At 38.7% G+C, this 288,358-nt stretch overlaps 3 protein-coding genes, 4 long non-coding RNA genes and 1 pseudogene across 52 annotated transcripts in view; 4 read left to right on the plus strand and 4 right to left on the minus strand.

The window, feature by feature from the left end:
• Window positions 1-4,955: 4,955 nt before the first annotated feature.
• LOC145510941 (large ribosomal subunit protein uL18 pseudogene) lies at window positions 4,956-5,939 on the minus strand (annotated as a pseudogene).
• Window positions 5,940-9,592: 3,653 nt separating this feature from the next.
• Window positions 9,593-43,179, minus strand: GIN1 (gypsy retrotransposon integrase 1). 7 transcript variants are annotated; one of them, XM_081503702.1, is made up of 9 exons: window positions 42,927-43,179; window positions 31,131-31,276; window positions 29,165-29,358; window positions 27,310-27,615; window positions 22,975-23,166; window positions 22,709-22,882; window positions 21,966-22,251; window positions 12,762-12,848; window positions 9,593-10,283 (listed from the first exon to the last, which is right to left on the minus strand). In XM_081503702.1, the coding sequence occupies exons 2-9, from the start codon at window positions 31,270-31,272 to the stop codon at window positions 10,267-10,269; spliced, it is 1,398 nt and encodes a 465-aa protein (XP_081359828.1). In that variant the 5' UTR covers window positions 31,273-31,276; window positions 42,927-43,179; the 3' UTR covers window positions 9,593-10,266. The 7 variants fall into 7 exon arrangements, with proteins under 7 accessions (XP_081359828.1, XP_081359829.1, XP_081359827.1 ...); XM_081503703.1 differs by lacking the exon at window positions 42,927-43,179 and adding an exon at window positions 42,146-42,196 and having other exon boundaries at window positions 9,593-10,097; XM_081503701.1 differs by lacking the exon at window positions 42,927-43,179 and adding an exon at window positions 42,146-42,196.
• On the plus strand, window positions 42,385-120,574 carry PPIP5K2 (diphosphoinositol pentakisphosphate kinase 2). Of its 30 annotated transcripts, XM_081503629.1 has the most exons (33): window positions 42,385-42,625; window positions 49,641-50,027; window positions 52,750-52,945; window positions 55,593-55,683; window positions 56,775-56,860; window positions 57,953-58,107; window positions 59,284-59,385; window positions 62,522-62,683; window positions 65,795-65,916; window positions 67,605-67,706; window positions 69,174-69,260; window positions 69,775-69,850; window positions 69,934-70,043; window positions 70,582-70,667; window positions 72,662-72,787; window positions 72,922-73,043; window positions 73,311-73,493; window positions 80,602-80,743; window positions 82,521-82,744; window positions 92,314-92,441; window positions 93,027-93,141; window positions 98,436-98,486; window positions 98,966-99,073; window positions 100,738-100,854; window positions 103,345-103,512; window positions 105,802-105,975; window positions 107,262-107,334; window positions 108,939-109,058; window positions 109,935-109,997; window positions 111,786-111,845; window positions 113,463-113,603; window positions 116,573-116,698; window positions 118,867-120,574. In XM_081503629.1, exons 2-33 carry the CDS (start codon window positions 49,914-49,916, stop codon window positions 118,977-118,979), a joined length of 3,843 nt encoding a protein of 1,280 aa, XP_081359755.1. In that variant the 5' UTR covers window positions 42,385-42,625; window positions 49,641-49,913; the 3' UTR covers window positions 118,980-120,574. The 30 variants fall into 30 exon arrangements, 27 of the variants coding, with proteins under 27 accessions (XP_081359755.1, XP_081359756.1, XP_081359758.1 ...); XR_014057482.1 differs by lacking the exon at window positions 98,436-98,486 and having other exon boundaries at window positions 111,718-111,845; window positions 118,867-119,064; XR_014057483.1 differs by lacking the exons at window positions 98,436-98,486; window positions 105,802-105,975 and having other exon boundaries at window positions 111,718-111,845; window positions 118,867-119,064.
• Window positions 83,595-88,163, plus strand: LOC145511085 (uncharacterized). Its single transcript, XR_014057487.1, has 2 exons — window positions 83,595-86,083; window positions 88,059-88,163. It is a non-coding gene; the product is annotated as an uncharacterized LOC145511085 (long non-coding RNA).
• A 40,243-nt stretch (window positions 120,575-160,817) lies between the features above and the next one.
• Window positions 160,818-180,470, plus strand: MACIR (macrophage immunometabolism regulator). 11 transcript variants are annotated; one of them, XM_081503734.1, is made up of 5 exons: window positions 161,128-161,477; window positions 161,868-162,002; window positions 166,659-166,751; window positions 167,884-167,973; window positions 177,993-180,470. In XM_081503734.1, exon 5 carries the CDS (start codon window positions 178,016-178,018, stop codon window positions 178,637-178,639), a length of 624 nt encoding a protein of 207 aa, XP_081359860.1. In that variant the 5' UTR covers window positions 161,128-161,477; window positions 161,868-162,002; window positions 166,659-166,751; window positions 167,884-167,973; window positions 177,993-178,015; the 3' UTR covers window positions 178,640-180,470. The 11 variants fall into 11 exon arrangements, with proteins under 11 accessions (XP_081359858.1, XP_081359856.1, XP_081359855.1 ...); XM_081503733.1 differs by having other exon boundaries at window positions 161,162-161,436; XM_081503732.1 differs by lacking the exons at window positions 161,128-161,477; window positions 161,868-162,002 and adding an exon at window positions 160,818-161,048.
• LOC145511092 (uncharacterized) lies at window positions 173,840-188,332 on the minus strand. The gene is made up of 3 exons (XR_014057494.1): window positions 187,535-188,332; window positions 186,327-186,507; window positions 173,840-176,264 (listed from the first exon to the last, which is right to left on the minus strand). It is a non-coding gene; the product is annotated as an uncharacterized LOC145511092 (long non-coding RNA).
• A 113-nt stretch (window positions 188,333-188,445) lies between these two features.
• Window positions 188,446-288,358, plus strand: part of LOC145511091 (uncharacterized) — a 277,792-nt gene continuing 177,879 nt past the window's right edge. Inside the window, exons 1-2 of the long non-coding RNA XR_014057493.1 lie at window positions 188,446-188,650; window positions 273,205-273,303. This is a non-coding gene — a long non-coding RNA (uncharacterized LOC145511091). The remainder of the gene's footprint in view (window positions 188,651-273,204; window positions 273,304-288,358) is intronic.
• LOC145511094 (uncharacterized) lies at window positions 250,038-261,996 on the minus strand. The gene is made up of 2 exons (XR_014057496.1): window positions 260,252-261,996; window positions 250,038-252,310 (listed from the first exon to the last, which is right to left on the minus strand). It is a non-coding gene; the product is annotated as an uncharacterized LOC145511094 (long non-coding RNA).

Below are 288,358 nucleotides of genomic sequence, written 5' to 3' on the forward strand. Positions count from 1 at the left end.
AGAAGGAAAAATATACATACATAATGCTGTTCAAAAAATGACTGAACATTTATCTACTGCCATTAAAAAAAAAGAATGACGCCACTGCCGTCACTGAGGCCTGGACCCACTCGGACTGTAAGTTTGCCTTGGGCACACAAAGCAAACCTCGGTGCACCGCCAAGTGTGGGGCAACCATGGAGCAGGAAAAGCTCTCTGGGGTCCAGGGATACTTTACAGCTGTGGGGAAGGATGACAAAGGGGTGGGCATGGATTCCTTGGCAGCAGAAGCGGGAAAAGGAGGAGGAATAGAGAGAGTGCAGCTTGCAGGGGTCCCTGTCTGCTGCTCTCTGCTGCCCCCTCAGACAGCGGGTCTCAAGTTGTTTGAAGTTTACTTGTACGTGTATCACATGACTAAACCCACAACTCTGAATACTAAAAGCTTTTGTATTGTCACATTAAATGAGTGAATTGTATGGTATGTAAACTATCTCAACACAGCTCCTAAGAAAAAAAGAAGTGAGAGTCCCTCAGTCGTGTCCGACTCTTTGCGACCCCATGGAGTGTGGAATTCTCCAGGCCAGAATACTGGAGTGGGTTGCCATTCCCTTCTCCAGGGGATCTTCCTAGCCCAGGGATCGAACCAGGGTCTCCTGCACTGCAGGTGGATTCTTTACCAACTGAGGCATCGGGGAAGCCCTTCCTAAGCAAAAAACTATCCCGTAATCTCAAGCCAGGTAAACCATTGTCCAGCCCCAAGCCTGAAAACTCCCACAAAGATCTGGGCTACATGAAAATACATTCTCGGCTTCCACAGCCACGTCATGGCGCCTTGAAATGCTGAATTACTCCTACTCCCACCAGGAGTCTAGCTAAGTAATTTCCTAACTGCACACGGGGAGAAGACGTCTCTGGGTGGGCTGCCTAGGCCAGTTCTGAACCCTTCCCAAAGGTGATCTGCACCTTGCCTTCCTGTCTTAGGAGGCGGCTCACAGATCCGGGATGACTTTTATTTGGAAGTCTGTGTCCCACAGCAGAATCTCCCAGCCTGATGGTGCCCCTTTGCAGTGATTAACCCCCTCCCCATCCCACCATCAGGAAGATCTACTCTCTTCTTTAGTTTTTTCAGTTCAAGGAGACTCAGTCTGTGAGATTGAAACCCTAAAGGCCAGGCCTCTTCCTGGGGAGGGATGTGAAGCTAACTGTGGAAAGAGCCGAAGAGCTTTGAGGGGAGAACAGAAAATATTTCGCTTCCTGCTGTTTCACTGCCTTCAATACCCACTCTGTCTTCCCAGGTTGTGCATGACCTTCCACTCACTGGTCACAGTTGAGATGAAACCCTTTCCCCACTGCAGCCAAACACAGCGTCTTCCTCTGAGTGAACAGAAACGCTTATTTCTTCAGTAAAGCCCTGAACCCCAGTGAAATTGATAATTCAGGTATCTTAGAAAAATCAGATATGCTGCTAAGACTTTTAGAATCTATTCACTGATAGGAACTCAAAGGGTGATTACAATTAGGGACTAATAACTTCAAGTTTGTGAGGTGGAATAGAAGATAGTGCAGAGAATCTAATCTTTGTGTGTGTGTGTGTGTGTGTGTGTGTGTGTGTGTGTGTGTGTGTGTGTGTGTGGGTGGTGGAGGGGTGTTCTCTCTCCAGTCTTCAAATGCAAATTGAGGTGGAAATAGGAAGGTGATTTTGGAACAAAAATTCGGTGGAAATTACATCGGGTTGTAAATTCCTTAGGAAAGACAAAGTACTATGTGATGGCAAAATAATAAGTGGCTGCAGAGACTAATGTTCTGCCTCATTCAGTTTCCACTGGCATAGATGAGAATGAGATTCTTGCGAATTTGCCTGCTTTATTCGTAGTCCCTTAAACGTGGTGTTAGCATCAGCTGTATCCATCAAGGGGGGAAGGAGCTGAATGCTCAGCTGCCACCATTCATGAAACTAGGAGCCTTGCTTAAAAATCTGTTTGCTCTGCCAGGTAATGTAAATAATGCCACAGAGTGTGTAATCAATCACCCGGTGTTTTCGATCGCTGCCTCAGCAATAATTAACAAGGAGTGTGGTGGGTCAACAGCAAGTGCAACTCTCTGAAGCAAAGATAATGCGTTGGGCTCCCCAAAAGGACACATATTACAAGTTTTCTTTTGAAGAGTTCTGACGGTGCATAAATGAATACTGAATTCCTATCTCCTAAACTTCAGGCTTTTATATCCAGATGTCTACCCAACATATCCATTTGCATGTTTATCTCAAACGCAGCCTGTTCAAAACGACTTATTTTGTCTTTCCCAAACCTGCTCCTCCAAGTCGTCCTCATCTCAGCGGCAACTCCATCCTTCTGGTTGTGCAAACCCAAAAGGTTTAGAGTCATCAGACTCCTGTCTTCCTTAAATACTTCAGTGTCAACAAATTCCATGTCATCTAGCTTTAAAATATAACGTATACTAAGCATTTCTCGCCACATCCATTGCTACCAATGCTGTTGTCATCTCTCACTTGAATTATTGCAACAGTCTCCTAACCATTCCTCCATTGCCCCTTCTCAGTCCATTCTGATTCCAGCTTCCAAAGTGATGATCTAAAAAACGTGTCAGATCAGGTCGCTTTTGTTAGATACTTTCAGTGAGTAACCACGTTATTCAAACTAAAAAGCAGACGCCATACAGTGACCTACAAGTCATGAAACAATTTATTCTACCCCTTTGCCTCTCTGACCTCTTATTATACTTCCTCTTATTCTGTTCTGAGTATCCTGGGCCCCTTACTATCCCTCAAAACACCAAACACAAACACCTCAGCATCTTTGCACTTGCTGTCTCTTCTCCTCTGGAATGCTCCCCCACACCCGAGACATATGCCTCCCTTTCTCACTTTCTTCAAAACTTTACCCATGTCTTTCTTTTTCACATTGATTTTTCTGCTCCATGTTGTGTTCCTGACTTCCTCCATGTTTTTTTATGTTAACCTATAATTTGTTCCTTTTCACTGCTATGAAGTATTTCATTGTATGAATATGCCACAATCCATTTATTTTGTTGATAGATACTTATGTTGTTTCCAGTGTTTTGCTATTGCAAATATTCCTCCTTGAACACAGCTCCTGGTGCAAAATTACTGGATTATAGGCCTGTGCATCTTCTACTTTGTTATATAATACTAAGTTGTTTCTCCAAAATAGCTAGATCAATTTATAGACTCACCAATAATGTATAATTGTATTGTCTGTCCTCATCCTTATCAGTATTTTAAACTATTCCCAATCTTGTACGTTTTAAATCATCTTTAATAATGGTTCTAATTTGCATTTTTTTCTCGCTATTAATAATGTTGAACATCTTTTAATGTATTTATTGACTGTATCTAGATTTCAACAAAGATCCATCTAGTCAAAGCTTTGGTTTTTCCAGTCATGTATGGATGTGAGAGTTGGACTATAAAGAAAGCTGAAGGCTGAAGAATTGATGCTTTTGAATTGTGGTGTTGGAGAAGACTCTTGAGAGTCCCTTGGACTGCAAGGAAATCCAACCATTCCATCCTAAAGGAGATCAGTCCTGGGTGTTCATTGGAAGGACTGATGTTGAAGCTGAAGCTCCAATACTTTGGCCACCTGATGTGAAGAACTGACTCACTTGAAAAGACCCTGATGCTGGGAAAGACTGAAGGCAGGAGGAGAAGGGGATAAAGGAGGATGAGATGGATGGCATCACCGACTCAATGGACATGAGTTTGAGTAAATTCCGGGAGTTGGCGATGGACAGGGAGGCCTGGCATGCTGCAGTCCATGGGGTCACAAAGAGTCAGACACAACTGAGTGACTGAGATGAACTGATACTTTATCATGATAAGGGAATGTCCTTCCGAGTTTGCCAAGAATTTTTTATTTCACATGGATGTTAACATTGAGCAAATACTTTCTCTGCATCTACTAGATAAAGGGTCTACAAACTACGACCCACAGGCTGAATTCAGTCCACAATTTTTTTGGGGCGGAGTACATAAAATGTTACTGGAAAACAGACACGCCCATTTGTTTAGTATGTATATATGACTGCTTCTACTACAATGGCAAAATTTTGTGATTCCAACAATGTATAGCCTGCAAAGCTGAAAAATATTTACTATCTAGCTAAGTCCTTTACAGAAAATGTTTGCCACCTAACTAGATTATGTGACTTTTTTTTTTTACATCTGATCATGTGGTTTTTCTGATCCTTCTCAAATCACTCACCTACATCTGTTCTCTGCCCTTTCTGCTCTGATCACCAGGAGGCTGATCCTTACTGCTTTCATCCCAACCCAAGCTCCCTGCCACTGACTTCCCTTGGGGGGGTGGGGGCGGGCGCCAACAAATGAGAGGCACTAGCCCGAGATGGGAGGAGTCCCCTCCAAGGGTCACAGTTCTGACAGTGATTGTCGCAGTTCTGACTTGTACAGTTCTGGCAGAGGTTGCCTTTCTCTATGATGACCACCACTGATGGTTAAATTCTCTTCCATAAATTCATCTCTCACTGGGCACTTCCACTCTTTGCCCCCTCAGGCCTAGAGGTTTCTGGCTATTTCTGGTTACCAGATGTCCCGCCATTCATTGTGGGTTCTATTCATCTTTAAAAAGTTCCTTAAATTTTCTTCTGTTAAAACATTGGGTGTATTTCTTCTCTTTTTTTTGGCCAGCTCTCTTAGAAATGCAGCTGTTAATTAAATCAAACTTGCATTTTGGGAATCCACTCAGTTTGGTCACAATGTGTATTTTTATAGGTCACTGGAGTCAATTTGCTAATTTATTTTTACATCTTTGCATTCGTGTTCATGAGAGAATGACCTGTTATTTTCCTTTCTCATCCTGTCTTTTTCAGATTTTAAGATTATGCTACCCTCATGCCAAAGATATAAGGAGTGGTACTTCTGTTTCTACACCATAAAATAATTTGCACTAAGATTAAAATTACGTATTCCTTACATTTTGTTATAAATGTTTGGTAAAATCACGTGGCTTATTATTTGCTTGGTCAATACATTTATTATTGTCTTTATCTGAAAAATCTTCATAAACAATTGTGGTTTTGTGTATTAACTCTTCGGCAGCCTGTTTCTGAGCTCTAAAGAGGGTTGCCTTCTGAGCTACCCAATCTTTCTTCTGGGCAAGTGACATTTTGGGATGGTTCCACTTCTTTTCAGCTTCTTTCTTAAGCTTCTTCTCATCCACTGGATTCTCTTGTATTGCAGCATGAACTTTCTTATACATCTCCTCCATCATGTCTGGCATCACAGGGTCCTTTGGGTATTGAGAGAACTGTTTCTTACAAGCATCTTCATCTTCTTCACTCAGGCTATGCATGTCACTTGCCATATTTTACTCCCTGGTGGGCTTTCAGTGAACCTCAGCACTGAATTCTTTGCTTTCTGAATCATAACCAGGGAATCATTTGGTACTGTGAGGGGTAGACAGGCCTCCATCGGCAACTCCCCTGAGGGTCCCCAGCTTTATTTCCAGTAGTAGACCTGGCAAGTCTTGCATCCAAATAACAGGTCAAGGCACCTGGCTGACGACCAGGGCTTTCTACACTGTCTTCATCTACAGTCACCTCGACTTGGCCTTCATAAATCTTGCTGATACCAAACTGTTAAGAAGCCTGCAGACCAGCAGCAGGCCAGTACAATATGCTGCAGCGTTATTTGTCAGGCCAACTATCACACCTTATTTTGGGAGTTCGTGAGCATAAGCTGCGTATCGTATCTCCTTTTAGACTGGTGTAAGTAATCTGACAAATGATACCTCGGTTGGTTACATGAACTGTCATTCTGTATTTGAGTGTGTTGTACTTATTTTTATCTTGGATTACCAATCATTTCTGAGCATAGTCGTCAGTTTTGCCCTCTTGCCGTCCTCTCAATTTCAGTGGTGTCTCTTTAAGTAGGCTTTATTCTTGACAGCTTCGACAAACCCCATCCTGTGGAACAGAGCCCGGAGTTCACAGCTTGCCAAAGAGCTGGCTTATTTCTTCTTGAATGACATTTGCAAGTTAATTTTTTCTAGAATTTATCAATTTTATTAAGATTTCAAAGTTATCAGGATTAAGTTATAATATCATTTGTCTTTTAAATATCTGCATTATATGGCATTCTGATCCTTTTATAATATTTTTTATTTATAAATTCTGTTTACTTGTTAAATTAGAACTTGCTAGATTTGTCTCAATTTATTAGTGTCTTCAAAAAAGCAAATTTTGGCTCAGTTCATCCTGTCATTATAAACTTATTTTCTATTTCATTAATTTCTATTATGTTCATGATCTTATACCTTCTATTTTCTTTAGGCTTGGTCGCTTATTCTTTTCATACCACATTAAATTGGATGCTTAGCTCATTACTTTGTAAACTTTATTTTCTCCAATGTAAGTAAGTATATAGGTCATAAATTTTCATCTAGGCACAATTTAAGCTGTATCCCATGAACTTTTAAAAACTTTATTAAGATATAATTCACATATCATACAATTCACCAAAGTGAATAACTCAATAGTTTTTGATATGTTACATTATTAATCTTTCTAAATTGTGGCAAAATATAGATAAGATGAAACTTGCCATTTTAACAATTTACGGTGTGCGGTTCAGTGATGTTAATGACGCTCTCAGCATAGTGCTGTCATCGCCACTATTCCCAAAACATCGTCTTTACTTCAACCAGAAACTTTGTGGCCATTAAGCATTAACTTACCATTTCCTCTCCCCTAAGCCCTGCTAAACACTTAATCTACTTTCTATCTCTATGAATTTGCCTGTTTTGGATATTTCATATAGGTGGAATCATACAATGTTTTTCCTTTTATATCTGACATATTTCACTTAGCGTAATTTCTTCAAGGGTCATTCACATGGTAGTGTTATTCAGAACTTCATTCAATAGCTGAGTAATATTCCATTGCATGTATATACCAAGTTTTATTTACTCATTCATCTGTCAGTGGACACGTGGATTGTTTCTACCTTTTGACTATTGGATAATACTACAATAAACATTGGCATACAATTATCTGTTCCAGGGCCTGTTTTCAAGAGTGGAATTTCTGGGTCATATGATAATTCTGTGTTGAGATTTTTGAGGAAGAAACAGTTTCCGATAGTGGCTGAACCATTTTATTCTTTTACATTCCTATCAGTAATGTACAAGGGCTGCACTTCTCCACATTGTGTCATCAACCCGTGTTATTTTTTCTTTTTAAAAACTATCACAGCCATTCTAGTGAGTGTGAAGTGGTATCTCATTTGCATATCTTTGAGAAATGCAGAATCAAATCTTTTACCCATTTTTAAATTCGGTTCCTTGGTGTACTGAGTTATAGGAGTTTTTATATATTTTGGATTTTATGGTTTTTCAAATTACATAAAAATAAGTCATTATCTTTTTAACTAATAACATATTAACTACCTCGGGTAAAATGGGTGATTATTAACATAGTGATCAGTGTGGCTTCACAGAGGATTGTAGCTTCACTCTAAGTCCCGTTCTCAAACTTGAGGCGGATTTGCTGCTGACTTGCTCTAGCTACAACCAAGGCACATAAACTACCTCTATGATGGTTTCATCACTGTTTATTTCCCACATAAAATTTTTTAATGAATTGTATACATATGTATGTGTGTATATACTTATATTTGTAAGGATGGAATTCTAAAGGGAAAGAGTAAAAGGACGGAAACCCAGAGACTATAGATTACATGTTACAGTGCAGTAGGAAAGCATATGGGAAGAACCATTCCCCTGAGTGCTTTTCTTGTCACTTCTGCTTCACAGTACTACACAGGAAGGAGTGAAGTCAGGCTCCCTTCCCTTTAGTTTCTCTTGTGTTCTTCATTTCGTTTCCTGGGACCTCTTATCAGAACTAACAGAGGCTTTACTGGGATGTGGAGAAAAGGAGTGAGCAAAGGTGTCACTGGCTATCTGATCTCGAGCTACCTGCCAGGCCAAGGAAATGGCCCTCCTCGCTATGTGCTCTCCGTGCCAAGAGGGCAAGGACCTGCAAAGTGTGGACAATGAGGTGGTCACATAGGGGAAGTGCACTGGACCCAGCGCTCCTTACCTTCTTAATGAGTTTTGTGTGAGTACACAAAGGAAGTAGTGTTAATGGGCAGTGAGGAAGAAATTGGGTGAGGAGGACATGGAGGGATTAGAGGAAGCAGGAGAATCAATCGATCTGGTCCTCACACTCTGGGCAAGCTACCGATCTAGAAACTTTTTCATTTGATGGCATTGAATTGACCTTTGCCTGTTTAACTTTAATTGTAACACTGCACAAAGCTGGCATTGCCCTCTCAATCACAAATTCATCTGTGGAAAATAAAAGTTTGAAAAAAAAATTTGCTTCTTAAATGCTTATTTTGGTGTTTAATCATCATGATTAGAAACTCAAACTGGAAATGGCCCACTCCTTTCCAGACCTCTAAACAAAACATTATTAGGACTTTCTACACAGTCAAAAATAAGTGGAAGAGGCTTAAGGTAAGGGTCCCAAACAAGATGTTTGTGCAAAAGGCTATCAGTGAGATTTTAAGATTGGATCTAAGTAAAGAAATGTATTCATTAAGAACTACAGGTCACTGTTTCACTACCCTAATGGACTTCAAGCTCTAGGAGGACAGAGAGATTTCTCAATCCTTAGTGCCAGAACAGCACATGGACATAACACATATCTTTTTTGAGTGTATGACTCTCATAACTAGTAAGTTTTATTTTGTAAAACTTAGTGAGTTTTTTAAAAGATGGTGATATAAGAAAAATTTTATACTAGAAATGTTAATTATGATATTTAAAAATAATGTTTCAAGTGGGGAAATTGCTTTCATTCAAAAAAATTTTCTTTAGTATACTCAGCATTTCCTGCTATATCACGTTTTTAAGTGTTCATAAAAAATACCACAAGGTGGCATACAAAGCCTCGTGAAGACATTGCTATTTTTTTGGTCAAAATTTTACTCTATGCTTACGGAACAGCTCCCTTAAATCCTGGTGAGAGGGACTCACTCTGGGCTCTTTGCCTAAGGGCTGTGCCCCGTCCCCCTTGGCAGTGTCCCTCCACACAGAGTGAGCAGCTCACAGGGCTCAGGGATGTGCCCCTTTCCCACCTGGAGAACCTCTTCAAAGGCCTCCCTCCTATCGGGGTGGACAGAGGCGGAGATCACACCCCAAAGGCTTGGGCTGGTCAGAGGGTGCCTCTGCAGGGGCTCAAATGGCGGAGAGGTGCAGCAGTGGAGGGCGGAAAGTCATTCTTGGGGGAGGATGGAGTGGAGACAGAGGATGCTCTGAGGCCAGCTCTCCCTGCTTTGCCGCTTAGTAGTGTCAGGCTGGAGGAGTCCAGGAATTGCAGGAAGCTTGAGGCATATTTGCTGGCCTAGGAATAGCTTATTAGCTTGATTTATAACTTCTAATTATTTAGGTATATATACCATGTGGTATATGTATGGTATATTAAAATCTATTTTCACTCTTGACAAGGCCCTGTAAACATTAGGGTAAGATTATGTGTATGTATCTTATTTGTAGGTATTTCCTGTGTATTTATTTAATATCTATATTTTAGAATCTACATTAGAATCCTGAGATTTCAGTAGTAAAAATCAGCATTTTTATTTGAATAGCTTATTTTCACTATCAGGAAATAAAGTAACTTTCAGCATAAATGGCCTTTAATAAAATCTGCAAACAAAGATGAGTTTTGGCAGTCACTGCAGTGATCCACCAATACTCTCTTTTCCTCCGTCTAACGCATACAATAGGACTCTATTAGGCATGGCTATGTGGCTAGGTTTTGTTTGTTTTAACTTTTGTTTACACTCCTACAAAACAATTATATTGAGATATAACTCTCAAAAAATTCAGCTTTTTAAAGTATACAATTCAGTGGATCTTAGTATTGTATTACATATCCGTCACCATTAACTTTAGAACACTGTTATCACTACACAAAGAAACCTGTACCCATTAGCAGTACGTGACTGGCTTTGACCGCTGTGATGTAAGAAGGACTTTTCACAGCCAGTGCTCAGTTCACCATGCTCTCCCCTCGCCATGGTGACTGGGATATTCCAGAAGTCAGTTTCTTTCAGCCTGCATCCGGGAGTGAAGATAAAAATGGAGCCTTAATGAACCAAGAGGGTGGCTAAGAAGTAAAAGTCTTGTTTTAAGCCACTAAGAATTTGGGGTGATTTGTAGACAGAGTGTAGTGGAACCCAACATGATCAGTGCACACAGGATGAAGGTCTGTTTGAGGAAGTATTTAGGGGAGGCAGAATTCTAAAAAAAAAAAAAAAGGTTTAGAAACTGTAATTCTAAAATGACTAATTACCCTATTACAGTGGAAAAAGATTTACTCAGATATTGAAAAAATGTCACTTCATTTGAGTTAAGAAAAGGAAACTTGACCACTTACATTTACCAAAGAGAGTTCAGTATGACTCCATCATCAACTTTCCTCTGCTAATGGGAGAAAGACGGGAATCACTGTTTGAGACAACTATGTTTTCTTAAGGGTTCTCTGTGGAATTCTATGTGGAATCTATTTGGTCTGAGGTATATATGATGAAGTCTTTGATTTCTTTCCTCTAATCATTTTTCCTTTTCAGTTCAGTTCAGTTCAGTTGCCCAGTCATGTCCTACTCTTTGCAACACCATGGACTGCAGCACGCCAGGCCTCCCTGTCCATCACCAACTCCCAAAGTTTACTCAAACTCATGTCCATTGAGTTGGTGATGCCATCCAGCCATCTTATCCTCTGTCGTCCCCTTCTCCTCCTGCCTTCAATCTTTCCCATCATCAGGGTCTTTTCCAGTGAGTCGGTTCTTTGTGTCAGGTGGGCAAAGTATTGGAAGTTCAGCTTCAGCATCAGTCCTTCCAATGAATATTCAGGACTGGTTGGATCTCCATGCAGTCCAAGGGACTCTCAAGAGTCTTCTCCAACACCACAGTACCAAAGCATCAATTCTTCGGCCCTCAGCTTTCTTTATAGTCTAACTCTCACATCCATACATAACTACTGGAAAAACCATAGCCTTGACTAGACGGACCTTTGTTAGCAAAGTAATGTCTCTGCTTTTTAATATGCTCTCTAGGTTGATCATAACTTTTCTTCCAAGGAGCAAGCGTCTTTTAATTTCATGGCTGCAGTCACCATCTGCAGTGATTTTGGAGCCCAAGAAAACAAAGTCTGACACTGTTTCCCCATCTATCTGCCATGAAGTGATGGGACCAGATGCCATGATCTTAGTTTTCTGAATGTTGAGCTTTAAGCCAACTTTTTCACTCGTCTCTTTCACTTTCATCAAGAGGCTCTTTAGTTTTTTGCTTTCTGTCATAAGGGTGGTGTCATCTGCATATCTGAGGTTAGTGATATTTCTCCCAGCAATCTTGATTCCAGCTTGTGCTTCATCCAGCCCAGCATTTCTCATGATGTATTCTGCATATAAGTTAAATAAGCAGGATGACAATATACAGCGTTGACATACTCGTTTTCCTATTTGGAACCAGTCTGTTGTTCCATGTCCAGTTCTAACTGTTGCTTCCTGACCTGCATACAGGTTTCTCAAGAGGTGGGTCAGGTGGTCTGGTATTCCCATCTCTTTCAGAACTTTCCACAGTTTGTTGTGATCCACACAATCAAAGGCTTTGGCATAGTCAATAAAGCAGAAGTAGATGTTTCTCTGGAATTCTCTTGCTTTTCTGATGATCCAGAGGAGGTTGGCAATTTGATGTGTATGTGGCTTATATGATCTATATTCCTCACCAGACTGTAAGTCTTTTGGGGACAAGGCACACCTAGCTTTTATGTATCCCACAACCTTCTTCAAAGTGCTTTATAACAAATATTTGTTAAGCAAAGTTATAACTATTATAGAAATATAGTTTAAAATCTTTGATATCAGTTATTTTATAATTATTATTTACTTTTTTAAGACTGCAGAAAAAAAGTTATTAATGGATGCTTTTGACTTTAATATATACTGTGGAAATGCACACATGTTTTCAAGCCAATATATAGTTTCAGGTCCTAATCTTTAGCCTGTCTAACAAGGTGAACTTACCAATACACTGTAGGAGCCCATTAAGTAACTACAATATTTTTAGACGTTTCAATGACACAGGAAGAGGTTTCATTTAACACATTCAATAAATATTTATTAATGCAGTTCTAGGTAGTCAAACAGTTTTTAAAAGGGGAGAATATTAAAAAAAAAAATTGAAACTGAAAACATGGTAACAATACCAAAGTTTTGAGTTGGAATTTAGTTTACTTCCTAAGAAGCAAGCATGCTTTGCCTGTTGACTTTGTAGAAGAAAAAATGATATCCATATATTACATGCGTCCTTTGCCTAAATATATATATATATGTGTGTATATATATATATGCACTGACATTCAAATGAAGAACAACTTCAGATAAATTAAATAATTACAAAATAAACCTTCAGGATTTAGTCATTAAGAGTTTGTCAAGATACTTTTTCTATGTAATCGTTTTGAATGGAAAAGATAAGATTCAAGGTGATATATTCTCTAAACAGCACTTTAAATGAATTTTTGTGTTTACTAAGTTAAGTACTCAAGGACTTGGTTTGAAGAGTCCAAGAGACTAAAAGTCTGCTTTTCAAGAGCATTATGATCTTCCATTAGTGGAGAGATTTTGGCATTTCTATATTCTAATAGTTCACGATCCTTGCTTGATGTCAGTAACTCACTATCGACTACTCCAATAGTCGCATCTTCTACCAGAATACCTGCGTGGTATGCTCCAACTGGAAGCTCAGGCATTCCAATGTAGTCATGATCTGCCACTACTGAACCATGTAAGAGATGGAGACTATCTGAAAGAAGGAACATAAGTTTGCCTTTTAGAATTATAATTAAACCACTTTAAAATGAAATAATGTAAAATAAGGAATACAATCCCAAGTAATACAAATTAATTATCAAGATTAATTTCTGGTGGGTTCTCATATCTCCTAAATAAATAACATGTTGAAGAATGAATAAAATGATACATGAATTTGACAGTTCATACATACAGAATTCAGGAGAGATCAATGAATTAAGAGAGCCAAACTTTTTTTATAAAACTAGGAATAATATAAAGAGATTTTATTTTTACAAGTTAAAAAAATTTTTTTTATTGTGGTACAATTGATTTACAATGTTGTGTTAGTTTCAGGTGTACACCAAAGCAAATCTGTTACATACATATATCCACTCTTTTATGGGTTCTTTTCCCTATAGGCCATTACAGAGTATTCTCTTGATCTGTCTTGGTAGGTGTAAGTGAGGGGGTGGAAAGGGCTGAGAATCATGGTATAGGTTAAAAACAAAAGTTATAAACAATATTTTTGATGTTGATGATATTCTTAATATATATCTCAAAGCATTTCTGGATGCATTATGGGGTCCTGAAAGATATTTTAACAAATGGAATTGTTAAATCCATATATTTACAACTTTAGATAATTCTTTAATCTTTATAGAATTCATATTAGGACAATAATATCAAATTGTCACACTATGAAGTAATAAACTACAATGAAGATAAAGTTCCTAGAATCAGGTTTATATAACAGGTATGCGCAAGTAGGCAGGCTACAATGGATTAGGTTAAAAAGATTAGCTTACTTAAGTCTAATTTAATATTAAAATGCTCGTGAACTTTCAAGGTGTAGCTAAGTCCATACTAAAATACTGACAAGGAATTTTCCTTGTCAGCATTTTATTCTATTTTCAGCAAATTTATCTTCACTATCAGGGAAAAAAATGCTTAAAATGAGGGTTAAACAGATGGCAAAGCAGCAGAATCTTTATAAACAAAAGTTAATGTAGATAAAAGAATTCCTCTCTACATAGTATTTTAATTCATTACAACAAGGAACTATTCTACTACCGCTGATTAGCTTTCTGGACCCCTGTCTTCTCTTTCTGGATTTTCTCCCAAAACATTAACAGAATCTCTTCAAGATTTTAATAGCTTAAAGAATCCTCAAATTTTAAGTTCAAGAAAGAGCAAAAGGAACATTAATCGCTCATTTAGATTAGAGATCAATGAAAGTTTCTCAGAGCAGATAAATGTGCTAATATATCCCAGAACACGATTCCACCATACTTATCCTCATACTAACACTGGAAGGACTGATGCGAAGCTGCAACTCCAATACTCTGGCCACCTGATGTGAAGAGCTGACTCATTTGAAAAGACCCTGATGCTGGGAAGATTGAAAGTGGGAGGAGAAGGGGATGACAGAGGATGAGATGGTTGGATGGCATCACCGACTCTATGGTCATGAGTTTGAGTAAACTCTGGGAGTTGGTGATGGACAGGAAGGCCTGGCGTGCTGTAGTCCATGGGGTCGCAGAGAGTCAGACACAACTGAGTGACTGAACTGAACTGAAGTGAATATGTGAAAAGCTAACTGAATCTATTCCAACCCTGTAAGTCACACATTTACGAACTTTAAATTTACAAACACCAAAAGATCAACAAATCTATGCTCTCTCCTAATAGGTGGTGTAAGAAGACTTGGGCTTGCATGGACATTTAGTTTTGCCCATTTACTTCTTCATTAGGGAAAGTGTACCTGGTATTTTAGTTTAGAGAGGTTTTCTAAGTTTAACCTCACCAATTCTTATTAATGCAAAAGCAGTAATTACATTGAAAATGCTATTAAGATACACACAGTTATGATGGAAATAAAAGTATGGATAATTGAAGGTGATAACAATGATGTTTCTACGTTAGTAGGCAATAAAATGTTGAACAAGAGAACAATTCTGAAAGATAAAAAAAATCATGCAACCCATGAGAAGTGCTATGCTCAATAGTAGCAGGAAAGAGGAAAAAAGGATCAGTGAAATCAGAACACCTTTAGAATGTGTTGCTAGAGGTTCAACATCAAAGTCTGCTATTAGTCTGTTAATATCAGAGAAAGCTAGGTAGTCATTTAAAAGAACTTGAAAGGTTAGGTATGGTAAAAATGTTGCTGATGAAATTTTTCTAATAAGTCATGGAGAATTTCATAGGTTCAGGGTACAATGCTACAATGTATTAGTGAGAGCAGTTACTATAAGCATTTAAAGTATTTCCATACTGGATCTTTGCAGAGATCTTTGATGAAGGAAGTTTTCTGTCTCAAAATATTTTTTCATACACATCAAGCAGGTCTACTATAGCAAAATATGTCCAGTAAACATGTATCAACAGGGAAACTATGGATAGATGTAAAGTTTTTAGAAGTTATCCCTTTGATTTCCTGAAAATACATTCAAAGACCTTGAGTGTAAGCACCTCCTAGTTACACAGACTTTGAAACAAAAGGACTTGACCAACCTCACTTGTTTGTAAAAGATGAAAGCTTCTATATGTAAGTAACCAATATATATATCTGAATGTATACGTACACACTTTCTTTTAAGTAAGGTTTAAAGTAACTTAGTGTGATAAAACTGCAATGAATAAGGATTATACTCAGCAAATTCTACACAAATTACTCTATATGCAATGGAAAACTACTCTGGAGATTTCAAGTTGCCTTTGTATACAAAAAACAATTCTCATTCATTTGGAAAGGTCAAATATGTTTCCATCCTACTGTGTCCTAAATCTACTGAAGCCAACAGAAATGCTCTTTAACTTCAAAAAGGATGACCAAAGATTCACCAGAAAGAGATTTTTGAGGCCTTACATGAATGCTTAAATAATACTATTTTAGATATATTGATTATAAAATATATTGCTAAAATCATTTTCACCTACTTTTTTAACATGGTTACTAGAAAATTTTAAATTATATATTATATAGTTTTTTCATTATATATCTATTAGACAATACTAATCTAGAATAATCTTGAGTTACGGATATAGAAAAGAACAAGGTAAGTTTTTGCCCCCAGTATAAAGAGAGATAAACAAAACCATATTAGAGGACTTGTCTACTCAGTCACATTACATGATAGAATTTACTTAATTTTTATTTTCTCATTCTATTGATTTAGTTACTAATATAACATGCTTGATGAAAGCATTGTTTCAGTTTTGATCGGACTGACTAAGTCTTTAGTTTCTCAGAAGCAGAGGTATTTTCAAGACATGTCAGAAAGGTGTTATCAGCAGTTTTGACATACTTTTCCTTAGAGTGAAAAACAAAGTGAGATAAGAATATTAAAATTTCCCTAAGGACAAAAATAAAAACCAAATATTAAAACCAAAGAATCAGAAAAGTCTGAGTGATTTGGATTAACTTATTTTTTCAAGTAGAAAAAGTATAAGGTTTCAGGATAATTAATTTTCTTATTCTGAAATGAAGTGTCTTGACTAAACCTATACATGGCCTGATATCCTAAAACTAGTACAGTGTGTTGCCATACTAGTACTTTTCTCATGATAAAATAAATAACTGTAATTTGACACTACTTAGTTATTATACGAGATAACCAGTACTAACAGAGAACTGAATGATTCTTATTTTGAGATGACATAACTAGAGGTCAAAGGGAGGCACTGTGCAGGAACTACAGTGGGTCTTCATACCCCAAGGTTTGCACCATGGATGTGGAGGTGGGGGAGTACAGTGCCGTTTCATACAAGGGACCTGGGCACACGTGGAGTTTGGTGTCCACGGGGGTCCTGGAATTGATTCCCTGCGGACACCAACAGATGACTGTACATTAACAATAAAGTCAAGCTTTATTTAATATAGGGACTAAGCTCTGTTTTCTGTTGTGAGCGCAGACCATAACTGTGTCAGGCAGAATAGCAGACCCTAATGGTAGCTGTGTACTAATTCATGAACCTTGTGATCACATTACCTAACGTGGTAAAGGAGGATCAGGGTAGTGATGGAATTAAGGTTGCTAACCAACTGACCAATCAGTCTTAGAGTAGGGAGACTATCTTGGATTATCAGGATAGGCCCGAGCATAAGTGTCCTGAAATGCAGAAGATTGAAGAAGAATAGGAGGCTGGAGTGATGTGACATGAGAAGAACTCTACCCCACTGCTGGCTTCTAAGACAGGAAGAGGACCACAAGTCATGTGATGTGAGCAGCCTCTGGAAGGTGGAAAATGCACAAAAACACCCTGCAAACTAGTACAGCCACTATGGAGAACAGTGTGGAGATTCCTCAAAAAACTGGAAATAGAACTGCCATATGACCCAGCAATCCCACTGCTGGGCATACACACTGAGGAAACCAGACTTGAAAGAGACGCGTATACCCCAATGTTCATCGCAGCACTGTTTATAATAGCCAGGACATGGAAGCAACCTAGATGCCCATCAGCAGATGAATGAATAAGGAAGCTGTGGTACATATACCCAATGGAATATTACTCAGCCATTAAAAAGAATACATTTGAATCAGTTCTAATGAGGTGGATGAAACTGGAGCCTATTATACAGAGTGAAGTAAGCCAGAAAGACAAACACCAATACAGTATATACTAACACATATATATGGTATTTAGTCAATCGGTAAAGATAACCCTGTATGCGAGACATCAAAAGAGACACAGATAAATAGAACAGTATTATGGACTCTATGGGAGAGGGTAAGGGTGGGATGACATGGGAGAATGGCATGGAAGCATGTAAATTATCATATGTGAAATGAATCGCCAGTCCAGGTTCAATGCATGATACAGGGTGCTCGGGGCTGGTGTACCGGGATGACCCGGAGGGATGGGATGGGGAGGGAGGTGGAAGGGGGGTTCTCGAAGGGGAAAACATGTACACCCATGGTGGATTCATGTCAATGTATGGCAAAACAAATACAATATTGTAAAGTTAAAAAATAGAAAATAAACTAATTAACAATAAAGACATCAATAAAAGAAAAAAAAGTGAGGGGAAAAAAAAAAACACCCTCTTGAGCCTCCAGAAAGGAACACAGCCCTGCCATGCCTTACTGTAGCCCAATGAGATCTACACTGGATTTCTAAGTACAGAACTGTGAGACAGTAAGCTTGTATTGTTTTAAGCCACTAAGTTTGTGGTAAATTATTATGGCAGCAATGGGAAACATATAAAAGAATAAAAACCATTTCACAAACTGTGAGAGGCAATCAGACCAAGGCCTTTAGGGGAGGCAGACACATACTGATCATGATAATTCCCAATCAAAACAAAATTACTCAAAATCTATGTCACATACAATAATGAGGAGTTAATAACATTTTTCTACTCAAAGGAAAATATTGTAATTATGAAGAGACACAATGGTATGGCATAAAATTTCTTATTAAAATAGTCTTGAAAAGGTGCCTGGAACTGAACTAGACAGACAGACACATAGGCCTGCTTAAAACAGCAATGAGAAACACTGTTGACCTAGTACTGGATATGCTCCCTCTCCGTTATGTTCTGGATAAGAATGGATGAGAAGTTGGCAACAGAAGCATATCTGTTCTGGATGGCGAGCTTTAATGCAGTTATGACATCTCGAGGCTGATAAGAGCAACAATGCAGACAAATTCATAGTCCTTTTGGCTACACTATGTTCAAATTTATGTCAAAAGAATGGGATGAGTACTCAGAGACATTATATTTGCTTTAAATTTAGTTCAAAGACTTTAAAATCAGCTTTTGAGGTGAAGATTTTCAGGAAAATATGTGATACTAGAGGAAAAGATGACAGAAATCACATTTGTTTTGAATTTCTACAAATAAGAGAAACACACAAAAAACAGACCAGAGTAAACCAGAACCAGACTCCAGGATAGCTAGGTTAGTACTTCTTTTGATTAATAAGAAAAAACAATTTTACTCATCAATTTGAGGTTCCTTATATGTACACTAGTACTAATTTTGCAATTTCCTTTGTATTACTGGAAGAATAATCTGCAGAGAATTTAACCATGAAGCAAAAACTGTACTGCTTCTGTTTAGAAATTGTTCTATTCAATTGGATTCTGGAATATTCAGTAGTAGCAGAATGTTAGATCTCCTTAAGAAATTCTTTGGCAGCAACCTTGAGAAAGAAGAATGGAACTGGAGGAATCAACCTGCCTGACTTCAGGCTCTACTACAAAGCCACAGTCATCAAGACAGTATGGTACTGGCACAAAGATAGAAATATAGATCAATGGAACAAAATAGAAAGCCCAGAGATAAACCCACACACCTATGGACACCTTATCTTCGACAAAGGAGGCAAGAATATACAATGGAGAAAAGACAATCTCTTTAACAAGTGGTGCTGGGAAAACTGGTCAACCACTTGTAAAAGAATGAAACTAGAACACTTCCTAACACCGTACACAAAAATAAACTCAAAATGGATTAAAGATGTAAACGTAAGACCAGAAACAATAAAACTCCTAGAGGAAAACATAGGCAAAACACTCTCTAACATAAATCACAGCAGGATCCTCCATGACCCACCTCCCAGAATATTGGAAATAAAAGCAAAAATAAACAAATGGGACCTAATTAAAATTAAAAGCTTTTTCACAACAAAGGAAACTATAAGCAAGGTGAAAAGACAGCCTTCAGAATGGGAGAAAATAATAGCAAACAAAGCAACAAACAATCTCAAAAATATACAAGCAACTCCTGCAGCTGAATTCCAGAAAAATAAATGACCCAATCAAAAAATGGGCCAAAGAACTAAACAGACATTTCTCCAAAGAAGACATACACATGGCTAACAAACACATGAAAAGATGCTCAACATCACTCATTATTAAAGAAATGCAAATCAAAACCACAATGAGGTATCATTTCACACCAGTCAGAATGGCTGCTATCCAAAAGTCTACAAGCAATAAATGCTGGAGAGGGTGTGGAGAAAAGGGAACCCTCTTACACTGTTGGTGGGAATGCAAACTAGTACAGCCACTATGGAGAACAGTGTGGAGATTCCTTAAAAAACTGGAAATAGAACTGCCATATGACCCAGCAATCCCACTGCTGGGCATACACACCAAGGAAACCAGAATTGAAAGAGACACGTGTACCCCAATGTTCATCGCAGCACTGTTTATAATAGCCAGGACTTGGAAGCAACCTAGATGTCCATCAGCAGACGAATGGATAAGGAAGCTGTGGTACATATACACAATGGAATATTACTCAGCCATTAAAAAGAATACATTTGAATCAGTTCTATTGAGATGGATGAAACTGGAGCCCATTATACAGAGTGAAGTAAGCCAGAAAGAAAAACACCAATACAGTATACTAATGCATATATATGGAATTTGAAAGATGGTAACGATAACCCTATATGTGAAACAGAATAAGAGACACAGATGCATAGAACAGTCTTATGGACTCTGAGGGAGAAGGTGAGGGTGGGACGTTCTGAGAGAATAGCACTGAAACATGTATATTATCATATGTGAAACAGAACACCATTCCAGGTTCGATGGTTCGATGCATGAGACAAACGCTCAGGGCTGGGGCAATGGGATGACCCAGAGGGATGGGATGGGGAGGGAGGTGGGAGGGGGGTTCAGGATGGGGAACACATGTAAACCCATGGCTGATTCATGTCAATGTATGGCAAAAACCACTACAATACTGTGAAGTAATTAGCCCCCAACTAAAATAAATAAATTTATTAAAAAATAATAATAATATAAAAATAGAAATTCTTTGGCAAGAGCAAGTTACAAAATGGTTAAACAGATCCTGATGCAGCAACATTTTAAGCAGGGATTTTGCATTAATTTGGGAAGGTTAACACATTAGAAGGAATCAAGTCCTGAACACCAAAGATTGAGGGGAAAAGCAGAAGAAAGGACAACCTGCACTTTATAATATTTTGTTTCTACTTAACTTGCAGAAGGAAGAAATCATAAAGGGTAGCTTAGAACTGAAAAGGCATAAGGAATAAAAGTGCTGCTTTTAACAGAGAATGAAGGTACTGGGAGCTTTCTGAGTTGGAATAGTCCAAGATAAGTTTACTAGAGCAACTGGTTCTGTCATAAGTAGGAACAAAGGTACTAAGAGCTTTTAACATGAGAGTTGTGACCCAGATCAGAAACAGTTGTGCAGCCTCAAGGGCTTCATATCCTAAGAAAGAGCGTTATCTATTATCATTATTTTTGTAATTATTTACTTAAGCCTGTTAAATAACACAGTTGTTTATATTGTTTTAAAAGGCACTAAATTGTATCTTTCTTGTTACTCACATTCAAATAATTCTGATGCTTTATCTTTCTTTACAGAAAAAACAAAAGTAACTAGCTAAGATACCAATTTATTCCCTCTCAGTTATCTGCCTCAAAGAAACTCTAGAGAGCAGATACAATAGGACAAAATAAAAGCTTCAATAAAGTAGATTTAAACTAAAAGCCATGTCAGTTAGCTCCAGTCTACAAAAGAAAGTATTAGAGAAGATCAAGATATCTTAACTATCCAGATTCACATTTAGGAGCAAGTAGCATCGTCCAGGGTGCTATTCACCTCTTATATTAGTGCTTTATATCATTCTCAGGACCTCTCACTCTCACCTTCCCCTGCATCTACCATGGCCGTGACAAAGATGCAACATTAAAAATTAATCACATCTTTAAATGTCCCCTAATATGTTTATCTCACAACAGAATTCCAGACGGTGTTTGTTTTGGCATTATTTATCTTAGCTACTATCATGTCATGCTAAAAGTGACAAAATATTCTGAAAGTGAAAATAATGAAGATATAATTCTTCCCTCTATGAAAGATGTCCAGTATCTTGCACATGAACTGTGGGAAAAAGTGTGTGAAAGTAACACTAGAAATCAAAATAAAATCTCTTACAAACCTGACAGTTTCAGAAGCCATATGCTAATAAAAAACACTCTTTGGGCTCCAGCACTGTACGAAATTTTATAAAAATGAAAAGGGAAAAATAAAACCTAACCAAAGGAAAGGCAGGGAAAAGGAGGAGAGATTTCTTATAATTTAACTTTTCTTTTCATTCAAAGAAAGTAAAAATGTAGAGAAGTGACAGATATTTACCTTGTTCACTCAATTCTCTTACATAGGGCTTAAGGTGGGACATTTTGATAGGTCTTTTAAGTCTAGTCCCAGTGCTGTCTCGCAGAACAGCACATCCATTTTCTGTAATATAGTCTATGACACAAGGACCAACCCATTCAGACTGGAAACGACCATCCTTCCACCAGTTTTTCCTTTGTCGTAAAACTTCATGACCCACTTTTAGATGAAATGGATTTAATTGCTTTGGTTTCTTTTTAACAACGATTTTGCTTTTATTTAATTCATCAAAATTGTTGTTCTCCATCTGCAAGTGTTAAAAAAAAAGGATGAAAGAGCCATAGTTTCTTGAAGGTAAATACAGATAATATTATAATAAAAAGATTATTTATTGAGATGCTACTGAAAGCTAGGGAAGAATCCCATTTAATTTTTTAAAACAATATTTCAAAATCAAAATTATTATCCCAAGTTTATAAAGAAAATAAAGTAATATGACATGAAGTAACAGGCCCAAGTTAAATAACTGGGAAGCAAGACCAGGGATTTGAATTCAGCTGTACCTTCATTCCAAAACACATGGTCCTATTAATGTCTCTCAGAATTGCATAGCTAATAAACACACTGTTTAATCAAGACATGCATAATTCAATAGAAAAAATTTGGTTTAAGTGTATGTCATGCGTATATGTGTGTGTATGCTGAAAAAACATTTTTATATCATTTTATAGACTTTTTAATTAGTTTTTTTCTATTAGAATCACCTGGCCCGCTGAAGTTGTCTTATTCTCCATTATTTTATCAGCTTCTTTTATTGCATCTAGAATTTTGGCAAACATACTTGTACTATCACCATCCACTTCACGAATATCTGAAGATTCAGGCATGTAAGGATTTCGATTAAACATTTGAAAATATGGTGTATTTTTAGTAGGTTCCTATCAAGAAAAATAAACAACAATTTGTAATAAAACATACAGCCAAGAGATAATCATAACTCAAAAGTACCGAATTATAAAAAGATACATACCAAGTGAGTAACATTGAAGGCGAATGAAACAGCTGATAGGTGATCATCCCAGTTGTTTGGGTAGTCAGCACAATGTTTGGAAAGAAATGTTTTGATAGTGCTAGGTGTACTTTCAGTTGGATTAATTGTTTGGGAGGCATGAGAAATAACAATTTGCTTTGTGCCAAACAATTCACATAGTTCTACATTGATCTGAAAAATATGTAAAAACAACAGTGACTTTAAAAGTCTGTATTTGATTTTTCCCTTGATGGAAAGGTTTCAAAAGAATTTAAATCTTCCCTTTTCCTTGATCATTTGTTTGCTGTGTCAGTTGCTAAGTTGTGTCCGACTCTTCTGCGATCCCATGGACCGTAGCCCCGCCAGGCTCCTCTGTCCATGGATTTCTCAGGCAGGAGTGGGTTGCCATTTCCGTTCTCCAGGGGATCTTCCCAATCCAGGGATCAAACCTGCACTTACTGCCAAGCCTGGGAAGCCCATTCTATGAAGGGTAGTTTGGTGAAAACTGGACAATATCTAGAAACTTGATTACTGTCAGTAAAGCAAAAAAATGAGCAAGGGGACCACTATGGGCTCCCTCATGTTGCAGATTCTCACTTTTCTCCCAAGATACATTTCCATACCATGTGCGACATACAATCTTCTGCTTTGTTGATTCAGGAGGCTATTATCAATTTATATATTATACATATACAATTATACATATTAGTAAAAGCTTCATTTCTTTCTTATTGGATGGAAAAAATTAACAAAAGCTCTAATATTGCCATTCCTTATTTTGTAGATGACTGCTACCTTAGTCAAGGTAGGCAAGTTACAAAATACAACCAAGGCTCAGGGGTTCAACTCAAAAATTTTACTACTTGCTAAGACAAGGTCAGCTACAGGTCAGAGTGTCTCTCCAAAGCAAATGTTCTCCCTTAGGTACCTCAACAATCCTGGACAAGAGAAAATCCACTATCGTTTAGGGTAATACCTGAAATATTCAGTTGATTCTCCAGAGAAAGAATAAGACTGGAAGAATGAAGAATTGAGCATGAGGTTTTCAGTACTTTGGGCTAAAAGTGGCACACATTCATTCATTTACTTTCTCTGGCCAGATGTGTTACTTGGGTTTACTCACCTGCAAGAAGCTATGACAGCACATTTGGAAGGCTAGGAGAACTAGTTATTGATGAGCACCAATCACAAAACAACAGATGGTTATGTATATTTTAATCACTAAAAGCTACAAAAGCAACATAATGATAACACAAACTGAAAAATGAAGAAAACAAACCTACAACCTCATTACTCTTAAAAACCCCATGGTTAACCACACAAATTTTTGTTTTAGTTTCTTTACATCTATTTTTTTTTAATGTTTGAAAAAAAAATGTTTTTAATGTATTTAAATTGGAGAAGACTGCTTTACAATGTTGTGTTGGTTTCTGCCACACATCAGCATGAATCAGCCAGAGGGATACATACGTCCCCTCCCTCTTCAACCTCTTCCCACCTCCCACCCCATCCCACCCCTCACGGTTGTCACAGAGCCCTGGGCCGAGCTCCCTGCATCACACAGCAAATTCCCAGTCTGTTTTGCGTGTGGCGACGTGTATGTTTCAGTGCTGCTCTCTCAACCTGTCCCACCCTCTCCTTCCGCTGCTGTGTCCACAAGTCTCTCCTCGACGTCCGTGTCTCTACTGCTGCCCTGCAGATAGGCTCATCAGTACCATTTTCTAGACTTCATATAGCTTTTACATAGTTATCTACATAAAATATGTATGTGTAATATATGTAATAACATTTTTTATCCAGATTTTTAATTTAACCAGAAGACATATATGCGTGTGTATGTGTACGGCTCTTACTGGATCTCTGGCAAATTGTTTTACAAGAGTTAGTTTCAAGTTGCAATACTACCAGTAATGTAAAGCTGTATTATTTTATCTGTAGTCTACTTGGTATTTTTGTTATTATTACTATTTTTCTTGATATGGATAAACAAAAACTGGTGTTCATTTTCCTTACTCATTACTATTGGGTTTGAACCTTTTTTCATATTATTTTTATTCCCTCTTGTGAATTACATTTCTGACACTGACTCAATTTTTTGTTTGAATCTTTTATAATAAAGGCATTAACACTTTCCTGCATGAATCTGTCTTATTTTTGTTGGCCTGTTCCTTGGCCTTTATGTTTTGGTTATTTTACCACATATAAATTTCTAATTTTTAAACAGCCCAAATTTGGTGATTTTTCCATTCAAATTTATGCCTCTAGTCCCTAAGCCTGGAATGTCAACTCAGTCTCTGGAGATTTTTTGTTTAAAGTCAATTGAATTTTTGTTTGCTTCAATTAAAAAACACAAAAATTTTAATTTATCTGAAAATCATTTTGGTATGCAATAATTCTAAAATCATATTATAAAATAAACAAATAATTAGAAAATTTTTATCTATGCTGTTAATTAAATTAAATGTATTAAATAACCCTTCCCTAACTCCACTCTCTTGTGATACCAGCTCTATCATTTTGAACATAATGACCAAACTCTGCGCCAAAGGGCCCCTTAAGCATCTCTTGGACACCTTGGAAACTACTAGCTTAAGGTAGTTTAGGATTTCAACATTCGATTAGATAAGACTACATTCCTCTCGATAATGATGTATCTTTAGAGAACTGTTCTTTGATAGGTGCTGGTATCTCAGACAGTAAAGAATCTGCCTGCAATCCGGGAGACCTAAATCCACTCCCTGGGGTGGGAAGATGCCCTGGAGAAGGAAATGGCTTCCCACTCCAGTATTCTTGCCTGGAGAATCCCAGGACAGAGGAGCCTAGCAGGCTACAGTCCATGGGGTCACAAAGAGTCTGACACGACTGAGCGACCTTCACTCTACACTCTATGATAAAAAGCAACAATTGTATAAAAATTATTGTGAAACAGGAAATGATTACAGTGTTCAATCTGATTCCAGGGTTTGAAAAACTGAGCAGAGGTCAACAGGTATATATATCCCATTAGTAACTAACTGCAGCTATTTAAGAATGAAATGAAAATAGTTTTCTTTCAATTTATGACTGCTTTTCTCTTAAATGGCTAAGCGGTTAGGACATAAACTCTTAAGTTGTTTGGACCTGTGTAGAAAGAGTTAACACAGCAGAACTAAGGCTGCTATCCTGTGAAAGTCCTGCTTACAAGGTTGGCCCTTGGCTGATGACTAGGAACCCGGATTCTGTGAGGTTTCCACCATTCCCTAACCGATTAAGGGTGGCTCATGGTGCCTAAACTGTTTTACAAAGAAGGTGGTTTACACTGAAAACTTCTTTAGAGAGTCTAGAATTATTGATGCCAATGTGATCAGCTCCCAGTTAAAATCTCAGGCACCAAGTCTCTAATGAGCTTCCCTAGTAGACAACAATTTACATGTGTTGCTACAACTCTTCACTGGGAGAATTAAACATATCCTGTGTGACTCCACCGGGAGGGGATGTCTTGGAAGTTTGTTCCTGGTTTCCCCTGGACTTATCCCCATGAGCCTTTTCTCTGCTTATCTTGCTTAGTATCCTTTAAGTATGTAAATCCTAGGCATGAGTATGACCATCTGCAGAGTCCTCCTAGTGAATTATTAATATAAAACCTGGAGATCACCTTAGGAACCCCCTGGCCCAAGCCCTAACTATTTAATAAGTATAACTTTAGGTATTTCTTCTGGATTGAGATATCAAAGGTGCTGTGAACTTAGACAGTCTGGTTACTTATACCAGTATTCTGTCAATTGTAAAAATTTAATAATATACCTGAAGTATAGTAGTTATATTCCTTTGTTAGAACTTTTGTATATATTACTGTCTGCTTATTCTTTAAGGTTAACTTTAATTTGGATAAAAAGGCCAGGGCAAGGGAAAATGCTTCCTCCTTTTTAATGCTGATTAGAAATCCATTAATTATATAAATTAATTTTTATTTGGGAAAAATTGATATTTTAATATTGAATATTCTCATTCATGAACATGATGTATAATACTTCTCCATTTAGTCAATTCTCCCTCTACATGTCAATCACAGAACTTTTAAGCTAGTAGCAAAAAAAGACTATTTGGTCCAATCTCCTCATTTTAGTTTGAAGAAAACTAAAGATAAGTTTACAGTTATTCAGTGGCATAGTAAGTATTGATACTAAAATACTGATCTCTTAATTTCCAGTTCAAGTATTTTTGTACTATACAATATTAAACCTTTATATCTGTAGGAATTTATCTAAACTTATTAAGTATCATATAATAAGCTGTGTTGGGCACTGAAAAGTGAGTAAAATATGCTCCTAGATCTAAGTAGTTTATTTGTCTTACCTGATGAATGAATTCATCTCTTTGGTCCATTATTATTTTCTGAGGAGGCCCATATAAGAAAAATATGTTGATAATAGCTTTAGAAATTTCTGATGCTGAAACATCACAAAGAGGCAAAATCATAACCCATTTTGTGAACAAATCTGTCATGATTATAGCATATACATGACTTCTGTTGCTTGTATGAAATGGGCCCATCAGATCAACAGTAACTATACTCCATGGATTCTCCACTTTGAGAAGGTGCTGTTTAGGTGCTAGAATAACTGTATTTTTTGCCACTTGGCAATGCTGACAAGCATATACCTATAAAACGGGCATACAATAAAGAAAAGATACACAAGTGTTAATATATCCAATATAAAAAAAGCAATATTATAAATCTGAACTTTGTAACAGTTGATATAGGTACTTTATGTTTTGAGGGAGAAACTTTGGACTATACCCAGAATAAAATGAAACCTATTCAGAATAATCAAATATTACTTGCTACTACTATTCAATGACCACCTTAATGGGTCTTATTCACATGGAACATAATTCTGGTTTACAATCAATAAATATTTATTAAATGAATAGATCTCAAAACACATTTGCTATAATTTTACATCAGTATGTGAGTATATAATTTCTATAAGCAAAAAAGATTTTTCTTTTAAAGATACTACTCTAATAAGTTCATTCATTCATCTACTGCAATAATATTTATTAAAATATAACTTTATTCAAACAATATTTCTAGATGCCAGAAATTCCTCTAGGTCCTAGGAAAAGAGTATGAATGAAAATACAGCCCATGCTGTCATGGAGTTTTTATTTTAGTGAGATGAGAAGATATAAACTGACCAACTTATGGAAGGTGCCATTGTTCAACATATTTCTGGAATTCTATTTTGGAAACTACTTTCAAATCAAGGCCTGACCAAAACTTTTAAAATGATTTTACTGAAATATAGTTATTTTTGATTAAAATTTTTATTTTCTAACTTAAACTAGTTCTCATCACAAATAACTTTACATCCAAAAATCATTTCTCAATGATAAAGATTTGACAAAGATTTCACTGAATGTCGGAAAAGGAGTGTGTGGCAGGTTCTAAAGGTGAGTACAAACACTGAGGTCTTTGGCATACCTGCACAGACTCACAAATGATACTTGGTTAAATTAAACATGTTAATTTTTTATGCCTGAAATGACAGTCTTTTCATGCACTATAACAATTATTAAAGGCTCCTCACACATAAACCAAGGAATTTCTACCAGTTCCTACAGAGAGGACACTAGTAGGGATCAGCTGACCTAGCAGCAGGAATCCCTGAATTTTCTATCAGAAGCTGAAGGTCCTAATGGGTTATAAAGTTACAAAACTCCAAATAACTTCATTATCTTCACAACTTGATTTGTTGGTTGGGGGTTTCTGTCATACTTGACATTTTCTATGTCAAGACAGTAACAGGCACAAAAGATGAGAAACATACTATTCTCTTCTCAAGAAAAGACTATATGAATGTCATTAAAAATGTAGTGATTATTTTGAGTCCAAGAAACTTCAGCCCCATTTAAATTCTGCCACACAAAATAGTTTAACGATGAAAATCTGTGCCTAAGATAATCTAAATATAGTAAATTCAAATATTTAAATAATGCTTTGTTCTAGTTCAGATTATATTTCAGTGATTTTAAAGAAGGCTTTTGAAGGGAAATAAAACTCTCTTTAAATGTTCTGCACAAAAAACTACCCATACAAAAAGTACTTAATGAGAAGTGATATCTAGAGATAATCAGGAGCAATAATGAATTTTGAATGTATACTATAAAGACATTATTCAAAATATTCTCAAGACATAAGCCATACCCACTGTTTGACATCATTGGTCACAGAAGTCCAATAGTAACTGGATTCCACTAGAGTAAGGGTTCTGGATATGCCATGATGGGCTCCAGTGTCATTTTCATGGCATTCTCTTAGGACTTTCTTTTTTTCTTCTTCTGAAACAACTACCAAGCGATCCTGTTTTCTATCTTTTCCAACATAAAACAGCTTCTTTTCTGGAAGAAAAAATACCAAAATGATACCATTGCAATTTTTAAACATCTATATATTTTTAAGATAATCACAGCCTTATCTTCAAACCATGAGGGTTTTTGTTTTGGTTAAATCTTTCTCCCTCTAAGACAGTATATTTGTGATGATGCTACCATACAATCTGAAACATCAGCTATTATACTTACTGGCTATGTAGAACTAGCTGCTTATAGTTTTGTAGCTATCAAATCAAGTAGAGCTAGCTTGTTCACCAAAGCACATGGTAATATGGGAGTATAAAATTATCTTCCTATGGGAGTAATCAAACTAGAAAAATACTTGCAGCAGGCACCTGCTAAAAATGGCATGAATTAGCAAATAAATCATGTACAGATAAGCGACTTCTGGAATAGAGTTTTCCAAAAGAGCATTTCATCAGAGCTGTATTTTTGTAAGCCACCACCTCTTAAGTTTTTCTGGATTTGAGTACGAAATAGGGTTGGTAAAGCCAAGAAAGTAGCAGACCTTTAAATTCAGGACAGTTCTGCTTTCCTCTGGAGACACCTAAAAAGAGTCTATGACTGGGCAGTGTGACCAGGGCATGAAGGGAACTGCCACTTCTCCAGGGTGGGTGAATATTCAGGCCAAAAGACACCATTATTAGTGTGCTTGGCTAAGAGTATGCTGAGTGGAACAGTCCTTACTTGAATTAGAAGGTAAGCAACTTAAGGCCAGGAGGCTAATCTATTTCATTCATCAGTGTATTCCCAAGGCCTAAAATGTGATGGGCACACAGTAGGAACTCAGTGAACAATTGGTGCATAAATCACTAAATGAATGAATGAACGAACACTCTTCAGTGTAAGATGTAATAGGTATGTAAGAGACATAAGAGATGCAGGTTCAATCCCGGGATGGGAAGACTGCCTGCAGAAGGAAATGGCAACCCACTCCAGTATTCTTGCCTGGAGATCCCCATGGACACAGAAGCCTGACAGGCTACAATCTATGGGTCGCAAAGAGTGGGACATGACTAAAGCGACTTAGCGTTCTTAAATTTAAGGGAGTTACTGGAAGGGATGTACACAGGGAGAACTAAGCAGGTATTTATTTATAATCTTAGAATTTTCTTGACCTGCTTTGAGAAAAGCCTGATTCTGTACCTATAGGCAAAATTCCCACTAATAACACCAACATTCATTTAGCCATCTGGTGACTGTACTTTTTGCTTATCCATCTCAAACTTCTCTTCCCTTTTGGAGGAGGAGGACAAAGAGGGGAGAATCATCATAATCTTTCAAGATAAATATTCCACTGCCTTTCAAATATTAATTCACTCAGGGAAATTAGGAGTTCAAAAATAAATACGATCCTGAAACCATTTAACAGCAGTGAGAGGGAGGAACCATGGAAATAATAGCGTAAATAAGTTAACTTTGTCAACATTTTCATATTAGGCATCTTCATATTAGGCAGTTCTTCATTGAGAGTGACGTGAGTGCCTGCAACTGCACCACTAAAGTAGGACTCACCAAGGGACAAGAGAGGTGAGGATAATTTAGGCAAGTGTTCTGGTTTTTTTCATGGTATCATTTTCTGTCTATGATTTAAAATGCCCCTTTCATGCTTACTAGCCTTCAGTTAGCTTCAATGTGATTTTTATTTTGCTTTTGACTGAATGGCATTATCAATTTAAGCAACAATCAATTGCTACAGAAATTCTCAGGGCTCCACGAAGAACTCCACATGGAGAAGCACCTATAAAACTCTGTACTAAAAATTGGGGGTATGTTACCTTTGAAGACAAATTTTTTTGCGGCTCTTCTTATGCCACTTCTCTCACTAGGCAGTGTAGTTGGATGATATTCACCAGTTCGTTTATAATATGCAATCTGTTTAAGATGAAGGTCACCATTTTTTCCACTACGAACCATCATGGACCTAGGTAAAATGGATTTAAATATACAATTTAAGTGATAAGCTAATTCAGTTGCTATTTCAGTTTAGGCTTGGGTCATATTTCTGCTTATCCGTGAATTGAACTTTCCTGGAATATTATCAGTGACAAGAAATAATTGCAGTACAGAAAAGGAACAGTATGATGTATATGAACTAGAATACTCAAATGCTAAGATACAACATCACACATCATCTTATCTCTTTCCAAGTGAAAAGAAATACTGAAAAATTTCCACATACTAGGAAAAAAAGAAATGAACAAGTACACTTCAAAAAGTTTTGCTTAAAAGTCTCTTATTACACATCACTTGAAATGTTACTTATATAGGATGGTTCTGTTATGTGACATTTAAATAAAAGGTGATAAGAGGGAAAATGTAGTTTTATCTTACTTCTAAATATATTCATGGTCACAAAAAATCTAAATCATTTATGAAAAAGATCCATTTTTAAAATGTTCAAATGATAAATGACAAAGAAGATTTTAGCTATGCTAGATTTCACACACTATTCTGAACTACATGTAAGCTAATTTTTCTTGAACAGAAAAGATTTTTGTTCTGTGTGTACTTTCTCTGTGTTATAAAGAAAAGTCTGGCTGTACTGGCCAAAACAAAACTTCTCTATTTTAGACCCTAAGCATTATGAAAAACCATTACATTAAAAGAAAAACATCTTTTCTTTCATATTTTCAGTTGAAACAAACTATTCTGCGCTGGTTATTCTGTCTGTCACCACCCAACTGATCCAGATATATTTTTGACCTTACTCTCCCTGCTGCTGTATCCTAATAGACTGACCCTTACAGACTGCATTTATAGTTTTTTGGTTGGCCTTGTCCAGCAGGAGGTATGAGCAGTCAAATCAGACAGCAGAAGACATAAGGATATTTATTTCCCGGGTCCTTCCTTGGTTTAAGCTGCAACCCTCTACAACCATAGCCCCTTACCAGGAAGCCCATCTTGTGTGTCTCTAGCTCTCACCGGAAGTCTGTAACATTTCCTCTTCTTGACACTTCAGCCCTAGAGGTGGTGGCTATTTTCTGCTGTCACTAGTCTCCAGGAGCCACGTTGCTTTCTTTGACCCTTCCCATCATGTGTGTAAATAGGAGCTTTATTAAATTTTCTTTAAAATCCCACCAGAGCATATCTTCTGTTTCCCACTAGAAATGTTAACTGTTGCAAAGACTTAACATTTTGAATTTTTGAAATCAATATGGACGTTTACTGACCACTAGAAGATCTAAGGATAAGGCTAAAAGAAAATATTACTGCAGAGAGAAGGTCAGAACAAGCAGAACAGACCAGGCCTATAAACTAGGTCTTAAATAGCCTATTAAGTCTCTTCACCAATGAAACAGCACTTTGCACATTTAATAGCCATCTTTCTGATCTTTTCACAACTCTGGAATATCAGTATATTTCTAACATCCCTTAACCTTAGATTAGCATAAAGTGTAGGCCATTTTAAAAGCAAAGGTTCTGCAATGCTAATTCTCTCCTATCATACATAACTAAAAGACAGGTTAATTATCTCTATAAAACAGTTTATTCTAAATTAAATTCTTAACTAAATATATAATTTTTTCATTTTGTAATAAATGGTTGCAAATGAAAATCAAACAAATGTACCTTATTACAATTTCTAAAACATCTCAAAAATAAATGGATCAGACTTTAAAACCATCTATAAAACTACAGTAAATACAACAGTGAAGTCTTGGCATAAGATTAGACAAACAGGCCATGGAAATAGAATATGGAGTCCACAATTAAATCCACATGTATACAGTCAATTACTTTACACCAAGGGCATTAATACAATGGGAGAAGAGATGGTCTTTTCAATAAATGATGCTGAAGCAATTGGATATCTGTATCAGAAAAAAATTAATATCAACCATTTACCAACATCTATAAAATTCCAGATAAATCATAAACCTAAATATGAAAAGTAAACTATAAAGCTTCTGGACGAAAACATAGAAAAAGATCTTCAAAACCTTGGGAAAAAACAAAGATTTCTGAAACAGGAACAAAAAGTCCTATTCATAAAAGAAAAAATTACAACAAGTTAGATTTTATTAAAATCAAAATCTGTTCATCAAAAGACTATTAAGAGAGGGAAAAGATAATCCACTGTCTGGGAGAAGATATCTAACAAAGGACTCATACCCAGCAAATACGATGAATTATGACAAAATCAAAAAGAAAAGGATAAAAATACTTTAAAAAGGGGAAATGCCTTCATGAGATTTCTAAAAAAGTGAATGCCCAAAGGGATAATAAGCAAGTGAAAATGTCCTCAAACATCATTACTCCCAGGGCAATGCAAACTAAAGCCAAAATGATTTACAACTATACATTACCAAAAAGGCTAAATTTAAAAACACAGACACCAGGTGTTGTGAGGACACTCTCACGCATTGTTTGTGTAAGTGTAAAATGCTACCGTCACTTTGGAAAACTGACAGCTTCTTCTAAAGCTAAACATATGTCTACCCTAAGGACTTGGCAATTCTATTTTTAAGTTTATATCCTAGTGAAATGAGTGTATGACAAGCAAAAGATGTGTATAAGTTTTCATAGGTGAAACTGGAAACAGTAAACGCATCAAGAGGGTTTACCCTGTGTACACGCAGTCCCTGCCCTGTAGACATTTCTGACATTTTCCAGTTCCATGTTGCTCTAAATCTCAGTGCTTCTGAAACTGACTGTGGTGAAGCACTACTTCTCCGCAACCTCAGTCTGTGACAGTAGACCCCTTGATGCCTTTACTTTCATGTCATCATCCTGTCTACAGCCTTTCCTCTGCCAGAGGATTCTGTAGCAAACTTCCATCCTTCATCAGCTTTCAATTTAGGAAGCCGTGTGTGGTTTCAAGTAGGGAGTATAGACTGTCAGTCTGCCTATCTATTTGCCTGTCATTCCAGTTTTGTATTAATTCTCCTTCACTCTTAAAAAAACAACAAACAAGGAAAAATCATTTTCCTGTCTTACTTTTCTCTCTAAGATACACTGACACAAGCTCTTCCAAGTCTAAGAGACAGACGGACCTACTTTTTCTTAGTTGAAATCATTATGGTCTATATTCTGTAAAATTTATAATATACTACAAATGACCCCACATTCTTGCTTTCCCTTATTGGCTTTTGGGACCACCAATATTCTAAATCATCTAAAAGAAAACTTTAATAAAACATAACAGTCTAGCCACTGGGAGCACGGTACCTGCAGAAAGATGTTTATTTTTTAAAAAATGTAAAATTCTCTGTTGCTTCCATTTCAGAGACCAGTAAAGGTTGCAAAATTTCCTGAAGGACATTAAAGGAAAGGGGAAGAAGTCTCATCAGGCCTCTAAAAAGCCTGCAGGAGCAAAAGACCAAACTCTCACACCTCAAAGGAAGTATAGGTCCTAAAACACAGAGGTTTATACTAGGGAAGCAAGGATTCTTCAACATAAGCAAATCAATCCATTTGATTCACCAAACTAAATAGGAAGATGTGAGTAATTGTAACTGGTAGGAAAAAACTGGCCATGAGGAAACATGAATCTGCAAAAAGCACAGTGATGTCTCTATTTTGCCCTTATAGTTAAAAACTTCTCTGAGGTCCCACAATACCCCTTCCCCTTTTCCCTTCTCCAGGTTGTCTCAGTCCATTTGGGTTGCTGTAACAATGTATCATAGACTAGATGACTTAATAGTAACAAATATTTGTTTCTCCTAGTTTTAGAGGCTGGGAACTTCAGGAACAAGTGGTAGATTCCCTGTCTGGTGAGAGCTTGCTTTCTGCTTCATAAGTGGCATCTCTACTGCATCCTCACGTGGTAGAAGGGGTTCAGGAGCTCCCTGAGTTCTCTTCTATAGAGACACTTATCCCACTGACACTTATTCATCTTGAGAGCTCTACCCTTCAGATCTAATCACCTACCAAAGGTACCACCTACTAATACCATCTCATTAGGGCTTAGAATCTTCTGGAGGGACACAGATAGTATATAGCGTTGAGGTAACTCTAGTTTCTTACTAATGCTATATGCATGCACCTCTGGTCAGTGTTCCACGTCTCAAACCTGGGAATCAGATTCAACACTGCCACCCTCTTTTCTTCCTTCATACTGGTTTTCATGCAGTATTGGCATTATTACCACAGCCAACCTCCAAAACCCAGTTTTGCAAAGATGTAAAAGAAAGTAGTGTGACCTGATGTTGAAACTGTGAACTAGTAGTCCATAAGGCATCTGATAGATGTTGAATATAGCTGTGTTTCCTTTGAAGATTTAAAACATTTCATGGTACCCTGTGAATTCACTATGATGTCCTGGAAAGCTTTGCCACAGAGTTTGACAACTGTGAGTTAGGCATTTAATAAGTAAACACAAATTAGATTTATTAAATTTTCAGAGATTAAGAAAAGGTTGTAGACTGATAACACTGATATTATAAGTCGCTTAGAGGTACAGACTAAAAGTTTTCAGCATTTCTTTAACTGGAATTAAAGAAACCTGGCAGAAAACAAGTTAATACTAAGTTCTCTAAGTGTATAACAAAAAGCACCTATCAGGTCATTCCCTTGTATCTCTTTCCTAAGCACTTCCTAAATAAAGAAAATAAGGCAGGAGGTAATTTCACAGAAGAAAAAGGCTTTCCATTTCATTTTCTCTTTGTAAAATTAATTTTTACACTTCTTTAACACATCATTCTTGATGACATGTATTTCTAATTTCCAAAAAGTTCAGGAAATAATACTCTCTAATTTGAAAGACCAATTAACAGCAGACTTAGTTTATTTCATTATTTCTATTCTGTTTCATTAGTCTATTCATTATTTCTATTCTTTCACACAATTATAATACAGCAAAGGATAGTAAAATATATTTAATCTTCAAGTAGGGAAAGATGAAAAGATTTTTGAAAAATTAAATATACCACATCACACAATGAAAAATTAATCTCAACTAAAACCACTATAATACAGCACTGAAAGGAAGCCCATACAATATCCCATTTTCCAGATAAGAAAGAAAGACCTCAACGGATTAATTTAGATTGAAATTGACTGGTAAATTATAATAACAATGGAAGTAAATTATTCCTTTCTGAAATAGCATTAAAAAATTCCTCTACAGGCAGCTTCTGCCTGGTGGAAAAAAAAAATCACTCCCCACCCTAACAATGAAAAAAAGCTGTATAAACTCACTTAAATGTCAGTTCTCCCCAAATTGATTTACAGAATCAATGCAATGCAAACAGAAACCCAACAAGCTCTTTAGTAGAAACTGACAAGCTGATTCTAAAATTGATGTGGTAGTCCAGTGGTGCTGGGGGTATGTTAAATTCCTGGTCAGGGAACTAAGATCCTGCATGCCTTGTGGCATGGAGAAAACTAATAATAAAAAAATCAATATGGAAAACCAGATGACTCACAATAGCTAAAACAAGTTTAGAAAACAAAAATATAGTTGAAAATTTGTATATTACCTTGTTTTAAGACTTACTTTAATGCTATTGTAATCAAGACCATGTGGTACTGGCAAAATGATAGCCATCAATCTATGAAACAGAATAGTATCCAGAAATAGAGCTACACAGAAATGGTATTTATTGATTTTTTTTACATAAGTGCCAAGGTAATTCAACAGAGAAAGAGTAGTGTTTACAACAAACGATGCTGAAGCAACTAAACATCCACATTCAAAAAGATGAATCTCAACAAACACCTTGCACCATACAAAGAAATTAAAATTATTCACAATGGTTTACAGATCTAAATGTAAAACCTAAAATTAGAGAATTTCTAGAAAACAGTAAAAAAGAAAATTTTTGTAAGCTTAAGTTAGACAATGACTTTCCAGATAGCAAACATAAAGAACCATCTGTAAAAGAAAAAATTAAACTTACGTTCTTTTTAAAATACTGTTAAGGAAACAGAGTAATCACAGCTGGGAGAAAATATTTGCAGTACACATATATAATAAAAAACTTGGGTCCAGAACCTATAAAGAACTCTCAAAGCCCAATAATAAGAAAGCAAACAATCTGATTTTTAAACTGAGCAAAAGATGCGAACAGACACTTCGTCAAAGAAGATATGGTTAGCAAATAACATGTAAAGACGTTCAACACCATTCTGCAATGAAAAATGCAAATTAAAACCAAAAGTTTTTGCTGCTGTTCAGGTGTTAAGTCGTGTCTGACTCTTTGTGACCCCATGGACTGCAGTCTGCCAGGTGCCTCAGTCCGTGGGGTTTTTCCAGGCAAGAATACTGGAGTGGGTTGCCATTTCCTTCTACAGGGGGTCTTCCCAGACCAGAGATCGAACCTGCATCTCCTGCACTGGCAGATGTATTCTTTACCACTGAGCCACCTGGGAAGCTCCCAACCGCAATAAGATAACACTACAAATCCATCAAAATGGCAAAAAAAAAAAAAAAAACCCTGCCAATACTAAGTACTACCAAGCATGCAAAGCACTGCTGGTAAGAATAAAAAAATGGTGTAAACATGTTGGAAAACAGCTTTAACTTAAGAGAAATGAAAGTACATGTCCACACAAAAATCTGTATGTGAATGTTTCTAGAATTTTTATTCATAACAGCCAAAACCTAAAAACAATCTAAATGTTCATCAACAAGTGAATGGATAAACAAACTGGTAGATCCACATAGTGGAATACCCCTCAGCAAAAAGGAACTACAAATATATTTAATAGGGACGAATCTCAAAATTATTGTACTAAGCGAAAGCCACAAAAGGCTACAAACATACTACATGCTACTCTTTTTATGACATCTAGAAAAGCCAAAACTATAGATGGGAAACAATTTTTTTAAATTAATTTTTAAAAATAACTACAAAAGCAAACTTTAAAAATAGCTGCAAACATTTATAAGGTAGTATACTGTCCAGATGTTCAAGCTGGTTTTAGAAAAGGCAGAGGAACCAGAGATCAAATTGCCAATATCCGCTGGATCATCGAAAAAGCAAGAGAGTTCCAGAAAAACATCTATTTCTGCTTTATTGGCTATGCCAAAGCCTTTGACTGTGTGGATCACAATAAACTGTGGAAAATTCTGAAAGAGATGGGAATACCAGACCATCTGACCTGTCTCTTGAGAAACCTGTATGCAGGTCAGGAAGCAACAGTTCGAACTGGACATGGAACAACAGACTGGTTCCAAATAGGAAAAGGAGTCCGTCAAGGCTGTGTATTGTCACCTGCTTATTTAACTTCTATGCAGAGTACATCATGAGAAACGCTGGGCTGGAAGAAACACAAGCTGGAATCAAGATTGCCGGGAGAAATATCAATAACCTCAGATATGCCGATGACACCACCCTTATGGCAGAAAGTGAAGAAGAACTAAAGAGCCTCTTGATGAAAGTGAAAGAGGAGAGTGAAAAAGTTGGCTTAAAGCTCAACGTTCAGAAAACTAAGATCATGGCATCTGGTCCCATCACTTCATGGGAAATAGATGGGGAAACAGTGGAAACAGTGTCAGACTTTATTTTTTTGGGCTCCATAATCACTGCTGATGGTGATTGCAGCCATTAAGTTAAAAGACGCTTACTCCTTGGAAGGAAGGTTATGGCCAACCTAGATAGCATATTTAAAAGCAGAGACATTACTTTGCCAACAAAAGTCCGCCTAGTCTAGGCTATGATTTTTCCAGTGGTCATGTATGGATGTGAGAGTTGGACGGTGAAGAAAGCTGAGGGCCGAAGAATTGATGCTTTTGAACTGTGGTGTTGGAGAAGACTCTTGAGAGTCCCTTGGACTGCAAGGAGATCCAATCAATCCATCCTAAAGGAGATCAATCCTGGGTGTTCATTGGAAGGTCTGATGTTGAAGCTGAAACTCCAATACTTTGGCCACCTCATGGGAAGAGTTGACTCATTGGAAAAGACCCTAATGCTGGGTAGGATTGGGGGCAGGAGGAGAAGGGGACGACAGAGGATGAGATGGTTGGATGGCATCACCGACTCGATGGACATGGGTTTGGGTAGACTCCGGGAGTTGGTGATGGACAGAGAGGCCTGGTGTGCTGCAATTCATGGGGTCGCAAAGAGTCAGACATGACTGAGCGACTGAACTGAACTGATACTGTCCCTGGTGGCTCAGATGGTAAAGCATCTGCCTACAATGCGGGAGACCCAGGTTCGATCCCTGGGTCGGGAAGATCCCCTAGAGAAGGAAATGGCAACCCACTCCAGTACTCTTGCCTGGAAAATCCCATGGACGGCGGAGCCTGGTAGGCTACAGTGGGGTTGCAAAGAGTCAGACACGACTGAGCGACTTCACTTTCATTTTCATACTGTGATGATCCTCACAACATCCTAAGGGACAGGTACTAGTTTTGTGAACATTTTAGAGATAAAAAAAAATTAAGAGAGCTTCAGAGAGATTATCTGCTTTCCTCAAGGCAACAAAGTGAGCCCATCTGTTGACATTTAAACCTTGGTCTCTGTTGTTTCAAATTTCATGTTTTTCCAACCCCAACCCTTCTCCCCCACTAATTATTTCTCATCCTCAGCTTTCTAACATTGATACTTGGTTCAGTCTTCTGTTTGAAAAGTTACAAAGTGACTTTTATAGGGACACAGTGGCTGTTCAACTATTTGTAAATGAACAAGAATTACTTGTATTTCCTGACAGGAGAGGTAGCATTGAATTTAAAAAGAGCACAGGTTTCAAAGGTGACAGTTACTTCACTTCAGAAAGGGCTTATCTAAGAAGGTAAGGCTTTTAGGAGTCAAAATTTCTAGCATGCAACAGTTACCTAAGTCTCAGTATGCATGTTTGACAAAACGGAAATATTACTTATACTTTCTTTTTCACAATTATAAAGACCAATGAGATAATGGATTTGAGATGCTCTTTGCACATGGCAAAGCAATATATAATTATTGTTAAAATGTTTAAGTATTATCATCCATAATAATTAATACTGTTCTGTCAGTAAAGACAGATGACAAGAAGAAACAAATGCATAAGAAAAATCAGTTCACAAAAAGTACAGCCTTCTAAGTGAAAGTGTTAGTCCCTCAGTCCTGTCTGATTCTTTGCAACGCCATGGGCTGTAGCCCACCCGTCTCCTCTGTCCAAGGGATTCTCCAGGCAAAATACTGGAGTGGGTAGCTATTCCCTTCTCCAGTTCTTCCCAAGCCAGGGATGGAACCCGGGTCTCCTGCATTGCAGGTAGATTCTTTACCGTCTTAGTCACCAGGGAAGCCCAAGTGGAAGGTTAAAAGTTTCCTGTGAATGTTTGCTATTTACTTATTGGTGAAACTTAAAAGAACTAGTAATTTTTCCCTTCTCGAAAGTACATTCACTACTTGGTCCCTAGAAACCATCTCAGCAGTTAATTTGAGAAAATGGCTTTAAGCTGTAATACTCAGAACAAACATAAATAAAATGTCTGTTTGCAAATATTATTAAGGAAAGACATCGTTTACAAGGGAGAATTAAGTGACTTGAGTTATAAAGATGAAGATTACATTACACCTTTTTTTTGGATATGCTCATATTTTCAAGAATTCTTTGACAAATAATTGCTTGTGTGTTGAAATACCTAGGAGTAAGAAAAGGCAATAAAGCTGTCTGATTACAACTCCTAATTGATGAACTGTCAGGGTCAAATCTGATTATTTTTACACTTTGTCCCGGGTAAAACATTAAATGAAACCAGTGAATACTTCTTTTAAGTGTAAATACTTACTACTTAATTCTTTTAATAATTTTATCTTGTGTTCAACAAAGGCAGTTAAGTTCCACTTTAAATAAAATTAGGATTTAACTGTGTTTCACCTAGGGCAAAACCTAATCAGGACCACCTAATTTAAGCCTCTAAAAGGTTATAATATGCACGAGTTTCAAGTTTAAAACTTAAAATCTGTAATATTTCAATCAGCATTTTACTTGGGATCATTAATTTTACTCCTGCATTACTCTATTTTAATCTCTGAAAAATTGGAAGAGCACAATTTTATGTAAGGAAACCGACTGGGAAATCCAATTACACAAGACACTTCCCTATAATCTGCTTCGCTTCAACGTGCAAATTTCACTTAAAAACGCCTTTATCTCCATATGCAAATGAAGCCACGTGTGAGAAATGAATTTTTTAAAAAACTTTTTCCATTTTGTTTCAGACATACTAATTTAAAAGAAAACCCACAGAGGTGTAATTTTCTTTTAAAACAGAAGGACAAGATTCTCCCGTAAGCTCGCATTGCTCTCCCTGCACAGACCTTAAATCTGGGGGAAAAATGGGAAATATCTGATAAAACGACAACTAGGATAAAGTAAGGGGTGGCGAGGGGGGAAGAGAATCCTTTCCTGTCAGCCAAATGCCACACTCAACTTCCGAGTTTGCTCCCAGTTTCAGATGCCACTTAGCATTTCCAGAGCGTTCTGGTTACTTGTTAACTAATTCTAGGGGCAAAGTCCAGCTCAATTTAGCGTAAGCAAGAAAATGACCCGTTAAGTAAAACTCAGGGTCCAATCTGGTTATTTTTTTACACTTTGTCCCTGGTAAAACATTAAATGAAACCAGTGAATACTTCTTTTAAGCGTAAATACTTATTACTTAATTCCTTCAATAATTTTATCTTGTGTAGGCGCCTCCGTCAGCCCGACAACGGAACTCGTCCCTTGGCCGCTCAGCGGGCGCCGGCAGCGTAACGCCCCAAACAGGGCCCTCCCGCCCCAAGGGCGCCTGCGCAATCTCCATAAAGCCAATTAAACCCTTCTTTAAACTGGTCGCCTCTCCCGGCTTTGAAATTAGTCGGGTCACGCCTCATTTTAAAAGAATCAGCAGCTGTGAGAGCACACTAAGACGACCACTCACCGAAGTGGTCCAAAAGGCAACCGTCAAGATTTAAGCTTCCTCTCGCGACTTATGTGGTGCTGCCGGAAGCGGAACTATCCGCGTGGTGGTTTACAGGGGGCGTGTTTCTGCCGGGGGGCGGCGTGGGGAAGGTGTCTCGGAGCCGCGGTCAGAAAAGGTTAGGCGCGGATCGTTCGGCTCTTGCCGGAAATCGTTCCGCCCGGGGAGGTTTCTGTGTGAGACCCGGAGCGGGAGGGGAAGAGGCGTGACCGGGCTTCGCGAGGTGCGGTAGTACCTTCGGGACCTCTTTGTGGGCCCTACAGCTGCTGCTGAGGAGAGAGGACCCACGTTCCCGCGAGCAGCTGGAGTCTTCTTTGACGGGCGCCTCACTCCTGCCCGCCCCCCACCCTCCGTCCCCCCGGGATTAAAAGGGGGTTAATGGAGTCCCTGAATGGACTCGGACATCTCCTGCAGTTCGCGTGACGACCGCAGCCGTGGCAGGTGCGGGGGCCTGGGGGGGCCCCCGAGAACTGAGGGGAAAGGAGACGGGGGGCCCGAGAACTGAGGAGACTCGAGATGCGGAGCCTAGTCCCCAGGGGTTTGCGGCCGCCGCAGGGCAGCTGGTTCAAGCTCTGGCTGCGCTCCTCCGCGGGGCGTGTGGCCAGAGAGAAAGGGGGCCGGGTGTGGAGGAGTGGCCGTCACAGCCTGGAAGGGATCCGTCGGCGCGTTCCTTTTTCCTCCGCGACTTCCTCCTCCTCCATCCCTTCCCTCTTCTGGGCTTTTGAGATAACGGAGGTCTCACCGTGGCTCGAAAGGCGCTAGCGAGGCTCTGGCGGTTTCGTTCCACCAGAGTAGGCAGTCTCGAGTTTGTGCAGGGGAGGCAGAGAACGGCTGTTTGCCTTTTCCCTTCGCCGTCTGCCCCTCGCCTCCTCCCTCCACCCCGCTTGAGGGGACCCACAGCCCCGTCCGTTGCAGCTCTCCAGAGGGAGGGAGGAGGCTGCGGGTCCCTGTCGCGCCGAACCGGTTGGGAGAGGGTGGCGTCCCCGCGCGCTTCCAAGGGAGAAGGCGTGAGGCTGGGGATCGCTGGGGACCCCGGACCAGGTTCTGCGCGGCTGCCTGGCGCGTGAGACCTTTGGAGTCCTGGGGAGAAGGCTAACCTCGGCGTCCGCGTGCTGGGACGCTGAGCTGTGGAAATAGGGAGCCTCCTTGCTGACCTTAGCTCTGCAGTGGGACAGGGTTTTGCTTCGCTGCTGAAAATTCCGCGTGAAAAGTAAAGGTTTGGTTTCAAGCAAATTAAAAAAAGATAGCTGCAATTCATTGAGTTCTTGTGTGTCGCAAGTGCTTTACGTCTTTTCTTCTGTACTTCTCTGAACGATTCCATGAGGTGAATTAGACTTATTCTCATTTGACAGAGGTAGGAACTGAGGCTCATCTCTAAGCCCTAGTAAATTTTTGCTGCTAGGAAACGTTCGAAGCTGTACTGAAAAGCTGGCTTTTCAGACTTTAACAATCTGAATTTTTTAAACTATTACATTACCTTTGTCCTACCAGTATGCGTCATGGCTTCCAGTTTCGTCACTGACGTTTTCAGTAGCTGAAAGTATTGCTAAGAAAAATATTTGAGATCTCTACTTGTGTCTGACGACCGACTCAAGCTGTTTTCATGGAGCTTTACTGTTCTGAGGCAGAATTAAATGATTCAGAAGCCAAAATAATTTACATGGCCTTGTTTAAAGCAAGCGATTAGATGGTTGAGCAGAAGGTGCAGGTTGTATAATCAAAGCTTGCTGTTTAAGTTTTAAACTCCTGACTTGCAGGGTGGTTGTGAGGGTATTAAATTTAGCAATTGGTGGAACACTTACTCCTCACCCAAATAAACGCTATGTAAAAGTACTGGGAATATATAGATGACATCTTTGTTCTCTAAAAGCATCCATTCAGCTACATTTGAATAGTATTGTAGAACCATTAATTTTCTTATGTGGAAGTGATATTGTGGTTATGTAAGAGCGTGCCCTTGTTTTTAGGAGATGCATACTAAAGTATTTAGAGATGGCATGTACTGATTGTCTACAGCTTATATGGTAGAGCCGTTGTTGAGTCCAGTGGTGGGTATATAGGAGTTTATAGTAAGCTGTTCTTTCAATTTCTCTGAATATTTGAAAATTTTCACAATAAAAAGTTGGGGAGGAAAACCATAACTCTAGTGGAAACATTAAGATAGATCTCTGAATATTTGAAAGTTTTCACAATAAAAAGTTGGGGAGGAAAACCATAACTCTAGTGGAAACATTAAGATAGATCCAGAATGCTGTGGAGCATCAAGGATGGGAGAGGGTACTGATGTGTATTTGAGGGTTGGCAGAGGTGTGACTTCCAGGCTTCTTAGTTTAGCGGTTTAACAAGCCCTCCAAGCGATTGCAACGCATCTTAGAGTTTGAGAAACAACGCTTTGAGTGTGGATACTTCAGTAGCACGTACTAATTTCAAATTTAGAAATCAGCCTTAAGAGGTGTTTGTCTTTTGCACAAATAAACAGATTACCAAATCTGGCTGTACATTGATTTGCTAGAATATAGCTTATCTGGCTAAGAAATGCTGCTGCAGAAGATTTGTGGTAGGTCTAGCAACTTTGGTTTTTAGAGATAGTCCCAGATAATTTTGATGTATCCAGTCCTTTATGGGACTATTGCTATAGAAAGAATCTTAAAAATGGGAAAGGCTCAACTCTGATATTTGTATAATAGAATGTCTTTAAAGTCAAACAGTTACATGTTTTGAAATTTATGACAGAATGTAGGTTGATTGAAATGCTAAATAATGTGGAAATGCATATGCTATATTTGGTTTATCAGGGATTCAGGTGAAATAGCAATTCATTTAGAATGTCTTGGATCTCCTGTCATGCCCATGAGATTCTGTCTTGTGCTTCATTGTACATTCCACTTGGGTAGGGGAACAAAAAATAGATTTATTTCATACTTTTAGTTTTATAAGTATTTATTAAATATGTGTAATGCTGTGATAAGGACTGTGGAGTCCTGATTTTGATTTTGCCCTTAAGTGTTTATGATGGTCTTTGGACCTGGATTTGATTTGTTTTTACAACTCTTATTGATTGTGTGATTACAGTTGAATTTCTTGAACTTTCTGTGCTTCATGTCCTCATTTATAATGATGGACATTTATGTACTGCAAGCATTTATAAAATGAGGGAAATATCTCTAATCCTAGGATTGCTGAGAATAATTGGTAAGTCACAAAGTCATGACTGCTTCCAAACTTCCTTTCATGTTAGAGCGTGCGTAGAAAATGATCGTGTTTCTGCAGTGTTTCCAGGAGAAACTGAAGAGAGCAGTGTTGGAGGCCACTGGCTGGGGGGTTCCAGGTGCCAAAAATGCGGAGACAATTTTTTGGCATATGCTTCAAGTATTGATTCATGGTGAGGCTATGTGTTGGAAGCTCTGGGTTAACAAATTAAATACTTACCAGGTAACGATGTTGAATAAATGTTCATTCTCTTGAAGCTTATCATGTTTTGAAGGGATATACATAACCAAAACAGTTAAATAATGCCAAGGTTGCAGGTGACCAAAGGTCGAAGTGAATGATTCAGAGAAAAAAATCTTGGAAATTGTTAAGGGAAGGTTTGTGGAGGAATATTTGTAGGTACTTGATGTTTGATGTGCCAAACGTCAAGAAGACAAGACTCTGCTTCATCAATTCTGTTTTTTTATCAGGTCAGATTTCCTATAATAATAGCATGCTCTCATAAAGAGCAAACATGTTTTGCTTACTATGTGCTTCTGTTGTTCTACACCCCCCCTTCTTTTTTTCGAGTTGTACACTGATTCTCAAAGTCAGTTGCACATTAGAATCTGCGGAACCATAAAAGTACCTGGGCCCTTCTCCCAAATGTTTTGATAAAATTGGTATGGAATATTGCCTGAGCAGTGGATTACAAGACCTTTTAAAATAGAACTTAATCTGTAAAACAGCTTGAAAGATAGGTACAATTTACTGAGGCTCAGAGAGGTTAATTAACTTGCTCAAGGTCACACAGCTACAGGAGTTAAGATTCAGCATCAAGTCTTTTTGGCTCCAGAATCCACGCTTTTAACCACTTGCCTATTCAGGCCGTTTCTGATATGTATCAAAAGAGAAACAAAAAAAGGCCTTTGCCTACCTTTATAGCAAAGCCTTTCTAAAGAATTGTCAGTATATCTTGCCTCTACTTCTCCTGTTCTCTTAAATCCAGTCACATTTAATAAAATTGAAAACTCTTACTGTGGTTTCTCAGTCCTCTGTATGCATCCTAGTTACTTTTCCAGCTCTATTTCCTACCATTTTTTCTTTGTTTTCTTGCTCTGCTCCAGCTGCAATGGTCTCCTTACTTTTCCTCAGTCATGGGAAATATGCCAAGTATTTATCTGTTTTAGGACCTTTATAGTTTGTTTCTTATCTGGAATGCTGTTATCATATAACCCCATGACTGGTTTCCTCATTTAATTTAAATTTCTACTCAAATGTCACTATATTATTGAGGTCTTCCTAACATTTATTTATTTGTTGATTTGTCTGCTGTCTCTCCCCAAATGAGTGAATGAGACATTCAGACCTAAGTTCATAATCAGATGGGGGGCATACATTTATGTACTTGAAGCAGTGTTGAAGACTGAAACAGAATTTAAGCAAAGAGAAGGGGACAGATAAGTCATTAATTAATACTCTTGGAAGAAATGTACAGGATACACATTTTCCTCCAAAAGCATATTTCTACTCACACATAATACATGTATAAAGTACCTCAAAGATTTGGGAAAATATATTGTAAAAGGACTAGTAGTAAATACAACCCAATAATTCCATAACTAAGAACTACAGTCAGTAGTTCTGCCACTGGGTCATGGTATTATTGATCTCTAAATTTCATTTTTATGCACTCTAGACTTTTCATGGTGGGCACTGATTAATTTTGAAAATTAATTTTCAACTCTGCCTGTAGAACAAGATTTTTATTGCTCTCATTAGAGTAGCTAAATTAGAAAAAAGTATAATTTTAAAGTAATGCCATAAAGTGTGTACATATATACATACTAAAATACATATATGTATATATAAGTGAACAGACTTTAATATGCACTGATAGACAGCTCTTTGTTGCCTCCTTAGATGAATAAAGACCTTATTGCATATTTCTATTGTCCAGCTTTGTTGGTGCGCTTACCACACTAAAACAGAAAATGTTAATTTACTTGGCTGTCTTCCTTCTAGGCCGTAAGCTCCTTAAGAAAAAGGTTCATGTTTACTTTGTATTGCCACATCTAATACTGTACCTTCTCTATAATAGGTTAAAAGTTATTTGTTGAATAGATTTACATCCATAAATAATGAGTAATATTCATTCTGTTAGGTTTTCATGTTCTGTTAGTCGGGAGGGTAGTTTATAGAGCGCCTGTGGAAGCTAAAGTTTGAGTGCTTAGTCTACACCAAACGTTTACTTACTCTTCACAAAGGTACAGGGTTTTATGATACTCCCTTTTTTTATAGATGAAGAAACTGACTTAGAGAAACTAGCATAACCTGCTTGTCATTTAATGACAGATTTAAATAGGTATATCTGACTCTAAAACACATGCCCTTTCTGTTAGTAAATATTAGACTAGTTTTAGATGGATAGGAGGAGTAAAAAAGTAAAAAGAAACCAAAGATGTTTGCCTTTTGATACAAAAGAAAACTGAGATCAACTTACCTCCAAGTTTTACAGTTGGAAACCTTCTTTTGTTCTTTTTTACTGCACATCTTTTATACATGAAACAGTGCAAGGGAAATAGGAATAAAAAGCACTGATACATAAAGTGAATTATTTCAGCTTTTATTCTTTAATCACAAACTTAAATTTCATAACAATGTAATTAAAATTTTAAAGGTGGATAAAGACAAATCTGGCTAAGTAAACTAGCCAGGTTTCATAGGGAATCACCAATTAAACTGGAATTAGACCGTTAGGAGTAGGAGTTTTGGCATTATGCTTTGAAATTATAGCTAGCTTATCATTTAGCGCTTAAGAATGTTTAATCCAGTAGTTTCATCTTGGTAGTTTTTAGTTTTAACATAACCAAGGAACCAAGTGCGTGTAAACAGCTTTGCTAAGGAATATTTTGTGGTTATATCACTGTTACATGATAGTTCTTAAACGGATGTTCATGGGCATCGGTTTTTGTGGAAAAGTTTGAATGTTCTGTCAGTCACATACAGTTGCTTGCAGAACTTAGTGTACATGTGCATTTTTTTCTGAGAAGATTCATAGATTTTAGTAGATTTGCCAAAGAGGTTTTTTTTTAAGGCTTTATTTTTTACTTTAAATTTTTATAAATTGAGGTATAGTTGACATAATATTGTGTAAGTTAGATCTTCCCCTGTGACTCAGTGGTAAAGAATCCACCTGCTAGTGCAGGAGACGGAGATTTGATCCTTGTGTGGGAAGATTCTCTGGAGAAGGGAATGACAACCCACTCCAGTATTCTTCTCTGGGAAATCCCATGGGCAGAGGAATCTGGTGGACTACAGTCAATGGGATCGCAGAAGAGTTGGACATGACCTAGTGATGAACCAACAATTATGTAAGTTACAAGTATACAATAGGAGAAGGCAGTGGCACCCCACTCCAGTACTCTTGCCTGGAAAATCCCATGGACGGAGGGGCCTGGTAGGCTGCAGTCCATGGGGTCACTAAGAGTTGGACATGACTGAGTGACTTCACTTTCACTTCCCTTTCATGCACTAGAGAAGGAAATGGCAGCCCACTCCAGTGTTCTTGCCTGGAGAATCCCAGGGACGGTGGAGCCTGGTCGGCTGCCGTCCATGGGGTCACACAGAGTCGGACACGACTGAAGCGACTTAGCAGCAGCAGCAGCATACTTCATTTATAGTTATTATACAGTATTGCAAAAGAGTTTTTGACACTAAAAGTTTAAGAGATGCGGTTATAATGAAATCTTATTTTCATTCTAATATTGTTTTGTTGATTTATATATGAGACCAAAATGCAGAATGGTTATGTTCCCCAAAAAAACCTGTTTGCAAATTGAACTTTTACAAATTGAAGCCTTTTAGAAATTGATTTCATGTAATTTTAGATTGTTGTATAGTTGTCAGTCATTTTTAAGCCTGCATTATATTTCATCTATTCTTTTCCGTGCTCTTCAGATATTACTAAACTGTGTCCAGAGGGATTTGTCTTTTTTTATGATTTTGTTATAATTTGAGTAATTTTCTCTTAAATCATTAGACACTTTTAAACTTGAGGAATTTAGTCATTTTTTTTAATCTTGTTCTCTTGTATCAGCTTTGTCAAATATTCAAGATGTATATTGAAGATGAGTGTATACATTTCTTAAATTTATGAGAGAAAATGCCTTTTCATTTGTAAATCAAGTTATTGGTAATGATTATACAAATACTTGAGTGTTTTTGAAGTACAGTCTCCAAAATTAACTTTTTCATTGCCTTTTAGGTAAAAGGATTGTCATATCAACTCACTGAAGACGTAGGCTCACTGTCTTTGTCTTTTAAACTGCATCAACAATGAAGTAATGATATCTGAGAACAAATGAACACTTGCCAACTAACCGTCATCACGCATTCAAGTGATTGTGTTAACAGAAACAAGCTGCAGCAGACCCGCGTGTCAGTTAGTGTAGAGAGAATGCTTGTTTCGGGTGCTGTTTATTTAGAAACAGTTTTAGCATAGCACATTTAAATTACATTTATATCAAATGAGATAAAAATGAGTGAAGCCCCCAGATTCTTTGTTGGACCTGAAGATACAGAAATAAACGCTGGAAATTACCGACACTTCTTCCACCATGCAGATGAAGACGAGGAGGAGGAAGATGAGTCTGTAAGTGTTTGCTTAAAGACCAGTAAGCTTTTTACTGATCACTGTGAAGGGGAATTGATACCATTGGCTTAAACAGGGAAGACCTTTTTTTTTCCCCACATTGAAATTTGAAAAATTTTAAACTGAAAAGATGTACTGTGTTTCATTAGTAACGCTATTGACTCTATAGTGCTTCAGGAAGACAATTAGAGGTCACATTTCTAAGTTGTTTCATAATGACTGTTTAGTGTCTTTCAGTGATATGTCTATTATAACACAGGGCTGGGGAGAAAAAGTGACAAGGAGAAAGAGTAATCAGGACCATAAATCAAAAGAGTTCCTTGTATGTAGAAGTACGTAACAAATACATCAAGAATAAAGGACTTTAAAGGTCCTTAAGAAGACAGCTTAACCCGGTTCATTAAGTTTGCCATGTTGTCAACACAAGTGGTGCTTATTAACCTGAAGATATCCCTATTTATTAGCTGTTCAGAAGTCTAAACTGTGTAGCTAGGAGAAACGACCTCAAGTATCTATGGGAGTTCGTATGTGTATGTGTGTAAACCATTCCAAATCTTCAGTACACATTTATTATGTGTATTTTGCCATGGTTAGCTGAACATTTTTATTGCTCATCATTTTTGTCCCTTTACACGTACAGAACTGATTTAAAATACAAACTTAAAATATGTTTTTCTTATATTCCCAATTGAAAAGAGAATTTCATTTTAAAACAAAAACGTGTTATACTTGATTTAAGTAGTAAGTGTACTAAAAATAATTACTAGATGACTTCAAATTTTGTCATAGTTATTTAATAACAACTTTCACAGTGCAGTTACTCCTGTTTGAAATGCAAAATCAGGCTGTCACCCATTTAAAATCTATCCCACCCCACATCTCACCCCTAGGAAAAAAACGATGATTTTCAAACTTCATATCAGCTAAAACTTCTTCATCTTAAGTCTCATGTAGAAGTCCAGTAACTAAAAAATGAAAGCAGAGTTTCTCTGACTGACTTAGACGGGAAGGTACTATTGATTGTACCTCTGCTACTCTTGCCTCTTTGTTAAGGCTCTTCTGAGCACATTGAGAGGAGCGCTGATAAATCATGTCCAGTCTTCTTCCATATAAGGACTTTTATTTCTGCTGTGTCTAGAACTGCCCTTGGCTGTCTTCGCTTCTACCTTTCATGTTTCAGCAATATCAGATTATTTCCCACATACTCCATTTTGTCCTGTGCCTCTTTACTATTGTAAGTATTCCTTGACCTCTATGAAATGTCCCTCCTTTTTGGATACCTTGTGAATGATTTTTTATTCTTCAAAACCTCAGATTTCGTGTTGTTCATTCTTTCCCCTCTCCTTGGCTCTTTTTCCCATGAGGAACTTGAATGTTTTTTCATCAGTACTATTTCTATACTTTGACGTCTATACTTCTGTTATCATTATAAACTGTATTACTGTGTTCCCTGTTAGATTCAAAGCACTTTAAGACAGGTAGTTTATATATATGTAACTCTTCAGTGTTTAGCATAGTTCTTGGAATACTGATATTAAATTGAGTTCACATTGGTGGTGCATAGTAGTTACTTCCGAGGAGCTTGATTTGGTTCATTTGACCAATAGGTTGAGGAAATGATATGTTCTAGATTGTTCTGTTTTTAAGATATCAAAGATGTTAGGTTGAGTACCCTTGTTGTCTGGGGAAGTCTACATTAGGAACATCATAATGAGTTGTGTCAAGGCTTTTGATCAGGAAAGAATTGAAGAAAAACATAAAAGTGATCGGAGGGTGAAAGCAGATCCTAGGGAGGTGAGGATTTACAATCTTTGGTAACATCAAATTCAGTACCAATTTTGAACTCTAAATTTCATATGAATGAGAGGAGGCAATAAACAATGCTAAGCATGAAGAAGAACATTTCAGGTATTATCCAGTGTTACTTTTAGATTTATAATAAGAGTCTAGTGAAACACTTTTGAGCCCGGATTATAATGTCATATGAAATACAGAAGAGAGAAGAACTGAAATGGAAAACTGGACACAGCTTTATATTTGATAAAGCTCAAAGTATCTAAATGCAAAGACCTTAGGATGAATCTTGAATAATTGTAGAACCTCATAAGTTGTTTCTGTGTTCTACATTTTAAATTTTAAGCTGAATCATGGCATTTGAGCTGTAGCAGGTGTGCCAGAGATGAGCAACACTGTAAACTAGGAATGTTGAGTATGAAGATCGGGGTGTCAAGAGCATAGACACCTTGTTTTAGCAGTGTGGCTCTCTCTAAAATTTCCTCTGAAGTTTTCATTGGTGATCAACATACATTCAAGCTCAGTCTACAGAAGTAGTTTAACACTGCATAGCTTTGTAATGAGAATATCTTATTTTAGGGAACGGGATTCTTTCTCTCCCATTGTGCTTTTTATTTTAGGCCTTACTTGCTTTTTTTTTGGTGTGAAGAAGGCAAATAAATGCCCAAGCCAGTTAAAGAACTTATTTAAGTTTGAAATCTGAATGAAAATTGTAGTGGTGTTCTGAAACTGAAAAAAAATTTTTCCAGACCTTTGTATAAAACTATTTTTTTGTAACAACAATATAATCTTGAAAAATGTCCATTTGGTTAATTTGTCACTTTTATTGACTCACTGCATGCTTTATCTACTGCTGAGAGAGATTTAAGATAGCTGTACTAGGAAATGTTATCAAGTCAACCTTATTTTTGTTTTCTTTTTGTTTTAGCCTCCGGAAAGGCAGATTGTGGTTGGAATATGTTCCATGGCAAAGAAATCCAAATCCAAACCAATGAAGGAAATTCTCGAACGGATCTCCTTATTTAAATATATCACAGTAGTAGTATTTGAAGAGGATGTTATTTTGAATGAACCAGTGGAAAACTGGCCTTTGTGTGATTGTCTTATTTCTTTTCATTCTAAAGGTATTAAAAAAACGGGGAGGGAAACCTCGTCATTCTCTTTGACTACAAAACTAATAGATAGAATAGAAAAATAAAATTAAACTCACCTAGCCTCACAAATAAGTGATATTAACGTTTTTATATATTTCCAGTCTTTGTGTGTATTTTTTTAAAAACACATTTAATGTTATAGTGTATATGTAATTTTATATTTAATTTTTAACCTAATTAAGCAGTTTTCTTCTTTTATCTCATTCGTCAAAACTAATTTTTAATGGTATGATCATATGTCATCCTGTGGATGTAATATATCATACTTAACCAATATCCTAAAAGTAAGATGGTTTCCAGTTTTTACTATTAAAAATAGGGTTGTGATGAACTTTTGAATGTATATCTTTGTTTGCAACTCTTAAGTTTCTTGGGATAAATTATTGATTTTTGAGTATTATAAGCCAATATGTTTTGCCATACAGAAAATGATCTATCGTTCCTGCTATACTTATTCATACTTCATTTTTTAAGAACATAATATTTGAATTTTTATTTTGTTTGCTGTCTTTTATAAATCACACTGAGATATCAATTAAGCTTAAATATTACTTCATAGTTTGGGCTTCCCTGGTGGCTCTGATGGTAAAGAATCCGCCTGCAGTGCCAGACACTCAGGTTCGATCCCTGGGTTGGGAAGATCCCCTGGAGAAGGGAATGGCGACCCACTCCAGTACTCTGGCTTGGAGAATCCCATGGACAGAGGAGCCTGATGGGCTACATACAGTCCATGGGGTCGCAGAGTCAGACAAAGTGCACTAATCAAAAGTTATTAAGTGTATATCTGAAAATTTATAACCGAAGAATCTGAATTTTCACTTAGAACTCTAAAATATATGCACTCAGTTATATAATAAATGTATTCACATTAAATCATTTTTGTTACCAAACTATGTGGCCTCCAGCTGTGTTAAAGTTTCACTGTAGTTACGTGTTTCAAAAGCATCACCTTTAGCAATAAGGGGATGCAGCAGGTTAAAACTGTATTCTCGGAGATGAGATATGTATCGATTTTCATTATTTCATGGAGAAGCCAAAGCCCTGGTCTTCTTTGCAGACTGAAGTTACTCATTTCAGAGACTGTTGCAAGTTTACTTAACCTGGAGGGTAAGGTGTTCTTCCCTTACTATCACATGGTTCTTCCTATTTATTAAGTAAAAGTTAGTTATTTGCTTATAAGATCTAGCTACTACCTAAGGTCATATCCCATATGCTGTCTCTTTAACAGCAGCAAAAGTAGGGTAATGACTGTATAGGGGTTTCTTATTTCCTGAATTCTGTTAGAAGGCTTCAAACTATAGACAGTAAGTGATGACTTCTTAGTCATAAAACTGGAAGGGTTTGTGATTTGTGGCCAAGTGATTCTTGGTATAGAGTATTTAAATGTTAAAAGCTAAGAGGAATTTAGAAATACATCTTTTTTAACTAACCATAGCTTTTTGGTTTTTTTTTTAACTTCAGGTTTAACACTGCTTTCCTCTCTTAACTATTCTGATAATGCTACGACAGTGTCTTCACAGATACACTGTAGCATACTATAGTTAGATGCTATATGTGCCTGATGATTGTTACCCTTTTACTTAGATAAGATATGTATTAACATATTTTTGCTTAGGGAATAATAAGTTAACATTTATTGAATATTTATTATGCCAGGTATTATAATAAATGTTTCATATGGACTATTTTATTTAATTTCCCAAAAGTCTTTCTAGGTAAGACTGTTAAAATATTCCTTTACAGCTAGGAATCAGAGAGTTAGAGATATGAAATAAACTTGTCCAAGGTCACACAGCTAATGAAAGACAGAGTTAGGATTTGAACCCTAGTTTATGCTTTTAACTTCTCTCGTATCCTGCCATTCTTAATCATATATGTTGATGAATAAAATTGGAGTCTTTTAGTGTCAATACAGAAAGTGAAGTATAACCATTAAAATTATTTAGATTTTTTTTTTGATCCCTTACTATATCTGCCTTTGATTTGTTTTTATTGTAATTAGTAATTTTACCAAAGTCTAGAAATTTTAAGAACTTAATTTCTGGTGTGTTAACATTGACCTGGTATCAATAACTTCAAACATGTTCTGCTCATATATTTTATATTTAGAGCATGTCTGTTGAATGTAAATTAATTTTTCTTTTGCTGTTTTTAAAGATGCCTCAGTTCTTTGAATTATCAGCTAATTTGTATGTATAAGCATCAAAGTGTCTTTAGTGAGGAGTCACAAACCTTTTAAAAAAGACCGCCAGGTGATTGTAATACAATTGTGTTATTTATATGTAGATTTCTGGTTGTGTATGAGGTAGTCTTAAACCTTCTATCAGCTGAATTTGAGGCATCAACTGAACATATCAGTGCACTAAATGGGGTTATATAACCACTGGCTTGCTGTGCCTTACCAATCAAATTAAGAAAAAATAAGATTTTTTTAATAGTACAAGATAAATCAAGATTTATGTATTTATTATTCTGTGTCTTATTTTTAAAAAAAAGCAGTTATATGCATAATGAAATTAGTCTTTTATGGGATGTGGCATAAATTAAAGTTGATTAAGTTATAGATGTCAACTTACCTTGAGGTTGTAAAGAATATGTTAATAATATGTATTTTTAGGATTTCCACTGGACAAAGCAGTTGCCTATGCCAAACTCAGGAATCCATTTGTAATCAATGACTTGAATATGCAGTATCTCATACAGGATAGGTGAGTGATTAAGTTGGCTGAAGTAAAGAAGGAAAATTAACATTTATTCAGTATCTATGTAAGCTGGCATGGTACCAACACTTTTATATATATATAAATTTGTGGTATCCTTGAAATAATACTTAGTAACTAAATATTTATACCCAGTTTTATAGATGAAGAAACTATGGTAAAGTGGAACCATTTTGAGAAATGTTACTATATATCTTAGCAGTTCATTTAACAGATCAAAAGCATAGATGTTTAAGAGAAACTGTAAAATACAAATGCATTTATATATTGCATTTAATTGATGCTATTAATGGCTACCCTTATAATTTCACTAACATTCTATTTTATTCTGTGTTAGCTTACAGTAACAGATTATATATAAGAAAATGCTGTATGAAGTGTAAATTCTTATAGTTTTCTGTTTTCAATTTTTGTTTTTTTTCCTTTCTTCCAGATAGTAATGCTATTAATATCTGAAATTTTATAACATTTTTTCTGAGGTTTTCATATTAATAGATGTCTATATATTACAAATGTAAATATATGTGGGAGTGCATATATATGTGTGTGTGTCTGTGTCTGCATTCATTTCAAGAAATTTAGAAAATAAAATGAAGAAAGGCGTTTAATTTAACCCTGCCACTTCATCTACCATATTTTTTCATATAGAAAGCAATACATATATGAACTCACATTTTACAGAATTAGAATCAGTATTCTCTTTAAAGACCATAAACATTTTTCCATGTTATTAAATATTCTTTGAATAAAAGATTTTTAATACTTTAGGTGATATTTTGTCACTGTGATATAGGAACTTTAACCATTTCTTTTCATACATTTACATTCCCAGTTTTAAAAATAGTATTTTAATATGCCACAGAAAGTTTTGTGCATACACTTTTATTCTAATATTACTGAATATTTCCTTAGAATACATTTCTTCAGTATTTTAAATGACGTTTGTTTACTTTAAAAAAAGACTATATACATGACTTTTTTAGTGGTAGAAAAGTGGTAATATACTTTATGAATAGTACAGTAATATACTCATCGTGAAGCATCAACAAAACAATAAGGGTATTCTCTTTTTTCTTCAGGAGAGAAGTATATAGTATTCTTCAAGCTGAAGGTATTTTGCTTCCTCGTTATGCAATTTTGAACCGTGACCCAAATAATCCCAAAGGTAAGAGTAAGAAATTTTAAACAAGCTCTCTTGTCTCTTAACAAGACTTCTGAGCCACTCTTCTCTATAATTAAATAGAAAGAATTTAAACAACTTATGCATTCTATTCAATTTTTTTTTTAATGATCCAAATAGGCAATTAAATTTCAATTAAAATGGGACACTATGAGTTAGAAGGCTAACTAATAGACAGGAGGTGTATATCATATTTATTGGGTCCATATTTGACATATCTGAGAATCATAAGAATTTTTACATGCTTTATAAATTTGTATTGATTGGGGTAAGCGAGTCTGTAACAGTTGAATTGTTAGAAACTTCATGCTAGTATGCCACAACTAAACTTTTGATGAGTAAGAATTTTGAAATATTACTATTAATAGTTTAAAGCACCTTTTGCTTCATTTTCCTGCTTATTTACAGCATAGTATGTAAGTTACACATAGTGTAAAAGGGCAAGATAAATGCTATTTTGTTTTAATACTGAATGTTCTGATAACAGTATTTTGGAAATTTTAATGACCGTATTGTACATTAGAGCAACTTTGATTAAAACCCAGATACCAGCATTATAGCAGGTCCATTAGATTTTTGAAGAATACAGTTCCTAATGTCATCATAGATAATAAATGTTGGTATACGTTTGCATAAATACTTTTAATTAAAATCAAATCAAGGACTTCCCTGGTAGTCCATTGGTAAATAATTCCCCTGCCAACGCAGGAGACAAGGGCTTGATTCCCGGTACTGGAAGGTTCTGTGTGCCACGGAGCAACTAAGCCTGTGTGCCGCAACTCCTGAGCCCAGAACTGCAGCTGCTGAAGCCCGCACACCCAGAGCCCATGCTCCACCACAGGAGAAGCCAGTGTGAGAGGAGGTCCTGCTGGCCGCAGTTAGAGAAAGCCCATGTGTAGCACTGAAGACCCAGCGCAGCCACACACACACGCAAAAAATCAGTGCATCATCCACAGTTGGGTTTCTTTGTTACCTCTGTTATAGCGAAAAAGTCCTCAATAATGATAGTGTGGTTATATTATGTCTAGGTACTAAACAGTGTGTAACTTTTTTCTTGCTATTATATTTGACTTATAGAATGCAATCTGATTGAAGGTGAAGATCATGTAGAAGTAAATGGGGAAGTTTTCCAAAAGCCATTTGTAGAAAAGCCAGTCAGTGCAGAAGATCACAATGTTTACATTTATTATCCAACCTCTGCTGGTGGTGGAAGTCAAAGACTTTTTCGAAAGGTAAACCTTGTTAGCCTGGTGACTACTGTTCTTTATACATTGTTGCATAAATTTTACTAAAAGTGATCAAGTATTTAGTAAAACTATATTTAAGAATGTATCATTGAGAGATGAATTAATAAACTTGATGTCATCTTTTGTTAGACAAACGAGTCATCATTTTAGTTGTTAAATTTACATACAGAATACCAAGAAAGTTATTTGATCTTTCTACCTTCCATTTATGAATCTGTCATATGAGAATTTCAGGTAAAGATCACCATTTTTTTAGAAAAATAGCCTACAAATGAATAGTTCCTAGAAAAAATAATACCAGTGATCTTTTAAATACATGAAAGTATGCTCAAAATTGTACCCATAATAAAAAAAATGTAAATCAAGTCTAAAAGATAATGACATTAAGTTACTTTTTGAATCAACGAGATCATAAAGATTGAGGTAGTTGGAAAATGAGCATAAGCCCAGACGTTGTTATCACAATATTTCTTCTAAAATATAACTCAGCAGTATGTCAGTATTAAAAGTGCACATGTAAGCAATCATGGAAATGCAAAGCAAGAACACACCGAGGTACTTGTTCTATGTCCATTAGGATGGCAAATACTAAGTCTGAGTTATAGATAATTGTAGATGAGTGGGAATACCTACACATTGCTGGAGAGACTCTAATTAATTAAAAATGGTTTTTTAAAAGATTTTGGCATTATTTTGTAAGTTGAATATGAGCATATTCTATCACTAGCGGTTTCACTTTGAGTATATGCCACAGAATACTCCTGCACATACTCGTCACAGGAATATTTAAAAAAAAGTTCAAAGCAACATTGGTTTACTAGCTAAATCTTAGAAAACAGCCTAGATATATATTATAGGCAAATGAATGAATTACTGAATATTTATACAGAGGAAAATTCTATAGTAGTGACAAAGCAGAGTTACCTGCAGCAATATGGTTGAATCTTAGAAACATTGTTCTCAGTGTTCATTGTATTTTTATTCTATTTAAGTTATAGCGGGAAATAATACAGTGTCAACTACATAACATGCAGTTAAATATTTGTAGACTAAAAAAATTTTTTGGAATATCAATGATAGAAATAAATGGTAAAAGAGAATATTTTATAGAAAAGAGGAGAATAATTTGGTTTTTACATTATAGACTTCTTTTATTTTCAGATCGGCAGTAGAAGTAGTGTTTACTCCCCAGAAAGCAATGTACGAAAAACAGGCTCATATATATATGAAGAGTTTATGCCTACAGATGGTACTGATGTTAAGGTAGGATTGATTAAAGTATATTTTAAATTTGTATTTTGAGTTTACCAGTGATATCAGAAAAAAAGTGTACAGTAGCTGTTGTTGTTGTTGTTGTATAGTTGATAAGTCATGTCTGGCTCTTTTGCAACTCCATGGACTGTAGCCTGCCAGGCAGTTCTGTCAGTGGGATTTTCCAGGCAAGAATACTGGAGTGGGTTGCCATTTCCTTCTCCAGGGGATATTCGTAACCCAGGGATTGAACACAGGTCTCCTGCATGGCAGGCAGACACTTTACTGCTAAGCCATCTGGGAAGTCCGTTTAATTAGCTATCTCTGACCTCTTTTTTGGTTCTCTTTTTTTATAACTAGGGATTCTTAATCTATTTACATTATGAATGTCTTTGGCAATCTAAGCCTATGGATCCTTTTTATAGAATAATATTCTTCAGTGCTTAAAATAAACCACACAGGATTACAGTGGAGACAAATTTTATTGAAATAAAGTTAATCAAAATATTTAAAAATCAATCCAAAATATAGTGGGTTAGAGTCTAAAAACCACCACACTTTCTAAGCATCAATCAGTGTAAAAAATGTTTAGAGAGCTTTCACAACTATAATGTGATTACAAAAAAATAGGTGTGATTTCTGTTGGTCACAAATAAGGTCTTAATTGCTTTACCTTTAGCCATTCTGTGTGTAACTTGTTCAGTCGCTAAGTTGTATCCAGCTCTTAGCTACACTATGGACTGCAGCACACCAGCCTCCTCTGTCCTTTACTATTTCTTGGAATTTGCTCAAATTCATGTCCATTGAGTTGGTGATGCTGTGTAACCATCTCATATTCTGCTGCCCCCTTCTACCTTTGCCTTCAGTCTTTCCCAGCATCAGGATGTTTTCTAATGAGGCACTTCTTTGCAGCAGGCGGTTAAAGTATTGGTGTTTCAGCTTCAGCATTAGTCCTCAAATGAATATGCAGGACTGATTTCATTTAGGATAGACTGGTTTGATTTCCTTGCTGTCCAAGGGACTCTCAATTCTTCAGCATGCAGCCTCCTTTATGATCCAACTCTCACATCCATACGTGGCTCCTGGAAAAACCATAGCTTTGACTACATGGTCCCTTGTCGGCAAATTGATGTCTCTGCTCTTTAATACGCTGTCTAGGTTTGTCACAGCTTTCTTTGCAAGGAGCAAACATCTTTAATTTCATGGCTGCAGTCACTGTCTACAGTGATTTTGGAGCACAAGAAAATAAAGTCTGTCTCTGTTTCCACGTTTTTCCCCTTCTGTTTGCTACGAAGTGATGGGATTGGATGCCATGATCTTAGTTTTTTGAATGTTGAGTTTTCAGCCAGCTGTTTCACTCTTCCTCTTTCACTTTCATCAAGAGGCTCTTTAGTTCCTCTTCACTTTCTGCTATTAGAGTGGTATTATCTGCTTATCTGAGGTTGTTGAAATTTCTCTCAGCAGTCTTGATTCTAGCTTGTGATTCATCCAGCCTAGCATTCTGAATGATGTACTCTGCATGTAAGTTAAATAAGCAGGGTGACAATATTTTTTGAGTGTTACCTTGCTAGCATGTGGACTTCCCTGATAGCTCAGTTGGTAAAGAATATGCCTGCAATGAAGGAGACCCCCATTCAATTCCTGGGTCAGGAAGATCCACTGGAGAAGGGATAGGCTACCCACTCCAGTATACTTTGGCTTACCTTGTGGCTCAGCTGGTAACGAGTCCACCTATAATGGGGTAAACCTGGGTTCGTTCCCTGGGTTGGGAAGATCTCCTGGAGAAGGGAAAGGGTACCCACTCCAGTATTCTGCCTGGAGAATTCCATGGACTGAATAGTCCCTGGGGTCTCAAAGAGTCAAACACGACTGAGCAACTTTCACTTTCACTTTGCTCGCATGTGAAATGAGTGCAGTTGTATGCTAGTTTGGACATTCTTTGGCATTGTACTTCTTTGGGATTGGAATGAAAACGGACCTTTTTCAGTCCTGTGGCCACCGCTGAGTCTTCCAAATTTGCTGACATACTGAGTGTAGCACTTTAACAACATCATCTTTTAGGATTTTAAATAGCTCTGCTGGAATTCCATCACCTCCACTAGCTTTGTTCATAATAATGTTTCCTAAGGCCCACTTGACTTCACACTGCAGGATGTCTGGCTCTAGGTGAGTGACCCAACCATCATGGTTATCATTACGACCTTTTTTGTATTGTTGTTCTGTGTATTCTTGCCACCTCTTCTTAATGTCTTCTTCTGTTAGGTTCTTAGGCTTTCTGGCCTCTCATGTTACCATCCTTGCATGCAACTTTCCCTTAATATCTCCAGTTTTATTCGAGAGATCTCCAGTCTTTCCCATTCTGTTGTTTCCCTCTGTTTCTTTGCATTGTTCATTTAAGAAGGCCTTCTTATCTTTCCTTGGTATTCTGTGGAACTCTGCATTTAGTCGAGTGTATCTTTCCCTTTTTCCCTTGCTTTTTGCTTCTCTGAGTCTAATAGAGAGTTCTTTCTTAGGTGTAAACTGAATCATGAGCCTCCTCTTAAAAATTCTCTTGTGGATCCTCATTGACCACAAGGTAATAATAAGATTTTTACGGCTAGCATACAAGATACTTCATGGCCTGCCCTCTGTACTACAAACCTTATTTCTTACAGTAGAAACCATAGCAAATAATGAGTTTGTCATGCTGTTTCATTCCTCTGCCCTTTGAGTTTATTAGCTTTGCTTAGAGTGCCTTTCCCTCTCTTATCTGCTTTTGAATTCTTGCTTCCATTATAAATCTTCCTTCCACGCTTAAATCTTTATTTTGGCAGTTACTTTCTTCTATAATTTTTTAGTTATTTATACCTCTCTTTTGTTAAACTAAAACAGTTTGAGAAGGATCACAGCATATGCATTCTAGTATTCCCTTATAATGTTCAGTATAACTATTTTTTAGAGAGAACAGAACCTCATTTTACCAGTTTTGCTGTATAATTACTTATAACCTCTTCCAATGTTGAAAATTTTCACACGTAAAAGAGAAAGATGTGTCAAAAAATATTGCCTGAAAACAAGAGGTATTTTTTATTTGAATTTGTTGCCTGCCATTATATATTTACATATATATCTTTTTAAAGTAATGTATATATTTTAACATTTCTGAAAGGTTTATACAGTGGGTCCAGATTATGCCCATGCTGAAGCTCGAAAATCTCCTGCACTTGATGGCAAGGTGGAACGAGATAGTGAAGGAAAAGAAGTAAGATACCCTGTTATTCTCAATGCACGAGAGAAATTAATTGCTTGGAAAGTCTGCCTTGCTTTTAAGGTAAGATGTTATGCAGGCCATGCACACTCTTGTAAAAATTTGAATTATCTTTTTTGAATGAAGGAGATGTTGTTTGGGCTTATAATAGGAAAGATAAGTAGAAAAAATAAGTGGTATATCTGAATAGTTTTTTTTAACTTTACAAAGGATTCTTGCAGTGACATTAATAAGAATATATAATAAATGAAGGCCTTTCCTTCTTATTTTTTCTTCATTATATAGAAAGAACCTGACAGTTTATTTAGAAACTACAATTATAGAAGAAAACAACTGAAATGGTGGAGTTATAGGAGTATTTTTTTAATATACTCCTTAACAAAACTGGTTATAAGTATTTACTCATAGAATTGATACATGACTTTTTTTAAAAAAAGGAAGTCTTCTAGCCTTCACAGGTGATCATTTGACCTGTTAAATATAGTAAAATATGTTCATGAAAACTACTAATACACTTTTTAAAGAAAACTTTTTACTTAGATATTTGACTTGTCCTCTCAATCTGCATTATTAGGGTTTGATATACTGTGCAGTAAAGATTAAAACAGAAGTAGTATAACTTGCATCTCATAGAGGATAAACTTTACCTTGTTGAAGCCTTGTCTTGGACATGTAACTTAAAACTGGTGTATATTGCTAGTTATTAAATAATAAATTCTTTGTGTCTTAATAATTTGAAGTCTCTCATGGAAGGAATCTTAACCTCAAGTATGTTTTAATAGCTTTATATTAATTGGTTTTTATAAGGACTGTATTACCTTTGTAATGCTAGGATTCCAAAAGCCATGACTTAAAATCATATTATACTAATACATGATGGTTTGAACATAAAACCTACAAGATCAGAAAATTCCTAGAGCTTAAGCAGGAAATTTATACCTTTTTAACTTCAGTTCAGTACAGTTGCTCAGTCATGTCTGACACTTTGCGACCCCATGAACCACAGCACACCAGACCTCCCAGTCCATCACCAACTCCCGGAGTCCACCCAAACCAATGTGCATTGAGTCGGTGATGCCATCCGACCATCTCATCCTCTGTCATCCCCTTCTCCTCCTGCCTTCTATCTTTCCAAACATCAGGGTCTTTTCAAATGAGTCAGCTCTTTGCATCAGGGGGCCAAAGTATTGGAGTTGCAGTTTCAACATCAGTCCTTCCAATGAACACCCAGGACTGATCTCCTTTAGGATGGACTGGTTGGATCTCCTTGCAGTCCAAGGGACTCTCAAGAATCTTCTCCAGCACCACAGTTCAAAAGCAACAATTCTCTGGCATTCAGCTTTCTTTATAGTCCAACTCTCACATCCATGCATGACTACTGGAAAAACCATAGCCTTGACTAGACGGACCTTTGTTGGCAAAGTAATGTCTCTGCTTTTTAATACACTGTCTAGGTTGGTCCTAACTTTCCTTCAAATGAGTAAGCATCTTTTAATTTCATGGCTACAGTCACCATCTGCAGTGATTTTGGAGCCCAAAAAATAAAATCTGACACTGTTTCCACTGTTTCCCCATCTATTTCCCATGAAGTGATGAGATCGGATGCCATGATCTTAGTTTTCTGAATGTTGAGCTTTAAGCCAACTTTTTCACTCTCCTCTTTCACTTTCATCAAGAGGCTCTTTAGTTCTTCTTCACTTTCTGCCATAAAGGTGGTGTTATCTGCATATCTGAGGTTATTACTATTTCTCCCGGCAATCTTGATTCCAGCTTGTGCTTCCTCCAGCCTGGCATTTTGCATGATGTACTCTGCATATAACTTAAATAAGCAGGGTGACAATATACAGCCTTAACATACTCCTTTTCCTATTTGGAGCCAGTCTGTTGTTCCGTGTCCAGTTCTAACTGTTGCTTCCTGACCTGCATACATGTTTTTCAAGAGGCGGGTCAGGTGGTCTGGTATTCCCATCTCTTTCAGAATTTTCCACAGTTTATTGTGATCCACACAGTCAAAGACTTTGGCCGAGTCAATAAAGCAGAAATAGATGTTTTTCTGAAACTCTCTTGCTTTTTCGATGATCCTTCAGATGTTGGCAATTTGATCTCTGGTTCCTCTCCCTTTTCTAAAACCAGCTTGAACGTCTGGAAGTTCACAGTTCACGTATTGCCAAAGCCTGGCTTGGAGAATTTTGAGCATTACTTTACTAGCGTGTGAGATGAGTGCAATTGTGCAGTAGTTTGAGCATTCTTTGGCATTGCCTTTCTTTGGGATTGGAATGAAAACTGACCTTTTGCAGTCCTGTGGCCACTGCTCAGTTTTCCAGTTTTGCTGGCATATCGTGTGCAGCACTTTCACAGCATCATCTTTTAGGATTTGAATTAGCTCAACTGGAATTCCATCACCTCCACTAGCTTTGTTCGTTGTGATGCTTCCTAAGGCTCACTTGACTTTGCACTCCAAGATGTCTGGCTCTAGGTGAGTGATCACACCATCATGGTTATCTGGTTCATTAAGATCTTTTTTGTGTAGTTCTTCTGTGTATCCTTGCGTCCTCTTCTTAATATCTTCTGCTTCTGTTAGGTCCATACCATTTCTGTCCTTTATTGAGCCCATCTTTGCATGAAATGTTCCCTTGGTATCTCTAATTTTCTTGAAGAGATCTCTAGTCTTTCCCTTTTAAATATTATCTCCCAAATAAAGTAAATTTGTTTCAGGGGCTCACAGGTGTGTAGTTGGTCAGAGTTTAAAAGATGCATAAGAATAATTGGACATTTCTTCTGGACTGTGTCTTCAAAGCTTTCTCCTCTTTTTTTTTCTGTGTGGGTTTTTTTTTAATTAAAGTGTTAGAATTTTTGCTAGCATAAAATTTATCAAAGCCTTTAAAATTTTTTTACTTTTGTTTTTTAATTAACCGTTAATTGAAAAGCTTCTTGAGTTCTTGGCCTCTCTAGTCTCTTAAGCATTATTGTTCTACATTTACTTCATAGGAAGAATTTAAATAATCACATGTCATGTACTGTATATTTTAGAGTATTCAAGTTACAAATAAGTAGCTTCCTTGTTTTTTACTTACTTTGAAGTAAAGGGCACTTATAAAATTTGTATTCTAATAAGACTGGAAAACTCAGTCTTAATTAAATGGAATTTTAAAGTGTGTAATTTACTTTAAATAGCAAACAGTTTGTGGCTTTGATTTGTTACGGGCCAATGGACAGTCCTACGTCTGTGATGTCAATGGCTTCAGTTTTGTGAAAAATTCCATGAAGTATTATGATGATTGTGCAAAAATACTTGGGTAAGATTTTTTTTCTTTATATTTCTTCCTCTTTATTTACTTTTGTTATAGTGAATGCATACTCATTATTCAGAAACCAAATAATTGTAAACATCAAATGATCAGGGCTCTATAAGCACTCTAGAATAAAAAACCAGTGTTCATAAAATGACATCCCCAAATCCTGAATTACACTTTGAGTTATGTAAGACTAATTTATGAACAGTGTAAACTTTTAAAGGTGTTTAACCTTATAGATTTAGAATTGCTATATAACAATGATTTACACAGTGATGGTTGATCATTCATCAAAATGGCTGATTTATTAGATTACCTTGTTTCTCAAGTTTTTGTTAGGTAGTTATAGTGTTTAATGGTACAGAATTAACATTTGTGAAATAAGTAACGAGAATAAAATAGAAATAATTGGAATTTAGGAATCTTGAATGATTTGACTTTCGACAAGCATATGTTACTCATAATAATCTCATGAGATTATCAAGTGAACATAAAAGAAATTATTGCATATAGAAATGCCATTTTTGTAGTCTTTGACTTATTTTCATATATCTTGATTTAGAAGACTTGAAAGACAATTTATAACGTTACTTATTTGTTTTATTTCTGGCTTCGCTGGCTCTTCCTTGCCGCATGCAGGCTTTCTCTAGTCAGGGCGGTGGGGGCTCCTCCTTGTGGCTCTGCGCAGGGTTCCATCTGGGGGCTTCTCTTGCTGCAGAGCAGAGGCCCTAGGCACACAGGCTCAGTAGTTGTGGCACACAGGCTTAGCTGCGCTGAGGGGGGTGGGTCCTCCAGACCAGGGATCCAACCCACGTCAGGGAAGTCCTGACAAGCACTGTTTTTAACCATTTCAAAGTATATACGACAAAATACTTATGTCAAAGCCATAAAAAACTTACACTTTAAAATATATCTGAGTCATTGGAGTCAGCAGTTACAGTATATTTCAAAGGTTTGTGAACTTACCTTAAAGTAAAATTTAGGGGGGCTCAGTTAAATTTTAGCATGAATAAATGCTAAATTTAAACAAAACAGAAGATGTCCTGTAATTAAGTAAAATTTTCATTGTTAACCTTTTTAGCAAACTGGAATAGAAATTTGTTAAAAAATGAACAATGGTATTTAAAATAGCTTTGTAGGTGATCAGTAAAAGCTGGTAAGAAATACCCAGTGTCCACAGAGATAATCTTGGATTTTAGAATCTATGGAAGTAAATAGGCAGTTATAGTGACGTGAAAGTGAGTCACTCAGTTGTGTCCGACTCTTTGCAACCCCATAGACTAGCTTGCCAGGCTCCTCTGTCCATGGAATTCTCCAGGCCAGGATACTGGAGTGGGTAGCTGTTCCCTTCGCTAAGGGATCTTCCCAACCCAGGGATCGAGCCCAGGTCTCCTGCATTGAAACCATCTGAGCCACCAGGGAACTTACTTGAATCCAATGTGATTTATATTTTTAGTAAGTAAATTCTAAATTCATGATATCGCATTACTGTGTTCTATACACCAGTTTAACGCTGCTGATCTAATTTTTCTTGATCAGGATTGATTTTTTTCTTAGTTTACTTTTTATGTACTGTATTCACATAATTACTAGATAGTTTGACTTTAACTCCTATGATTTTCTTTTGTCATTAACACCCAGATTTGTCTTAAAATGAACTAGTTTAATTTTTTTTTTTTTTTGTCTTGAAGGAATATTGTAATGCGAGAGCTTGCTCCACAGTTTCATATCCCCTGGTCAATACCCTTAGAAGCTGAAGATATCCCAATTGTACCAACTACATCTGGAACTATGTAAGTTTGAATATTTTCATTTAGAAATTCCTTGGATTTCCCTTTTGGCCTGTGCTATCACAATAAAGATTACATATCTGAATAATATTAAATACTTTATATTTTCATATGATTCACTTTCCAGATGGAAAAATAGATTATATGCTTTTACATGGGCTATTTAGAATGAAGAAGTTTCCCAGGTGGCTCAGTGGTAAAGAATCTGCCTGCCAATGTAAGGAGATGCAGGAGACGTGAGTCAGATCCCTTGGCTGAGAAGATTCCCTGGGGGAGGAAATGGCAACCCACTCCAGTATGCTTACCTTGAGAATCCCATGGACAGAGGAACCTAGCAGGCGCCGGTCCATAGAGCCACAAAGAGTTGCACATGGCCGAGCAACTGAGCACTCACACACACATTTAGACCAAAGATCTTTTCTGTTGTTAAAATCCTGAGAAATTCTTGGGTGATTATAGAACTGTTGAATTAAGCCATAAGAATAAAGGAAGTACCTGCAGATACATTACTTAAAGCTTCATGGTCAGTGGTCTGCAGTTTTGGTGCTCTCAGCACTTAAAGGAAAATTACACAGTTATATCTTGAAGTAAATTAATACTGATTGCCAAAGTGTTTCATAAAATTTCTAGTGAAATTTACCACCTGAAATTCACTTCTTATTCACGTGAGCTAGGAGCTTTATGTCAGTATGTTAAATATTCTGAGGATTCCTGATTGGGGCAGAAGAGAGGACAAAAATACTTAATTTTGTCTTTAAACCAGTATTTCCAAACTTATTTAATACAAAATATACTTTCAGGTAGCTTACTCTAGAGAGTTGTGTTCTATGTCTCATAATTGGACGAACGGTGTTAAACCCTCCCTTGTGGCTCCGCTGGTAAAGAATGCACCTGCAACGTGGGAGAGCTGTGTTGGGAAGATCCCCTGGAGAAGGGAAAGGAGATCCACTCCAGTGTTCTGGCCTGGAGAAGTCCATGGCGTCGCCAAGAGTCGGACGTGACTGAGCGACTTCCACTTTCACTTTCTTTCCTTCTTACCAAGACAGTTTTATCTTCCAGTAATTTAACTTTGAAACACTTTTCTTCTTACATGGGCAAAATAAATATAGCAGCTTTATTTTGTTTGATTTAATGAAATCTTGGTGTATAATGATCTACCACACTGGGCAGGTAATTAATGAAGTTAGGGAATTATAGTCTATTTGTTTGTATCCGAAGTTAGAATAGTCATCTCTGGAGAAGAAGCAGATACTCTATAGCTTGATATTACTCGCCCTCCAACCTCTTAAATTCTTTTTAGGATTGACTTGATAAAATTAAAGCTAGTTGTTACAAGCACTTTTCTTAATGGGCAAGATCTTGAAATGGTTAAAGATAGTTCTAAATAAGTGATTAGATGTATTAATCTTAGTTATATAACACAAATCTTTGTTAGAAAATTGAGAATGTTGTGTTTTTTTTTAACTTAAGGATGGAACTTAGATGTGTCATAGCCGTCATTCGTCATGGGGATCGAACACCAAAACAAAAAATGAAAATGGAAGTGAGGCATCAAAAGTATGTTTAAAGGGGAATAATTTAATCCACCGGAGATGATAATTTAAGATTTCTGATGGGTGCTTATCTATTTTGATTAACACTCATAAGGAAGACTGTCACTATTTCTTGACCATTAATATTTAAACCACTGGAAAAAATAAAATCCATCTTTATGTATCATATCAGAAAATTACTGTGGCAGTATCCATAAATGGTCATCATCCTGACTTAGCTTTTATTTAGTGTTGTAAAGATGAAAATTAGTAGAATGGAAGTTTATTACTTTATTCAGTTAATCTAGTGATTATTAGTTTAATATGGTTTAGGAAAATGTTAAGTTTTATCAGTCAAAGTAAAGGAGTGATACTATAGAGTGAAAGAGGGCACACAGTATTTGAAGTCCATAGACCCCAAGTCTGTTATCTGTTACTAATTATTATCTTAGTCCCATATCTATCACTTATTGTAGTTACTTGTTTTATAGAGATATTATTATTACAAATGCCTAACAGTACTCTGTCTCTTTTATAAGATTCTTTGATCTCTTTGAAAAGTGTGATGGATATAAATCTGGGAAATTAAAACTCAAAAAACCAAAACAATTACAGGCAAGTGCATTTGATTTCTTGTTGGGTTTTAAACTGCTAATGGCAAAATTACGTAAAAATTCAGTTCTTTATTCCTTTTACAGGAAGTGCTGGATATTGCACGGCAGCTTCTTATGGAGCTGGGACAAAATAATGATTCTGAAATTGAAGAAAACAAATCAAAACTTGAACAACTTAAGACTGTGTTAGAGATGTAAGTATCTTTTTGTAACCCTTAATTTTGATAACTACTTACAGTGCTCTTTTTTTTTTTAAGTGTGACTTTTCATGTTAATTTCCTTCACAGTTCAATCTATTTTGCTTTTTCTCACTGTAAATCTGGTGAAATTAGTGAAAATCGAGTAAGTTTTTATTTTTACCAGTGAGAAAAAAGATTGTTACATTGAAGGTTCTGTTTTATAATGGTATTAATTTTGATGAGACCATCAAAAGAGAACATCACGTTTGGATTGTCTGCGAAGTACTACTTAGGATGAAGGCCACATTGTTACATTATCCACAGACTCAGTGCTGTTTAAATGAAAAATAACTTCACACTATGTTTTAATCAAGTGAAATTGGTGCCACCAATATTTCTCTTACAAGATTTATTTCTTTGACCACTCAAAATAAAAAAAAAATCATTATTTCTTTTCATTTTTAAAGACAAGGTAGATTTTAGTTTTTCTTTAGGAGGTTGTATTGCATGCTTATTAAATATTGTCTGTTGTATTTGCCGTTTTATTTTTCAGGTATGGCCATTTTTCTGGAATAAATCGTAAGGTCCAGTTAACCTATCTCCCTCATGGTTGTCCTAAGACATCTAGTGAAGAAGAGGGTATGTCACTATTAATTCCTGTTAGTTTTTATTTATATGTAGAAACTTGCTACTCATTGTTGATTACCTTTTTAATCTTCTGTCAAATAGTTTAGGGGTTGGCATGCTGAATAGAGGAAAAATAATGTACAGCATGGTAACTATGTTTTCTATCCTTAAAATAAAAGGTCTCTTACCTTTTCTCCTTTAGGTAAAGGATACCTTTTATTATTTTAAAAACTGCTTAGGAGTGCTCTTTTATTCTTTAGAGAGCTTATTTATTTATAACTAATTATTACTTAATGGGTCCCTAACCCATACAGGGTAAAAAGGAAGAAAACTCAAGAAGTAGGAAAAGAATATTTGAAAAAATACACCATCACCATGTTTCTAAAGTAGATATTTTTCTCCATTCAATAAATCAGAGTAAGCATTTAAAATGAGTCTCCTAAGAGCAGTGAGCACAAAAATCCATAAGTTCATTTACTTTTCAAAAGAAAAATGATCATGGATTGGGGACCCATTTTATGGAGAAATGAAGATGCCCAGTACAATAATAATAATAATCAGTCTTGCCTATCACACTGGCAGAGTGTTTTCTCATTTTATTCTTTTTTCAAATGGTAATAAGGAATGCTGATGAAAACGCATTGTGACAGAATTTCATCTACTGGTAGTACTGTAAACTGACAACTCTGAAAAGTAATTTGGCAGTACATATCAAAAACTTCATGAGACTTCCCTGGTGATCCAGTGGTTAAGACTCTGTGCTTCCACTGTAGGTGGTATGGATTCGATCCCTGGTCCATGACCTGAGATCCTGCACGGTGCGTGGTGCAACTGGAGGGTGGCATGCAGGGGAAACTTCAAAAATTTTTCATATACTTTGACCTTAATTATACTTAAGAGAATCTATCCCAGTGGGATAGGCAGGTCTTGAGAGAAAGGTCTTCTATAGGGATATTCACAGTGGCCCACTATTTATAGTAGCAAAACTTGAAGTAAAGATTAAATGCAAGCAGAAATTTGACTATGTTGATCTTTATTCTGAAAGTTCATATATTGCTCTCTTGTCACACCGCATGATTAGTAACAATGCAGATTAATTTTCTATATTTTGATGTTTATATCAAAAGCATTCCATAAATAACTATAATTAAAAAGTCAATCAGTTGCCTTTCTATAAGTGGATGTTGGCTTGCATGGTAAAGCACATACAATTACTGACTGGCCCCAGGGTAAACGATGATTTTCTATCACTTTCAGTGAATCATCAAATTCTTTAGTGTTTATTTTGCTATTTTTAAAATGACCTTTGTTTCTGGAACCCAACACAGATCTTAGGACATGAGAAAGAGTAGGTCAAAATTCAGTATAGAAACTCAGACGTCCTCTGTCTGAGAAAATACTTTGTTCTGGAACATACAGATTCCACAACTCCAAATTTAAAAAGCTATTCTTGGCTATATTTTATCATATATCTCACTCGTAAATGTAAATTATCATAAATATTAAGCTCTGTTACCTCATATCTTCTTAAAAGTTGTACAAATCACTGGTTACTAATCATAAAAATGTATATATCTTCTTCACTTCAGATAAAATTCCCTTTTGTGTGGCAGCACTGCAAAGACAAGCTCTGAACCTGTCATCAGGGAGCTCTTAATCTAGCATATCTAGTACAACTAAAAACATCCAGCAAATACCATTGGCTCTCATACCGTTTTGAGAGCAGGATAGGGAGACGTTTCCTTTCAGAAAACTGGGAAAGAGCCTTCTTTCTAGAGTATGGGAGAGATTTTGAAATTTTAGTAAGATTTTAATAAGTGAAGCAAGTGGTATTCCTAGTAGAAGCAACAGCCTACAAAGGATAGATATGTTTAAGGAACAAATGAATCGACGTAAGACCCGCATTCCACTGCAGAAGAGACAAAAAGAAAAAAAATAATCATGAAATATATCTGTTTAAAAGAAGAAAACTTGACGTTTGCTCTATCCATTCACATCTATCTTAGACAGCCGACGCGAAGAGCCGTCCTTACTTCTGGTTCTAAAGTGGGGAGGAGAACTAACCCCTGCAGGCAGGGTCCAGGCCGAAGAACTCGGAAGAGCTTTCAGGTGTATGTATCCCGGAGGTCAAGGTAAATCTTGGCGTTTCTTTACTTCAGTCAGATTCATACATCGTCTTTCCAGATCCTCATTTTGAGATGTTATTAAGTATAGAAATACAGTGAGATAAAAATATAGCTTAAGTGATTTGAGGATTTATTTTCAGGAGATTATGCAGGATTTCCTGGTTGTGGTTTACTTAGATTACATAGTACCTACCGACATGACCTTAAAATATACGCCTCTGATGAAGGACGAGTTCAGATGACTGCAGCTGCTTTTGCAAAGGTATAAATAAATGTTTCTTAGAATTATTAGAATTTTCATCTGATATAGCATTTTAAAAGATTTTTACTGAGGTAATATTTTAATATTCTAAATTCGAGAACTTCACACTAAAACCCTGAAATGACTATGACAATTTGTATTAATAAAGTTTGTTATAACAGTAAGCGTATACCCTGTGAAATTCTGCATGTATCAAAATAATTAAGATGCCTTCTATTTTGCATACTAATTCTTAAATCTCTTTTGGCTTTTATTTAATGTGTTTAGGGTCTGTTAGCTCTAGAGGGAGAACTTACACCCATTCTTGTTCAAATGGTGAAAAGTGCAAATATGAATGGCCTTTTGGATAGTGATAGTGATTCTTTAAGCAGTTGTCAGCAACGTGTAAAGGCAAGACTTCATGAAATACTTCAGAGAGACAGAGACTTTACTGCAGAAGATTATGAAAAGGTGGGTATTAGCAAACTCCTACATTGTCAAATATTATGCACACAGAAAAATGCATAAAACAAACTCAGAGCTTGTTGTATTACAAAAGCAAAGAGACATATAATCCCTATACAGGGGAACAGAAAATTGGAACAACTCTGGCCTCTGTGTGCCCCTTCCCAGTTGCAGTTCCTTGTTATCTGATAGAAATAACCACTATCCTAGCTCTTTATAGTCATAAGAAGGCTTATTCAGATAAGTACGCATTTGTAGCTACTGTAGTCTCAGTTTGGATATTTTTTAAGCTTCCTGTAATGGGATTTTGTTTAAATGTCTGACTTTTTCTCAACATTATGTTTGTGAAATTCATCCGTATTTTTGAGAATTTCCATAGTTGATTAATTTTCATTTCTATGTAGTATTGTTTTCAGAGGTTGGTAAACTTTTTCTGTGAGAGGCCAGATACAAATATTTTACACCTTTCAGATCACATATAGTTACTTGTTGCATTATTCTTTACGTTTTTTTTTTAAACCACTTTTTAAAACTTGTAAAAACCATTTCTTAACTCACAGGCTATTACAGGTCGTGTTTCGCCTACAGGCCATAGTTTGTTGATCTATATTCTATTTTATGAATACGCTCCAATTTATATATGCTTTCTAATATTGTTACAGTTTGAAGCTGTTACCATTAATACTTCCATGAATATTCATATATACCTCCTAGTGTAGATGAGCATGTTTCTCTTGGTATATTATATTCTAGGAGGGCAAGTGTTGGGGCCCACAGTGTGCTTATATTTCAGTATCAGTATATGATGTCAAACTGTTTTCCAAAGTCACTGAAGCAATTTATACTCCCATCAGAAGCCCATGAAAATTGTCATTGCCCTACATAGCCTCTATTCTCAGTATTTTTGGACTATTCATAGCCTCTATTCTCAGTATTTTTAGATGATTCAATTTTGACTGTTCTGAAAGTGGATGTATGGTAGTACCTTACTGTGGTTTTAATACTCATTGACCATTTAGGTATCTTCTTTCATGAAGCCTACTCTTCAAGTCGTCCTTTTTTACTACTAGTTGCCTGTGTTTTGCTTAATGAATGGTAGAATTTCTTTGTATATTTTGGATATGAGCTCTTTGTTATACATATTCTAAGTACTACCAGCTACTTTGAGCCTTAATGATTTCCTTTGATAAAGTATAAGTTCTTAATTTTCCATGTATTTCCAGGTGAGATTTTCCTTTGTTAAGTTCAGTCGCTCAGCCTTGTCCTATTCTTTCTGACCCCATGGACTGCAGCACGCCAGGCCTACCTGTCCATCACCAGCTCTTGGAGCTTGTTCAAACTCATGTCCATCAAGTCGGTGATGCCATCCAACCATCTCATCCTCTGTCGTCCCCTTCTCCTCCTGCCTTCAGTCTTTCCCAGCATCAGGGTCTTTTCCAATGTGTCAGTTCTTCACATCAGGTGGCCAAAGTATTGGAGCTTCAGCTTCAGCATCAGTCCCTCCAATGAATATTCAGGACTGATTTCCTTTAGGATTGACTGAGCGACTGAACTGAACTGAATGGTCTAGTGGTTTTCCCTACTTTCTTCAATTTAAGTCTGAATTTGGCAATAAGGAGGTTATGATCTGAGCCACAGTCAGCTCCCGGTCTTGTTTCTGCTGACTGTATAGAGTTTCTCCATCTTCGGCTACAAAGAATACAATGTCTGATTTTGGTATTGACCATCTGGTGTTGTCCATGTGTAGAGTCTTCTCTTGTGTTGTTGGAAGAGGGTGTTTGCTATGACCAGTGAGTTCTTTTGGCAAAACTCTGTTAGCCTTTCAGTTCAGTTCAGTTCAGTCGCTTAGTCATGTCCGACTCTTTGTGACCCGTGAATTGCAGCACGCCAGACCTTCCTGTCCATCACCAACTCCCGGAGCCTACCCAAACCCATGTCCATCGAGTTGGTGATGCCATCCAGCCATCTCATCCTCTGTCATCCCCTTTTCCTCATGCCCCCAATCCTTCCCAGCATTAGGGTCTTTTCCAATGAGTCAACTCTTTGCATGAGGTGGCCAAAGTATTGGAGTTTCAGCTTCAACATCAGTCCTTCCAGTGAACACCCAGGATTGATCTCCTTTAGGATGGACTGGTTGGATCTCCTTGCAGTCCAAGGGACTCTCAAGAGTCTTCTCCAACACCACAGTTCAAAAGCATCAATTCTTCGGCACTCAGCTTCCTTTATAGTCCAACTCTCACATCCATACATGACTACTGGAAAAACCATAGCCTTGACTAGATGGACCTTTGTTGGCAAAGTAATGTCTCTGCTTTTTAATATGCTGTCTAGGTTGGTTATAACTTTCCTTCCAAGGAGCAAGCGTCTTTTAATTTCATAGCTGCAATCACCATCTGCAGTGATTTTGGAGCCCTAAAAAATAAAGTCTGACACTGTTTCCACTGTTTCCCCATCTATTTCCCATGAAGTGATGGGTTAGCCTTTCCCCTGCTTCAATTTGCACTCCAAGGTCAAGCTTCTTGTTATGCCACTTGACTTCCTACTTTTGCATTCCAGTCCCCTGTAGTGAAAAGGACATCTTTTTGGGGTGTTAGTTCTAGAAAGTCTTGTAGGTCTTCATAGAACCATTCAGCTTCAGCTTCTTCAGCATTACTGGTTGGGGCATAGACTTGGATTACCGTGATACTGAATGGTTTGCCTTGGAAATGAACAGAGATCATTCTGTCGTTTTTAAGATTGCATTCAAGTACTGCATTTCAGACTCTTGTTGACTATGATGGCTACTCCATTCCTTCTAAGGGATTCCTGCACACCATAGTGGATATAATGGTCATCTGAATTAAATTCATCCATTCCAGTCCATTTTAGTTCGCTGATTTCGAAAATGTCAACATTCAGTCGTGCCATCTCCTGTTTGACCACTTCCAATTTGCCTTCGTTCATGGACCTAACATTTCAGGTTCCTATGCAGTATTGTTCTTCACATTATTGGACTTTACTTCCATCACCAGTCACATCCACAACTGGGTGTTCTTTTTGCTTTGGCTCCATCCCTTCATTCTTTCGGTAGTTATTTCTCCATTGATCTCCAGTGGCAAATGGGGCACCTACTGCCCTGGGGAGTTCATCTCTCAGTATCCTATCTTATTGCCTTTTCATAGTGTTCCTGGGGTTCTCAGGGCAAGAATACTGAAGTGGTTTGTCATTCCCTTCTCCAGTAGACCACATTTTGTCAAAACTCTTCACCGTGACTCACCATGACCCATGACACCATGTAGGGCTTGGGTGGCCCTACACGGCATGACTCATAGTTTCATTGAGTTAGACAAGGCTGTGGTCCGTGTGATCCGTTTAGTTAGTTTTCTGTGATTGTGGTTTTCATCCTGTCTGCCCTCTGATAAATAAGGATAAGAGACTTATGGAAGCTTCCTGATGGGAGAGGTGACTGTGAGGGAAACTGCATCTTGTTCTGATTTGCAGAGCCATGCTCAGTAAATCTCTAATAATCCAGTTTTCTGAAGATGGGTGCATTGTTTGGCCACTCACAGGCAAGTCTGGCTTAGTCTCCCTCTGTCCTCCAAAGTCAAATTCCCTGGGGCTTCTCAGTCCCTTTGCCGGATCCCCAGGTTGGGAAATCTGTTGTGGGTCCTAGAACTTTCTTAACAGTGCGAGTATTTCTTTAGTATAATTGTTCTGCAGTTTGTGGATCGTCTGCTCGGCAGCCCTATGGCGGGGCTAATGACGACCTCCTCCAGGAGGGCTTATGCCACACGCTGGGTGACCTGGTCTGCTGCAGCCAGAGCCCCTGTCCCGGTGGCAGGCCACTGCTGACCCGTGCCCCTGCAGGAGACACTCAGACACTCAAAGGCAGGTCTGGCTCAGTCTCTGTGGGTTCAGTGCATTTTAATTTATTATTTATAATTACTTGTTCTAACTAGGGGGTCATAGGATATGCCCATGTATGGTCTTCTATAAATTTTGTTTTTTCATGCTCGTTTATCTGCCATACAGCTAAAAATTGACTTTCGTGTGTGCCATTAGATACGGATATCAACGTTGATATTTCCCCCCAACCATATGTGCATCCAGGTGTCTCAATACCACTTACTGAAAAGACTGTCCTTTCCTCACTACCTTGTAGGATCAGCTTTATCGTATGTGTGTCATTTCTGAAACATACTCCTTTGTTGGCTCTTGTGCCATTAAATGAGATCTCCCAAATCCTACTTGGGTCCTTCTTCAAGTTTTCTTGACTTCTCTTGTATTTCCATATGAATTATTTAAGCTGGCCAAAAGTCTTGTTGGGATATTGATTTAGATTGAATTAGACCTTTAGTTTGTAAAAAAAACAAATTTTTAAAAAAATATTTGTGTTATAAATGGTACCTCTAAAACGGTTACTGCCTGTTGCTGCTATGTACAAAGTTTTTTTAATATGGGCTTTATATACATCAACTGTATTAAACTTATTTATTAACTTGGTAATTTATCTTGGTTTTTAAAAAACCTTTCCAAAGGATATCCACAGGTTGTGTCTTCCTTTCCAATCTTTATGCTTTTAATTCTTTTTTTTGCTTTACTTTAATTGCCAGCACCATCAAAGCCATATTAAATTGAGTGGCATTTCTGTTTGTTCATATTCTCAAAGGGAAAGCTTTTTTAACACTGTACATTAAGTATGATCTCTGTAGATTTTTGTTAAAAAGAGTTTTTGTCATGACAAGTTTTTACATTTTATATTCTCTTTCTGTCTGTTAAATATATGATTTTGGAAATAAAGTCATTTCCTAGAATAAAGTCATTTCAAAAATACCTATCTTGCTGGTTTGGGTTTACTAATATTTTTGGTTAGGAGTTTTACATTTATGTTCATGAGTCAAATTGACCTTTATTTTTTATCCCTGTTGTGTTTGTCTGCTTTCAATATCAAGATTATGCTATTTTCATAAAATTAGGGAGTCCTCCTTGGGGGGAATAATTCATGTATATATGTTACATTAGATGTTTGCTAAAATTTACTGATAAATCCTATGGGCATTTTCTTTATGGGAAAGCTTGTAATTATGATTCCTAGAGTAATTTAGTAATTTTTATCTATCATATATTGTGTCTGTATTGTTACATTTGTCTAGAAATTTGTTTATACAGTCCTCTTCAAGTTCTTTGTAATGTCTGCAGGATCAGTAGAGATACTCCTTTTTGTTTCATAACATTGTACAGTCTTCCCCCCCTTTTTTTCTTAATCACTTTTGCCATAGTTGATCAGCTTTATTAGTTTGTAAAAGAGCTGTCTTTCAGATTTATTGGTTCAGTCAATTATATACTGGTTTTCAATTTTATTAATTTTTGTTGTTTAATTTATTCCTTCCACTTCTACAGTTTTATTTTGCTCTAATTCTTAAAAACTAATGTCCCTAGAAGGATGCATATTAAATCATGAATGTTCCGTCTGTTCTAAAACACACACTCTATGCCATAAATTTCCCTTTATGCACTGTTTTGACTGTATTCATAAATTGAGGTTTATGCCATTTGGGACATTTTCTAATTGTGATTTCCTTGATCATAGATTATTTAGAAGTGTACTTTTATAATTTCCAAACTTATACATTTTTAAGTTATATTTTTGTTTTTTCTAACTTTTTATCATTTTGGTAAAAACAGATAGTCTTCCTGATATTTTTTGGTCGGTTTTTTCTTTCTTTACTGTTGTGTGTTAAATTTCCCCCCTGTAATTATGGATTTTTCTTGTCTTTATAGTCTCTTAATCTTTGTTTTATATATTTTGATGCCATGCTATTAAGTGCGTACAAATTAAGAATTGGTGTATTTCAGTGAGTATGTTTCTGTCTCAGAATACTTTGTCTGAGATTAATATAGCTGCAAAAATTTTTTCTTTTACTTGGTGTTTGTATAATACCCTTCATATCTCTTTCAGTCTTTCTGAAACTATTTTTAGATGAATCTCTTAAAATCTGCATGTAGTTTTTTTTAGTTTGTTATGAAAATCTTTGTTTAGGGCAATTATTTCATTTGTATTAAAAAATACTCAAATTTATGTATGACTCTTATCCTTTTAAGTGCTTTATATTTATACTGCCTATTTTTATTTTTCTCTCCTTTCTTGCTTCATTGGAATTGGTACTTTTTATTTATTTATTTCCCTGGTAGTTTTAAAATTGTGTTTGATTTTATTATTTATTTTGTCATTACCCCAGAGGTAACAGTAGGCTTTAATGACATCTACCAATTGAATGTTTACATCATACTTTTACTCTCTTCCCGGACAAGGCAAGGACTCTAGAACTAGAGTGTTTTTCAAACTTATACTTGAATAAGAGTCATCTAAGGTCTTGTTAAAAATGCAGACTACAGTTTATAACTTTTTTGAACCCCAAATTCAGAGTTGACCAGAGTTCCACTTCTGGAAATCCTGGACTTCACATTTGTCCAAGCTTCAGTCGTTAGATTGACCAAATTAACTAGTTCACCATAACAAGAAGTGGAATTCCACTTTACATTTTTTGTATTTATAGAAACTTATATAGGGTTAAATTGCCAAGCAACGTTTCAACACTGAAAATTGAAACTGTTTTGTCATTAATGGCTTTTGTTGACTTGGAAGAAATCTCATCACAAAGGCATTTACATGGTGGTTAAGAGCACAGGTCTCTGCCAGTTTATCTGCTTTTTTATGCTACTGTTTACATACTAGTGGTTTGATCTTGGGAAAGGTGCTTTAATCTCGTAAGTACTTCATCTGGAAAAAGTGATGATAATCATAGTCTTAGGGTTATTACTTGTCAATATGTGTCAAATGGTTAAACCATATTTTCAAATACCAAGTGAGTCAGTAAAATATCACTGTGTTAGAATAAAATCTCTTTGTAAGTTAGAGCACTTTTGTTAGATTTTCCCTGTGGATAATCTAATGTTAGCTAAGGTTTAGGATTTTTTTAACATGAAATTTTTAGTTTTTTATTTCCTCCTCTATATCTGGGGATTTAATTTGTAGTTTGAATTTAATCTCCAACTACTAGAAAATTTTGTATATTGTCCTTTTGGTCAGTTGAGCATAACCAAATATAAAAATGTATACTCTATTCATTTGTAGCTTACTCCGTCTGGAAGCATTTCTCTTATCAAATCAATGCATTTAATTAAAAATCCTGTAAAGACCTGTGACAAGGTGTATTCCTTAATACAAAGTTTGACTTCTCAAATCAGACATCGAATGGAAGATCCCAAATCATCAGGTAAATATTTTGTTTCCTTGGGTCAGAAAATAAAAATCACTATCTCATTGCTGTAAACATTTTAAAATAAGATGCACCAGTCATAAAAAAGCTTTAATACTATCAGTTCAGTTCAGTTCAGTCACTCAGTCGTGTCTGACTCTTTGCAACCCCATGAACTGCAGCACGCCAAGCCTCCCTGTCCACTACCAACTCCCAGAGTTTACCTAAACTCCTGTCCATTGAGTTGGTGATGCCATCCAACCATCTCATCCTCTGTTGTCCCTTTCTCCTCCTGCCCTCAGTCTTTCCCAGCATCAGGGTCTTTTCAGATCAGTCAGTTCTTTGCATCAGGTGGCCAAAGTATTAGAGTTTCAGCTTCAACATCAGTCCTTCCAATGAACACCCAGGACTGATCTCCTTTAGGATGGACTGGTTGGATCCCCTTGCAGTCCAAGGGACTCTCAAGAGTCTTCTCCAAGACCACAGTTCAAAAGCATCAATTCTTCAGCACTCAGCTTTCTTTATAGTCCAACTCTCACATCCATATATGACTACTGGAAAAACCATAGCCTTGACTAGACGGACCTTTGATGGTAAAGTAATGTCTCTGCTTTTTAATATGCTGTCTAGGTTGGTCATAACTTTCCTTCCAAGGAGTAAGCATCTTTTAATTTCACGGCTGTAGTCACCATCTGCAGTGTTTTTGGAGCCCAAGAAATCAAGTCTGCCACTGTTTCTCCATCTGTTTGCCATGTAGTGATAGGACCAGATGCCATGATCTTAGTTTTCTGAATGTTGAGCTTTAAGCCAACTTTTTCACTCTCCTCTTTCACTTTCATCAGGAGGCTCTTTAGTTCTTTTTTGCTTTCTGCCATAAGGGTGTCATCTGCATATCTGAGGTTATTGATATTTCTCCTGGCACTCTTGATTCCAGCTTGTGCTTCATCCAGCCCAGCGTTTCTCATGATATACTCTGCATATAAATTAAATAATCAGGGTGACAATATACAGCCTTGACGTACTCCTTTTCCTATTCAGAACCAGTCTGTTGTTCCATGTCCAGTTCTAACTGTTGCTTCCTGAGCTGCATACTGGTTTCTCAAGAGGCAGGTTAGGTGGTGTGGTATGCCCATCTCTTTCAGAATTTTCCACAGTTTTTGCTATATCTAGGTATTATCTGAGTTAATATATATCCAGCAAAAGAATAATAGCAAAGTTATAGTTGCTTTTAACTATGGTAGCGTGAGAAAGATAATAAAATATTGTTAGTTGATTAATTATGTAGCCTTACCATACAGTTGGGGCTTCCCTGGTGGCTCAGTGGTAAGGAATCTGTCTGCCAGTGCAAGAGACAGGTTCGATCCCTGGATGGGGAAGATTCCCCTGGAGAAGGAAATAGCAACCCACATCAGTATTCTTGGTTGGGAAATCCCATGGGCGGAGGAGTCGTTGCGTCTTTATGATCCCATGGGGTCATAAAGAGTTGGACATGACTGAGCAACTAAACAACAAACAAAAAACCATACAGTTGAGTGGCAAACAGGCAGCATAATAAGAAGGAGAAAGCAATAGGAAGGTGATCTGTGCTCTGGTTCTGAGAGTGGCTTAGTGAATAACTTGGGAAACTGATGTATATAACATATGGAAAGGTCTTTTATAAAAACAGTTCCTAACCCATGTATTTATACCTTTATTCAAATCTACAAAATACATGGTTGCTAATAGTATATGCCTATGATGATATTTCCTAGCTTGTTAACAAGTTTAATATACTAAAATTGTTATCTTGTTTTAGATATTCAGCTTTATCATAGTGAGACCTTAGAGCTCATGCTCCGTAGATGGTCCAAGTTGGAGAAAGACTTTAAAACAAAAAATGGAAGATATGATATTAGCAAGATCCCTGACATATATGACTGTATAAAATATGATGTCCAACATAATGGTTCCTTGAAATTAGAAGACACGATGGAATTGTATAGGCTTTCAAAGGCATTAGCAGATATAGTTATCCCTCAGGTAAGTAATTTCTACATATCAATTTTCTGGTACTGTTGTATAGATACTTTTAAAATATCTATCCACTGTTAAGAGAGAGTTGGTTTCTGTGTCCCAGTAAACCTATAACTTTAAAAAGGAAATTGAGTCGTTGTGAATTTACAAAAACTTCCTGTATTAAATCACTGTTTGATTTTTTAATAGTTTGTAATGACCTTTTAAAATTTAAGAATTGATACTCTTAATTAAAGACTAATGATATAGTAACAACGAACAACTGAAAATATGATGGGATAAATCACTTTAGTATTTATTGAACATTTATTGTGCATCTGCCAGCGCTGTGCTATGGGAATGCTTGCAGAGTGGGAGAAAAGGGTAGTTGTGTCTCTATATTAATTTTGGAAGTTTTTTTTTTTTTTTTAACTTTATGTGAAAGTATTTTGAAAATAATATTTAGAGGTCAAGATGTAAATAGTTATTTGTATGGTGTGGTAAAGGGGTCTTTTCATTATAGAAGAGTAAAAATAAGGGTATACTAAAACTCAGATAACTGAAATTAATTAAACAGAATCAGATTGATAATAAAAAGTCAAGTGACAAAACAAGTTGAGATAAGAGATGTGTTAGAAGGAAATAGTTACAGATGCCCTTTGGAGATCTTTTTTCACCTTCATTACTCAAAGATTATTTGGCTATTGTGAAATGGAGATTGGAGTAAATCACACATTTACAACTGGAAACTGAAGTTAAAAAAACAGGAAAAATGAAATACAATTGATTCTTGAACAACTTGGGTTTGAACTGTAGTGCATCCACTTACATGTGGATTTTTTTCAGTAGTAAATACTACAGTACTTCACGATCCACAGATCCATGATTAATTGCATCTGCTGTAGATGCAGAGCCACAAATAAGTTACACTTGAATTTTCAGTGGCATGGAGAGTTGGCAGTCCTAACCTCCACGTTGTTCAGGAGTTACTGTACATGAAAAGTGTAAGAATTGTATATTTTAATAAAAGCCTCACTTAAAGATACTCAAATACAGAAAACAATAGGGAGGCTCTTTAATAACTTAAACTAGAGCTCCTCTATGATCCGGCAATCCCTTTCCCTGCCATAGACCCAGGAAAGATAAAAACTCTTATTTTGAAAAGATGCATGCATCCCAATGTTCATAGGAGTGCTATTTATTATAATAGCCAAGGCATAGAAACAACTGAAGTGCCCATCAACATATGATTGGTTTAAGATATGGTGTGTACATGTATACAAACATGTGAAATATTACTCAGCCATAAAAATAAAATATTGCTGTTTGCAGCAACATGGATGGACCTAGAGAACAGTGTACCAAGTAAATTAAGTCAGAGAAAGACAAATGTTATATCACTTGCATGTGGAATCTAAAAAATAATACTAATGAATCAATATTAAAAAGTGTAAGCAGACTCATATACATAGAAAAAAAACTTAGTTACCAAAAAGGAAGGAGAGAGGGGAAGGAATAAATAAAAAGTATGGAATAGAAACAACTATGCATAAAACAGATAAGTAATACAAATTTACTGTATAGCACAGGATACTGTATTCAGTGTCTTGTAATAACCTATAGTGGAAAATAATTGAAAATATACATATATATATATATAAGACTGCATCACTTTGCTGTACAATTGAAACTAACATAGTACTGTAAATCCATAGTTTCCCTTTCCTAGTATTCACAGAATGTCCATGAAAAGCTATAGAGACTTTGAAAAATGGGGAATTCAGACTTCACAACTTACCTCTAAGTATGTGTGTGCCTGTTAAAGTTTAGCTTATCCTTTCAGCATGAAAGAGCAACTTTTTTTCTTTTTGGTCAGTATATATAATGTAGATAATTATAAATATATTGTATAAATCAGTGATTTGAAAATAAATTCATTTCAAAAGAAGGTAAAAATATCTCATACTTCAAGAGTATGCCTTTGGGACTCATTTTAAGAAACACAGACTTAGAAAACAAGAATTTACTCTCTGACAGCATCTTTCATTTGTTAAATAAAAGTTTTATTCTGCAAAACAAATTTTATTTTACACAATAGTCGTATTTTTATAACATTTTAAGATTAATATCAAAATGAACACACTAAATTCTGCAGAACTCGATTTTAGCTACATAGTATACATAGAAGATTATAGAACTAACACTGATTTGATTATATCTCTCAGTAAAGTTACTAAATCAGAATCTATCTTTGTTATGAAATTCAAGAGAATTTATTCAAATTTTACTTACTAAAAAATTTGAGAATGGTTACTCTTAATTATGATAAGCATGTAATTAGTTTGCATTGGAAGCATATATAAGACTGATTTTTTTTCGTTGTATTGAATTGCTTTTACATTATTCCAGCCTCAGTGCATCTTAGTTGTACTTACTCTTACAATGAAGATTATTTTAAAGTATACTTTTAACAGATAAGCTGTAAATATGTAACCCTCTAACATATTTACTGTAGCTGTATGCATTTGTCAGGGTAGGCTTTCAGTATATCTTAATGTCTCACCTACTTGGTGGCTAAATAGATACACTAATGATTTATTAGCATAATCGTGTCTTGTACATGGCTTATTTAATCTCAGGCCTCTTCTTTCTCAATTATGTATACTAAGAATTCTAGAATTGGGAATGGAAAGTTTGTTTCTAAGACTTGGGCTCAAAAGAAAACTTACATATTAATGAGTTTTAGATGATTTTTCCTACTTACATGGTGTATGTGTTTTAGGTACATTACTTACACAGATGAAGAAAATTTTCACCATGTCCTTGTAATTTAAATATTTATAATGAATTTTTAAAACTTTGTAATAAAAAGAAACACTAAAGATAAGAAATGGTTAGGAAAAATTTGAGATATTTACCTTCCTAACTTTTTGGTTTGACATTACTTATTGTGACAGAAACTTGGGATTTCCTCTTTTTTAATGGACATTTGAATTCAGTTACTTAAATTTTGTTACTAAAGTCTTCATAAATCTAAAATCATAGACAAGAGATAGACCTTTTCAATCACTGAATAACTAAAGTTGTAAACATTTAATTATAATGAAGCTGTAGTTTGTAATGAAAAAAATGAGAAATTTGCATGTTTACTTGACAAAGATATTTCAAGCTTAGAGACTTGATGACTCAGTCAAATAATGTATTAGTTTGGCTAACCTAGATTGAGAGTATCAGTATCTTTGCAAGCAAAAATGTATAGGTATTCTGCTATGCCTCAAAAAAAATCTGTTTTCACTCTTACATTGTGTTAATTGTTATAACTATGCTTTGCGAATTATGTAATTCTAATCACATTGTTGTTGCTCAGTTGCTAAGTCATGTCTGACTCTTTGCAACCCTATGGACTGCAGCATGCCAGGCTTCCCTGTTCTTCACTACCTCCCAGAGTTTGCTCATATTCATGTCCATTAAGTCACTGATGCTATCTAACCATCTCATCCTCTGCCACCCTCTTCTCCTTTTGCCTTCAGTCTTTCCCAGCATCAGGGTCTTTTCTTAAATATGATAAACATGATTTATTACTTTTAGTTACTTTAGCAGTTAATAGTTGTGATTATGGTATGTATTTTTGCTGTGATAAAATCAACTTTTCAGCCTCAGTCCTCTAAAAATAATACTTAAAAATTGGAAATACCCTGGCAATCCAGTGGTTAGGACTCGGCACTTTCACTGCTGAGGGCCTGGGTTCAATCCCTGGTTCAGGAACTAAGATCCTGCAAGCTGTGTGGCATAGCCAAAAAAAAAAGCTACTTTAAAAATAGTCACAATGGGATGTGATATCAAGCATCATGGCCATGTAACATGCTCCCTTTGTCTATCCCCTTCAATCTACAACCAGTAAAATATATACAATTCAACAAAGGTGCCTCTGCTTAACACACCAGGGCACCACAAAATTCTGCCCATCTTATACCTGAAAGTAGCTGGGCTAGGAAACAGGACGTGCCTGTGTTTCCAAACCCCGGGTCCTAGTTGGCTGAGCCTTCAGCCTCAGAGAATGCAGTAGCTTTAGGAGCGGGAGCACACACAGCTCCAGCGTCTCAGCTGCAGCGGCACGCATGGCCACAAGGAACTGGGCATTAGCAGTCGTGGAGCCTGCAACCCCATCCTTCCAGCCATGGAGGTCCTCCCACTCCAGAGGTGAGAGCTGCAGCTCTCACCATGCTCGCAGTGGCAGTGCCCATGAACACTGGCAGCCCTAGACATGACAGGGGTACCTGTGACCTTGGCTCCACTCCCCCACCTTATTTGTCCCCTTGTAGTGGTGAAGCCTGAGACCTAGGAGATCCTGGACACAGTGGAGGGGCTCCCTTTCCTGGCAGCATAGGCCGAGATACTGGCAGCACCCACAGAAACAAGGCACAGTGACCCTGGTGGCACAGTCGTGACAAGGACACCCGGTGACCACACCTAGCAGGTGCAGTGGAGTGTCAGAAGTTTCTCAGGTACAACCAGTGGCTTAAGAAAAACCGAATGCTTGTGCTATAGTGCCACCTACTGGAGAAAAGATCAAGACTGCCGGGAGAAATATCAATAACCTCAGATATGCAGATGACACCACCCTTATGGCAGAAAGCAAAGAGGAACCAAAGAGCCTCTTGATGAACGTGCAAGGGAAGAGTGAAAAAGCTGGCTTAAAACTCAACATTAAGAAAACTAAGATCATGGCATCCAGTCCCTTCACTTCATGCAAGTAGAAGGGGAAACAATGGAAACAGTGACAGACTTTATTTTCTTGCGCTCCAAAAATCACTGCAGATGATGACTGCAGCCATGAAATTAAAAGATGCTTGCTCCTTGTAAGAAAAGCTCTGACCAACCTAGATAGTGTGTTAAAAAGCAAAGACATTACTTCACTGACAAAGGTCTATCTAGTAAAAGCTATGGTTTTTCCAGTAGTCATGCATGGATGTGAGAGTTGGACCATAAATAAGGCTGAGCACCGAAGAGTTGATGCTTTTGAACTGTGGTGTTGGAGAAGACTCTTGAGAGTCCCTTAGACTGCAAGGAGATCCAACCAGTCTATCCTAAAGGAGATCAGTCCTGAATATTCATTGGAAGGACTGATGCTAAAGCTGAAGCTCCAATACTTTGGCCACCTGATGCGAAGAGCTGACTCATTGGAAAAGACCCTGATGCTGGGAAAGACTGAAGGCGGCGGGAGGAGAAGGGGACGACAGAGGATGAGATGATTGGATGACATCACCGACTCGGACATGAGTTTGAGCAAGCCCCGGGAGACGGTGAAGGACGGGGAGACTTGGCGTGCTGCAGTCCATAGGGTTGCAAAGAGTCAGACACGACTGAGTGACTGGGCAACAACTGAAGAAGAAAACAAAAACTAGCAAATGGGACTACATCAAACTAAAAAGCTTCTTACATTAAATATTGAAAAGACACATTACAAAATGAAAAAAGATATTTGGAAATCATATATTCTATTTGGAGGTAATCAAAATATATGAACTCCTACAACTCAACAAAAAAAATCAAATAACCCAATTAAACAGTGAGCCAAAGAGCTAAGAATTTTTGCAAAGGAAACGTACAGACTGCTAAGAGACTCATGAAAAGATGTTCATATCACTAATTATTAGGAAAATGCAAATCAAAAACAGAATGAAAGGTCATCTCAGGCCTGTTAGAATGGCTATTTTATCAAAAAGATAAGAAGTAGCAAGTACTGGAAAGGATGTGGAAAAAAGGGAGCCCTGGTACACTGTTGGTGGGAATGTAAATTGGTGCAGCCACTATGGAAAACAGTTTGGAGGTTCCTCAGAAACTTAAGAATAGTGTTAGTGTATGATCTAGCTATTCCACTTCTGGGTATTTATCTAAAAAATATGAAGAGAGTAATTTGAATAGATAATACAACCCTGTGTTCATTGTGGCATTATTTACAATAGCCAAGACATGAAAATTGCCCATTGATGAATGAATGGATGAAGGAGGGTATATAATACAGTGGAATACTACCCAGCCATAAAAAAGATATGTATCATCTTGTCATTTGTGGCAACATGGATGGACCTTGAGGATATTGCACTAAATAAGTCCTTCAGATAAAAACTGATACTATATGATTTCACATAAATGTGAAATATTAAAATTTTTTAAATAAGTGAACAAACCTAAGAAAAGAAACACGTATTTATAGAGTAAAGAGTAATAATTACTAAAAGGGAAAGGAGGTGAATTGAGTAAAGGGGGTCATTTGTATGGTAATGGGTGGAAGCTAAGCTTTTGGCGTTGAGCATACTGTAGTTTATACAGAAGCTGTATGCATGAAACATGTTATAAACCAACATTACCTCAATAGATTAAATAGTAAAAATAGCCTCAATGGTATGATGGAAGATTTAAAGATTATAATAATATTTGATATAGGTGAATTATCCTTTGGAAATGTTTAAAATACTTTAGCATTTGCAAAGTTTCTAGAATTCATAATATTTTATATGTTCATTTTAATTAATAAAATTTAATTAAATTAAAAATGAAAGATTATATTTAGTATTAAGATTCTTTTAATTGAGATCGCGACTGAACTAAACTGAACTGAATTGAGATGGCACACATTTGTTGAAGCTGGAAGAGCATTTCTTTGGTTATCTGTAGATAATGAAACGCAGAGAGTTCTTTATAATAGTATTTGCAATATAAATTCCAATGATACTTATTAAATGTGTCACATAATAAACTCTCAAATATCTTCAGCTGTTATTTTAGTCAGTTCTTTTTATGGCAGAAATATTATAAGAGAACTTGGCATCTAACAGTTAATTATTTGGTCCTAACTGGTTGTGGCAACTTGCTTTTTCAGCTGTACAATATATGTCACTGTTTTGAAGGGAAAGAAGTCTTTACTATGAAAATAATATATCTTTGTTGTAAAATTAGAAAATATATGGCCAAAAAAAATCAATATGGCGTTACCAATTAGACAAAAACATTTCACAGTTACAGAAAATTCTGAAAGGCCTTTTCCCTTAAATTCATGGACATTTTTGTTTTAATTCATATATATAACAAATATGTTCCTTGCAAAAATGGAACCAGGAGAGCGTACTGTTTTACAACCTGATTTTTTTTTTTTTCTTGGCCTCAAGAAGTTTTTTCCAAATCAATAAAGCTAAATATACTTCATTATTCCTAATAGCTGATGAAATAATACTATTTAACCAATTTCACACATTTGGAAATATGAATTCCTTTAATTTCTTACACTTTGCTTATATGTATGCCTTTACATGCAAATCAAGACTATTTCTGTAGCTCCAGATCTCTTTTATCAGCTTTCTTCCAGACCCTCAGTGTATGAGAGTGACTGTTTACTTGTACCTTGCTCAATAATGACAGAAAAATTTCCTTTGATGATTTTAAATTTCAGAATTTTCCTTTTGTTTACACATACATATGCAGTTACATACACATTTCATATTTTTCATGCCCAGTTTCTTTATGTTGGTGAGATTACCAAACCAACCAAGCCTTTGTGTTTAAAGGTAAATGACCCAAGAGGTTCCATTTTCATACATCTTCCATATGTAATCAATCATCCTTTTTTTGTTAGGCAGCTTTGAGATTCTCTGTCCACATTAGTTTTTTGCCATCTGGGAAGTACCTGATGTAACCTTTAAATACAGGTGTCCCAGAAAAGTCTTGGGGAGAGAGTGTGTGCCTGTGTCTTCCTCCTTATCTCTACTCTTCCTTCTTTCTCTGTCCCTTCTTCCCTCTGCCTTCACCCCATTTCTGCCTTCTTCCTCTTAAACCTTCTCTTCCTATTTGTACACTCATCACAGATTTTTCTCTTCAGTTCAGTGGCTCAGTTGTGTCCAGCTCTTTGTGACCCCATGTACTGCAGCACACCAGGCCTCCCTTTCCATCACCAACTCCCAGAGCTTACCCAAACTCATATCCATCAAGTTGGTGATGCCATCCAAGCATCTCATCCTCCATCGTTCCCTTCTCCTCCTGCCTTCAGTCTTTCCCAGCCTCAGGGTCTTTCTAATGAGTCAGTTCTTCCCATCAGATGGCCAAAGTATTGGAGCTTCAGCATCAGTCCTTCCAATGAATGTTCATGACTGATCTCCTTTAGGATGGGCTGGTTGGATCTCCTTGCAGTCCAAGGGACTCTCCAGAGTCTCCTCCAACACCACAGCTCAAGAGCATCAGTTCTTGGGCACTCGGCTTTCTTTATGGTCCGGTTACCATTTATGAAGACAGAGGCATGAGCAGTGGAAGATGGACCATAGAATTAAAGATCCCACCTCCAGGTGGAACCCTCACCTGTCCCCCGGCCGACCGCAGAGCGTCCCCCTACCTCCTCTCCAGAGCATCATTCCTTCGTATCTGCTGCCAGAGCCACGGTGCCATTCACTCCAAGGACTGACTTTCTAAACTTCCACACCTGTAGTGACCTCTAGTTGCTCAGCATCCACTTTGTGTCTCCAAGTTGTGTAGGACTGCAATCTTTTGATTAGTTTCTGAGAAAACGCAATGAAGCATTTCACTTTTTTAATTTAAATCCATTAATAAAATATGCAGTTGGTTAGCCCAACACCGTTTATTTCTCACCTGCCACCAGTACCAGTGTTTCTTGTCATTCCCTGAGCTTCAACAAGTCCTATGCTAGCCAGTGTTCAGTCTTACTCCCCCAAATTCATGAAATGCTTTTCTCCAGGATTTTGGTGAAGGGTGGGCTGTGTGTGGTTTTGCTAATGCATCTCCCAGATTTCAGATAACTACCAGCTTTGCCATGACTCAAAGCTTAAAGATCTAGTTCTGTTCATTTTCTCAAACCAAAGCTCATTGGAAAAATAATGTATAGTGTTACTTGTTTTATTATAGCAATTTCCTAATTAAAGCAGTGTTTAATGCAAAAAAATTTTTTCATGTCAGATCATTTTCTCATCTATCCCTGTGAACTGTAATTTTTATTACTATTATAATTACTGTTATCTTAACACTTTCGATTATAATTTCTCATAAATTTAATTAACTTATAATGGCTATATAGCTCATTAAATTTGATAATTTCATGGCATATTTAGCTCACCACTCGTTAAAACTTTGTATTGGCCAAAGACTAAAATAATTTGCTAACCTTTTTAATCTTTGACATTCAAATAGACAAAAATTTCATGGTTTCAGTTTGTGTTTCTTTATGTTTATTGACTGTTTGTTCTGTGCTTTACTAGTCGTGCACTTAATCCATCTTTCTTTTAGGGCTGTTTCTACATTTAAAGCCTTATCGAGTTGAATACTTACAAAAGTCGCATTCATCATTCATCCTCTCCTCTTTAGAAATTTCTTGTTTTTTCAGTTCCACCAAAAAATATTCTTCTAATTACACTTAATAGTTTGGGGACTAATATACTTGAAGTTGTAGAAATGTAAACTAGGAATTGTATAATGTTCAAAAAAGGCTTAATAAAAATATTTGTCACTCACTAAAATTCTTAAATTTAGTAATACCTTTATTAGCGTTCTTTATTATTATACCCTTTTTCTAATAGTGTGTATTTTCTGCTCAGGAATATGGTATAACTAAAGCTGAAAAACTGGAGATTGCCAAAGGCTACTGTACTCCTCTAGTTAGAAAAATTCGCTCAGATCTTCAAAGGACACAAGATGATGACACTGTAAATAAACTCCATCCTGTGTAAGAGACTGTACTGGTATTTAAGTCTATAGGCATCTGTTTTTGCATACTTGAAATCTAAATTTTTGTTGTTCCTATGACTAAGGCAGGAGTGTATCACTTGGTACACTGTGGAAATACAGATTACCTAGATGTTCCTAATAGTGAACTTTTCAACCAGTATTCTTTCTGGCTCCAAACTGGAGGGAAAAACTGAGGGACACAGGGAAAGGGGAGGTGTGTTACCATTCACATGCGATCATCAGTGACCATCCTCATTCAGCAGCATTAACATCTGTGAGCTCCTTTAGTGCCGTGATCTCTTTCATTGTTAATAAAGGTGCTTAAACGACCTTCTTACAGTGAACTTGACTAATATTAACTCCTTTGACTAATCTCAGTGGTCTCAGTTAGTTTCAGTTATCTTCATGTTAGAGAAATGTCTACTAAGAACACCTCAATTGTGATTGAAAGAGTGATAGAGTCACTTACTATGTTCTTTTACTTCTAAAAAGATTAAATTCCATTTTATACAAAATAATTTCAGTACTTAGTAAGTCTTAACTGTGTGGTTATGTTTTAACACTGTCTGCTTCTGACTTTTAGGTATTCCAGAGGTGTTCTCTCACCTGAACGTCATGTCCGTACCAGATTATATTTCACCAGTGAAAGTCACGTACATTCTTTACTGTCTATTCTTCGCTATGGTGCCTTATGCGATGTAAGTAGAATAAGTTATATTAATCTGCTGAACAAATATGTGTTACTGAATTTGTAATCAAATCACTGATATCATTTTTTATTGTAGAATTTTTAATAATTCATTATTTGCCATCATTTGTCAGGAGTCTACTCTTTACCAAGCACTGTGCTAGATGTTAGAGATAATGACATGTTTTCTTCCTTCTGGAGAAAATCCCTTTAAGCCAACAATAATACAAAATATTGCAAGTGATCTACACGCTGGTAACAGGATGAAGAGAAGCTGATGAATTTGCGTTATTTAGGGATTAGAATCGACAGGATTTGATGTTTGGACAGTTGTGACTCTTACTTACTGTAACATAATGAATCAATACCAAAGCTTACTGGCTTAAAACAAATACAGGCATTTTTTTTTTCTCTGTCATGGTTTAAATGCTTGACTTGGGTCATTTAGGCAGTTTTGCATTGTGTCTCTCATGAGACTGCATCAGTAACTGGAGCTCAAATCACCTCACAGCTTTCTTTTCATATCTAATTCTTGATGTGCTGACTGTTAGGTGGGGCCTCGGCTGGGGTTATTGACCAGAATACCTACCATGGCCTCTTCATGTGACCTCAGAATACAGCATATTCCTCAGAAGATAGCAGCTGAGTTCCAGAAGTGCACAAAGAGAAAAAAGAGCAAGCACAAAGTTTTATGATCTAACTTACGAGGTTATGTCCTTTCACTTTTACTGAGCACTTTTGGTTGAAGTGGTCACAGAGGTCCATCCAGGTTCAAGGGAGGGGAAACAGACCCATAGTACTAGATGAGTGGAATATCACTTGTCACTCACTATAAGATGAGTCCTTGGGATTGGATATATTTTGGTGGCCATATTTGAAAAACAGGGTCTGTCACAGTATGTTACCATACAATCCATATTTCTCCCACGTGCACAATTCACCTAATCTCTACAATGTTCCTCCAGGCTTATCTATTATAGCATAAACTTGACCTCCAGGATCTCATTATCTAAATCGTCCAGATATGGCTGGGACTCCTTGGGCAGAGCCCCTTGAGTGCTCAGGAGAACTCAGTCTCAGTGCAGAGACCTGTGAAATGAAGACACCAATTGTCTGGCATACATTTGGCATACAGTATTGAGAAGCATAGAATAACTGCTGTAGGCAACCTTTTCAAAAGGGGAAAACTAAAGGTTTTCCCCATGGTCACTGGTCCATGGCAGTTTTGAAGTGTGCCTAGGTACTTAATGCCCATTCCTTAATCAGGGCTCTGTCATACTATTAGAAGTTGTTTTTAATGGTTCATGGCTTTATACTTTTGATTCTTGATGGCTTCATCTAGGTCATCCTTCCTTCTCCGTAAAAAGTAGCTCATGCTTGCAGCTAAGTAGTTTTTTTAACCTGCTTCCTGCCCAAAGAAGTTTGGAGATCCAAAGGTCTGTTTATTTTTAGTTCCAAGATGGTGTAATTTAAAAAAAAAAAAGAATAATTTATAATCTACTCTATTAATTCACACCCACAGGTCTCTTAAGAATAAGTCTATTTGTACATTTGACTCCCTTTTTGGCTGCTGAGAGAGTACTCTGCAGTCTTTATTGTTTAATAGGGAGTATCTGAGAGACATGCTCATATGATCCTGAGAAAGTCATTGTGTCTGAAAAAATCTGTGAGCTTTAAGTCTTTCTGAAGTCTTAGCAAGTGTTTTTATCATCATACCCATGTTTTCATGACAGATTCTTGTGTTTCCATTCTTCTTACAAGCCACTTTTTAATTATAGCATTGTTCACTCTCTGGAGAGGCTGGAAATAAGAAACAGTTTTATTTCTGATTCCTGCAAGGCTTGGCTCCTTTTTAATTAACCATTTCCTATAGCTTATCTCCCTCTTCTCAATGTTTATCAGAGGCAATGAGAAGAATCTTGGTGGTGTTTTCAGAATTTTTTCTGGAAATCCTGGTAGGTAGCTCATTGAGTTCCACTGTGTACAGGCTATAGTATTTCTATATTTTATGCAACTACGTAGCAAGCATTTTTTATCCTTTAGTTTCCAATAAGGTTTTTTTAACCTTCCTATGATCCCTCACCAACAGTCTCCTCAGTGTCCTTTAGGCTTTCATTAACACTCTTTTTGAGGCATCTTAATTTTCCTTAACGCTCTCCTTGAGGCCCTTCCTGTGCTTACAGGTGTGGAAAGTAAGAAAGGAGAGTCAAGGAAGGTTCCCATATTACCAACATAGGATCATCTACAAAATTATCCATCATTCACTGAGATGAGTGACATTTGCGGAAATATCAGGCGTTAGAAGGAAAGTAATGAGTTTAGTTTTAGACAGCTTGAGTTTGAGGCGCTAGTTCTCAAGAGAACTCAGTCTCATTTCAAAGACCTATGAAATGAAGACACGAATTATCTGTCTGTCATAACGTTTGACATACAATATTGAGATAAGCGAAGATAAATCAAGTGGAGATGACTAGTAGCATGTTCATACATAAGGCTAGAGGTGTGGAAGCCTACACATTAATGATGGCTGAGGCAGTAGCTGTTGATAAGATTCCCAGAAAGTCTGTATTTCAAAAAGTGAGGAAAATGACGTTTTAGAGATTAGCAGTGAAAGTGCTAACCAAGCAGATTTAGAAATTGTAATACCCCTTTCTCAGTACACTCAAACCACAGATTATCTAGAATACACTGCCACTTCTATTATATATCAAAAATATCTTTTCAGCCATCTCTAAGTTACCAAAAAATAAGAATTAAAAATTTTTTTTCTATATATATACATATGGGTATATACATTTACGCACATCTATAAAAAAGTAATCCTTGAAAGAAAATGAATTCAACTTTGTATTCTTTTGTACTTATTAAAATAAAGGGCAGTGAAATGTAGATGAAGATTTGGCATATGTCTCTTGATTCTTAATCTCTCTTATCATTGGGCCTTGATGAATAGTTGTTAACAGAGTTACCCTAAGGCTGTGTAAGTGTTCTTTTCCCATCAAATTTTCTAATTCATCTGTTCTTTCACCCTTGTTTTTCTTTTTTTATTCCTTAATGGAATAGCAAAGTGGCATCCCTTTGAGATCTGCATCTACATATGCAGAGTATGTGTGCTCAATCGCTCAGTCATGTCCAACTCTTTGTGACCCATGGACTGTAGCCTGCCGGGCTCCTCTGCCTATGGGATTTTCTAGGCCAGAATACTGGAGCGGGTTGTCATTTCCTGCTCCAGGGCACCTTCCCGACACAGGGATCAAACCCACGTCTCTTGCATCTCCTGCATTGGCAGACAGATTGTTTACCACTGAGCCACCTGGAAAGCCCATGTGGTTTAGTGGAGCTTTAATAAAAGAAATAGAGAAAAAATGACTTAATTAGCAAAGGCAAGAGCTTATATACCCCTTAATAATGATGGAATTTTTTTGGGTGGGGGGAGATACATTTCTTATGTGGTCACCCTTTAACCTTGCACTTATTTATAAGATAGAAAGAACGGAGGATATGGGAATGGATAGGAAGCCTATGGTTAGAGCATAAAAGTGAATGATGGATAAAACTGTAGCAGATAAGATTGGAGAGCCATTCCAGCATTGGGAAGCCCTTGAAATGTTAGCAAGGAATTGAATGGCTTTGGTTGCTGTGTAGGCATCGGATAGGTAGAAGTAGATATGAGGAAACCAGTTAGGAGGCTGTCTCACAGTGATCTAGAGTGTGGTGGCAGCAGTGTATATTGCATTCAGCTACATTTCTAAAACAAAAGTTGAACAACTCCACTGTCATAAAAATCCGGGCTTCTGAGGTTTAAAAAAATTAAAGTGAAAATTAAGCTCTATACCAAGATGATGTCCTGTTTTCTGATTTTAAAACTTTAAAAAATTTATTTGAACTATAATTAATTATCCCAACTCATATTATCCTAAGAGCCTATAGCTAATATAATTAAAACCTTGTATGGTCTCTTCCCAGTTGAGATTTTTCATTTTTCAATGTAAACTTGGTAAAATCTGTCTCTCCATAATAGATTTTTTAAAAAGATTTATTGAGGAAATATAAATAAGATTTCAAGGAATATATTTATTTAATGATCCTTAATTGTTTCAAAACGATTTTTATGAATTCTTGCATATTAATTGTGTTTAGGAATATGCTACAAAATGTTTTATATTTTCATTACAGCAGACCTAGCAAAGTCTGTATCTGTACCACTGAATTAGATATTACATGGTGTTCTTATTAATAATGCCATATCACAGAATCGAATAGATCTTTTCAATCTTGAAATTTTTCAGTATTTAACTTAAACTCATCACCTACAATAATTCACATCTAGTGGTATTTAGTCGGAGAAGGCAGTGGCACCCCACTCCAGTACTCTTGCCTGGAAAATGCCATGGACAGAGGAGCCTGGTAGGCTGCAGTCCATGGGGTCGCTAGAAGTCAGACACAACTGAGCGACTTCACTTTCACTTTCATGCACTGGAGAAGGAAATGGCAACCCACTCCAGTGTTGTTGCCTGGAGAATCCCAGGGACGGGGGAGCCTGGTGGGCTGCCGTCTATGGGGTCGCACAGAGTCGGACACGACTGAAGTGACTTAGCAGCAGCAGCAGCAGTGGTATTTAGTAATGCTATGCTAATTTGTTTTTCGTATCAATTTTGAAAGAAAATGTATATACATCTTTGCACATATCCCCTCCTCAAACATAAACACACACACACAAACACACAGGTGCAGTTTTTACTGTGGAGTGTTGCTTAAGTTGGGAGCAACCGCTCTAGAGCATTTAAACGTGTTAATAGCCATTTGTTGAAATTAAGCTTAAGTATACATGTAATTACACAAATTACATGATATTGCTTTAACTTTACTTTCCAAAAACTTGGAATGCTTCCTCAGAGATAGATCATGTCCAAATTTAAAAAGAAAATATGTGTTGAATTAAAAAAAAAAAAAATCAACGTGTGTTCTTGACTTTTGGCTTTTGCATGTCAAATTTTATTTTTTCTTAAAACACATTCCATACTAAAGCCGAAACTCTTAAATACTCTGAGTGTATATGCAAAACTCTTATGTACAAAAAAATTGTTGGATGCTTTTATATATTTGTAATGTTTATGACATGAGATGAAGGACATTATCTCTGATGTACATAAGGTCTCAGTAGACCCTGTTGATTATTGACTGTAGAGTTTGAACTTTGAGTAGTTTTGCCTTTTGAGATAGAATTTTCTACTTTGAATGCTTGTAGTACATGTTCTGTAAGGTCCCTTTCAGTTCCGATGCTCTTTAATTACATGTTTAAAGACCATTGATTCTCTAAATGATGGTGGAGTGATTTTAAGAATGAAGGAGATGGTTTTAAGAATCTGCCTGTGCTTTCTCCTGCTGATTGTTTTAAAATATCTACAGTTTAAAAAACTGCAGTAAAATGAGAGATATTTAATTATAGTCATTACTTTCATGAGTTAGTGTTCTGTTTATGAAGTATGACACTATATTAGTTACATTGGAACTTAAGGTTAACGACTGCCCCTTAGTCTCAAAATTCAATTAATAGGTATCATATCTCAAGATAGTCTTTATTTTTACTTTCTATGAGTTACTAAAAAAAAATAAAAAATACCACTCGAGTTTCTAATACTACTGGTAAGAGAATTAAAATTATTTAAGCTTAGGTGATTTGTTAAATTTAAATTAGTGAAGTTATTTTGAAAGACTGTGTGTGGAAGTATTTCATTTGTGTGATGTCAATCAGGATTAAACGAACTGTCATAATGAAGATAAAGTAATTTTCAAGTAATATGAGAAAATGCTTACTATATACCTTTGTTCAGGAATCAAAGGATGAACAGTGGAAACGAGCTATGGATTATTTAAATGTTGTCAATGAACTCAACTACATGACTCAGATTGTTATCATGCTGTATGAGGATCCTAACAAGGTAACAGTCCTTGATTTGCATGTGCTGTTGTTCAGTCGCTAAGTGTGTCCGACTCTTTGCGACCCCATGGACTGCAGCACACCAGGCTTCCCTGTCCTCCACTGTCTCCCTGAGTTTGCTCAAACCCATGTCCCTTGAGTCAGTGATGCCATCCAACCATCTCATCCTCTGTCGTCCCCTTCTCCTCGCGCCCTCAGTCTTTCCCAGCATCAGGATCTTTTCTAATGAGTCAGCTCTTCACATCAGGTGGCCAAAGTATTGGAGCTTCAGCAGCAGTCCTTCCTGTGATTGTTCAGAGTTGATTTCCTTTATGATTAACTGGTTTGATCTCCTTCCTGTCCAAGGGACTCTCAAGAGTCCTCTCCAGCACCACAGTTCGAAAGTATCAATTATTCCATGCTCAGCCTTATTTATGGTCCAGCTCTCACATCCATACATGACTGCTGGAAAAACCATAGCTTTGACCGTATAGACTTTGTTGGCAATGTGATGTCTCTGCTTTTTAACACACCATCTAGGTTTATCATAGCTATTCTTCCAAGGAGCAAGCGTCTTTTTAATTTCATGGCTGCAGTCACTGTATGCATTGATTTTGGAGCAGAAGAAAATGAAGTGACGCTGTTTCCACTTTGTCCCCATCTATTTGCCATGAAGTGATAGGACCGGATGCCATGATCTTCGATTTTTGAACGTTGAGTTTTAAGACAGCTTTCTTACTCTCCTCTTTCAGCTTCATCAAGAGGTTCTTTAGTTCCTCTTCAGTTTCTCCCATCTGCATATCTGAGGTTGTTGATATTTTTTTCTGGCAATCTTGATTTCAGGTTGTGATTCATCCAGCCCAGCATTTCATATGACGTACTCTTCATATAAGTTAAATGAACAGGGTGACAATATACAGCCTTGATGTACTCCTTTTCTAATTTTAAACCAGTCTATTGTTCCATGTCCAGTTCTAACTTGCTTCTTGTCCTGCATACAGATTCCTAAGGAGGCAGGTGTTGTGGTCTGGTATTCCCATCTCTTTAAGAGTATTCCACAGTTTGTTGTGATCCACACGATCAAAGACTTTAGTGTAGTCAATGAAGCAGCATTAGATGTTTTTTTTTAAATTCCCTTGCCTTTTCTATGATCCAGTGTATGTTGGCAATTTGATCTCTTTGGCCTTTTTTAAATCCTGTTTGTACATCTGCAGGTTCTCAGTTCACATACTGCTGAAGCCTAGCTTGAAGGATTTTGAGCATTATCTTGCTCGCATGTGAAATGAGTGCAGTTGTGCGGTAGTTTGAGCATTCTTTGGCATTGTCTTTCTTTGGGATTGGAATGAAAACTGACCTTTCCCAATTGTGTGTGGCCACTACTGAGTTTTCCAAATTTGCTGGCATAATGAGTGCAGCACTTTAACAGCATCATCTTTTAGGATTTGAGATAGCTCAGATGGAATTCCATCACCTCCACTAGCTTTGTTCATAGTGATGCTTCCTAAGGCCCTCCTGACTTCACACTCTGGGATGTCTGACTCTAGGTGAGAGACCACACCATCATGGTTATCTGGGACATTAAGAGCTTTTTTGTACAATTCTTCTGTTTATTCTTGCATGTGTTACCAGAAGTAAATCAGTAATTTGAAGTTTCTCATTTTGAAGATGTTCTATAATATTTTTTAGGATCTTTCCTCTGAGGAACGCTTTCATGTTGAGTTACATTTTAGTCCAGGAGCCAAAGGATGTGAAGAAGACAAAAATTTACCCTCTGGCTATGGATATAGACCAGCTTCAAGGGAGGTAAGGAAGATGAAATTCTCATTGCATAGTTGCTACAGTCCTAAACTTAAATGGGACTTCTTTAAGAATTTTCTGTTACATACTGTAATTCTTATCTCAACTACTAAATAGCAAGGTGGTTTAAAGTTCTTGAGGTATGGTTTGGATGGATACACATTTTTAAGTGTATTAGAATTTTGTATTTTATCCTTTCTTTAGATTTTTTGGGGGGATTTTTAAGATCATTATTTAGAATGGATAACTGTAGTTTCTGATTTTGGCTGTTGTTTTACTTGAGGACAGTCCATGCTTTACTAAACACTTGGAGTTAATTATTGCATTTTAATTCTTATAACCTTACAAAGTTAAATATGTATTCAGCTTTAAACTTTTTTTACTAAACTATGATACATATTGGTAAACATTCCTAAATCATAAGTGTGTAGTTTAATGATATATCACAAAATAAACACAGTTGTAAAACAACTAGCCAGGTCATAGAGTTATATCATTTGAGAAGAAATAATTGTGTCCCTCAATATCATAACCTCCCTGCTTTCTCCCCAAAGATAACTACTATCTTGACTTCTGGCACATAGATTAATTTTGTCTGCTTTTGGACTTTATATATAAGTGAACTCACAAAATAGGTGCTTTATTAGGGATGGGAAGTAGATTTGGCATCTTTCATTATGTGTTTGAAATTCATCTGTTCTTCATTTCTGTTGCCATGTATTATATTAAATAAATATGGTGCAATTTGCTAATCTATTTCACTGTGATGATCATTTGGTTTGTTTGCAGTTCAGGGTTTGAAGATGGATGCTTTTATGAACATTCTTGTTCAGGTCTTTTTCTGAGCATATGTATGCATTTCTTTTGGATATAAATGTATAAAATTGCTGGGTAATAGGGTATGCATATGTTCAGTTTTTAAAAATACAGTCAAATAGCTTTCCAAGGATACTGCCATGTCTTTATCAGCACTTGGTATGATTAGTGTTTTTAATGAGTTGTTTGGGGCATTGTGGCTTAAATTTACATTATCCTCACAACCAGTAAGGATTAGTACTTTTTCTTACATTCATTGGCCATTTGAGTATGTTTCTTGTGAAGTGCTACTGGCTAGGACCAGTATAGTGCTGAGTAGAAGTATTGATAGCAAGCATCCTTGTTCATTTCCAGACTAAAGCAGAAAGTAATGTTTGGGGATTTTTACTGAAATTAGATAACCTCTACAGATCATGTTGAGAGACATAACACTTCTTCCAGTTTTTTCTAGACATAACACTTCTTCAGAATTGAATCTTCTAGTCCTAGGACTTGGTATATATATCTCTGAATTTAATTGGCTATTCTTTATATCTTTTTGATAAAATTAAGATTGTTTTAATATCTTTTGTCAGGTTAATTCCTAAATTCTTTTTTAATGTTGTCATAAATGACTCATTTAAATTTTATTTTGTTTGCTATTTTCAATTGAATTATAACTCATTTTTGTATAAAGATTTTAAAACTAGCAACCTTACTGTATGCTGTTTATTCATTCTGGTAATTTATCCAGTCATTTAATTTTCTATGTATATGATCATATCTCTGAATGATGACAGATGTCCAGTAAACTGTTGAGTAGATTTCGTGATGATGGGCATCTTTCAGTGATTTATTATTAACTGTGATGATTTTTTCTAGTTTTTAGATATCCCTTACCTGGGTTGAAGAAGTTTATTTTTTATACCCCTTAGTTTAATGAAGGTTTTTACGTCCTTTGGCTTCTTTTAGCTAATGTATATTTGTGAGGTTCGCTGATGTAATTAGTTTTAGTTTGCCTATTCTTACCACTTTAAAATATGTGTTTCACTGTATGACCATACCCCAACCTATCCATTCTGTTTAGATGACTATTTAATATAACCTCTTTAAATGTAACCTGTTTTCTGTGCGACACTGTGAGATTCTTCATTTTTGGGACAGTGTCTCACCCGTCTGAGTCTTGACACACGGTAGCTCAGTAAATATCCAGTGAGTCATCGAACGGTTGTTAATTTAAGTGCGGTCGTCACATTTGTTGGAAATATTTGGAATAGAATTTGAATTTTCTATAACCAGATGTTGTTTCAGTTTGTGCTTGAGTTGATGACATTACTGGTAACAAAACTGAGTTCTATTTTTTTTTTTTTTGCTGTCATTTATGAATATTGCTTATTTATTTGGGCATTGGATGATATTTTATTAAGCACTTTGTTTTATATGGCTTTTTAATTGTCATTTTATTATTTCATTTATCCAGAGAGTATATGTATTTCTTGAAGTTAGGAACTCTGTCATCTGTCTTACAATACCAACAATAATACTAGATTTTCATAAGCATTCAGTTATCAATCCATTTGAATAAATAAACTTGTATATGTATACTTCAAGTGATCATACCAATTGATGGTTTAATTTGTTCATCTAAAAAGAGTGATTTGTTTTATCTGAATTTTATTATGTTATATTCTTTCTGCATAGAGTGAAGGCAGGAGAGCTTTTAAAATTGATAGTGATGATGAACCACATACTTCTAAAAAAGATGAGGTTGATCGAGCTGTGATATTGTTTAAGCCTATGGTATCAGAGCCAATTCATATACACAGGAAGTCTCCACTTCCAAGATCTAGGAAGATGGCTACAAATGAAGTAAGTATATTTGTCAGAGCATGTTTTTTTTAATGAAGTAAACTAACTATATTTTAGTAAAACAGAAAAGAAAATACAGCTTTAATTATTAAGCTTGGGAACCTACCAGATTTTCAACTGTCAGTTTTTCAAATATTTTTTTTTTTAATGTAGAGGCAGAAAATATAAAGATTACTTTTAGAATTTGGAGCTTTATAGATTTCATAACAAAGTTGAATATAAGTAGTAAAATAGGCCTTTCTAAAAACTGATCCATTTTTTTCCTTGTCACTTTAGGTTAGTCTAATAAAGAACTTTTTAAAAAATCTGATTTAATGGATCAGGAATAATTTTTGGTTAAAAGTAGTGAGGAATTGCCAGAGACACTTCAGCAGCAGCTGACTCCAGTGACACTGTAGGTTAAGATGTGACATTTTAAATTGTTAACCTGATTGTAAAAGTCAGAATAGGAATTTAAAAATTTGATGCTGTAGTTGAAAATTTTACCTTTGTATTTAGATCTATAATTAAATAACTTAGGCTAATTCTTATGCTCACTAACAAAAGAACATTTAAATAACTACTAAAATAACATTTAAAAGGAAAGCTGAGCAGTTGGAATGAAGTTTGTTAAGTAAATCTTTAACATCTGTATACATTTTTATCCTTTAAATACCTTCATTTTGGGTTGTTTATATTTTCTATAGGATGATTCAGCACTGATCTGAAATCAGTGCTTATGTTTTCTAAATTCTCAAGTAAAAGTATAAAGATAGGAAGCACCATCAACTTTTAAGCTGAAATATTTTTTGATGATTAAATACGCCAAATCTTAAGTTAGGTATACTACTCCAGCAGTTGGTAAGTAAGAACATACACACCAAAAAAAAGAATTATGCTCATTTCTCTCGCCCCAAATTATGCAAGCATATGTGCTTTTGATTCTCCCAGTTCAACAATTATGCATAGGAAAGGTATCATCTAAATAAAATAGATTGTTGCAGTTTTATAATGGAAACTGCATACTAGTTAGGGTTTCCTGTGAATGGGATAGTTTAAGTTAATTATAAAAGAGGATGATTAACAATTGTAGAATTTGGGGTTATTTGTTCTATTATAGCTTAATTTAAGAATGAGAAACCTGGGTTATTTTCATTTATCTTTAATTTCAGAAAATTGGGAAATGACATTTATTAATATAACCTAAAATATCATTTGTGTGAGGGCAGTGATTTTGATGATTTTGAACAAACCAATCTGTAATTTATCGGGTTGTTTAGAATTTCACCATTAAACCTTTTTCTGCACTCCAAAAAACTTCTGTAACACTGATACAGTAAATGTATTCCTTGACTACATTTTCCAACAGAACTATATTTGTGAAATCTTCAACAAAATCACTGCCCTTTGTTAACTCTTAAAACACAGAACACGTTGCTAAACCTTTTTCTCATAAATATTTAAATAGTTGCTTTCAAGAGATTATTTCTATGCCATGCTAAACTTTTACTTCCATAAGGTAAATTATTCAAGTAAAACCTTGAAGACTTTTTCCAGCATCCATCATCTCCATGGATATCAGAAGTTTGTAATTCCCAAAGACACACAGAGAAAGACTATTCTCTTCATTTTGTGCAAGTAGATTTTACTATGTCCTCACTGTCTGAAACCTGAACATGCAAACATATACAATGAAAATGTTTGCTGCATGTTTTGTCTACTGAACTCTACAAATAATCTTTGGAAGGAGTAAATAAATAGATAGCATAAAAGTGTAGACAAGTGCAATTTGAATCCTCCATCTTATGATCTCTAATTTTTTTTGTCTGGCAAACAAATTTTCCTTTATACATTATATACACTGAAGTCTCTTTAACCCTTTGAAGGATTCTTTAGTGCTTTGGGTTGAAAAGTTTACCCAATATAGCATAAAACCTCTTGAATATCTAAAATTAAGCAGAATATGTTCATATTTTTAACATTGCCAAGATAAAAAATTGTTAAAATCTTTCCAGTTCTAAGAGAGAAAGGGCAACTATTAAGCAGTATGAATATTTTGTATTTTAAGATAAGAAAGTAATTCTCATAATTGTTATTTCTCACAATTAGATTTATAAGTAAGTCCTATCAATCTCTCAAATATTAAAATATATGGCTCCCAAATTACTGTTTAATAGTTTTTTTAAAAAATTGATAAACTCAAACAAACTGTATTTTTTTTTCTTTCTGATCATTTGGCTCTGTTGTATCTAACTTTGCATGCTCTGCTTTTTTTTTTTTTTTTTTTTTTGCCCCTTTTCTCACTTCCAGGAAGAGAGCCCCCTGAGTGTGTCTAGCCCAGAGGGCACTGGTACCTGGCTGCATTACACCAGTGGTGTGGGCACTGGGCGTCGAAGACGCAGATCAGGGGAACAAATCACTTCTTCCCCTGTCTCCCCCAAATCATTGGCTTTCACATCCAGTATTTTTGGCTCATGGCAACAGGTTTTTAAACTTTACTTCATTAAACATTTTTCCTCCCCGCATTCAGAGCAACAAACAGCTGTCTTGGAGGACATCTAATCCCTTATATTTTGCATCAGAGTAAATCCTTCCGTTTTTTAATTTTGAATTCATTTTAAAACGCTTGTGGTGTCTGACAATATTTTGAGGGAAAGAAACCACTTACATTGCTTGTGTTTAGCATTTTTACTGGAGGGGGTTAAATATCCAGGATTTTAAAATTAGTCAATAAAATTTACATTCCTGGAACTTTAGCTTGTTAATAAAATTTTTTTTAAAGAAATTTTTTTTTATTTAATAATTGTCCTTTAAAATATTCAGAAGTAAAGTTATATAATTTGATAGTAAGGAAATTTAATAACCTTTTCCTCCATAACTGAAAAATAGATTCCATTTGGAATTTGCTGAGAACTTGAAAATTTTTTAAAAAATATTAAGATTTATGTGGCCCTGTGTTAATTAGTAGGATACATCTAATACTGGTGATTCTCTCCCTCACTTTGTATTATCTGAAAGTATCATAATTACGTACAATATGATTTATTTTTTTAGCTGTATAATATCTTAATGCTTTCTTTAAGATAAAAGGGGACAATGTATATGTGCCCGTCAACAATATGCCCCAACAAAAGGAGTCAAAATAAATGACTTCAGAAGGACTTTTTGTGGTGACATTTGGAAACTTAAAATACTGTGGGTTTTGGGGGTTTTTCACAATGGAAGGTCTGCTGTTACACATGACTTTTCCAAGAACTTCAGCAATTTCCTTTTGGAAATACAATGCATTGATTATAGGAAAAGGGATTATGGTATCCATTAAGGCTGTGAATATTCAAAGGTTACTCTGATAAAGCCTGTGCATGGATCAGTAATTGTATGGTGATCTCAACAGTCTCTGTCTGTCTCTTCTTTTGTTTGTGATTGTTTTTTCCCCCTTCAAATACAGGAGCTGGTTAAGAGTGGGCATTTGGCTTCTTTTAAGAGAGAGTGAAATTATATGTCTATATTGTTTCTTTTCATCTGTCTTGTTTCATACATGATATTTATTCTGAATGCCTGCTTCGCACCACTTCATTGCAAGGACCTCATATGAAATGGACTCCCTTCACAAGGGGATCTTGCATGATCTTTCATATCTTGTGTATTTCTACTAATATTTATCATACAGCTTATTAACCTTTGTCTGTCTGAAACAGGCTGCAAATGAAGTATGGACTTTTTAGTTTATTTTACTGTTATACTTCATTTATTTTGCTTTCCTTGTGCAGGTTGTATCTGAAAATGCTAATTACTTGCGAACACCAAGAACTCTTGTAGAACAGAAGCAGAACCCTACTGTAGGTATGTGGTCTAAAGGAAATTGTATTCCAAACCTTAAACTCAATATTTTGCACACATGTAAAACTCTTCAGAGGTGAAAGCATGACCAAATGCTATGCTTTAGTTTCTATTTAACATGCACTAATTCAGAAATGTTGAGTTGTAAAGCTGGAAATATACAGTAAAGTTTTGATGAAATGAACAAGAAATGACATTAATTTTCTTTTATAACGCTTTTGAATGCCCATAACATAAACTGCTCAGTCTAATTGCCAGTGCTCATTTTTAATCTTGTATTCTATAAGTTAAAATCCCAGCATGTTTTAATTTAGGAAGGAAGCTTCATTTTTCCCAGTTGATTAAGTTACAAATAGGCTACTGCATACAAAAAGAACCTAGTTTTCTGGTTAAAAATTTTTTTAAGTGGAGAGTATTTCACTTACAATTAGCTTACCTAGTTATTTACCTGTCTAGGTATACTAGTGATCTTTTTGGTCATCTCTTAAGGAAAGCCAAAGCAAAAGTAACGATTAGTGGCAGTGTTGATTTTTTTATTGACCTATAGAACATAATTAGTTCTTTGCTAACACTCAAGCAAAGCAATGTTGAAGAAAACCTTTCTAAATTTATTTTGGTTTTAAAATCATTATTGATAAACTACATCAGATAATGACATTTTCTATAAATAATTGTCTAAATCAGTTTAATAACAAATTTCATAATGTTCTAATTATGTATGTACTACTATCTATTCTAAATATATGAATGGTCACTTGATGCCTACATACTTGAAAAATCTTTTCTTTAATTATACATATGTTACGATGATACCTTTTGATATCCCCATGGTGTTTTGCCAGATACACACACACACACACACGGTATTTTGCCAGATACACACACACACACACACACACTACTCCTTTCTTTACATATTGTAATGTATCTGATAAAAATTTACTTAATCCTTACCTAATGGTAAAAGGTTTCCTTGGTTGTAAAGACTTTTACTACAAGTTAAGCATCAAATTGGGCATCTTATTAATTAAGATGTTAAGTTATTTTAAGTATTAGAAATTTAGAGTGATTTAGGCCTGAATGACCACTCTGTAATAGGAATTGTTTCACCTGGTCTTGCAAATAAGTAAACTTTGATTTACTTTATTTCATAACAGATATTGATAACTCACATTCAGGGCCATCAGGAAAGCTGCTTCATTCACAGATATACATTCAAAAATATTTATTTGATATGATTTAATTAGTGCTAGGAGCGGTTTTTTAATATTACCTGCTCATACAAATTGATTGACAAAATGCCTTACATCCTAAATTAATTTTTATGATAATATTTTTAAATACTTTCAATATGTATATGTGTAATTATTGTGTGGGTATATTATTTTCCTCAAAGAACATTTTCTCCAGTGTAAAATGCCTCCATTTGTATGTATGATAAATGGTGGTGGTGACTGTATTAAGTTGACATTATAAGTGAATTGTGAGCCTGTTGAGGGCACTGCCAGATATGTGTGGTAAGAGCCGTGTTATTGCATGCTGCATGAATTCCCAATGTGAATAGAAGGACACCCGTTGTTGTATGTATTTTCTCTAACTCCCATCAGGGTCTCACTGTGCGGGCCTGTTTAGCACCTCGGTGCTCGGGGGTTCTTCAAGCGCACCTAACCTACAGGATTATGCTCGTACTCATCGTAAAAAGCTGACCTCTTCTGGCTGCATAGATGGTATGTGCACACATGCACACACAGAATCATACCTGCACCCATGCACACACCCATGAGCATATGATATTTCTCAAAGGCAAGCCTAAGGCCACTGACGGGTACAAATGGAATCCCATCACCCTTTGCCTAAGTGACCATCAGTGTGATCTGTTATCCACTACTTAGGTCCATGTTTCATCAAGCAGTTAATTATAGTTAGACTTACAGGACTTGTTCAATGAGTATTTTGTTGAAATATGAAATTTAGAACTGTATCATGTATATTCTTTTAAATAGTTAATAAGCCACTTTGTAAAGAATAAATCTTTCTTTGATCTTTTAAACATTTTTTTAATTCTTAACCCTTATTTTACTTCTAAATAAATAAAGTGAATGGAATGTTTATAAGAAAACATATTGGCAATATTTTTATAAGAATAAACATAAGATGAGAATATTTTAGGATCCCTAGTTGAAGGAAATCTCACTGTTGTTAATGCACCTTGAGTTTTAATATTCAGAAAGTCTCTTGAGGCTCATCAAAGCGTGCCCCTTTTGTTAATAGGAGTACTTATTAGCCCTTTTGAAATTAGCTTTATCTAAAACTTTTTCTCATGTATCCACAAGTTTATTTTATTAGTAAAACATGGATTTACCAGAATTGCCAGCTCATCCTGCTTTTCTTTCTTTTGTATACTTTATTGAACACTTTGCCTCTACCATCAAGCCATTTTACTTCTTTTAACCAGTATTTGGCTTATTTCCCTCTCTCATTGTCCCTTCTGCATGTCACCTAATTCTAATCTCCTTATATATTTGTTTTTCCTCCTCTTTTTATAAGTGTCCTTCTTTTGGTAGCTGTTACGAATTTCAGGTACCTGTTTTTCTCTTTCTCAGACGCCACACGCGGTTCTGCTGTTAAAAGGTTTTCTATCTCATTTGCTCGACACCCAACCAATGGTACGTTTTGCTTTTATTTTAAAAGATAATCCCCTGCTTCATCCTTTTTATTTTTCTTTGATTTTAAAATGTGGGATATACAGTATCATACATTTCTCAATCCTTAATTTCAATTGGCATACAATTCTAACTTATTGTTCACCCCAAATATTGATACTGTCTAACTCCCTTTTTCAGCTGTAATTTATGCAATGAATTAGCACTACTCATCAAACTTTTAAATGACCACAATGATGAGTTTTAATACTTAATTATCACCTAAAATTCCTTCTAATTTCTCAAGTGATCAATCTACATAATTTTAAAAATGCAACAATAAATATTATTTATTTTCTTTTTAATTCTTAATAATTTAATGATCTTCTGAATTTTTCTTCTGATCACATTACTGTTTCATTGAGCTATTTATCTAAAATACAGGATCATACCTGTCAAATAGCCAAATGAGATGTGTCCTTGAAAAATTCTTGGGAACCAGGGGATGCAGGTTTCACTGTGTAACATTATTGATCCCTGATTATCTAAAGCAAAACCCAGTTTTGTCTGGAGCACTCTGAGAACATCTTTCAGGATTCAGTTAGTCCTCCTATGGCAGTGTGGTTTGCCGCTGTCAAGCAAACAGTTTTGGGAAGGGTACCTTGCTTTTTGTTAGAATTTGGAGGGCTCCTCACAGGAAGAAGATTAGGTTAAAAATCTAGGCAGCCAGTTCAGTTAAATTCAGTATTTGAGCCTGAAGAGGAAAATTGTGTGGCCATTACTTACACACTGAATTTTGCACTATTACAACTTTCGTACATAGAGTTTTTTTATTGTGGGACAAGGGAATATTTACTAATCATTTAAAAATAACTCAGAATCAAAGAATTTCAAAGAAAGCTTACATGTTTTCACTTTTATTCTGAGTGAAGTTGTTTTTAACCTCTGCAACTTTTTTTCTTTTTCTTTTTAATTGTAAGTAAGTCTTTCAAAAATTCAAGTCAGGTTTTTCAAAAACTGTTATGAAGCTTAAGGATTGAACACAAGTTTGTAGTCATTTCCCTCCTTCTGAATCCTTTTAAGAGGACACCTAAGTAACAGTGCACTAATACTTCTTGAAGGTGGAGTATGAAGATCCAATTCTCAACAAGTGAAAATTTAGCCTTAAAGCTAAATGTGCTTTTCCTGCATTGTATCTGTTTATATGCATCTTTTTGAAGAAAAAGATCCTTATTTGATACAGCTACAGCTTCTAAAGAACCAACATGTGTAAGAACTTCTTAGAAGAAAACTGAAGTCACAAGGAAAACCAAAAATTGCAAAATTCTGAAGAAGAGACGTTGAAGGTTTAAGACTGACTGTAGTTTTTGTGCAGAGTGCTTATGTGTTATTGTGCCAGTATTGCAAGTTTTATATAGGAGAAATCTTTGCTTATTGAAGCTTAAAAAAAAGCCTTTGTTAAGTTTAACAGAAAATAATTTTATATTCTTTTGATTTAGGCTTTTTTAAAAACATGTGGATTTTTCCACACATTGTGTGACTTGATGCTTATAAAATGCATCCCTTTCAACTCTAGAAATATTTCTCTTGGGTTTTCAAATATTCTTTTTTTTTTTTGCTGTGTTGTCTTACCTGTCCTATGAATTGTCATTTGACTCTTTCTTTTACTTTTTATTTTCCTTAACTTTCATGTTTTTCCATCTTAACACATATCATGGACTTAATCCCTCCCCTTCATCTTTAGTTCAAGGAACATGGTGAAACAAGTATCTTCTGACAGTGCTTTACCTTATTTTCTGGGCCTCTGTGCAGAACACCTACACCTCTATAGGTGCTGGTCCGTTTCCTCTGTGGAGTTTCTAGGCTCCAGTGGTATGTTTCTATAGTATCTAAACATGACAGCAAGGTGGCTTTTTTAAATTGCTGCGCTAACCCTTTCATTGTGCATTAAAGAAAAGTTCACTATAGATAGATGGGAAAAGATACAGTCCAAAGGGACTCCATTATATTGTCATTTGCCTGTTACAAAATTTAACAAGCAAATGCAGGAAAATCATTTTACAAAAAAGTAGTAAACATTCTGAGGAAAGAATGAAAAAAAGAAAGGCCACAATGTTTAATGTAATGCAAGGAAAGGGTTTGCGCTTTTTTGCATGAATCTTGTAATTTTTTAAAAAAATGTAATACTTGTGCAAGCCTAATTTCTTTAGCGCCTAACTTAGGTGCTTTAGCTGCTATTATGGTATTATAGTTTTGTTTCAAGTATATGTAATGTTCTGTCATGCTTTGGTTTGCCCCTGGAAATCAAACACACCAGTTTTGTAAATCCTTTGGTGGTTTTCATTGAAAAATTAGATTCTCTTTTAACTAGAGTTTCCCTATTCCAACTAAGAATTAGACAATTCTTAGGTCAGTATTTTCTCCTGAAATCAAATATATAAGTCATTGTTAAAATGAGCACATGTCTATTGAAGCAGAAAGTTTTCCAATCAACTTACGTTTAATTAATTTTTATTTTAAGTTAAAAATATTAAGCTTTATATAGAAACTAAACGTTAAAAGTTTCTTTTTGGAGGAGAATTAGTTTAAACTCTTGAAAAATTAGATGCAGAAAGACTTGGTATTTTAATTGTATCTAAAAACAATTTTAAAAGCCATTCAGTTGAATAAAATGTAAATAAGCAATATTTATAAAAAAGTAAATAACCTATGTCCTATTTGTTTAAAGAAGCTGTATATGTAAGTGCTTTCGTTTCTTGGATGGTATTAATACATATCTCTGCATGGTTTGTTTCATGAAATTTTTGTATTTTTGCCATTGTTGAATGCAGAAATATTTGTATTTTGTATGGCTTTTTACTTGCCCTGACTTCACTCAGCTAGCAATTTCCAACAATAGAATTATTGTGTTAATTCAGTCAAGGTAGGTGAAATATATTTTGAAATATTAATTTCAACGTAAATGAATGGATGTTGTTTTGGGGTCACAGTAGAGGTATTGCTGGCCTTGGTATGACTAGAAAAGTGTTTAAAATCACTCTTCATAAGCAATTACTTAATTGTTTTTCAACAAGAAGTTACCTTTAGCATTCCAGCATCAGGGACACATTATGGCATCAGCTTATTCATCTATCAAATAGACCTGATTTTAAAAAGTAAAAACTGTGAAAACACTGTATTTTTTTGTTTGTTTTTTATTATTCCCCCAGGTTTTTTAAGTATTACTCTTAGATTTTCCAAATACAGAATGAAATCATGTGCATGCTGTACGTTGTGATTATATTTAAAATGAAGTCTTTGTCACATCTTGTTCCAGCCCCATACTGCATAGCATCTGGTGTCATGACTTCAGAGATCTTGTGTGTTTGCATGTGATAGATTGAAAAGACCAAAACTGTCCAGTTCTAAGCAATGGTCTTCTTTTTTAATTAATGAATTTTAAGATATCCAACTTTTGGTTTTGGTTTTGTTTTTGTTTTTTCCCCTTAGGTTTTGAATTGTATTCGATGGTGCCATCTATTTGTCCTCTAGAAACTCTTCACAATGCCCTGTCCTTAAAGCAGGTGGATGAATTTCTTGCTTCCATTGCTTCTCCATCAAGTGAAGTTCCACGGAAGACCCCTGAAACTTGTAGGAAAATTATTATTATTATTTGATTTTTAGACAGTAGATTTTGTCTGAATATAAAATAATTATGAAAATATAAATTCAAGTAGTGATATGTAAGTAGAGTTTTAGGAGAGAAAGGGGTATACAGGAACATTGTTTGGAATTCTTTGGTGTAATGTGCAGTGTACCACTTGTCTTGACTCTTCCCTCAAATTTTTTCTCTTACCAAAAGGAGGAAGAAATCTAAGACCCAGCCGTAGAAATCAGCAATACATAATACAAAGTCATAGTCTTATTTTCTACTAACATTGTATAATAAGCTTTTTTTAAAAGACAGAATACCAGTCTGCATTAATGCCCACATGTTCATCCACTCAATACTTCTGACTCAGAGCTCTTAACTGAAGAGAGCAAATTAGGGCAACAGTTTTTCAAATTGTGTTCTGTAGGAAATATTCTGAAGAGGTTACTTCCTTTGTGGCTAAGCTAGTTTTGGAAACTTTATTAAAAGGAAAACTCCATACCCACATTTTCCAAAACTTATTTGTTGAGAAAACATTTTGGTAACACATTTAAATATTGTATAGAATTATTCTGAGGGACTTCAGTTTGGGAAAATTTGTTCAGGGCTTCCTTTTTAAGTATAAGAAGTCAGCTGGCTGTTGTCATTTTGAACACTGTAGGATACTTTGACACTCTGGAATTCTAGTTTAGGAAGCATTCGTTTTGGGAGAGAATGCTCCGCTGAGAGTTAAGAGCCTTGCTGGTCTTGGTCATATGTCTGAAAAAATGGGCTGCTGTCCATGGGGTCTCAGAGAGTCGGGAATGACCGAGAGATGGAGCGCATGCCGAGTACTGTACTGTAAGAAGAACACTGTGAATGTGTTTTTCCAAAGAATAAAATCGGGGATCTTGGGGTGAAAGCCACTGTCACGTGTTGCTCCGACTCTTCCCATTCCTGGGCCACCACAGTGTGTGACTCTACAGAGGTCTGTTCAGCATAGTCTGTCCAGATAGTGCCCCCTGCACTTTTGCTTTTCTCTTTCACGTCTGGTGGCAGAGACCAGCTTTCAACCGGAGAGGTATCTTTATCTTGGTGTGAATGTTTTAAAATATTTCACTTTAGAAGTGGTTTGGAGAAGTAGGTTTCCATTTTAAAATGTGCATATGAATTTGTCTGATGCTGAGAATTGATAATAATCCAAATGAAATAATCTTCAAGCTGTACAGTCGAAGTGAGGAAACTGAAGGACGTTTCTCCTTTTCCTTTCTCTGTTAGCTAATAGAAAGGTCAGTGCTGTTCCTCAGAACACAAGAGAGAATCTAAATAAATAAATTCTCATTTTTCTATTCTACCTGACTTTATACTCTATACTTTATGCTTCCTTGGGGCAGGGATTTATAATCTTAAAATAGAGATTAAGGAAAAACTATAATTAGTAAATAAGAATTTAGGGTAAGCATTAAAACTGTTTTGAATTTAGAAGATCTTCAATCAGTGACTTAAAGCGAAAATAGCAGTAATGACCCCTGTTTTGGAAAGAGGCTTTTGGTGCGATATTTACAAAAAGATAATCTTTGTTTATACTGTGGCATTGTAATTTTATGATGGCTTCATTTCTGTGGTTAGTGAGTTCAGTTCCTCAGAGTGTATTATTGAGATATATTAATGAATTGAAAGATGTTAAATTCCTTTTCCAGTTCTCATTAATTCTTCACTATATCATAGATACAAGTTGTACCCCAACCCCTCTAGCTCTCTTAAAATTTCATTCCATTACTTACTAAGGGAACTAAATGAGAAAATAAATACAGTTAATGCAGTTCATAAAACTGGATAAACCTTAGATTTTATTTAGTTCTTTTGTCTTCAGACTATATTCCTAAGAGCTTTAGGAAGTTCCACGAGGAAGAGAAAGAAGCTGAATTATTAGACCTTGTTTTGATCGATTTTATGTAAGATTTCATTTGAGAGAAGTTTACTGTATTAATGGAAAAAGAGACACCATTGAGGAAATCAACCAGTTAGTGGTCAAGTAAGACTAAAACCCAGGTCTCCTAAAGTATGTGGCTTTTTTCATTCTCTTTGACTATTAAAGAAAAAAGGGTGCCAGTTAGGGCTTCACAGGTGGCGCAGTGGTAAAGAATCTGCCTGCCAATGCAGGAGATGCAAGAGACCCGGGTTCAATATCTAGGGGAAATAGCAACCCACTCCAGTATTCCTCCTGCCTTACACCAAGGCACTGACCCTCAATTTCAGAATACTAATTGGTTAAATTAGAGATTGAAAGTTATTATAGAAGATGTAAGCAGAAAAAAGCTAAGTAATGATGTGCTGCTTTATGAGATGTTTTAAGCACTTTTTTAATCAGTTCAGTTCAGTCGCTCAGTCGTGTCCGACTCTTTGCGACTCAATGGACTATAGCACCCCAGGCCTCCCTGTCCATCGCCAACTCCCAGAGTTCACTCAAACTCACGTCCATTGTCACTTGTATATTATTTCATTAGTGACTACTTTGATATTCTGCCAGTGTGAACTTTATATTAATTCCGCATAGTTATCAACCACTGCAGGCACATTTGCCACAGGTGTTCCACATACTGATTTTTCAGAGACACACTCTTTACTGCTATCAGGTCCTCTTCCAAAATTGCAAAAATTTACAAATCTGCCTTTTGTTATCTCCATCATCGTTTGTTTAGGATCCCAAAAGCTCATGCCAGTAGCACCCCCTACTGCAGCCTGTCCTATTCCAGAGGTCTTCATACTTAAGAATTGTACCTACTTGTTCTTTTCACACTTCTCAATCTCCCCACCTTAATTGGAAAGAAGAAAGAATCTTTAACATTTTCTTGCATGAAAATAAATCTCATCTTGGTACTATATTAATAGGAAGACAGTCTGACTCAATTATTTATGATCTGGTTAGTTTAAATTTGATAGACTTGCCTCAGAAAATTATTGAATTACTTTGATTTTTCTTTTTCAGCCTCTTTAACTTCACGTTCCAGTCCAATAATGAGAAGAAAAGTATCTTTAAATACATATACACCTGCAAAGATCCTCCCAACGCCACCAGCTAGCATCAAGAATACTAAAGCAACCAGCAAACCAGGTTAGGCGTGTGTGTGAATTTGTGGATTCCATATAGCAGTTAGAGGAGTAGTAATAGCTTGCTTTGTAGGTGTAAAAATCTGTTTTTAAGTAGGATGATTACAGTCTAAGAAACTGTAGCCTATTGATATGTTTGAGGTGTTTTTTCTTTTGTTAGTTATCCCCCCTCTCCTCACGTATGTTAAAATATATTTGATACTCACAGTTTTCTAAACTGATTTATGGACTGTCTTCTCTTGCTTTTCTGTTCAGCCAGGATTCTACCTGAATCTTTTTACTATTTCTTATACTTCATATTTGTTACTGTATCTGAAAGTAATCTTTATTTTACCTTCATTCTTGAAAGGTAGTTTTACTGGACAGAGAATCTCTAAATTTTTTTCTTTCAGCATTTTAAGGATGTTGTTCCACTTTCTTCTCATTCCCCTTGTTTCTGATGAGAAGTCCTTGTTAATTTGAATACTTGTTCTTATGTATGCACTGGGTTAATGGATTTCTTTTCTCTGCCAACTTTCAGTGTTTTTGCTCTGTCTTTGGGTCTCAGAAGTTTGACTGTGGCATGCTTTGGACTTTTTTGTTGTTGTTGTTAATAAAATCCTGGTTGATAGTCACTTTTACTTGTCATCTGCATTCTGCTGTTAAACCATCCAGTGAATTTTTATTTCAGGTATTTATTCTTTAGTTTTAGGCATTTGTTTTTATTCTTTATAGTTTTTTCCTTCAGAGATTTCCTGTATTTTTATTCATTATATGAATATTTTCCTTTGTTCTTGAGCGTAGTCAAAATAGTTGTTTTAAAATTCCTGTCTATTAGTCAGGCTGTTCTCAGGATTGATCTCTTATGAGCTTACCCATTCCCCAGAAGGAAGTTTTTTTTCATGGTTTTCATATATTGAGTAATTTTGGATTGTCTTCTAGATCAACTCTTGACTCTGTAGTTTCTCTTCTGTTCTAGATTAAAGAGTATTGGGTTGTTTGGGGTTTTTTTAAGCAAAGTATTAACCTTGGCTGAACTCAGACTGTAGTACTTTGTCCCCTGACGTAACTGACGCTCACATGTCTCTTCACGGCTTTAGTCCGAACTGGGCTTCTTTGGAGCTTATTCTGCTGAACTCATATGTTTACACAAAGAATTGGAATTTCCCACCTGGCTTTCCAGCCACTGTTGTTGCCTCAGTACTTGTCTTCTGATGCTCCGTACAGGAAAGACTGAGTTTTATGTTGTAGTTTTAGGCATTCCACATGGTGCACACCAGACCCTATCCTTAAGCCAAAGCTTGTTTTTTCTCTTTTAAAGGACAGGGAAACTAATCCCATGTTGTTCCCTTCTTCCAAGTATTGATTCTTTTCTAGTATATTACTGCTTCTGTTCCCTCTTCAGTGTCTTCAGATAATTGTTTTTTTCATACTTTATTCTGAGCTTATACTTGTTATCTGCAGGAAGATTCATCTGCAGGAGCTTACCCATCCATACAGAAGTGTAACTTGGCTTAGAATAATTTTTTGATAACTCACTGGGGCTTGAGGTTGCTTTGGATATAAAAGGGTGATTCCTGAGTCAAGAATGTTTCTAGCTTTCTAATCTTTCAGCTTTTTAGACAGTGGTAAGATAAGTAATACCAAAGAAAATAGATGTTTGTGGGGAAGTTGGTGAGTTCAGTTTTAAACATGTTAAGTTTATATTTCCTATCCAACAGCTATATAGAGGTTTCTAGTAGGATATACAGATCTTGAGGTCAGGGAAAAGGCCTGGGCCAGAAGTATTAATTTGAAGGCTGTTAGCATAGAAGTTGTGGCTTCCTAGGTGGCGCTAGTGGTAAAGAACCCGCCTGCCAATTCAGGAGACATCAGAGACGCAAGTTCCGTCTCTGGGTGGGGAAGATCCCCTGGAGGAGGGCATGGCAACCCACTCCAGTGTTCTTGCCTGGAGAATCCCACAGACAGAGGAGCCTGGAGAGCTACAGTCCATAGGGTCACAAAGAGACACGACTAGCACAGCACAGCACAGTAGATGATAGTTAAAAATGATGGAATAAATTAGTTTCCCAGGAAGAATGTAGGGGAAAAGAGAAGTTTTGTGTTACTTGATCTTTTGTTGATTGTTTTTTATTATTTGAATTGGGTTGCTTGTGAAAAATCTAATCTGTAGTTTTTCTTTTTTTTGTATAGCTCCCAGTGGACCTTCTAATACAGCTGTTCCTAATACCTCATCGCGGAAAAAGGGTGTGACTAGCAAAACAGAAATGCATGAACACAAAAAAAATGCTTCCAAAAAAAAATGAAATCTTCTAAGCAGAAGCTCTAACTCCTTGTAAAAATCATGTGTTCAGTAGGGAAAAAGGCGTGTAATAAACCTTGACTGAAAAATATCAAAGCAAGTAATTTGTGTCTCCTTGTACATCTCTGTATTCATTTAAAGATAGGTTCAATCTAGAGAATTCTTTGTATATATTCAGGTAAGGAATTTTTGTCATGATCTGGAAATGTTTGAAAACAGTGTTTATTAGCATTTTATGAGTAGTAAAACTTAACGGTGATAAAGGTCTGTTGTTAATGTGATATTTGCTGTGTGCCCGTGGTAAAGCAGAGGAATGTGAAAGCCTACCCATGTCACACAGTAGTGATGGTTACTGAAGAGTCTGTGACGTGATCTCTGTACATTTTCATTTTCACAGGGTTGCATCTTGGCTGTTAAATCCTGTAGCTTGAAATATGATGGCTGTACTGGAGACTTTTTAAAAAGCATATTTCCAAAGAGATTTCACTGACCACAGTTTAGAATAGAAACTTTCTTCCCCCAATTGTTATAATTACATATATGCTGCAATATTTAATAACTGGAGTATTGGCATATGGGTTATTTTTTCAATCTGTGCTTTGAATTTTTTATTGTGTTTTATTTAAAATATGTGCAGCTGGGATAACTATACCTTTATGCACATAAATTTGTACATTTAATTTGTAGAAAATATTTTTTTTTATATTTCCTTACCATAAGGTGCTTTTGTTCATCAGGAAAATTTTTGCTTCATATATTGGCAAGAAAGACATCTTCAGAGTTTCTTTTTAAGAGATATATTTGACAAGTTTATAAGTGTTAGATATTTTCAGAATTCTTTTTGGATCTGAAAAACTGAGTTCCAAAATGAACCTCATCAGTGTAAGGAGAATATCTGAATTCTGCTGTCAGTAGATATTATTTGTAGCACCTATTTTTACCATTTCCATTCTTATCTTTAGAATATCAGTTGATCTCACTAAGATAACTTGAAGATTGAGCATTTGAAATAAATGCTTATTTCAAATAATTAGATTTTGGAGGGACGTTGAGATTATTGTATTGTGATTTCATCTATGATGTGAAAAATACTTATTATCCTTGGTGCTTATTTTCCCCTTATGCACAAATAATTATAAACCAATTGAAATGACTTAAACTATAAACCAAACGGTACATCTTGATAGGAATTCATCCATTGCTAGTCAGGTAACTTAAGTTGCTAAAGCTTTAGTTTGAGACAGGTTTAGAAAAATTATTGAATTCTGATATGAATGCATCTATTAAAATTCTTCAGTAGAGACTCTCCTAACCTTAAATCATCATATATGAACTAACTTTTAGAAATTAAGCATATTACAGGTTCATTTTAAAAGGTACCAGATGCAAAAGTCACAAATATGTACAATTATATAAGTTAGTATGTCAGTACTTCACATGAATGTAAATGTATTATGGAGACATGTTTTGTAAACAGTTGAATGTACCTAAGCTTTCTGTATGTGAAAATGTGGTTAATGTGCTCATTGTCGGAGTAAAGAAACCGCTTTTATTTTTTCAGTAGAATTGAATTAAAATATTTTATTTCTGGAATCAGAAGATGACTTAAATGGCAAATTATTTATTTATTCTTTTCTTTGTCCCTTTACTTTTAGCTTTCAGAGGAGAAAGAATGAAGGAAACTATTTTAATATTCAACAATGCTCATCTTAGATATTAGAAAAATTTTGTAGTATTAGCCATAGCTGTTGCAATATCTTCCCTAGAAATTAACCAGGAAGTTCTGTACAAGTCACGATTTCCCACGGTTACATGAGAACTAGGATTTCACTGAAGTCACCGAACTTGGTAATACTGCTGTGTAGGCAGGACAGTTTTATTTACAAGGATCTTAGATTCATTTTCCAAAACAAAAAGTCTTCTGTATCAGAGCAAGAAATTATAGTTAATCACCATTCAGTGGAAGTTTGACTGAAGCATCTGTTTCTCACTCGATTCTGTCACCGTAAAGTGTTTCTTGTTTGTTTTAAATACTAGAAGATATTTCTTCTCATAGCCTAATCCTCCAACCAGCAAAAAGATGGGAAGGCACAGCCTGACGTGCTGTCTCTTTATCCTGGCATGTTAGTCTCCATAGTACGTTATTCAATCTTTTCACCCTTAAAAACGCTATGTGTGAACTCAGACCCAATTTTTGCCCTCGAAGTCCAGAGTCAGCAAGCTCTGCTGCTGTGGTTCTGATGAGTTCTTGCGGTCCACACTTAACAACCAGCAGATGTTCTGGGGGCGTTCTCAAAGTCCATTCTTAACCACCAGCAAATGTTCTAGGCGTATTGTACAGTCTCGAGTTATGGGGAAAAAGTGTGCTAAACACTTTATACCATGTTTCCTTTGAGCAGGAAATGGAGGCAGCAGGAGATCCTAAGTGGACAGAGACCGTGTGACAGTATACTTTTTATATATATACCTAGAGCACGAGGGCAGTAGATGGCATTATGAGAGAAAAATTAAGTCATAGTTCTTCAAGAACTGTCTTGTTAAAACTAGACAAAGGAAGTCTTTTTTTTTTTTTTTTTTTTTAAATCAGGTCACCCAGATTTTTCTCCAGGTTCTGCTGACTGATCTACCTTACACTTCCACTATTAAATTCCATGCCAGTTTGAACAAAGAATTTACTTTTTTGTCTTGCGTAATGCACTTTGGTACAAAGTTCTCAGTCTTTTCTTGTGTGCTTATCACAGTTTGCCTTGCATAGAGCATTCACTAGTTTTTTGTCAGTTTACCCTTACCTTATTATTGGACAGTGAAGGCTGCTGTATTATCCTTGGTCAGGTTGGGCTGACTTCTGTGAGAGCCCAGCAGTGCCCTCTCTGGCCCCTCTCTAATTCTCTTTCTTTGTACCTAGTCTTACCACAAACAGCAGCATTCTTGCCCATGGGAACAATTTTCACGCTCCTGGAGTCCCTTGTGATCAGGAGTCTAAGAATAAACAGCTATCCCTGTGTGTGGAATGCTGGGTGTCAAAACTTGCCATGTCAAGTTTTCTTTATGTGGGTCAGTTTTTGTGGAAGGTCTAGACACTTCAGAGAATGGAGGGCTATATAAAATGTATGTATTGTTTTATATGATATATAAATTATATCAGGATTAAAGATACTTAAATTTTCTATAGCCTTTTTGGTCTGTGTGCTGAGTCATGATTTGAGAGAGAGGTAAGTTAAACATTCTACTTAAAGGTTATTGTCAAGTTCTCCTTTTATTTTCTTTGGTTTTTACTTTTATTTATTTTGTGTGTACAATATGTTGCTATTATTTTTTTCCTCATTGGATGCCTTTGAAATTCCAGATATTACGGTTATGACCTGTTTTATTTTGGCTTGCATTTGCCTGATACACCTTTATTTATCATTTTATGTTTTATATTGTGTCGACTGATTTAGGGATTTTATTTTAATTACAATATTATGTAGTAGATTTTGCTTTGTGATTCTATTTTAGTATCTTATTTCATTAGTATCGTCTAGTTGTATTCATTTATATGTAATATATCTTTGCTCTTAAGTTATGCTTTCTGTTTTATTGCTTAGTTTATCTTTTTGTAGAGGGATACTTTTCATTACAAGTAAGATAAACTTCAAATGAAATTGACTTAAAGTTCTAAGGAAATTTGTTTTAAACATTTCTGAAGGTACAAAGTTGGTGAGCTCCAGCCACAGTTCTATGAGGCATGTCATCAAGGGCCCGGGTTCTCTCCTGGTCTCCTCCGAGTAAACTTGATCCCAGAGTTGTTTTCCCTCATGTTCACAGGATGGCCACGTGTTGCTGTGTTCATGTCCAGCACAACAGAAACGGAGGAAAACTCGCCTTCAGCCATGGAATTGTAAGTCTTCTACTTCAGTGTGATTGAGCTGACTTCTTTGGTCATCTGTCCACTTTCTGAATGAATAACATTCACCAGGAGAATTCTCTGACCCTAGAGCTGGTGATGGGGTCACGTTCCCCCCAAAGCCTCAGCACCACTGATATTTTGGAGTGGGTAATTCACTTTTGGAGGCAGTTATGTGCAATGTAGGATGTTTTGCAGTATCCCTGTGCCAAGCTGCAAAAGTGAGACGGTGAGCCAAAATGAAAGTAACAAATCTTTTATTTGTTTAGTGCGATAAGTGAGAGGCCAGAAAGGAAAGTAGGGCAGTGGAGCTTGCTCCTCACTGTCCAGCCTCCCACGCGCTGTGGGGTGGTACCGGGCGGGCAAGGGTCAGTCAAACGACGGATAGTGCAGGTGAAGGAAACTGTCTGCTGAGAGCCTGGAGCAAAAGGTTCCTGCCACTTCGTGAGCCAAGGGGACCAGAGCAAAGGCTAGGAGTCAGAAAACCAAGTCATAGTAGAGAAAAGTGTCTTGGTCAAGGCTGCCCCATGAGGGGGTCTCAGTGGAGAGACCTAAAATGTGCCTCAGCCAAGGTCTCCTGAGGAGGCCTGTGAATGAAGGTGTCTGCTAGGAATACAGATATGCCTCTGACCACACAGGCCCAGAGGGTACTGACTGTAATTCCTTTGGGAAACTATGTGGGAAGGGCAGCCTTTCCCTATGAATCCTGCCAGGCAAAGCCTTTGTAGTGGCCTACGATAAGGTCTGAAAGATCACACATAGGATTTGCCCTGGAGCCAGCCACCTACCTCATCTTGGCCTCTACCCTGAATGCCAGTAGTACCTCTTTGTGGGAGTCAAAAACATCTCCAGACAATATCAGATGTCCCCCGGAGGGGCAGAAGCACCTTCAGTTAAGAAAGAATGCCCAAGGGCCCATGACTGGGAATGAGGGATGGATGCATGAACACAGTTAGGGTTCTGATAGGAGAGGTGAGGGGATGGGTAATGAATAAGTAGTCGATACTGTACACTATCAATTATATTACCCTCGTTTGCTGTAGTTTCTTTGGTTCCACTAATAGTTTTCTTTTTTGCTGTAACTTTGAATTATACATTGTTTAGGTGCTATTGACCCCCTGCTATGAGCAGTGTCCTGTTAATATACTTCCTTGCTTTCCTTGTACCTTTTCTCCACTGCACAGTGTTGGCTGATTTACTTGGTTCTTCCTGTGTTTAACTTGATAAATAACTTCAATGCCTTCGTACATGCTTATCAACTTACGTGTTGTATTTTGAACCCCTGGTTAATCAAGATAAAGAAAACATTTCACCTTATGTTCTCTCTGCCTTCTCTTAGTTTAGCTCTCTTAGTCTGTATTCCTTCTGGTGGGACCTCATTTCTGGAAGGTCTTTATTTCTTTCTCTTTCTTTTCTGAACTCTGTTACTCATATTGCATCTCCTTTGGTGGTTTTGCCAGCTAGTTTCTGATCACCTGTATATCTGGATGAACTTCTCCCTAAATTTTTTGATGTTTGATGGTATGTTTGGTCGCATATTTTGTATGCACAGTGAATTCGTTTTCTCTGTTGAATGATTTTATCTGCTCTTATCTCCTGTTCCTTTTCTTGGAGTGTTTACTTGAGCAACCTGCAAGGTCATTCTCATTGATTACTCTTTAAATGAGGTAAGTTTCTTTCCGACTCACCTATTCGTTATTAATTCATATGGTGGATAGGGCACCATTTTGGGTTAATAATTCTTCCTGGGTTACAGTGAAGCTCCTTAGGACAGGACTGTGGGTCTGAGAAGCTATTTGAGCCATTTTTTCTCTCCAGCCAGCGGGGATTGGCAACTGCAGAGCTCCTCACCACAGAGTCTTTCCTCCCTTCTGACTCGCTGATCGGACGTACGTGGCGTGTCTGTATTTCCTCCTTTGGCTTTGCCAGTCCTGTTCCTCTGTGGTACCAGGTAGTATTCAGAAAATCCCCTCCTGCTGGCACTCAGCCCATTTCCATTTTTTCAGACAAGGAACTGGCTTTTTACCTCATCAGTTATGCCATCTATTTTGGAGTCTTTTGGTCTAGTGATTTTGAGATCTGGAGCTGTAAGCCTCCTCTCCAGGCGTCATCCTGTTTGACCTTGACTGCATATGTCATCCATTTCTCATGTATTGTAGTTGAGGTTACACGTGACTTCTTGTTGTGTTGAAGACAGTTTATATTTCTGTTTTATGTTTGGGGATAAATTTTTAATTGAGAAATGATTCCTTGTTGATTTTCAAATGGAGAATTGCTTTTTTTCTTGCTACTGTCCTATAACAAGCAGGAAGAGGGAGAGGCGGAGACGCCCTTGTCTTCTCATCACAGTTATATTTTATCAATGAAGCTGATAATGCCAGTCTTGCCTGCAGTACAGTGTCGGCAGGGTCAAATGAAATGCTAATTTCGTAAATCGTAAAGGGAAGAACAAAACTGGATTCTTGTCTGCATTCTTTTGTGGTAGGAGAGTTGTATATAGTCCAAACAAATGTTGACCAGCCTCTTTTCAGGGTATTTCACCATTTTTTTAGTCAAGGGTGTTCTGGACAGCTCCTTGTACTCCTTTATGGTCAATCTCTTGTTGCTATGGGAGCAGCCTGCCTAGCAACAGTCAGACAAATGTACCCCCCTTCCCCACACCGCCACTCCCAGTCAAGGTTATTCTGGCATCTTTCCCTTTTTAAGAATAAAATATTTAAAATAAGGCCGTGCAATCCTTCTTAAAAGCAGGTTTAAAAACACACACAAACTCATTAATCAGGCCAGCCCTCCCATCCATCCATCTCATCTTGTGTGTGGTATGAAGGACACAGTTGTATGACCCTGGTGAGATAATGGTTATACGGTTTAGATACCTGTTTTCAAGCACTACAAGCATGTATCTTGATGAGGAAGGGGAGCTACGACTTTATCATTATATGTAAGGTGCTTCAGGAGTGCTTGACACACGGAAAGGTGATTTTAAAAGGAAAACAAAAAACAAAAACAAGGTGCCTTCTGAGTGTTTTGCTGCTTTTAAAACCCATCGGCTAGTCAATGCTGAATAGAAAGCTCAGTGATTTTATAAAGGTAGATAGATGACAAATGAGAAAAAGGGAGAGAGAGGTGAGGCAGAAAATAAAAGAACACAGGTCCTACTTGGATTAAAAAGCATTATTGCTGATGTGAATTGGAAACCAAATAATTAAAAACTCTTTCATTAAAACACCGAAATGCTAATTTGTCCTATGATGTCTAGCACAAGACTCATGACAATAATACGAGAGCCAAGAGTCTTAAATGTTATAACACCGCAACTTTCTATTACCATTTCTTCATTGGTCATTAAGAAATCATTTTGAAAGTCCCTTATGCCATACCCACATCCCAGTGGAATAGAGGGAAAAGCCACAAAGAAAATAAGCCACACAGTAGTACCTATGTTGGAAGAAAACTGTCTGCTCCACCTGTGGGAAATGCAGTCACTTCAAAAATGTGAAGATTGAAAGAATCACAGCTCAAGGAAAGCATGGGTCCATTCAGAAATCCTGTATGAAATGTTCAATGTCCACATTGGAATCCTGTGACTAAAATCCCCTCGTGTGATCTTTCCACAGGCTGGGCAAGAGGACAGAGTACCAAATAGCTAGATGCTTTAATTCCATTTTTAGCAATGAAATTTGTGCATGTAAAACATGCATGTGGAACCACCTGCTTATAAGGTTTTTTCCAACACTGTCAAAGCGTCTTCAGGAACAAAGCGAAGTCACGGCTCTGAAAGGTTAGTAAGAGACTGGGGAAAGGAGACCTGGTTTTCCTCCCATGTCTGCTGCTGACTGGGAGACTGTGATGCACCATACTTTGCTGAACCTCAGATTCCTCATCTCTGCATCCAGAGGGTTTGCCTGAGGTCCTTTCTTCTAAAAGTTTGTATGAACTTGCTTGATTTTCCCTTCAACTTTAGAACCTTAACTATTCCCTCTAATATCACTGGCTCCCTCTTATTTTATCATAGTCAACAAGTGTTTTTGTGAACCCTTATTTAGTTAGATAGCATAACTCAACAAACAGTTAGTGGTACTAATTCCCATCACTACTCAGTCTTGTTCCTCAGATGCTTTTTTGAGGAATTTGCTGTTAATACAGTTAATGCTACAATATTTATAATAATAATTTTGAGAATTATCAACTATTGGTTCTTTAAACCAACATCCGTAAGATTAATCTTTAAAACAATCATGTAGATCCTGACCGCTCACGGTTTATGATGCAATGATTCTAATAAGGAAGTTCTTTCCTTATTATCTTCTGTCTTCTATATTCTGACCAATGTGGCAATCACATAAAAGTACCTGGTATCCTTTCATCGTAACACTTTATAAATAGCTATAACTCATTTTGACACACCAAATTATTCCTAAAAAACTAGAGTGACTCCTTAGGAATTGGGTGACCTCATATTACTAGGTTGGGCCAGGAGGCTACTACATAAGCGAAGAGTAAGGTGTGGGAATTTGGAAGGAATTTATCTGTTCAAAATATCACCTACTTGCTAGATTTAGTGTCTGAAATGTCAACATTGGAGATCCCTTGGGAGGAAAAAAACATTAAGAAAGCTCAATGAACTCCCCTGTGAATACATAGATAGCCCCTTTTAAAATGCAAATATCCTTGGAAGGTTAACACCATTAATCTGGCCATTAACTTCATAATTAATCAAATACTTTTCTCAGTCATCTGAGAATAGTCATTTCTTCACCAAATGTTTGCTGATTATAAACCAGTTACTGTGCTGAGCCCAGATAATAACAGAGGTGACAAGTTCTGTTTTCTTTCTTCAAGGAATTTACTGAGGACCAAGTTCTCTAAAGTAATCAGAATCCTTTGGCAAAATGAGTAATTAGCTCTTGCATTCCAAACACTTAAAAATTCTGGACAAATTTTTTATTTTGAAAATACATATGACAGTTCAAAAACAAGAAATTAAAGCCAGAAGCTATCCAAGATATAAAAATAGATAAACGTGAAGTCTTTTTATCCAAGGGATTCAAAGGGTACCTCGATCTCTGATTTTTCAGGGCTAATTTACTTAGTCAATATGAGCTATAGCTAAAGGTACACTTGAGAAGATATAATAGGGGTTGAGGTTGCAAACTATAGGCATGGCAAGTTGCTGGAACTGGGCTCCATTCATAAAGGAGAGAGCAGGAAATGCTCTTCACTGTTGATAATCAGAACTGTTAGAAACTCACTTCTACTTACTATCTTGATTAAGTCCTGCTGGACCATAAAGAGAAGCAAACGCCAAAACACCATGAGGACACTTCCACAATCCAGAGCACACACAGGGCACTAACAATAGAAAATCAAGCTACAGGGAATCTCACAGTTAAAAAACAACTTGAAAATCCCATGAGAAAACCACAAGAGACAGTTGGCATCCTTGGAGAAGAGACTTCTCACCTGAGGAGCTACCTGGTGGTGTGTGATTGTGGCATAAGGGATAGAACAGAGCTGGAGGAGGAAGAGGCCTTCAGAGGGGAAGCTCAGAAAGGCAAACGGCAACTTCATAGACGTGCCTGGGCTGGTCTTGAGTGGGAGGCTTCAGTTTAGGAGGCTTCAAGAATTTCAGAATGCTGGAGTATAAACTACTGGAGGAAGGGCTGGTTTTTGTCCTAACAGAATCCCAAATAATATACTCTAAATGTTATTCTGCAAGCTTTTCAAAATGATATCAAGCTAATACAACATGAAGTTAAGAATATTTGAAGTCATTTATTATCCCGTTACCCTAAAAAAGCATTTCATTTTTCCATCGTCTCTTCCAGTTATTGCATTTTATGTAGTTTTAATCACTGTTCCATAAATGTACAATTTTGATTTTCCCTAGGTTCTTTATTTCATATCAGATGACATTTTCCCACATTCATATTACAGTACTACCCCCCCACCCCTGCCGACCTTATCCAAGAGGGATAAGACCTCCAGTGGATGCCTGAAGCCACGATACTGTCGAAATGTGTGCATACTGTTTTTTTCCAACATCACTACTGTTGCACTTTGGGGCCATTATTAAGTAAAATAAAGGTCATTTGAACTCAAACAGTGTGGTACCATGACAGTTGATCTGATAACCAAAATAGCTGCTAAGTGACTCACAGGTTTGAGGGGTGGTACATACAGGGAGGATATGGTGGACAAAGGGATGAGTCACATCCTGAGCAGCATGGAGTGGGACACCGAGAGATTTCATCACACCACTCAGAATGGCTTGAGGTTTAAAATTTATGAATTGTTTCTGGAATTTTCCATCGAATATTTTCAGGCCTTGCTTGACTGCAGATAACTGAAACCACAGAAAGTGAAACCGCAGATGATGGGGATAACTGTATTCTTAATGTTAATTATCACTTTAAAATTCTGGCATTTTACTTAAAATTTAAAAAAATAATTATTAAATGACACATTAGGGCAAATGTTATTAAAATGTAGCAAAAGGCTTGAGTTCCCTGCCTCTTCCTTTGCTTGACCTTTATCCATTCCTACCCCTACTCTCATTTTCTTAAGTTTCATTTTCTCCTTCCAAATTTTCTAGCTTTTTCTTCATATATTTGCCTCCATATTTCTATGTAATAATCTTATACATCAGTGTATTGATTTATCAGTTTTAGATGCTATATTGACTTCTTGGACTTCCCAGGTGGCTCAGCTGTAGAGAATTCACCTGCCATGTAGGAGACGTGGGTTCGATCCCTCGGTCAGAAAGATAACCTGGAAAAGGAAAGGGCAACCCACGCCAGTATTCTTAACTGGAAAATTCCATGGACAGAGGAGTCTGGCGGGCTACAGTCCATAGGGTCACAAAAGAGTTGGACATGACTTAGCAATTAAAAAACAACAAGAACACAATTGACTTCTTGTTACGGCAAGAATTAACTTTCTAAACTCTTTTTTTCCTTCCTACCCTCTAAAATTCGGAGAAGGCAATGGCATCCCACTCCAGTCCTCTTGCCTGGAAAATCCCATGGACGGAGGAGCCTGGTAGGCTGCCATCTCTGGGGTCGCACAGAATCGGACACGACTGAAGCAACTTAGCAGCAGCAGCACCCTCTAAAATTATAATATTTTAAAATTATTAATCAGTATTTACAGTATTCATGGCTATGTAAACATTGCTTATTGCTGAGCCAAGTAGTATAATTGTTTTCTTTCTTGTACAATTTTGGCTTCTTCCTGGAATTAATTGTTTCATTGGTTTTCATTTAGTTCATATATTACAAGTTCTTCAATTTCTCCAATGGATATGCAAAGCAGATATCAGTATTATTTTCACTATAATAGATAACAAATTAGTTCCATTTTCCTCCCCTGAATATATCCTTCTCATATCTTGTCAGTAGAATAACTTTAGAAGTTGGGCCCACAAAGCTAGAAAAAAGCAATGGCAGATAAGCAGAAATCATTCCAATGTTATCATACTATTCCTGAGAATGGTGTGGTCCCACCAGTCAGGAAAAATTTGAAATGAATGAATGAATGATTTATAAAGTTTAGGTTTTAAAGTTAGGCAGGGAGATATTTATACTTTAAGAAGAGCCAGAGGAATACAAAATCCAGTCAATCATATGGTCGATTAGATGGAGGTGGCAGACTTTTTCTGTGAGTAGACAGCAAAATTAGGTATGTACATTTCCAGTCTAACAGATGGCAGACTACTTAAAAACCTACTGCTTTAGGCATCAAATGCTTAATGCAGCAACTACAAAACGATGCTCAGTAAATCCCACCAGTGTCAAAGGCAAGAATGCAGTCTTTGCCCAGGCCAGAGTCTTCTCTGAACATGGAGACACTTTGGGATTGTTTGTTTTACATAAAGAAACTTTGAACAAGCTGAAAGGGTGGTCACAAAAATGACATGGAATGGTAACTTCAGTATTCTGGAGGTGGGTAACAATTTTTTTCTAAATGGCAAAGAATCATCTTTTAACTTTGGGAGGATTTAGAAATAAGGAATATTTAGGAGATCAAACTAGTCAATCTTAAGGGAAATCAACCCTGAATACTAGGAAGGACTGATGCTGAAGCTGAAGCTCCAGTATTTTGGTCATCTGATGCGAACAGCCGACTCATTGGAAAAGTCCCTGATGCTGGGAAAGATTGAGGGCTAAAGGAGAAGAGGGTATCAGAGAATGATATGGTTGGATGGTATCATTGATGCAATGAACATGAACTTGGGCAAACTTCGGGAGATGGTGAGGGACAGGGACACCTGGTGTGCTGCAGTCCATGGAGTTGCAAAGAGTCAGACACGACTGAGTGACTGAACAATGGAGGAATATTTAAGAGACTCAAAATTAAAGTAACAATATTTTGTTAGATATTTCCAAATCAGGAAAGGAGTACGTCAAGGCTGTATATTGTTACCCTGCTTATTTAACTTATATGCAGAGTACATCATGAGAAACGCTGGGCTGGAAGAAGAAGCTGATATTACTGGGAGAAATATCAATAACCTCAGATATGCAGATGACACCACCCTTATGGCAGAAAGTGAAGAAGAACTAAAGAGCCTCTTGATGAAAATGAAAGAGGGGAGTGAAAAAGTTGGCTTAAAACTCAACATTCAAAAAACTAAGATCATGGCATTTGGTCCCATCGCTTCATGGCAAATGAAAGAAAGAAAGTGAAGTCGCTCAGTCGTGTCCAACTCTTTGCGACCCTATGGACTGTAGCCTACCAGGCTCCTGTCTGTGGGATTCTCCAGGCAAGAGTACTGGAGTGGATCGCCATTTCCTTCTCCAGGAGAGCTTCCCAACCCAAGGATCGAACCCAGGTCTCCCACATTGCAGGCAGACGCTTTACCCTCTTGAGCCACCAGGGAAACCCTCATGGAAAATAGATGGGAAAATAATGGAAATAGTGAGAGACTTTATTTTCTTGGCTCCAAAATCACTGCAGATGGTGACTGCAGCCATGAAATTAAAAGACGCTTACTCCTTGGAAGGAAAGTTATAACCAATCTAGACAGCATATTAAAAAGCAGAGACATTACTTTGCCAACAAAGGTCCGTCTAGTCAAGGCTATGGTTTTTCCAGTAGTCATGTATGGATGTGAGAGTTGGACTATAAAGAAAGCTGAGCACTGAAGAATTGATGCTTTTGAACTGTGGTGTTGGAGAAGACTTGAGAGTCCCTTGGACTGCAAGGAGATCCAACCAGTCCATCCTAAAGGAGCTCAGTCCTGGGTGTTCATTGGAAGGACTGATGCTGAAACTGAAACTCCAATACTTTGTCCAGCTGATGCAAAGAACTGACTCATTGGAAAAGACCCTGATGCTGGGCAAGATTAAGGGTGGGAGGAGAAGGGGACGACAGAGGATGAGATGGTTGGTTGGCATCACCGACTCAATGGACATGAGTTTGAGTAAACTCCAGTCGGTGATGAACAGGGAAGCCTGGCATGCTACAGTCCATGGGGTCACAAAGAGTCAGACACGACTGAGCAACTGAACTGAACTGATTTTGTTAGAAAATCTCTACATTAAATATTTAAGAAAACATGATCAATTGAGTCAGCTTGTGATTCCAATTGTAAGATGTGTAATTGATTTAATTTGATTTTAACCTGAAATCAAACTTAATTTTTAGATGTATAAGAATTATATGAGCACCTTGGATTATTTGTCAGACCTTTAAATATTTAAAATACTTTGTTAAAATGCTTAAGCAAGTGTCATGGACCAACCTAATTAATGGCACTGAATATTAATAAACAGATCCTTTAAAAATTGATTAAAATTTGCTAGACTTACAAATAAAATAATGTCTTACAGTTAACTTAAGTGCTTAGGAATTTTGAATTTCTAACTTTACTAAGTGAAACATTTTAAAAACCATGGTGTTCTCTGAATGATCTCTCTTGTATACCCAGGCTGCCCTTGAGGGTGTTACAAAACTCGCACGTTAACAGAGTCCACTGCCCTTATGTCCCATTCTGGACTGATGGCTCTCTAAGCCTGCTGCCCCTACTTACCTGTGTTAGCTTCATGTTACCCAAACTCTGTACTCATGTGTTCCTCCGAGTCTCCTGGCCACACCATCACACGAAAAGGATTCAGCATTCTTTCAGGAAGGAAGAAGGGCAAACATGTCAGAGGCTGGGTAGGAAATAGATGTCGAATAGAAAACCATTTGTTTTCTGGAAATCTTGAAACCTGTTTCAAAGGCTGTCTGCTACACAGCCTTTCCTCCAGGCTCCAGCCCATCCTCGCCTCCCATAGTGCTCTGTGCCCCAACCCCTCAGTGTTTCTTGGTTTCTTGGAGCAGCTGGTTTGCTTTTCTTTGGTGTTTCCATCTGCGGTGCCTTCGGAGGCAGTTGCCTCTGCTCTCTAAATCCAGTAACACGACGTGTGATTTCTACTTTCCAAAAATCTGTTGATACCCTGACACTCCTTTCATTCTACTCTTTATGATTTATTATTTCTTATTGTTCCTTTCTTGTCATTTTAGAATGGTTTGAGAAGGAGTTATAGTTAAATTGCGCGAGTTCAGCTTTCATTATTGGCATCGCCCATCATTTTTACGGTATGTATTAACATTCTACTAGTTGAACTACCATAATTTGTTTAAAGTCCCTATTGAAGAGCACTTAAATTTCTTCTTTTTCTTTCCTGTCAGCTTGTTTTCTTCTGATTTGGTCTTTGGTACAGTTCAACCCTTAATTTTGTATATTGCCATCAGTGTGGTAAGCAATTTATCTTTTAACCTACCCAAGTTTCAGTACCCAAATTTAGATTAAAGTGAAAGTGAAATCGCTCAGTCATGTCCGACTTTTTGCAACCCTGTGGACTGTAGCCTACCAGGCTTCTCCGTTAAGGAATATTTATTCCAAAAATCAAAATACTCTGCAAAGTAAATAAGTAAAATTTAAAGTAGAAGTCTGGCTTTAAAAAGTGCCAAGTAGACCCTTTGGTGTTAATATCCTTTTCCATAACCACCTGAATCAATTTAATTCCATTATTTACCATATTCCACCGTTAAAATGTCTCTCATTTTGAAACTTTTTATGTATCAAATCAATTCTAAGTTTTATCTAAGTGTCTGTACCCCTCAAGGCTTCCTAGGGTAGGCATCTGAAAGTTTGCTTTTTGCACCTAATTAGGGTTTAGCAAGTGGAATTATAACAAAAACAAGTTCTTTCACTGTCTTTGGTAACCTGCATGCAAAGTTATTATACCTTTCTAGAATCTTGCCAGCTTCCAGGTAATTACATTACACTGGTGTAAACGGGAGGATGGTTCCCTTGCCTCATTGTCCTGCTTATATTACGGAAAAGTCGATTGCCAAAACTGCACAGAACAGATTCCTAGCTTTGCTGTTTCGGTTTTCATTTTAAAGAGACTAGTTTACCACAAAAAGTGTTTGAATTGAAACCTGCCCAATTTTTTATTCACTCTCCTCAAGCTACAGATGAGCCATTAAATATTTTCTTGAATATACATGTCACCTTCAATGGCACTTTTTTAAAAGAAAAGTTCAAGCAAAAACAGTAGATGAGAGTAGTCATTAGACCATCAGAAAGGAACATAAAATTGTCTAATGACATTTTTCTGTCTGTTCATGCATTTTACCATAAATAAAATACGCAATTAACAATGCTAAGCCTACTTATTATTCACATGGCTTAAAGAGCTGAAGCGATTCAACCACAGGACTTTCATTTGTTTAGAGACATTCTTTTTAACTTCATCATAGATTGTTATGCTGAGCTCTTCAAAGATCCCTGGGAGGTAAGCACAGCGTGTGTTCTTTCTTGACAGATAAGGAAACTGACATCCAGAGAGTTTGCCAGAGGAAACACAGTGAGTCAGTGACGAAGCTAGAACATGCATTCAGGTGCCACACTGCACATTTCTGTCTCACAGAACCATCTCTTGGTGATCTTAGCTCTCTCACAGCTTATTATGCAACACTTTATCTTTCTAACCTTGCTGAGTGGCCGTAGTTCTCAGCGAATACCTTTTCGTTTCTGTGGTTCATGATGCAGTGATTAAAAATGAATTTTCATGTACACCCGTGGCTGATTCATGTGAATGTACGGCAAAAACCACCACAATATTGTAAAGTAATTAGCCTCCAATTAAAATAAATAAAAATAAAAATACATGAATTTTCTAAATTAGAAGAAGTATTTTAGCTAGAAATTCAGGTAGCTTGACTGTGTTCTAAAATGTCTTCATTCAAGAACCACAGCTCAGGGTTGTCTTTTATTTACTTAGGCTCCATTTCCACTCTTTGTGGTGTAGCCACGGGGAGAGAACTGGACGCCAATCTGAGAGGCATGTCTGTTTAGCCCTGTCCTCTGCACGTCGGTCACCCTCCCCTAGCCTTGGTTTCGTCATAGGCAAAACTGAGAATGACATCTACTTTTCCTGCGTTACTGGGCTTTTTGTGATGAGCACCAATAAGAAAGCATATGGGAACGTTCTTCGTAAATTGTAAAGCACACCACCAAGGTAAGATAGTATTATTTCCTCAGTATCGCAGAACAGGTGAAGAGATACCTCTTAGGCTAATATAAGGAAGAAAGTGAAAGGCCTTTGAAGACATTTCAGCCTGAGCTGTTGTTGGAATTCGTTTGCTTGAGTGATAAAATTTGACCTTTAGCAAAAATTTCCACTATGGAAACAATCTAAGGCTGCTGGGCAGGGCAAGGTGAAATTCCTAACCTTCATAGATGAGAGTACTGGGGGGAAGCTCTAGGATTAAACTCAAGTTCATTATAATTTGAGAGTCTACTAGTTGTTTGCAGATTTTCTCTCTGGTAGCTGGGTTTTCAAATGTTCTTACCCAGTGAGAACATCATTTTTTTAAAACAGAGAAATAACTTAATAAATTCTGTGTGTGTGTGTACATGTAGGCACTCATGCAGGCAAGAACTAAATCTTTAGAGAAAAACTGAATTGTTCAAAATTGTTTTTGACGTTTTATCACTCATGGAAGATTAACGAAGCTTAGAATACAGTCTAATGCCCAGCATGGAATACTCATCGGACAGAACACACGGAAAAGTTTTAGGCTTACACTTCCTGTTCCTTTAAACACATATTTTTGATAGTGGATTGCACTACATGTCACACAGAAAAAGTTTAGAGATGGTTCTTCGTCTCATGGCATTGATAGTATAGCAAACTCTTTTGACTGAGAACCAAAAAACAAAAGTAAAGGCTTCTTTTTGTTCTTTCCAGGCCACTTCATTCCTCTGATTTTACTAAACTTGCATCTGGAATCCAGCCTGTTCACATATAATAGTATTGGTAGCACCCAGGCCTTTATGAATGGTTGATAAAAAGCTGTTCATTTAGAACAGTTATTAATGCAGGTATCTGGATGTTAGCAGCAACTACTTGGGGGAAAAAGTTGAATGATTGATTAAATCTGGGAATAAGCTTACATTAAACAAAGTTAAATGGGCTTCATTAATACAGGAGTCCTCACACCCTTAAAAATAAATCTGATTCTTCCAGTGGGGAATTTAACAGCCAGTATTCCCCAAATATATTTGATCATGAAGTCCTTTTCTCATGAAGGCAACTTTTGGGAAAGAGAGACCATTTAGAAACTGACATTGGTGTAAATATTAGGAAAGCCTTTAAAATAGTCCAACTCTGACTAGAATCAGACTCATAGTCTGATCTTTGCTGTTTATTAACTAAGTCCCTAAACAAGTCACAAAAGCCTTTCTGAACCTGTTTTACCATCTGTAAACGAAAATGAGAATACTTCAAATTGTAATTATGAAGATTAAAAAAACTATGCAGCAATGCTTATAAATGTCAAGGCATAAGATTTAATGAAAATATGGTTACAGCATTAAAAATTGATCTCACTAAGAATGTTTGACCTACTCATTTTTTTAACATGTGCTTTGACATTAGATTAATGAATATGTAATAATCAGATTCCCTTATTCAGCAAAGGAGAGTTGCTCTCTTCCGGGTCATTCAGATAGTGAAGTATTAACTTTAGAGGAAATAACCATAAAGTAATGAGGCAAAGGTTTCTATGTGGCTCATTATTTTATAACACTATCACATGTGAATTCTTGCATAGTGCTTATTGTGATAGAAATGATAAATGTTAAAGAGTAGGCTTCATACAGTTGGTGAAATACCAGATTAAAATTTTTCTCACTTGGATTACTATTAAAATACTTAGAAATGAGGAGGAAAAATTATGTGAATAAATAATAAAATGATTTTGAATTTCATCCTCCTAGTACCAACTGGATGGCTGGTGGAGATATTAATAACCCCGTAAACTGACAATAAGCAGGTTGGAGAAAAGCGAGGACACAGAGGTACTAAGACATTTTGCATTACTGAGATAGAGTGAGTTGGCTGATAATGTTCCCTTAAGATGGAATATAATTGTTGTGGGCTGAATTGTGTCCCCCTCAAATTCATATATTGAAGTCCTAACCTGCCTCAGAATGGGACTGTATTTGGAAACAGGGTCTTCAAGAGGTAAAAAGATAAAATGAAGTCCTATGGGTGGGTCCTAATCCAGTATGACAGAGGTCCTTACAAGAAAGGAGGCTAAGACACAGACCTGGAAATCCCATGTGGACACGGTGAGAAGGTGGCCCTCTATAAACCCAGGACAGAGGCTTTAGAGGAAACCAGACCTGCCAATACCTTGATCTTGGAAGGGTAAATGAAAATAGATATTGATAACTCTAATGTAGGCTTATACATGGTTCCTATTTTAATCAAATCTGTGCTATTACAAACAATTGTTATCTAACGAAAGTTTATGTGGCTTACTCATGGATAGGTTCCTAAATCTGAAAGCCTTGAAGGTTATGTATTAGAGAAACAGTAGACTATAATAAGGAATAAGGTTTGGAGCTAGACAGCCTGAGATCAAGACCTAGTCCTGCCACTGTACGAATCATCCATAAAATGGGTGTGCAAGTAGTACCTGTTTCATAGGGTACAGCGACCCTATGAAAATTAAACCGCACAGGAAAATTAAACCAGTTTGAGGTCAAGGTTTACTGTAGACATTGAACTTGCAATTCATATATCCAACACCAGATGGCAGTGTGGCCACCCAAAGTTAGGTAGCCACGCAGTCAGGTTGATTGATGGAGCGGGCACCAACTCATCTGAAACACAAGGTGACCAAATTCTGTAAGATTTCTATGAAATTGAGACACATTTAAAACCTCTATGCAGATAATTATATATAAGGCCACAGAATATACACAAAATAAAAGCTTTTTTAGAAAGGAGAGGCTTAAGTAAAATGCATCTGATTACCATTAGTTGTTTCCTCTACTAGTTTATTCAAATCATAGCTCCATTGTTTCCCTTTTTAAAATTGTTTATATTTTACTTATTTTTGTCTGTGCTGGGGTCGTCATTGCTGCACGGGCTTTCCCTCATTGTGGCAAGCACGGGCTACTCATTGCGGTGGCTTCTCTTGTTGCGGGGAACGGGCTCTAGGGCGCGTGGGCTTCAGGAGTTGTGGCTCACGGGCTCAGGAGTTGTGGTGCATGGGGCTTAGTTACTCCTTGGCGTGTGGGATCTTCCCAGACTGGGGATCAAGCCCATGTCTCCTGCACTGGGCAGGCGGACTCTTTACCACTAAGCCACCAGGGAAGCCCTCTTTTGTTTTCTAGCTGAATAGTCATGGGCAAGGTACTTACCTTTTCTTCAATTCAGTTCAGTTCAGTTCAGTCGCTCAGTCGTGTCTGACTCTTTGCGACCCCATGAACTGCAGCACACCAGGCCTCCCTGTCCATCATCAACTCCCGGAGTTTACCCAAACTCATGTCCATTGAGTTGGTGATACCATCCAACCATCTCATCCTCTGTCGTCCCCTTCTCCTCCCACCTTCGATCTTTCCCAGCATCAGGGTCTTTTCCAATGAGTCAGCTCTTCCCATCAGGTGGCCAAAGTATTGGAGTTTCAGCTTCAACATCAGTCCTTCCAATAAACACCCAGGACTGATCTCCTTTAGGATGGACTGGTTGGGTCTCCTTGCAGTCCAAGGCACTCTCAAGAGTCTTCTCCAACACCACAGTTCAAAAGCATCAATTCTTCGGCGCTCAGCTTTCTTCACCGTCCAACTCTCACATCCACATATGACCACTGGAAAAACCATAGCCTTGACTAGACAGACCTTTGTTGGCAAAGTAATGTCTCTGCTTTTTAATATGCTGTCTAGGTTGGTCATGACTTTTCTTCCAAGGAGTAAGCATTTAAGTCAGGTTTCTTATCTGTAAAAGAATATCTCATTTAACAAAATGTTGTTGGGCTCCTACACGTGTCAGGCATTGTTCCAGGTGCTAGGGATATAACACTGAAAAAAGAACAGAAATCCTTGCCTGCATGATGCCTACATTCTAGTCACTAGACCATAGCGAATGGACAGAACTGTCATCCTTTAATATCAGATACTGATCACATACCTGGATGTTACAGTGAGACTCCGCCTCAGTGTGCGCTGAATTCCCAAGGGCACAGACCAAAACAATGGGTTGAAAGTGGCTCTACATTTTTTAGTCATTGCTGAAGAACCTGGAAAGGGGATGGTCAACAACTGCAAACGTCAGCTTAGTGCCTACCTCAAGCATATAAGAAAGCTTGGATAGGCTGAAAGAGAAGATTGTTTTTAAAAGGTAATTTACTTGCAGAGAGAGTTTTGGAGGACTGTGCATCTCCATCACCTCACCATAGTGAGGAGAGGCTCATGTTCTTTCTCACCTAAATGAGGAAGGATCTTCAGGAGAATCACGAGAAGGGCTGACATGAGTCTCCTGGAGTTAAGGCACGTAAAACCTGGGTGAGAGAGTCTGCGGCTGCTCCAGCCTGAGATGACAGAGCTGAGAGAACAGAGCTGCTCTGGAGGAAAGTGCACGGCTGTAGCCGACAGGCGAAAAAGCACAGGCATATCTCACGGACCACAAGCCCACTCGGAGGGATCCCTGTCTGGGAGGGCAACGTGATGTGCACGCTCAGCCGCTCAGTCATGTCTGACTCTTTGCGACCCCGTGGACTGTAGCCCACCAGGCTCCTCTGTCCATGGGGTTTGCCAGGTAAGAATACTGGAGTGGGTTGCCATTTCCTTCTCCAGGGGATCTTCCCGACCCAGGATTGAAATCACACCTCTTGCATCTCTTGCAATGGTAGGCAGGTTTGATTTTTTCTTTTAACCACTGAGTCACCCGAGAAGCCTGGACAATGTGATATCCTCTGTTGAAAGATAAAGTGAGGCACATTAAAATTTTCAATAGTTAAGCAAACATCAGTGGGAATCAGGCAGTGCCAAACTGGAAGCTGTAAAAAGCTGATAAACTCCAATACTTTGGCCACCTGATGCGAAGAACTGACTCATTTGAAAAGATCTTGATGCTGGGAAGGATTGAAGGCAGGAGAAGGGGATGACAGAGGATGAGATGGCTGGATGGCATCACCGACTCAATGGACCTGAGTTTGAGTAAACTCCGGGAGTTGGTGATGGACAGGGAGGCCTGGTGGGTTGCGGTTCATGGAGTCACAAAGAGTCGGACACGACTGAGCAACTGAACTGAACTGAATTGAAGCAGAAACCTCAGTTTAATACAGTTGGGATTCCAGACGAGCCGTCATATCCTGTGATGGTAATGGAGCCCAACTGGAAGAAGAAAGACTCTTCTTCTTTCCTAACAAGGACACAGCCAATGACACGGGCTCTTGGTTTATTATAGCCCTCCCAACTTCCTTCTCTTCTCTTTGAGGGAGTTCTCCTTTTCTTGATGAGTGGGGACTTGCCATGGTTGTAGACACCAACTACACTTCTCTGTTGATCCCTAATGAGCTCATCCTTGCTGGAGAAGTATTTTGTGGTCTATTTGTTTCAGGCCCACAGAGTGATTAGGAGTCTCCTCTAAAAGGAGTTAGGGGAAAGGCTTTTATAAAAGCAAAGCAAGGAAATTATTTCACTGGCTACAGCTTAAGTGGTTGCCTTATTTGGGAGAAACTAGTTAGTTGGTTGTGACTGGTTATTCTTAAATTTGGTTTTTTCCATACAAGTGCATTTACAGAATTGACTCTGGCTTGGGCTACCAAGGCTTTAGAGTCACCTGGTATAATGGCATCCTTATTTAATTACTTTAACACCACAAAAGAAGCAGACTGCCAGATAGTTGCTCAGGGCACAAGGGAGGAATCTTGACGACCAGCTGGGGCCAGGCGTTGTCGGCATCACAGTGTGAAGGCCCCAGCTGCAGTGTCTTTGAGGAGCTGCACAAGGGAAAGAATCTGAGCTGAGGAATCCAGCAGCACTGAAGAGCCCCTGAGGTTATGTCTGTGTCAGCCAAGTAGAGCTCTTCCATCCCTCACTTCTCCCATCCTCATTCCAACTCAAGTAAGGGCATGAGGAGCTGCCCACGCTCGGAAAGGGAGGAGCACGACCTCGGAAGAAAGCTGGAACATTAATAATCACTCTGCACTGAACATTTTTAATTGTTAAAATGAAAGCATTCTTGTGCCTAGAAGGAATTACAGGATTCATGTTATTATTAAGATTCTAAAAGTTATTATTGGCTTCCCTTGTGGCTCAGCTGGTAAAGAATCTGCCTGCAATGCAGGATACCCCAGTTCGATTCCTGGGTTGGCAAGATCCCCTGGAGAAGGGGAAGGCTACCCACTCCAGTATTGTGGCCTGGAGAATTCCATGGACTGTATAATCCGTGGGGTCACAAAGAGTAGGACATGACTGAGTGACTTTCACTTCCACTTTCAAAAGTTACTATGGCACCTGCCCAGGATTTCAACCAGGGACAGGACAATACTTAGCCCTCCAAGTACAGAGGAAACAGATGCAGCATATATAAAATGCTTCATATGGAAAATATTTTCTATTTTCACCACTGTCCTTACAATCAGACCTTATGCATTATCTGACTCTAACCATGTCTGACTATAACTATAAAAGTTATAGCTTTTATACTGAAGATTGAAAGAAGGTTTTGCCAGGGGTGCTAAAATAGCACACAGTAAAGAAAGGACCAACTAGAATGCAACCATTCTTTCGTTCCTTCAACATCCATCCACACCCAAGGGCTGGCTCTGCTCTTCAGGGTCCCAAAGGAGGAGCAGGACTCAGCTGATTGATTCATCTTTTCTGTTCTTTGGCATGTAGTCCTTGTGAGCTGGGGGTGGGTGAGATGTGTGGTCACAGCCAAGGAAACAGACACAGGAGTGCTCATCCGGAAAGTGTCCCTGCGTCCCCGCGTGGAGCAAGCCCTCCATAAGCATTGGGAGTTTGGGGACTCTTGTGGAGGTCCCAGCCTGGAGCTGGCCCTCCAGAAGGGTTTGCAGATTAAGGACTTGCATGGAGGTCACAGCAAGGAGCGGTCCATCCTTAACCGTTTGTAGATTGAGGACTCTCGTGGAGATCCCTGCATGGTGTGGACCCTCCTGAAGCATTTAGATTGAGGACTCAAGTGGAGGCCCCGGCATGGGGCAGGCCCTCCAGAAACTTTATTAGATTGAGGACTCATGTGGAGGCCCTGGCATGGAGCAGGCCCTCTGAAAGCATTTGTAGACTGAGGACTCGCGAGGAGGTCCTGGCCTGGAGCTGACCCTCCTTAAGCATTTGTAGATTGAGGGCTCACGAGAACCCCCCGGCATGGAGAGAGCCCTCTGGAAACATTTGTAGATTGAGGACTGGCGTGGAGGTCCCAGCATGATGAGGGAGTCCTCCGGAAGCTTTTGTAGATTGAGGACTCGAGTGGAGGTTCCAGCACAGTGTGGACCCTCCGGAAACATTTAGATTGAGGACTCGAGTGGAGGCCCTGGCATCGAGCGGACCCTCCATAAGTGTCTGTATATCGAGGACTCATGTGGAGGTCCTGACCTGGAGCAGGCATTCTGTAAGCGATTGTAGATTGAGGATTCGCGTGGAGGTCACAGCATGGAGTGGGCCCTCAATAATCATTTGTAGACTGAGGACTCGCGTGGAAGCCCCGGCCTGGAGCGAGCACTCTGGAAACCTTTGTACACTGAGGACTCATGTGGAGGTCCTGGCATGTTGAGCTTGCCCTCCAGAAGCGTTTGTAGATTGAGGACTCATGTGGAGGCCCTGGCCCAGAGCGGGCCCTCTGGAAGCCTTTGCAGATTGAGGACTCACATGGAATCCCATCCTGGAGCGGGCCCTCCATAAGCGTTTGTAGATTGAGGACTCGTGTGGAGGTCCCGGCAGGATGAAGGGGATTGAATCACTCCTGGGATTTTGGTGATGAACCAGTTCTAACCCCCCAGATTAACGTGATGTCATGTGAATGGTGCCTTCAGAATCATGTCTTTTCCCACCATTTCTTTCACAGCAGAGCATCCCTCTTTTCAGCGGCATTTTCCCGAACGGTGTTCTGCCAGCTCTACCAGGAATTAAGGATACAGAGAGAAAATAAAAGCCTCTATCATGCAAGCATTTGGGGAATTCCGCACATGTTGTCGTCACTATTAGGACATACACATAGGACATATGCATATTATAGACTCTCCAGAATGACATACGTTAATTTTGCTAAAGTCAGCATGTTTACTGACTCTATAGGAGCTCAGAACACCTTCCCTTTCAGCACACTTGCTAACATTCCTCTGACCAGTGTTCTGTGTCACACCATTCTGGTTACAGAGGGTGAAGGCATCGTCTCCAGAAAGGCCCTGTGCAAAGGAGCAACATGTAAGTCAGTTAGCATGGAGATTCTCCCCAGGCTAGATTCTGGAAAGTAGAGAGCCCTGCAAGGAGGAAGGAGCCATCGTGAGAGGCCGTGTTTGATGAGGTGAGGAGCAGCAAGAAGGGATTGCGGAGCACTATACCTGGAAGGTTAGGAGGTCAAAGGGCACAGTGGCCCAGCGGTAAAATGTTGTGTATTTCACAGTTCTGTGTGTGACAAGATACAGAAGTGTTATTTCATGTTGCTATAAGGAACACAAGGCTAGAGGATGATCAAAGTGCCATAGCCTATAATTTAGTTGCAGTAAATATTATCTATGTAATAGCAGCGAGTGCTGTTTCTACAGCCCTCACTGGGTACCAGGCACTGGTCAGAGCAGATTACAAACATTACTTCATTGACTTCTCCACATAACTGTAACGTAGGTACTATTACTTTCACCTCCATTTCAAAGACGAGGGGACTAGGACACAAAGGTGTCTACTAACTCGCTCAGGGACCAAGCCTCGCTCAGAGTCCAGATCATCTGTCTCCAGACTCCATGGTCTTAATCTGGGCTCGTGCGGTCTTTGCGAATCCATCAAGTAGAACAACATGTGGCTGGAGGTGATCCCAAATCATTTACTACTACAAACAACAGTTACATGTGTTAAGGAAAACCTCCCCCTCTTCCAGGTCCTCTGAAATGGAGAAAGTTCTCCGCTTTAATCAAAACTGACTGATATTAATGTTTATTCCTGTAACTTCTTGATATGACCTTTTATATACCCAAGATGAAACTAAAACTGATGTCAGGGATAGCATTCCAGGTAAAACAGCTTCAGTGATAAAACTTGTTACTTCAGCAATGTTGCCCGAGGGGCAGACTTACATTTTTCATGAAAAATGTTAGGCAGAAGGTCTTGATGTCATTTCATGCCCCATTTAATCAGATTTCGCTCAAGAGACAGAAGGATTTGGAAAGCTACATTTTTCCTTTTAAAAAAGATAGCTCACATTTTTGGTATAAAAGTAATTCATGCTCACTACAGATAATTTTGGAAAAACACAAATTATAATTAAGAAAATAAAAATTATACATAATTCTATAACCCCAAAACAATTACTGTGATGTATTTACTTCCATTCTTTTCTTTTTCCTATATCGAATATATATGTATGTGTTTAATGCAATTGAAGTCTGAATATATTTTACATCTTACACATTTTACTTAATATTATGTTACAGACATTGTATGTTGTGTGTATGTTTTCCCATGTCTCAGAAAAACTTTGTATAATTGTAGTGTTTGTTCTGTTATCTTGTTTTAAGTTGCTTATTTTTGTTTTGGTGCCATCTTTGTCTTTTAATATAAGAAATATATATTGACTTTTGTCTTCTACAATGATTTGTATGGTTTTCTCTTCTTGTTTGTACTGGCATTGAATAGGTAGGACTCTATGCAAGTCAAGATTAAAATTGACTTTTTTGACTCAGATCATGTATATGGATGAGAAGTTTTCTTGAGTTTCTGTTTCTACATATATCATTTTGGGGTTTCAACTATTATGAGCCACCAGGGAAGCCCAATATTTTGTATACGTATATATATAAGAGGCTTCCCACATAGCTCAATCGGTAAAGAATCCGCCTGCAATGCAGGAGACCCAGGTTCCATTCCTGGGTTGGGAAGATACCCTAGAGAAGGAAGTGGCAACCTAGTCCCTTATTCTTGCCTGGAGAATTCCATGGACAGAGGAGCCTGGCTAGCTACAGTCCGTGGGATCATAAGAGTTGGATACCACTGAGTGACTAAACCACCACCAGCTATATAAATAAAGATGATTTGTTAGCATTTATAATAGTATAACCATATTTATTAATTTTTCTTTTTACCTTTTCATTCAGACAATTTCAGACTTTCAAAATATTGCAAAACCAAAAGTAGTATAAAGAACACTCCTATAGCCTCCAACCAAATTTGCAAAATATTTCAATATAGTTAATACATACTTCACCAAAGAGATATGTAGATATTAAATAAGCATGTGAAAAATGTAACATCATTAATCATTAGGAGATTGTCAGTTAAATCACTATAGCTTTATTAGAATGAGTGAAATTAAAAACACTGATTACACCAAGTGTTGTCAAGGAAGCAGAACACTGGAACCCTCATACGCTGCTGGTGGGAATGTAAAATGGTGTGACCACTTTGGGAAAAGAGTTTGACAACTTCCTTAAAAAGTAAACATATGTCTATTGTATGACCTGGTCATTGCACTTCTATATATCCACCCTAGATAAATGAAGGCATATGCAACCAATACTTGAACATGAATGTTCATAGCAGCTTTATTTGTAATATCTGTATATAGGTGAATAGATAGATTGTGATATACCCATGGTACAGAATATGATGCAGCATTAAAATAGAACCAACTATAGATACATGCAGCTGTATGAATGGGTCTCCACATAATTATGATAATTATAAGAGTAAGAAAAGTGAAAGTCCCTCAGTTGTGTCTGACTCTTTGAGACCCCATGGACTGTACCACCAGGCTCCTCTGTCCGTGGAATTCTCCAGGCCAGAATACTGGAGTGGGTAGCCTCTTCCTTTCCTTTTCCAGGGATCTTCCCAACCCAGGGATCAAACCCATGTCTCCTGCATTGCAGGCAGATTCTTTACCAGTTGAGCTACCAGAGAAGCCCTGGCAAGAAACCAAGCCCCCCCAAAACAACATATTTTCAGTTCATGTAAATAACATTTTAGAAGATAAAAACCAATGTAATGACAGATCAGTGGTTGCCTGGGGTGGAGAGAAGACAGAAGCACAAGGCAACTTCTGCAGCTGGTGGGTGTCTCCATCATCCTGACCGTTGGGATGGCTTCACAAGCGTGTCTATGTATGGCTACTCCCCAAGTGGTACTTTTTAAATATGTGCAGTTTCCTGTATTTTAATTATACTTGAATAAATCTGTAAAAATGTATAATAGCAGACACAAAGTATTTGTTATATATCAAGTACTGTTTTTTGGCTCTCTATAAAACATATAAAAGATATATAAAAGCATTTAGCACTATAGTAGGCACGTAAAGTAGGCACTCAATATGCTACTTGAAAATAAATCTGACTTATGTAGATTTTTTCTATGAAAATGTTTGGCATAGAGTAAAAATGTTATCTCTAATTTCATATAGAATCATGGTTTCTCTTTGATACATTTTTTAGACTAAACAAAAAAACAACATAAATACAAAGATAAAATTGTCTAGCCTGTGACACCCAGTGAGAAAACCGCAAGAACAGAGCCACAGTCATCTGCCTTAGGCTCTAAAAATAGACAAAACATACATATATGTATACATGTGTGTAAATATATATATTCATACAGACCTGTAACACACAGAGATGTAAAAATTTAAATACATCCAGAGATTAAGTAGATTCTTTGGAATCTATTCATTGGTATCTGGATGTCAGAGATTACAAAGTCAATTTATTAATAACATGCCTAAAGCATAGTTGGTGTTCAATGAATACTTTTAAAAAATAAATCAATGTACAGTCTTGTTTCTCAAATTACTTTCATATTCATGTAAAAGCCTTTAGTGAAAATGACTTTCAGTATTTAAAAAGCAAGTTAGTTTTGGTCCTATACCCCTAAAAGTTGCTACTGTTTATGAAAAACACCAGTTTTAAATAACTCCTAGTCCAAGACGCTAAATAAAGTAAATGCTGTTTCCAAAATTGTTTTGGCATTGAAGTTAGCATTATTTGTGTAACACTAATTGGAAACAACTAAAAATGAAGAGAGTCATGCAATGGTTTAATATCAGGAAATAAAAAGTAATACTATAGTATCTTTGTATCTAGTTTTTCATAATTTGAATATCTGCATGTTGTCTTTACTTATGATCTCTGGTTTATTAAAGGAGAGAGCTCATTGTAGAGTTAATACTTAAAGACAAAAAACAGTAGAGCTAAGTTGTGAAGGTGAAAAAAGGTGGAGAGGGAAGAAATATGAGAAAAAGAAGGTGGAAAGCTGAAGATTTCTACTATTCAGTGTGCAAGATGGCTAAACGTGCATACCAAATACGTAATTTCCAAAATCACTGTTGAGCCTTGAGCCAGTATTTCATTGATTCATCAATCATTCAAAATTTATTAAACTTCTGTAGTTAAGGAACTATGAGAGACATCATGATGCATGATTCCTAAATCTAAAGAGAGAGAGCACATACAAGAAAGGTAGCCCAAGGGTGCAAACTGAACCTGGGGAAACACGTTTATAAGGGATATGGAAGAAGTAAATCCAGTGGAAAAAAGAGAAAAGAGAGAATAAGAAAGCTAAGTGGAGAAGCTGAGCAGCATGTCATCTAGGAAACTGAGCTTATATTATCATTGAGAGTTGTATAATTGGCAGGGCATTTAGGACGTGTGAGATATTACTGCTGGCCACTTGCATTGTGTTGTCCTCTCCTTGCAGGGATGTAGAACACATTTTCCAGCCCCCTTGTAGGCAGATGTGGGCATTTGACTGGTGGCAGGTGTCTGAGAGGGCACAGGAAGAGTGGATAGATGTCCTTTCACCCTCTTTCTCTGCCTGGTGTTCGGGGGGTGAAATGTCCATCACCTTGAGTCCTCGCATGACTACCTGAAGCGGAGCACTGTCCTCCCACATGTAAAGTGAGGGAGAAATTAACTTGTATGGTGTGAAAGGACTGAGATTTGAGGCTGTTTGTTTTCAAAAGTAGAAGTTTAGCTGTCTTGACTGAAAAGGAACCAAGGGGTTAACATTGCTGTGTGTCAGAGACATCAAAGCAGATTTTTGCTAGCCAGATGTGTGAGAACCTGAGGTGGCTTAAAAATAGGTATGATGATATCTTAAAGGGCTTTCTCTGGGTAAACTGGAAAACCAATGTAGTTTGTGGCTCAGAGAGACTAGATAAAGCAAATACATAGCAACACTCTTTGGTGGTATGTATTAGTCTACCATGTCCAATTTCATATCCTTAGTATATTTAATTGTCGAACGCAGTTTACATACGTAAAGGTTCCACATGGCAATTATTGGCGTATTGAAGTGGACATCTTACCACTGTGGGCTACATAAAATTTTAACAATTTCCATGAAGTATTTGGAACACCAAAAGATTATTTTCTACAGAGTTTTAGTAAGGTAGGCTTTAATCACCTCTCCCTGCTAAGATGTACTCTTAAGTATCATTCCTTAAGTATCATTCCTCCAAGATTAACTCCAGCAGAAATAGAAGCATCAAGAGAGACATGAAGCTGTCAGAAATTCCTGGGACAATGCAGGGCTGTTTTGAACTGTTGTGTGAGGGGTTAACAGTCGTAGTCTAAGGCATTTTGCTCTGGATATCAGTATTCTCTACCTTGCCTTGAGGCCATCAGTTGTGCCAGAATCCACGTAAATGCAACTGTCCTCAGGCGTAAAATCTTGGCAGCACAGATTCTGATTAGGAGCATCAAAAAGCTTGCTATGCCTGATAAACCTTGGATAGTCACGTCTCTTCCCTGCCCCCTCCTCGAAACCTCCAGGATGGGTGATACACACTAGGATGGTTTTCTGGTACAAAAGCTACTTCAGCTTTAGGCTCCCCCCTCCATTCTGCCCCCACAAGCATCAGGTCTGAGACAGACTGAAGTCTGACCCATGACTCTTCCCTCATCTGTGTTACCGGACAGAGCAATGAATACCGCAAGAGGAATACTAACTGACAGGCTAAAAGAGGAAGATAGCTGGAAGCATAGATTTTTCCAAGGAAAACAGCAGAGTGGATGGCTGAATGCATCCAAAAAGAAATAAGCTTTAAAACTGATGAGGCAAAGATAAAAAAAAAATCAGCATTTAAAATATAGCAAAACAGGTAAGGAAAGACATTAACAACATGAAACAGTAAGGAAGTGTAAAAGAAAAGAACCAAGAACTATGTTTAAAAAAAAAAAAAAAGCAATAGCTGAAATACAGGACACAATGTTGCTGCTGCTGTTGTTCAGCTGCTAACTCATGTCCAGCTCTTTGCAGCCCCATGGACTGCAGCACGCCAGGCTTCCCTGTCCTTCACTATCTCCCCCTGGGTTTGCTCAGATCCTTGTCCATTGAGTTGGTGATGCTATCTAACCATCTTAGCCTCTGTCACCCTCTTCTTTTGCCTTCAATCTTTCCCAGCATCAGGGTTTTTTCCAATGAGTTTGCTCTTCGCATCAGTTGGTCAAAGTTTTGGAGCTTTAGCTTCAGCATCATCAGTGAGTATTCAGGGTTGATTTCCTTTAGGATTGACTGGTTGGATCTCCTTGCAGTCCAAGGGACTCTGACGAGTCTTCTCCAACACCACAATTCGAAAGCATCAGTTCTTCAGTGCTCAGCCTTCTTTATGGTTCAACTCTCACATCCATACATGGCTATTGGAAAAACCATAGCCTTGACTATACAGACCACAGAGCACAATAGGTGAGGTAAAATGTAGAATTAATACAGCTGAGGAATTGATTAATAGATTGAAATTTTTGATTGAGGCATTTTCCTAGAAGGAATCAGGAAAAGATAATGACATAGAAAATAAAAAAGTTACACAATATGAAGGTGATATATTGTTCATAACAAATTGTTACTTTTCTAAGATATCAACTTGCCTGTTAATTGAACCAAATTGGCCTTGTTTAACAAGGCTGATCATAAAGATAATCCAATCTGGTTTGAGGACACGAATAACTAATATAAGAGCAAAACCACTTTTTCAGCAAGATCGGGGAAAATGTATTTTTCTTTGGATAAATGCCATATTTCTTATTATTTTAAAGTCCTAAGCATATAACATTCTGAATGAACATATTATGCTATCTGATAACTGAAGAATTATATGTAGATTAATATCCTAATGGGAGAAAATTAGAATAAACATAATCATATCCATTTAATACTGTTTATTGTCATTGTATTGCAAAGTAACCTTGCTTAGATAGGTAGCAGTTCCTGTAAATGAGTGTAAGTAACATGTTATAACCAATCAAAATTTTTGTTCTCTTTTCATTTTTTGGTCCTCCAGCTAAAAATCAGTAGTTTACGTAAGAATTGCCATCATTGTCGTCATCATTACCACCATCATCTTTATAATCATCACCCTCATGGATGTTAGTATTCCCAGCTCCTCCTTCTCCTCAAACAGATACAAACCAGCAAAGGCTTGTTTCAGATTGTTTGAGCATTGGCATTTCCTTGCCACCCATCTCCTTATACCATGCCTTAAAACGTAAGTGCCCAGGTTTTTTGCAAAATGTTCCATGCTTCCTTTCTTCCTTCTTTCCTTTCCTCAACATTTATTGAGCACTCACTGTGTACCAGTACTGAATGATGTTGGTGATAAAAGAGAAAAAAAAAAAAAAAAAGCTATGGCCCCTGACTTTTGCAAGACCTCAAGGATTGGCGAGCAGTTGTTACACACTGGGTTGTCCTGTGGTGAATGTCCTGGGAGCTGGGGGATTTGAGGAAGCAGAAATTCTGGACCATGAAGATATTGATTACGTGTCACAGATATGTTCTCAGGGTGTGGGAACAAAGAATGTTGCTAGTCCAGGATATGCAGCCATGGAAAAGCCAGGGGGAAAAATGTGACTACAGAGATATGATGAAGGTAAGCTGGGTTTTAGGGAATAAAGAATGATCAGTAACTCCTCCAGGAATGTAGGATGTTTCTCCCTCATTCTCTCACAGACTTCACACACATACACAAACACGCCCCAGGTTTGAGCTAAGGACCAAACTTCAGCACACACACTGTGATTTTAAAAACCAGCTCTTACTGATGCTGACGATTTATTAGCACCGAGAAACAAAGGCCTTCATTTGCCTGATGACTGTGATACAGTTAAAAGTGCAGTGTCTCTGAGGTGGCCGTGTTGCTAAGTAGCACAGGAACCAAAGTGCAGATTTATGATTTCTGGCTGATGAATCACGAGGATGGGTTTATGTTTCAAAAATAATCAATAAAGTGATAGTGCAGAAATCACAGTGCCTTATAAGGAAGTCACAGTCGTGCTACCATTTGCTAATGGGACTTAATGTGATAACATGTTGATTAAATTCACTGAATGGATCACGGTGTATGTACCACTTCCTTGAAAGACTAGAAGCTGTCAGGTATTGTAGAAGAGGTTAATACAGGGAGGATCTCTGTAAGACAGCCAAGGGTCTTTTTCCAGTAAGTAGTTAGATGTCCAAAGAACAGAAAGGGTAGCTTGAAGAAATGGAATCTAAGGCTCTTGTCTTCAGGGTTTCCCTGGACAGAGGTCTAAATAGGCCAACAAGAGGCCCTCGATAACCTGTCTAAACCTATGATGGTATGTGCACTTCTTACTCCAGTCAAAATAAGCAGGTTTCTAATCTCAAATTGGTTTTCTCTACTAGGAAAAAATATTTCCTTTCAGAAGTCATTAAGTAGACTTTCTACTCCAAATTCATCTCATGTGACTTTGGGTAGTGAACTTTTCCAGGAAGTGGGTAAGTTGATCTTGATAGTTGGAAAATCACCAATAGCAGCATAGTCTGAGAGAAAAAGAAACTGCGCAATACTTTTTGAGTCCCAGTTTATCTTCATAGCTATATACCTCGCAATAATGTTTCAAAGCCTGTGTCACACAGAACAGAAGGGGAGGCCAGTCTTGTAATAAGACAATCTTTTTTTTTTTTTAATAATATTTGTTTTTATTTATTTATTTGACTGTGTTGGGTCTTAGTTGCAGCATGTGGGATCTACTTCCCTGACCAGGGATCGAACCCCAGGCCACCTGCATTGGAAGCATGGAGCCTTAGCCACTGGACCACCAGGGAAGTCCCCAAGACAATCTTTTTTTTATAAATGAAAAAAAATAGTGTCATTGAGATTGTGAACATTTAGGTCTATACTATTCTGTCTCTGGGAGTCTTCTATTCATAAATTCTGCTAAATACTTAGGCAGAATGATAACTTCAATACTAAAATCTACTCAGAGTTAAAAGAAGTCTAAAGAAATGATAATGACTTGTTTGGCACACATTAACACATCTGTTCAGTTCAGTTCAGTCGCTCAGTCGTGTCCAACTCTTTGTGACCCCATGAACCGCAGCACGCCAGGCCTCCCTGTCCATCACCAACTCCTAGAGCTTACTCAAATTCATGTCCATCAAGTCAGTGATGCCATCCAAACATGTCATCCTCTGTCGTCCCCTTCTCCTCCTGCCCTCAATCTTTCTCAGCATCAGGGTCTTTTCCAATGAGTCAGCTCTTCGCATGAGGTGGCCAAAGTATTGGAGCTTCAGCTTCAGCATCAATCCTTCCAATGAATATTCAGGCCTGGTCTCTTTTAGGATGGACTGGTTGGCTCTCCTTGCAGTCCAAGGGACTCTCAAGAGTCTTCTCCAACACCACAGTTCAAAAGCATCAATTCTTCAGCGCTCAGCTTTCTTTATAGTCCAACTCTCACATACATGACTACTGGAAAAACCATAGCTTTGACTAGATGGAACTTTGTTGGTAAAGTAATGTCTCTGCTTTTTAACATGCTTTCTAGATTGGTCATAGCTTTTCTTCCAAGGAACAAGCGTCTTTTAATTTCATGGCTGCAGTCCCCATCTGCACCATCTGAACACATCTGTACTATTATTGAAATGAGTATATGAAAGTTCCGCGATTGACTGTCCTTTCAACTATAGTTTGACCTAAGAACTCAGTGCATGCAAATTGTACATCAGTTGGGGCAGAATACTTTGGGTAGTGAATGTCAGTGAAAGTGAAAATCGCTCAGTTGTGTTAGACTCTTTGCAACCCCATGGACTGTAGCCCACCAGGTTCCTCTGTCCATGGGATTTCCCAGGCAAGAATACTGGAGTGGGTAGCCATTCCCTTCCCGACCCAGGGGATCCCAGGGAATCTTCCCAACCCAGGGATTGAACCTGGGTCTCCCACATTGCAGGCAGATTCTTTACTGTCTGAGCCACCAGGGATCTTAAGTGAATGTGAAGTGTTACATGTTATTGTAGGAACTTAAAAATGGCAACTGTAAACTTATTGTAAAAAGTGTATCTTAAAATGTATTCTTTACCTCCAACATCTCAAAAACTCATCTAACTCATGTGCCTATGGAAACAATATGGAAATACAGAAACATAAAGAAATTGCCACTTATATATTCAGAAATTTGAGTTGATGCACACCAGCTTAATGTCTTACGGAATTGTGACTCTGTGGGTGCCATTCTCAGTTAAGATGGACGCTTGTGTAGATACAACTTGTTACCAGTGCTACTCTGCTGATTTAATAGGAATTAACCTGGGCCCATTAAAATGGGCTCAGATTGATTTGCTGTCTTATTTGGTTACCTGACTACACATCTGACAGTTCTCTGACATTGGAAGTTTACTTGTAATGAAAGAAAGCCCCCAAGATAAAAAGTGGAGAGGCAAGGTGTGGGAACTCAGGTTGCTTTTATTAAGGTTTTTTTGTTGTTTCTTTTCTTTTTTTGGCTGTGCCTTGGGACTTGCATGATCTTAGTTGCCTGGCCAGGGATCAAACCTGTGTCCCCTGCAGTGGAAACAGTCATAGTCACTGGACCACTCAGGACATCCCAAGGGTGATTTTCCTGTTGTGAGTAGAGGTACTTTGTGTCTACCCAGTGTGATCTATGTGGAAATCTCCTCCGATTTTTATATTTCACATCCACCCTGGGGCCTGAATTTGGCAACCAGCCCTCCACACTACGTCCTCTTCAGGGCTCCCTGTTTCACTTCTGGCCGCTGCTGTCCAGATCTCACTGCTCCACGCTGGGCTGGACTCCATGTCGCCGTGATGTGAACATTCCCCACCTTGTCTTAGTACCGAAGAGTCTAATTCTCCCAGAGTACCAGCAGTCAAGGCTGTATGGGTGAAACAGTTTTCCCTGAAGAATTGGGGGTAATTAAAGAAAATTAATTACAACAGAGAAAAAAACCTTTTTAATATCATATCCCACATATGTCTGTTTCCCTAGTCCAAGGGAAGGAAAAAGACAAATTCAGCCCCTCACAAGTGGTCATTTAAGGGCACACACTAGTCCTGTCTTGCTCTCCCGCCTTCTTTTTCTTTACCTTCAGCGTGCACCCCTCACCTTTTTAGTAAAACTCTATCTCCCACCCCCACAGGGATTTGTTTGACCCCGGTTTCCATCTCCCTCCTCTAGGAGAGTAATCCAGAAAATGAGGTCATCTTCAGTGATATATTCTCAATGACATATTTGATCTGGAACAGTATCAAGGGGACTTCAGCAGAACCTGGCTGAGCTCACTGGCAAAGCAGAAATGCCTGCAGAGGCATCACAGGGAAAAGTGAAGAAGGCTGCATTTGGAATCGAGACTCCAAGGCCTAATCACTGCACAGTCTTTAAATTGGAAAAAAAGAGTAATTTGTAATCCAAAGATGTAAAAGTAATTTTTTTTCATTGGACAGCCTGAGTTAACGATTAAATGGAAGGCTGAAGACTTCAGAGGAACATCTCTGAAAGGAAATTTGAGAATTAAATCTAGAGTTAATGTAATACATTGTAAGATATCTGAAAGACTGAGATATATCTAAAACAACAACAAGGAAGTCTCTGTTTTACAATGAGTGAGAAATGGAGGGATTTGTTTTTCCACTCAACTAATATTTATCAAGTGCTTAATATGTGCCAGAAACATTTAAAGTGCTAGGAAATAGAGCAGTAAATAAAAGAAATAAAACTATCTATGGCTCAGGTGGTAAAGAATCTGCCTGCAATATGGGAGACCTGGGATCAGTCCCTGGGTTGGGAAGATCCCCTGGAGAAGGGAATGACTACCCACTCCAGTATTCTTGCCTGGAGAATTCCATGGACAGAGGAGCCTGGTGGGCTACAGTCCATGGGGCTGCGAAGAGTCGGACACGACTGAGCAAATAACACTTTCACTTTCACCTTCATGGAGCTTACATTTTACAGGTGGAAACAGAAGGTAAAGAAAATAATTGAATGAATGGGTTGAATGCCATAAATACTTTCAAGGCAAACACAACACAAAAGGGGGAGATGGATTGGCTGGAGGTGTCAGAGAACAGTGGCTTTAAATCTTGTGCTCAAGGAAACTGTATGTTTGTAGATACCAGTGAAAATTTTTCTGTAGAAGAGTTGCAAATGACTATAAACAGAAGCGTGAGGATCTACAGAAAACAATAGGTATCTGTCACATTACAAGAGAAAAATACGATCTTACCTCATGTCTCTATTCTAAAGACATCCTTTCACCGTAAAAGGAGTACCATTGCCTTGTTACTTAAACAGGGGCTTCAACAGGGTGAGGTTAGGTGCCCTTTCCACAGACTCCTGTAGTATCTGCTACTTCCTTATTGAGGGAGACCCTCACCCCCAGTATTGTTCTTGGAGGAGAAGTTGAATATAACAAAGACACAGATAATGAAGCTTCTGACAGAGAGAAGACTTCTAAGCTGCTGCTAACTTTTAAGTTTCCGCAAGGTTGGCTGTACTTTTTGGTTCCTGCTCTTATCTCCTGAGATATGTGTCCATAAAATGTTCCCACCCTTAGTTACTTTGGTGGGCCTCTGTTTTTTTTGCAGCTAAGCTTTTTGCTTTCAATAATTGTAGCTCTGAGTCACTACCCTGTCTTAGGTACTGTATATAGGTTATGTGAATACTCAAAGCAATCAGGAAAAAAATGGATATTATTATGCTTGTTTTTTAGCTGAGAGAACAAATACAGGTTAAATAATTTTAACAAGGTCACATGACTAGAAATCTTGGACTATATGATTTCAAACTCCAGGCTATCTTGATTTTATCACATTGAATCTTGTAAAGTAATTCGTTGACAAGGTAGGATGTCAATTGACCCATAAATGTAAAAATACTTCACAGCTGTTGTAACAAACAGGAAAAAAGATTTTTCCATAAACTCTTTTTATTCTGGAAAAGATTACGTATACAAAAGTGAATCTTTGTAATTAAAAAGGAGAATTTTGGATATTTGGGAATAATGAGAAACTGCAGTAACATAGTAGGCTTTTTTTTTAAACTTTTTATTTTGCATTGGGATGTAGCCAGTTAACAATGTTGTAATGGTTCCAGGTGAACAGTGAAAGGACTTAGCCATACATATACATATATCCATCTTCCCCCAAACTCCCCTCCCATCCAGGCTACCACATAACACTGATCAGAGTTCCATGTGTTATATAGTAGGTCCTTGAATACTATAGTAGGTTAATGATTAGAAAGGTAAAAAAAAAAGCCCCTTTATGTAATTTCTGAATAGAAAGTAACAGTGTAATGTCTGTTAACAATTCAAAAGCATCAAGTTTTGACTGAGGAGTTTAAAAACTGGTATCTAAAATTTTTTTTTTTTGACTAGGCATTAATTTTGCATGGTTCAAAATTCAAAATATACAAAAAATATATATAGTAGAAAGTTGACTTCCTACCTCTGTTCCCCAGCCATCAGCTTTTCCTTCCTAGGGGCAACTAATATTTTTCACTTCCTGGCTATGCTTCTAGAGATATGTTCTAGAGATATGCTTCTAGAGATATGCAGATGTGTTGCTTTTAAACTCCTTCGGGTTTTAGCACCATATTATTTTGAGATGATTATGTGTTCACATGCAGTTATAGGAAAGGATAGAGAGAGATCCATATGCCCCTTACCCAGTTTTCCCCATTGGTAATTTACAGTAAAGTACTAGATAGTACTGTACTATAGCTCAATGTCACAACCAGGATATAGAACATTTACTGTCCACCAGGGTGGCCTCTGGGCTCCAGGAACCCTGCCTTCTCCCTTTGTTTCTCCAGTTAAGCTGTAGTTGCTAATTTCCAGACTACCTCATTAACCACCTTTAGTGTCCTGAGTTCTTCTTGCATCGATGGTCTTTGTTTGTAAAACTCTGAAGTAGTCTCTATTTTCCCGGCTAGCCTCTGCCTGAAACAAGGTGATGATGTGGCATTTCTTGCACACCTGGCTTTGTAGTTTCTGCTTTATATCCACTGTGCTGTTATCAAATCTACCTCTCCTGATCTCTCAAATGACTGTTTGCTAGGCAATGCTATTTACACCAATGTATACTCCTTCCCAGATAACCATTTTTTTTTTTTCCAGTCTTACCCTGCACCTTGTAGAACCTTAGTTCCTGGACCAGGGATTGAACCCGGGGATTTCTAACCACTGGACCAGCCAGGGAATTCCTGACAACCATCATTTTAAAGTAATTTTTTGGGAAGGAGCCTTGAGGCAAAGATATAACTTATAAAAGAGGCATTCGAGATGGAGTGTCTGACCCTGCAGCTTCAGAAGGCCTTTCAGAACACAAGGTCTATCTTCATTTGTACCTAATTTTTTATTAGCATCTCATTTTTCTTTATAGATTGAGTAGATCATCACTGAACATAGAAAAGCTCTGTTCTGAGCATTACCTCCACCTCAGATCCCCCCTTCAGCCACAGCCCTTGCAGGCCACTATTGATCTGAATTAAGACAGCATCCAGTCAGTCTTCAGGTGGCAAAGACACATCAACAAGTGTGTGCGTGTGTGTGTGCTCAGTTCTGACTCTCTGCGACCCTATGGACTGTAGCCCACCAGACTCTTTTGTCCATGGAATTTTCCAGGCAAGAATGCTGGAGAGGATCTTCCCAACTCAGGGATCCTGTGTCTCCCGCATTGGCAGGCGGATTCTTTACCAGTGTGCCACCTGGGAGGCCCACATCAGCACAGAGCCACACATAAAGCTATTATCAGCCTTTAACTGCCTGGTGAATTGGTTTATTGGGTGTGTGACACTCAAGAGCCGACTGAAGTTTCGACTGAGTGAAGAGTCAGGGGTAGGGTGGGAGAATGAAGTGCCGCCAGGGAGGGAGGCAATTTGGACACAACGCCCTCTCAAGTGGGCTAGCCTTGAGCCTAATAAATTTAAGGGCAAATCAGAACTTAACTGGTCTGGCCAAAGAACATTGCCGACCTTTCAGAGCAAAGGGCAAGAACAAGGCATTCTTCTGAAAAGGTTACAAGATTTCAGACAGAACAAAACTAAAGTTTCTGAATATAAAATATACTATGTTTTGGAGGTGATTTTATGAGAAGGATCATGGGAACAACACACTACTGTGTCAAATATAATCCGAAATAATTGTTGGTGTTCTCCTAAAGTACTGATGAAAGAAATGTCCATTCATTTATTTGTTTATTCAACGCATGTTATGTCGTGCCAGGTTGTGTATTTGAGAAATTATACATAATTTGTGTCAGAAAGAAATTTATGTTTTCCTAAAATTGTTCTATGATCTCCCCATACGTATTTTAGGGCACATAAACTAGTATAAGGGCTTCCCAGGTGGCACTAGTGGTAAAGACCCCACCTCCAAATGCAGGAAATGTAAGAGACCAGGGTTGGGTCCCTGGTCCAGATCCCCTGCAGGAGGGCATGGCAACCCCCTCCAGTATTCTTGCCTGGAGAATCTCATGGACAGAGGAGCCTGGCAACTTAACAGTCCGTAGGGTCGCACAGAGTCGGACCCAACTGAAGTGACTTAGCAGCAGCTCAGGCAAGGTAGTATAAAATGTCTTCTAGCGGAGGAGCCGGAGAAGGCAATGGCACCCCACTCCAGTACTCTTGCCTGGAAAATCCCATGGGTGGAGGAGCCTGGTAGGCTGCAGACCCATGGGGTCGCTAGGAGTCGGACATGACTGAGCGACTTCACTTTCACTTTTCCCTTTCATGCACTGGAGAAGGAAATGGCAACCCACTCCAGTATTCTTGCCTGGAGAATCCCAGGGACGGGGGAGCCTGGTGGGCTGCCGTCTATGGGGTCGCACAGAGTCGACACGACTGAAGCGACTTAGCAGTAGCAGCAGTAGCAGCAGCTGAGGAGCCAGCTAGAGCTAGCAGGCTCTAGCTGCAGACATCACTGTTGAAACAAAGGTTTTCAGATTTGTCTTTATCATTCCAGGGGCACATACAGATTTTGGAACAAGTTTGAATCAACATTTGTTTAAATTTGTATTAATTTACACCAAGACTATGGTTTTTATGTTCAGATAAAACATTTTGTTAAGAAAAAAGGAAGAAAACAAAAACGACAACAAGCTCTCTTGGATTGAGACCGAAACGCAAATTAGCACCACTTACAAACAATTCTGGGGTTCCACGGCTTGGGTTCAAACCCAGCTCTGCAACTAGCTCTTGTGTGTGACCTTGAGAAAGTTACTCACATTTTCTGCATCTTTAAAATGCAGCTCATAATTGGTCACTTCTCTTAACGAATTGTGGACCCTCAATCAGAAAATGCATGCAAAAAGGCCTGGCACGTAGTGAGAGCCAAATGAATGTCAGCAACTACTCTTATTTCTGAGTTTATTAACCAGTTTGATAGATGAGATGTACATGCCTCGAGAATAGGAATGAAAGATCACAGGAGAGCATTTAGTACAAGCATGGAGCGCATCTCTGAAGACGGGAAGAGCGGCCCTCAAATGGGAATCTGAATTTGCCCCTCCTCCCACATTCACCAGATAGTCAGCATTTTTCCCAGGCTGACCCTACAGTCTGTCGTTCCATGGGTTTCTCCTGGCTCTCTCGCTCTGCTCAGTGCCGCGTCTTCAAAGCGGAGACTCATGACGAACACCGCCTAAAGTGGGGCGACTTGCGCCTCGCCAGGCCTGCGAGGGGCAAGCTCTTGAATCCTTGTGCCGGGTCTGGACCGGGCAGGGCGTGTGAGGATGCCACCTCAGCCGCCCACCCTCCCCCCCTCAGACCCCCTCCCCCCAGCCCGCCCCTCCCCCCCTCAGACCCCCTCCCCCCAGCCTGCCCCCTCCCCCTTAGACCCCCTCAGCCGTCCCCCGCGCCCCCTCAGCCCCCCCGTTCCCTCAGCCCCCCGCATCCTCTCGGCCGTCCTCGCCCCCCTCAGCCCCCGCATCCCCTCAGCCGTCCCCCTCAGGCGACCCTCCCTCAGCCCCCCGCATCCCCTCGGCCGCCCCTCCCTCAGCCCCCTGCATCCCCTCGGCCGGCTCCCCGCCCCCCTCAGACCCCCGCATCCCCTCGGCCGCCCCGCCTCGAGCGCCTGAGCGCCTTTCTCGCCCGGGTCCGCCCTTCCTCAGGGCGTGTGAGCCGGGCGCGGGAGGCGGGCTCGGCGCTGACGGGGCTGCGCCTCTGCGGCCTGAGGGAGGAGGGCGGGAAGGCGGCGGCGGCGGGGAGGAGGCGGGGACTGCGCCGGGCGGCAGCTGGCGCCGAGCGCGCCGGGAGCGCGGAGAGGGCACCGGCAGGCTCGAACCGGCCGCCTCGGCGCCGCAGCCCCGCGCCTCTCCCGCCCGCCTCTCGGTCTCCGCGGCCCCGGGCACGACAGAGGCGGCGGAGCTGGGGCCGCTGGTAGGTTGCGCGGGGCCGGCGCCTCCTCCTGCAGCCTTTTGTGCTGCGGCAAAGGTAGCGGTGGCGACGGGTGGGTGACGGGGCGGGTGACGGCGGGGGAGGCTGCCTCAGCCCTCGCTCCTCAGCGCCCGGCGGCGGCGCCGCCCCCTTCCTTCCGCCTCGTGCCTGGGGCCGGGCGCTGAGGAGCCCGGGGCCGGGCGGCCTCCGCGGTGGGCGCCGCCCTGGCCTCGGCGGTCGGGTCCCCTCCCCGCTCCCCGGCGCCCGAGTAGGGGGCTGGGGGCTGCTGTACGGGGCGCGGGGCTCCGGCGGGGTGCCGGGAGCCCGCTGTTCCTGGGCCCCGGGGTGGGGTCGGCGACGCGGCGAGGGCGCCGCGCGTGTGAGGAGGGCGCGGCGGCGGCGGTGGCGTGCGCCCGGGTGCGCGCGGCGTGCGCCCGCCGGGGAGGTGCGGAGGGCCGGTGGGCGCCGCCGCCGTGCGGGCCCGGGGTGAGCGGCGGGCCCCGGGGAGAAGCAGCGCCCTTCCCGGGCCTGGCGCGCCTCTGGCCGCTCGCCCGGGTCTCGCGCCGGGTGCCACTGCCCGGGACAGATAGCGCCTCGGGCGAGCCCGGGCGGCCTTATCTCGCCTCGCCCGCTCGCTGGCTCGGCGGTCTGAGGGGGCGCGGGGTGGCGAGGCCGGCCGGGAGCCGGGGCGGCGGGGGGCGCGCGTGGGGACCGGGAGCGCACGCGGCAGACGGCGCTGGGCACCGCTGCCCTCGCCCCACCTGTCGCGGGTGGCCTTTGGGCCCGGCGGGAAGCGGAGGGAAGGGCTTCCCGGGCGGGCGGCGGTCAGACCTTGAGGAGGCGGGCTCCATTGTGAAGCTGCCAAACTCTCTGTAGTGGTGGAATCTGCGCATCTGTGCCAGACAGGAGATGGGGAGCGCGGCAGGGACGAGGGCGGCGGCCCCGGCCCCTTGCAGGTGTTCCGCATCCTCAGGGTCTCGGTGCTGCTCCAGCCGCGCCGGTTGGCACCGGGTAGGTTACCGATTGATTTGTGTCGAGCCGAGATGCTCGAGTTGTGTCTGTGGTCCGACTGGGGCGCTTAAGTAGAACTGGGGCTGGGAACTTTCTCATCATTCGAGGAAAGAGGAAGAATGCAGGCATTTTATCGTGTGCTTGCTACTCCTAACCGAAAGAGCAGTTTCTTGGACAATGTTTCTGACGTTTCTAGACTGTTCATTTTGCATTGTTTTTCTCAAGAAGCCACACTGCAGTTTAGAGTTGTAAGTTGCCTTCTTTTTTTTTTTTTCTAAACCCCGTGGAGCAGATGGGACGCTAGGGAGATAGAAGTGACCTCTTCCCCAAGTTTATTTTCCCAGTCGTTTCAAAATACAGTATTGGTTATTACGGTGAAGCTTTTTGGTACTTTCTTAATTCAAGATCGAGATTTATGCTTACGCAATTACACTTAATGAATATTTGACAGATTTCTCAGTGTTTTCATTATGTAACTGTGTATGCATTATAAATTTAATAAAATGGCCAAGGTGAAATACAAGGATTAATAAGCCCAAAGACCTCTTGATTTGATGAGAACTGCTATTTAGAATATGCTTCTGCCTGCGTTTTAGGTTATTTAAGTGTAAATGAGACTAGTAGTAACTCTGCCAGGATGTAAGATAGAAGGTGTTTATTGACCTTACGTAATGGTCAGTGATTTTGTTTACTTTCTGTGTATCATTTTGTATACTTTGGAGAGCTAGTGGGCACATTAACCCTTAAAAGTATTTAGTGTCGTGGGAGTAACACAACATTACATATGGGATTTTTTTTTTTTTTTCTGATTTATATTCTCTGGGGGGAAATCAGCTTTTCCTCCAGAGAGAGCTCTGATTTCGTCACATTCCTATCAAAATAAGTTCTTGGTTTTAAGCTTTCATTTGCAACGTTAGGCAATTCCACAATGTACACCTGTCCCAATTCAGTTATGTTTCCTAAGGGGCAAAATTTCTTGTAAAGACTGCATGCAGACCTATAGTTCCGGTTACTGTCAGTCATATTTGTAGTGAAACTGAATTCTAAAAGTAGAAAGATGATTTCACATAATGATAAGACACTGGTAATCTAGCTTTAATTTCTACTAGTAGAAATAAAATGAAAATGAATGCTGCCTTTTAAGGAATTTGCTATTAAAAGAACTGATATTAGAAAGAGAAACACATTTTTCTTTCTGAACCAGTTATGGGTTGTCTATCTAGTTTGGTGTGGTTAATGATTTGTTTGTAAGGTCATGGATGGTTTCAGAAAAGTCACACCCTACTTTAACAACTCTTCTTAAAAATGATTGATGATTTAGTTTTTATAAGTTGCAAATAGAAAAGTAAGATTATTTTAAAGTAACCTTTAAGATGAGCATATAGATAATAGCTTAGCATTTTATTTTTGTTGTGAGTATTGTGCTTAGGCAGTTAAACCATTTTATTTCTGCTCAGTGTTTTGTTACTTGAGAGATGTTTTAGTCATCGTTTTTATTAATAAGTTTAGAGACCATTGGTAGCAAAATATTTTCATTAGTTTGAATGAAATTTTTAAAAGGTGTTTTTTTTTTTTTTGCCAAGTCCTTGTTCATTATTGATCTCCCCTCAAATAGCCACTCTGAGGGAACTGCCTGCTTCCATTTTTTTTTTTCCTTCCTGTTTTGGGAGCCAGAATTAGAACCAATGACTTCTGCTCTACCAGTTTTCTTTGCCTAAAATTTATCTTGCTTTTCATAATGTAATCTTTAATGATTTGTGAGATTTATTTACCAAAATTCTTGAGGTCTATATGTTGGCGTTGATGTTTACAACCTTACGATTTTTGGAAGTTATATTTTGTTAAAATTTTTCATATTGCTATTTTGTTAATAGATCCCTGATGAAGTCGGAGATTTGTGGCTTTTCTGTGTGTAGGAATTTTGTGTGGCCTTGAAAATTTCCATTTGGAGCTTTTATATTTTTGGGAAAATCACTCTCTTCTTTAGGTTCATGATGCCATTCAAGTTTATTGTTACATGTATTAGATTTATATATATCCATGTTTGTCTGTCCTCCTCTCTTGTCTCAGGCTTCACTTTTCCTTCTTGCACCAGTACCTGTACAATGCTGGGACACAGTAAGACCCAAGAAGTATTGTTGAATGAGTAAATGAATAGTTGAATGGCTGAGTGGATGCACCCAAAGAAATATTCTTTGGAAACTGTAAGGAAAGCCACTGTGTGAGCAGAAGGGTCTTTCTTTTGTAATTCATTGCCGTTCCATTGTTATATATTACTTTTGAGTAGAATAACAATATACTTACCAAACTGGGGCACATTTGAGAGATAAAGGGGGGTGCTGTGAATAGTTATGCCAGGATACTGGCTCTGAACTGAGACATATGGTCAATCCTACTTTTGAAGAGCATGCTTCTTTTTTTCCTGTCTGTCACCTTGCCTGAGAAAATTTGACATACTTGCTGGGTAATATTTGCAAACTATTCTGTTTGTAGAAGCTTCATTTGCAGTCATATGATGGGTGTCTTTTGCTTAGTCACCCTTGACCTAGAGGCCTATGGGTAGCTCTTGGCCAGGCTTACTTTTTCCTATTTTCATTGCTTACAGGATGATGTCACAGGACTTTCTGTTTGTATGAACTGCTCATAGCTTGAAGGTTTATATACTCTAACCTTTGCTCTGTTTACTTCTGTTCATTTTTTAATGCAGTATTTATTCCATCTTGTAAGAATTTCCCATGAATTCATTTCCCTGTGTCTGTTTTTGAGAGGGGATCCATTGATACCTTGCCAAAGCTTCATGTTCAAACCACTGGCCAAAATCAATTGCAAGTGTTGAGATTTATAGATGTTAAGGTATTCTAAACTGTTATTTTGGAGGTCTGAATTTTGGGGACTTTTGGATTATAGTTTTTTAGTTGTTTCTAATGGGAGATGATAGTAAAATCCTTATTAAATTTTTACTAGGTTCCTTTATAGGTAATCTCTTTCCTAATTTTTAAAAAAAATTTTATTGGAGTGTAGTTGCTTATAGACAATCTCTTAAAGCTATCTTCTTATACTAGTTTCTGACCTTGTTCTTTTTATTTTAGATTCTTTTCCTCTTTTTCATCATCTTCATCATCCTCTTAGCACCTGTGTGTAGATAGATGCAGTTACACACCAAACAGTAAGCAGAGTCTGAAATGAGTGAAAAATGGAACTGAGTTCCTGCATCTTGGTTTCGCCCTGTGTTGCTCCCTTGGACTCTGTTTGTATTCTATTTTTAGCTTGGCACTGGCTTAATAGGGATAATCAGTTACTACACTTTGTTTACTATGAAATTACCAACCATTTCCTAGACTTCCATATCAGCTCTAGTGCAAGAGTTGGATAATTACTTTAAAGCTCCTCTGCTTTCAAATCCAGAATTAAGTTTTAGGTTGGTTTTCCTTTTGTTGTCGAAAAAATATTGGAAAATATACTTTTCCAAAGCATTTGAAAACTTGAAAAGAAGAACCTATCACCAGAAATATGGTGTACATTATATGAAAGTATGAGATTTTAGACTGTTTTCTAAAACTATTTTTACTTAAAATTTAAACAGTTTTTGATTTTTCTAATGTACCTATTTCTGGGCTTTCAGTGAAGATTTCTAAAAGTCTAACTGAAATCTCTCTCACTTTGTGATAGATGTAGTCCTGAAAAATTAAGTGGAGATATTTTCTGTATGTGGCATCCAGCCATATAACAAGCAAATATTGACTGACACATTTTTTCCTGCCTTGGAATTTATGATTTAAAAAAATATCTTATAAGCTCTGAGGAGGAAGGGTTCACGATTTAGAATGGTTTTATATAAGACTATCCTCTATATGCTTTAGAATTCTAACATTTTTCATGTTGAAAATAACCCTAGAGTTAGTAATTAAAGTTACCTCCCTCTAACCATGTCACAAATGTGGCAATTCAGGTTTTAAATAAAATAACCCTCCACATATTTAAAATAGGATTCCACTTACAGAAATTAATGTACATTTTTCAGGAACACAAGTATTGTGTAAAAAGCTATACACCTGGTCTTATCACTAAACAGAGCCATTATGTATATAAAGTGATGTCAGTGGCCTTTGGAGCCAGACAAAATGGGGTTTGAACTTTTGCTCTGAGTCTTAAATAGTATTACTTGATTAAATATTTTAAAAAGAGGGGTAATATTTTCCTGATGGGAGCATATAGTTGTTAAAGTGATATAAATGGCATATGGTTTTGACTTGTAGAAAAGTGCTAAAAAAATTTTTTTTAAGTTTTAAAAATTTCTCTTCTCCATTATAAATCCATTTCCTTAAATAAGAAATCAATTTGAACTTTGTAACATTAGGATTGGGGAGATTCTTTGGGGTAATTGTATTAAATAAAAAATTATGCTAGGTAACAATTTTTGTTACATTGTAATTCATTTTATGTTAAAACCAGAGACTTCATTTTTGAAGCAGACTTAATTATCTAGGTTTCTTGGTTACCCAGTTTGAAAATAGTTTATGGCAAAAAATAAATGAAAGAGAAAGTGTGTGTAAATTAAAGAAGTTCCAAAGGTTGGTAACCATGTTGTTTTCTGGGAATGATAGTTCTGGTAAATACTTTTATTAATTCAGTAATAATCCATTTCCTTTGGGTCAGACTCTTCCCTGCTGATAAGGAAGATAATAAAGTAACAAATGTTTGGGGAAACAAGTTGCACTTTGGCCACTTCTTCAGGCTTTGTGCACCAAAGTAAGTAAAATGAATCTCTTCAGCTGATTTGAGCCACTAGGCTCCTACCAAGTCAGTTCAGTTCAGTTCAGTCGCTCAGTCGTGTCCGACTCTGCGACCCCATGAATGGCAGCACGCCAGGCCTCCCTGTCCATCACCAACTCCCAGAGTTTACTCAAACCCATGTCCATCGAGTCTGTGATTCCATCCAACCATCTCATCCTCTGTCGTCCCCTTCTCCTCCTGCCCCCAGTCCTTCCCAGCATTACCAGATAAAACACCACAGAAAACCCAGCACCCAAAGAAAGTTTTACAGGTGGAAGAAACTTTTGAGTTCTGTTGATCTCAAGAAATTAACCCAGTTAACTGGAGAGGTAGGAGATAAAAGATAGATTTTCTTACACATTTCCTCCCCAGATAAGAGGTGAAAGGCACGGAAACCATGTTAGAAACTTGTCAGCCCGGTAACTCTCAAGAAGTGTTTTTCAGGTGCTGTCTTTTAAAAAAGTGTTTTCCACGAGTCTTCCAGTCGTGTTCCTGGGAGCAGTCTTAGGGAGGATTGTTGCTGTTTTATGGCTAAAAGGAGTAGACACCAGAAATTAATTGCATAATAATATCACACATTCCTAAGGGCTCTACTGCATGCAAAACACGCTCACCTACCTCTCATTTTATCCACATAACTTGATGAGGGAGGAAGGATGGGCTTGTCCTCATTTTAAAAATTGCTACTTATGCAAAGTCAAGGGGCAGTGTTCGTAGTAAGGCAAGGCCTAGGAGCTTTTCTTTTGACCCAGTCTCAGCATTATTTTTTCCCATGGTATGCTGTGCAGTTGAACACATGAATAGGATTTGGAACTCACTTTTAAACCCCTAATTTTTCTTGGCCCTTTATTTAACCTACTTAGCAACTATTAGTCTCCAGGTAGAATTTAAGCGACAGAACACAGGGGAACAAGCATGATACAATGTTTGAGGTTTAGCTGAACAAACTGGAAATTACTTTAATTAATATTGTATTCTATGTAACTTGTACCTGGTATTGGTACCTCCTGCTTGTTTCTTCCTGTTTTGCAGTTAGAATTGTTATAATTGCTTTATAAGTTGTGTTAACTTGTTAAATTAAAGGTTTATTTTTATATTTCGTGTTTAGTATCTGGAGTAGAGCAGAAAAATTATTATGCCTGTGTTCCCTTGGGACTCACTGGAAATTGTACAGTGACATCTTCTGGGATTTAGGCTGGTGAGTTATATTTTGCTTTTTCTGTTAACCAGTTGTATGAACATAATATTATACTGTGTTTTAAGGACTATATAAACCAGATGAATATGAAATGTCAGTATATTGTTATAAATGTATATACTGTAGGTATGAAATTTTTAATGATGAGAACTGAAATTATTATTACGAAATGCTAATGTTATTATATTTGAAATGTCTGACATTTTGATCAAGTAGATTTTCCTTTTTTATTCTTATAAGATAAAAGAGGTTTCATAGAGTAATATTTTGAAATAGAGTTGCTCTGATTTCAGGAAAGCTTTAAAAAATGTTAATCTCCAAAGACTGGTGGTGAAATAGCTTGCAGAAAGTCTGGTTGTGTATCATCATATGTAAAGAATGGCAAACAGGTGACTGAAAGGAATGTCATTTTCAGGTCGTTGTTTCGCAGTGCACTGCGAGTGTGACGTTCCTTTTATCACACCGTGAATCTCAACTGTTACAGACAGGCAGTGCTGTCGTTGTCTTTCTTCAGTTGTCTTTTTCCATGTGTCTGTGTATCTGGACTGACATTGTTGTCCTTGTGGCTCCAAGTCCTTGAAGGGGAAAATTTTTAATAATTTTCGCATTTAAAAAATGATATTAGTGTGAGTTCATGCTTTGGTATGTTATTCTACTTGATCCGTATCTTTGTAGGCCTTTGCTTTGAATCACGTAGAGTGTTTAGAAGCTTTTGAAAAAGAAGTTTCATAATAAGCGATTTCCAGATTAGCAGTTAGTAGCAGAATGATTCAAAAGAATGATAGGGAAAAGCAAACACCCTGTTTCATTGAATAGATACAACTGTCAAATTTATGAAATGTATTTTAAGACATTAAAAAATGGAAGTGTAACTAAAATTTTCAGGAGATTTTGAGGAAAAGAGAAAAATTTTGAGGCAAGAGGTTTGAGAACTATAAGTAGAAAGTACTTTTAGAGATTATTGAATAAGAAATGATGTGACTGGGTCATTAACTCATTCCTCTGAAGTAAAGCACAAACAAGGAGCAATGAGTAGAAGCTACAGAAATACGCATGTGTGTGTTATCCCTGCCTCTCTCCATACAGCTTACATATATGTGTACATATGTATGTATGCATAGATACAGATGTACTTACATAGATAAATGGGGCTTCTCTGGTGGCTCAGATGGTAAATAATCTGCCTATAATGTGGGAAATCCAAGTTCAGGTCCTGGGTCTGAAAGATCCCCTGGAGAAGGAACTGACAATCCACTCCAGTATTCTTGCCTGGAGAATCCCATGGACAGAGGAGCCTGGTGGGCTGCAGTCCGTGGGGTCGCAAAGAGTCAGGCATGACTGAGCAACTAACAGTTCACTTCTCTTCACTAAAAGAGATTGCTTCAGATTTTGGGATTACACAGTATCAGAAAGAATTTTTTTTTTTGGCTGTGCTGTACAGCATGTGGGATTATAGTTCCCCGACCAGCGATTAAACCATGACCCTTTGCATTGGAAGCAAGGAGTCTTAACCACTGGACTTCCAGAGAAGTCCCCAGAACGATTTTAAAGAATTTTAAAATTTGTAGGTCCATCAAAACCTTGATGGTGGTGGTGGTGTTCAGTCACTCAGTCATGTCTAACTTTTTTTGACCCCGTGGACTGCAGCACACCAGGCTTCCCTATTCTTCACCATCTCCTAGAGGTTGTTCAAACTCATGTCCATCGAGTAGATGATGCCATCCAACCGTCTCATTCTCTGTCGTCCCCTTCTCCTCCTGCCCTCAATCTTTCCCAGCATCAGGGTCTTTTCTAATGAGTCGGCTGTTCGTATCAGGTGGCCAAAGTATTGGAGCTTCAGCTTCAGCATCAGTCCTTCCAATGACTATTCATGGTTGATTTCCTTTAGGATTGACTGTTTGATTTCCTTGCAGTCCAAGAGACTCTCAAGAGTCTTCTCCAACACCACAGTTCAAAAGTATCAGTTCTTTGGTGCTCAGCCTTCTTTATGGTCTTAACTCTCACATCCATACATGACTACTGGAAAAGCCATAACTTTGACTATAACTTTGTAGAGACCTTTGCCGGCAAAGTAATGTCTCTGCTTTGGTGTGACAGGCTTTTTTTAAACTCAGGTTTATTGAAGTCTAATGTTCGTACTCACCCCTTTAAGGGGTGTAGTTTGGTGATGTTGACAAGTGTATCCACTGTGCAGTGTCAGTGCGTATGATATTTTCATCCCCCAGATTCTCTTGTGCCCCTTTACAGTCTGCCCTCTCCTCCCAACCTCATCTCTTGGCAGCCATCGATTGATTTCTGTCCCAGTAGTTTTACCTTTTCCAGAATGTCATATACATGGAATCACACAGTGTATAAGGTTTTCTGTTTCTTTCACTTAGTGTAATCCTGGTTTGCTCCTTTTCATTGCTGAGTGATATTCCATTTTATGCATGGACCACACAGTCTCTATCCATTACCCTGTTGATGGATGTTTGGGTTGCTTCCAGTTTTTTTGTGTGTGTGTCTATGTGTCATGGATGAAACTTATAAACATTCATGTTCAGGTCTTTGTGTGAACATATATTTTCATTTTTCTTAGGTAAATACCTACAAGTAAGGTGGGTGGGTTGTTTTATAAGCATTTATTTAACTTTATAGGAAATTGTCAAGCTATGTTCCAAAGCAGCTGTACCTGACAGAGGCATCTAAGAGTCTGAAATAACTAGAGCAAAGTCTGTGCAGATGAAGAAGCCCAGTTCTCATTCAGTGCAGATTTATTTATATTTTATATCCAGTTTTAACAAGTTTGCTTAGCAGATGTTTTTTTAGCACGCATTGGATTAGAAACAGTAAATTAGAAGGCCTCAGGGATAGGTTGTTAGCAGTTGGAAGCAGCCAAAAATGATATTCACTAATGTGACTATAATTACTGATTAGGAAAAAGAAAGCTGGAACTTACAGGAGTGAAATTCTTCTATCTGATAAGTTCTATCTGACAAGTTCCCAAACATGTCTGCATATCAGAATCACTTGAGAGATCTTTTAGAAATTTCGGAGTCCAGGCTACATCCCAGATGATTTAAATCACAGATCTGGAGTGGAGCACAGACGTCAGTGTCTATTGATGCCCCTTGGCTGTGTCGGTGTGTAGACTGTGTAGACACGTTTGGGAACCATGTGTAGAGGTGCATTACGCTAACACTGAAGGAGCCGGGGGCTTGGAGCTGGGACACCTGGGACTGCACTCCTGCCTCTAGGCAGGTCCCTGCTTAACAGCTTACACGTCCTCTTCGCTGTAATCAGAGGTTCCAGGTAGGTCAACTCCTAGATGATGTTGGCACTAAAACTAGATGCTTCTAGATCTCACTGGACTGATTCTAGTCATGCTGAGGAAGGACCCTATTTCCCAAGGAATGACTCTATTCTGAGTGGTTCATTTCAAGTACCTCTTAAAAAGGCTTTTCAGTTCAGTTCAGTCACTCAGTCATGTCTGACTCTTTGCGACCCCATGGAACTGCAGCACGCCAGGCCTCCCTGTCCATCACCAACTCCTGGAGGTTACTCAAACTCATGTTCATTGAGTTGGTGATGCCATCCAACCATCTCATCCTCTGTCGTCCCCTTCTCCTCCTGCCCTCAATCTTTCCCAGCGTCAGGGTCTTTTCCAATGAGTCAGCTCTTCCCATCAGGTGACCAAAGTATTGGAGCTTCAGCTTTAGCATCAGTCCTTCCAATGAATATTCAGGACTGATATCCTTTATTCACGTGGTATTTTTGTTCTGTATATTTAAACAGTAATGTTACATCTGTTTTTGTCTTAAATAGTGTTGCTAAAAAACAGTTCAAGCATATTGGAACAGTCTCTTGATTATTGAGGATGACTTTTTTGATAAGTCTGATTTTATAACACTCCTAGAATGCAGTACTTCTCAAAAAGAATTCTTTGTATAGTAGTTGTAAAACTTACTAGCCCTTTTCAGAGCTAGTCTAAGGAGCTGAGGCATCTCAGTTATATTTTCAAAATGTTGTTCCTGGTGCCAAATGTATGGGAAGTTTGGCATCTTGGAGGGTGTTCAGAACTGAGTAGTTTCCACACAGTCACAGTCTTTGAATGGGCTGGTCTTGATGCACCGAGTTTTCCTACGTGTGTGTTGTGGTTTGGACCTTTGTTTTAGTTTCAGCTATACTTCACAAATGCATGCTGTACCTAGTGTTTTCAAAATGTACACTGTGTACATTTTCCTAGTAAATAAAGTATTTCCTTGTCTGACTGACTGAAAGTCCCTAGTAAATAAAGTGTTTCCTTGTCTGACTGACTGACTAACTGAAAGTTGCTCAGTCGAGTCCGACTCTTTGTGACCCCATGGACTATACAGTCCATGGAATTCTCCAGGCCAGAATACTAGAGTGGGTTGCCTTTCCCTTTTCCAGGGGATCTCCCCAACCCAGGGATTGAACCCAGGTCTCTCCTGCATTGCAGGAGGATTCTTTACGAGCTGAGCCACTAGAGAAGCCCAAGAATACTGGAGTGGAGAGCCTATCCCTTCTCTGGGGGGATCTGCCCGACCCAGGAATTGATCCAGAGTCTCCTGCATTGCAGGTGGATTCTTTAACAACTGAGCCATCAGGGAAGCCCCGTTTCCTTGTCTAGCATTGTCTAGTTTTGAATCTCATATATTTCATTTTTTTTAATTAATTTATATTTTTATTGAAGGATAATTGCTTTACAGAATTTTGTTGTTTATTGTCAAACCTCAACATGAATCAGCTATATTTCAAAGAAATAGTGGGCCTGTGAACATTGCCGGGTCTTCTGTGTGCTGTATAAATATACTTCAGTGCCTCTGTTACTGATTGGATTGTGAGGGAATTTGCTGTTGAAGACCTTAGGGGTCATTTAAAAAATTTGTTGTTCCTGGTACTTGTTTATGAAACTCAGTTTTAAAAGTATTGTTCAACTACATGTTGACTTTTTTATGCTTGTTGCATTTTCTTTTCAACTCTCTTCCACAGAACGTTGCTGCTTCTGGTATCATAACAGTACTTTCTGTTTTCTTTTTGCAGTTTTCCTTTTTGCTTTAAACTATGTATGAAAGACATTAATGGAAGCTGTTAAGGGTCTCTGTTGTTGGTCTCTGATCTGTAGTGCTCTGCGGTGCCAAATTTAGCCTTGGGTCTGGTTTCTGGGTTCACATTTATTCTTACTGGTGCAGTGGGCGTGGCGCCTGGCCCACACCCCTGCAGTATTTACAGAGAGTGCTTTGTGATTGTTTATCTTGGCAGTATGTTTTTTGGATACAAAGTTTATCTTAGAATATAAAACAGAATGCTTTGTCATGAATGTTGTTAACAGTAAACCCGTAAGCAGAGCTTTCATTGCAATATATGAAGAATGTCCTGCTAACACTGATTATCTCCGACGTAGGTGGGGTAGTTGATTTTCCTAATGACCACCTTTTAAGAAGAAATTTTGCAGTGAAAATTACTGAACATTCCTGTATGCTGACTTGGAGACCTTTCGATCTTCGTTGTCCTTCGTGTCTTCCCTGATTTTTTTTTTTAGAATTGGGGTACTTCTCCCCCTTCAGATGGGAGGGTACCTACACCACTTCTGCCCGTTGGAAAGATACTTAACCATTGATCTTGTAACGGCTCTCAGAATCTTGCTCCAATATTTCAGTCTCGTCAGGAAATTCTCGGCAGTTTAATAACATACATAGTTTTGTTTCTGGTCACATTGAAGGATGAGAGGTTATGCTGCTTAGTCAGCATTCTACCCAGCTAAAGATGAAACGTTTACTTGCCAATCAGCTAGCCTCTACATCACTTTCTTAGTGCCACACAGTATATGGTCTTTAGAAGGGCAATATGTAAGTAAAAAGGATCATTTTTTTTTTTTTTTTTTTAATCTAAGCAATTTTCAGGGTCCTGGTTGTACCATTCATACCCTTACGTGAATATTGAAGTCTGAAGATGTTCTTGTATAGAAGACAGTATGCTGTGGAGACCGTGAAACCACCTCAAAGAGCTGTTAGTTTTGAGAATACTCAGTTGTTTGGAGGAGAAGTACTGCTGTTTTATAACTAAAAAGTTCAGTTTTCCAGCTCTTAGAATTGTCATCAGAGGTTCAGCAGGTAGCAGCTATTTAAATGAGCTAATAGGAGGTAATATTTAATATGAGCACTTTGATGTTTCAGTACGGCAACACTCTCATTCAGAAGTTTTACAAAGAATGTTGATCCTTGTTCAGTCGCTCAGTCGTGTCTGACTTCCTGCGACCCCACGGACTGCAGCACGCCAGGTTTCCCTGTCCTTCACCAACTCCCAGAGTTTACTCAGACTCATGTCCCTTGAGTCGGTGATGCCATCCAACCATCTCATCCTCTATCCCCTTCTCCTCCCACCTTCAATCTTTCCCAGCTCTTTTCCAGTGAGTCAGCTCTTTGCATCAGGTGGCCAAAGTATTGGAATTTCAGCTTTAGCATCAGTCTTTCCAATGAATATTCAGGACTGATTTCCTTTAGGATGGACTTGTTGGATCTCCTTGCAGTCCAAGGGACTCTCAAGAGTCTTCTCCAACACATTTCAGAAGCATCAATCCTTCGGCGCTCAGCCTTCCTTATGGTCCAACTCTCACATCCATACATGACTACTGGAAAAACCATAGCTTTGGTTAAATGGACCTTTGTTGGCAAAATAATGTCTCTGCTTTTTAATACGGTGTCTAGGTTGGTAGTAGCTTTTCTTCCAAGGAGCAAGCGTGTTTTAATTTCATGGCTGCAGTCACCATCTGCAGTGATTTTGAAGCCCCCCAAAATAAAATCAGTCACTGTTTCTACTGTTTCCCCTTCTATTTTCCATAAAGTGATGGGACCAGATGCCATGATCTTAGTTTTTTGAATGTTGAGTTTTAAGCCAGCCTTTTCACTCTCCTCTTTCAACTTCATCAGGAGGCTCTTTAGTTCCTCTTTGCTTTCTGTCATGAGGGTGGTGTCATCTGCATATTTGAGCCTTAGTTACTAGGTTAAATATTTTTCTAAGAGGATGTTGTTGTTGTTTAGTCGCTAAGTCACATCCAACTGCTTTGTGACCCCATGGACTGTAATCTGCCAGGCTCCTCTGTCCATGGCATTTCCCAGGCAAGAATACCAGAGTGGGTTGTCATTCCCTTTTCCAGGGGATTTTACCAATCCAGGGATCAAACCCAGGTCACCTGCATTGGAACGTGTATTCTTTACCACTGGGCTGTCAGGGAAGCCCAAGAGAGTATTACAAATGCTTTTTTTTTTTTTTTTTTTTTTGACTTTTTAGTTAAGTAGTGTTTTCTGCAGGGGGGGGGTGTGTTGTTTAAAAAGTCTAGTAGGTTTTCTTACATATGGTAGGTTTTCTTAAAGTATAGTAGGCTGCTTGGTTGACATTTCCGGAGTTCTTAAACCACATCTTCTATTTGACAATCTAGGTTAAATCATTGTCTATCAGGTTAGATGTCTGAAGATCCTGTTGGATAGTTTTGCCCAAGCCAAGTGATATTTTTTATGGTGTTTTGGCTGATGGGAACTTAACCAGTCATAGTTACTCATCTAATAGTGTCTATTTTTTGTCACATCAAATTTTGACCTTTATACTTTGCCTCACTCACTTTCTTCACTTTTCTAATTTCCTAGGTATTGATTTTCAGGCTCTTGTATACTTGGTGACTTTTTCTCTCAAACCTTTGTATCTTGCCATTCGTTATCCTCACCCTCTAGAGATTCTAAGAGGTCCCTCTTGGTCTTCCTTGATGCCGCAGGACTGACTTAATGAGAGAGCAAACTTGTGATAGTTGCATCGCTGGAAGAAACCTGTACTCACTCTTCTTGATTGTGACTTTGTGCATTGTCAGCTTGCTTAGCAGTTTTTACCCTAAGCGGCTAATAAGATGACTTCCAGCTTCTTAGTCTCTTTTTGAAGTATCCTCTAGTTCAGAATGGGTGGGGTGTGAAATCATGGATTTTAGAGTTTGTCATGTACCAGATGGGAATGTGGTGAGGTGACTGGTGGAAATCATGGGCTGTCATGGACTGCCAGAAACGGAAGAAACCTGGAACAGTGTGTCATCAGTGGGGACTGACTGCATGAGTGTCACCACCTGGGTACCTCTCCTTGGGTGGCGTGCCTGGTCTCCTCCTCCACAGCCCTGATTATTGAAGTCTCACTGAACCCTCCTCTCCTATTTCAGGATGACATATCAGACAAGTACTTCTTGCCTGTAGCTGCCTGTCAGGTTAGGTATGTTGGAGGCCTTGCATCTGTCTTCTTGTGCTCTTTCTGGACTGCAAAATTAGTGAGAAAGGAAGGATTAATTTGTCATTCAGCTTAGAGTAAACGTTTGTCTATTCAGCATACAGTCTGATTAGGCTTCATATGGTTCTCTAAAGTTTATTAGATGAGAAATCTTCAGGCTTTTGCATACATATCAAAGCAGGTGGTAGTCACTTCCTATTTCCATCCTCTCAATAGAGAAATAAAGGATACAATTAAATATAAATTTATTTTTACATCAATAAAACAGAATAAAGCTAATTACTTTAAATCCAGAAGTGTTAAGAGGGACTAAGATAGTTTGGTTAAATTAAAATTGGAAATAGCCTAAGATTTATAGTAAAAAGTAATTAAGCAAAACTATATGGATCCCCTTTGGTGTTTGCTTTATCCCAAGAATCATTCTTGATATTGGTTTTCAGTTGTACTAGAAATATGTGGACCATAATGAGACTAGGATGGCATCTGGTAATTCTTCATAATCTTGGTTTATTTATTTTCTAATGAAGGAAAAAGGAAACACATTTCAGAATGTAAATGAAGGGATAAGTTGGGGCTTTTTTTTTTAGCTTTCTAATTGGTTGGATTTTAAACCAAATTTTAGAAAATGATTCAATTAGTAAAAGGTTATTTGTTTTACACAGGAATTTGTGAGAATTCTTTAATAGCTTTTTTCAATAAATATTTAATCTTAAAATCACATTATTTTTTGACATTACTAGTTGATATCAATTTAATTAGTGATCTGAGACTTAAAACTGTTCTATCTACTTCTGACTGAAGATCAAGAAATAAAGTTTATCAGAAGTGAGATTGTCAGTTACCCTTTGTATTTTATTTTTCAGAATTTGATTTAATTATGAGTTTCCAGGAAGCTGGCCATTGTTTGTGGTACTTCTTGTTTCTGAGGCTTTCCAAATTATGTGATATGATCATTGTAATGAATAATATTAGTATTTATTGTGAATTCTTTTGCCATTTACAGAACTGTTCCAAAGTTCAGTGTCTTAGGTGTTGCAGAAATAAAATAACTGTCAAATCTATGATATATTTTATGATTAAATAGTCAAATAACATCTGATTTTTATATATTTTTAATATTAAAAATGGCCTGATTTACTGGATTTAGGATTAACTTTTAAACTGTAAAATGATTTTCTTTAAATAATTGGAGATATGGAAGAAGGAACATTGATAAGGTTTGTGGGAACCGTCCCTTAAGACTCCACCATACCTTGAAAAACTTTTTTAAGTCTAAGTTGGATTCTTTGGAGAAATTGATCAACTTTTATCTTTTACTGTATGCCCCTTAAACACAGTTGAAAAGTTAAAAGTTAGCTTTCACGTTGGAAATATTTTGTGGATTCTTGCGAAATTGTGCGTGATTATTTTTATTTGCTTCATTGGGGATCCACATTTAATTTGCTGAATAATCACATCAAGGAATAAACTTTGTGTGATTGAATGGAGCGCTGCATTTAGAGAAGTATTGTTGCTTTCTGTTTGCTTCTCCATGAGATGATGTTAATCTGCCTTTGAGTTCTTGAAGGCAAAGAAGTAGTAGTCATTTCATGCCTGCTGTGGAACGTTTATCAGACAGACATAAAAATCTGCCGGTTGTACATTGGCTGTTTCTCAGGCCCATGTGATTTCAAGCTCCCCGAGCCTTCTAAAACGATCCGGCTTGGCCCGAGGTTCTGGGCGTTATACCTTTCTAATATGAGTCTGTCTGCTTTCAGGAGTGTGCAGACGGGCGCCTAAAATGGAAGTCGATGTTAATGGCGAGTCCAGAAGTGCCCTGACCACCCTGCCCTTGCCTGTAGCCGAGGCCAGCTCCCCGGGAAAGGCGGAGGCGGAGAAGCCCCGCTGCTCCAGCACGCCGTGCTCGCCAATGCGCCGGACTGTGTCGGGCTACCAGATCCTCCACATGGACTCGAACTATTTGGTTGGCTTCACGACTGGTGAGGAGCTCCTGAAGTTAGCCCAGAAGTGCACAGGAGCTGAGGAGAGCAAGGGGGAAGCTGTGCCTTCCCTGCGCTCCAAACAGCTGGATGTGGGACTTGCTCGTTCCTCTCGTTTGTACAAAACCAGAAGTAGGTACTACCAGCCCTACGAGATTCCAGCTGTCAACGGCAGGAGGCGGAGGCGGATGCCCAGCTCGGGAGACAAGTGCACTAAATCTTTACCGTACGAACCTTATAAAGCCCTCCATGGGCCTCTGCCTCTTTGTCTACTTAAAGGTAAGAGGGCTCACTCCAAATCTCTGGACTACCTCAATCTAGATAAAATGAGCACCAAGGAGCCGGCTGACACAGAAGGGCTGCAGTACCAGCTCCAACACCTAACCCTCAGAGGGGACCGTGCGTTTGCTAGGAGTAATACATGAGGGGCCTGTAAGCGAGTGGGAACCTACACTTGGCTAGGAAATGCCACTGTTGTCCTCTGTACAGGACTCTTGACATTATAGATGGTTAAATCAGCTAAGTGTTCCTGGAACGTACAAATTGTCTGAGTCAAAATTTGAATACAGGAACAGAATCACAGGTACTTGAGGGGAGATCATTCTGGAGCACCCAACTGCAAGGCAAAGAGAAGGCTGACCATTAGTTTGTATAGCTTTTTAGCTAGGGGGGGAAAAAAAGGCTTTGGTACAGTAATATCATCTTTAAAATTCTGATACTCAAATTGGAAATGTTATCTGCTTGGTTGTTGCTGACTTGGTATGATTCATTAGAAATTTATATCTTAAGTACTCAAGTACTTCTTTAATCTCTGTATTTTACTATAAAATATATGTAATGATTTGTTTTATGAAATTTAGAACTTGAACATTGCTAAATTGGACCACTTTTTATTTTTAAATATTGAGTTTAAATATTTTATAACTGGTTTTGCACTGAAAAAATTAACATTTCAGATTGACAAGAAAATAATCTTTCTTCACTTGCCTCAGTAATATTATTGAGCAATGAATTTTTTATTTCCGCATGGAAAGTTATTGATCTCTATGGCTGTAAAATATTTCTTTATAGCGTTATTAAAGTGTGTCTTAATAAAATTAAATTTGGGATACAAAGTATTTATTTTACAATGGGTGGGGGGAAGCTTTACTGGAAAGTTACCAATATGAAGTTTTCATAAGTTGAAAAAGTTTCCTTAGTGCTTATTTTCTAATTTAAAATTCATCTGGAACTTTAAAATGGAAAGGATTCTTTAAATTCTGGATTATAGGCAAATGCTGTTTGCATCTGAATGTTCTGTAAGTGAATGGAACTCTAATAGAGAAACTCATGATTTCTGCTATTGAATGCTTAAACTAAGTATGAAGTGATACCATTCAGCATGGCATTGGATCATTCCAGTTTTAGTTCTGTGCAGCACAGGCACTTGTTGAAATTCCAGTTTCTAGGATTAGTGCAGAGCCTAAAGTGCTTCTACAGTTTTAATGGGTTAATCCTGGATTACTTAACAATTTATGTCAATTGCACTGGTTTAATTTGTTGCTAAAGAAATAATGCCCTGGCTTTAGTAACAAATACAGCTCAACTATTCTTGAATATATTTTGGAAAAAAACATGTATGTAACTTACCTTTTGTAAAAGTTTCTATTGATATTTCTTTTTTTCTTTTTTGACTCTTGAAGGTGCAATTTATTACTGAATTGGCATTTCTAGCAGCACAGACCTGCTTACTTTAAATTTTATTTTGGGGGCTGTCAGTTTCTAAGGTGTTAGCAATCTTGCTTATAAAATAAGAACACCTTTTAATTAAATGAGTGGGTCATTCCTGGTGCAGTTGTGACTTTTCTTTAACCAGAATGAATGACAGACTCTATATAGGGCAGATTAAGTATTAGAAAACCCTAGGAACTCTTAATCAGCATTTATTAAACTTCCACTGAGGCAGATCATGTGAAAGAACCTTGGGGAAGTTGGCCCATATCTTACAGAGTTGTTCAGATTTCTTGGTGGGCTGGAAATTTTCAGCTGTTGTACATTTTTAAGTAAATTGCACCTTTGTAATATATTGTATTGACGGATGATCACTAAAATTAACTATATCTATACAGTCATTAGTTTGACAAGAAATAGAATCCTGTCAGATGCCAAAGAGTTGGGATTTTTACGTTTAATGATTAAACACCATTATTTATTGATGATTTACCCTGTGGAACTGTATTATTTCTAACTATGAAATAAAAGGGTGATGTAAACACACATTGTGGTGGTGTGCTTTAACAAGGTCCACTTTGATCAACAGGCCAGTTTACTTTTCAAGGATTCACTGAAGCACTTATTTTTAGATTCCATTTTAGTTAAAGAAAATAAAATAATTTTGCCTTTGGTGCTCATTCACATTTCAGGGTAAAGAATGTATTCATGGCAATGATGTATGTTTGGTCACAGAGCTGTGTGACTGAGATCTGTCTCAGTCCATGCACCTACATAATTTCTTAAGCTAAATAAAAATATGTAGCAGTTTGTTTTGTTTTGTTTCTACTTAAAGACAGGTGAGAAACTCTGCGACAAACATGAAAGGGGTTGAAAGTTTGAGGTGTGATGTAGTTACTATTATCTGATTAGTAAATATATATAATTTAAAGTTTGGTGTCCTGGAGTTTCAAAACTTAGGGTCAGTGGTTTTCAAACTGTGTTTGCAGAGCGCCCTCACTGGCTCAATCTTGCTTTCCCTGTACTTTAGTGCTTGTGGCTCCTGTAGTAGGTAATGCTATCCTATCAAGAAAAAAGGTTTGGCTAGATCTTTTTAAGCTGGGGGGGAAAAAAAAAATCCCATTTTCCTTTAACCTTTTAACATGATTTCTGTTTTTAAATTGTTCTTTCCCTCCTTCTTCATTCAGTTTGCTGTTCTGTACTGAACAGAGCATACTTTTGGCCATCATACACCTGCTGATATTATCTTAAAATACACTACAGTGTCACATAGCCTTGTTTTTTTAATAGTTTTTTTTAGCAAACATATCATTCTTAGAGGCTCAGCTGATGCACTGAAGCAGTAATGAGTTTCAGCCTTGCCTCAGTCCCAGGTGAGCTCCTTTTGCTCCTTGACTTCCATCTGGCTGCCTTTGTACCTCTGTTCCAGGGCTTCCAGAGTTAGCAGTTGAGGAAGAGAAGACCACGGCTGCTGCTGCTAAGTCGCTTCAGTCGTGTCTGACTCTGTGCGACCCCATAGACGGCAGCCCACCAGGCTCCCCCGTCCCTGGGATTCTCCAGGCAAGAGCGCTGGAGTGGGTTGCCATTTCCTTCTCCAGTGCATGAGAGTGAAAAGTGAAAGTGAAGTCGCTCAGTCGTGTCCTACTCTTCGAGACCCCATGGACTGCAGCCTACCAGGCTCCTCCATCCATGGGATTTTCCAGGCAAGAGTACTGGAGTGGGGTGCCATTGCCTTCTCCGAGAAGACCATGGGGATGGATTGAAGTGTAAGCCTCTTCAGAGCCCCACATCTTCCTGACTCGGGCTCAGCCAGGCTACTGTTGAGACCCACCGAGTCCTGTCTGTTGCCCCTTATGCCCTTCGATGCCCACCCTTGGCTCACTGTGTCTTTTTCCTCCCTGAGATATCTATTTACATGATTTCAGTATTGGGGGTGTTGGGAACTTTTAGAAGATTCTAAGTTAACTTTAAAAGGCAAGTCGACCTTTCACTAAAGAAAGAATATTACTTGAGATCTTCAGGAAAGCAACCTATTTTTACTTATTTTCTCATTCTAACAGAATTCTGTCTTGGGAAGGCTTTTATTCCATTATAAGCATTACATTTTTTTTGAGGGAACTTTGAAATGACTCTGGCCTAAGTGGTTTGTTCTCAGTTACAGAAAGGAGGAGGCGAGACTGTCAGGCATAAATGCTCTAGACGAGTTGGGGCGGACAGAGCAAAGGCGTATGCTACTGTAATGGAGAGAGGGCAGCAAGTATTAAGTGAATTTGCCTTTTTAAACAATGTGATTTGATTAGGGGAGTGGACTTTGATGAGGAAGATTGCTTTGGAAATATAATAAATATGATTATAAACCTAGAAGTGGAGGTTGTCAGCCCGTAAGGACGCACCTTCTATTTTGTAGTGTGCTTAGAATTATGAAATGGATCTTCTGATACTTTAGAAAAACATTCAGGAATTTTCTAGCTGAGGAGAACACTCCTAGAAACAAATCAAAAGAAGAAGAGGTTTGGTTTCTTATTTTGAGCTTGCTGGACCCCCTCAGTTGCTGCTTTCTAGTCAAGGAGTGGGGCTGGTTGTTGAATTTGTGTTCTTGTCATCGTAAAAGGACTTTGTGCCAGGTTTTGTTAAATGGTTTCCGAGGAAAAGTCTGAAACCAAGTCTGCCAAATGTTGTCACCCCAATTTGGGGTTGTCTGGGATGTTACAGATTTATGGGAGAGCACAGGATGAGAAAAGGGAACTCTTTAAACAGAAGATCGCAGCATCTACTGGGAGAAAAGAGTTGCTGCACAGACAGCGGCATCTTTAAGTGGCTGGGTCACTCCTGGAACAAAGCGCTTTGATGCTTTTGCTTTTTTGAAAAAGTTTAAAAGTTGCCACGAATACTCTTGCAAAAGGGTTCTTACTGTGTGCAGAGGAGGGGAGCACTGGGTCTGGGAATGACCTTGAGTCTAATTCACTCGGAAGAATATTCTTCAGCAAACTTTTACATAAAAGGATTATACATGGAAATGTATATTTAGAAGAACCTTGAATTATCTGTGCTTGGTCTAATGCTTCAGTTAGGGAAAGGAACTTAGGCAGTAAGAAATACTTGAAGTTAGTGAAATTCAGACCTTGGCTCAGGATTTAAGAGTTGAGATGGCAAATACTGAGCACACATACCACCATGCCATCTGTGCAAGCTGTAAAAGTGAAGTCGCTCAGTCGTATCCGACTCTTTGCGACCCCCATGGACTGTAGCCTACCACACCCCTCCGTCCATGGGATTTTCCAGGCAAGAGTACTGGAGTGGGTTGCTATTTCCTTCTCCAGGGGATCTTACCGACCCACGGATCGAACCCGGGTCTCCCGCATTGTAGGGCAGACACTTTACTGTCTGAGCCACCAGGGAAGTAGACGTCACTAATCCATCGGTTTCAGTATACATTCTCTCTCTGAGTCCAGATGTGGCCTCACTATTTTTCTTAGCTCAGCACTTTAGGCAGCTGCTAGTGAATTTCAACATTATTGTGGAGATAAAACCTGTTTGCACACCACACCCTCTGTGATGGGTTATAGTGTGAATTTAAAAATAATCTGAATGTTTCTGAGGAGCCCATTTGGAACCCGGTCTTCTAACAAGAGCAGAATTCACCCACAAGGTACCTACTGAGAACAAGGCATTCTGGGGACAAAAAGGATTCAAGTGGATTTTCCCTCCAAGGACATGCCTGTTACTGGGAGAGGAAGGGCAAGGTAGCATAAGATGCATGCCAAGTGAGTGTTTTGTAGAATAAATATTAATTTAAGAGCCTAAATCCTATAAGACTGAAATCTGAGAGCTATCTTATTCATTTTTCTGTTAGGAACTTGGCCTATGTACTGAATGTGCTCATTTAATATTGCCCATCTGTGTAGAAAATGAAAGAAAAGTGCCTTTATGGGGAAGTGTGGGGAGATGAAAAATAAGGGGAAGGCACAATCTTAAGAGTACTGGAATTTGAGAATGATCAGGGCATGCCAATGACGTTCAGTTGTTACCTCCACCTTTCTTGTTGGTGGCCTGCTAAGATGGGCTGGCCCACTTTCTGGAAGAAAGAGTTAACGTGGAGGGGTAGTTAAACAACTGAAATATTGGAGTTGGGGGCAGGGGAGGTGAGAGCTATGAGGAAATAAACGGATATTTTAGTGATTGGCTTTCTCTTGCATTGCCTTTTATCCTGGTGGAATGGGGCTGACTGAAAGGTTTGCTTTATTTAGAGTGTGAAGTATATTTTAAAATGTGTCTTCTTGACATAGTTTAAGAAATGAAACTAGTATATGGTGTTCCGCTCAAGAAGTTTCCTAACACAGATTATCTTTTGAAATGACCACCTACAACCCTTAATTTGTTGGTAGATATCTGTTTTTTATAAAGGTTATAAAGTTTGAGTTTTGTTATTATGTATCACATATATTTTTAGTGACATGCTCATCTAATGAGAAACTAATGCAGTTGTAGGAGGAAATGTTTAAGGGATTAGGTATTTATAGGAATGAATACTTTTTTCTGGGAGGCCACATAATGTAATCTTGCTAAATGTGCCAGATTAACTTTTTTTTTTTTTAAGGGGAAAAGGACACATTATCTTTGGTATAACATTGACTAACTACTTTTTTTTTCCCCCACCAGAAATTCATAAATGCTTTCTGGATCAAGCCGTCAAAGTAAATAGGTGGAGATTGTGTGTTTGTCTTTCAGATTTTCTTTAAACCTTTTTTTTTTTTTTTTTTTGAGGAACATTTTGACTAGAATAGACATACCAGAGAACAGGCAATTGAAAACGTGACTTTCAGGTTACTCTGTTTAGAAATTATAGAAAATGCTGCAAATGATAATGATTCCTAATTTGTGAATAGAAAAATTATAAGAGCTATCTCATTTGTGTTAGGTTACACCTGTGATGTGATTAGTAACGAGAGAAGCTTTCTTTGTATATTGACAGTCAGATATATAAGGCTACAACCTGAATGTTCAAAGAACTATGTTGGATTTTATATAAGGTGTATAAAGGCAAACAAGTTGAAAACCATTGAGACCAATCTATTATATCTGCGGGAATTAATGCTCCTTCAGATTCATGATTCAACCTTCATTTATCTACCAAATATTATTGTGCTATGTGCGTAGCACAGCACAGGAATAATTCTTGGGAATACAAGGTGAGTAAATACAGAAGCCATAGTCAAAAACAAATAGTTGCAGTTGAAACTAAAAGCTTCTAATTAAATACAGATTTAAGATTTTGTTTTTGAGCACGCAGATGCGAAGCATCCTAATTCCACCTTAACATATGGGGAAGGCTTCACTAGGGAAGCCATGCTTGGGTGTGGAGGGTGAAAAGGAGTTTGCCAGGTGAGTAGGAGAGGTGAGGCCTTCCCAGGCAGATGAGAATGCCTGTATGGACAAAAGTCATGTATCTTTTAAAAAATCTCAAGCAAAGGAAATGATGCTGAATCACTACTGTAAGTTTAACCCATGTTTTCTGGAGAAGAATTTAGCAGTGGAATTTCAAATCATGGTATTTAAACTGGCAAACAAAATTTTACAATTAGCACTTCTCCTAATTTGACAAACTTTTTATTGTAAAGTAGCTTCCCCAGGCTGGTGGACCCTCTCATCTTTTGTGAGACTCTGTTGGTCCAGAGGCTTCATAGATGGCTACATATGGGTCTGGATAAGCAATAAGCATTTTGACACCAAGTAGCTGGTTTCAGCGGAGAAGGCAATGGCACCCCACTCCAGTACTCTTGCCTGGAAAATCCCATGGACGGAGGAGCCTGGTAGGCTACAGTCCATGGGGTCGCTAAGAGTCGGACACGACTGAGCGACTTCACTTTCACTTTTCCCTTTCATGCACTGGAGAAGGAAGTGGCAACCCACTCCAGTATTCTTGCCTGGAGAATCCTAGGGACAGCAGAGCCTGGTGAGCTGCCGTCCATGGGGTTGCACAGAGTCGGACACGACTGAAGCGACTTAGCAGCAGCAGCAGCTGGTTTCAGGCCCTGTTTGGGAACACAGCTGGAAATTGAGTGGAAGTCCAAGGCTGACCTTCTGCACAGTCAGCCTGCTGAAAAGAGCGGGAGGGAATCCAGCTTGCTTTCTCTGTCCTGCTGAGGACAGAATGAATGCCCTGCTCTGCAAGCTCCAAAACTTATCCTTAATACATTATCTTTTAAGAGACTTCCCTGTAGTCCAGTGGTTAGGACTCCACGCAGGGTTCAACCCTGGTTGGGGAGGTAAGTTCTTGTAAGTGGTATGGCCATAAATAAAAACAAATTTTTAAAAAGTTCTCTTTTGGGATTAAAGGATATTGTTTGGGAAACAATATTTGAAGCTCTGAGGTTTCAGGCAGCTCCATCAGGGGAAACTTACCCACTGTAGCCACTCCCAGAATTCTCTCCTGCAGACTTCTTCCTAGGACTTAAAAGTGCTGTTTGCTGGACGAGAAGCAGGTGGAAATGTCTGGGAGCTGTTGTTATTTTTTTACTCTGAAGAATTTTTAATAGTTAACAGTTTATTTCTCAGTTCTCTTCTCTTTGCTTTAAGGAGTCAGCTGTAAACAAAGAAGATACTGAAGCAGGTAAAATTCTTGGCCCTTCACATCAGGTCCTATAATTGTGATCATCTTGATTTTGTGGTTTTAAAGATCCTACCCTGGTTCTACCATTTATTTGTAGAATTTGGTTGATCATGAACCTTAATTTCATTTTTTAGATAAAATGGGAAAAATAATTTTACTTTATAGTTCTTGTAAGGATTAGATATATGTAATATAAAATGCTTGTGACATAATAGTTGCTGAATAAAGTACAGCCATTGGCAGGAATAAAACAGTCTTTGAAACCCTGATTTGCTTTATTTTTATTCACCTCACAACTGCTTTAGAAAGCAGTATGTTATACTAATATTAAAGCACTACATTTAAAATTTAAGTATTTTGGATAAACTACCTCAAAATCGCCAATGTGTGTGTGAGTGTAAGTTAAGAACATAATGTTGCCCCTCACATCCAGTTAACCGGCGTCTTCTGAACTATTACCATCCAAAGTGGTGCAAACATGGTCCACTTGAGTGAGGGAAAAAATATTAGACTGGACCTGCCTTTAAAATATTTCAAAGTTTTATCCCCAAAACCTCGTTTGTTGTATGTATATAGTTTGCCACTATAATAGTAAATGCATGAAATATGAATAAGTATACATTATACTGGAGATAACAATTCAGCTTTTTTTAAACTTGTTTTTTAAACTCATGACCATGAGTTTGAAAAGCAGTGAACTAAATAGCCACATCCATTAAATCCTGAAAATTCTTGTTGAGGCCAAAACATTTTCTTAGAATTTTATGTATAATGCTTGAACACAGGCTTAAGATTTAGCAAGGTTGAAAAGTAAAGATCATTTAGAAATAATTGTGGACAGTGTTATTTTGATTCTTATTCTTTTTTTTTTTTTTTTTTTTTTGCTAGTAATTTTCTCTCCAATGCAGTAAGTTCCTCAATTTCTTCAATTTGCTTTCTACTTTCTAATTTGAGGTCTTGATACAATTTGGGGAAGAAAAGATAGTAGAAGAGAACCCACCTTCCTAGATAGGTTTCTGAACTTTTTATCTGAGAACCTTTCCTTGTGCACACAAGATGTTTTTGGTTAGGGACTTCTGAACCATGCTGTGAAATATTTGCTGAGTATCCCATTTGCAGAATCCATTATTTGTGCCTCGAATGTGGTTGTGTTCTTGGTAATGGTCGTTAGTCGTGTCTTTTAAGAACATGATAACTGCTCTACCCTGCAGAGCTTTCTCCCTTGCATCCCGCAGTTCTTTCAGGCAGCCGTCTGATAATTTGAAGATCTTTTTTTTAGAAAAGATTGGCAGAATTCCTAATCTCATTGGTGTGTGACACCCTTACAGAGTATGTCTCCCCAGTAGTCATCTCTCTAGTGACAGCTAAAGTATTCATATGACTACGGTCCTATCCTGAAATGAAGAGAGAGTAAAACCGGAGTCTTCTGATACACTTTGTTTTCAGGAATTTCGCCAACAAAGGGCTAAGTAACAGTGACAGCCAGTGTCAGAAGGTGGCTGCTTCCTCCCATCCTTCTCGCTCTCCAGCTCCTTGTCCTCTCCTCCCTGACGCTGCTCCAGCTTCTAAGAGCCGGAGTTGACCCGCACCCTCTAGGCTCAGCTGCAGCAGCTCAGGGCAGTTACGTGTGGTCCCAGGTGGTCTCGTTCTAGGTCATCCACACTGCCCTGTCCATCCTTACTCCCATCTTGCTCTCCACACACTCTACAGTGTAATGTACCCCGGAAATAACTTCAGTCGTTCCTCCCTCATCCACGGTTTCACTTTCTGCAGCTTCACCGAGAGTCAACTGAGGTATGAAACCGTTAAGCGGAGAATTCCAGAAGTAGTTCCTGCGCTTAAAGTGGCACAGCTGTCCTGAGTAGCGTGACGAGCTCTCGCGAGGTCTCGCTAGCGTCCCGCGGGTTAGTCACACAGCCGCCATCTTGGCTCCCTGCGCGAACGGGCGGGAGGCGTTGTTGTCCTTACGTTCACCTAATTTGTTGTACTTCGTAATGTCCCCAACATGCAAAAGTAATGATGCTGGCGATTCAGTCATGCCAAAAAGAAGCTGTAAAATGCTGCCTTCAAGTGAAACGGTTAAAGTTCTTGACTTAAAAAAAACTCATACACTGAGGTGAGTTAAGATCTACGGAAGAGCATATCGTCTACCAGTGAAATTATAAGGAAAAGGAAACTTGCTGGCTATGCTGTCACACTGCAAACTGCAGAAGTTATGGTCGTGATTGCGTGATAAGTGCTCAGTTAAGATGGAAAGGCATTGAATTTGCACAGTAAGCTATTTTGAGAGAGACTTCACTCACATAGCTTTTGTTAGGGTATGTTGTTACAATTGTTCTTTTTTATTATCAGTAGTAGTTATTATTGTTCATCTCTTTCTGTGTCTAATCTGTAAATTAAACTTTCTCGTAGGTGATCATGTATAGGAAAAAACAGGGTACGTATAGGGTCTGGTACTGTCCAAGGTTTCAGGCATTCACAGCGGGTCTTGAAATATAGTCTTGGATAAGTGGGATTACTGTAATTGCTGCAGTTAACTTTGCTGTAGTTAGCTACAGACAGTCCAATTAACCTCCTGTAAGGCATACATGTTACTTTTACTTAATAAGAAAGGAGATCCATTTTCGTTGTTTCTTTACTCTCCTTATGAGGAAGGAAATATTTGCATGTACCATACCTGCATGTTTATATCTCGCCATTAGACTTGTCTGGCTGTCATTTCAACGCCCTTTCCTGTTTCTAGTGTGTATTTCTGTTCTTTAGGGTTGTTTTTCTTTGCCTAAGACAGCTGAGAACCCAGAGGGGAAATTTTCAATTATTTCTGCTGAAGTTTTCCTGAGTTGCAAACCAACGCCCTTATTTGTCATCTAGCCCCTGTGCAAACTGACACGAACTGTTGAGAATTCAGCTTATCTTCATTTTTCCTATAGAAACATATTAGCCATCTTTTGATATTTTGTCCAAAAATCTATTACGACTGGTGCAGTTTACTTTTTCATACTTTGTGAAGTAAAAGCAAATTTGTCTTTTTTTATGCACAGCTGTAGAATTCTTCATTCTCTGATGAAGCTTCAAAATGATATTGTTGTGCTCAGTCGTGTCTGACTTTTTGCTACCCCATGGACTGCAGCCTGCTAGGCTCCTCTGTCCATGGAATTTTCCAGACAAGGATGCTGGAGCAGGTTGCCATTCCCTTCCCCAGAGGATCTTTCTGACCCAGGGATCAAGCCTGCATCTTCTGCAGCTCTAGCAGGCGGATTCTTTACCACTGCACCACCTGGGAAGCCCCCAAAATGATATTAATTCTTACGTTTGAGAGTTTGTGATATATGTGAAAAATGGGAAAACTGGCAAAAAAATTTAACAATCAAATTTGACTTGATTGCAAATGGAAAAGGCAAAATAGCCTGTTTAGCTTAAGTCTGCATTCACTATTCCTTTGAAGCTGCTAGTTTTAATAAAAACAGCTGAGGCAATGGGAAATTTGGCTGTGGAAGAGGGTTCTGCTGAGTGTGTGATTGGACCTTTTAGAAATTATAGAAATTCTCAAAACATTTTGTACCTAAAGGCTTTTCAAAGCAGTATTCCATTCATACAAATTTAGATACACAATCAGAGTTTATAAAAACCTTCTGTGCAGTTGATTGCGCCACAAAAATTTGTACTAACAAGCCTCTTTATGTGGGCTGGTTAATGAATAACTCCCCATTCACAGTCTGCATTCAGTGTACTTGGGAAATTTTGTTGCCCTTTCTCAATGTCTGCCTCATACTTGCCATGCTTCATACTCACTCTATCAGTGTTTTGTTTTGAAATCAGTTACTGTTATAGGGTTAGTACATTTATTTACTCTGGCCATTTCCTAGGTTAGGTTTATGCAAGTTATGTACTGAGAATCTACTGTGTGCACACAGTGTTGTGACTCTGAACCAAATCAGGTACGAGGTAGCTCTTAAGGATAACAGTTCATGTTCAGAATATGAGTTTTCTTTTAGTTAAATAGTTCATTCTCTTTGTTTTGTGTACATATAACCAAAGGTATCACAGACTTGGATTGTCATTGTAGTTTTATCATTGGTGCAACAACTTGATAATAGTTATGTGCTGTTATTGATGTGCTATTCTTGTGCTGTTCTTGAATAGCACTATTCAAGAATCTTTGAAATTATTTTTCTGAAAAGAGAGAATCTTTGCAAGTAAATAATTTCAGTTAATGTTTGAGGAAATAATGTGAATAAAAGGCCTTAGAATGTTCAAGTGAGCCTATGTGAGGGTTTCTGAATAATTGCTCTAGATTTGTTCAAACCCATATGACACTGATAGTGTCAGAAATGAAAGGAGCAAGGCAAACAATATGGAAACAGAAAAAAAATCTAAGTTGCTTCAGTTACACTTACCCCTTCCCCCCCTTTTTTTAAATTATCACCTGGTTTAGATTTAAAAATAACTTTTCAATTGCAGAGTTCCAAGTTTATTCCAATGTCCTCAGTGCTGTGGGCTATATGCGGATGCACAGTGTGTGTTAACAGTACTTTTGTAACCATCTTGGGATTTTTTTAAATGACTTGTTATTTCAGCAGTCACACACAAAAAAAGTGACTGCTGAAATATGCAAGAATTAGAGCAAGGTGATAGAATCTAGAACGCCTTATAAAAGCCTGACCTTACTGCTGTAATTTATTTAACTCCCACACAAGCTTTTCTTCTCCAGTTTGAGCTGTAGTTGGTTTTTGTTGATTAGGATAATTATGCTAGAATGACTTTAAAATCTCTTTGCATGCACTGTAGCTTGGCACTTCTTGTAATCGCTTAGAGAGGGGCCAGAGTGTCCTACCCAGAATTCCACGGTAGGGCAGTGGGAGGAAACCCCCAGGGAAAGAGCAAGGTGAACTTGGGGAAGCAGTCATCTTGGTTCTGCTTGCAGTTTAGCTGTCCAGTGCTGCTAAGGTCCGTCATTGCCTTGAAAGCTGCCTGCCTGTAAGAAGCCAGATCAATTTGAAACCAAACAGCAGAATATGCAATGGAAAGAACATGGGGGTTGAAATAAGATAAAACTTGGATTTGAATTCTGAGCTGAATGAATCCTGGTTCTGACACTTGCAGCTGTATGACCTTGACGTACTGTCTTCGAGACTCAGTTTTTAAAAATTTATTGTGGAGGATATGAACCAGGTTAACATGTAATCACTTAGCACAGTGCATGGTGCAGTAGTTACTCTTTTTTTTTCCCAGCTTACTTACAGACAGACATCTATTTGCCTTTGGAATGTAATTAAGGATGTTTGTGTCATTCATTTTTATTGACTTTTATTAATTTTCTTGTATTTTTTATAATTAAAAAAAATGCCATGACATGTCACAGACCATGAAAAACTAGGTTTAAAAACAGTTTGGGGCATTTTCTACTGTTATGAAGCAAAAATTATTCTCTCAAGGTATCTTTCATATATGTTGTTGTACAATAAAAGTGATATGGCTGATGTCAAATCTGAATTGGTTTCCTAGGAAGTATATCAAGAAGTCGTGCATTTGATCCTAGCTGATTGCTGAAATGACTTTCCTCTTTCTAATTTGTGTGCTTTATTTTAATAGTGAAGTCAATTTATAAAAACAATGCATGATCAAATCTTTTTATTAAGATGAAACAGTTTCTAGCTCACTGATTTAAATTTCTTTTAAGAAAAAACATAAAACCCCTGTCCTTCCATGACTAAACCACAAAGCATCTTTTATTAAAATTGCAAAATTAATGGAATTACATAATTTTTAGATAAACTTTAAAAAGGCATATCTAAATTGCTACCTCTAGTATAGACTTGTAGGTTAGTTATAATGGGTTAAACTTCTTAAGTATATTCTTAATGTTTTCTGGTATGTAGTGATAATTAAATGCATGTCCTGTTGGAATCACTGTAGTGTAGATAAACAGATTTAAGTTGAACATTTATCTAGAGGCTCAGTTTGAGGTAGAAATAAATGTAAGCTTGAGGTAGAAATAAATGTAAGCTATCTTGGTTTCAAACAACATTTTAAATAAGGTATAATAAAGCTTTGGTCCTCGGTCCTATTTTTGGTTATTAAATCTGCTTCATTTTTAGTATAATTCTAGGGTAAAACCTTTTAACCTTTTTTCTGTTAGTCCTAAATCATTAATTAGTGTTTTATAGGATCCTAAGAGATTGCAGTATTTCATAATTATATACCTATGAATTCACTTTTGGAAATATGAAAGCTGTTGAAAATTTAAAACTGGAGATCATGGTAACTAGCTTTCCTAAGTTACTTTTTATTGACCCTTTTGGGATCAAGGATCTGTTTTCTGTGTGATTTCCTAAACTACTTAATTAATAATTTGATGTCATGACAATTTTATGAGTTTGTACCCTAAAATTGCTTATACTGAGAGGAGCAGGTTTCTCTAGAGAATATTTACTTAATATTTTTTTCTTTTTCCCTTGATGATCTGAGGCAGGAACTTTCTAGACCAAAACAGAATCCTTTTAATAAATATAACCTCATTTACACACTTTAAAAAAATGTCTTGTTAGGTTTAGTTTATCACAAGGGAAAAAACTTTTCCTTTAACATACAAATGAGAGAGCCAAGTTAAATATAGCAGATAATCTTAATGCAGTAAATATGCTGAAGGCCCATAAGTATGATCATTTTCCACTTTGAGTTCCCTAATTGGGGGCAGTAAGTGTAGAAGTCTGTGGTCAGCTGAAATGAATGAGAAATAACAACAGTGACCTTTGCATCAGGGGAAAGACATCATTCTGCTTCTGGCTTTTCACAGCTTATGTGTTTGTGTTTTTAATGTATGACTGAACCTGAAAGTTCATCCCTAATCTTGATCCACAGGGAAATGGCAGAAATCCTAACCAGCCAAATGATACAAATTTAAATTTCCCGTGAAGGAAAGGTCAGTAGCATTCTGTTCTGCTGGGGACAATCTCAGCACAGCAATCTTTCTGATTAAAATTCCCGTTGAGAGCTAGTGATTTGTCTGATTGAAAAACTAAATAGGTCCTTAATCACCTAGATGAGATGACATCACAAACTGTTCGGCAGATGAAGAATAACCCCTCTCAAACATCAACTTCATTTTGAAATTGAAAAACAAAAACATTGAGGCTGCATTTAACAGCAACTATTTATAGTTCTGTGATGTAAGGCCTCCCAGTTTCCTATAATTCCCATTGTTCTCTAAAAATAAAGACCCATTTAACCAGGAGGACTGACAAGTGATCTTGTGATGGATTTGAGTTGCTGTTCAATGTGTCAGACTAGGCCGAGTACCACAGCAGCACTGCTGGACACCTAGGGCCTGTGCGGTGGCCGCTGACTTGCCCACTGTAGATACCTGTTTGCACACTGGTACTGTTGGAAAAATGACTCTCTTGGGGTTAGTCTCTGCTTTTCCAGTGGAAAATACAGCCCTTTTTAAAAGATCAGCACACACCTGTGTATCTAGTTGATAACAAGTGACCGACCTAATAAACTAGGTCAGCATAGAGAAGATTCAGTTCTCCCCACCCTTAGAGTTTCTGTTTTTTAAATGTAGGAGTTTTGTATCTGCATCACCTACCTCCAACTAGCACGTCTCAAGATAGCCATTACCCTGAATGTAAAATAACCTGAGATACACCATTTTACCTAGAGGTCAACAAAAGATGTTACATCCTTCTTGTCTCCACTATAGATTTTCTGAAAGTCCTTACTTATAGCTTGTTTCTTTTCTTTTCCATCCTTTTTTTTTTTATTGAAGTAGAGTTGATGTACAATATTGTGTTAGTTTCAGGTATATAACATAGTTACTTATTTTTTGGCAGAATATATTCCATGATAGGTATTGGATATAATTCCCTGTGCTATAGAGTAAATCTTTGTTGCTTATCTGTTTTATGTATCAGTATGAAAACCAGAAACAATCTGGCAGACACAGAAAACAAACTTACGGTTACCAAAGGGGAGAAGGGAGTAGGGGACGGACAGGTCAGAAATACGGGAGTAGCGGACACTCCAGTGTTCTTGCCTGGAGAATCCCAGGGACGGCGGAGCCTGGTTGGCTGCGGTCTATGGGGTCGCACAGAGTTGGACACGACTGAAGCGACTTAGCAGTAGCAGCAGCAGCAGACACTCACTACTTTATTTAAGTAAAGAATTTTTAAATTTCTATCTGCACTACGGTGTCTGTTGTCTTCCTTCCTTGCAAAACAGAAGAAAGTAATAAAAAAATAAGTTAAGACATATAGGCAGACTAGATGCATTTCCAGGCTCACTCTGAAATCACATAAGTCAGTTCACATGTTCCCTAGCTCTGAGGTAGGTGCTCCGGAGGAGAGCCAGAGACTGTGTCTCCTTTCAGAAAAACCCTGGGAGTCCTCCTTTGAGGCTTCTCATTCTGTCAGGGCTGAAGGGCTGAAGGAGAATTCAGGGACTTCTCACAATTGGAATACCCTGACATTTCATCTTTAATCTCTTTTTCATCGTGCAGTCTGTCAGATGCTCTGAGAAGGTACCCAGTTACAGTCTGAATTGCTATCCAGTCTCTTAAAAGTGCTCATGAAAACGGCTGTTTTCAGGAACAAGATAGCATATGTGTGTCCAGAGCTTTTAGCTTTTCATATGAAATTATAATAAATTGTGCATGAAGGTGAGACATGGAGGATGATGTAGCCTTATTAAATTGAATTTAGTGGATGGTTAATTCTGATGACTCTGAAGTATTTCTCATTCTAAAGTAGGCACACTGGTGCCAGCAAAGTCCTTGATGTAGTTTGGCATGGAACTGTGACATTTAGCTACTAGAAACTGGAGTGAAATATGTTGAGTAGAGCTGAAGTGATGAGGGCTAAGTACTTGAATGGTTTCATTGCTAATGAATTTGGTAGTTCTCCATGTGCCCAATTATGAATTATTATAAAAATTATAAATTTAGAATTTATAAAATTATAAATTAGGAACTTAGATGTCCTAAGTGGTAAATATACATATTCAAATAGATTTAGAAGGCTTACAGGTCTGATTCTTAGGTTTAGGATATATCTTTAAATATCCAAGTTGCACCTTTCAGTTATTAGAGCACAACCATATATTGTGTGTGAAAGTGAGGTTAAAATCAGAAAGAAAACTAAAATGTATGACAAAGGGAGAAACTATTAACTAATGCTCGCATGCAGGCGTGCATGCTCAGTCATGTCTGAGTCTTTGTGATCCCGTGTACTGTATGTAGCCTGCCAGGCTCCTCTGCCCATAGGATTTTCCAGACAAGAATACTGGAGTGGGTTGCCATTTCCTTTCCCAGGGGATCTTCCTGTCCCAGGGATCAAACCCACATCTCTTGTGTCTCCTTTATTGGCAGGCAGATTCTTTATCACTTCACCACCTGGTTTAAAAAACAAAATAATTTCAAATGCTTATTTTTGAAATGGACACATATTGTAGTAAGCAATGAACAAATGAAGACAAATTCATAGACTGAAAGCTTGATAAAAATTTCTCTATGGACAAATAAAATGATAATAAAAATGGAAAAAAATAAAGCCTTTTAAGTATGTTTGCCAGGCCCAATGGGAAATTTCACAGTACTAAGTACTGATAAGGCTGGTGAACCCTGAGAAGGTACATAAGGCTTTTTCTCACCATTCTTATAGAATTAGCTGCAGATGGTTGTATCTTAAATGATAATCACAGCCCCAGTTATAACCCAGGTTCCATAATATCCATTTTCAAGGCCTTGATATTGTGAAATTATTTTGATTTAGTGCTAGATTTTTTTTTTTATTAGTGAGTCTTCATATTTTAAAGAGAGATGAAAAAAAATCGAAAGTGCTTATTCTGCTTGGTGGTCATGAGTGCTTTGCACCATGATTTGCTTTGCTGACACTAGGGAGTGTTGTGTGTGGGTGACAGACCATGTTACAGAGTCTTTGCCTCAAACGCTACTCAGACTCCATAGGAGTCACACAAGGACAGCAAGAATCTGCAAGGGTGGATTATTTTCAAGGAGGCTCCAGATGGCGTTTTACTTATTTATTTAGAGTTGATTTAGAGATACATCCAGTTTTGATGCATCAGACATAGATATAAATAAGCAAAACATAATGAGCTGGACCTGTCTTTAGTGGTTTGTAAGTTATCCTATGTTCTATCATGCTTTATAATTTTCCACAATTTATTCTGGAAGAATCTAGAAAAATCACATCTCTCATACATAGCATAAAAAATAACCAGCATTATTAATCAAATATATGATTAGCCTGACCTTATCACACATATAGGGGAGCTAAATATTTAAATGTTTAATAGTGAGTTAAAAATACTTACCAAGGTCAATATTTTAAAAGCACTGACTCTTAGTCTCCCAAGGCAATAGAAATAGAAGCGAAAATAAATCCTAATCAAACTTACAAGCTTTTGCACAGCAAAGGAAACCATAAGTAAAACAAAAAGACAACCTACAGACTGGGAGAAAACATTTACAAATGATATGACAAACAAGGGATTAATTTCCAAAAATGAAGTGCATATAACTCAATAACAACACCACCACCAACAACAAAAAAACCCAATTAAAAAATGGGCAGAAGAGCTGAGTAGACATTTCTCCAATGACGACATATGGATAGCCAATAGACACATGAAAAGATGCTCATCATCACTAATTATTACAGAAATGCAAATCAAATCTACAGTGACACATCACCTCACACCAGTCAACGGCCATCATTAAAAAGTCTACAAATAACAGGCTGGAGAGGGTGTGAAGAAAAAGGAACCCTCCTACACCACTGGTATGAATGTACAATGGTGCAGTCACTATGGAAAATAGGATGGACGTTTCTTAGAAAACTAAAAATAGAGTTGCTATATGATCCAACAACCCTACTTCTGGGCATATATCTGGAGAAAACTCTAATTCAAAAGCATACATGCACCCTGATGTTCATAGCAACATTACTTATAATAGCCATGATACAGGAGATACCTAAATGTCCATCACCAGATGAATGGATCTAGAAGATGTGGTATATGTATACACCAAACGGACTACTACTCAGCCGTAAAAAAGAATGAATTAATGCCATTTATAGTAACATGGGTGGACCTAAGAGATTTCCATACCAAGAGAAGTAAGTCAGAAAGAAAAAAGTACCATATGACAATACTTTATATGGAATCTGAAAGTATGATACAAATGAACTTGTTTACAAAACAGACTCACAGGCATAGAAAACAGATTTATGGTTACCAAAGGGGGTAGGGGAGGGATAAACTAAGAGTTTTGGATTGGCAGATACAAACTATATAAAAACAACAAAATCCTACTATATAGCACAGGGGACTATATTCAGTATCCTATACTAAGCCATAATGGAAAAGAATATGAAAAGCTATGAAAGTAAGTTAGTCGTTCAGTCATGTCCAACTCTTTGTGACCCCATGGACTGTAGCCCACCAGGCTCCTCTGTCCATGGGATTTTCTAGGCAAGAATTCTGGAGTGGGTTGCCATTTCCTTCTCCAGGGAATCTTCCTGACCAGGGATTGTGCCTGGGTCTCCTGCATTGCAGGCAGATTCTTTACCATCTGAGCCACCAGGGAAGCTCATGAAAAGCTATATGTGTATGTATGTGTATATATATATGTATATGTATATATCTGAATCACTTGGCTATAAACCAGAAACTAATACAATGTTGTAAATCAACTATATTTCAATTAAAAAAATTAAAAAGCACTCATTCTTTATATCAGGGATGCCTTCCCTTGCAAACCTACGTAAAACTGCAAAACTACTTTCAACTGTCCCAGTACACTTTCTTTGCTTTGTTTTTTTCTTTCAGTTTTTTTGTATATTTAGCATATTAAATATCTAACATGTTTATTTTCTGTTTCTATCAGAATGTAAACTCCATGAGGGTAGGTATTTGTCTGCTTTGCTTGGTGCTGTATCTCCATTGCCTACAACAGTGCCTGGAACACCACATAAATATTTGTTGAACGAATAAATAAATTAATTTTAAAAGATACAGTATTCATTCCTTCATTCATCAGACATTTATTAAGACTCTGTGCGATTCTGCCTCATATAAACACCTGTCTTGGTTTGTGAGTATATCCACAAACTCATAAAAGTTAACAGTTTATTAAATGTGCAGTTCTAAGCACCCTCTTGTGATTTTCAGCATCTGTATTATTAGGTCCCTACCAATGTATGAGAATTAACACATAGTAAAAAGATCTCTACAGGTACGGTTTAAGTACTAAGAATATCTGTTTGAATATTCACTCTAGGTGAATTATGTGCTTTAGGATAATGGGAAAGGAGCAAAGGAAAGGAAGAATCTTTAAATTCTACAAATCATGGTGTACCTAGCGAAATTAGACCTTTCTTTCTGTCACTTGACAATTTTGAGAGGCTGTTAAAAAGTTGGGAGCACAGGCCTGAGCTTAAAAGTTGGATCCATCACTTACTAACTGCTCCACTTGGAGCAGGCTCTTTCGCCTTTTTGTATCTCATAGCGTGCATCTGAACAGTTGGGCTGTGGTAAGGGTGAAATGTGATAATACAGGTAGAGGGCTTAAAATAGTGTCTGGCACATAGTACGTGCTCATTGTTGGTGCTGGTGTGCGATCTACCTAGCTTGAAGCAGTTTCTATACTTGGCTTGTTTTTGCACCTTGTTTGTACTCGGAATAACGTCTTAATATTTTTTTCACGCTGGAAGCAAGTGGCAAACTGAGTAGACAAATATACCCAATGCACGAGCACTCTCTTTTGGATGCTTGACATTTGTTTGGTTTTTAAGTGCTGTGTCATTCACACCCTCCAGTATTTTTGCCTCATTTGGGGAAGGAAAAGCATGGGTTATTAAACATTCTGTGTCTTAGCCCAGTGTTGCTTTACTCTCAGGGGGAGCCAGGGATTGTGTATGCTGTGTTCCAGAAATGAAAACTCAAGGATAGAAGTTTGTGAATCCAAGAAAAGTTCAGGAGGACAGTTGTCAAGACCTTCGTCCTCTGGGGATGGTGCTACCGGGGGAGAGAAAGTAGGACAAGCAACCAGAGGCCCCGAGGGCTGCAGGCTCTGATGGAATCTCCATTCTACTATTGCTTTCTGGTAGTGCGGTCTTGAATCAGTCCCCTGACGTTTTAGAGAAGCAGAACAGTGTGATGAGTGAGTGCTGTGTAGACAGAGACCGCAGTTGGAATCTCACTGCCAATTAATTACCTGAGGATTTGGGGCCACATTGCTGGGTCCCTCTCGCCTTATGTTTTCTCATCTGTAGATTGGCCATGAGAGAATCTCACAGTGCTGGTAAGATAAGATGTAACTTAGATCCTTTGTACTGTACTTGGCACGTGAAAAACACACAGTACGCAGTCAGTTGTTGTTGCTGTAAACCCAGCACACACTGCACTTGGTACATGAAAAACGCACAGTAAATTGTTGCCACTCTAAAGATGGCTGATACCAGCCTCTGCCTTAAAAGATGTAGGCACTAAAAGAGATAGAGGAAGCACCTGTCACATAGTATATGTCTTTAAAATGTTCTTACCTGCTTCCTCTTAGGCTTTCCCGGAAACGGGTGTAATTCTCCTCCTCCCCTGGAGAGAAACCCCACCTCCCGCTCCCTTTTCTCCTCTCCAGCAGCTCCTCACTCAGTCTCCGCGAGTGATGCTCGCACAGCATGTCTGCCCACGTGTCTTGGTTCATGTTCACAAAACGCGAAACTCAAAGGAGGCTGGCACAGCGGGCCACTCAGTGAATGCTGATCTTTTTGAGCCTTTCCAGTGGAAACATACCCACCTACACCCCTCTCTTCTTCCCAAAGATGATCACATCTCCTCAAATGCTTAAGAGAACCCTGATGCTGAATAGTTTAGTCCAGAGGCCGAAAACGGAGGGCCCGAGAGCCAGTGTCGCTTAGAGATACTTTGCTTCACTGTCCAGGGTTGGCTTCTGTGGTGGTTTTAGAATTTTGAATCAGTCCATTGTATTTTTGAAAGTCAGACATTTCAAATCAAAATGTGCACACAGTTTCACACATGTTTCTGGCTGCACTGGCAAAGTGGGACAACCTGACAACTCCAAAGCACAGGTCCTCCTGGAGGTAACCGTCTAGGGTAGATCAGCCGCTGCCCTTTTCCTTATGCTTGGACCTGTCTCCCATCATGCGGTCTTGCTTCATCTCTCTGTACCTGTGAGGCTGCTGCTCACACAGGAGTCCTGTAGTCTCCGGGTACAGACATGGGACCTGAAGCCAGGCAAGCCTTACTCATTGAAAGAGGAATTACTAACTGAGTGAATATGAGAATTCTACTTTTTGGATTCTTGGACCCCTGTTCTTTTTTTAATCATCTTAGTTAAAATTCAAGGGAAATTGTTATTCAGCCGAAGACAGGTTTTTAATTTTTTTTTTTTTTTAATGACTTATTTCCAAATGCCTTGACCCATTGTCTCGCTTGGTTAGAATGTGACCAGGTCCGGATGAATTCACAGGTTCTGCGTGCTCTTCAGACCCATTCCCGCCGTTCTGTCTTGCAGCTAGCTCCCAGCCGTTCCCCCTGCACTCGTTCCCCAGTTTTAAGGCACAGTGGGTGTTAGGTAAGTTAACTTGATACCACTCACCCGGAGATGGCAAAGTCAGAAGCTCCTTCGGGGCCAGGCACTTAGCTGTGTGTAACCGGCTGGGGTGACCTGGAGACAGTCAGCCCTGAAGAAAGCACAGCCAGTCCTGATTGTCAGTTGCTGGGAGGGAATCCTGATGCTGCTGTATCTTTTTGATGCTTTTACTTTTAAGGAGAAACCCCCTTTATGTGAAATCTTCTGGCTTTAAAATAGGCCATTCATTCACACTTCTAAATAAAACTGTTTTTTTCCCCCCTCTAAGGAAAAGAAAGCCTCAACACTCTGTGACCCCTGCTGAGAAGTCCATGGGAGAAAAGGAACGGCTGACTAATGCACCTCCTGCTGCCGGAGGGGCGAATAGAAATGCACAGAAAGAGCACAGGCTTTGGATTTAGACAGACTTTGGTTTGGGTCTCAGTTCTTCTGTTCCTCCTATGTGGTATCACCCAAAGCACTTCATCTCCGGGTTTCAAACACCTGCATCTGAAACATGCCTTTAATCATACCTTAGGGTGCCGATGTGAGGACCAACGTGAGACCGTGGGTCAAAACAACACACACATGTCAGAACCATCCAGACATGTTGGCAAATTCAGATGTCCCACTTTATTTTTAGACATATTTCAATATTCATGGCAAAAGACTTACAGGTTGGTTTTTTTTTTCCTTCCTGATTGGATTTTTATGAACTGTGAGGGAATTCTAAACGCCTCTTTGAGTAGTGAGGGCTTTTAGATGGAGGAATGACACAGGGTTGCCCACCTGCTCTGTTGATGTCACTGCTGGTGTAAGGCTGGGTGGGGTAGGGAGTGTAATGAAGTAATTATGAACAGAGTTATGGGATTAAAGCCTCTACCTGTTGAGTCTGCTATCATCCAGTTAGAAATTCTTTGATTGTAGCAGTTCTTTGGCTAATGAAGGAAATCAGCAAAGCTACAGAAAAAAGAATGGAGTCAGAGGTCAAGACCAACTTACTCCACACTGAGATGGCTGTGGAGCTTATCCCCAAACATTTCCCTGTTTTTACTTCTTGCCTCTCTTTCTCTCTCTCTCTCGTGATGATACAGAAAGGCTTTTCTTCTCTTAGATTTACCCTTACCAAAGGAGGGGTGATGCTATATACATCTTTTTTCTTATTAAAGCAAATAAAGTTTTAAGTTCCCTAGGTATTTCTAAATTTAGGGGAAATGTTCCCATGGCAAAGATAAAATATATTTGATAAAAAATCTTTTTATATATTTTCCTATAATTTCTCCCATAGCTTAGAAGTGGTCTCAGAGTTTCATGATGTACCCGTTGCTAGGGAAACTTGCTTTTTAGTGAGCAGCAAATGCAGATGCATTTCCTCTCTTACTAATGAGTGTGTAAATGGTACCTCTACTGCTTTTCGCCTCCATATTTTGAAAACAACTTGCACTGTTTGCTTAGGACAGCAGACATCTGCTTTATAAAACTGAAGCAGACAGGCTCCCAGAATGTCTTATTTATATGCAGCTATTTCAAAAGCACATTTGCTGTTTTGCAGTTTCTTATTAGAAGACATTTTACACCTGTTAATACCAGAAATAATTACTTAGATGGAAAAAATGCCCTCTCTGAAAGGTTTAACTATGTTTAGTCACATTGTGCATTTCATTCCCACCAATCTAACGGTAGAGAGGGGGAACTTCTCCTGATCTGAGCTGGGAAGTGGGCTGGAAGTTGTGCTGCATAATAGCAAACCGAATATTGTTATGCAAAGTTGAGTGGGAGCAAGGCTATTTCAGAGGCAATAACGTTTCCTTCCAGTTCACTGATCCACTAATTTCTATTCACTTTAAACCGCTCTTGTATTTTTCAGAGAAAAAAAAAAGCTATTTTCTACCATTTGCACAGTTCTAATCTTTGGCTTTGAACAGAATCTGCCTGGCTAACAAGGAGGAACGGTCACTCTGCTGCTGTTATGGGCAGCTATAATGGTCCAAACACATGCAAATAGGAGTATAGATATTTCCATAAAAGGTGGGACCACATGCCCTCTTAATTTGCTCTCTGATTTTAGATGGAGGAGAAAGATAGATTTAAGGAATTAGAAAGGGAAAAGGCCAGAAAAGGAGGGCAGCAGCTTGAATAACGTAAAGGATTATCTGAGCAAAAGACAATATACTTGCATTTTGTTTTTTAGCAGCTCCCTTCCTGAAAGTGTCCTTAAAAAGTTTTTAAATTTGGTGGCTTTTTATAGTACCACTGAAATGAAAGAATATTATTCTGCTTATTAGTTTAAATGCATAAGAATTCCTCTTATGATATGCTTATGCAAGATTATATATGACTTTTTGTTAAATCATTATTTTTTTCTTGGAAGTTTTGTACCTCTTGGCAATCTTCCTTAAAGGGATTAAAACTATACTAACATTAGGCATATTATGTAAATAGCTTCAGATTTCCATTAATTCAACTTGAAGCTTTTTTGCAAGTAAATAATAATATTCTCTTCATATAGTTTATAACCGAATTTGCTTTCTGGTTGTGGCATGTGTAAGGGAGAATGGAAAGAAATTTATTTTTCTAATATATCTTTACAAGAATCATCAAGAGGATTCTAATGTACACAGAATGAGAGCCAAATTTTCTATGTTACTTTTTTTTTGGTTCCTTTTTAATGAAAATGCAAAACCCCAAGGATGTCTTATTTAGAGACCATCTGAAATGTGCCCTCCAAGATGTGATTTGAATTCACATCAGAGAAAGCTCTTAACAGGCCGGCTTTTGACAGCTAACATCTTCTTTGAAACCACTGTATAGCAATTATGGAAGCAGAGGATTTCTATGCCAGAATACTGGGTTGTACTTTGGGTCAGTGCCACATAGTAGGCAGAGCACCAACTGAGGGATCAGAGGATAGCTATGCCAACAATAGCTGCGTGACCTCAGGCAAAGCCCTTCACTCAACAGAGAGGCTGTTTCTTCCTCTGTTTGATGGAGATAGCAATGTTTTCCTTACTTATCTCAAGAAATTACAAAAGATAACAAAATTAGTAGGATCCTCATCTTTCCTCTTTAGAATTATTTACTAGAATATCATGTGTTTGCTAAGTCGCTTCAGTCGTGTCCGACTCTGTGCGACCTCATGGACGGCAGCTCACCAGGCTCCGCCGTCCCTAGGATTCTCCAGGCAAGAATACTGGAGTGGATTGCCATTTCCTTCTCCAGTGCATGAAAGGGAAAAGTGAAAGTGAAGTCGCTCAGTCGTGTCCGACTCTTAGCGACCCCATGGACTGTAGCATCCATGGGATTTTCCAGGCAAGAGTACTGGAGTGGGGTGCCATCGCCTTCTCCAAAATCATGTGTTTAGCCTACTTATATATTTATCTTCCCCACTACAACATTGTACATTCTTCTAATGCCATTTTCTTTTGTAGCTCAATTATTATAGGATCACATGTTAATGGAATGAACTATTGGCTTTAAAATTAAAGCACCACATAAATAAAAGGTGCTGGGTGTGATTTTGCATCCCTATTGATAACAGGAGTCAGTTTAAAGATGCAAATCCCCCTATGAGGTAGTCATTTAACTCCAAAGGGTAATGTGTCCTGAACCAATGGAATCAGCCTTTTTCTCTGAGTTCAGTGTTATGACCAAAAGCATCATCTACTAAGCCCTGGCCTCCTCATGAACAAATTCTATGAAACAACTGGTCTTTTTAGTTGCTGTTTTCCATTTCACATTGAATGAAGGGCATTCCCTGGTGGAATTGCATGTTAAAAGGAATGTTGACAATCCAAATAAAATATTATTATTAAGCTATAGACCTTATAAATAAGGTTCTCGAATACATCCATAAAATCACTGCATTTAAAGGATACTTTGCACAAACATGGACTCCAACAAGTTGCTTTGAATTGTCATAGTAGTAGAGACTTCCTTTGTGGATTTGATGACATTATTGCCCCATTTGCTATTCCTGTATTGAGAATATGAATTACCTGCTTCTAGGGAGGGAGAACTTTCTCCCCTAAGTTAGATATCAGAATATAGTTTCTCTTCTTGTCAGTCTTTTCTTGTTTTTTTTCCTTTAAAACCAAACTCTAGACTTTATGTGGTTTTACCAGTTTTTCCATTGATGTCATCTTTCTGTTCCAGGATACAATACAGAGAACCACATTGTATTTCATAATCCTCTCCCTAGTCTCTCCTGGTCTTGGACTGTTTCTTAGTCTTTACATTTTTCCCCTCAAGACCTTGAAAGTCTTGAGTAATACTGGACAGATAGCCTATAGAATATCTCAAGTCTGAATTTGTCTGGTTTTCTTTTTTTTCCACGGTTATACAATGGTTATGGACTTCTGGGAAGACTGTCTTAGAGGCAAAGTGCCCTTGTGTGATATCATATCAGGGGAACATGCTGGCGGTGTTAAACTTCATCATATGGTCAAGGTGACATCCGCCACACTCAACCACTGTAAAGAAAGGAGTCTTGAAGTCCAGCCAGCACTCAAGGGGGCAAGGTGGGAATTAAATTTCACTTCTTGAAGGGGGTGTGTATCTGCATATACTCCTTGGAGTTTTTTAAGGAAGATTTGTCTCTTCTATCTTATCTATTATAATTTATATTAGTATGAATTCATGTATATTTATTGTATACAATGGGTTATAATCCAATACTGCTTTATTTTATTGGTTAAAACATTCTACCTTTGGCAACTGGGACTCTTTCAGGTGGCTTTGTGTGTGCTTTTCACATAACCTCAACCTTTTGTTGTGTGAGGTTTTTTGTTTGTTTGCTTTTTTTTTTTTTTTTAAGCACCATTCTAATAGGTATGTAGTGGGATCTTGTTTTAATTTGCATTTCTTTGATGACATATAATATGAAAAAGACCCTAATGCTGGGTAGGATTGGGGGCAGGAGGAGAAGGGGACGACAGAGGATGAGATGGTTGGATGGCATCACTGACTCGATGGACATGGGTTTGGGTAGACTCTGGGAGTTGGTGATGGACAGGGAGGCCTGGCGTGCTGTGATTCATGGGGTCACAAAAGAGTCGGACACGACTGAGCGACTGAACTGAACTGAACTGAATATGGACCTTCTTTTCATAGACTGATTTCTGTTTTATTTTCTTTGATGAGGTATCTGTTTAGGTCTTTGGCCCAGTTTTTAATTGAATTGTTTCTTACTGTTGAGTTTTAAGAGTTCTTACCTATTTTGGATAACAATCCTTTGTCAGGTATGTGCTTTGCAATATTTCCTCCAAGTCTGTGGCTTGACTTTTCATTCTCTTGACATTGTCTTTTGCAGGACATAAGTTTTTAATTTTAATAAAGCCCATCATATCAATTACTTCTTTAATGAATTGTTCCTTTGGTATTATATCTAAAAATTTGTTGCTATACCCAAGATCATCTAGGTTTTCTCTTATGTTGTTTTCTAGGAGTTTTATAGTTTTGAATTTTACAAAATGTCTGTGATAAGTTTTGAGTTAATTTTTGTGAAGAGTTGATAGCCACTCTTAAGAAAGCTGTATTTTCACTTATGTTAAAAAGTCTGTTGTAACCAGTATGAACATGTAATATCATATAATGACATTCTTCAATATCATGGACCATAGCAATCATAGCCTCATTTTATTATTTTTTAGCTCATTATTTTTTTAATTGGGATAGGTATTTAATGATATTATGGGCTGAATTGGGTCCTCCTCCAAGTTCATATGTTGAAATCCTAACCCCTAGTACCTAGAATGTGACTGTGATAGCACCTTTAAAGAAGTAATTAAGGTTAGGTGACAGCATTAGAGTGGCCTTTGGCTGCTATAATGACATACCACGAACTGGCAGTCTTAAACAATCGACATTTATTTCTCTTCTTTCTGGGAAGTCCAAAATCAGGGTATCAGTAGGTACTGCAGAATAAATCACCCCAACACTCAGAGACATAAAATGAAAATAATCTTTTGTTATTAGATCAAGGATTCAGGAGTGGCTAGTCAAGGTCTTTTCTGAGCTTGCAGTCTGGTGTTGGCTGGGCTGCAGTCATCCAAAAGCTTGACCAGAGATGGAGTGTCTGCGGCACGGTGGCTCACGCACATGGCTGGTAAATGTGCTGGGCTGTGGGTGGGAAGGCTCTGTTCTGCTCTGTGTGAGTCTCCCCTCAGGGCTGCGGGGCATCCTCATCTGTGGCAGCGGAGTTCCACAGAGCAAAACGTTCCTGGTGGCAGCTTTCTTCCTGGCTTGTAGATAGCCATCTTCTCGGCACATCCTCGCATGGTCATAAGAGGAAGAAAAGTCTATGCTCTCTGCTTCTTCTGAGGACACTAATCCCATCATGAGCCAGACTCTGGCTCAGGGAAGCTCACCTGCCTCAACCTGAACATAAACCTGAAAGACTCAGCTTTTATTGTACAAGCGTCTCAAATTTTTTTTTTACTTAAACAAGAGGTTCTACTTAGAAATAATTTGAAAACCATTATTTGACAGCATGATTATTTACATTATGTAACATGATACATATTCATCCATTATGTTTTTACTTTATTTAGCCAATCTCCCCTAGCTGAATGCTTAGGCTGTTTTTAATGTTTCACTAATAAACAACTCAGATGACCTTTTCTATTCAGAATTTTTGCGCTTATAATTTATTTGTGCAATATAACTGATTCTTCCCTCAAAATATTTTCCACATACAACTGATTCCACCCCTAGAAGTGAAATAGTTGGGATAAATGGTGTATTAATTATAATGCTGCAGAATAAATCACCCCAAAACTTGGAGACATAAAATGAAAATAACCTTTTATTATTAGATCAAGGATTCAGGAGTGGCTAGGTAAGCTCTTTTCTGAGGTTGCTGTTAGATGTTGGCTGGGCTGCAGTCATCCAAAAGCTTGACCAAAGATGGAGTATCTCATGCACATGGCTGGTAAATTGGTGCTGGTTGTGGGTAGGAAGGCTCTGTTCTGCTCCATGTGAGCCTCTCCGCAGGGCTGTGGAGTGTCCTCATATGTGGCAGCTGACTTCCACAGAACAAGACATTCCAGAAAGCAAGACAGAAGTTGCAGTGCCTTTCATGACCTCATAGAGGGAATAACACACTGTTTATTTCTGCCGTTTTATATTGGTTGCTGTGGTAAGCAGAAAGATGACCCCTCAAAATTGTCCTAAAACAGTAGAACCTGTGAATATGTTATCTTTTAATACTAACAGGATTTTTCAAATATTTTTAAATTAGGTAGATTATCTTGGGTTATCCAGGTGGCTCCAGCGTAATTGCAAGGGTCCTTATAAGTAAAACAAGTGAAAGTGAAAAGTGTTATTTGCTCAGTCGTGTCCGACTGCTTGTGACCTCATGGACTGTAGCCTGCCAGGCTCCTCTGTCCATGGAATTCTCCAGGCAAGAACACTGGAATGGGTAGCCATTTCCTTCTCTAGGGGATCTTCCCAACCTAGGGATTGAACCCGGGTCTCCTGCATTGCAGGCAGGTTCTTTACTGTCTTAGCCACCAGGGAAGTAAAACAAGAGGTCAGAATTATGGTCAGAGAAGATGTGACTACAGAAGCAGATGTTGAAGTGATGTGATTGCTATCTGGAAAGAAGCCACAAGCCAAGACATGCAGGCAGCCTCTAAATAGTGAAAAGGGCAAGGAAATGGATTTTTCCTTAGAGCCTCCAAAGAAATGCACCCCTGTCAACACCATGATATTAGCCCACCGGGACGCATTTTGACCTTCTGGCCTGCAGAACTCTAAGATAATAACTTTGTGTTGTTTTCAACTTACCATAATTTATCACAGCAGTCATAGGATGCTAATGTAGGCTCATACCCACACTTCCTGGTGGCAGGGAACTACACAAAGTGTTGAATACAGGCAGCACGGACCATTGGAGCCATTTTAGATGCTGCAAAGGGTATACCTACTTTTAAGGCTTTGATGTCTGTATTGTCAAACTGCCCCCTAGAACGACTGTATGGATATTTGCATTTAAAAGTTTGGATAAATACAGTGAAATCAAGGGAGGTGTCTTTCCAGTGTCTTCTTGTGGAGGAGAATATAAAGGGGACATGGGTTCTCTCATTGTCTAGATATTGTTCCTTCTGAAACAGTGGGAAATCAGGTAGCACAGGGGACGCCTCTAGCCAAGGACCTGTCTCTGTGCTTCTTAAGGGCATTTTTTTCCTACGACACTTTATTCTGACCCTCTTTAAGAAAGTAGATTCCTGGATGCAATTCTGTACATGTATTTTCACCTAAAAGAATTTAAGAACCATGTCAGACTTTAAAGCCAAGAGAATCCTAAATATAGCTGAATGTTTTATTTCCTTTAAGCATTCTGAGATTTGTCTCTCAACCAGGTGAACATTTTCATACTAGTCCAAAAAGAGGCACTTGAAATAAAGACACATATTTAAGAGGAAGCAAGTGATTTCCATAGCAGCTAAGGCAAGCTCATTCTCTGCAGAAGGCGGAGTCTCTGCTGGGGAAAAATTTTAAATGCGTGTCTCTGGTTGCCTTGATCATGTCTAATATCTGAATGTGTTTTCATGATGCTGACCATACAATCTTTGGCCATAGTGAGTGAGAAAATATTTATTTTTCCTTCAAAGTGTGTACTGCCTAACAAGGAAATGCTGAGCAGGAGTCTTTCTCATTTTGGAAGTTTTGTTTTCATTTCCCCTAGAAGATACAGAATGCTTTAAAAATCAATTAAACCAAAAAAATGATATGCCAATAAGCAGATGCTCTTTCCAGCAAGGAAGTCCACATCCCTCATGTACTTTCCCAGGCTTTCCCCACTGAACTCACAGAATTTCTCAAAGGGCATTTAGAGACCACTTAGTTCCCTTTTTCTTATAAATGAGGGATCTGAGCCCTAGAGGCTTGATTTGCCATGAGGACTCAGGATATATACATACTAGAGCCAGTACTAGGCTGAAAAAGAATATACTTGATCACTCAAGTGGTTTTGGAGTTTCTCTTTGCTCATTTTCTTTTCCCTCTTCCATTGTCATCAGACAAAAACTTCCAATTGAGTTACAGAAAAAATGTAACTGAAGCTTATTTAAGCCCACAGGGTGTTTATTGAGTAAAAAAAAACTTTAAAATTCACAAGTAGGTTCAACTCCCATGAGGTTTGTCTCAGGTACTCAAGTGCTTTCACCAGGACCTGATTTTTGCCTCCATCTCTTGTTCTGTTTCCTCTGGGAAAGACCTGTTTTCAAATACATTCTGTCCTTGCAGTGACATTAGCCTCTCATTCTCCGGGTTCAGGTCCAGCTGGAGAAAGTACTTCCTCTCCCGGCTTCCCACCAAGTTCCCATCATTGTTTTGTTTTGATCGGGACCTGTGCTCATCACTAAACCAATTTTGTTGGCCAGGAGGTTGCATTGTTCTGCTTCATCAGCTCCAAGCCATGGGCATACTCCTGGAGCTGGGGGGTGTAGCCAATACTTTTTGAATCTTAGGAACTGAGAGTTGAGGGAAATTTTGACGCTTACTCCTTGGAAGGAAGGTTATGACCAACCTAGATAGCATATCTAAAAGCAGAGACATTACTTTGCCAACAAAGTCTAGTCAAGGCTATGGTTTTTCCAGTGGTCACGTATGGATGTGAGAGTTGGACGGTGAAGAAAGCTGAGCGCCGAAGAATTGATGCTTTTGAACTGTGGTGTTGGAGAAGACTCTTGAGAGTCCCTTGGACTGCAAGAAGATCCAACCAGTCCATCCTAAAGGAGATCAGTCCTGGGTGTTCATTGGAAGGACTGATGTTGAAGCTGAAACTCCAATACTTCGGCCACCTCATGCGAAGAGTTGACTCATTGGAAAAGACCCTAATACTGGGAAGGATTGGGAGCAGGAGAGAAGGGGATGACAGAGGATGAGATGGCTGGATGGCATTACCGACTCGATGGACATGGGTTTGGGTAAACTCCAGGAGTTGGTGATGGACAGGGAGCCCTGGCGTGCTGCGATTCATGGGGTCACAAAGAGTCGGACATGACTGAGCAATGAACTGAACTGAACTACCAATAGAAGGAGAATAGATGCTGACTGGCCCCTACTTACAAATGGTTTTCTGTATTCTCTTTTGAAATTTCTTCCTTTACATTTCATTATCAAGCACCTACGAAGTATCAGGTTTATATATGTGCTCAGTTGTTCAATTGTGTTCGACTCTTTGCAACCCCGTGGACTATAGTCTTTCAGGTTCCTCTGTCCATGGGATTTTTCAGACAAGAATACTGGAGTGGTTGCCATTTCCTTCTCCAGGAGATCTCCCAACCCAAGGATCAAATCCATGTCTCTAGCATTGGTAGGTGAGTTCTTTACGACTGTGCTACCTGGGTTTACAGTCGGGATAAAATGGACAATGTATCTGACATTTGTAATCCTAGGGAGGAATTGAGTGTGTGTAGAAATAATCATCAACATAAATGATCCCAGAAATAGGTTAAGTAAGAAAAACTAACAGAGATTAGTGTTTATCTCTTAGAAGTGTATGCTAGAATATTTACAGATAAAATGATGTGGTGTCTGGTATAATTTCTTCAAAGTTGTCTGGGGTTTTAGGGGGGGATGGGGTGTAGATGAAATGAAATTTAGTAGACAATTGATGAAGCTGGTTGATGGATGTGTGGGGATCTCTACTTCTATGTATGCTTGAAATGTTCTGTAATAAAGTGTTTAAGAAAGCAGTCCTACAGACAAATATGCTATTAAATAAGTTCCATGACGGAAATATATATATAGCACAGGAGGACCCAACCAAGTTTCAGTGGTCAGGAAAGAGTTTCCAAGGAAGTTAAATATTATAGTCTGAAGCAGGACTCATGAGTATGAAGCTATTAGGTAGACAGTACATAACACCCACTCCTGCTTGAGTTTGGAAACAGTTGAGAGAAAGACAAAGGACTCAGGCAGATGGAAATCAAAATGTCAGCTTATTACCGACACAGTTAAGGATATGGTTTACATGTGTAATCAGGTAAGCCTGCTAATATGCCTCTGAATTGAACTGATGCTGGAAGACTGAAAACAAGGAATATGACAAGGGCAGGACTGGGTGTACTTACTCCCCTTTCACAAACCCTGCCCATGGCACTCCGTGTCCTTGGGTGGAGGAGTGAGTCAGAGCGGGACCAAAGGCCACGCTTGTCACTGTGGGAGCTCCTCACAGATGGGTCAGTGCGGAGCCGGGTGATGAACGGCTCCCTCTTCAGACGGAGGTGGAAACTCGGGTCAGTGATCGGTGGGCGGGTTGAGCATAGGGCCATGGTTCCTGGGCAGGTGGGGCCGCCCATGGGAGGGCCGATGGATGCCTAGCAGTGTACGTGCCTAGGGCTGGGCGTATACAGGAGTGAACAAGGTTTGGTCCCGCCCTCAATTCATCTGTGGTGTATGTGGGAGATAAACATGCAAAGATCCCACCACAGTAAACAAGACACACTTAGATACTGTTCAAGAGGAGAAATGCAGTATCAGTTGGTATTACTGAGAAAGTCAAGCAGAATTCTCAGCATGTCCTAGTGGAGGAGAGGGAGAAGGAGGGAAAAGAAGAGGAAGATTAGGAAGGACTTCCTGGAGGGGCAGTTATTTATCCAGTCCTTAAAAAGAAGTCGCTCAGCGTCTGACTCTTTGTGACCCCGTGGACTGTAGCCCTCCAAGCTCCTCTGTCCATGGGATTCTCCAGGCAAGGATACCGGAGTGGATTGCCATTCCCTTCTCCAGGGGATCTTCCCAACCGAGGGATTGAACCCGTGTCTCCTGCCTTGCAGGCAGATTCTTTACCATCTGAGCCGCCATTGGAAGCCCACCTGGTCCTTAAGGGGAGGTAGAATTCCCATCAGGATGGGCTGAAGAGTAGAGATACATATATCCCCTCCTTTGTGAACCTCCCTCCCATCTCCCTCCCCATCCCACCCCTCTAGGTTGATTCAGAGCCCCTGTGTGAGTTTCCTGAGCCAGACAGCAAATTCCTGTTGCTGTCTATTTTACACACAGGAGACCTGGGAAGTTGTTCCAGATTGTCTCCTATGGTCACAACAGCCTGTCAATAAACCTTCTGGCATTCTGATAAAAGTTTGCCTCCTCTTCTTTTCCCTAGTAGACATGGAACCAGAGGGTTTATTGACAGGCTGTTGTTGACCATGGGAGACAGTTTGGAACAGCTTCCCAGGTCTCCTGTTGTAACCCTTAGGGTTTTAGATACTCAGCAGATTTGGAAAAGGCACCCTTCCCCCAGCCAACACGGTAGGGCTTGGCAGGCAGAGCGCCTGCTGAGCTTTGGTGCCTGCCATGTCGCTCATCCAGGGCTTTCCTGCCGTGATTCACCGCAGACTGGTGGCTGTGATCAGCAACAGACTGACGAGCTCCTAGCCACTCTGGTTTGGGTTGCTGTATTTCCTATTTTTGCTGAAATGACATCTTTTTAGACTCGAGGGTTATGATGGTTAATTTTAGTTGTTAACTTTACGGGATCATAGGGTGCCCAGGTATTTGGCACATTATTTTTAGGTGTGTCTCGATGAGATTAAATCAATAGACTGAATAAAGCAGATTTTCCTCCCCAGTGCAGTGGACATCATCCAGTGCCTTGAGGGCCTGATTAGAACAAAAAAGATGCAGGAAGAGAGAATTCTCTCAGTCTTGGTTTCTCTCTCTTTTCCCCTCCTTCCCTCTCACCTTCTCTCCCTAACCACTTGAGCTGGGACATTGACCTTCTCCTGCCCTCAGACTGGAACTCACACCACTAAGGCGCCTGGTTCTCAGGCCTTCAGACTTGGACTGAAACTACCCCACAGGCTCTCCTGTAACCTTGGCTTGCAGATGGCATTGTGAGACTTCTCAGCCTGCGTAAACATGTCAGTCAGTTCCTTATTTTACACACACACACACACACACACACACACACACACACACACTTATTAATTCTATTTCTCTGGAGGACCCTCGTACAAGAGTCAATAATGAATAAGATTGTTTGATTTCTCACAAATATGTTAAGAACTTTTCTTGACCAAAAAATGTTCATTCTCATCAGAATCGCTGCTTTTCATCTGATTTTCCACATCACTTCCCCTCTTTAAACCACATTGTTGTAATCTTCCCATCCCTTTTGTTTCAGGCTACAATTCTACAGTGCGCCTCGGTGCTCTTAAGGCTCTTCTGGAAATTCCAGTTTATTCATACCCATCCTCAAAGGGATGTTCTCTAGAGAAGGGTCAAGGAATAGAAATTTTGACTTAGTCACTTTAAAAGGGTCAAGGAGTAGAAATTTTGACTTAGTCACTTTAAAAATGGGTCGTATGTCTAAAACTGTTAGCTCAAGAGTTCGGGCACATTTTAAATTAAGAGATTTTGAGATTATTAAACAGAGAATATAGATTCCATAAAAACTCTATATATTTGATTTATTCATCCATTTGTTGAGTGTCAGATCCTAGCTACGTGCTTTGGAGAAAACAGAGAAGATTAAACTGTTACACATGTAATCCGAGTTCTTACAGTTTAATGACATAGACAAATATAAACATTATGATATATGATGTTGTTCAGTTCCTGTTGGCCTGATTCTTTGCGACGTCATGGGTTATAGCCAGACTCTGGTCCTCCACTATCTCCCAGAGTTTGCTCAGATTCATGACACAAGATACAGTGGGTCTAGTAAGCAAGTTATAAAGGAGAGCTGTTTTCTGGTTAGTAGGACTTGGGAAGGCTTAATGGAAGTGACTTTTGAGCAAAGGTTGAATTAAGAATTGGAGGACAGTGGGAAAGAATTGCAGGCCAGTGTTGTGGCAAAGCACAGATGGTAGGGTAGAGGGGATGGTATGTGGTCTGATTTAACCAAAGCATAGGTTATTGTGAGAATTTATTAACAGAGTGCCTACTATGTGCATGTATTGCTTCTAATGTGCAAACACTGTAAGACAGGCATCACTATTCCCTTAACGGATGAAAAGATCTTCATCTCAGAGAAGTTAAGTAACTGTCCGTAGTTATGTAGCTGTAAGTGGTGGTGTTGGGAGTCAAATGCAGATCTAGATGACTCAAGAGCCTGCGTTCTTTCGGCTCTACTACTACTGTCCTTAACTTGTGTGTGTAGAGGAGAAAATATGGAATTATACTTCATTCGTGAGGTAATAGAGAGGAGGCATAGGCAAGGAAAAGAAAATGCTCTGATTGAAGAAACCTTGTTGATAGCATATTTTTCTGAGCATGTCTAAATGAACAACATAATAGTATGACAAAAATATGAATAGTCATAGTACCAAAATTTAATCTACCGTAATAAAGTTTGCTCTGTTATTTACAAAAAATTATTTACTAGAGTAGGCAGCTGAGGATATGACTATGAATTTAAATATATTCTAAGAACCGAGAGGATTTAAATTCATGTATATAACAGCAAAATGCACCTAAACATTATTGTTGTAGAACCTCATAAAAAATAAAACTCATTTTTACTATGTTGAAATATGCTTTTACATCCATTGTATTAATGCTTCTCTGTCTAGATTTTTTAATGACAATTTTTAATTCTTTTTGAGAAGAAATTCAGTACATCAAAAATAGGTCATGCTGTACATGGATTTCTTTTCCTACCTTGATGTGTGCTTACATAGTAGACTGAGAATTGAATCTTCTCAGAATGAAAAATGGATGCTTCTGACATTCATATTAAGCATCAGAAAATTGTAAACGTATTTATTGAAAGTATTGCTGCAATTGTTTTGAATGTAATAGTCTTGCAAAAAATGCCTGTCTAGAAGGCTTTGTTTTTGTTAATAGACTCTTCTAATTGAGACTCTTGTGTGGAAACCTCCCAAAAGGAAATCCTATAATTGGAGAAAGCGGGGAGGGAGTATACAGCATTCCGGATAATTTCACCTTCCTGAAGCCTTAGCATTTGGTGTTTTAATTGATTTCTTACCCCGTGTCAGGACACTGGACCTCAATTAATGTATCTAAAGAAATATTTGGAACAACTTTTAAGCATATACAATTAGTAGAGTCTTTAGGATGTATTTATGTTCTTTTTGTAAAGTGTAACTATTACTGGAAAATATTGTGAAGGACCTCATTGAGCTATCAATAGTCTTACTAGATTTGTAAGCAGAAAAAATAATCCCCAACTGGGAAAGTATTTTCTCCAGAGGGTTCTTTTCAGGACACTAGGACAGAGTGCTGAAAAATAAGTCTATCCTGCAAAATATTTTGTCAATTTTTCCCTAGAGTAATCTTAGTGTAAACAAGGTATAGTTTTAAAAGTTGAGTAAATGCTTTCAATGAACTGATTAGTCTATCCATGCCTTGCAATCTAAATCTGAGTAATTTATTTCAACATAGAAATATGTAAATACTATCATACCATTCATTTCTCTTATAGTCTTAATATCCAGGTATTCCCAAGTCTTAACAAAATTTATGCATCATAACTTTGGAATTTATCTTATTTTATGGATTTGTCCTGTGTAAGGGAGTCCGTCTAGTCAAGGCTATGGTTTTTCCAGTGGTCATGTGTGGATGTGAGAGTTGGACAGTGAAGAAAGCTGAGCGCTGCAGAATTGATGCTTTTGAACTGTGGTGTTGGAGAAGACTCTTGAGAGTCCCTTGGACTGCAAGGAGATCCAATCAATCCATCCTAAAAGAGATCAATCCTGGGTGTTCATTGGAAGGACTGATGTTGAAGCTGAAACTCCAATACTTTGGCCACCTCATGCGAAGAGTTGACTCATTGGAAAAGACCCTAATGTTGGGAAGGATTGGGGGCAGGAGGAGAAGGGGACAACAGAGGATGAGATGGCTGGATGGCATCACCGACTCAATGGACGTGGGTTTGGGTAGATTCTGGGAGTTGGTGATGGACAGAGAGGCCTGGCGTGCTGCAATTCATGGGATCGCAAAGGGTCGGACACAACTGAGCGACTGAGCTGAACTGAACTGAAGTGGCCATAAGTTTAGATGCATAAAATGTACAAAAATGGCTGCTATGACATTATTTATAAGAATAATGCTATCATGAAATCCTAATAATAGCAGAGTGCTCAAAAGTATTAGGCTAGACTCAGAAGTTGGAATAATATGCAGCCATTAAAAATGGAGTTTTGGAAGAATAGTTAAAGATATTAGAAAATTCTTGGAATTTGATGTAAGAATTATAATTACAATTATGTATATAATATCTTGGAGAAGGAAATGGCAACACACTCCAGTGTTCTTGCCTGGAGACTCCCAGGGACGGAAGAGCCTGGTGGGCTGCCGTCTATGGGGTTGCACAGAGTCGGACACGACTGAAGCGCCGCAGCAGCAGCAGCAGCAGCATATAATATCTATCCAGATATAAAAATATCAATATATCAAGCATTAAAATTATTAGAAGGAAATACATCAAATATAACTGATTATTTTGGGGCACTGGGATTTTGAGTGATTTGTTTTTTCCCTTGTTAATTAATTGATTAATGTTGCAGGCCTTTATTAAAACCTAACAGGTGGTAGGCACTATGCTAGAGAGCTGTTCATTCAATAGTGAGCAAAAATAAAATAGCCTCTGTCATCATTATGCTTCTAATATAGTGGAGAAGACATATTAATTTTTAAAAAATATGAATAAGTATAAAACTACAACTGTGATAAGTGCTAAGAAGGAAGGAGACTGTGAGCATGTATGACAGGGAGCCTAGCATAATTTGGGGTTTAATTCATGGAAGAATTGACAAGTGCATGAAAGCTTGATGTGTGGGTAGGAGATTTTAGCAGGTGCATGGAGGGGGAGGACTGGGAGAGCATTCCTTTGCAGAGAAACAGCACCGCAGAAGCCCTGTAGTAGGATGGAGCAGCTGAAGACAGGGGCTGAGTGTGGTGGTGCGGGAAGAGGGGTTAGGGAACATAATATAATATTTGTGTTTTAAAAATTTCATTTTCTTCTGCAGTGCAGAAAAGAGTTTACAAGGAGGAGAAGCAGAATCAGGGAACCTAGCTAGGGGATTATGGCAGTAGGCATATAGGTCAGTGGTGATCAGTTCAGTTCAGTCGTTCAGTCGTGTCCAACTCTTTGCGACCCCATGGACTGCAGCACGCCAGGCCTCCCTGTCCATCGCCAGTTCCCAGAGCTTGCTCAAACTCATGTCCATCGAGTTGGTGATGCCATCTAACCATCTCATCCTCTGGTCGTCCCCTTCTCCTCCTGCCTTCAATCTTTCCCAGCATCAGGGCCATTTCAAATGAGCCAGCTCTTCACCATCAGGTAGCCAAAGTATTGGAGTTTCAGCTTCAGCATCAGTCCTCCCCATGAATATTCCGGACTGGTTTCCTTTAGGATAGACTGGTTGGATCTCCTTGCAGTCCAAGGGACTCTCAAGAGTCTTCTCCAACACTATAGTTCAAAAGCATCAATTCTTCGGCTCTCAGCTTTCTTTATAGTCCAACTCTCGCATCCATACATCACTACTGGAAAAACCATAGCTTTGACTAGACGGACTTTGGATTAAGGAGATGAAGGTGGAGACATAGCATCAAATGGGTGGAATCAAAACATATTTAGGGGGTAACCATGAAATGGACTTGATGATGGATTATATGTGGAGATGAAGGAGCAGGGAAGACTGAAGAGGACTCCTAGGTTTCTAGTCTGAGCAACTATTTGGAAGATGGTGCCAGTTACTAAGGTAAGTACTTGGGAAGAGAATTAGAGTTGAGGTGAAGATTATGTGTTTGGTTTAGGGCATATCAGTATGCCTTTGAAACATCCAAGTGGATGTAATAGCAATCAGTTGATATGTGGGTTTAAAGAAAAGTCTGAATTCATTTGCTCTCTTATCCTTAGCAACTAGAATATTGTGTACATTTAATAAATATTTATAAAATGAATGAATGGAATGGAGAAATAAATTCACTGGAGTCATTGGCTTCTGATTGATAACCAAAATCCTATTGAATAAAATTCCCAAGAGTGGAATATTGAATGAAGAGAAGAAACGACATAGAAAAAACCCATAGAAATCCTCCATTTAATGCCTCTAAAGAAGGGGAAGGAACACAGAGAAATAGAGAAATTGCAGGAAAGCTCAATGAGATGCTGTCTTGAAAACCAAGAGGGAGAGGTCAATCATGTAAAAATTGCTGATAAGTTGTATATGGTGAGGATCAAAAATGCCCTTTGGGTTTAGACAATGAAGGCCTTTGCTGAACTCAGCAAGAGCTATTTTGATAAAGAGTGAGTGGGAAGTAAGGGGATAGATAGGGGAGAAGGATGGTACATAAAGGGTGATGTGAGGATGAAGGGAAGTGATGGATTGACTGATTGCCAGGTACTGATTGGTTAAGTCCCATTGGGAAAAATGAATTCAGATTGTGTGTGTATGTGTGCATGTTTGTGATTTGAAAATATAAGAAAAATAATAAATAATCTCTTAAATAAAATTTGTGCAAAAGTCAGAGGAAATGAAACTGTGCTACCTGGGCTTCCCTGGTGGCCGAGACGGTAAAGCATCCGCCTCCAGTGCAGGCAGCCTGGGCTCCACCCCTGGGCTAGGAAGCCCCTCTGCAGAAGGAAATGGCAGCCACTCCATATTCTTGCCCGGGAATTCCATGGACAGAGGAGCCTGGTGGGCTACAGTCCATGGGGTCACAAAGAGTCGGACAGGACTAGGTGACTTAACACTTACTTATGCTACCATAGTCCTGAAGGAATATTTTTTTAGAATATAAATAAAAGCTGAGGGAGAGAGAGTTAGTTCTCAGAAAAGAGATGAGGCAGCCCAGTTCTTTTTTGTTTTTTCTGATAGATGAAAGGGGAAGGGTACAGAAGTGAGCTGACATATTAAAAAGCAGGATGATCTCTTGTTCCCTCTGTGAGGCAGAAGATGTAGCATCTTCTGGAGGAAAGGGGATAATTCAGACAGGGAAAGTTGGAGGGCGCATCACACAGTCATTTCAGCAAGTGATCCTGAGGAATTCTGTAGTAGTCAGGTAGAGGGTGGTCGGGTAGAGCTCATTTCAAGTTGCTGCTATGAATCCGTGGTGACGTTCCTCAGCCCTGACGGTGGACTTTCTCCGAAAGGCACGCTCTGTCACCCACAGAAGGAAGGGAGAAAGAAAATATCCAGAGGTGGGATTTGGCTCCACCAGTGAAGAGCAAGTGAGTTTAGAACACGCGTGGAAATTTCTCAGTGATGATGGACAGAGAAACCGATGCTGAATGCACATAAAAAAAAAAGACTCGGGGAGCCTTGAGCCTGGCCAATTGCGGATGATTGCGCTTGTGCTTATTTAACTGATACGCAGAGTACAACATGAGAAATGCTGGGCTGGAGGAAGCACAAGCTGGAATCAGGATGGCCAGGAGAAATATCAATAACCTCAGATATGCAGATGACACCACCCTTATGGCAGAAAGTGAAGAAGAACTAAAGAGCTCTTGATAAAAGTGAAAGACGAGAGTGAAAAAGTTGGCTTAAAACGCAACCTTCAGAGAACCAAGATCATGGCATCCGGTCCCATCACTTCATGGCAAGTAGATGGAGAAACAGTGGAAACAGTGTCAGACTTCATTTTTTTGGGCTCCAGAATCACTGCAGATGGTGACTGCAGCCATGAAATAAAAAGACTCTTACTCCTTGGGAGAAAAATTTTGACCAAGCAGAGACGTTACTTTGCCAACAAAGGTCTGTCTAGTCAAAGCTATGGTTTTTCCAGTAGTCATGTATGGATGTGAGAGCTGGACTATAAAGAAGGCTGAGCACTGAAGAACTGATGCTTTTGAACTATGGTGTTGGAGAAGACTCTTGAGAGTCCCTTGGACTGCAAGGAGATCCAACCAGTCCATCATAAAGGAAATCAGTCCTGAATATTCATTAGAAGGACTGATGCTGAAGCTGAGACTCCAATACTTTGGCTACCTGATGGTGAAGAGCTGGCTCATTTGAAAAGACCCTGATGCTGGGAAAGATTGAGGGTGGGAGGAGAAGGGGAGGAGAGAGGATGAAGTGGTTGGATGGCATCACTGACTTAATGGACATGAGTTTGGGTTAACTCCGGGAGTTGGTGATGGACAGGGAGGCCTGGCGTGCTGCGGTTCATGGGGTCGCAAAGAGTCGGACACGACTGAGCAACTGAACTGACTGACTGCGGTGGTACCTTCACTGCAGGTGTGACTGACGGTGGTCTTCCCGGCCACTATGGGCTTCCGTGGTGCCCCTGTGGGAACTGGGCACTGATGGAGAGGCAGCGTCACCGCTGTAAGGATCGGAGCCCCTCGGATTGCGGGGGGCTTCGCAGTGTGTAGGGCGGTGCTGATTTCCACCATCGCCTGCGGTCTGCTGTGGCTGCAGGCCATAGAAAATTCCTGGGGCTCCGTCACCGGTGGAGCGCTGACCCGGGCGGTGCTGGCAGCCCGCAGCGGCCCCTTGGACATGGTGGGCTCGGCGATGATGGGGGTCGTCTTTCTGACCCTCGTCCTTCTCATGCACCACCCCACCTAGCAGTTCGCAATGCACCCCCGTTCCTGGAGGACCCCAGCCAACTGCCCTCCCCTAAGGAGGGTGCCCCGGCCCTAGCCTACCCCCGTCACCGGCAGTACCACTGAGGACGTGACCGCCCAGCACCGCCACCGCGGGTGCTCCTCTTGAGTCCCCTCCCCGATGATCTGCCTCGAAGGGAGGGCTGGTTCCCAGCTGGCCCATGGGACCCTCCGGAGAGGAATTCTCTCTGTTCCCTAATCCCAGGGCACCCCAGCTGCCCTGGTGGGTGGGTCCCTTTTCTCTCAGGGCATCCCAACACCCACTCTTAGATGTAGCAGGCTCTCACTCCAGTCCCTTTGCATGGCGCTCTGATGAATATTTAAAGCCAGTTTTGAAATGGTGGGGGTGGGGAAAAAAAGAACCCTCCTAATGTGCTCCTGATGTATTGACAGGAAACAGAGGGTTCAGTGAACTTACATTTCCAAAAAGGTTGAAGATTGACCATAATTTGGGATAATTGAATAAGCAACCTCTAAAATGTAGAAGTTTTGTAAAAAAAAAAATGGAGTTCTTGAATAAGTGCCTTTAGATAAGAATTAGTTATAAGTGACCAAAAGATCTTTTCTAAACTTTGTAGTATTTTTTGATGTCTCTTTAATATGTATATCTTGCTATTGTAATCATTAAATAGATATAAAACAAAAGATACCCTCATTTTACTTTCAGTTGTGGTCAGTATTTTAAACTGCTAAAGAAATGAAAGGAAGTCTAGAGAAAAACGGTAAATAGCGAATAAAAAATCTTGGGTTTAAGTGGAATTAAACCAACAGTAAACATTTTCTCAGTTTCTGAAATCCATTTGAGATTTTATATCCCATTCACCAGGACAACTGTCTTTAAGAACCTAACTGCATATAGACTTTTGGATAGCAGCCATTCTGACTGGTGTGAAATGGTACCTCATTGTGGTTTTGGTTTGCATTTCTCTAATAATGAGTGATGTTGAGCATCTTTTCATGTGTTTGTTAGCCATCTATATGTCTTCTTTGGAGAAATGTCTGTTTAGTTATTTGGCCCATTTTTTGACTGGGTCATTTATTTTTCTGGAATTGAGCTGCAGGAGTTGCTTGTATATTTTTGAGATTAATTGTTTGTCTGTTGCTTCGTTTGCTATTATTTTCTCCTGTTCTGAAGGCTGTCTTTTCACCTTGCTTATAGTTTCCTTTGTTGTGCAAAAGCTTTTAAGTTTAATTAGGTCCCATTTGTTTATTTTTGCTTTTATTTCCAATATTCTGGGAGGTGGGTCATGGAGGATCCTGCTGTGATTTATGTCGGAGAGTGTTTTGCCTATGTTTTCCTCTAGGAGTTTTATAGTTTCTGGTCTTACATTTAGATCTTTAATCCATTTTGAGTTTATTTTTGTGTATGGTGTTAGGAAATGTTCTAGTTTCATTCTTTTACAAGTGGTTGACCAGTTTTCCCAGCACCACTTGTTAAAGAGATTGTCTGTTCTCCATTGTATATTCTTGCCTTCTTTGTCGAAGATAAGTTGTCCATAGGTGCGTGGGTTTATCTCTGAGCGTTCTATTTTGTTCCATTGATCTATATTTCTATCTTTGTGCCAGTACCATACTGTCTTGATGACTGTGGCTTTGTAGTAGAGCCTGAAGTCAGGCAGGTTGATTCCTCCAGTTCCATTCTTCTTTCTCAAGATTGCTTTGGCTATTCGAGGTTTCTTATATTTCCATACAAATTGTGAAATGATTTGTTCTAGTTCTGTGAAAAATACCATTGGTAGCTTGATAGGGATTGCATTGAATCTATAGATTGCTTTGGGTAGTATACTCATTTTCACTATATTAATTCTTCCAATCCATGAACACGGTATATTTCTCCATCTATTTGTGTCCTCTTTGATTTCTTTCATCAGTGTTTTATAGTTTTCTATATATAAGTCTTTTGTTTCTTTAGGTAGATATATTCCTAAGTATTTTATTCTTTTTGTTGCAGTGGTGAATGGTATTGTTTCCTTAATTTCTCTTTCTGTTTTCTCATCATTGGAGTATAGGAATGCAAGGGATTTCTGTGTGTTAATTTTATATCCTGCAACTTTACTATATTCATTGATTAGCTCTAGTAATTTGCAATAAATGCTGGAGAGGGTGTGGAGAAAAGGGAACCCTCTTACACTGTTGGTGGGAATGCATACTAGTTCAGCCACTATGGAGAACAGTGTGGAGATTCCTTAAAAAACTGAGAATAGAACTGCCATATGACCCAGCAATCCCACTGCTGGGCATACACACCGAGGAAACCAGAATTGAAAGAGACGCATGTACCCCAATGTTCATCGCAGCACTGTTAACAATAGCCAGGACATTGAAGCAACCGAGATGTCCATCAGCAGATGAATGGATAAGGAAGCTGTGGTACATATACACAATGGAATGTTACTCAGCCATTAAAAAAATACATTTGAATCGGTTCTATTGAGATGGATGAAACTGGAGCCCATTATACAAAGTGAAGTAAGCCAGAAAGAAAAACACCAATACAGTATACTAATGCATATATATGGAATTTGAAAGATGGTAATGATAACCCTATATGCGAGACAGAATAAGAGACACAGATGCATGCTGCTAAGTCGCTTCAGTCGTGTCCGACTCTGTGTGACCCTACAGACGGCAGCCCACCAGGCTCCGCCGTCCCTGGGATTCTCCAGGTAAGAACACTGGAGTGGGTTGCCATTTCCTTCTCCAGTGCATGAAAGGGAAAAGTGAAAGTGAAGTTGCTCAGTCGTCCGACTCTTAGCGACCCCATGGACTGTAGCCTACCAGGCTCTTCCATCCATGGGATTTTCCAGGCAAGAGTACTGGAGTGGGGTGCCATTGCCTTCTCCGACACATAGAACAGTCTTATGGACTCTGAGGGAGAACGTGAGGGTGGGACGTTCTGGGACAATAGCATTGAAACATGTATATTGTCATATGTGAAATAGAACACCATTCCAGGTTCAATGCATGAGACAGATGCTCAGGGCTGGGGCAATGGGATGACCCAGAGGGATGGGATGGGGAGGGAGGTGGGAGGGGGGTTCAGGATGGGGAACACATGTAAACCCATGGCTGATTCATGTCAATGTATGGCAAAAACTACTACAATATTGTAAAGTAATTAGCCTCCAACTAAAATAAATAAATTTATTTAAAAAAAACAAAAAGAACCTAACTGCAGCCCAAGTGTTCTGTTAGCTTAGGAACTAACCTAACTGTTCTCCCAGCCTGGCTCACAGTGGCTACTTCTGAAAGAAAAAAGGACATGATCTATTCCTGTTGGCATATTTAGGGGGAAAAAGTAGGTATATTATTGTTTTCAAGATAATTTTGAGGATAATATTCAACTGGAGGAAATTTCTTAGCATCAAATGGTACCGTATTTGTGACATGTTAGTACTAGGGTCAGAGAGTCCTCTTAGTAGGAACTTAAAGATCATCTAGCCCTGCAGATTTATTTTCACATGAAGAATCTGAGATTTAAAGAATGATTGATACAGTCTAACTTCTTTCCTCTGCCTTATCCTGATGAGGCTGTGCAGCTTTTTAAACAGAGAATCTGAACATTTCCTAATAAACTGTCAAATCTTAGTCCCCATATTCAAAGCAAAATTAACTGCCTTCTCTACTCTTGTGTTTTTAGTCTGGTGGAATCCTCAGTGGCATAATCTTACAGCAGCATTTCCCAAAATGTGTTCCAATAAAAATTAATAGATGCTCTATTAATGTTACATGATATATTCTCCCTTGGACATGCACACTTCACATTAGCATATAAAAACCTATCATAAGTCCTGAATTATGTTTTAAAACTTTACTTAGCCTAGTCAAATTTACTATATGTTTTTAAGGATTAGATTTTTTACAGTCTTTCAGTCTTTTATTTTTAATTGGAAGATAATTACTTTACAATATTATAGTGTTTTCTGCCATACATCATCGTGAATCAGTCATAGGTACACATCTGTCCCCTTCCTCTTACACCTCCCTCCCCACCCCACCCCTCTAGGTTGTCACAGAGCACCAGTTTTGGGTTCCCTGTGTTATACAGCAAATTCTCACTGGCTATCTGATTTACATACAGTAATGTATATGTTTCAATGCTGCTCTCTCAAAGCATGCCACCTTTTCTCCCCCTCACTGTGTCCAAAAGTCTGTTCACTATGTCTCTCCGTTGCTGCCCTATATATGGGTTCATCAATACCATCTTTCTAGATTTCATGTATGTGCATTAGTATATAATATTTGTCTTTCCCTTTCTGACTTACTTCACTTTGTGTAGTAGGCTCTAGATTCATCCACCTCATTAGAACTAGGTCAAATGCATTCTTTTTTATAGAGGCGTAATAGTCCATTCTTTGGCATTGCCTTTCTTTGGGATTGGAATGAAAACTGACGTTTTCCAGTCCTGTGGCCACTGCTGAGTTTTCCAAATTTGCTGGCATATTGAGTGCAGCACTTTAACAACATCATATTTTAGGCTGAAATAGCTCAGCTGGAATTCCATCATCTCCACTAGCTTTGTTCGTAGAGATGCTTCCTAAGGCCCACTTGACTTTGCATTCCAGGAAGTCTGGCTCTAAGTGAGTGATCATGCCATCGTGGTTATCTGGGTCATGAAGATCTTTTTTGTATAGTTCTTCTGTGTATTCTTGCCACCTCTTCTTAACATGTTCTGCTCCTTTAGGTCCATTCCATTTCTGTCCTTTATTGTGCCCATCTTTGCATGAAATGTTCCCTTGGTATCTCTAATTTTCTTGAAGGGATCTCTAGTCTTTCCCATTCTGTTGTTTTCCTCTATTTTTTTTGCACTGATCACTGAGGAAGGCTTTCTTATCTCTCCTTGTTATTCTTTGGAACTCTGCATTCAAATGGGTTTATCTTTTCTTTTCTCCTTTGCCTTTAACTTGTCTTCTTTTCTCAGCTATTTGTAAGGCCTTCTCAGACAGCCATTTTGCCTTTTTGCATTTCTTTTTCTTGGGGATGATCTTGATCACTGCCTCCTAGACATATCACAAACCTCCGTGCATAGTTCTTCAGGCACTCTGTCTATTCAATCTAATCCCTTGAATCTATTTGTCACTTCCACTGTATAATCATAAGGAATTTGATTCAGGTCATACCTGAATGGTCTAGTGGTTTTCCCAACTTTCTTCAATTTAAGTCTGAATTTGGCAATAAGAAGTTCATGATCTGAGCCACAGTCAGCTCCCGGTCTTGTTTTTGGTGACTGTATAGAGCTTCTCCATCTTTGGCTGCAAAGAATACAATCAGTCTGATTTTGGTGTTGACCATCTGGTGATGTCCATGTGTAGAATCTTCTCTTGTGTTGTTGGAAGAGGGTGTTTCCTATGACCAGTACGTTCTCTTGGCAAAACTCTGTTAGCCTTTGCCCTGCTTCATTTTGTACAATGACACAAAGGCAGTGCCAAAGAATGTTCAAACTATTGCACAATTGTACTCATCTCACAGGCTAGCAAAATCGTGCTCAAAATTCTCTAAGCCAGGCTTCAACAGTACATGAACCGAGAACTTCCAGATGTTCAAGCTGGATTTAGAAAAGGCAGAGAACCCAGAGATCAAATTGCCAATATCCATTGGATCATCGAAAAAGCAAGAGAATTCCAGAAAAACATCTGCTTCTGCTTTATTGACTACGCCAAAGCCTTTGACTGTGTGGATCATAACAAACTGTGGAAAATTCTTCAAGAGATGGGAATACCAGATCACCTTACCTGCCTCCTGAGAAATCTGTATGCAGCTCAAGAAGCAACAGTTAGAACTGGACACGGAACAACAGACTGGTTCCAAATCGGGAAAGGAGTACATCAAGGCTATATATTGTTACCCTGCTTATTTAACTTATATGCAGAGTACATCTTGCAAAATGCTGGGCTGGATAAAGCACAAGCTGAAATCAAGATGGCTGGGAGAAATATCAATAACCTCAGATATGCAGATGACACCACTCTTATGGCAGAAAGTGAAGAAGAACTAAAGAGCCTCTTTTTGAAAGTGAAAGAGGAGAGTGAAAAAGCTGGCTTAAAACTCAACATTCACGAAATGAAGGTCATGGCATCTGGTCCCATCACTTCATGACAAATAGTTGGAGAAACAGTGGAAACAGTGTCAGACTTTATTTTTGGGGGCTCCAAAATCACTGCAGGTGGTGACTGTAGCCATAAAATTAAAAGACACTTGTTCCTTGGAAGAAAAGCTATGACCATTCTAGACAGCATATTGAAAAGCAGAGACATTACTTTGTCAACAAAAGTCCGTCTAGTCAAAGCTGTGGCTTTTCCAGTTATCATGTATGGATGTGAGAGTTGGACTATAAAGAAAGCTGAGCGCTGAAGAATTGATGCTTTTGAACTATGGTGTTGGAGAAGACTCTTGAGAGTCCCTTGGACTGCAAGGAGATCCAACCAGTCCACCCTAAAGGAGATCAGTCCTGAATATTCATTGGAAGGACTGATTTTGAAGCTGAAACTCCGACCCTGATAGTGGGAAAGATTGAAGGCAGGAGGAGAAAGGGATGACAGAGGATGAGATGGTTGGATGGCATCACTAACATGATGGACATGAGTTTGAGCAAGCTCTGGGAATTGGTGATGGACGAGGAGGCCTGGCGTGCTGCAGTCCATGGGGTCACAAAGAGTCGGACACGACTGAGCGACTGAACTGAACTGCATATACTATTGTGTATATGCACTACAACTTAGATTGTTTTGATAATAGAGCAGGAACAAACTTTACAGATTTTTTTAATGGTAATAGGCATAGAAACAGGCATGCCGTTGTATAGAGAAATCATCAAAAATGCTTATTGAACTTATCCCCTCTTCCTCAAGGTTCTACCAAGTCCTGCTAGGATGGATGCATTGGAACACAGCAGGTGGCCTTGGAGAAATGTGGAAAGGGGGGTAAGCAACATTAAAGCATCCACCATCACAGCAAGCAGCAGAGTCACAGTTAAAATGGCCACCTATGACTATGACCTAAGGCTTCACCCAATGAATACCATCTCCTATATTGTCTAAAAATCTAGTCATTAGATTTTTATGCATGGCCAAAGCATTGATTCTAAAAGGTCTCTTAAAGATGTAGTTATTTAAAATGGAAGAAGCAGTATATTAGAAGGGCAGGTTGATGTGTAAATATGCAAAATGATATTGCAAAAAGCCATCATTTCTTTGACAATCATTTAATGTTTTAGCGACAAATAGGCCAAAATCTACACAAAGTGGGTATTTACCTTATTTAAGTTAGATGGGAGAGTATTATAAAGGCTACATTTTAAAATTGGTTTTTAAAAAATCTTACATGCCATAAAATACGTACTTCTAAAGTGTATGGTTCAGTGGGTTTTAGTGTATTAACAAAGTTATGTAACCATAGCTAAAATCTGATTCCAGACATTTTCATCACTCCTGAAAGAAACTCTATGCCCATTTGCAGTCACTCTCAATTTCCTCTGCTCCCCCACCCTGGAAACCTTTAGTTTTTCTGTTTCCATGTATTTGCCTATTCTGGACATTTCATAGAAATGGAATCATATACTACATGCCCTTTTGTGTCTGGCTTCTTTCACTTGGCATAATGGTTTCAAGATCCATCCATGTTATAGCATGTATTTATAATTCACTCCTTTTTATGGGTAAATAATATTCCATTGTATGGATACTCCACAGTCTATCTTTCCTTCATCAGCTGATGGACATTGCATCATTTACATTTTTGGCAATTATAAATAATGCTGCTGTAAACACTCCTATATAAGTTTCTGTTTAGTCATATGCTTCTGTTTTCTTAGATACATACCTAGGAATGGAATTGCTGGATCAAATGGTAACTCTGTGTTTAATTTTTTGACAGACTTCCAAACTGCTTTCCAAAGTGATTGTACCATTTACATTCCCACCAGCAGTGTAAGAGAGTCCCAATATTTCCATATCATTGCAAACATTTATTTTTGTCTATCTTTCTGATTCAGGCTATCCTTATGGGTAAGAAATGACATCTTATTGTGGTTTAGATTTGCATTTCCCTAATGGCTAATGATATTGAGCATTTTTACCTGTGCTTATGGCTGTATGTTTATCTTCTTTGGAGAAATGTCTATTTAGGTTCTTTGCCCATTTTGAATTTGGGTTATATGTCTTTTTATTAAGTTGTATGAGTTCTTTATGTATTCTGTATGAAGAATGCATCTTCATATATCTTCATATTTGTGAAGATATATCATATATCTGTTCCCTTGTCAGATATGATTTCTGAATATCATCTCCCATTCTGTGGATTGTGTTTCCAGTTTCTTGATAGTGTCTTTTGAATAATAAATGCATTTATCAATACATTTCTTCCTTATGATTTTTCAAATGGAAATATAGTTGCTGTATAGTATATATTATAGGTATACAATATAGTGATTCACAATTTTATACTCCATTTATAGTTATTATAATGGAGGCTTTCTTTGCTGCTCAGATGGCAGAGAGTCCTCCTGCGATTCAGGAGACCCAGGTTCGATCCCTGGGCTGGAAAGATCCCCTGAAGGGAGCCATGGCAATCCACTCAAGTATTCTTGCCTGGAGAATCCCATGGACAGAGAAGCCTGGTAGATTACAGTCCATGGACTCACATAGATTGGACACAGCTGAGCAATTAACACACACATAGTTATTATAAAACATAGACTATTTTCTCTTTGTTGTACAATATATCCTTGTAGCTTATTTTATACCTTGTAGTTTGCACCTCTTCCTCCCCTACCCTGTCTTGCCCCTCCCTCATTCCCTCTCCTCACTGATAACCAGTACTTTGTTCTCTATATTTGTGAATCAAATGCATTGTTCTTTATATCAGCTATCTTAGAATCAAAAACTTGGAGGCAATGGCTAACAGTGAATGAAAATTTAACAGATACAAAGTAAATGTCCAAGAACATATTTTATGGGAATTTTTCACTTCGTTAAATTCAGCTACCCAGAATTATTTGCTGAATATTTTCTCATTCAAATTTTTGGAATGAAGGATTTGTCTTTTAAATAAAATTTTTAATTTCATTGCAAAGAACATGCTGTCCTTGCCTTCATGCTTTCTCACAAAACGGCTCTTTATTGTGTCCTTTGGTTAATAAGTAGGAAGAGACATTAGAGCAAGTTTATTTCATGGTAAGGCACAAAGATACAATGGATGAGCAACAGTGCAGTTCACATACTCTGTTTCCCAAACATTGCAGGTAACTTTTGTAAATGGCTTTCCTGTCTCATCTTTCTCAACCCTGTCTCAATGAGAATGCAAGTGGATGGTGAACAAAATCTTAAGGCAACAACGTTACTGTTCCCAAGACAATATCAGGGAAGCACTTTCGGTTTGGAGAGTACTGTTTCTCCTGGTATCTAGTGGGATATTTTTGTAATAATTATAACGATAGTAGCAAAATACTTGGTATTTTTTTATGGAATGTGTCATATACATACATTAATTTATTTAACCCTGTGAACTAGATATTTTCATATGTTCTCAGATGAGGGAACTAATTTTAAAGAGGTTAAATAAATTGCCTTAGATTGCACAGCTAATGGTCAAATTCCTTTCAAAGACATTTTTGAAAGGGAGAGCATTGGTTTTGTACTGAGAAGACCAAAGGCAGTCAACTTCTGCTACAGGCCTCTGCTGATTATTTGATTTCTAAGGCACCCTTCTTACCCTAGAAGTCTGTCCATCTATGACTCTGTTACCATTGTCCGCTCAAGGTTGGGGTGATGATGTAGATTTTGATGATGAGGATAATAACATCAATAACAGTAATAATAATAGCTTCTTTGGCCATCTCCACTGGCCAAGTACGTTCCCTTTGTCATCATCAATTTCTGCAATAGTTCGCTAAGGTAAGGCATTTATATCCAGTTTACAAAGAAGAATTGAAATGTATTGAGAAGAAACTGAGGTGTGCAATGAGCTGTGACTACTTTGGGGTTATGCAGTGGCAGAACTTAGAATGAAACTGATTTTGTTTGACTTTGAAATACTGGCTGTCATTCCATGAAGATTGGGGACCTTATATTATGAATCTGCCACCAACTCTGAGTTATCAGCGGCTTCCTTAGATGGGCATCACGCCAGTTTTACATTGTATATGCAAACATAGAAATGACAATATAAATTTAGCTGAATATAATTAATTTGACAGTCAAAGTAAGCCATTGGTTGCCTGCCAGTTTCTTCCCTTTGCATCAACTAATAGCCCTGATTGCCATAAGGGAGCAATGTGTATGTAGGGAGGCGACGCTGAGCTGGGGTACAAACCATGTTTGATTTAATCCAATTCGGAAGCTGTTTTTCCCAGATTCAATAACTGGTTCACGGGTGCCATGACCCTGTCCAATCAGAAGGAATTTAGAACTTTTCCTGGGAATGCTGGGACAAGATGCTCCTGTCTGGTGTGTGGGGGAATAGCCTCAAACGACCACAGCCTATTTTGCTTACATGAGGAAGTCATTCAGAGGACTGGTAGGTAGAACTGCAGAGCTAGGAGCATTTTTGAGAATTGCAGCTAGTCTCAATACCATCACCAACCATCACACTTAAACGGTGGCCAGGGTCTGGGCCTCTGAGGCCTGTGAATTAATAAGTTCCCTTTATTTCTTCCTCCACTTTGAGATGATTTCCTAATACAACCTATCTGTATTGATGCCATCTTCTGATCACACTTGCTCGCTCCAGGACTCACATTGTGTTTTGTTCATATGGCGTCTTATCTTGTCAGTATTTCATGTATCATCAGGTTCTTTTATTTTTAACCTATAAGATTATAAGCTTCTTATTGCTTGGCCAAACACTCAAAGAATATTTGTTGCATTAAAAGGAAACATGCCACCTTCCAAATTATATTTCATATAAAAGATACATGCTGCCTATTTAAGACTTTTAAAGGGTAGGGCAAATAAAATCAATTTTAGAGCCAGAGGTGCTTGATGTCTACATAATTTTTCTTATTAAATGCAATAAACTATCTAAATAGCAAAGAAATTCAATACCTGTCGATGGTATTTTTATTTGTGTTATTATTAAAACTCATATTACCGTTCAATTAGGTACTCTGCAAAGCAGACTGTTATCACTGAGAAAAGAACAGCCTAGTGTGAAGGAAAGGTGCGTGTGAATGGGTGTTGTTGCTTCACATTCACAAACAAAATCAATACGGCGACGCAGTTAACCAATATCCAACAAATAAGAAAAGTGTATTTTGAAATATTCAACAAATTTAACTCATCAGTCGGCGTGCCTCTTGAAGGTGTTAAATATTTTTTTATGAACAACTCTTTATACTGACAGAAATTTGAAGCCCCCCCCTCGCTCTAATAATAATACGGTTTTGTAGCTATTACTCAAGAAGGTAATTTTGAATGATATTGGACTAGATGCAAATCGAATAGGAATGTTAGATAATTTATCACAGCCGTAATTTTGAAGATATACAACATTTAAAGAGTGTCATTTGTAGGTGGACACAAGTTGGTTAGAATTTAGGAAAAGTAGCTGTTGAACTCCAGTGTCCAGGGTGAAGAATAGCTGAGCCGTAGCTTCTCAGTGATCAATTTTGAATGGATTTGTGGGAGAAATGACACTTTAAGAGATTTTAAATTAATTGCAGAGTGGCTTGGTATTTTTGAGGGAGAAGTTTGTTATAGGTCCTTGGTATCTCACTGAAGAAAGATTTAGTGATGCTGTTGAATGATGAATAGACTGGGATGTGTACAGACATGTCTAAGAGTGAGGTGACACGAGTCATCTGAGGGCGAAAAACATAAGACTATAAACTACTTGACTCCATTTTCCTTTTCATCCCCTTGGCCGAGGCAGAATTACTTTAATTCTCAAGTCGACTTGGCTTCTATGAGGTGATTCTTTTGCACCATGATTCTATGTACTCTCATATATGCTATTGTTTTCTAATTAATGTTGGTTAATTAAAAAAAAAAATCTCTAATTGTGAGAAGACTTAGGAAATTCAGAAGGTGACTGCATGTCACCTGTGCTTTTTGAATGTTGAAGGGTGGGAGGGAAGTAAAACTGTTTAATGGCATAAGAATTTGTTCTTTCGGAGCTAATCCAAAACAGTTTCAGTAGCAGTGTGATTTACAATTCAGCTTAGAGGCTATAAAACCTACTAGTTTAACGTAGGCTATCTGAACTAAGTACATTTTAGTTTAGCGCCAGTCTCTGCCCCTTAAAAACTGTGTGACCTTGAACTTGCTACTCAACCTTTTTATGTCTCGATTTTGCAACATGGAGCTTTTTGAGGATTCAATGAGATAATTCATATAAAGCACCTGGAATAATGTCTGAGACTTCAAAAGTTTTAACTAATTTTTTTTTTTTTTTAATTTTCTCATTAGTGAGATATTACCAGTGTTATTCTACATGGAAAAATATAAATGTCAGCTTTTTTATTTGCATAAAACTGTCCGGGAGTTGGTGATGGACAGGGAGGCCTGGCGTGCTGTGGTTCATGGGGTCGCAAAGAGTCGGACACAGCTGAGCGACTGAACTGAACTGTTCACTGGTTCATTAGCATTAATTCACAATAAATCTAACCATTGGCTGTTCAGTTCAGTTCAGTCGCTCAGTTGTGTCCAACTATTTGCCACCCCATGAATTGCAGCACGCCAGGCCTCTCTGTCCATCACCAACACCCAGAGTCTACCCAAACCTATATCCATTGAGTCAGTGATGCCATCCAACCATCTCATCCTCTGTCGTCCACTTCTCCTCCCGCCCCCAATCCTACCCAGCATTAGGGTCTTTTCCAATGAGTCAGCTCTTCGCATGAGGTGGCCAAAGTATTGGAGTTTCAGCTTCAACATCAGTCCTTCCAATGAACACCCAGGATTGATCTCCTTTAGGATGGATTGATTGGATCTCCTTGCAGTCCAAGGGACCCTCAAGAGTCTTCTCTAACACCACAGTTCAAAAGCATCAATTCTGCGGCCCTCAGCTTTCTTCACCGTCTAACTCTCACATCCATACATGACCACTGGAAAAACCATAGCCTTGACTAGACGGACTTTTGTTGGCAAAGTAATGTCTCTGCTTTTAAATATGCTATCTAGGTTGGCCATAACCTTCCTTCCAAGGAGTAAGCGTCTTTTAACTTCATGGCTGCAATCACCATCAGCAGTGATTTTGGAGCCCAAAAAAATAAAGTCTGACATTGTTTCCACTGTTTCCCTATCTATTTCCCATGAAGTGATGGGACCAGATGCCATGATCTTAGTTTTCTGAATGTTGAGCTTTAAGCCAACTTTTTCACTCTCCTCTTTCACTTTCATCAAGAGGCTCTTTAGTTCTTCTTCACTTTCTGCCATAAGGGTGGTGTCATCTGCATTATCTGAGGTTATTGATATTTCTCCTGGCAATCTTGATTCCAGCTTGTGTTTCTTCCAGCCCAGCGTTTCTCATGATGTACTCTGCATATAAGTTAAATAATCAGGGTGACAGTATACAGCCTTGATGTAATCCTTTTCCTATTTGGAACCAGTCTGTTGTTCCATGTCCAGTTCTGACTGTTGCTTCCTGACCTGCATACAGGTTTCTCAAGAGGCAGGTCAGATGGTCTGGTATTCCCATCTCTTTCAGAATTTTCCACAGTTTATTGTGATCCACACAGTCAAAGGCTTTGGCATAGTCAATAAAGCAGAAATAGATGTTTCTCTGGAACTCTCTTGCTTTTTCGATGATCCAGCGGATATTGGCAATTTGATCTCTGGTTCCTCTGCCTTTTCTAAATCCAGCTTGAACATCTGGAAGTTCACGGTTCACGTATTGTTGAAGCCTGGCTTGGAGAATTTTGAGCATTACTTTAGCATGTGAGATGAGTGCAATTGTGCGGTAGTTTGAGCATTCTTTGGCATTGCCTTTCTTTGGGATTGGAATGAAAACTGACCTTTTCCAGGCGTGTGGCCACTGCTGAGTTTTCCAAATTGCTGGCATATTGAGTGCAGTACTTTCACAGCATCACCTTTGAGGATTTGAAATAGCTCAACTGGAATTCCATCACCTCCACTAGCTTTGTTGGTAGTGATGCTTTCTAAGGCCCACTTGACTTCACATTCCAGGATGTCTGGCTCTAGGTGAGTGATCACACCATCGTGATTATCTGGGTCATGGAGATCTTTTTTGTACAGTTCTTCTGTGTATTCTTGCCACCTCTTCTTAATATCTTCTGCATCTGTTAGGTCCATACCATTTCTGTCCTTTATCGAGGCTATCTTTGCATGAAATGTTCCTTTGGTATCTCTAATTTTCTTGAAGAGATCTCTAGTCTTTCCCAATCTGTTGTTTTCCTCTATTTCTTTGCATTGATCGCTGAGGAAGGCTTTCTTATCTCTTCTTGCTATTCTTTGGAACTCTGCACTCAGATGGGAATATCTTTCCTTTTCTCCTTTTCTTTTCACTTCTCTTCTCTTCCCAGCTATCTGTAAGGCCACCTCAGACAGCCATTTTGCTTTTTTGAATTTCTTTTCCATGGGGATTGTCTTGATCCCTGTCTCCTGTACAGTGTCACTAACCTCTGTCTATAGTTCACCAGGCAGTCTGTCTATCAGATCTAGTCCCTTAAATCTATTTGTCACTTCTACTGTATACTCATAAGGGATTTGATCTAGGTCATACCTGAATGGACTAGTGATTTTCCCAACTTTCTTCAATTTAAGTCTGAATTTGGCAATAAGCAGTTCATGATCTGAGCCACAGTCTGCTCCTGGTCTTGTTTTTGCTGACTGTATAGAGCTTCTCCATCTTTGGCTGCAAAGAATATAATCAGTCTGATTTCAGTGTTGACCATCTGGTGATGTCCACGTGTAGAGTCTTCTCTTGTGTTGTTGGAAGAGGGTGTTTGCTATTACCAGCGCGTTCTCGTGGCAAAACTCTATTAGCCTTTGCCCTGCTTCATTCTGTACTCCAAGGCCAAATTTGCCTGTTACGCCAGGTGTTTCCAGACTTCCTACTTTTGCATTCCACTCCCCTATAATGAAAAAGACATCTTTTTTGGGTGTTAGTTCTAGAAGGTCTTGTAGGTCTTCATAGAACCGTTCAACTTCAGCTTCTTTGGCGTTACTGGTCAGGGCATAGACTTGGATTACTGTGATATTGAATGGTTTGCCTTGGAAACGAATAGAGATCATTCTACCGTTTTTGAGATTGCATCCAAGTACTGCCTTTCGGACTCTTTTGTTGACCATTATGGCTACTCCATTTCTTCTAAGGGATTCCTGCCCACAGTAGTAGATATAATGGTCATCTGAGTTAAATTCACCCATTCCAGTCCATCTTAGTTTGCTGATTCCTAGAATGTCAATGTTCACTCTTGCCATCTCCTGTTTGACCACTTCCAATTTGCCTTGATTCATGGACCTAACATTCCAGGTTCCTATGCAATATTGCTCTTTATAGCATCGGACTTTGCTTCTATCACCAGTCACATCCACAGCTGGGTATCATTTTTGCTTTGGCTCCATCCCATCATTCTTTCTGGATTTGTTTCTCCACTGATCTCCAGTAGCATATTGGGCACCTACTAACCTGGGGAGTTCATCTTTCAGTGTCCTATCTTTTTGCCTTTCATACTGTTCATGGGGTTCTCAAGGCAAGAATACTGAAGTGGTTTGCCATGCCCTTCTCCAGTGGACTACATTCTGTCAGACCTCTCCACCATGACCCATCCGTCTTGGGTGGCCCCACACGGCATGGCTTAGTTTCATTGAGATAGATAATACATTTTAAATCATTGTGAGTGGATAAAGATCTGACTTCAGACATTGACCTAGTGCATGAAGTAAATCTATTCATTTAAAGCCGTCAAACTTCCCTGAGCCAGTTTTTAGCTAGAATCATCAGAATTGGAAAATATTCTTAGAAAAAGCACGGAATAGCAAGCTGCCTTCCACATATCTCCTTCCACATACCTCTAAATGCTGAACTCCCAGCCATTATACATTTTTGACTCTGAGATCTCTGATGACAGAAAAAAACTTTAGCTGTTTTTTCCATGTTGTTTAGAATGAAGTCATTATACCACAAGCAACAACTATTACTCACAAATGAGTAGCAGTGTAGGGGGCTTACAAAATTAAGGAAATGTTTTTTTTTTAACTGTGGATGAAGTAGGGTCAATAATCTTGGTCAAGCTTAAGATAATTTCCAAAGTGTTACAATATGGAGAAGGCAAATATTGACTGAAACAGGGAACATAGCCTCAGAAAATTCTTCAGTGATTAATCTAAAAGCTTTATATTTGAACAGTGAAATAAGTATTGTTGAAGTTAATTGGCAGTCAATACATTCTATGAAGTATAGCCCAATTGATTCTTCACCTAACAATGAAATGTCTAATTGCATAAATGCACAGTATCCTTGATTAACATTAATACTCTTTCAACCTATCTATTTATACTATATACAATGTGTAATATTGTATTAATCAGTGTATTAATATTGTATATATTAAAGAGTCAGCCATGTCTGACTCTTTGCAGCCCCATGGACTGCAGCACGCCAGGCCCCCCATCCCTCACTGTCTCCAGGAGTTTGCCCAAGTTCATGTCCATTGCATCAGTGATGCCATTCAACTGTCTCATCCTCTGTCACTCTCTTCTCCTCCTGCCTTCAGTCTTTCTAGCATCAGGGTCTTTTCCAATGAGTTGGCTGTTGGCCTCAGGTGGCCAAAAGATTGGAACTTCAGTTTTAGCATCAGTCCTTCCAAAGAGTATTCAGGGTGGATTTCCTTTAAGATTGACTGGTTTGATCTCCTTGCTGTGCAAGGGACTCTTAAGAGTCTTCTCCAACACCAGAGTTCAAAGGCATCAATTCTTTGGTGCTCTGCCTTCTTTACAATGGTAAAGACTCTCTCACAATGGTACATGACTACTGGAAAAACCATAGCTTTGACTAGACGGACTCTTGTTGGAAAAGTGATGTTTTTGCTTTTCAACACACTGTCTAGGTTTGTCATAGCTTTCCTGCCAAGAAGCAGTTGTCTTCTAATTTCATGGCTGCAGTCGCAAACTGCAGTGATTTTAGAGCCCAAGAAAGGAAATCTATCACTGCTTCTACCTTTTACCCTTTTCTGCCATGAAGTTTTGGGGCCAGATGCCATGATCTTAGTTTTTTTAATATGTAGTTTTAAGCTGGCTTTTTCACTTTGCTTCTTCACCCTCATCAAGAGGTTCTTTAGTTCCTCTTCGCTTTCTGCTGTTAGAGTGGTATCATCTGCACATCTGAAGTGGCTGATGTTTCTCCCACCAACCTTGATTCCATTAATCACTCTCAAAAATTATAATTTTCAAACTCTTCTTAAACAATTTGAAAAATCCATCTGTTCACCTCACAGTTGTGTGAATCTATGGCAGATGCTTCTACTGAAGTTCATAAAATTTAGGTGACTTTCTTTGAAGTCGAATAGAGTTTATCAGTGGCCAGAGATGGCAACAGTTTCTGTGCAATTATGGCATCACAGAATCATACATCCAATTCAAACTCAGTTCTCTGTTATGTCAAATCTTATCAGAGATACTGAGTTTTGAGAACTTTGGTGCGGATGGCCTACAACTTGGCGGAAGAGTGTATACGGATCAGATGTGGGTTAGCGAGCCGTTTGCAGTAGCTCTTGTTGGTCCTTTCATTGCCTTCTTGGAGCATTTCTTGCACTGACCCCACAGTGAAGAAATAAACACATATTTATCTCATTGAAAGGTTTATGTAACCAACTCAAATAATTACAAATTGGTGTGTGGGGGGGTGACAAAGAGCACAGAGATAATTAAAATTCTCAGGTGATCTTTAGGTCTCATATGTATTTTGGCTTATTTCTTTTCCAAACGTTTGCCAAGTTACAAAGGTAAAACAAAAAGGATTGAATGAATAACACTGTGACCTTTCTCCCTACACATCGATAAGGAAGATAGTGAGCAGTGAAGCAGAAACAGTAGTCAGCAGAAGGGGGAAAGGGGCTCAAGGTCATCAGCTTGAACATTAGGTTTAGTATAATCATGAGTTGACTGCTTTTGGATAATCTCTTTCCAAATTAGATGAAGGCAATGGGTCCAGTTTTTATTTCTGAAAAAGCTGAACACCCCTCTCACTCCCCATAACGCGCATAATGCGCATAATGCAAGCCCTTCCAAAACGGCTTGATTACCTGACGCTGAGTTGTTCCATTAGTACAGAGGCTTCCATTGCTTGGGCATGAAGGCGGATGAGAGCATGTGGGCTGGTGCTTAGTTATCAAGTGCAGCTGTGCCTTGAGGCGCACCCTGAGCAAAGAAGATCACAACAGACCTTCTCCCCTACACTGACTCCTACTTAGGAGCCACCAGGCCAAACAAACAGGGAAAAGATAGACAAAATGGTTGCTAGTAAATGTACTAACCACTTCTGCACAAAAATCAGTGTCAAAATCTGGGTTAGTGAAAATCAGAGGTGAGGCTTTTGAGAGAACAAAGGGAATAATAGAGAATAGAGGTGATTTTGTTGATTTTTTTTTCCTTCACATTTCTTTCAACTTGTTTGTAAGGGCTGAATTTTTGTAATGGATTTTTGTAATATGACTGTTGTGACGTATGTGTATGTGTGTGGGGCTTTGGCTGATGATCTGTGCGTGCGTGGTACTTGACAGTGTGTATGCTTGTTGTTGTGTGTGAGAATGGTGGTTAGTGTGTATATGTGGGAAGAGTGGTTGTTGTGTGCATGTTTGATGGGAAGTATGGGTTTAGCCGTTGTCCAGCCAGCCACTGAATTAATATTTGGCCATTTGAACGAGTAAAACTTTGCATCCTTAGTTTATGGGGAAATCAATGCTGAGATGCTGGCTCTTGGCTTTATTGCTCACCAGTGCCTGTGCCAGTGAGATTCGACAGCAAGTCCTGAGGAAGTCCTCAGCCACCTTCAAAAGCCGCCCTTGAACTCTGTTGCAGAGTCTTCCACCCTTTCCACCAACTGAAGATCTTTCCTGTCTGCTTTAGGAGACAGTGAATGAACAAGAGTGGAATGAGAGGGAGAGGAGAGAGGGTTAGGGAGAGACAGAGAACAAGAGAGAGACCTCTTCTACTGTTGACCTCTGTGTGGCTCTAACAGCCCTAGAACAATCTTGGCTTTTTCCCTGTGGGGATTCTCCTTGACCATGGGAGTAGTCTGGGTTCCAGGACTAACAGAATATCTCTAGAGGCACCCCTTGGATTATTTGCAACTTCCACAAATTAGCCTCGGACTGACTGACATGGTGCTGGGTGGCATCAAAAACTTGCAAAGAACAACCTTTTAATGAATCTTATTTTTGGCAAAGTTAATCTTTTTAACCATCGACTAAAAAGCCCTGCAACAACTCAAAACCCATAATTCATACTAAAGCACAATATCCCCCTTTGGACATATAAAAATATTCCTTCCTTAGATTGTATTTTTATACAAGTAAGTGCAAAGGGGAGGATAGCCCCACTTTTTGTTATCTGGTATGTATGCAAGGTGACTCTGCTTCAGTAATTGCAATAGCCAGAGAAGAATTATTGCTTCTTTGATTCTGTAGTTGTGTTTTGTCCTCTGAGCTGTATCCCAAAAAAATCAATGTCAACTGGCTTTAGAGGAAATGTTTTTAATGGACCTGCTGCTGCCAAGTCTCCCTGGGATGCTTAATCACTGTCTCTGCACCAGTGGTAGAAACACTGTGACTCCAGGAGCCTTGTTCCGAGCAGACCATTTCAGGGGCTCAAATGCTTACAGAGGTCAGACAGGTATTATAAACAGGTGGAGCAACTAGGTATACAACGCCAGGGAATATGAGGGGCTGTGTGAGACTGGGGAGTATATCTCAGAGATGGCAGGCAGTCGCCACCCGCTCCATGCAGTTGTCACCCTGAGGGACGTGGGCCCCCTTGTGTCGTGGGGATGTCTCTTGCAGTTTCTCTCCATATCTGAAAGAGACTCAATTGGGGTCACACACAGTTAGACCTGTGAACGGGTCACCCTGAGGAAAAGGATTAGAGAATCCTCTGATATTAAAACCTCTCATGGAGGACCAAATTAGTTTCCTAAGCTACCATAACAAAACGCCAAAAATTGGGTAGCTTAACCGGCGGAAGTTAATTTTCTTTTTGCAGTCCTGAGGACTGGAAGTTCAAGATCAAGGGGTCTGGAATTTGGTTTCTTTTGAGGCCTCTTTTCTTAACTTGCACATGGCTGCCATGACTCACCGTATCCTGATATTATCTTTTTCTCTGTGCTCAAGCATTCTTGGAGCTCAAACTTCCATCGGTGTGTCCCCAGATTTCCTCTTCTTATAAGGACACCAGTCAGGTTGGATTAGGACCCATCCTAGTGATCTTCTTTTAACTTGATTAACTCTTTAAAGGCCCCGTCTTCCAAACGCCGTCGGCCTCGATGGTGCTGGGGGTTAGGACTCCAATATAGAAATGTGGAGGGGACACAGTTTGCCCACAACAAAGCAGCACCCAGCAGTCTGGGTTCTGCAGAGGCAGGCAGCCTGGGCATCTGCATCCCATTTTCCATGTTCAGACCAGCAGACAAGTACGTATTATAAACAAGGAGCGAATGACGATAGCATCATATGCAGTGACTTAATTAATGGTTTAAGCTTATCCCTAGACAAGAATTCCCAAAGAAACTTGTGATTAGTACAGATTATAAAGGCTTGCTAGAGAGAGCTTGGATCTACTTGACTCCTCGCAGCAGAATCAACTTTTTCATGATTGTGAGCTTTATTCCATTCTGGAGATTGCATTGTCCTTAAATAGTTAGTAATTGGTACTTCAGTGCCTTCCGGCATTTGTTACCAAGAGCAGCTCTGATTCTCTAAAACAAAGCATCTGGGGTAAGAAATGGTGGTTTATGCTGTCTGCGTGTTGCCACAGTCTTAGCAGTCAATAAATGCTTAGCCTTCCAGATAAAGACTCCCACACTGATGATGAGAACAGTTGCACAGACTGATTTTTTCCAGTAAGTAAAGATGAGTTTACCTCTTGTGGGGAAAAAAAAAAAAAGAGTATAAATTGAATATCCTAAAAATGTGCTTGAAACTCTTCACTTAAAAAAGAAGTGCATGTGCTTCTTGTTGGATGGGATGAAAAGCAACAATATTGGCTTGGTAATTTAAGAATTTGGAACTGAATATTCTCACATCATGTTTCTATAAGTTCACTTTGCTACTGGATGAGTCAAAATGCTATGTAGGTACCGAAGCATTTTTGCAGTCATATGCTTTTGTGTTGCGTGCACGATCAGTCATGTCTGACTCTTTGTGACCCCATGAACTGTCCAGGCAAGAATACTGGAGCAGGTTGCCATTTCCCTCCCCAGGGGATCTTCCTGACCCAGGGATCGAACTCACATCTCTTGCACCTCCTACACTGGCAGGTGGATTCTTTACCATTGTGTGACCTGGGTTGAACATCAAAATACAGTATCATATCTGGAGTCCTAGAAATTAGTCTTTTGGAAAAGTCAAAGGTAACAGACACTTGACCTAAGCTGTCATTAGTTTTTCCACTTAAAAATTTAAAATTGGGTCTCAGAGGCTTTAGTTCATCCTTATTGGATGTGAGGGGATAGAAAAATAGGGTTTTCAGGGGTGACATATTTGGGTCATGTGCATCCCAAGGCAGAGAAAGCCTGCCTGCAAAGAAGCAGACAAACCAAGAGACGTGGAATGAGGACATTTCACCTTTCAGGGCAATGGCGAATGTAACCACAGCTCCTAACTCCTTAATTTTTGTTTCCTTCCCCAGTGTCGATGAGGTAGTATTTTCTGCCTGATCAGGTAATATTTTCTGGAGTCCCAGATAAAGAAAAATAGTAATTAATTGTGAAAATCAGCATCTAATTCTGAACAACCATCCCTAATCTTTTAGTTTCTTTCTTTCTATGACTTTGCCTGTGTAGTCAGTTGTAGTTTTTTCCTGTCAGTTTATACTCTCTCCAAGTTTTGAAGAAGTAAATACGATCATTTTACCTCCTGGTTTCTATTACTTATAGTCAGATTTTTTTTTTTATAGTTTGAAAGTTTAATTTCTGAAATATGTGAGTCAGTATGCTAATTTTAATGATATAGTATTAATATTTGGGCTTCCCTGATAGCTCAGTTGGTAAAGAATCCACCTGCAATGCAGGAGACCCTGGTTCGATTTCTGGGTCAGGAAGATTCACTGGAGAAGGGACAGGCTACCAACTCCAGTGTTCTGGCCTGGAGAATTCATGGACAGTCCATGGAGTCGCAAAGAGTTGGACAAGACTGAGCGACTTTCAGTTTCTTTTCATTAATATTTAACACACTGATGGCCCATATTAGAGTCTGAATAAATAGCTGTGGGCTGATTCATTTTGACTTCTTTTCTATGTCCTTCATATGGTGCAGAGCTTCTAGGTGGGTACTGACTTGCTCTGTGCTATGATATGACTATGTTAGAATTGGTGCAACAAATCTATCAACTGCCTGGATGCAGATACTGTCAATATATTAAATATTTCAAGCTTTTTAACTTCTTTCTTACCTGCTGTGGAGGACTGCCAAGTAATCCAGTCCAGAGAAATTTATAACTAGATGAGGATTCATTTTCTTGGGTAAGATGTGAGATGGTGTGCTGTTTAATTAATGGCATAATTTGGATCTTTTGTGTTTCTCTAGAATCACCGATATATAATAAGTTGGAAAATCAGGACCAGGCCTAAAGTATACTGGGTGTCGCCGTCAAGTGTAAAGCCCGTGGATTTTAACACCATAAAGGAAGTCTGATTCACTTGTTCTTTGGAAGAAAACATCATCTGATCACTGTGACTTGATAGTTTTGCCTTCAGCCCTAGAGGGCTTTAGTGGTAGTTCAGATGGTAAAGAATCTACTTGTAATGCAGGAGACCCATGTTCGATCCGTGGGTTGGAAAGATCCCCTGGAGAAGAGAATGGCAACCCACTCCAGTATTCTTGCCTGGAGAATTCAATGGGCAGAGGAGCCTGGTGGGCTACAGTTCATAGGGTCACACACACAGAGTTGGACATGGCTGAGTGGCTAACACTTTCACTTTCAGCTCTAGAAGCTGCTGCAAGGTAGTTAGTGGTGCATCCTTCAAGCAGTCCCTGCATGCACTAAGTCGTTTTAGTCATGTCCGACTCTTTGTGACCCTGTGGACTATAGCCTGCCAGGCTTCTCTGTCCATGGGATTTTCCAGGCGAGAATACTGGAGTGGGTTGCCATTTCCTCCTCCAGGAGATCTTCCCGACCCAGGGATCAAACTGGCATCTCTTAGTTCTCCTGCTTTGGCAGACAGGTTCTTTACCACTAGTGCCACCTGGGAAACCCTAACAGTTAAGTCCTTGCATGGCTACCACTTATACTTTAGTCAAGAATCTGCTGCTACTGCTACTGCTGCTGCTAAGTCGCTTCAGTCGTGTCCGACTCTGTGCGACCCCATAGACGGCAGCTCACCAGGCTCCGCCGTCCCTAGGATTCTCCAGGCAAGAATACTGGAGTGGGTTGCCATTTCCTTCTCCAGTGCATGAAAGGGAAAAGTGAAAGTGAAATCACTCAGTCGTGTCCGACTCTTAGCGACCCCATGGACTGTAGCCTACCAGGCTCCTCTGTCCATGGTATTTTCCAGGCAAGAGTACTGGAGTGGGGTGCCATTGTCTTCTCCGGTCAAGAGTCTAGCCTTCTTAATTCATAGCTTTCTTAATGCCTTTGCTTTTCCTTTTCACAAAAGGAAATGTAACCTTGTTATTTATATAATTAAAAGTGTGCATACGCCAATGTGAATATAATTAACTCTCATACTACCAAAGCATGAAAGTGAAAGTGTTAGTCGCTCACTTGTGTCCGATTCTTTGTGACCCAATGGACTGTAGCCCACCAGGCTCTCTGTCCATGGAATTCTCCAGGCAAGAACACTGGAGTGGGTTGCCATTCCCTTGTCCAGGGGATCTTCCCAACACAGGGATCGAACCCAGGTCTGCTGCATTGTGGACAGATTCTTTATCAGCTGAGCCACCAGGGAAGCCCCTAACACTACCAAACTGTACACTTAAAAATGGCTAAGGTGGTAAATTTTATGCTATACTTACCACAATTAAAAATGAAAAAAAAAAAAGTGGTTTGTGATCTTATTTATGGTTTTCCTGAGGCCATAGGCAAGTGCCTGTGTAGACCAAAATGGTCCCTTTTGGTTTTAAATTTATAGTAAATGTTTTCTTGAATTAATGCTATCCAGCCATTTCCCTTGAATGGTACTCATTCTCAGACATTTCTTAATACCCCTGCCTTCCTCCTGTTGGCTTTCCTTCCAGAAACATTTACTGAACATTTATGTATCTGGGAGCAAAGGGCTGAGACACAGGGTTTGTTCTCTGCCCTCAAGAAGCTGCAGACTGGTTGGGATGACTGACAAACAAAGGCAGAAATTCCAAGACAAATATGTGTACGTGGTGTTTAGGAATCCTAGGAGGGGCATCCACCTATGTCTGCAGTGCGGTGGAGGGTGGACATGCAAGACCTACAGAGGAGGCGGAATCTGAACCGAGTAAGGAAGAGCGAGCAGAAGTAGCTAGAAGAAATGAAAGAGAGAGCAGGGCACTGTGGACAGAGAACAGCATCTAAGAAGGTGAGGAGCATGCAGGCACATGATGTGCTGCAGAGAACCTCATACTGTTGGTGACCTGTGCTTGTGTGAGAAGGGATTGAGAGGAAATCAGAGAAGTGGGACCATGGCAAGAAATGAGGGCGGAGAAGTAGTGTCAGATCCTTGTGTACCATGCCCAAGAAATTACGCTTTCCTTAAAAGTCTGGGGTAGAACTAGAGAAGGAATTTAGATAGGAAATGACGTCAGATTTGTGGTTTAAAAAAATCACTTTGACAGAGTTGTGGAAAAATTAAAATGCTCTTTGAATGATACACTGAAGATCTGTATATTTCAATATATGAAATTCCTCAAAATTATTTAATTTCTTAACAAGAGGTATGGTCAAGTGTTTAGAGGTGAAGTATCTGATGTCTATAAGCCACTGTGAAATATGATGGATTGATTGAAGTCTAGATGGTTTAATGTGCGATAAAGCAAATATAGCCCAGATAGAGTAGGATCTGGTTTTATAAATATTCACTTTTTTAAAGAAGACACAATTTTTTGAAGAAGACACAATTTTCAGAATAAAATATAGGAGGAGGATGTTGCTCTTAAGTTACTTCATTCAGTGTAGAGAAGTTATAATATACTTTACTATGTAAAATAATGCAGTATAATTCAAGTTACCAAGACCGCATCCAATAACCCAAAGCCCCATCACATACACTACTTCTACAATATCAATATGCAGCATTTCTACACTGTGATCATATGAATAAGTTAATGGATATTTTACTTTAGTCTGTTTCTTTGGTGTATGCACGAGCCATATATCTCCCCACCCCATGCCAATAGCTAGTACAGTGACAGGCAAATAACCAGAAAAATAATGCATTGCTCTAGACAGCAAGAAATAACATTGTAAAATATTGTTTACCCCAGGATATGTTATTCCTCTTGGAAACTAGTGTAATTGACTTTGGGTGCTGTGTGTGAAATGAGAATAAAGTATTTTTGAAACACACACACACACACACACACACAAAGAACTTCTGATTCATTGTGTGACAAGGGCAATGATTGCTCCCATAAGCAAGGTTGAACATCTGGGGAAAAGAGTAGATTTTGAGTAAGGGGACATGGGCAGAGAGGATTATTTTAGGTTTGGCAATACTGAATCTGAGGTGTCACTGATAGCAGGGCATAATGGTTTTGGAACTCAGAGGAAGGTTCTGTGCTGGAAGGGCAGAGTTTCTGAAATAGGGCCAGAGGCCACATAGATGAGGTCCTGGGTAGAGTGTAAGAAAAAATGACCAGGACTAGAATTCTGAGAAACATCTGAAGGGACAGAGAAGCTGAATATTCCTAGGAGACTTGGAAGGCATATATAGATAGGTAGGAGCAAAATGCAGGAGCAAAAGAGCTTGTGGGAAGGGAGGAGGGGAAAGAGAGGGAAAAGGGGAGAAGGGGTCGTTTGGGGGGATAGAAGGGGAGAGAGAGCACGCTAATACAGAGGTCTTAGAGGAAAGAGTGAATCAGAAGGGAGGAAAACACCATGTCAAGTGTTTCCCCAAGGTCAAGGCTAAGGAGGAAACTACTAATACTAGGTATGGTGGTTCTGAGGGCTTCCGGGTGGCTCAGTGGTGAAGAACCCGCCTCCCAATGCAGGAGATGCAAGAGATGCAGGTTCGACCCCTGGGTCGGGAAGATTCCCCTGGAGGAGGACACGGCAAGCCACGGCAGTGTTCTTGCCTGGAGAATCCCGTGGAGAGGAGAGCCTCTCAGGCTGCTGTCCGTACAGTCACACAGAGTTGGACACGACTGAAGTGACTTAGCACGCATGCACACATGGTGATTCTAAGTGATTAGAAACCATGGCGAGAGCAGTTCCAATGAAGAAGTAGATTCAGAGGCTGGATGTAATACAAGAAGGAGTGAAGGAGCAGATAGGAGGCTAGCATTTGCACAGAGCCAGTGAAGATGGTTCTTTAAATAAACCTGACTAGGAAACACAGAGGTAATTTACAAAAAGGTAACACCAAAACTCATTATACTTAAGGGGGGGAATCCTTGGAAATTGATTAAACACACAGAAGAGGAATTGGTAATAATTGAGGCCAGTTGCTTGAATGGCTGGGAGGGGAAGGGACCCTGAGGCCAGATGGAGAGTCTAGACCAGGATATGGGTAGAGGGACCTCCCTGTCCTTCCCCTGAGATGAGGGAAAGAGGTGATGGTGAGTGTGGATAAGCTCCTTTTCTGGATGGGGGATGAAGGCAAGCAGGAAGTGAAGAAGCTCTCGTTACTGGTGTCTCATTTGCTCTGTGAAGAATATGAGGCCACCAGGTGAAACTGATGGGGAGAGAGATGGGTCAGTGTCTACGAAGATGGTTTGGAATAATTTTACGGAATTGTGAGCAGGAGCAGAATGGAGACAGGGAAAGAAATGTCAGGCCACCAGAAGGTGAGGTTGGCAACTTTTCTCCAGGGACTGTTACTCCTTAGATGTAAAGGACATTAGCTATTTCTAGTTTCTGAACTATTCATCAGCCCCCAGCTGCCTTCTGCTCTTGATTTAAGCCTCATCAGACTATATCTGAAGATGGTACTGTTTCTTTTCTAAAGGGCTAAACAACTTCTACCTGTACAACTTAGAAACAAATAACAAAAAGTGAGATAAAATGTGTTTTCTCCCCAAACCTAATGTAAAGTATAGCTCTTTTTAATAAAGTTGGTGTCATAATGATATTGACCTACATACCAACCTGACCATGAAAGCTGGACATGGCTTAGTATTAGATTGTATAGCTTGCCTCCTTGGGAAGGTAGCATATTCTGCTTCTGCAAGCCTGAATGTTCTTTTATGGCAAGACAGAAAGTGTGAAGTCTTATCACTATTCCCTAGATCCTACCTTTTCAGGTGGTAGGCAATGCCTCATAGCTTTAAATCAAGGTCTCACGATTCACATTTTCATTTTCCATGGACCAACTGGCATCCCAGTGTTCTTCTTTCTGGAAAAATCACCTCCAGTCCTAGTCTCTGCTTTCTCAAACATGATTGCAGGGTGGGAATCAGCTCAGAGGTGGGGTTGTCCTCTGGTGTGTGGCTTCCTGTGTGAGTCCTAGAGGCTTCATTTTGACCCCTTGCTTCTCGTGTGGTTTTCACCTCAACCTCAATTTCAGCTGCAAATCCTTCCCAGGAAATGAGGAACTTCCAAGTATGTTTGGTGGCCATCTCTCTGACTGCTTCTGGTGGCATTCTTAAGTATCACTGCTGTGTCTCTCCTGAGTCACTGCTCTCCAGGGACCAAGCTCTTTGGAGCCTCCACTAAGTCTGGTTTCCCACGGAGTAAGATTAGTAAATGTTTCAGAAATGGTTTGTGAAATATTGAATCAATTCTGTATCAGAACTCAAAATAATTTCATACTCATTTCACCTTGAAGATATAATGCCATTTAGATCCTCTGTTGCAGTCACTCATTTGACGAGTTCAAGTTCCCTGCCTTCTGCTTACTCAGAGGTGCTTCCCAGGGTCCCAGTCAACACGTATTTATTGAGAACCTACTTCAGCTCATCATTGGTGATAAAGAGGTGGATAAATCATAGTACCTGTCATCAGAGGCACTCGAAGTTTAGTAAGAGACAGGCTAATAGTTAATATATAGCAGCAATTCTCTGAATGTAGTATAGAGAATAGTCAGTTGAAAGCCTAGAAAAAATGCAGACTCCTAGGCCCATCCTTGGGGAGATATTTTCTATAGAAATGCCAAAGAATCTACATTTTAAATAAGCGTATTGGTGTGAGAGGTCTGGGGAATGATGGAGGTGAGTCTGATGCAGAGAGCATGAGAATCACATTTGGAAAAAATGCTGCAAGACGACAGTACAAGGATTACAATAAAGGTGTTTATTTGGGATACTGTGAGAGCCAAGGAGGAGCTCATTGACTCTGCCGAGGGAAGTTGAGGGTAGAGAGGCTGAGGAAAGGAGATGTTATTGGATCACTACTCTCTCTCCTCCCAGAAGAAATGTGAGATCTGTGAATCAGATCAATCTTCTTGTCCTTGGTCCTTCATCTCTAAAACTTCTACTAAAGGATTTTCTACTTGATTTATGTGTGTACACTTGTCTCTTACATATGTTTTTATGTTTCCTTTTAGCTAAATAAGTTGCACTATCTGCAACTTCATGGGTTTCGTGGGTCTCTTCCCATTTCTAGACATATTGTAATTTAAGTACCAGTTTCCTCTAAAACTGAGTTTCCCGTTCTCAGCTCCTTATTTCTGAATTTCACTTAGTGCATATGCGTTTTGCCTTTAGCAAAAAGCTCTTTTCCTAAACACCAAACTGAAAGTATCAGGCTTACCTCACCCAGACATTGAACATATTGTTTTATGTTGTCATTTTAAAAGGAAGGTGTGGGCTACTGTTTTGTGAAAATCATCACAGGATAACTTAGCATCATTATACTTGTGTTTATGGAGTTGCACTTTGATGTGGAAAAACTGAGAAATGTATCACATGCAAATCTTTATGCAGTTGGTCTTAAAACAAGTCATCACTGAGAAATGGGAAACAATGTAAAGCTGCAGTATATTTTCCTTTTTTTATATCCAGATATTATTTCCCTCATATGGAAACGTTGAAATCTAGAAACAAATGTTGTGTTTTGTTGGCAGGGAGAAGGGATGTGGAAAAGTTGTGCCATCCATTTTTTGAAAGACGTTCCTATGGACCAAACTGCGTTTCCCCAGATTCATATGTTGAAGCCCTAACTCCCAGTGTGACTGACTCCATTTGGAGAAAGGGCTTTTAGGAAGTGATTAAGGTTAAATGATGTCATGGGGTGAGGGGGGCAGTCCTAATATGCTAAAATTGGTGGCTTTATAAGAGGAGGAAAAGAAAAAGATTCTCTCTGTGCATACGCGCTGAGGATAGGCCGAGTGAACACACAGTGAGAAGGCTGCCATCTGCAAGCCAAGGAACAGCCTCTCACTAGAACCCAGCATTGCTGACACCCCATTTCAAATTTCTAGCTTCCAGAACCACGAGAAAATAAGCTTCCGTTGTTTGAACCACCTAGTCTATGGTATTTTGTTATGGCTGCCCGAGTTGCCTAATACACGCTTGGCAGCATAAAAGTCTGAGGTTCTGGTTCCAAGTTCTGAATCTGCTACCCTTAGTTCTTGTGGCTCTGGAAGTTTCATAAGACCTCACCTACCTCTTTGCAGAATAAGGAGTAAAACTGACTCTTAAGGTATGATTCAGTTTTGAAATCTTTGAGTCTAATTACATGAAACGAACTGCTTTGTTGAAGAGTGTGTAACACTGAGTGTGAAGCAACTTGCAAGGCCTTTTTGCCCAAGTCTCATTTAGTGGAAAAGGAAACTCAGGCCCCAGTTGATTAAGTGACATGTCGTTCTCAATGTCCCAGTGATACCCCTGGCAGTGCCTGGAAATGTAGTCTCTTCTTTGTTCCTCTTCCTTTTACCCTCCTGAGTGAGTCCTCAGCTATTACATTGAAATAGGGTTTTCTTTCCTGGACTTGTTTCATTAGGAAAATGTTAATAAGCTGGAAAACACTAAGCTTTTCAGAAAAAAGTTTTCTTAAATTATTTTATGGTGATTTATGATGAAAATGCTCTGTCTTTTCAAGTTATCTATTATTGCATTTAAGTATTTCTCTCTAAATGTTTATTAAGTAAAGCCGATATGCATATGTGGTGATGTTTTATTTAAAATTTGTTTTTTCAAAATAACACATGGTATGTGTGCAATTATACAGGTGCGTTTATGATGAAAAGTAACAAGTTTCTCAACCGAATCCGACTATTCTCCACAAAGGCAAACTTATGCTGTTACTTTTTAGATTTCTAGATTTCTCTTGAAGACTAGCTTGATGATGTTAGAAAAGGTGTTTATTTCTGTACTCTTCCATAAATCAATAAGCCACATTCATAGACTTCCTTTCATACTGTTCATGCTCTTCATGGGGAAGCTGAAACTCCAACACTTTGGCCACCAGCTGCGAAGAACTGACTCATTGGAAAAGACCCTGATGCTGGGAAAGATTGAAGGGGGCAGGAGAAGGGGACGACAGAGGATGAGATGGTTGGATGGTATCACCGACTCTATGGACATGAGTTTGAGCAAGCTCCATGAGTTGGTGATGGACAGGGAGGCCTGGTGTGCTGCAGTCCATGGGGTTGCAAAGAGTCAGACACGACTGAGCTACTGAACTGAACTGATAGACTTCCTATTAAGAAACTTGAGGTAGTAACTCACTCACATTCCTCTCCCATGCCCATCTCCTTTGTTAAAATTTGATATTAATATTATTTTTAGTTTTTTTAAACCTTTGTAATTTTTAAATATCATAGAACATTGGCAGGATATTTTGATTCCTTGCTTTGTAAAACGAGCAGATGTAAGTAGTTGGACACCTACTTTTTTTCTTACTTTTCATTTCGTATTTCTGCATCCTCATATCAGCTACTCTTCAGCTTTTACATGGTCAAGGTTAACATTTGCATTCCATTCTGCAGCCACAAATATGTCATCTCTGCTTATCCAGACCTTGAGTCTACTGTTGAAAACCAATAAAACAATATTTTAAAGAATGTTTTGGGACCCTCGATATTCTGTACAAATGGATTTTCTGCAAAAGTGGAAATTGGAAATTGGCCTCCTAGGCAATTTTGGACTAGAAATTACATTTATATGAATTATGATGGGAGATACATATTCCATTATACTCTACTGTGCTTTTAAAATTACTTAGCATAAATATAATACCAGAAAGGATGTCGTGAATGTCATTTAAATAAGTTGTTAAACTGTGTTAATTTTTATAAAATTTGAATTTCTGCTTGAGTTCAAAAGGTCTAATCAGACACTGCATTAAATTGCACTCCTTTAGAAGTCTTGATAGTGACTCTTTAATAACAGGTTTCATCAGTGAATTCAGTAAAATTCTATCTTTAATGTGTTTCTATCATGTGACGCTTAAAATTACTCTGTGTAACTAAGTCAGAACCTCACTGTGAATCATCCTTAGGGTCACACCAAGAAGATTTCATTATTGTTAAAAGTGAAATTATGGTAGTTGGTTTGAGATGAAAGGAATGTCTTAACCTTAATAATCTCCTATGTACTGATTTCTGCTGTGTCCAGTGAAGCTTGTAGGAAGTTTTGATGGGCTTTGGGTCAAGTATGTCTATATTTTTAATTATATTAACAACTGTAATACGTTGCCTCTATTTTGTGGTCATATTCCCAGAATGGTTGCTAGAGAGTTATTTGAACAGCAGGGATTACAAGTCTCTATGCCTTTTTGATGAAAGTGTGTTCTCGAGCTTCCTTGCCTATTTAGCATTTTGTATCTTGCAGACATAAATCCCAGAGCTAAGCCTAGCTCGAAGAGCTCTGTATATTTTCATTTCCCCAAGGGTAGTTACGTCATTTCTGAAGTAAGAGGATCAATATGGAATAGAGTTCTCTAAGTAAGGGCTAAACCAGTACCAAATATAGCCCTGATGGAGCATTTCGTGGCTTCCTGTTTGGGAAGTTCATCAAAGTTATAAAGCTGACTAATACCAGGATTTGAGTCCTACAGAAGCCTAGATGGTCACCAAGTATCCATGGCAGTCTTTGTACTGGTAGTTGTGCCTGGAGATTTCTTTCTTTCTTTTTTTTTTTTTTACAATAGATCATGATGGAATGCCCTTTTATGACCTTTAACTTCTGATTAAATTGTGTATCTCACTATGACAAAATTTATTATGAACTAATATCAATATATTTCCATACTTCCTCCTAGGTTATGAACTAATAGGGAGTATTCATTATTCTTTATCTTATTTATATCTTCCAGAGTGTACTAGAGGGTGCTTCTCATACATAAGACAATTTGGCAACAGCTAGTTTTCTGCCTGGCAGTGTGCTAATCAATTTCTATGCATTTTTTCCCTTTAATTTAAATAACAACCCCATGAGGGAGGCACTTTTCAGTTCTGTTTCATGGATGAGTAACTTAAGGGAAAGAGAAATTGTCACTTGACTAGAGGTGAACAGCTAGTTAAATATGAAAGACAAAATTAGTCTGTGACTGAACTCTTCCAAAATGTCTGTTTGTTTCTTTCTTATAATACCTTTTTCTGGTTTTGGTATTAGAGTAATGCTGACTGTATAGAATGAGTTAGAAATTATTCCCTCTTCTATCTTCTGGAAGAAATTATGGAGAATTATCATAATTTCTTCCTTAAAGGAACCACCACAGTTCACCTCTAGTCAAGTGACTTAATTTCTCTTTCCAGGAAATTAAAAGACACTTACTCCTTGGAAGAAAAATTACAACAAACCTAGACAGCTTATTAAAAAGCAGAGACATTACTTTGCCAACAAAGGTCTGTATAGTCAAAGCTATGGTTTTTCCAGTAGTCATGTATGGATGTAAGAGTTGGACTAGCACCAAAGAATTGATGCTTTTGAACTGTGGTGTTGGAGAAGACTCTTGAGAGTCCCTTGGACTGCAAGGAGATCCAACCAGTCCATACTAGAGGAAATCAGTCCTGGGTGTTCATTGATAGGACTGATGTTGAAGCTGAAACTCCAATACTTTGGCCACCTGATGCTAAGAACTGACACATTAGAAAAGACCCTGATGCTGGGAAAGATTGAAGGCAGGAGAAGGGAACAACAGAGGATGAGATGGATGGCATCACCGACTCCACAGACAAGAATTTGAGCAAACTGCAGGATTTGGTGATGGACAGGGAAGCCTGGCATGCTGTGGTCCATGGGGTCACAGAGTAGGACATGACTGAGTGACTGAACTGAACTGAGTGGTAGAATCATCTGGGCCTGTGCTTTCTGTTTTGAAAGGTTAGTAATTTTTTTATTTCTTTAACAGATGTAGGCCTGTTTAAGTTATCTATCTCTTCTTGAGTTTTGACAAGTTGTATCTTTTAAGAAATTTGTTTCATCTTTCAAGAAATTGGTTTGTTATCAAATTTGTGGTTATAGAGTTATTAATACTATTCCTTTATTATACTTTTAATGTATATAGAATAGCAATGTTCCCTATTTAATTTCTGATATTGGGAGTTTGTGTTTTCTCTTCATTTTTAAAAGTTAACCTGGCCAGAGGCTTATCAAAGGACCAACTTTGAGTTTTGTTGACTGTTTCTCTTAATTTCTGTTCTTTCTTTTCCCCTAAATATATGCCTTCAATTCTATGAATTTCTATTTAAGAACTGCTTTCACTGCATCCCATAAAGTTGTATTTTCATTTTAATTTAGTTTAAAACATTTTGGAATTCCTCTGAAGACTTCTTTTATCCATATGTTATTTAGAATCTCAGCCTCTCTCTATTTATTAAATTGGGGGTTTTCCAGTTATCTCCCTTTCACTGATTTCCTGTTTAATTCCATTGTGATCTGGAAGTATGCAACGTATGATGCATTCTATTCTTTTAAATTTTAAGGTGTGTTTTATGGTCCACAATGTGGTCTGTCATGGGAAATCTTGAAAAAAATGTGGATCCTGCTATTGTTGGATGAAGTAGTTTATAGATGTCAATATAACCAGTTGATTCATAGTGTGGTTGAGTTCAACCTTGTTATGGATGATTTTTGGTTGCTGGATTCTTCCATTTCTGATAGAGGGGTGTTGTTGCGATAATAATGCAATTCATCTGTTTCTCCTTGAAGATCTACCAGTTTTCGTCTCATGCATTTTGATGCTCTATTGTTAGACACATACACATTATTAAAGATTGTTTTGTATTCTAACAGTTTTAACACCTTATCGTTATGTATTGCTCCTCTTTATTTATGATAAATTTCCTGTTTTGAAGTCTTCTAGTCTGAATTATTATTGCTACTCCTGTTCTATTTTGATTAGTGTTCAGTTCAATTCAGTTCAGTCACTCAGTCGTGTCCAACTATTTGCGACCGATGGACTGCAGCACGCCAGGCCTCCCTGTCCATCACCAACTCCCAGAGTTTACTCAAACTCATGTCCATCGAGTCGGTGATGCCATCTAACCATGTCATCCTCTGTCGTCCCCTTCTCCCACCTTCAGTCTTTCCCAGCATCAGGGTCTGCATCAGTCCTTCCAATGAATATTCAGGACTGATTTCCTTTAGGATGGACTGGTTGGATCTCCTTGCAGTCCAAGGGACTCTCAAGAGTTTTCTCCAACACCACAGTTCAAAAGCATCAATTCTTTGGTGCTCAGCTTTCTTTATAGTCCAAATCTCACATCCATACACGACTACTGGAAAAACCATAGCTTTGACTAGACAGACTTTGTTGGCAAAATAATGTCTCTGCTTTTTAATTTGCTGTCTAAGTTTGTTGTAGCTTTTCTTCCAAGGAGCAAGCATCTTTTAATTTCATGGCTGTTGTCACCATATGCAGTGATTTTGGAGTTCAAGAAAATAGTCTGTCACTGTTTCCATTGTTTCCCCATCTATTTGCCATGGAGTGATGGGACCAGATACCATGATCTTAGTTTTTTGAATGTGCAGTTTTACTCAGTTTAACAGCTTTTTCACTATCCTCTTTCACTTTCACCAAGAGACTCTTTAATTCCTCTTTGCTTTCTGTCATAAATGTGCATACCTGTCATCTGCGTATCTGAGGTTATTGATATTTCTCCCAGGAATTTTGATTCCAGCTTGTGCTTCATCCAGTCCAGCATTTCACATGATGTACTTTGCATATAAGTTAAATAAGCAGGGTGACGATATACAGCCTTGACGTACTCCTTTCCCAATTTGGAACCAGTCCCTTGTTCCATGTCCGGTTCTAACTGTTTCTTCTTGACCTGCATACAGATTTCTCAGGTGGCAGGTCAGGCGGTCTGGTATTCCCATCTCTTTCAGAATTTTCCACAGTTTGTTGTGATCCACACAGTCAAAGGCTTTGGCGTAATCAATGAAGCAGAAATAGATGTTTTTCTGCTACTCTCTTGCTTTTGCTTTAGTTTTAATCTGTATGTGTGTTTGTATTTAAACTGGCTATGTTTGGGAAAGCATATAGTTGTGTCTTAGTTTGTGATCCATTCTGACAATCTCTGTCTTTTAAGTGACATGTTTAGACTATTGATATTTAAAGTAATTATTCATATGGTTGGATTAATATTTACCATATTTCTTACTGTGTTCCATCTGTTGCTCTTGTTCTTCACTCCTATTTTTGTCCTCCACACTTTTTTTGCCTTTTATTGCTTTAATTGAACATGTTACACAATTCCATCTTCTTGCCTTTCTTAGTATATTAACTACACTTCTTTTTCTTTGTCAGTAGTTGCCCTAGAGTTTGCAATATGCATTTATAATCCAAGTCCACTGTCAAATAACATTTCAGAGGTTGTATGAGTACCTTACAATAGCAAAACATTCCTAATTCCTCCATCTTGTCCCTTGTATCACTGCTGTCATTCATTTCACTAATGCATAAACATATGCAAGCACATGCATATATATGTATACATTAGCATATGTAATAGAATACCTTGCTGCTAGCATTTGGGACAAACTGTTTTCTGTTAGATCAATTAAGAACAAGAAAAGTAAAAGCTTTTATTTTACTTCCACTTATTCCTTCTTCAATATGCTCTTCTATTCTTTATGTAGATTCAAGTTTCTGACTTATCTTATTTTTCTTCTCTCTAAAAAAACCTCTTTTAATAGGTTACTGGAAAAAAATTTTTTCAGTTTTTGTCTGAAAAATTTTTTATTTCTCCTTCATTTTTGAAGAATACTTTTACAGGAAGCAGAATTCTTTTGGTAGACTTTTTCTCTAAACACTTTATTTATTTATTTAATTTATTTATTTTAACTGGAGGCTACTTAGTTTACAGTATTGTAGTGATTTTGCCATACATTGACATGAATCAGCCATGGGTGGACATGTGTTCCCCATCCTGAAACCCCTCCCACCTCCCTCCCCATCCCATCCCTCTGGGTCATCCCAGTGCACCAGCCCTGAGCACCCTGTCTCATGCATCGAACCTGGACTGGCAATCCGCTTCACATATGATGATATACATGTTTCAACGCTATTCTCTCAAACCATCCCACTCTCGCCTTCTCCCACATAGTCCAACAGTCTGTTCTTTACATCTGTTTCTCTTTTGCTGTCTCGCATATAGGGTCATCATTGCCATCTTTCTAAATTCCATATATATGTGTTAGTATACCGTATTGGTTTTTTCTTTCTGGCTTACTTCACTCTGTATAATAGGCTCCAGTTTCATCCACTTCGTAAGAACTGATTCGAATGTATTCTGTTTAATGGCTGAGTAATATTCCATTGTGTATATGTACCACAGCTTCCTTATCCATTCGTCTGCTGATGGACATCTAGGTTGCTTCCATGTTCTGGCTATTATAAACAGTGCTGCAATGAACATTGGGGTACACGTGTCTCTTTCAATTCTGGTTTCCTTGGTGTGTATGCCCAGCAGTGGGATTGCTGGGTCGTATGACAGTTCTATTTCCAATTTTGTAAGGAATCTCCACAGTGTTCTCCATAGTGGCTGTACTAGTTTGCATTCCCACCAACAGTGTAAGAGGGTTCCCTTTTCTCCTCACCCTCTCCAGCATTTATTGTTTGTAGATTTTTGGATAGCAGCCATTCTGACTGGCATGAGATGGTACCTCACTGTGGTTTTGATTTGCATTTCTCTGATAATGAGTAATGTTGAACATCTTTACATGTGTTAGTTAGCCATCTGTATGTCTTCTTTGGAGAAATGTCTGTTTAGTTCTTTGGCCCATTTTTTGATTGGGTCATTTATTTTTCTGAAATTGAGCTGCAGGAGTTGCTTGTATATTTTTGAGATTAATTGTTTGTCAGTTGCTTCGTTTGCTATTATTTTCTCCCATTCTGAAGGCTGTCTTTTCACCTTGCTTATAGTTTCCTTTGTTGTGCAAAAGCTTTTAAGTTTAATTAGGTCCCATTTGTTTATTTTTGCTTTTATTTCCATTACACTGGGAGATGGGTCATAGAGGATCCTGCTGTGATTTATGTCGGAGAGTGTTTTGCCTATGTTTTCCTCTAGGAGTTTTATAGTTTCTGGTCTTACGTTTAGATCTTTAATCCATTTTGAGTTTATTTTTGTGTATGGTGTTAGAAAGTGTTCTAGTTTCATTCTTTTACAAGTGGTTGACCAGTTTTCCCAGCACCACTTGTTAAAGAGATTGTCTTTTCTCCATTGTATTTTCTTGCCTCCTTTGTCGAAGATAAGGTGTCCATAGGTGTGTGGATTTATCTTCTCTAAACACTTTAAATATTTCACTCCACTCTTCTTTCTTTGAGGAGAAGTCAGATTAATTCTTATTTTTAATCCTCTGTGAGTAGGGTGTTTTTTCCCTTCTACTTCTTTCAAGGTTTTTTCTTTATCTTTGATGCTTGAATGTGATATGCCTAGATGTAGTTTTTTTGGCATTTGTCTTGCTGGATGTTCTGTAAGCTTCCTGCATCTGTGGGTTGGTATCCAACATTAATTTGGGGAAATTCTTAGTCATTATTGCCTCAAGCATTTCTTCTCTGCCTTTCTCTTTCTTCTCCTTCTGGTATTTCCATTATGTGTATAATACAACTTTTGTAGTTGTCCTACAGTTCTTAGATATTCTATTTTGTGTTTTTTTTCCCCAGTCATTTTTTCTCTTTGTCATTCAGTTTTGGAAGTTCTATTTTCACATCCTCAAGCTCAGTGATTCTTTCCTCAGCTGAGTCCATTCTACTAATGAGCCCATCACAGTTCAGTTCAGTTCAGTCACTCAGTTGTGTCCGACTCTCTGTGACCCCATGGACCACAGCACGCCAAGCCTCCCTGTCCATCACCAGCTCCTGGAGTTTATTCAAACCCATGTCCATTGAGTTAGTGATGCCACCCAACCATCTCATCCTCCATTGTCCCCTTCTCCTCCTGCCTTCAATCTTTCCCAGCACCAGTGTCTTTTCAAATGAATCAGTTCTTTGCATCAGGTGGCCAAAGTGTTGGAGCTTCAGCTTCAGCATCAGTCCTTCCAATGAATATTTAGGACTGTTTTTCTTGAGGATGGGCTGGTTGGATCTCCTTGCAGTCCAAGGGACTCTCAAGAGTCTTCTCCAATACCACAGTTCCAAAGCATCAATTCTTCAGTGCTCAGCTTTCCTTATAGTACAAATCTCACATCCATACATGACTACCGGAAGCACCATCACAAGAATTCTTTATTTCTTTTACAGTGTTTCTGATGATATCTAGCATTTCCTTCTGATTTTTCTTAGAATCAGCATGTGTTCATTTACATTATCTCTGTTCTGGCATGTGTCTCCTTTTCCCATTAAAACCTCTAGCATACTAGTCATAGATTTTAAAATCCCCGGTCTGATAATTCCAACATTTTTGCCATATCTGACTCTCATTCTGATGTTTGTTTCATTTCTTTAAGTTGTATTTTTTGCCTTTTAGTATGTCTTGTAGTTTTTTGTTGAAGGGTGAATATGGTCTGGTGGGTAAAAGGAACTTCAGTGATGTATTGGTGAGGTGAGGGGGGGATGAAACATAGTGTAGTCCCATGGTTCAGGCTCAGTCTTTCGGTGATTCTGTACTCCTGAGCTGAGAACTTCACCTCTTCTTCTCAACCCCTCCCCAGCCCCCCGCCCGCCGCTGGCCTTGACTCCAGCTGGATGGCTAGAGGGGGTTGGAGCTGAGTGTTTCTCTTCCTCCATCAGCATAGTTCTGATGAAACCCCATCAGGTTAAGCGGCGGTAAAACAGTTTCTCCTGAGGGCAAGCCTTGTAGTAAGAACGGTAATGCTCTGATGTATTTCAAGAGGGCTCCTTTTCCTCTCCGTCTGCTGGAATTCACCGATATTCTCTGATTTTCCCTGTGACAACCTGGTAGAGCTCTTGGAAGTAAAACTCACAGAAGTGTGGGTAACCCCTCTATGACTGGGTCCCCGTGAAGTTTTGTTTTTGTTTTTAACTATTGGAGTTTTCCACACTGAACCTCCAGCAATTTGTCAATTGTAGTTCAAGTTTTCCTAACCCAGCACCTGGTTCTCTCCGAGGTTTTGCTCTAGTAAGTTGTAATTCTCTGTGTTTACCTCTCTGTCTCTCTAATTTAGGGGGCAGCAGTTTGTCCCTCATACCTCTGAGGCATCTAGGAAAATGTGTGGATTTTTCAGTTTGTTTAGCTTTTTGCTTAGTAGGATGGGCTTGTGACTTCTAAGCTTCTCACATGCTGGACCAGAAACCAGAAGTCCGCCTGAACGCTGAATAACCACACCCCCACGCGTTCTCAGGAGGTGTCAGCTGAGTTGAGTTCTCTGTGTGTGACATCTTAGTTTGGACTGTGTGGGAAGCGATGTCTGTGTTAAAGGCTAATGTGCTATCACTTTAATAAGGATTTCAGTCACAGGGAACAGGAGGAAGGGGAAAAGGGAAAGAGATAAAGAAGGAGAACCGATATGAAGATATGTTATCAACTGGCCACTGCCTGGTTTTGAGCCTAATTGTCCAATTTCAAGGGGCTCTCGAAGAGGCCATTTAAAGAATTACTTTTCAGAAGAGTCTGTAGGGTAGGGGTGGTAGCAAGTAGTCCTCTGCTGACTGATTCTCATTCATCACAGTGTTCCTCCATAGTCTGACTCATTTCTTCCACACTTTTGGGTTGTACATGTGTTGGCAATTAAAAAAAAAATAAAAAAGGAATCCCATGGTATCTTAGTTTGTGTTCCTCTGAAAGCAAAGCCTGAATAAGGGCTTCGGGTTTATGTGACTTATTTGGACAGTGATCCCAAGAAGCAGGAGTGAGGAAGTTGGGAGCAAGAGGGAAGGTGAGAAAGACAATACAGGAGTGCATCATTGCAGTCCTCGCGGTAAGCAATGGAAGCTCCGTTCTACCAGGAATTCTGAGAAATGTACAGAATGTCTCTCTAATTATCTGTCCATAAGATGAGAAGCTGGAACATTTAATCACTGTCTTCTAATCCCCATTTATTGAAAGTTGCCCCCTAGGGGCGATAACTCTCTTCCGTTTCTGGGCAGTGCTTACATGTGAACTGAGAAAGCATCTGGCACTTTGGAAAAGTCTCCTAACTTAAAAGGCAGCGATTCACTAAGTCAATGTGAGTTTGATCTTGAGAATAACTGCCCATTACAAAGTTGTGGCAAAGGGACGCGCCACAGATTATTAACTGCCTCAGGGAACAGAGAAACATTAGGGCAGATGGTCAGAAGAATATTTCTTTTGTAGGATAGTGTGAGACTGGGCTTCTAGAATGGTGCTCCCATGTTCATTTTGACTGGCTGTCACTGTTTATACAGTCAGGTGGTGGTGGTTGGTGGTTTAGTCGCTAAGTTGTGTCCAACTCTTGGGACCCCATGGACTGTAGCCTGCCAGGCTCCTCTGTCCATGGGGTTCTCCAGGCAAGAATACTGGAGTGGGTTGCTATTTCCTCCTCCAGGGGGTCTTCCTGACCCAGTAATCGAACCCGGGTCTCCTGCATTTCAGGCAGATCCTTTACCAACTGAAATATGAGGCAAGCCCTATATAGTCGGGGACTCTGCTAAAAACATTTGCCCAGGCTTGCGCACACCCTAGGGGGAGTCCAGCCTCTGTGAAGCAGGTTCGAGTCTTGGAAGTTGGTGGCAGTGGCTGCAGCTCAAAGAAAAGTAAAAGTGAGAGGACTTAACAGTTGTCACTTAGGAGGTAACCGACATCTTTGGTTAGGTGCTTGTTCAGAAGAGTTTTTTTTTTTTAGCAGAGGGTTTTTAGAATCTGTGTCCCTCTATTACATATCGAATAACTTTGTAACATTTTTATGAATGAGTCAACATGTGGGGTGGATTGCAAAATGTTTTCAAATGATTGCAAATTCTTTACACCCTGGTATATATATTCCTCCCATTCAAAGTTAGAGTCTGTTTCTCTGCTGATTTGAATCTGGACAGACAGGTAACTTTTTTCTTTTAGTTTATAAAGTCTCTTGATCAAGAGGAGCTATACCACTAGAGGTGGCCTTGTGACTCCCTTTGGTGAATAAAATGAAGTGGATGTGAAATTTTGCAAATTCTGCTCTTGAAGTGTCTGCTTTTATCCTCTCTATTGAGATCAGCATGAAAGGAGTCTAGGCAATCTTGTCTACTGGAGAAGGAAAGGTCATGTTGGGGAGAATCAAGACCCCCTTGATGGTCAGCAACCACTCCCAGACATCTAAGGCCATGTGACTCCTCCAGCCTGGCCACCTCTAGAGCGCGACAAACTCACATGAGTGAGGCCAGGCGAACCAGACCAGGACTGCTCAAACAACCAGAGGATCATGAGAAATACAAAATTATTGTTGTTTTAAGATAGTAAGCTTTGGGTAGTTTGTTACACGGCAACAGACACCTAATAGAATGTGACCAAAATACCAAAAGCCTTTGGAAGCATTTTATGCTTCAACTAAATATGTGACTAAATTAAATGATGTGGTAATAAAGTTTGCAAATACTAATGAGGTTTCATGGTAAGTTTTGGAGAGTTCCTCTTCTGTATTTAACCAGTGAAGAAGACAAATGAGGAGTCGCCATTCCATGCTAGAAAGTAAGCATATGAAAATTACAGCTCAGTGAAATAAGAGGGCAAATAGTACCTCAAATAGTCTGTGTAACTTCAAGGAACAATTTACATGTATATGAATTATTGGCTTCTGGGAAAAGACTAGTTTAGTGACTGTCGGGATGTGCTTGGAAAGATGATGCAATTTTGTATTCTGGTCTGATTCTGAATGATTCGGTGGACTACAGCAGTTATTAACGTTTACTGAAAGAGCTTGATGGGGTGGAGCTCTGGTGGCTGAGTAGGGTCTGTGCTGTGCTTGTGGTGCTCCAAAAGGTTTGAAAAGTGGCAATGGTTGGAAAGGGGAGGAGAAGCCCAGGAAAACAGATTCCTTGTATTTATGATTTTGCTTGAATATAGAGAAAAGCCCAAGCAGCAATGAAGACCCAGAAGAGCCACAAATCAATGAATAAATAAAGTTAAATTAAAAAAAATTAAAAATATATTTGAGGGAATCATGGCTAAAAAATTCCAGACCTGAAGAAGAAAACAGATATCCAGGTACAGGAAGCACATAGGTTCCCAAACAAGATGAACTCAAACAGACCCATCAGTTCAGTTCAGTCGCTCAGTCGTGTCCAACTCTTTGCGACCCCATGAACCGCAGCATGCCAGGTCTCCGTGTCCATCACCAACTCCCAGAATTTACCCAAACCCATGTCCATTGAGTCGGTGATGCCATCCAGCCATCTCATCCTCTGTCGTCCCCTTCTTCTCCTGCCCCCAATCCTTCTCAGCATTAGGGTCTTTTCCAATGAGTCAACTCTTCACATGAGGTGGCCAAAGTATTGGAGTTGCAGCTTCAACATCAGTCCTTCCAATGAACACCCAGGACTGATAACTTTAGGATGGACTGGTTGGATCTCCTTGCAGTCCAAGGGGCTCTCAAGAGTCTTCTCCAACACCACAGTTCAAAAGCATCAATTCTTTGGCGCTCAGCTTTCTTCACTGTCCAACTCTCACATCCATACATGACCACTGGAAAAACGATAACCTTGACTAGATGGACCTTTGTTGGCACAGTAATGTCTCTGCTTTTAAATATGCTATCTAGATTGGTCATAACCTTCCTTCCAAGGAGTAAGCATCTTTTAATTTCATGGCTGCAATCGGACACAACTGAAGTGACTTAGCAGCAGCAGCAATCACCATCAGCAGTGATTTTGGAGCCCACAAAAATAAAGTCTGACACTGTTTCCACTGTTTCCCCATCTATTTCCCATGAAGTGATGGGACCAGATGCCATGATCTTAGTTTTCTGAATGTTGAGCTTTAAGCCAACTCTTTCACTGTCATCAAGAGGCTGTTTAGTTCTTCTTCAATTTCTGCCGTAAGGGTAGTGTCATCTGCATATCTGAGGTAATTGATATTTCTCCTGGCAATCTTGATTCCAGCTTGTGTTTCTTCCAGCCCAGCGTTTCTCATGATGTACTCTGCATATAAGTTAAATAAGCAGGGTGACAATATACAGCCTTGATGGACTCCTTTTCCTATTTGGAACCAGTCTGTTGTTCCATGTCCAGTTCTAACTGTTGCTTCCTGACCTACATACAGGTTTCTCAAGAGATAGGTCAGATGATCTGGTATTCCCATCTCTTTCAGAATTTTCTAGTTTATTGTGATCCACACGGTCAAAGGCTTTGGCATAGTCAATAAAGCAGAAATAGATGTTTTTCTGGAACTCTCTTGCTTTTTTGATGATCCAGCGGATATTGGCAATTTGATCTCTGGTTCCTCTGCCTTTTCTAAAACCAGCTTGAACATCTGGAAGTTCACAGTTTACGTATTGCTGAAGCCTGACTTGGAGAATTTTGAGCATTACTTTACTAGCGTGTGAGATGAGTGCAATTGTGCGGTAGTTTGAGCATTCTTTGGCATTGCCTTTCTTTGGGATTGGAATGAAAACTGACCTTTTCCAGTCCTGTGGCCACTGCTGAGTTTTCCAGATTTGCTGGCATATGGAGTGCAGCATTTTCACAGCATCATCTTTCAGAATTTGAAATGGCTCAACTGGAATTCCATCACCTCCACTAGCTTTGTTCATAGTGATGCTTTCTAAGGCCCACTTGACTTCACATTCCAGGATGTCTGGCTCTAGGTGAGTGATCACACCATCGTGATTATCTGGGTCATGAAGATCTTTTTTGTACAGTTGTTCTGTGTATTCTTGCCACCTCTTAATATTTTCTGCTTCTGTTAGGTCCATACCATTTCTGTCCTTTATCGAGCCCGTCTTTGCATGAAATGTTCCTTTGGTATCTCTAATTTTCTTGAGGAGATCTCTAGTCTTTCCCATTTTGTTGTTTTCCTCTATTTCTTTGCATTGATCTCTGAGGATCCACCAAGACATATAATTAAAAAGGAAATGTTAGAGAATTCTAAAGGCAGCAAGAATAAAACAGTCCTATACAAGGGAATCCCCCTAAGGCGGTCAGCTGATTTCTCTGCACAGACTTTGCAGGCAGAAAGTAGAGGCATGGTATTTTCAAAGTTCTGAAAGGGAAAACCCTGAATACTCTCCCCATCAAGATATCATTTAGAATAGCAGGAGGGATAGAGAACTTCTCAGACAAGCAAAAACTGAAAGAGTTCATCAGTACTAAACCTCCACTAAAGGAAATGTGAAGGGTTTTCTCTAAGTGGAAAAGAGGAATCTACAGGAAAGGGAAAATCCCACTAGGGAACGCAAATACATATCAGGGATTGAGGATCAATCACTTAAACAAGCCAGTATGAATATTATAAGACAAAAAATTACAAAAGCAACAATAACTACTGTAAACAGTTAAGGGATTAACATGAAGATGTAAAATACAACATCAAAAACACAAAATGTAGGGTAGGGGAGTAAAAATATGTAGATTTTTTAGAGTGTATTTGAACTTAAATGACCACCAGTTTAAAACAAGTAGATATAGTTACAGGTCAACATATACTAACCCTATGACAACCCAAATCAAAAATTTACAATAGGTTCACACAAAATAAAAAGGAACACAAGCATGCAACTAAAGGAAAGTATCAAAGCACAAGAGAAGAAATGAAGACAGAAGAACTACAAAGCCAATGGAAAAACAAGTAACAGAATGGCTATAAGCATGTACTCATTAATAATTACTTTAAATGTCAATGGACTAAATGCTCCAATCAAAAGACACAGGCAGCTGACTGGATTGAAAAAACAAAAACAACACACCACCAAGAAAACTTAAGACCCTTCTATATGCTGCCTACAGTAGACTCACAGACTGAAAGTGAGGGAGTGGGAAAAGAAATTTAATGCAAATGGAAACCAGAAAGAAGGGCAACAGTACTCATATCAGAAAAAAATAGACTTTCAAACAAAAACTGTAACAAAAGGCAAAGAAGGGCATTATATAATGATAAAGGCACCAATACCAGAAGATAGTACACTCGTTAACATATGTGCACCCAATACAGGAACAGCTAAATAGATACAGCAAATGCTAAGAGACATAAAAGGAGAATTTGATGATAATACGATAATAGTAGTGGGCTTTAACACCCCACTTGCATCAGTGGACAGATCATTCAGACAGAAAATCAGTAAGGCAACAGTGATCTTAAGTGATATAATAGACCAGTTGGACTTTATATCTACAGTACTTACATCCCCAAATAACAGAATATAAATTCTTTTCAAGTGCACATGGAATATTCTCTTAGGCCATAAAACAAGCCTTAAGAAAATTAAGAAGATAGAAATTATATCAAGCATTTTTTCCAACCACAACGTTATGAAACTGGAAATCAATTACAGAAAGAAAAATGGAAAAAGAACAAACGTGAAGACTGAATAACATGCTACTAAAAAAAAACAATGGGTCATGAGACAGGGTGCTCAGGGCTGGTGCACTGGGATGACCCTGAGGGATGGGATGGGGAGGGAGGCGGGAGGGGGGTTCAGGATGGGGAACACATGTACACCCATGGCTGATTGATGTCAGTGTATGGCAAAACCTCTACAATATTGTAAAGTAGCCTCCAATTAAAATAAATAAATTAAAAAAAAAAAAAAAAACAAAAAACAGCGGGTCAATGAAGAAATCAAAGAGGAAACTAGAAAATACGCAAGTGCAAATGGAAACAGCACTCCGAGGTGAATGGGATGCAGGTTATGGTGATACAGGCCTTTCTCAAGAAACAAGAAAAGTCTCAGATAAACAGCCTAATCTCCCACCTAAAAGAGTTAGAAAAAGGACAAACTAAGCCGAAAGCCAATAGGAGGAAGGAGATGATGAAGCTCAGAGAGAAAATAAATAGAATAGGGACTAAGAACAGAAAAGATGATTGAAACCAAGGGATGGTTTTCTGAAAGATAAATGAAATTGATAAACCTTCAGCCAGGCTCACCAAAAAGAAAAGAGGGAGGACCCAAATAAACAAAATAACAAGAAAGGAAAGGAGAAATAACAGTCAAAACCAGGATGGTCCAGGCAGGCCCTCAGAGGATGTTCACTTGTATTGATAAGAGCTGGAGCTCTGTGATTTCTGCTGATACTTCCCGAGTAAATGGCAATTTCTCCCTTTCCTAGACGCATGCCTTGGGCTACTAATTTACCAGTCCTTGATAGATTAATGATTAACTTCCATGGCGATATTAGTAGTAACACACATTCTAAAAGTACAATAATTCCACTGTTTTGTAGACTCACTTTCATTATCATTTAAAATAATGAATTCCCGAAAAGATCAAATCAGGATAATGTGACATTTATTTTAAGTAAATAAAAAACAACAGTTAATACTAACAAGCATTTACTAAATGTTTAGTGCTGGTTTAAACACTCTATTTATTAGTTAATTTTATTTTTATGGTAGTTACCAAAATTTGTGCTAACAGTACTTTCATAACAGAGATTAAACCAGTTAGACCAAGAGAAGAATATACCTTGCCTCTTGTCTCACAGCTAGGAAGCAGAGGAGATGGGGTAAAAATCAGACTACTTTCCATCACACTGCTGTCTTCATAGAAGAGCGTCTTATGTGTTCAAGACTTCGATGGGATAGCATCAATTGAGAAATTTTTTGTATATAATGGGACTTTTTGAGGGTGATACTCTACTTTTTTAGGGCCAAAGAGAATCTTCAATTTGCCCTTGAGGATTCAAGAGAAAATAAGGATGTAATTTTTTACAGAAAAACAACACTGAGGAAAATGAGTTATATGCAAGCAATACTCTGTGTAAACAACTAATAAATCAGAAAAAAAAAAGAGAAAGAAAAATGTTAACAATAATTTAGCAGCAAATGGGGCATTTGATCTGCAGCTCCCAGACGAATTCCCAAACGACATGAATAATTTATTGTAGGCAGATGAAATGGTATGGGTTATGTAATGCTTGATGAGAAATTGCAGTTGTAATCGGGGAAATTGCTTCTACTTAGCAGGGTCACCGGCAAGGAAGGAGCAGTCCCTGGATATCATTTTCCACCTTGAGAATCTTGGCTGAAGTAGTGCCCAAGTGCTTTCTGCCCAGCTGTGATCCAACTCGTGGAGCTGAATTTAGTTTCCTCTCCAGAGACCTCAGAAGACTTTGGAATATTCTAGCATCCAATGGCTTCTGTGCTATTTTGTGAGAGGTTGCGCCCCAGTTGGGTTACTAGGTGGCACAGCAGTAAAGAATCCGCCTGCCGATGCAGGAGATGCGTTCAATCCCTGGATGAGGAAGGTCCCCTTGAGTAGGAAGTGGCAACCCACTCCAGTATTCTTGCCTGGAAAATTCCATGGACAGAAGATCCATGGGGTCACGAAGAGTCCTGACAGAGCCTGGAGGCATGTATGTGCCCCAATCGCAGCTCCTTAAAACAAAAAAGCTGCAGTCACTGGACTTGCACAGATGCAAGGCTCTCCCAGAAGTAGGATAAGCTGTCAAGCTGCAAGGCAGCTCAGTTGCTTCTTGGAATTTATGCTCTAAGGGCCTAGCACACCATAGAGCATTTTGAAAGCCACGGTTTAGTATTGGCAGCTGAATTTTGACATTTCAGGCTTTCAAACAGATGAAACTGTAGGTATCTGACAGTTTAACTTTCTGTGAGGCATGTTTATCTGGCAGGAAAGGTGCTATCAGTTGCCTTATTATTCTGTTATCTGGTGAATTTCAGTTGCTGTTTGTTAATCACCTAAAACTCATGCATTGTTAAAGATATCTCCAATGACAAGGCAGATAAAGAGCGAGGGTTCATATGTTAGCCTCAAGGCTGTGCAGAATTTAAAGATATGGAAAAGTTTACCACCGAGTTTCTGAGAAATGTGAAAAGCAGTATAAGAATCCACGTATTTAGTTTTTTCTGTAAAAGTTCACACTTAGTCCTTCTACGGACTTAGAAGGAGGGAATTAAAAAAAACGTATTTCTTCCTAAGCTGGAGCTCACTCAGTTGGATATGTTGGTGTTTGATGTGAGCCACTTAATTTTCATTCCATTAAATGCTGAAAAAAATGTCTGATAGATGAAAAAGGGCAGAGATAGAAGACTATTTGAAAAAGAATAAGTATAGCTATGTTCTACAAAGAAGAGTTGGATTTTTTTTTTTTAATTTAGCATAAGGAAGAGTAATAATCCTGCAGTTATGTATACTTCCTATATTTTTTGTCAATATATATTTTTGTTGGTGAAGACAAAACTGTATATTTTTGTTAGTGAAGACAAAAATGAAATTGCATTACTCATGGTAAAAGAATACGGCTCTTTAGTTTCTGGAAAACTTGGTTGAAAACATAATCTCTTTATCTCCTTTGGAAAACCACACTTCACTCTCCCATGCCAACAATCAACTCAATTCAGAGACTTATAGGAAATTAGTTCCAGCCCGCAAAACAACCCTCGTCAAAGAATGCAGAAAACAATGCTACCTTCTACTTCAGTACTGGATAAGCACCAACTGAAATGTCATTAAAGTAATTAACTCAACCAAATCCCCCTGGTTGCCACAAACTGAATGTGAAATTGTAGAAATCTTTGATGTCCTCTGACTCGTGATAGAGAAGTGAATTTGATAAAACAGCTTCGAGATGAGTCATGGTCACATTCTCCCTGTGTGTACACAACACCAGTCATTCAGTCCATTCAGTAAATTTAACTTCCTCAAAACAGTGCTCAGTGAAAAACAAAAAGAAATATATTTACCTGGAGTTTTCTCATGAGTTAATGTTTACAAAGACACAGATTCTAAATTAATCAATGCCCCAGTCTGATCTGTAGGTTAAGTTTCATGGTAGTTTTGTAATGTAAATAACATACAATAAATAATAAATAACAACAGTAGCATCTGACCCCTAAAAAAGGCATATGATGTACTAGTCACGACTTTAAGCCATGCACATATGTATACATGCACACATGTGTACATGCACACAAGTACATATACCTCACATGTACATAAGTATATATTGTTGTTGTTTAGTCGCTGTGTCCAGCTCTTTTGAGACCCCCTTGGCTGTAGTCTGCCATGCTCCTCTGTCCATGGGATTTCCCAGTCAAGAATTCTAGAGGGGGTTGCCATTTCCTTCTCCAGGGTTTCTTCCTGACCCAGGGGTAGAACCCACATCTGCTGCATTGGCAGGCAGATTTTTTAAAACTGAACCACCAGGGAAACACACATACATATATATGTGTATACCATTTAATCCTCAAGACATCCTTGATATCGGTTCAGTTCAGCTCAGTTCAGTTCAGTTGCTCAGTCGTGTCCGACTCTTTGCGACCCCATGGACTATAGCACGCCAAGCCTCCCTGTCCATCACCAAACTCATGTCCATTGAGTTGGTGATGCCATCCAACCATCTCATCCTCTGTCATCCCCTTCTCCTCCTGCCTTCAATCTTTCCCAGGATCAGGGTCCTTTCTAATGAGTCAGTTCTTCGAATTAGGTGGCCAGAGTATTGGAGTTTCAGCTTCAGCATCAGTCCTTCCAGTGATTATTCAGAACTGATCTCCTTTAGGATGGACTGGTTGGATCTCCTTGCAGTCCAAGGGACTCTCAAGAGTCTTCTCCAACACCACAGCTCAAAAGCATCAGTTCTTCGGCGCTCAGCTTTCTTTATAGTCCAATACTGGTATCGGTAGATGCTATTATTATTCCATTTTTCAAAGAAGGAAAGAGAGGCTCAAAGAGCTTAAATAATTCATCCAGCATCACAAAATGGTGAGGGTGGTATTTAGATCTGGACCATCTGACTGTAAAGCCTGTGCTGCTTATTTATCACTACGTATAGAGCCCGTTGGTTGAGTCGCCAGGACATTTGCTTGTTGAGATATATTCATTTGAAGTTTACCTGCAATATAAGAATTTCAAGATGCTATATGATCTCCTTCAAAAATGTGATTATTTAGAGTGAAGAGGAATAACCACAACAGAAGTAATATTTCAAGGCTCCCATATAAAAGTGTATGGAGGCAAAGCTGGTAATGGAAAAATATTGATTGTGAGTTTAAAAGGTGAGGAGCTTCAGTACTGAGAACAGACAAATTTATATTCCTAAAGTTTCCCTCCCTATTTGCAAATTCTCCTTTCGACATTTGAAAAGCTGGTTTTTAGAAGTGATTACAAAAGTATTAAAGAGTCAGCCTTAATAACAGCTGTTAGCTCAGATTAGCACAAGAAAAATTTTCCTTCAGTTGCACATCTGTTACAGTTTTGTGTGTGTGTGTGTGTATGTGAATAGTGAGTTATAGGATGGTGCATGGGATTTTTTTCCCCTATATTTAAAATGTTTTTCTGCATTTTTTTTTATTTGCCTCATTTCCTAAAAGTTCTTCGGTTAATGTATTGTAGCCACTTAGCTTTAAGCAGACACCTAGGAGTAAATAAAAATAGGAATGCTTCTTCCCTCTATTAAAATAAAGACTTATTTGGAATTTAAATTATATTGGCATTATTATTTTCATATATGAAAATGATTTTTTCCTATATGATCATGTACCTCTGAATTTTACAGTGCTTAATTATAGCTATTAATCACAATATTAAGATAAACTAAGTTTGAGAGATAAGTTCTCTCTTTTTATTAAGGCTTCTGTGTACTTTGGTCAGTAGATTGTGTGATACTTTCTCATTTGTTTTATTGATAGCTTAAAAACAAAACAAAGAACACTTGGGTGGCAAACGTGTAAGTCCTTTAGATAGCTTAATTTTGTTTTGCCAATGGGCTTTCAGTAAATATAAGTATATATTCATATATATTCAGCTCCTTATTTACATTTTTCACTGAAAGGTAGAATAGAATATCCACAGGACTTCAAGAATTATCACCATCAAGAATTATTCACCATCCTCTGAATCTCTTAACAGGGCAACTCTCTTAGGGACAGCCCCAGCCTCCATTCAACCTCCCACAAGTTGCCTTGGGTCACGTGGTCAATTCGGAGAAGAGAAATAACTACAGTAGAGGTAATATTTTCTATGTTTCAAACACAATACAAAAAATGTCTGGAGGCAGAACCGGTAATGGAACAATATTGATTTGTGAATTGAAGTTCATCAGGACTGATAATAGCTGCCTTTACACCTCAAAAGCAGCTACAGAATCTGGCTTCTGGCCAATTCTGGCTCCATCTAGGAGGCATCCACGAGAAATGGAAAGGCCATGGGTTTATACTCAGGCTCCAAAAGTTCTCAAATTCCATTCCAGATAGCACCAGAGATTTGAAATTTGTTTCTGCAACATCTAAGCCTCAGTTTCCTTATCATTAAATTGGGAGTAAATGTGTATTTTTAATTTTTTTCCCAAAGACTAAAATGAAATGAAAAGACAATGAGATTAAATTTTCTGGGTCTCTCAGTAAATGTTTCTGGGTTTCTCAGTAAATACATGTTTCCAGTTTACGAAGTCTGACAACAGTTTCTGTTTCTGGAATAAGAAAAAAAAAATAAAAGATATTGCCGAAGATATATTTTTATTGAGTCAAGTAATAGTTACATTGGACAGGACTCTTCCTTCTGGAATTTATGATACTTTTGTTGTTGTTTAGTCAGTAAGTCGTGGTCTGACTCTTGTGACCCCATGGACTTAGCCCACAAAGCTCCCGTGTCCATGGGGTTTCCCAGGCAAGAATTCTGGAGTGGGTTGCCCTTTCCTCCTCCAGGGTATCTTCCTGACCCAGAGATTGAACCCATGTCTCCTGCACAGGCAGGCAGATTCTTTACCACCGAGCCACGAGGGAAGCCCTTATAATACTTTGCATCAGTGTTTCTCAAAGTGTGGTCCATGGACTACCTACATCAGAATTACTTGGAGTGCTTAGCAAAAAGTCAGATTTCCTAACTCTAGGTTGGACTTACTGAATCAAGATTCTTGGGAAAGGTGCTTGGATGAATATATATTTAACAGAGTCCTCAGAGGACTTTTTCTCCTACACTAAAGTTTCAGAAACATTACCTATATGTGTATCTTTATATTTTATAAATGATAACTCATAACACTTATGATATTATTTGACTCAACCTTGAACAAGTAACATCTCCTTTGTATTTAAGGGGAAACTGAGATCTAGAGAAGTGAAGTTTCTCACCCAAGTTTCCAAAGACAGTAGGAAGCAGAATTAGATCTGTATTCAGAGTTTCCAGTCCAGTTCTGTTTAGACTATTTCCCTCATTCTCCTACATCAGAGGATACTGGGTGCAGATAGTTTAGGGTTGCAGGCAGCTCTTGCTACTCGACAATATTTTATTCTATATGCAATCAATGGAGATATAGTAAGGATTTTTAAGTAGAATAATTTTAATGAGATCCTTGTTCTAAGAGGCAAACGAGACAATTTGGAGAGGGGAAACTGAAGTACATTGGGGGATTGATGTTCTTTCTACCACATCAGCTATATAGGCTAGGTTATTTATGCCAGAATACTCAAGTTGCATTCCAGAAGGCACCGGGAATGACATACTTTTGGAACAAGACATGTTTGTGAAGCCCAGAACATGGTTCTGTATGTTGTCAGTAATCACATTACTAATGTGAGTTCTATGAAAATAGAGCCATGTTTCCTTCATGTTTGTGTCCTCAGAATCTAGTTTAGTGTTGGCTGTATGGTTTCATTAAATATGTTTCTTTGTAGTTTGTTTGATAAACTTGAGTGAGTGATAGTAAGAACTTTATGTTGACAAGTTCAAATTATTCTTCACATACATAACCCATTTTGTATACACTTAATATATACCAACATCCAGATTTAGTGACATTGCTCATTTGATCATCACCACTGTCCTATTTTGTACATGAGAAACACAGAGTGGTTAAGGAATGCATCCAAGGTCAGTCACGTGTCTAAGCTCTAATGCTAGTGGAGCTGGCATTTGATTTAGGTAGCAGGGTCCAAAACCTTGTTATGGTACATTATGTATATAAATTTATTGTTGTTTCAGTTGCTTATTGTTTTTGATATCATTTCATATTGGTGTAAATTGGAATTTCATAGGTGTACCATAGGCTATATATATAACAAACATGTAAAATATCAGTAGCTTGACACAATGACAGTTTATTTCATACTCGCTCAAAGTTTGATGTGGCTTAGCTGACGCTCCCGTGTGGCTCTCACCCAAAAGATGACTCAGCGGCGTGGACTGACTTTATTTGGTAACCATGCCACCTGGACCAGAGTTGAGCAGGCAGGGGAACAGAAAAGGAGACGCATCAGCTCTTCATTGTCTTGGTCTGTAAGGTCGCATGTCACATCCGTGCATATTCCACTGGGTAGCACTATTCACACAGCCCAAGTTAACTGAAAGGCTGGAAAGCACAGAAAAGCATACGAATTTTGGTGAACACTAATGATTTCTGCTGCAACAACAAATAGAATAGCAATTATACATAAAAATAAAATTTAGGAGCTTCTATGTCTTGGGGTATGATGGTGTGTCACACTCCTGGCATGTGGGTATGTTTACCAACCCAGGAACTCTAAATTCCATTTTTTTAGAGGCTTTTAGTGGCTTCATTATATAGTCATTATTGATTAAATTACAGGCCATTGGTGATCAAATCAATCTTTATCCTTTTCCCCCTATCCAGAGGTTGGCAGGTGGGGCTGAAAGTTCCAATCCTCTAATCATGCCTTGGTTTTTCTGGTGTTTAGCCTGAAGCTTCTGAGGGACCCCGGCTCCCAGTTACCTCATTAGCATACAAAAAACCACTCTGGTCACTCCAGGGACTCTACTGATCTTAATAAAAGTTCTCTGTCTGGAACCTGGAGTGAGGAAAAAGTGCAAAATAAAAGATGCTTCTATTACCCCTATCATTCAGGAAATCACAAAAGTTTTAGGAACCCTGTGCTAGGAATTTGGCATAGAGACTGAATTCACATTTCTTATTATGTCATACGAAGTGATTTAATATAGGTAGGGGAAGAAGGTGGGCAGTAGTGTGCTGGAAATATTTAACAACCAGCTTGCTGAAAAAGAAGTATGCCAGTTTGTGCATCCATTAGCTTATTATCCATTTTTCTGATATAAGGATGGGTAGCACATTATTTACAAGTAATAAAATACACAACCCTCTTCATTATTCAGAATGCTTTTATTGGTTTTTGCCAAACATTTGTGTCCCTAATCAGCTATGATTGCAGTTGATGAGCAGGTACAGTTATGACATGAATGTCATGTTACAACACGAATACAGTGAAAAAGCAAAGAAATATTTTGAAACTGCATTTCTCAGTGATGTAAGTTACATTTTGCTGACTCGGGTAACAGTTTTCAAATACTAGAAGAACATTTTGAGTTTTCACAGTGTGACAGCTATAAACATGATGCACTTTTAATTCTAATCAACACTACTCACAGTTCCTCCACCCCTTTAAGTCTTGACAATCACCAAAACAATGAATTAAGCCCTGGTTTGTAGCAATTTGCCGATTTCCATGGTGTAAATACTTTCACCATGACAGATTCCAGGCCTCCAATATGGTATTGTGGAATGTGGAGCTGGGGAGAGGTGCTCAGTAGCTTGCCATTATGTAGTGTGACTGTGATGATAATAATAGTGTAAACAATCCAGAGAGCATAAATTAATAATAAGGTGTAATAAAATCCTAGAAAGGGATGACTTTACTTATTTTTTACTACCTTTGTTTTTAATTTGTATAACTGCAGTTTAAGTAATTTAATTTTAAATAGTGGTTGTGTTTAACAACTGTCCTGAAAAATCAATTGGCTTTCATGAGCCGCTGTAAGCCAACTCTAGCCTACCACTGAGAGGGGTGGATAAGGCTTCTTACTCCCAGGTATAAACCTCACCACTTCTGATGTGACCATAACTGCAGTTCTTTGAGTTTTGAAGACTGTTAGGTCTCCAATAGGAAATGACATTGTAAATGAGATTATAGCTTCACCAGGCATCCTCTCCACTCTTCTGCTGTAGCTCCAGCAGCTCCTAGCCCTATACTATAGTTAATGCATATCCTAGGCACTAAGGAAATCCTTACTGAACACAGTAAAAATTGTACAGACATCTAAAATAAATTTTACCTTCAATCTATCAGTGAACAACCTTTATTATTTTAGCAGGGGTTCAATGGTAGTCAAAGGGTAGTCACGGAACTGGTAGGAGGAAGTGGAGCCTGGCACCCTGAGGGAGGCAAGCTTCCACTTCAGTCTCTTTAAGTGGTGACCGTAATCGAGACCCTCACACAGACTTAGGATTCAGTGCCCCAGTGATGGCTGCCAAATCTTGGTTCCTTCTTCCCTCCTTCTCTTCCTGCCTTCCTTCCACAACAGTTTATTGAGCACATACTGTCATCTAGACTGTTCTAGGTTTCAGGGATATAGCAGCAAAAAACACAAGCCTGTGTCCTCACACTCCTTCCTATTAAAGAAAGTCAATTAACAAATAAACAGTACACACGTAGTGTGTCAGATAGTATTAGGCACTATGGAGAAAGAGAAAGCGGGAAAGGAGCTTAGAATGAATCAGGTTGGTGGTGGAGTTTTGCTATTTCGGATAGACTGATCCAGAAAGACCTGTCTAATATGTTGACACCTGAGCAGAGACCTGCAGGACATGAAGGCAAGAGCCATGCAAATATCTGGGGAGAGAGGCTCCTGGGAACGTGAAACAAGGGCAGGGGTCCCCAAGGGAGAGCATGTTTGATGCACTTGGAAGACCCATGAGGTGGCCATTATGGCTGGAATGGAGTCGGCAAGAAGAGAATGATAGGACCAGAAATCAGAGGGTTAACAAAGCAGGAGGGCAGAGGACAGGTGTATACGTTGGTCTGTGAGTCACCTTAGTGTCAGTCAGGTCTGAGCCCGAGGACCTCCTAGGCTGTCCTTGGGGTGCCTTGTTGGTTCCGAGTCCCTGCCCTCTTATTTGCCTCCCATGCTCCTCTGAACATCAGATTTGGCAGAATCTTCATACCTGTTTTTCCATCCGAGTACTCATGTGGTCACACTAAGTCCTGACAATCTTGGTCTACTACCTTTTAGAAGTCTGCCCTGTTACATGTAGATGCCTCTCTTCATGACTCTCCAATGAAGCACTCATTATCTCTCATACTATTTCATATAGTTTGTTCTGCTTTGTCTATTCACTTGGTTACTAAGTTGTCAAATATATCCCTCCATTTTTAAAATTGCAAATGACGAAGCCCAAAGGAAATAGGAATTTCATTGGTTCACAGAGCAATACAATTTCAGGTGTGTTTGATCCAGGGCTCAAAGGACTGCACCGAGATCTGTTCTCCAGCTCTTGCCTCACCTCAAAACTGACTTCATTTTTCAGCTCTTTTTGGTGGTACAGTGGCCACTCCAGACCTAAGCTTTTCCAGGTCCAAAATTAACAAAAAAAAGAACGTCCCCTCTCCCCCACTCCTGCTATCTCTTCTCAAGTGTCTCAGAAAAAGATCTCCTTAAATCTTAATAAATGATCACACATCTCTGAAGTAATCACAGTCAGTTCAGTCAGTTCAGTTGCTCATTTGTGTCCAACTCTGCAACCCCATGGACTGCAGCACGCCAGGCCTCCCTGTCCATCACCAACTCCCAGAACTTACTCAAACTCATGTCCATCAAGTCAGTGATGCCTTCCAGCCATCTCATCCTCTGTTGTCCCCTTCTCCTCCTGTCTTCAATCTTTCCCAGCATCAGGGTCTTTTCCAATGAGTCAGTTCACATCTGGTGGCCAAAGTATTGGAGTTTCAGATTCAACATCAGTCCTTCCAATGAATATTCAGGACTGACTTCCTTTAGGATGGACTGGTTGGATCTCCTTGAAGTTAAGGGACTTTCAAGAGTGTTTTCCAACAACACAGTTCAAAAGCATCGATTCTTTGGCCCTCAGCTTTCTTTATAGTCCAACTCTCATATCCATACATGACTGCTGGAAAAGCCATAGCTTTGACTAGATGGATCTTTGTTGGCAAAGTAATGTCTCTGCTTTTTAATATGCTGTCTAGGTTGGTGAGAACTTTCCTTCCAAGGAGTAAGCGTCTTTTAATTTCATGGCTGCAGTCACCATCTGCAGTGATTTTGGAGCCCCCCAAAATAAAGTCTGCCACTGCCACTAGCCTCATGCCTGGCCTGACATGACCTGACACAGTCCTGATTTCACCGTAAATGCCATGCAGCTAGGAGTGTCTTCCAGTGTCAGTGGGCTCCACGGCAGCAACTGTGATGGGAAACGATAGCAACGGGAAGAAGAGAGCACATGAGACAAAGTGCCGTTTATGACTTTGTCCAGCGTCAGCCCAGGTGTTGTCGCTTAAAATCACCACCGACGCCACCTCTCCAGCACGTGCACTGACTTCTTATTCACGATGCATGTTTCCTAGTTCTTACTTTTGAGTAGCTGTGCAGAATTTTCTCTTTGTTTGATTAGTTTTTAAACATCTGCTATTCAAGAACACCTGCCTAGGGTCATGACTATCTTGGAAGGAAAAAACATTGACCTCAAAATCATGCAAAGAACAGCCTGTAGGACATGAGTATCCCAGAGGTGTGACCCTCAGAATGCCTTGGGGTGTATTGTAGGCCCAGCTGAATGGTCATTTGCTCATGCGAGTGGAAGTGGGCCCTGGGCATTTATTCAGTCAACATTAACATTAATTGCACAACCATGGAACCCCAGACACTGCTAGGGTGGATGAGGAAACAGTCACAGTTTCTTCAAGGAGTTTATAGTCTCGGGGAAGAAACAAAAAGAAAGCAGCAGTTATACTGTCACATGACACTGTGACCAGGGGGGAAAGCAGAGGTTATCTGTCTCAAGCTCTGCTCCATCAAGCTGGCTTCCAAAAAGTAACGCTGAGGCTCCCTAGTGGGGAGTGGGAAGGAGGCGAGGGATAGATCCTTGTTTCCTTGGCTTTTTTTTTAGAGTTGAGAAGGGAGAGGAGAACTGAAGGTGTACAAAAACGTGGCAGGCATGCTTTCTTTCTCTTTACTCTTTCAATGAAAGCAGAAAAGGAGAAGGAAAGTTTCTATCACCATCAGGGGTGGTAGGGGGCTGGCAGCAGGAGGAAGTGTCGCCTAGTGAGGGAGAGTCTGCAGCCCAGAGAGACCTCTGCTCAGCCAGTCTCGGCGAGAAGCCAAGAGCCTCAACACGGGCTCTGCCGCCTGGGGATGACGGAAGGCTGGAGAGTGCGGGCTGTTTGACAAGCTTGAATGACAGTACCCCTTAAGGAGTGAAGAGAGGATGATTCCTTGTCTTTGATACCCTAAAAAGGAGACGGGACTGGCCTTTCAATGCTTAAGATTGAAAGACATTCTCCCCGTGAGACTGCAATGCCTGCTGTTCTCTTACTAGGAAGAAGAGAACCGTGCACATCCCTCTGTAGCGTGCTGGGATTTACTCTTCACCCTCATCAAGCATTATATCACATTGAATTTGAACAACCACAGAGCTGAGCTGTCAAGGAGGGGCCAACTCTGTAGGTCAGTTGATGAGGAGGCAGACATGACAATGACCATAAAACAGATAAGAAGCGAGTCCTTAGAAGTTGGTGGAGGCATGGAAAATGAGCAGTGGTCATGGATGTGGCCACTACATCCATGTGAATGTTCTCAGCTACATCCTGAGAACCAAGCCAGGTACAGTCAGGTAGGGGTTGGTCTGGGCCATCATGGAATGGGGTCAGAATCAGGCCTGGGCAACTGGGGAAGTGAATGGAATTTCTCAACCTTTTCTATCCTTAATTCCATTTGCTTTAGGAAGAATCCCAACTTTAGGAACACTTCACACAGTAGATTTTTTGCAGTGGGTTAAATGTTGCTTGTATCATCAGTCAGTTAGTATCCGTTCAGTTGCTCAGTCGTGTCCGACTCTTCGCAACCCCACAAACCGCAGCACGCCAGGCTTCCCTGTCCATCACCAACTCCCGGAGTTTACTCAAACTCATATCCATCGAGTCGGTGATGCCATCCAGCCATCTCATTCTCTGTCATCCCCTTCTCCTCCTGCCTCCAATCCTTCCCAGCATCAGGGTCTCTTCCTTTGAGTCAGCTCTTTGCATCAGGTGGCCAAAGTATTGGAATTTCAGCTTCAACATCAGTCCTTCCAATGAACACCCAGGACTGATCTCCTTTAGGATGGGCTGATTGAATCTTCTTGCAGTCCAAGGGACTCTCAAGAGTCTTCTCCAACACCACAGTTCAAAAGCACCAATTCTTCGGTGCTCAGCTTTCTTTATAGTCCAACTCCCACATCCATACGTGACCACTGGAAAAATGTTGCTTGTACACTGTGTATAAATGAGAATGCCTGGGGTTTCCAGACTTGGTGGTCCGCTATAGGAGTCAAGACCTCACTACTGTGTATCCCGGCTTCTGAGATAAGTTCCTTGCTGTCCTCCTCTTCTTCATTCTTATCCCCTGAGCGCTCTCTACGATGTTGCCAGAGTGATGTTTCAGGAGTGCATAGTGACCATGCTCCTCCCTGCTCAAAGCCTTCAGTGGCTTCTCAGTTCCTGTGGAATAAATTTCCTTGCATGGGACACTAACATTTCCTTAACCTGACCTCTACCTGGGTTCCTAACTGCTGACCAGCCCCCGTCCCTCTAGTGCAGATGCATGACGTATTCTGGCAGTAGCCAGCTGCAGGCAGTAGCGTTCTGCTTCAAGATCTTTTCCCTTTGCTTGTATTTGTTTTTGCTTGTAACACACACCCTTTAATCCCTCTCCCCTCCTTTCCTGGGCATACTTTCCTAAGAAAACCTTCTCATGCATTTCCGAGCGGGGTAGACGCTGATCTTCTGAGGTTCCTGCACGCATCTCCGACCTGTGCTCACTGCATTGCATTGCATGCATGCTGCTCTCTCTCTTACTCACCTACGGACTCTTCCCGTCTATGTCTTATCTATATTTGTATCAGCCAGGGCTGAGCACATGCTGAGGACATAGTTGGTGCTCTGAAATAATTTGTTGCATAAATGACTCAAATGATCCTTAACTGTCTCCTGAATAACTAATTCGAGATCTCTGTTGGATGCTGACTGGAGTCTGGAAGCAATTGGTACCTTCATTGATTCACCCCTGACTTGGAAGTGTAGCAAGCCACAGCCTGCCAGGCCGAGTGCACCTGAAAGCCTCAGGAAATCTTGTCCCTCTGCATTTTGTTGTGTGGCTGCATCTTGAGCTGAATAGAAAGAAATGAATCCTGGCCAGCACGAGCCTCGTGCCAGGAATAGAACAGCGGGGCCACTGTAGTCGGTGAAGCTGAAGGTTACCGTGGTGTCGCCAGGGAGTAGTTGAACTGTAGCTGGACCTTCTGCCTCTTTGCACACTGGCCACTGCTCCGTGCCGCTGAGTGGAGGGGCTGCGGGCTCTCTGTGTCCTCAGGGGAGAGCTGCATGGCCCTTATCTCCTAAGCTCATCCCTGCGGAAGCTGCCAAGCCTTGAGTGACGGTGTCCAGCAGGACCGAGAACGTGATCTCAGCCCCTCCTGGGTGCCCAGTCAATGTCACCTGATCTGGAGTGCCCCACCCAGTGATACAAGAACTGAAAGAATCCCAGATGGTCTTTACCGCCACACTCATTAGGCACAGGAAAGCCTCCTTGTCCCACTGGCAACATCTCTAGGTATGGCTTCCTTTTCTTCCTCTAAACTGAGGCTGACCTCACTCAGTGATTGGTCAAAGGCGTCGACTAGATAATAAACTGTGTGCCTGTTTAGGCCTGTGATGTTAGATTTGCCGCTTGAGGGGAGGGTGAAGGTCAACTACGATGACCATAGAGGTGGGAGAACGCAGGGTGCCATGCATATCTGACTGCCTCTCCTGGTGCTGCTGGTAGAAAGTTTGCAATCTCCTTTCCTGCTCAGTGTGAGAAATTTTCTTCACCTTGGTACAAATGAGAATTTGTAATAAATTTGTAATAAAAAACCTGCAAAAATGAAACATTTGTTTGGAATGTAAACCTATGGGAATGAAGATGATCTCACAATCTGCAATAAAAAGGTCACCTCTTGATCTTGGATGTTTCCCAGCTCAGCACATTCAGGATGGCAGTGGAAAACCTAGAGTGCCAGCAGCCTCCACACTGTGATTTAGGGAGGAGAGTGACTGAGAGTATTTTTATCAGAGGCACTGGTTCTCTGCTTAGCCTCAATATTTCATAAAAAGCTCATTGCAGCAAATTTTTCATTTGGCAGCATCTGCTGGGCTATCATCTTGATATCTTCACTTTGAGTAACACTGACACAAGGTCAAACGAAAGTCAAGTTGACATGATGACTATTCAATTATCAACTTCTATTAGTGCTACACATTATAGATATATGTGTATATATACACACACACATATAAATATAGTCAGCAGTGTGGGAAAAGGAAGTTAGCAATCTTGGAATCACAGCGCGAATGAAAAGCTCAGATTTTAAGATATGCATCAGATGGTAGGAAATGAATCATTAGAATGAAATTGTACTTGATTCTGACACTGTTTGCTCCTTGACAAGCCATTTAGACTCTAGGTCTCAGTTTCTCCACCTTTCAGGAGAATAAACTACAGAGCTGTCATAGTCTATACTGCTATTCATATTTTAAGGGATAGGTTTTCTGGATACCATTAGAAAGAAGTTCCAAAATGTTGCAAAGTATTGAAACTTTCCAGGGGGAAAAGGAGGCAAGGTTTTTGTTTGCTTGTTTGATTTGTTTTTTTCTGAGCACTTAAATAATAGAATAGGCAGCAGTTCCTTAAGTGAATGGATTTAATGGAATGGAAATCACAACGAGATTTATAAGGCTGGGAAAGGAGTCTGCAGTGTGCTGGACTAGGCTAAAAGAAGCTTGGTCTGTTTGCATCTCCAGGGGCAAACATCGGATGCTGTGGCAATAAAGGGCCTTTACTGGAAATGTTTTAGAGGTTATGAGATTACCTGCAGTCTGTGTAACCTAGCGGACAGAGAGTAGGATGTCAAATACACTGCACCTTTTATCAGTGGCTAAGCTGGAAATGCCTGAGAGACATCTACTTCTGTGCCGTCTTGAAAAGTTAGGTAGTCTATTTGAGGATAATGTAGGCATTTGTTTCTGGAATTCTGCCCAGTAACCCAGAACACACCAAAATGTCTTCAGGTAATTCGATCAGTGTTCTTGTAAAAGAACCCCAAAGCCACAGATTCTGTTACTGGCAAGACTGAAAATGCATTACAAGGGAAGACAACATGTTTCATGGGACGGTGGCTTAGCCGGGAGAGGGCTCAGGAGAGTTAACTGACAGCAATTAGGAGCGATGATTAATGCCAGCCTAAACTTCTGGGAACCTTGCGGAAATGTGCTCTTCGGGGTGGTTGGTATTTACAACTTTGCTTTTTGTTTTGCTTCCGCCGCCTGATGCAGTTTTGGTCAAGGTCCTTGTTAGTCCCCATTGGCCTCTTTGAGCACTGATATAAAAGGACATCCTCAGAATGCTTTTTCCCCTATTTGGTCATCTCACACACTGTCCATAGTAGTACTTCCAGAGGTATATTCAGCTTCCTGGCATTGCTGTTGTGGGATAGTCACAGAAAATGTAGCCATAATCCTTCTTCATAAACTGGTCCGTTATTTAGCTTCTTGGATGTGATATCGGTACCCGCTGTGAAAAAGATGGGCCGATGCCTATGTGTCCGTGGGCCTTACACTCTTTGACCTGGGGATGGGGTGAGCATAAGGACTGAGGGACACTAAAAGCAGATTCTAAATAGCCTTCTGTGAGCTCCTTTTGTCTACACTGGTCATATTGGGGCACACTGGGGAAGTGTCGCTGGAGATGTGGGGAGCAGTTTTCTGCTTGGCCGATTCCAATCAAGTAGCCAGGGTCACTCTTAGTTCTGATTTCTCATGTTGAACAGGATTAACTAGGTTGGGTGGGCAATGAGGGCTTTAGGGAGGGAATGGGAGACATCTATTGGATATCCCAAGTCAGGGTGACATTCTGTAGTTCAGGAACTGGCAGACTATGACTCATGAACCAAATGTGTCCTGCTGTCTGTTTTCATGAATGAAGTTGACTGGAACACAGCCATGGTCATTTATTTACATGTTGCCTGTGGATGTTTTTGCACAAAAATGACAGAGTTGAATAGTTGAAATAAAGACTGTGAAACTTGTAAAGCCTAAAATACTTGCTATTTGGTTCAATACAGAAAAAATACTTGCTTAAGTCTAATACAGTTCTTTGTAGGTTATCTGTTCTTTGGTGTCCTATAATTGCTAAAATGAATTTAGGTGTGAGGTTTGTTTTTTTGTGTGTGTGTGCTTTGGGTTTGCTGTACTTTAAGCAATTCTTAGCCATAAACTCTTAGGAAATTGTCTCTTCCCATCTCTGCTCTTGAAAATCTAATTAGATATGTTAGAATCTCTCATTGTTTTTTTCATTTATCTTCACTCTCTTTCGTATTTTCCATCTCTTAGGGTCTTCATGCTGTATTCCGGATAGTTCTCCATATCTCTGATCCACTGACTCCTCATTGTGACTAATCAGCTCTTAAACCTATTATTGGATTTTTAATTTCATTATTACATTTTTTTTAAGATTTAGAAATCCTGTTTGCTTCTTTTTCAAACATGCCTAGACATCTTATTCATATTTTATATCTCCTTTTTTATCTCTTTAAACATATCAAGCATACTTAGTTTAAATTCTCTGCTGCTAATTCAAGTGTATGAAGATGCTATAGGTCTGACTCTGCTGCTCGCTCCTCATTGGCCTGTAGGGTGCTTGTCTACTTGTGAGTTTTGTGATGGTTTCTAATGTTGAGCTCAGGTATCTTGGATCTTTTCTGTGGAAATTCTTCAAGCATTTTTATTTGTTGTTCAGAGTGTAAAGCATGCCATACTGCCAGAGAGTTTTTCTAAGCCATGTAATCCATTCCAGATAGACCAGAGATTTCCAAATGTTGCAGGTTGTGAAGCGCTTGCCTGGACCATTAATAAAACTAATTCTTTGAATGTTAAACTGTCTACCATTTCCTAGCCTCTCTTCTTGCTTTGATTTGATCCCTGAAGAGAGAAAAGTGAATCTTAATTTCTCACTGGAATCCACAGTGATATGATAAAAGCTAAGAAACATTTCATATCTTGAAGTCCCATCTGGTTGTTTTCCAGATCTGCCTTGTCATAATTCTACTTCTGTGAAAATTATCCTGCTCTGTAAAGCAAATGACACTTGGTATACTGCCTTCAATTTCACCTTGCTCATCAAATCTACAACTTACTAAGTTGCTCCTAACATATCAGTTCTTTGACCTCAATGAGAAGTCTACTCTGTTTATCATTCTACTTTCAAATATTTCCTATTTTTCTCATCCAGATCATATTTTATAATTTAAGACTTCAAACACTAATTCCCTAAGCTGACTTGCCACATCCTCTTTCTAATCTTATTTGGCAAAATCCTAGTCCTGAATGAAATAAAATGCCCATTTTCCCTGTGTCTGTGCTTGAATTGATGAGTATTCCTGAAGAAATAGACTTCCCTGGTGGCTCAGACGGTAAAAGCGTCTGTCTACAATGCGGGAGACCCAGGTTTGATCCCTGGGTTGGGAAGATACTCTGGAGAAGGAAATGGCAACCCACTCTAGTACTGTTGCCTGGAGAATCCAATGGATGGAAGAGCCTGGTAGGTTACAATTCATGGGGTTGCAAAGAGTCGGACACGACTGAGCGACTTCACTTCACTTCCTGAAGAAATATCATGATTTTCACTTTGGTAATGATTGACTAGATTATTTGAACTATTTTCTCCTGCTGAAAATATTTTAAAATGTGGATATAATATTTAAAGTACCTCATTTAAAACATTGAAGAATTTTTAAGATGTTAAGGAATTACCAGGCTGAAATTTAAGAACAACTGGGATCTCAAAGGAGTAACTTGAACACTGAAGCCACTTGGCCCAGAAGCGGTTTCTAACATTGGAAAAGTTGCACTTGTTTTTGGCAGCTTCATAGGGGTGAGGGGTCATAATTTCAGACCCAGGGCCAGTGTAGGTGGGGGATCTAATAACAGATGCTCCTCACATTAAGCCATAATCACAAAAGGCTAGACTCTCAGGGTGAATCAGAAAGAAACTGCTGGAAAAGTTGTTTTGGAACTATGCGTAGAAGAGGAAAAAAGGAAACAAAAACTACTTTTTGAAAAGTTGTGGCCACAGGCCAAACTGTATGCAGATTTGCAGGCTAAGTTCATATATCCTGAAGGGGGTCTAGGGAAACCTCAAGTTAAAAATGTGGTTTAAGGTGGTTCTAGACTGGAATGCCCTTGGTTTCCAGGCAGAAGTAAATTCAGATCTCTTTGGAGGTAGGTAACTTGATGCTAAGCTTCAGGGAATCCCCACAGATTTTTTTTTTCAGGAAAAATTAAAAGTATATAGTCAAAAATAAAATCAATCACATTAAGTGACAGAATTGGAGAAGGAAATGGCAACCTACTCTAACATTCTTGCCTGGAGAATTCCATGGACTGAGGAGCCTGGTAGGCTACAGTCCATGGGGTCAGAAAGAGTCGGACATGACTCAGCGACTTAACAAAAGCAACAGAATATTATGAAGAGGAAAAATTAGGACTAGCAGATTGAAGAAATAGGTCTACAAATACTTCATAGTTTGGATTTGTTGGACACAAATTGTAAACACTTTTGTGTACACTATAAAATAAGTGGCAAACACAGAAAATTCTAAAATTTAGCCTAACAGATGAAAACGAGCCAGGTAAAACCTCTAGAAGTGAAAACCAAAATGTAACCCCAATTAAACTCAGTGTTTGGATTTAACAGTAACTTATCCACAGAATCAATCAGAAGGTGAATAGAAATATAGATGAGAAAAAATATACAGAATAAATGATAAAGAGACAAGAGTATAAAAACAAGGTTAAAAGTCATAGAGGGAAGTATATTATTTAATTGAGGAGAGAGAGTAGGGGCAGAAGTAATACTTGAAGAACTGATGACTGAGAATTTTGCAGAACTGATGAAGTATACCAACCCAAAGGTCCAAAAACTAATAAAATCTCAAGCAGAGTAAATATGACTTCAT

Source organism: Giraffa tippelskirchi, chromosome 6 (genome assembly GCF_054371585.1).
Source record: "Giraffa tippelskirchi isolate mGirTip1 chromosome 6, T2T-mGirTip1v1.2.pri, whole genome shotgun sequence".
Lineage (NCBI taxonomy): Eukaryota > Metazoa > Chordata > Mammalia > Artiodactyla > Giraffidae > Giraffa > Giraffa tippelskirchi.

Excerpts from the sequence above, each read along its gene's own strand:
- PPIP5K2 (XM_081503629.1), top strand. The coding sequence starts at position 49,914 with ATGAGTGAAGCCCCCAGATTCTTTGTTGGACCTGAAGATACAGAAATA. Across the intron at positions 113,604-116,572 it reads ACGGAAGACCCCTGAAACTT|CCTCTTTAACTTCACGTTCC; the intron begins GTAGGAAAATTA and ends TTTCTTTTTCAG. Across the intron at positions 116,699-118,866 it reads TAAAGCAACCAGCAAACCAG|CTCCCAGTGGACCTTCTAAT; the intron begins GTTAGGCGTGTG and ends TTTTTTGTATAG.
- MACIR (XM_081503732.1), top strand. The coding sequence starts at position 178,016 with ATGGAAGTCGATGTTAATGGCGAGTCCAGAAGTGCCCTGACCACCCTG.
- GIN1 (XM_081503700.1), bottom strand. The coding sequence starts at position 31,272 with ATGATGGTTCGTAGTGGAAAAAATGGTGACCTTCATCTTAAACAGATT. Across the intron at positions 27,616-29,164 it reads CCAATGATGTCAAACAGTGG|GTATATGCTTGTCAGCATTG; the intron begins GTATGGCTTATG and ends CCCGTTTTATAG. Across the intron at positions 12,849-21,965 it reads AAGAGAATTGAGTGAACAAG|ATAGTCTCCATCTCTTACAT; the intron begins GTAAATATCTGT and ends TCCTTCTTTCAG.